This window comes from Patella vulgata, chromosome 3 (assembly GCF_932274485.2).
Source record: "Patella vulgata chromosome 3, xgPatVulg1.2, whole genome shotgun sequence".
Taxonomy (NCBI): domain Eukaryota; kingdom Metazoa; phylum Mollusca; class Gastropoda; family Patellidae; genus Patella; species Patella vulgata.
In genome coordinates, this window is record NC_065881.2 from 70,211,295 (window position 1) to 70,499,652 (window position 288,358).

General features: G+C 36.1%; 2 protein-coding genes across 7 annotated transcripts; both read left to right on the top strand.

The window, feature by feature from the left end:
• The first annotated feature begins 11,503 nt into the window (after positions 1–11,503).
• On the top strand, positions 11,504–188,182 carry LOC126815822 (short transient receptor potential channel 7). 4 transcript variants are annotated; one of them, XM_050541786.2, is made up of 17 exons: positions 11,504–11,807; positions 57,815–58,513; positions 154,893–154,996; positions 163,106–163,264; positions 167,157–167,648; positions 169,629–169,805; positions 173,505–173,669; positions 174,725–174,980; positions 178,875–179,014; positions 179,516–179,615; positions 180,339–180,490; positions 181,309–181,463; positions 182,191–182,389; positions 183,348–183,575; positions 183,933–184,079; positions 184,716–184,782; positions 185,354–188,182. In XM_050541786.2, the coding sequence occupies exons 2-17, from the start codon at positions 58,459–58,461 to the stop codon at positions 185,791–185,793; spliced, it is 3,036 nt and encodes a 1,011-aa protein (XP_050397743.2). In that variant the 5' UTR covers positions 11,504–11,807; positions 57,815–58,458; the 3' UTR covers positions 185,794–188,182. The 4 variants fall into 4 exon arrangements, with proteins under 4 accessions (XP_050397743.2, XP_050397742.2, XP_050397746.2 ...); XM_050541785.2 differs by lacking the exons at positions 11,504–11,807; positions 57,815–58,513 and adding an exon at positions 90,907–91,329; XM_050541787.2 differs by lacking the exons at positions 11,504–11,807; positions 57,815–58,513 and adding an exon at positions 145,440–145,530.
• An 11,874-nt stretch (positions 188,183–200,056) lies between these two features.
• LOC126815338 (short transient receptor potential channel 7) lies at positions 200,057–274,508 on the top strand. Of its 3 annotated transcripts, none has more exons than XM_050540920.2 (16): positions 200,057–200,183; positions 228,653–228,754; positions 237,957–238,115; positions 253,124–253,618; positions 254,268–254,441; positions 256,478–256,642; positions 259,120–259,387; positions 260,148–260,287; positions 261,354–261,438; positions 263,919–264,070; positions 264,880–265,028; positions 269,023–269,221; positions 270,892–271,110; positions 271,618–271,752; positions 272,495–272,561; positions 274,123–274,508. In XM_050540920.2, the coding sequence occupies exons 1-16, from the start codon at positions 200,100–200,102 to the stop codon at positions 274,386–274,388; spliced, it is 2,859 nt and encodes a 952-aa protein (XP_050396877.2). In that variant the 5' UTR covers positions 200,057–200,099; the 3' UTR covers positions 274,389–274,508. The 3 variants fall into 3 exon arrangements, with proteins under 3 accessions (XP_050396877.2, XP_050396879.2, XP_050396878.2); XM_050540921.2 differs by lacking the exon at positions 200,057–200,183 and adding an exon at positions 202,392–202,534; XM_050540922.2 differs by lacking the exon at positions 228,653–228,754 and having other exon boundaries at positions 200,090–200,183.
• Positions 274,509–288,358: the final 13,850 nt, after the last annotated feature.

The following is a 288,358-nucleotide window of genomic DNA, read 5'->3' on the forward strand; positions in this document are numbered from 1 at the left end:
ATTAGATAGAACACATTATATTCTATCTACCCTTGAAGGAAAGGTATGTACTTGCATATAATTTGTGATATTAAGCATTGAGGTTAGAGCAATACTTGTAAAATCAATTGGTAATCAAACATCTGATGAGAATTTCATACTTGCAGTCTATATTGATATTGTGGAAAAGTTGAGCTTTTTAAACACGCTGTAGCTGTATATATGTTTTTGAAGATCGTTACTAATTACTTATATGTCAGACTATGTTTCATTTCACATATATCCAAGTTTGATAAGTTAATTTCTATTTCATTGTGTGTGTTTGATTGTATCTGTGGTTTTTTTTGTTGCTTTTGTTCTTTTTCTTTCGTTATGATGATGTTAACTCTAATTTATCAAAGGGAGTTCACATCTTTCAAGAGAGGGCGATGTCATATAGTAATGCCACCTTTCATGGAAGAGTTTCCTCCCCTTTGTTCTTTATTGGAGTCTTCGGGAGTTATCTCCCATATGTGGAATATTTTGTACTTATGCCATAGATTCAATACATTTTAATCCATGCCATCCATGGTGAACCAGAGAACTACCCCCACAGAGCAATAATATGGATATATTCTGATGAGAATGATAACATGAGGATCTGAGAAGGCGTTATGGAGATGCTTGGATAGTAAATAAATGCTTCAAATATTGCGGTAAAACGAAATGAAATAAAATGGGGTTTAACCTCCTACTTTTCTTCACCACTCGGGCTAACGAAGATCGTGTGCAAGAAACGGACGGGCATCTTAAAAGAAGCTAAAGATGATTCAAAGACACAAAAGGTGATAATTAAGACAATAGTTAGGAACAGACTTAAGGGGTGCCTACAGTATATTTCGTGCAGTATTTGATATTATACATCATAGTTTTTTACCCATTTATTATAGATTGGTTATAAAACAAGGCTCGTCTTACCCGTATCAATACGTTTATTATATCATTATACAAAGTTATCGCTTAGAGCAATTCAGCTTATTAAAACCTACTATGTCATTACAGCAATAAATTGACGTGTATTGGCATCTGCCATAGAAAATTTAATAGAATGGAATGTTTATATCGACTAAATATTGATTGGCGAGCTTAATAATCAGTTTTCTCTTTCAGTTAATTTCTTTGACGTGTCTTAAACTTAACCCTCTTGACTTCTTATTGCGATACAACTTCCTGGGGATAACTACGGCCAGGTTGAGTTTCATGTGGGAACGTGTTGGTTTAGCGCTCATTAATAACTGCTAATGTTTTTCACTTAAAGAGAGTTGGGTGGCTGACTGGTCTAAAGCTTGCGCTTTTAGATAATAATGTCTATCATTTGGGTCCAGTGGCATGGTTTCAATCCCACACATGTGCTTGGGTTTTCTCCGGATCCTCTGGTTTCCTCTCCCAAAGTTAAAGGATCCTACGAGCCCGCGAATTGTCTAGACATGACATGATTGTCTCTTTCTCTTCATTTAAATATATATATATATATATATATATATATATATTGCTTTTACATTCGACATCGTATTTGCCTAATCATTGTTGAAAGACTGTATCTAAACTGCGGGCAGAACTATATTTGTTCCTAAAAATAACATATCTTAGGATTTATGATGGCGAAATTCTACTCATATCTAAAAGTACCAGCATTATCCAAACCATGGATATGGTTTCTATATATTAAATTCTGTGAGATTAGCAGTCTATCATTATATCGCACTTTTAGATAGTAGTATATTTCAGGTTGCACTAGATTACTTATTTAACACGAATGGAATATATCGAGGGTTTAGAACATAATTGTGATAAGTCAATATATCAAGCATTGTGACTTATCACAATTATGTTCTAAACCCTCGATATCTTTAAATGGTTTCTATGGCATCTGAATCGGCAAAATAAACCACTTGCGTGCATTTGTAAAAGCTCCAGTTTGGCCTTGTCTCTGATACAACAGGTCAGTATGATTATTGGGGGTGGGGGGGCCGAATGGTCTAACGCGTATGCTTTAGATCATAAGGTATGGTATTTCTTAGGGTCCCCCTGCGTGCAAGAAGTAGTGAAATAAAATTGAGTCATATGCTAGTCCGAAATTTGGTAGAAAATGACGTGTGGACATTATGCAAAGCCCCCCTGCATAATGTTTGCCCCCAAAACACCCGCGTGAACAAATTGTCGACCATAGATATACATTGTCCGTCAATTTTACAGCACCCAAGGAACCACTTCTCCCCCCCCCCCTCTCATTGCTCTTAGCTAGTTACGGCCCTGTTGCAGATGCTCGGAAACATTAGCTCCCCGGGAAGTACATTATCGAAGGCTTTATTTTTTCGTGACTGAGAAAATGACTTATTCCCGTCACATTCGCATCCATTACAATTAAAGTCAATTAAAGATACAATCCTTCCATATATTATCTTCGCTATCATATATACATTAACATCGATTGGAAACAACAATCAACTAATAGACTGATGTCCGCCGCCTCCATCCAGAAATAAATAGCGGGAAATACTGATCTATTGGACATTTTCCTTTTCTAAAGCATCGACCAATCAAACTTGAATTCCAACTGTCATTGTCAGGGGTTCTTTTACGTGTATGCCAATGTGTACGTGGGACTAGACGCTGCCCTTGCCAGACCCTCCGGCCTTCCACACTGACAAGGAGAACATGTTTTTGATGCTTCATATTGTAGTACAGCATCACCATAATATTGGCCCTCGAACTGATACCCTTTATTGATGGATTTAAAACAAATCATTCTGATCTTTACGTCATTAGTTAACTTTACTGATCAGTCGAATATTTCATTCCATCTCATGGAACTTGTATCTATTACATATTGGCTAATTAAAAAGACGACGGGATAGAGTTTTTCTAGATTCTAGGGTCTAAAGCTCTAGAAAAAAACGTTTCATGCGTACCAAAGTGAAACTCATCCAAGGACTTTTGATCCTCAACACATAATTTAATTTTCATCTCATGAATTGGACAAAAATTGTCGCCTCTGGAAGGTCCACAAACTTCATTCATATTTCACATTTGGCTTAACTACAGAACTTGCACTCACCCAAGAACTAGTGATACTTAAACACTCGTTTTAAGTTTCATCGAAATCGGATAAAAATTGTTACAACTTTGGTATTACATACTTTTACACTATTTGCGTAAAGGGGAGCGGCCGTTTCACGGAAAGTTTCGGTCCGATTTTCAGGAAATTCGGACTCAATCCAGGTAGCTGCGGTCCGATAATCCAAATCGGAAATAAATTGTGACCTCTATATGGTCCAATACAAGGCGACCTTCGGTTACACGGATTTCCGTATTATCGAAATATCTGCATGCGAATGATATTTAGTTCAACCCCTGGCCGTGAGTAATTTTACTAGCCAGAAATCGCTTAGAAAGTGTCTCCGCCGATCTAGACACCCGGGAGCTTCCGGGGCCTAAGCGGCCCCTTGACCCTCGCATAAAGTCCTAGGACGGTAGCCCCCCCTCCCCAATCACGAATTGCTTCCGCCCGCACTGGCCATTTGCGTTCGGGTGCTGGTTCAGACTGTAGTCGCGACCACAGTTTACATCCGAAGGTCGTCTTGGGTATTATATGCTTTTACACTATTTGCGTAAAGGGGAGCGGCCATTTGACCTTTGAATTTGAACTCCGCCCTAATGGTGTAACTGTGGTATATTTGAACGGTTTTTACAATCAATAAATGCTTTCATGATAAGGAATTTTAAAAAAAAAAAAACATAAAAACTCCAATGCTGAGTAATTTTACTATAGCAAGAAATCGCGTAGAAAGCGTCTCCGACGATCTAGACCCCCGATAGCTTCCGGGCCCTAAGCGGCCCCTGAACCCTCGCATAAAGTCCTAGGACGGTAGCCCCCCCCCCCACTCAAAAATGGCTTCTGCTGGCCCTGGTGTGTACAAGTATATATGCACGAAATACATGAAATTTATCGTATCTGTTTTCAGCCATTTCGAGCGATCGTGTCTTTTCAAACTCTACGCCTACCCGCCCGTTCTGTATCACTGTTTCTCTTGCACAACGTAAATAGAAAGAAAGTCGGACACGAAAACAAGTGTAATTGTTTTGGTTAAAATTACGGTCATTCATTGTCATCTGTCAACCCCATGTTAGGGAGTCATCTGTTAAATTGCCATTCAATTCACACAATCTGTTTCATAATTAAACACCTTTACCAGGTAAAATAATCGATAAATCGACTAATCAATACCGGTAGAATATCGTGATAACAACGGTACTAGTGAAATATCGTAACACTTTAGTTGTACTGTTAGATGAGATGATCTCGTGCTTGGCACGACAATTATGTCTCGTTAGAGAATTCCCTGGGATTCATTAATCGACATCGAGTTCTCCTAATTACTATATAAATGTTATGGTATCCCCCATGACACCATACTTTAATAACTACATGTATAAGGATTCTATTGGTTGGAATGATTTATTTGAATTGTGAAATGTTTGACTTATAAGACTTGAAATATTGTAACAAAAAGTAAATCAACAAATTGATAGCGATGCCAGTTCTTCAAACGAGAAGTTGTATAAAGAGTTCTGAGAAAGAAGAACCTGTGTGCGCTGCCTCCCAAACCACACCCATCCGCACCTACAGGGGGCGAACTGTCCATTTTTCGGGCAATGTACTTTCATATTGTAAATTTATATTATTGTGTAATTAATTGAAATAAACAACCATCATAGCTTTGTGGAAAATTCGTTTTAGTTAATGATTGATTCATTCTGAAAATTCGCGTGACAAAGAAAATTTTCAGGTAAATAGCATCCCCTACAGGCCCACAACTGAGATTGAACCCTTATGCCTATGTAACCACTTATGGCTCGATTACTTGGATAAATTAATGATGAACAAAATACACAATCAAAACATAATGCAAAATACGTGTAACGATTAAAGGACAATATTGGTATCAGTCATTATCACATATGTGATAGAATTGGTTTAACACGTTCCAAAAATAATTTTAACACATAGATCATTGCTACGATAGATGCGTAATCAAGGTTACAATAAACGTAAGTGGCGAACGCAAAGGAAAACACGAGTTATAACAGATACACGGGCGAAATTCTGCTCACTAATAATTCCTTCGAAGACCAAAAGTTCTTATATGAGACTGTGAGAGGATATCTGACGATTCAAAACAGAAATTGACTGTCACTAGAAAAGAGAAAACGAAAAAATATAGAAAAATTCCGTGCATTACCATGTTTTTATTAAGTATAGAATGAATAAAAACAAGTGAATGTACGGACTATTTCAATTTTTCTCGTGTTCTCATATCTAGTGACTTTCAATTACTTTTTTGAATTGTCCGATATCCTCTCACAGTCTCACATAACAACTTTTGGTCTTCGAAGGAATTGTTAGTGAGCAGAAATTCGCGTCCTGTCACACGCGAATGATAATGACTGACACCAATATGGCCCTTTAACCAGGTATTTTGAAATGTATACGTTTAAATGTCTTTTACACGAATTAGCATAGAAGAAATGAACACTTTTACTTAAATAAAATTAACACATAATCGATGTGACAGAGCTGCGTTTCATTTTCCACCACCAGTCTGCGATTTCTGACAACCCGGGTATCTCATATCAATCTTTTCAGAGTAATATAGATGGCTATATACGGGTATTCACATAGCAAAATTCTCGGGGTATTCACAAATCAAGGTTCTCTGGACGAATTCGCAGATAACGGAAATGACGCAAAATTAGGAAATCCAGCTGTTGCTAGAGATTGAAATAGAGGACAATTACAGCTACACATACGATTTAACAAAACCTCAGAAAAAGTAGATATAAGTACAGATCAGTCAGTGTGCTGACATAACATTATGTTCGTGTCTCAATTTCTCTCTGTATTTTCAGACTTACCCCCAAGGAGCAGTCCTAAATTTTACACAGCATCTGTTACGGTTTCAAATATATAAATCAAACCTTAAAATGCAGCGAAATAATCCAGTTAATTTCAGCCCACCCCTTCTTTCCCATTGGCTGGTCCCCATCCACTTACGTTACGTAGCCACGCCACTATAAGCAAGATTAAAAGAAATGTTATTCGATATCGTTGGTTATATCCGCTAATCGATTGTGATGTATTAAGAACCATGGGCGTTGAAGGGATATTAAAAATGTGCGAGCGGCCGTGAATCAGTGAGTAGGGCACTGGCTCGCTAACCAGATGGTCTCAGGTTCATACCGGATATTGACAGAGAAAGTTCTTCCATTCTTTTCCAACGTGGTTTCCCCAGTGTCTAGTCGTTTGGATAGTACGCTAAACCAAGGTCAAAAAATTGGCGTGCATTTAAAAGAACACTTGACAGTTGAAATTCGAAATAAGAGTAGGTCGTGGCGGCACTGTCAGGGCTCGGCCAACAACGGGATCGAACCCGCTACACCAGGCTAGCGAGCCAGCGACTTACTCTCTTAACCATCGTGGCTCCTCTTTAAAATCTAGATTTTACCACGAAAAAATAAAATGAAAGAACTCCATTATAAAAAGATATATTATTTTAGAATTATTTTAAATTCCAATCTTAGAAATGTGTCATTTCTCATTTAATCATATTCACTGTCAATGTTTTGCAATGTATTTATGAGCCTCTGGGGATTATATATATTTGTCACCAGACAATGGCAATTTTAAATTACAGTTGAATACATGATTAATTTTATTTAAGGATTGTAAGACTTATTCGGAATCTCTAGTATTTATTTGTCGCCATGAATTGGAATATCTGAAATCGCATCCATGTTTCTGAGCATTTACCATTTTTTTTTGTAGTTTACAAAAAGAGTTATTGTCTGGTTAAAGAATCTTTATTTCGATATTAATCAAAATCTGAATTGATGGCATCTCTGGCAAGGTCGTTGAGACCTTTTCAAATTAAACTTCAAAACTAAGTCTGTGTGCACTGCTATCAAGTAAAGACTTAAATGCAGTTTTATGGTGATATATACCAGTATTGTTACAGGTTTTGATCAGTTGGTTACGACCCCTCGGTACACAATTTTTGTCTTTGAAGCAAATTGTGACATTTTCAGCCGAAACAGGACGACGACATCAACCTTACTTTTATTTAAGATTGATTTGTTTGTGTTATAACATAATCAAATATAGATTATGTATACAACTATTATAAACGAAATACTTTAGGCGCTCTGAGACTAACACGTCGTAATTCTTATTAAAGAAATGAAATGTGGTTTAACACCCTACTGTTCTGCTCCGACTGGGCTAATGTGTGTGCTATAAGAGAAAGTTTGCCTGGACAGAGCCGCCACGGCCAACTTGTATACAGCATTCCAACTGGAAAGGGAAATGAAATGAAATGGAGGTTAATGTCCTACTGTTCTGCTCCTAACCTGGGCTAATGAAGACGGGCATACGCCATACAGTGTGCTATGATGGAAATTTTGCCCGGACAGCGGCACTACGGCCTACTCTTATATCGAATTCCAACTGCCAAGGGATCTTTTACGTGCACGCCAATGTGTACACGGGACCTCGGTTTTTCGTCCCATCCGAACGACTAGACAGCTTTCCTTGTCAGCCCCTCCGTCCTGCATCACTGACAAGGGAGAACCACGCCGGAAAATCTGGATGAACTTTCTCGGCCAATGCAGGGATCGAACACCCGACCTCCAGGCTAGCGAGCTAGCGTCTTACCCACTTAGCCACGTGATCCCCAACTGGAAAGGGATCTTTAACGTACATGCCAATGTGTACACAGGACCTCGGTTTTTCGTCCCATCTGAACGACTTTTCGTTGTACCTTGCCAGGCCCTCGGTCCTGCACCACTAACAAGGTGGAACAACGCCGGAAAATTCCGGCCGTTGCTCTCAATTCTCATTAAAGATTATTATGTGTGTTATAACAATACCACTGTTATCAATGGGATACTTCAAACATTTATTAAATATTATGGTTGCGTGTACAATGGGAGGGGGGATTTTGCCTGGACAGCGGCATTATGTCCTACTCTTCATTGGTTTTTAATGTTATAATCTGGACATGAATAAACAAATTTCGGCCATATGTAAAAGTATTAATTTTCAGGTTTATAATATTGGAACATTTAGATCTTTCATTGATAGTGACACGACTAAAATGTTAGTAAACACTATGGTTACATCAAGACTCGACTACTGTAATTCATTTTTGTACAATCTACCTCCGAATAAAATTAAACGACTTCAGAAACTTCAAAATAAAGCAGCCCGGGTCATAACCAAGACTAAACCAAATGAACATATGACATCAATTCTGAAAGATCTCCATTGGCTTCCAGTCCGTCAACGTATCAATTTTAAAATATTGTCTATTACGTATTCTGCTCTAAATGACGATTCTTCACCCCAATACCTTGGAGACCTTCTCAACACCAATAAAACTTGCAGAACCCTTTGATCACAATCAGACAACCTCTTGATTAAGCCTTTTTCAAAAACCAACTCCGGTGATAGATCTTTCACAGCCGGTGTTCCGAAGTTATGGAATTCAATATCAAACGAAACCAAAAGCGCAAAATGTCCCTGATAGCACAGATCACACCTTGTATCATGTTAAAGTACATATCATACAGTGTAGCAATAGTCTGTGTGGGTTAATATGTCGTGCGCGGAGAAAGGGGAAGCTTTATGAGGTCCACAGGGAAATATTTTTCAACTTAACAGAATTATGAGTACAATGTCTTTAAGCGGGTAGGAATACTGCTTCTCTAATCAGCAACAAATTTAACATGGTAGGTTGGGAGAAGGGGGGGGGGGCGTAATCTTAAAATAAAATACGTTGGAATCTTGAAAAGCAGAGTGAACAGGCGCAACAACCCGAAATTCTCCAATATCCAAATGTAGGGATGAAGAGGGGCAGTCTCTAACTCAATATTTTCTATAATATTCGAAATTAAAAACACAAATTAGAATTCAATATTGATCAATTTCAATCAATTATTGATGATGTTATTTTGTCGTGAAACTATAGGATTCTAATATCCAATATATAAGACACAATTCATTTTATAATCAGTACACGAGTTGTGTACCCTGTGGTTTCGGGTGCCATTTTGTCATGAACAAATAAAAACATATCCTACAAAACAATGTGGAAGTAATTAGTGAAGGCTGATTCAGAAAATTCAAAATAATTATTTGAAAAAAACAACCGTATGGAATGGACTAAGGAGGCGTGAACGTTTGTCGTTCAATTTGAACTGTTCGCGTATTTCACCGAACATAATTGATAAGAAATTACAATATGTTTTTAAAAAATTGAATATAAATAACTTAACATACTACATTCATATTATTTAATATGTGCTGCTTTTAGGTCCATTGGTTCTCCCTTGTCAGTGATGCAGGACGGAGGGACTGACAAGGAAAGCTGTCTAGTCGTTCGGATGGGACGAAAAACCGAGGTCCCGTGTACACATTGGCGTGCACGTAAAAGATCCCTTGGCAGTTGGAATTCGATATAAGAGTAGGCCGTAGTGCCGCTGTCCGGGCAAAATTTCCCTCATAGCACACTGTATGGCGTATGCCCGTCTTCATTAGCCCAGGTTAGGAGCAGAACAGTAGGACGTTAAACTCCATTTCATTTCATTTCATTTCATTTTTAGGTCCATTTTCGCCTATTTCTAAGTTAAAACAAATAGAGCCTTACATTCTTTAAGGTTGTGAATAAGTAACGAGATATAAGTCCGTCCCAATAATAGTCTTGTGTGTTTGTGCTTTCTGTGATAGGTTGTCAAAAATCGCACTAAAACATCCAAATGTTGTCTAAAGAGCATGTTCAAGTTTGAACAAATATTCATCTGTCAAAGGTAAGCTGACCCCACAACTCTTCGCTATAAATCCAATATCTGTAACTGAAACTATGGATTTGGTGATTTTTGATTACAGTTCATCTAAAAATACAATAAATGGAAATATATATATCCAGGACACGACATATCGAGCGTCCGTATAGTAGTTTGAGTTTGCTATATTTAATGACTGTTAACAGATTTAATTGACTATATCACTGACAGATAGATCACTACTTCATAGCACAAACCCATCGACATTATATTTGCCCATTTCATAATTCCTGAGATTCACTGCAGCTGTCGGTCGATCACTCATATTGTTATAAGTCTTAATACAGCAACTAGCTGTATCGTGATAATTTCCACAAGATAAATGAACCGTAACAAAAATGGTAATATAACGTTCAATTTTGTTTCTAGTTTCAGTGCACTAAGGCGATATGCGCACATTACAAAATACTGTTACTGAGAGGTGTAGCAATATGCGCACATTACAAAAGCCGGCTTCCTTATATCCTTGGTTAGGGTTCGGATGAGACGTCACATTATCTTAATTCACGACAGATAAATTTTCCACGTACATCTTCCAAGATACAGTAGAATCTATACGAGCAGCCACTCCCCTTCGGCGACATCTCCTTGTAAGCGTCACGATAAATTCACGCCGTAGAAATTCTAATGTTTCATCTTTTTAATCAACGGTCACTCCTCTAACGCGGCCACTATTTTACTAATAAGTTTAACAAAACATCGCCCATTCAACGGTCATTGTTGAATGATAACATCTTGTACTGCGTAGCACCTCCGCTAATACCGTGGCACCCACTGATCAGGTAAAAAGAACTGTGAAAATAACAATAAACCCAGGATTATCTGTTAATTAATCTTTTGTTTTATTAAATGACAAACCCTGAACATTCTCTGATAATAATTGATGTACTAAACGGAATTGAACTATGTTTGGACTGATGTTCCTATTAGAAATTAAACTTTCACAATACTGCAGTGCTCTAAATGACGCATATAGTCTTTAGTGGGCAATTTATAAAAAATTAAAAACATATTAAATGAAGCATTATTATAATAGTTCACGTTTAATAGTAAGTGCAGGAGGACCGCACTACACGCAAAACAAAAATCTACAAGATAAACCTGCGGACAAGACAGAAAATAGACATTGCCCCTAATAAACAAATATCAAATCAAGTGAATGGATCCGGGGGCCAGCCGTAAGCGTCCACTGCGCTGTACAGTCCCGGGTCTGTGGTTACACAGACTTCACTCAAATTTGAAAACAATCAGGAATACAAAAAAGACGTATCAGAAATATTATTAGACTGGCATTTCTATTAGGGATTCCACTTTCACTATATCGTAGTTTGCAAGAGATTTTATAGACTAAAACCAATTTACAAAAATGTAAACACATATCTTTAATCAAAGTAAATTTATAATTCAATGAAGCATTATTGAGAGCTGGACACTGGCGCTATTTTACAGTAACATTAGACAAGAATACACCAGTCACTTTATGATCTAGTAGTCGCGGTGTTATACCAGCTGTGAACTTCTAACTAGTCAACAATAAACTGGTTCTCTATGTATAATTTTAGCTTCACTCACATATGATCGTTGAACAGCCACGAGATCACGTAAATGTACACACATTAGTCGATATGGAATGATTTTCTATGTGATTACTTAATTGATACGAAACTAAAAGATGTATACATAATTCAATAACCATTATTGAAGGGTTTTGTTTAATTTTACGTATTCGGTAAACTTAATTATTATCAACGTGTGGATTTCTAAAAAAAACATAACTGCGTTGTTTTGCACCTACATGTGCACGTGTTGTTCTATTCACGAAAACGAAGTACACTGACGGGGGTAGCAGATGTGCTTGTGTGGTATCAGTGGAATTATCATTATGAAAGGTAAGTAAGTATGTATCATTTTGCTTTTAGTGTTCGACTACAGTTACATGTGTCAGTCAGCGATGAATCCATGATGGTCCTACATGGAATCGTTGAACAATAACACGACTTATTTCTTTCGCTGGATGCACGTTAAGGATCCTTCAGTGGTTAACATTCAGTTATTGTTGTGACAAACGCTGTTACTGGTTGAACAAGAACCAGGTTTGTTTATTTCCTTAGTGTCCATGTTAAAGACCCCTTGGTGCTTGGCATTCAGTTATTTACCAGACGAGCGCTCTTGTCGGTTGTACAAGAACATGGTATCTCTTTCACTAGTTTGCACGTTAAAGATCTATCAGTGTATGACATTCAGTCATTTTCCTGACAAACACTACTGCTTGTTAAAACACCGTTGGTATCATTTTAGCGTTCTAACATTAAATGGTGAAATATATAAGGTTTATTACAATAACCGGTTTTTGTTCCGGATTGTGCTATCAGTACACAGGTGCTCACACTTATCGCGCGTGTAATGGTTAACATTAGGATGTTTTATCTGTTTTCCGACATTAACTATACATATCAAACAGTGAGAGGGAGAGAGGGGGGGGGCGCACAATTGTATTAAAAGATAGGGGAAGAAATGAAATGGGACTTAAAGACCCCTTTTCTGCACCAACCGGGAAATTGATGACGGGCATGCGCCATGTGGTGTTTTATTAGGGAATTGTGGACAGCGGTGTTTCCGCCTACTCTCTACGTTCCCTTGGCAACGTGTACAAGGGACATAAGGTTTTCGCCCCGTTCGAACGATGTTCCTAGCCCTAAAGGCAACCATTTAGTTGCATTTTAGTCACTGGAATTCATGATACATATATGGCGAGACTTTTCATCTAGTGTTCGCTTATCATAATAATTGTATCATTTGCTCTGATAAAGACTATAGAATCTAAGGTGAAACATCCCGAGATATGAACGGTAATTGTATTCAATATTATTGTACCCTGTACATGCAGTTGAATTACGCGATGTCCATTAAAATTGATAAATTTTAATATCAGTCTATCGCCCTTTGAAATCGACACACGTAAAGTTGATATTGTTAACTTCGCAAGAAATAACCTTTATAAATGATAATGTTTGCCATTAACATATTAAAGTCGTCATTTTATATACATAATGTTTATTAGTTTAGAATAATAATCACCTGTATCATTACTATAAGGCCCGGGTTCATAAGTCAATTTTATCAGCTTATCAGTGCTAATGTCCTTTAAAATTAATACACATCAGTCTAATGCCCGTTATAATTGACACACGTCCGTCTAATACCCTTCCAAATTGATATACATCAGTCTAATGCCCTTTAAAATGGTTACACGTCAGTCTACTGCCCTTTAAAATTGATACACTTCAGTTTAATGCCATTTAAAATGGATATACGTCAATTTATGCATAACCCTAATACCAGATTGGAAAAAACTATTTAACCTTATTTAAAAATAGTACGTTTTTCACATTTTTCACGTAACGGAGAATCACTGAACTATGTAATATGATATCATAACTATCTATTGATTTAATAATATATGAATAGCAAAATAATTTTGGCTTGTTTCGAAATATTGATTTTGATTAAATATACTGAATTTGCCTCAAATGCTATATTAAAATCACCAAGCGGTCATGTAATGCTTTGGACAACTTCGTTGCCGATGGATACAGATATAATTTTTAATTTGACGTGATTTGCTTATACAGTTATACAGGGGATGTTCAATTACAGTCCCTGGACTATACATAACAGTGGGTGCTTACGACTGGGCTTTGGTCCATTCACTTGATTTAATTTTTTTTTTATTTCTTGCAATGTTTATGTAGTTTATCTTGTTTGCAGGTTTGTCTTTATATGCGTGTTTTCTTTGCGTGTAGTGCGGTCCCATTGCACTTATTATCGTATACGAGTTTTGAACGTCTAGTTGAATAAGACTCGGTTACTTAGGCACTTACATGTGGTCTATTTATATTTTCAATAATGGATGTTCCCGAAGGGGTCTTTAGCGAGGAATAAAACTGGAAAAAAACACGAGCTTGGCTGGTGGCCCCAATCCTTGACATTTCGGATCCGACTTTGAGCAATTACACACCGAAAATTACACACATGGTAATTCTTGTGTTTAAAGCAAATTCAGACTGCACGGATGCCGTCCATCCTCTCCCCCATTTACGGCAGGTATAATTAGTTGAGTAAGTGGAATCCCTGATTTTTGACCGAATCTTACCTAGTATGGCATATGTTTAAATTTAGACTAATTACATATACAATAATCAATTTGAAAGGAATTATGGGACCTATAGGTTGTTCTCCAATCCAGTTTCAGTAAGGGATACTTATTGATGATGATAAAAAAAATTAGAAAAATTTATTTATATTTATTGCACCGCCTTGTCACGAACTTCTCCAATCTGATTTCAGTAAGTGATTGTTAATGATGATAAAAAAAATAGAAAAAAATTATTTATATTTATTGCACCGTCTTGTCACGAACTTCAGCTTTTATTAAATCTTAATAACGATTTAGGAATCCAGTAATATTTCATTCGAGAAGACGTATTCCTCGTAGCCCTATTAACCATTGAGTTTTGACATTTTTCAGTTCGTATACAAACAGATTGACAACTTCATCTTGTCTCCCAATGCCAAAATGTTCGTTCTTTATGATCAATTATATGACCCGTGAAGTTAATGTTGAACATCAAAGGCGTTAATGTCCAGAAGTTCATCTTATTTGGTAAAAGGGAATCAAAGAATACTCAAGGAAATAGCTTCCAATCAAATGCATTACTGTAATGATTTTTGTGGTTCACCGTTTGTCCTTTAAGCATACGAATTTTCAAAGAGTATGGACTGCTTGTTTCGGCCATTTATATAACATTTGAAAGTCTTTTGAGCCATTGTCAACGCCAATATTGAGAAATTGAAGAGATGTCAGTTCAAAAATGGTTCAATTCCGTTCAGTATTTACAAATATATAAATTGAAAATTTATTTGTCAACTCTCGGCATCCACTGCAGACGAAATGAAATGGGGTTTAACGTCCTACTGTTCTGCTCCTATGCTGGGCTAATAAAGACGGGCATACGCCATACAGTGTGCTATGAGGGACATTTTGCCCGGGCAGCGGCACTATCGCCTACTCTTATATCGAATTCCAACTGCCAAGGGATCTTTTACATGCATTCTAATGTATACACGGGACCTCGGTTTTTCGTCTCATCCGAAGGACTAGACAGCTGTCCTTGCCAGGCCCTCCGTCCTGCATCACTGACAAAAGGGAACCACGCCGGAAAATCTGGATGAACTTTCTCGGCCAATGCAGGGATCGAACACCCGACCTCCACGTGATTCCCCCCCCCCCCCACTGCAGACGATACATATATAGAATATGTCACCATAAGCAAGCGTCCCCTATGATTGTCGATGAATTTTGTTATTTTTTTGATGGGCCTCATTTTAATCGGATTGATTACATGTCGGGGGATTAACTACCGTTGATATTTTGTTTTTGTTTCCTTAACTGAGTACCGTTTAGCGTGGATTAAGCCGTAGAATATTTGACCTATTTTTCAGTTGTTGCAATCTCGGTATTTTTCGAGCACTGTTCTCTCTTTCTAGGGGTTACTTCTTCGGTACTGAAAAGAAAAGTACATTGTATGTCTTAATCATAGATCCAATGGAACGAAAAACCAAGTTCTAGCCTCAACTCATGTACATATTTAAATTCTGATACAGAACAGTTGGAATTAAAATACAAGGGCGATAATCCCGCACGTTCCGATAAAAATCAAATCGTAAACATCGGAATATAAATAACCAGTTACACAATGATATTTACCCATTATAATTAGCTATTAAAGGATTACAATTTTACATTTCTGTTTCCATTATTCAATAATGACTGCCGTTGCTAAGGGGTGGGGTAGTGCGTGGTGGGAGGGCAAGTGTGCTACTTGTTCAAACATGGCGCCTTTTCAACTGTTTTATTTAATTTTGTAGTGCAATAGACGATCAGATCTGGGTGTTTTATTATTGTTTTTGTGTATATGTTACAGTCAATGTCTACAATCAGGCAATGTGTACAATGCCTTTGTAACCCTAACCCCCACCCCAACCCTTACCCGGCAATGTACACATTGACCGGTATATTTCAGGCATTGTACACATTGCCTGATTGTAAACACTGACTGTCACATATATAGACTTGTCTGGATTCATTACTTTATTCGACCAAGCATCTGGTGTTGTACTTTGATTTTAAGATTTAAAAAAAACAACCATCAACAAAACCGTATATTATTCGGTTCGTGTTATGGCACCATCATTGTACTCGCTCACTTTATGTTAAAAACCATAGCTACGTTCCCGTCAATAATTACCACATTCCTTGACAATAAATATAATCACGTCTAATCACCAACCAACTTAGCAGTTTTTTTTACAGTTTGGTAGTTAGCTGTAATGGGTTGAATGTGTAGCTAGTAAATACTAATAGTGAAAGGTACTAAGAGATCAGAGAGATACGGTGGCGCGACATCGTTTCTAATTTTAACTTACAATGTCGGCGTCTTTCAGCCATTGGAACAAACCCAGGTACGACATTGGTGGTACCTCTACCCCCCCCCCCTCCAACCCCCACACCCCACACACAAAACGATAGTATGAGATTCTAGTCTGTTAGCCGAGTAATCGTTGCCCTACACCTACTGTTGTCCTACATTATGTAGGCACGATGGGATAGATTATTTAGCATATTGCCCAGTATTTTAAAGAGATCTTGTGTTTCTAATTTGAGTTTGTTCCACTCTCGGGTGCTTAAAGGACAGAAAGACTCGGAGACCAGCTCAGTTTTACATAGGAATTCTTGAATGTTATTTTTGTTTCGAATAGAGTATATATTAGCAATCGAATTTTCTAAGAGACCACAGAAATTTGGTGGCACGAGACTGTTTCTAACTTTATAAATTAATTTTAACGCGTGGCGTTGGCGTCTTTCCGAGAGTGGAACAACCCCAGTCACTTTGTAGATCAAGGCATGACTGGTAACTCTAACCTCCCTACAGATAATGCGTTGTGCATCTAAGACTATATAGTGCGAAATATGCATTACGTGAAGGGCTTGATAAGTTAAAACGAGACCAAGCCTTCTATTGAAGATGAGTAGCGTACTGCTAGTCAGCGTCTCTGTTTTAAGGTACATTGTAGTTAAATGTAACTAGTCATATCTCAGCACAATCCGTTAATGCGGCTTAGGCCATGTTTGAATTTGAAATAAAGGAGATTCTTCTGGGGTCTGAGGATGCTTTATTTATTATTATACATTGTTGTCTATATTTAAATAATCTTGAAACCAGAGCAGTAGTTGTAGAACTTCAGCAGCAACCAGCTGATGACAGAGTATGGTATCCTGTAATTAACCTGTTTGATTAACGAAAATACAACCGAGAATATTGTAGCTGAAAAGACGATCTATAGTTTCATTTATATAATGCTGAATTGAATCATTCTACTACGCACAGCAGCCATCCGTATCACCGGGAAGATCTCAATGAAGGATTTAGAAGAGCCATGGGGGACACCCCTCCTCCCCCAATACACGCACCTTATCCTTATTGTTGTTGTTAAAAACACACAAATTTTCAATTTGAATGGCAAATTCCGATGTTGCGGACTTATTAGTAATCTAATCCTCTTAATAAAATTTGACAAAGATCTTGTCTGGATGGTCGTTATGCAGACGTTTTCAAAGGGCAAATTTAGACAATGACGTCTTAGCACTTGGGACATTAAAATGTGTATATTTAAAGTTTCTTGGTCCCAATGGGGCACGCTGAATATTCAAATGTAGACAGCGAATTGATTATAAATTCATTGATAGAAATTAATCTCCGATGTTAAAATAAAATATGCCCTACGTTCGTCATTATAAAGAAAAAATCCTAGACACGAATTACGAATATTGGTGATTTGATACAAACCTTGTAGGTGAAAGTTTTAACCCAGAAAGTGTTCATAATTTTATATGAAATAAAAAAAGACATTTAGTGGATTCGCAATTGGTGCGATTTTCTAACTATAACCTGTTTGGGGGGTATTATATGGTCTACCAACAACCCGCACTCATCGCTAAATTTATTGGTTTGTGTAATGTGGGCATACTATTCACTCCTTGTGAATTATACGTCTTTATTAGGGTATTGACTCACTAAACCAGCCCCTTTTCTCGATAATCATTATAGCTTTTTTCACGGCATATACTTCAGGAATAGGGTGTTTGAGGGGACCTTTACAATTCGTCCTTGACCTTTAGAACTGGATAATTGTTGTTAAAATGAAATTAGCCTTCTTTATTTATATAATATCTATTTAAAACAGGAATAATACTCTGTTTAATATCCATGTTATTCTGTAAGTTATGTAAAATCTAGTGTTGATTATTACCATTAATTTGGTTTGACATTAACCAATAATTATATTTACATAACAATAATTAATTGGTTATGGTTTCGATATAAACCAAATAACTAATTTATGGGAAGCACGGACATCGAGAAAGAAACTATATAAATGTATGTTGTAATATTTCCCTCGACTTGCGAAGAAAATGAAATGGAATGGGACTTATCCTCCTACTTTTCTGCACTGACTGGGCTAAAGGAAACGGACACAAAGTGTGTACTATATATATGAGGGAAATTTTGTCAGATCATCCGTCCCGCATCACGCTGGAAGATCCAGAGCAACTTTATCGGCCAACACCGGGGGCGAACTCGAGCCTCCGTCGGCAAAATCTATTTGTTATAATAAGGCCCGCTCAATTTTCGTCAAGGTCGCTGAGATATAAATAAGGTTATAGGGCACGTGATTGTTGGCCAGATTGTAGGTTTGGGTCAGAGTAAGCATTAGGGCTAGCGTTCGAATTAGCGCTAGTCTTGTTTACATCTCGTAACCTTTGACCAAACTTGAAGTTGGCCTTATCAAATAGATCTAACAAGGCTCCGCCGGTCTGTCTGTTCATTCCGTCGTCCTTTAAACTCGATAACAACATCAATATTGATTGAAATGTACTACTAGGAGCCACATTGCCTGCTTATGCAATGTCGAAGACCCGAGATAATATTGAGTTAGAGCTTTATGTCCTTTAAACTCGATACCGCTACAGAGCAAAAAGGATGTGGAGATATCAGATTATGTTGTTGAACGCGTAAAAGGGCCATATCCATCCGGATATGATATGAATCACCATCATCAACAATATCATAACAAAACCATAATGCGACTGGCTGTCAAATTAGGTGTTTGCAATTATCCAATTACATTTCACAGATTAAATAACTGGATTTGCTTTGTCTGACGATTAGCATATTGTATAGTTAGTTTATTGGCGTCGTTTTGGGTATCATGTGATAACAACAATATGTTTTACTGGAATCATTGTTTGCTTATTATTACTAGACATTCTGTTTAGATTTTAGTGTAGGTGTATCTCGATTATTATGCCAACTGATATAAAGTAATATTAACGGACTTTGGTACATAGCCAATATTTCAACGGGTTTATTTCGTTCTTTGGTAAGTATTAAATAACTTTTACCTTTTAAGTGTAATACACGAGTATATAGGCTATTTGGTTGGGACTGGGTGGGTGGGGGTATTCAGAAAGGGAAAGGATGGACATATGCAGTGGTGCTCTGGATATCAGACAAAAGGTTAAGCAATGTTGCTGCACCAGTATTCCGTTAGTGTTTGTCCATGCCCCTAGAAATATACTGATTATCTTTCACCAGTTCTATAAACTACAATTTATGTTCATGGATTTTAAATGTTTAAATTATCCAGCACTTTTCAAATTTACTATATATAATCCTTTTGGGTCATTTCCTGTTAGGTTTTCCTAAATATTCGTGCAGATTTTGTGGCGGGTGGATCTTTTAGGGAAATCACTTGCGAAAATGACGGCAAAGCCTATAGATTTATTTGAACAGGCTTACAAATAAATGGAACCGGCCACCCTCTTCAATATGTCCATCGGATGATTGTGACATATGTGGGTTCTTTGTGGCTATAATGGTTATGTGAGACTAAATTTTGGTTCTAGTCTATGTTATAGGTCTATCTTCTCTGAACAAATATGTCTATCCCAGAGATTAATTTAGTCTTGTGAATAGTAAACATTCAAGATAGCCAGACGCTATTATAACAGATAATTAAAGCATATTGTGTTCTTTGTAAATATAAAGATTCGAACTGTTAAAAAAAGTTATGGGCCGCGACATGGTATGGCATTAAAACAAACGTCTTTGGAGAAATAGTTACTCTACGGTGCGAGATCATGGAACCTTGTTCACTGAAAATGATCATTATCAGTTTTTACCACGAGAAAACATGTTTCTCTTGGCATCTTTCTAAGTCATTTGTAGAGAAACATGTATTATCCCAGTGCGTACAGATGTTGCATTTTTTTCTCAGAAAAAGTTAAAGGCAATTATATAAATTTTGGATAAATATACTTTTTAATAAGATTATATTTCCTTGTATATGTAAATATATATGGCCGTATTAAAACACGGTATTCCAGACTACAAGGAAATATAATCTTATTAAAAAGTATATTTATCCAAAAATTGTTCAAATCAGTGAGTCCTACCGGTAGTTGAGTTCATCTAAAGTTATCATTACTAAGATCGCTAACCGTAGTCAGAACGATATTTCATTTTCATCTACAAACATCGAGCTAAAAGCCGAACAGACACTGATTCCAATAAACGGGAAACAAATTTGTGTAGTTAACGTTTTTAGTGCATCATTACTAGCAAACTATAACATAATTATTAGAAACACTCAAATAACACACTATACGGGGCTACAGAATCAAAGAAAACCCACGTTATTTAAAAATTGACCTAGTTCTTTAAAGTTTTGCAGAAGTAAAATCATTGGGCCTGTATATCAACAAGAATTTCCTCGGATTTGGAAGTTTGCTTTGCGTTTAGCTAAATGGTTGTTAACTGTCTTTTTATCCCCGCACATTAATACGAAAAACGACAGCCACACAATTTTGTTTTTTGTTTCTGTTCAGTTGAATCTCTGTGCGCCCGGCTTAAAAGGAGCTAAATCGCTATTCTTTGGTACCAAGAAATGGACACAAATGGGTCGCAACACATATATATAATAATGTATTATGAATGCATATAAACTGCTTTACATTCAATTGTTTCTGTTTTACTCTTAATTTCTAATACCCCCGTCAGACCGGAGTGGCGTCCTAATCCTAACTGCGCTGCTACCGCGACGGAAAATGGTCTCAGAGCGCGCCAAGATCGTCATTAGCGTGGTAAAAGCGTGATGGAAACGCCTGATATCGTGCTGTGCGTGGTCGCCAAATCACGGCGTTTGTTTTGAGCACGTTCAAAACAAACGCCAATGTTCTGCGATCTGACCTGGAAAGCTATGAGAAAGCTACTTTTTTCAAGTTTTTAATTTTTGGGGACATTTTGTAAGGACGCCACTCCGGTCTGACGGAGGCTTTATCAGCTATGTTTGACGAAATATGCGAAGCGTCCGAATTGAATGGGAGCCTTTGGCGTCTGTTTATTTCAGTCTACACCGGTAGTATACTCTTGTGTGGTATGTGTGCCAATTTAAAAATGTTCATTTTGTCTTAAATATTGGACATCAGAAGCCCATTTTTTTTACGGTAAGAGAACAAAATCAATGTTGATTTAAATTGACCAGTGTTTGCAATGTTGAAGACTGTGGATGATATTGAGTTAACGACTTGGCTCCTTTCAGATAGCATAGGATCTACGTTTTCTGTGTTATTCATATCATGACATTATATACTCTGTAAACGTTACAGCAAGTATGTTTTAGCTATGCGAATTTTCCAAATAAATGAGGAGCGGTACTTTAAATGTTACTTAAATCGGTAAACCAGTTTTAACGTCAGGTTTAATAGTAAGTGCAGGGAGACCGCAGCACATACAAACAATTACAAAAGAAATGAAATGAAATGAAATGAAATGAAATGGGGTTTAACGTCCTACTGTTCTGCTCCTAACCTGGGCTAATGAAGAGGGGCATACGCCATACAGTGTGCTATGAGGGAAATTTTGCCCGGACAGCGGCACTACGGCCTACTCTTATATCGAATTCCAACTGCCAAGGGATCTTTTACGTGCACGCCAATGTGTACACGGGACCTCGGTTTTTCGTCCCATCCGAACGACTAGACAGCTTTCCTTGTCAGCCCCTCCGTCCTGCATCACTGACAAGGGGAAACCACGCCGGAAAATCTGAATGGACTTTCTCGGCCAATGCAAGGATCGAACACCCGACCTCCAGGCTAGCGAGCCAGCGTCTTACCCACTTAGCCACATGATCCCCCAATTACAAAAGACAATCATACGGACAGGCCATAACATACAGGCACCGAAAACAACAAACGCACATATCAGATTTAAGTGTATGGAACCGGGTGCTAACCGTAAGAGTCCATTGTGCTGTATAGTCCAGGGCCGGTAGTGATATTTAGAGACCTGTTTGGTTGAATAATCCGCATCTACATTCGCCTACTTTACATACAGCTATACGTGTGATACATTATTTAAAGGACAATTCCTCAGCCTTTTACTATATACTTTATCACGGCTCCGTCTCCACAAATATTCAATCAGACATATACCCAGACAGCGATACAAAGTAATTGTTGTTTGTTTGTTCGGTTAAAACAAGGCTATGCCACCTACATAAAAAACCCGATAAAAACATAATAAAAATGGTAGTGCTGGATAGTAATGACGCTCACGTCGCCATCGGCACAGACGACCAATATTTCCAGAGTGATTTTCCAGTTTCGCGATAGTATCACGTGATGTAATAACGGGTCACAAGATTGAAGACGCATGCTTTCATTTATACTCTTTAACATAGAAGAGTGCCTACTAATTAAAGGCCAAAAGCCAAGGAAATTTGATATTTTAATTTTGTTTAGATATTTTGGTTTTGTTTGAATATTTGGTGCATTTTCAACAGGAAGCGTGGATCGATCACACCCTATATTAGCCAAAGGGGGTGTGGCGTTGGTGTCATCATGAATGCCATATTTTGAATGATACTTTCTGTATGATTTAATGTACAGCTATGAGACAAAATGTATCTTTCCGTGGTGTAATATGTCTAATTATTAATTCACGGTCGTACCCATCAAATAATCACATTCATACATGTTATTCTTTACATGTAGTAGGAAGTGAGGGCTTGGTATTTATTTGACATATTGACTGATTAATTTACCAACTATTCCGTTTACTTTTAACGGAATAGTTGGTAAATTAATCAGTCAATGTGTCAAATAAATACCAAGCCCTCACTTCACTCCTTATTTCAGTTAAAAATCTAAAACGAAACGGAATAGTTGGTAAATTAATCAGTCAATATGTCAAATAAATACCAAGCCCTCACTTCCTACTACATGTAAAGAATAACATGTATGAATGTGACTATTTGTTAGGAACTTCCATGAATTAATGATTAGACATATTACACCACGAAGAGATACATATTGTCTCATAGCTTTACATTAAATCATACAGAAAGTATTCAAAATATGACATTCAGGATGACACCAACGCCACAGCCCCTTTGGCAAAAATAGGGTGTGATTGATCCACGCTTTAGTTCAAAACATTTATATGCCACCTCTTCATCAAAGTAATTCATGCGCTTCACATTCGAGTAAATATTTTTTTAAAAATCCGAATGATAAAATCATTCCAAATAAAATACATTATGATAAAAGATGAATGATAAACAAAAAAAAAACACACACACACAAAAAAAAACAACAACATAAAGTATAGAAAGAAACACATAAATAAAAATTGGAAACTCGTAAAAAAAAAAAATGGATTTCAATATTTTTTCCCCTCCAAAATAGCTATAGATTGCTAATTGTTGAGTGAATTAAAAGACCCGTTAGTGTCTGATGCAAGATTTTACTTTTAAGTGTTTCAATAAATCTTGACAGAAGATGGTCTGATTATTACAATTCTAAATATACTGTTTAAAGATTCACTATGCAAAATTTAGATAAAGAGCTGGCCGTTTCTAATACAACGTTTTTAACATAGATAATGAAATGAATAGTTTGGAAATGGCTACATTTTATCGGATTTCATATGCAATTAAGTTTTATTACATTTAATCCAAAGCAGACTTTTAATATCGAAGAATAGAAACCTTTGTATAATTCTATAGTCGGATCTTTCATCAGCAGTCTCCTTGGGTGAGGTCATGCTATGCTCAAACTAAACTAGTTAACTGAGCTGGGTAATGAAATGAATTGGGGTTTAACGTCTTATTTTTCTGCACCGCCTGGGCTAATGAAGACTCGCATACGCGGTTACCCTTTGTCATTGGCACAGGGGGAGGGGTCTGGCAAGGACTGTGTCTGTCTAGTCATTCGCGTGGGACGAAAGCACCGATTGGCGCGCACTTTAAGAACCCTTGACATATGGAATTCGAAATAATAGTATCCCAGGTGATGCAAAAAGGTATTTCATTTAATTCTGTTTCTGTCTTCTTTTGTGCAGTTTTCCTGTATTGTTTATTAGATACAGATAAATACTGATATATTATTATTCAACCCCACATTAAACACTTGTCAAAACAGGCGTAGACTTGTGTAGGACTGAATACTACACATCTGATGTTAATTCTCAGGATGTAATCATACATAAAAACCATACTTTGCAAGATGAAAATTCTATATTACCAATAATAATCTATTTTTCAGGGGAATAAGAACAGGTTTTTATAATAGCTCAAAGTGCGTAGTCGAGTAGATAATATGTAGATCTGGTAGCAATTAACGGTATACTATCACACACTGTTCATATCGATGGCTAATTACGTAAACTCAGTTTCTCTTTACCTTCATATTCGATGTTTATTTTGATGTTGTAAAGTATTCAACAGGTAGACGTAATATATCTGATATTATTCAGTACAACATATGCTACGCACACGTCCTTTCATATTTGTTTACAATATGTAATGACATCGATCTAGTTTTTGCAAAGATACATATCGTGACATCTGATAAATGATCAGCGAGTGCATGATCGGAATATTGCCATCTGACAATGAAGTTATAAACTGTTCAAAATTATAGCTTCACGAAACGATAACAGGGTGTTACTGTAGTCGTAAATTAGACCTATAATTCGCGATATTGGCGATTTGGTTAAAATAATCCGTTTCATTTTATTTAAAATGTAGTACAACAGCATTATTAAATGAAACTATAGTCTCCTCTTATTAGATTTCGGTATTGACGGTTTTGGTTTGTTCCCAATAGCAACTTATTACAGTTAAAACATCTTCATTTTATTTTCGATAACGCCCGCCCTGTGATAAATGCAACAAAACCGAAATGAAATCTTTGCATAATACTTTGACCTTGAACATGACAGTTTTAATTTTAAGATATCTGCTGGTACAGTTTTGTTGCCTTAAAGATAACACGTTGCCTTAGAGATACGTTCACTAAGTGGCGTCTTTAATGATAACATGCATCTCTCTGTGTAATACCATTCAGCTAGAAATAAGGCCAAATCACAATTTGATTTAGAAGAGTAAAGTGAAATAACAAACAAAACAAACAAAAAACAAATCACACAGTTCTTGCCAATTTGCTGTGCACTTTTTCGAGATAAAAGTGTTGAATTACTGTTACAGTTTTCATACAGTGGGTAAAGTGGTTATTGCTGTTCTACGAAATCAACCAAACGTTTTCTCGCTCCCCCAATGATTTTTTTTTAATTACCCAGTTCTGTTCTGTTCCTTTACTCTATGCATTTCGTATCTGTCCTTTTTAAGGTTTAATAACTGTAAAGATAGTGGATTGATTTTAAATATCTCTTTGCTAATTTTATAATTACATTCTCTTTTTAGAGTGGGTCCATTATTAATTTACTTCATAACCGTTGAAGTTTTCCTATTTAAAGTATTAATCTTTTACAAGCCTTTGCGTAGTCTATAAGACTATTATTGTATTTACTAGTCTAGACGGATATAAGGTCGGTGGATTAAAAAAAGGGTTTCTTGGAAATTCTCCATAGATAAAATTCGGTTAGTTGTCGATCCCCATCCTTCTGTTCAGTATCACGCTAATTCTTAGGAAATACTTTAACTTTGCAACTTGGTGGTGGTGGCGGACGAAAGCAGGTATATTTACTCTTTGTTGAAGCATCTGGTATGAATTAGAAGCTCCACTTATTTCATAAACGTGTACTTTTTAGGACCGCATCCGACAGATGACCAGGCAAAAATCGAAAAAGTGCTAAGGTAGAAGGTTTGAAATTTTCAATCAAAATCATGCCACAACACCTTCTAGTGGAAAGAAGTTAAATGCTGAATAATTTCTTCCCCGATTCCCACAGACAGAGTAATTAAATGAGGTTATTTTCTTCGAAAAAATCAAAAATTGCATATAGTATTGCACTATCTTGACTGTAGGCGTCTCACATCGCGGAACATTCACGATTCTCGTCCTTCACAAAAACATCTGTCGGCCGTTTAATCGATCTTTTAAAAATATGTTTTAATTCTATTACCTTAACCTACCAAATTAAATGAGCTCTGGCTCGCTTTTTGAAGATCAGGGGCAGGCTGGCATATTATGATCGGGTAGACCAGATGTGTTCAAAGAGATTTGCAGAACGCAAATTACTGCGTATTAAACTTGGATATTGCAAAATCAGAAAGTCGTAACATTTTGTCCGCCAAGTCTGGTTTAATTACAACAGATTGCTCTATTTTTGTTTGTTTTGTTTCCAATCCTATCGAATAATAAATACAAGAAGACCAATACCATGCTATATATTATTTAAGCTTTAGATCTAATCTCGAACATAAAAATACGAGGCTTTTTTTATCTTCCATATACGATGTTACCTCGTGTTATTCTGGTTTTCCAATGGGATTGATTTTGGCTACCTGTGGAAGTCTTTCAAACGGTAAACATAAAAAGAACATTTAATATTTCATATCGCAAGTTAACATATATACAGAACGTTTTCGGGCAGTCGTAATATTTTCATTTTCCTAATGTTCAAACAGTGATATAGCTCTTTGGGTTTTATTCCGGTTTTCTTCATTATCATGTTACTTTCCGCAATTTTATAAACTAATGATAAATATCGCCCTTAGTCATACCCATATCACATGTTTCAGTTATAGCACAGCTTTATCATATATAGTATCGTAATTAAATTCAATTATTTTATTATTAATACTTACACAATATCACAGAGAGAGAAAATGGGGTTTAATGTGTCCAATCGACATAACTATAATAATATGACAATTTTAGGATACGCGTGCGCGTATGGGTCTTTAGAATTAGGGAGGCACCGCAGGTTCTGGAGGAAAACCACGGGGTTGGGCAGGCGATCGTACCCCATTGTCACAGACAGGTCTGGGATCAAAACCACAACACGTGACTTAATGGCACACCTTGTGATCTAAATCGCACGCGTCATATAACAAATAACATTTAATACAAATGTTCACACATGCCTTAATCAGTTCCATAAAATTAGAATTGATGTTAAGGGTTTGCACACATAGAGGTTATTACACACATTATAAATAAACTGTTTTTATTTGTGTATAAAAGTAGAAATGAAGTTTTGAGAAATGTTATCTAAAATGTATATACATATGTTTATAAAATTTATGTTGGAGAAATGAAACTACATAAGGGTTTAACGTTTTCACAACCAAGGTTGCTCTTAGGCATTTATCATCCAAAAATATTAGCACAATCTTAAAGCTGCACTACAGTAAATGATGAAAAGATAAAAGGTATGCCGATACAAATATAATATAATAAATATAATTAATTCTGTTCAGTTATAGTAGCATGTATCTTTTGAAAAACAGGTAAAATTACAGGAAAACAATCTGGTAAAACTGTTGCCAGAAGATTTTTTGTTCTTTAACATAATTATTGTTTGTTTTGCTTGATCTATCTGCAGCATTCGACACTATTGATCATCATACTTTAATTCACAGACTCAAATATAAGTTAAAATTATCTGACTCTGCTATAAAACTTATTTAGTCATACTTATCTAATCGACAATGCTAAATCAAATCTAGTCCAAGTAAAATTTGTTGGTCTCCAAGGATCGGTCTCGGGGCCAATTCTATTTACTATCTATACCTCTCCCCGTGATGAAATCATCTGCAAACACTGTGTCGACTACCATCTTTTTGCAGACGATACTCAACTCTATCTAATGGGACCACAATGTGATATTCCAGCCAAACAATAGCAATTGGAACGCTGCATTGAGAGTATTAGAGTATGGATGACTTCAAACTTTCTTAAACTGAATTCTGACAAAACAGAGTACATGACCATTGACTCAAAAGCATGTGTTTCATCATTAGATAGGCATTCCATACGTGTTGAAGTGATCAAATTAACCCCCGTACAATCTACTAGAAATTTATTTGTGTGTTATGTTTTACACTACCATGTATATGTCCAAACAAGATGCAGCGGTATCGAAGGCATGTAACGTTCAGCTGTTCAACATTGGTCGTGTACGGAAATACTTAAATACAGATTCAACTAAACTGCTAGTGAAGCCTTTAATCACATCTAGATTGGACTATTGCAATTTGTTACCTTAAGTACTTCCAGATTCTTCTCTTCGCTCAAAAGTTCCACGACCATATTACACCTGTGCTCAAATCCCTTCACTGGCTGTCCATAAACGGCGTATTCAATATAAAATAACCCTCCTCCCTTACAAGTGCATCCATGGTTTAGCTCCTGACTACATGGGTGATCTTCTACGAATCAAAAGTGAAGAAAGAACAACTCGATCAACATCAAAACACGACATTGTCGTTCCAAAAACTTTAAAAGTGTCCTGTGATGATAGGGCTTTTTCAGTGGGATTTTCTTCGAATAACAAAAAGTAGGGATTTAAAAAACATATGTTATGTTACAGTGTATGCCAATATAAGCTGAATAAATATACCTCAACTATCTGCGATATCACTATTGTAGATGCATATATTTAATTAAAACTACTACTTAAAGTTTAAGAACATCTGCAATATCTTACATTTTTCGAAAAATAAATCGAAATCCAATGCTAAGGATTGTACAAAGTACCTCTTGCGCGCTGATGGGATTTATTATTTAGATTTGCCGTATGTTGATTTTGTATTACTGATAGAAGGTACACCTCTTTTCACGCGGTTGATCGATGTCAATCATAATAGAAATTTTCGACAAAGATTTGATTTCTCATGCTTCTGTCCAGTCTATAAACTGATCAAATTATAAATTAACAGTAACTTCATGCACATAGGGTCAATCTGTTTAGGGCCAAACATGTCGTTCTTGATTGACCCTTTGGATTTGTTTAAAACAAAACAGTACAATATGAATAATTGTTAACTGTGTATAATCCTTAAATGAGACGTGGTATCAGATGTTCTGGAAAACTCTCCTTGCATTGTGCAAGCTGCCAGCCATCACTTATATCCCGTGATGATGGTTTGAATATGCATTTCAGAAGCCGGTATTTACTGGATTAAATATAACCTAACGGATATATACAAGGACAACGATACCTGCAGTATACAGTTATTAGGGTTTCACACTGCGTAGCTTGTGTGAAACACTATTGTTTTTGTTAAAATTATTCTTATTATTATTCTTCTTATTATTATTTTTTTTTTTCCAATTTGATTGTATCTCAGAAACTACTTGTCGGATTGATTCGATGTCTTCGGTTTTACTGGAAAAGTGGGTGTGACTTAGAGATTAAAGCTATTTCGAACGTTCTGCGACAATGCGAAATGTCCGAAATCGTCGAATTTGTCGATTTTTGAAATATTGCCGTAATATTAACAATAATCGTCGGATTTTAACATTGGATACATTTTGACATAGCCAGAGACAAGGCACATAGCCACGGTTCTTTAGATTTTTGATTTTCCACGAATCGTCGGAGATATTAGGCGCCAAATTTTGAAAATTTAAATTTTTACAAAAAACTTTTTTATTCATGAATATTTTAATGTGGTATTTTACCCAGGGTTAAAGAGTCATCTGATTTGACTAAAAATGGCACCATTTTTTGTCATCGTAAATTTCCTTGACCCCCATTGGCTAATTCAGTTTTTCAGTCCTGGATTAATTATTTATTGCTCGATTTGTATAAAACAAAGTTCATATGCTCCGTAATCCAAAATGTCATTTTTTTTGTTTACCGGTAAAGTTACCTTTCGGCAACGGAAGTGACGTAAATTTAGCAAAAACTACAATTTTGACAGTTCGGTACCACTTTTTGAAAGCAAATATTATTTTTTTCAAATCTGGTATGACTGAAAGTGTGTGCCCTGTAAAGGCGCAGAAAACATCGGGCTCAGTTTTTTTAATTTCGATTTCGTTTTCGGGTCATTTTGATTTAAAGGTGAAAAAAGGTGAAAAAATGAGCTATTTACAACCCATTCAGGCTTTTCATATTTTAAAATATTTCTTCGCTACTATCATAAACTTGTAGCATTAATCCATACGAAGAGAATCTATCTCAAAATTAGTTTGTAATATGAGCAGTTGCCGAGAAATGGTCAATTTTGCATGAGTCACTCTTTACGCTATTGTGTCTGTAAAAGAGTCAATTATTATTGGATTTTCATAAAAGTGACACCATTTGATGCGTAATGTCAATTGTGACTAGTTCAACTCAATTTAACATTTTCCATGTCACCGGAAATGACGAAATTTGGGTAAAAACTGTATTTATAGCCTTAGAAACAAATAATTTATTGAAATGAGTCGTATTTGTTGTTTGTTTAATATTTTGATATTTGATTCTAATCAACTAATAGAATGAACCCATACGATCATATAGGTATCACAAAATGGTTTCTAACTTGTTCAGTTGTAGAGAAATAGGTAATTTTCAACAGGTTACTTTTCAAGGTTTTTTGTCCATAAAAGTGTCAATTATTATTCGATATTCATGAAATTTTCACTGTGATACCTAATGCCATTTACGATTTCATACAAGTAATTTAAGATTTTCATTATCACCGGAAGTAACGTCATTTTGGCAAAAACTGTATTTTTAGCTTTCAAAACAGATATTTTATTCAAATGAGTCTGAGTTGTTATGTTTTTAAAATTATGATATTTGATTCCAATCAACAAATAGAATAAACCCATACGATCATACAGATTCCAGAAAATGGTTTTTAACTTGTATGGTTGCAGAGCAATTGACGGTTTTCTACAAGTCACTTTTTAAGGTTTTTGGTCTATAAAAGTGGCAATTATTATTCGATTTACATAAAATTTTCACCATGTGATGCCTTATGCCATTTCTAATTTCATAAAACTAATTGAATATTTTCATTATCACCGGAAGTACTGTACACTTACATGTAACAAATATATAAAATGAATTGATATTGCTGGATTTGGTTGATTCGGCGTCCATTTTATTTGATGTGTGCAATGATGAGGTGGAAACCTGTTTAATGGTTTCATTGGTACCGGAAGTGACATATGTTTAGGGTAAGGTGGCACCGGTGAAACCCGTCATTACTGCATCGCAGTTCTAGTTTAAATACAAAATTACACGAGATATATGTTGAAGTCGCATCAGGTGTTACAAGAAGCGTAAGCATAGCTCGCCTTGTGTATGGCACCCGATAACATTTTCAGACTATTGAAGCTATGGTTTAAATATACTATATGTAGGTTGGCAGAAACGACTGCAATGTGTGACTCACTGCGTATGTTTCCGATTCACATAATCTACCGTAAAATAAGTTTTTATGCTAAGTCGAGCGGGAATGATGCCATAGAAAATAATTGATCATTATATGTGATAGCGATTCAGAAAATGTTCACCAGCGAAAAAGCTTATTCTCGTCGATTTCATCGTTATATCTTGTCATTCTACCCGAGACATAATTTAAACTAAGCGTGTAATACAATAGATAATCAAGGCTTACATCGCAACACTGGTATTTACTGAGTGTAAGAGGAGATAACTACCATGCAATTATAATTTACAGGTTGGATTAGAGGTTATCTGATAACTTTGGTTTTCTTAAGATTGTCAAGTACTATCTTCATGCTTAATGCTTGCACAAATGTTTCTTTATTAGTAGATAGAATCTGTGAGCTCAACTAATGGTTAATTAACTGTAGTTTGTATAGCGAAATAACGAAATAAAAAAAAAACTCCATGAGCAGTTATGATAATAATCTTAACCATGTTGACGATCAGTATAATTATTATCTATAGTTGTCAGATTTGCTTAACCAGAATTATAACTATTGATTACAAACTATTCTTCACATTGTCAATACTAAAGCGTATTTCTCTTTACCGTTAATATATGGTTTCAAATAATAAAAAAAAATTTTTTGCCGTAAACTGCTTAAGACTAAGAGTCAAAATTTGAAGCAACATTTATTGTGATTTTGATAAAACTTAGTACAAGAAAATATAGATTTACTAGTTACATCATAATTATCTATGAAATAGGGGCTATTGCTGTTTAGGAATGTAATTGGAAATATATCTACAAGTGTGCAACAGTTTCATTAATGTTATAATTGTAAGGTATATAGTTCAGAAACGTAGCTCCGATTAACATGCAGTAATTGCTTTCCATAGAACTGTTAAATAGAATAAATTGTAATACCCGTTTACGGCAACACTCATTGTATGTACACATTATTGGATATGCATCTAATCACGAAGCACTGTACTCAGAGTTACACGACCATTTATTGAATTCATTGTTGTCCATCCATACTTTCAATACATTTGAAACCAATTTCAAATACTCTTGTTAAAAGAGAGACCTACATTACACATTTTGTGCTCATTTCCAAGACGAATTATGTACATTAAACGTTGATGACAAAGTAAATGCCACTTATATTTGCGTTTCATTAATTTTGTAGTTAGTTCATTATGTGAGATGATAAAATTTGAAGTGTTCCTTGGTTACAGATTTTATAAATTTGGCACGAAATTATCTTACCTGCCTGCAAATTAATATAACTTTGGGGACTAATTTAAGTTCCAGCAACGTTTATTCTATAAAGGGTGCCCGTGCAGTCTGGAATGGCTTTAGGATGTAAACGATCATTGTCTAACTACAAGGCTATCATCGAGTCATAGAAGATCATTTGGAGCTATTTATTTAGTGTCGGATGGGATGTCGATAAAAGGATTCAACCCTAATGAATCACAATACATTTATCGGTATCAAACTAAACTCGATATGTGATATCAGACTATCATTTGTCAAAGAAATGTAATTGTCTACCAGAATACATTTATTAGCATATTAAATGATGTCTGTCACAGTGTCGAAGTGACTTAGAGCGGGCAAAGGTCTGTCATCCACTCAAGTAAGGGCAATAAATGAAATGGGGTTTAACTTCCTACTGTTCTGCTCCCACTGGGGTAATGAAGACGGGCATACGCCATACAGTGTGTTATGGGGGAAATTGTGTCCGGGCAGCGGCACTATGGCCTATTCTTTAATCGAATTCCAACTGCCAAGGGATCTTTTACGTGCACGCCAATGTATACACGGGACCTCGGGTTTTCGTCCCATCCGAACGACGAGAACGCTGCCCTTGTCAGTCCCTCCGTCCTGCACTACTGACAAGGGTATACCATGTTGGAAAATCCCAATGAACTTTCTCGGCAAATGCAGGGATCGAAAACGCAACCTCCAGCGAGCCAGCGTCTTAGCCACTTAACCACCGTGGCTCCCCGAGTAAGAGCAGGTATTTCGCATATACGACCACTCGCCTAACTTCGTGGGCTTTTGCCGGGTTTTCTGATCTTCTGACAACTTCTAAACACGCACATATGAAGCACTATATAACAGTTTAAAACATATATACATTTTACAACGAACGAACGGGAATTCAAATGAGATTTTGTCATATGATAGGGTGCCCCGAGCCGCTCTAAGAAATTTGGTCTTACAACGAATGAACGGGAATTCAAATGACATTTTCTCATATGAGCTGATTAGCATCTACTGTAATTCCTACCTTTTAATGAGCCGAAGTCGAGTATTGACAACGGCAAAATGCTGTCAGTTGTAAGAGCACACTCTTAATTCACACTGCACTCATTATCACCTTTTTATGACTATAACCATGTTTTTGCCAAAGTGTTGTTTGTTTAGCGTTTTATTGTCGCGGAAACAATCGTGGTGCTAAACTTAGCTTATTGTCTTCTTATCAAGATAGACCAATATTGGAAACATGTAATCTACAGAATTTCGTCGCGAAACAGATATGAAAATATTGTTTTCCAACATTTCCGCCATTTTAATTTTGTCAAGGACAACGGTGTCAACGACAACGTTGTGAACATGTGTAGGATGGGTGATAAATAGCATAGGTCTATAATTATCCGTAAACGACATCCGGGTTGATTCATGCACCTATACAGAATGTGCACTTACGCTTGCTAAATATACATTAAACCGGATATGGTTTTAAGTAATTTCTTCGTCAAGACAATAGTATTTATAGTTGATGGTACCCCGGGATAACATCGCCTTGGTTCTATAATCGAAGCAGCGCAGATTGAAATCAAGTTTATATTTACGCTACTGCTACCATTAGCATGTTTATCTAAGAAACAAGACTCGATTTAAGAACAGTTCTGCTGTCGTAATTTGCTAAAATATTTGAATGCATTTATGACAAACCAGTGGCGAACGCATGATATTTGGTTATAGGGTAGGGGTGTTGCGGGCTTTCCTTCTCCCCTGGAGACGATTTATTAACATTCAATTTCACCAGCTACAATCTGACTACTGCAATATATTGAATTAAAATTTTAAACATATACGACATGAACTGCGAAGTAGGTACTGCTGTTCCCTACAGTTTATTTATTCGTTTCTTTTTAGCGTTTTCCGATATTCTATTCTGATTATTTTTGTGTATTGCTTGCAGTGTATGTGTAGTTTGTGTCTGGTCTCTTTGGTTTTAAAATTGCTTATGTGTGTGGTGCACCCACATCCAACACACACACTCTGCACTTACTGGGGTCTCATTGGATCCGCCGATGTGTAAAACAAAATAAACATTTAAACTGTATATCCGGTTTCACCAACATTGTTAGTTTAGGAAGCTGTTTATCAGGACTTTTTTATTTGTATGTTTCCACAAGCACTAGCTATTTAGTAAGATAACTTTCGTCTGGGTTATTCTAGTCTATATCCATGTTCTATCTGTTAAAAAAGAAAAAAGATAGGAATTATATATGAACACATCCCAGAGTGTAGTTTGTGGAGTTTTATAATGATGTTTGTCACTTTGTCTTGTAGTGATTATAGGGCCAAAGGGCAACCGCACTCGTTATTGTGACATAAAGAATTTAATGAACCCTCCCTGGAGACATATTTCTTCAATACTATCATTTTCTTAACTAATATAAAAGCTCATGATCAAATCTCCTTCTAGTATCTGTTATTTTATTAGTATTTCAGGAAATCGATGTCAGCTCTTTATAGATTTAAAGAGACATCCGCAAAGGAAATAATTACAACAAACTAACATTAAGGTAGATGTCCCCAATCTCAATCCCAAAATAAATAGATGACGGATTCCTATTAGTAATTGCACATTTATACATTCCATTTGCTGATTACACTATTTTAGGACCGTTTTTTTTAGGACTTTGAATTTTGTCTAATGGTTTGGATTGTTGTACTTATTTTATTTGTAAGGTTCCACCAATCAAGTTTAATCACTCTTCTTAAAGTTGTTGTCTTTCGTTTAGTCTTAACCAATCAAACTGGGTCACTGTATTCATGCAATGAAACTATACGCTAAGTAATACCACTGCCACCCAATTAGAATCAAAGATTTCGATGGAAAATGCCCATTATCGACCTTAGTCAATGTATTGATGTCATAAAACTATACACCAAGTTCCTTCACTCTCAGTTAATTAGAATCCAAGTTATCGTGTCCCAAAACATGGACCAACAATTGCATCCCTGCTTAGCCATAGCAGATATTGTTCATCATCACAAAGCATTCATAAACATCTACACCAAGTCTGAACAATCTATATAGCTTAATTAAGGCATACGCGGGACAACTAATTTCAGAACGTTAAACATCTATTATCACCCAATAATACATTCAACAGTAGATATCGCTTGTGTGATATCGCTTTACATGAATTTGATTGGTCAGTTGAAAAGGAACTACTTTTTTTATTTTCAAAGAACAGTTCATTTTTTTTATTAAAAGTAACTTCTTTTTTTAAATTAGAAATGAACTGTCTTTATTTCATTGACTTTGATAGAAACACTGGGTCAATATAAAGTACTTGACAATGGTTGAATTGCTGTCAAAAAATGATGTATCACTACGCCGTAAAGTAATCAGATTCAGTAAAAGTGAAATCTATAGCAAAGAATTATATTTATTTATTTGTGCATGTAAGAAAGGATTGGGTGATAAATAAAATCTTCTATTCGTCTTTTTTGATATCAAAAAAGACGAGTAGGAGATTCTCTATTTCTACTGCAAAGTTAGTATAACATTTGTGACTTGTTTAGTTCGTTACCAGTATTGACCTGCACTCGAAATATTGACAAAAATAAAAAATACATGGATGTAAATTTCCCAAATGTTGATCGTTTGGCACCTCGTCATGCCGAAAAAAAGATGAATCACTTTCAAATTAGCTAGATTCCCAGATGAAACAGAAGTGGTTTAACAGGTCCTATTTAAGCATCAACCCATTGATACATATAATTTTTTAAAGTCCTGACTTATTAAAGCACATACTTGTTCATTTTTTTGGAAACAAAATATGACCAAATCGAAATGAAATCTGGTTTTGCTTACAAGGCCAATAATAGACAAACGCTCTTTGGATCTACATCAAATTAATTGAATCCGAATCTGACTTTGTTTTGTGGCTCATTGGTAGAACGAACGTGGTATCAGATAAAGGGGTACGGGACAATTCGTCCCCGGACGACTTGTCCCCTGACAACTCGTTCCCGGAGAATTCGTCCCCTAGGACTATTCGTCCCCAGACAATTCGTCCTTGGATAATTAGTCCCCTAGGACTATTCGCCTCCGGATAATTTGTCCCCAAAGACAATTCGTCCCTGGACAATTCGTTCCCTATGTCTATTCGTCCCCTAGGTCTATTCGTCCCCTAACTATGATCAACAGCTAATTCTAAAGAAATTGAAGACGCTGAAACTAACTGATGTCTGGTCTACATTGTTTTATCATACATAATAATTGATTATAAGTCAAGTGCAGAATTGACAATGGACAATACCCATAGTGAAGGGATAAATAGATTTTCTAACTCATAAAAGGGTGTCACTGATCATAGCTGATTACTACATGCATATCAATTAGCCCGAAAAAACTTCACGAACCATTAAGTTAAGGCCTAGATTTAATACTAAATGAAAAACGATGTAAAACTAGCATCAAAACTGGGATTTGGGATAAAAAAAAAGGTAAAGTTTAATTCAGTTTTTGATAATGGAACTACCAGTATTGTTGTTCAGGGACAAACTGTACTAGGGGACGAATAGTCTGGGAACAAATTGTCCATGGGGACGAATTGTCCGGTGAGCAATTGTTGAGGGACGAATTGTCCTAGAGCCCAGATAAAGACCCCATGCTTGGAAATATCTATATTCTTCAAGAAAATTCTCGCCATATCTCTGATGAATCCTTTCATGACCAAGAGAATGCTCTTCTAGAAATTCCTGGGGACAGAAATGTGGCACTGATTGGAGATTTGAACACTAATCCGAGGGGCAAACTGCACATCGTTTTAGCGGATGTTGACATTGATCTCATCCATGGACTTATGTATGCATTATGAATAATTACGCCAATAAAATGTACCCATGTATAGAACGTCCTTATACGCTTATCAGCAATTAATAACCATGATCACAAACTGTAGAATATTTGTGTTGGTATAATGTATATATATCCAACTGAAAATGTAAGGGGGTGATACAATTGTTCAATTGAAATGACATCATCCTTGCAAATATTCTCATTCCATCTAAATAAAATCTGTTGTGTCGAATATTTAATTCTATGTTTTTGGACATTCATTCCCCTTTTCCCAGCTCAGCATTTCAATCTGAACTCAACATTTTCGCATTAGCATGCCACAACCAAAGATTATATATATATATATGAGGAAATGATTAAATTACATCTTCATTTTGTAATGAAGGCGGCATTGTTAACATCACATTTAGTTCCCTTATTCTCAAAGTGCTTTTCTTAATATGTTTTCTGAATTTCTAATGCGACATTGTTGCCGTCATCTCACCGCAAAGGGTTTAAATTTTAGCGCGATCCCGATATATTTTAATGAAATATACGAAACTGGTGTTTAAATAAACGAAAATCAGATCTTGCATTTAATAAGAAACAGGGTTAACTGATCATTGTACATAATAAGAGATGGTATTGCCATAAATTTAACCTATTAGATATGCTTCGCGAAACGCCCAGAAACACCAGTAAAATGGTTTTGTATATATCTATATGTAATCTCAAAGTCGCAGTCACCGAAACTACGGAGAAATATCTGTTATTAGAACTTTTTTTTACAAAATCGATAGATAACCTGAAACGGCATCAACACATAGTTATATTTTAAATTATATATTTTATTATATAATTAAGAGGTTATAGGTTCTGATAAGAATGTAATTTACTTAACATGCAAATAAATACTTTGTCTTTAAATTATATCTTATATACTTTTCACAAAAAAGAGGGGGTATTCAGAAACAATACTGCGGAAATGCACCACTGTTTTTATTAGACGTAACCAGTGTATGTTAATAACAGGTCAATTGCCTACACATGAACATAAACAGTTCATATGGGCGACTTATCTGACGACCCCATTTCGCTCGGAAAGAGATACACTGTCAAAAGTGAAAAAGGAGTTTTTGATTTTTGTCTTAATAATGAGTAATTGCTCAACCAATCCTCAGACATTCAGCAACTCGTCGTGGCATGCTCCTAATCAACTGTCCAATCACGATTTGGGGCAATCTGGCCCACTCCTTTTGCAGTGCCACGGCCAATTCTTCCAGTGTTGTCGGTTGACGTTGACATCGACGAATACGTCTCCCGATCAAATTAAACGTAACACACTAAAGCAAAGATACGCTAAACAGTAAATCTTATGCAAGAACCGATAGGAAAGCAAACATTGATAGGATAAACCAGCACGCGGCAGTTTTCATCAACCCTTCCTTGAAGTGTCAAATTTGACAATGAACCCCTCCCACGTGTATGGCGCTATTGCGTGTCGCACATGCAGCTCAGTGGTTCTATTGGGACGATAAGTTCTTCATCTGTGAACATACTCTGAAAGCATGTCACGTGTCCATGGCTATTTATCATATCACAACCTGCATAGGTATTTTCATTTCAATATCATTTACTTTTTTTGAAGAGTATATATAACTTCACAGTTAGCTGCTACTGCGTATTTGTACAATTGCAAATTTTATATCGTCCTATCAGTTAATTCAGTTTGTAACATTAGAGCATTTACGAATACATGCAATAGGGGTTTGGTTGCCGAATGGTTAACGCTTGCACGGTTGATCATAAGGAGTATGGCTGCCTATTCAACTTCGTAGGTCCCCCGGTTCCTTCCGCTGTTAAATACCCCTGTGCTCAAAATTATACCATGTCCCGAAATGACCTAGTTTGTATAGATGGACGTTAAACCCCACTGCTCTCTCTCTCTCTCTCTCTCTCTCTCTCTCTCTCTCTCTCTCTCACACACACACACACACACACACAATACATGCAGCGGATTAGCACGATTTTACCAGGCGTTGTTGATATATAGAAGAATACCCCAGAGCTTAAAGAGGGAGTACGGGGACAAAAGCATCTTACTGTGCATCGTTCTTGTCTAGACAAATGGTTTGTATGGAAAATACGATTCGTGGATAAAAGAGGTCTCTTATTAGAATTCCTTAATACGTGTAAGTCCCACCCCTTTATTAAAACTGAAAGCTTATTCTTGGATAAGAAACGCATTCTTTCCTGATTTCTGTAATAAGGCAGGAATTGAAACAGTTTCATAGCTTCTGCTAAACCAAGTTTAAAGAAGTCAGTTGCGTAAATGGGTGCTCCGAACTGATTGTTACAAACCTTTAGCCTTCCCTGACAGTTTCAGACTCTCGACGTTCTTGGTGTTGGATTTAAATTTGATTGAAAATAAATTAATCAGAGATATGAATTTGTTGCCATCAAACAAGATCTAATACAAAATTGTCAGCGCTTTCGCATGTGTGTGGAAGTTTCATTACAATTAATTGGAGATTGGTCAAGCATAAGGGATATCCATTATCTAATTAGTAGGCAAAATTTAATGTTTGTGTAAATAATGATTGTCATTAGAATACATGTACTATCATTAAAACAAGGCGGTTCTAGACTTCGTGTTTATATATGGCTAGAGATAATTACCAATCATCACGGTAAAGTACATCAATTTAATCCTAAATGTGTTTTGCTACACGAAGGCCACAGTGACTCAGTGAGTAAGACGTTGGCTCGCTAACCTGGGGGTCCCATGATCGATCCCTATCATGGAGGAGAAAGTTCATGGGAATTTTCCGATGTGGTTCCCCCTTGTCAGTGATGCAGGACAGAGGGTCTAGCAATGGACAACGTATAGTCCCGTGTTCACATTGGCGTGCACATGAAAGATTTCTTGGCAGTCGGAATTCGATATAAGAGTAGGCCGTAGCGCCGCTGTCCATGCAAATGTCCCCTGATAGCACTGCATGGCATATGTCCGTCTTCTTTGACCCAGTCGGCAGCAGAACAGTAGGACGTTAAACCCCATTTCATTTCATTTCAAGTTTCTTTGCTGCACATGTCCATGAAGGGGGGATGGGTGGCCTGACGGCTAGCGCGTGCGCGTTGTATCATAAGTTATGTCATTGCGTCAACTGGCGTGATTCTGTTTCCCCGGTTGTACGAGTAGGGTCGCCTGTCCAACCTCGTGGGTTTTCTCCGGGTCCCCCGGTTTCCTCCCACTGCTGATAACCCCTACGTGCAAGCGAATTATTGAAATAAAATTGAACCATATGTTAGTCCTGAAATGACCTAGTTTGTGTCGAGTGGACGTTAAACCCCATTTTTCTCTCTCTCTCATTTATTTCTGAAATGATTCTGGTGTTTGCATTAAAATTAAAATTTTACGTTTGAGATCTAAAACAGTAATTAAGGTCGTATCTGGCATATTTTGTGAAATTCACTTTTTTGCTTCTTCAGAATGAGGATTTTCTTGCGCATCTTTTCATCTAGTTGTCGTATTTCTAAGCCAATAAAAAGAGGTTTTATAGATATTGTTTCAAAATGTCGTATATGGGGTGTTCCCAAAAAAAAATTATTAAGTGTCAAAATGTCGTATTTTTAAAAAGAAATCAACTTTGTATCTAACCAAAGTAATACAATCAAACGAAATGTAGCCAGTATTGTTTTATAGTTAAATATGTATTATAGAAATTATTGTTGAGCGTCTACTGTGTGAATTCTATGAAATTGAAGCAGGTAAAGGTGAATATTTTCCTGAGATACGTCTTTGCTGTATAAAATTGCAAATAACTATCTTTCACTCTTTATTTCTGCACTAAATGTTGAGCTTGGTACGTGCGGATAGTTACATATTGTTTTAATGGCTACACATACACTTTGTACAGAAATATTTTAGAAAAGCTTCAGAAATACGACATTGTTCATACGACATTTTGACGTGACGGTTTTATTAGACATTTTGATTCTTAACCTCTGTGTGTTTTTTGGCTCTCCTGGACAATTTCGCAAAATCCAGACCTTTTTTACTCCCCACCGACGAATTAATGAATACAGGTGAACATCGATCCCGCCTTATATATATTGCTTTTGCTCATAAATGAGTTTGAAGACAATTTTGATTTGATTGGAGCTCGTATATTTATCTAATGATGACATTATGAATAGCCTTTTTTTATTGGGAAACGTAAAATAGCAGAAACATACCATTACGCTCATTTAATGAAACAGCATTTAAGCGACCCTTGTCTTATACAAAATACCAATATCAGAATATTGGATTTCGCCTTGGGTTTCGATAATGGAATGTTTATCAGTATTTCTCCTATTTTATATTATCTGAATTTTTTGTCCATATACTTGTTCGCAATTGTAAATTTCAACAATATTGCCTGGCTTAATTTCTGATTGCTCAAAAAAAAAGCTGCAGAAGCTCTTCAAGATTCAAAATGGTGTAAAACATATTGGATGTTGAATCGGTGTGTGCTCCGGGGAAGGAGAAGAGAATAGGCTTTGCATTCTGTGCAACAACGTTCGATTTCTGGGCTCATTATACAATGTTTAAAACCTGCTGCCGAAACCATTCGAAAGTTTGCTGATTATACAAAGTATAATATATGACACAATTATAAGGATTACAAGTTACTAAAAAGATTTACTTCAGAGACGTTTCGACGAGGGTTCTCCCGTCTTTATCAAGCTAAGGATGACAACCATAGTACAGATGAATATATATATATATATATATATATATATATATACAAAATGTGAAACAAAGAAAAACATCAATATACAATCAGAGATAATCATTTAAAGTAAAACGAGCACCACAGGGTGCACATCGGAAGACATTAAATAGAGATTAATTCTACATTGTTCCGCACACGACATTTAGCACACTAATTCTTGTACACTAATTCTTGTAGCTATATGAATAGGGCGAATTGAATTCCGGAAGGGCGAAGAATGTTGCGAATTCGATTCAAGACCCTTCTGGATTTTTGTCAAGCCCCTTCCCCCGTTCAAATTTGCCGTTTGTACTTACGTAAAAAACGAGGTATGACCGTGAATACAGTGGTTTGCACGTAAAAGAACTGTTGGAAGTTGCAATCCGAAGAAAAAGAAGGGGAAAGTGCTCATACTATAGCATAAAATAGCTTATACACCGATCTTCTCATTTCTTGTTAGGGTATTGGTTAATTATAGCTGTAAGATAAATCTTAGTAAAACTGGTTCTAAAACTGACTGTGTATACCATATCCCAGTGTTATGATAGATGATCGTCATGATGACCTATATGACATATAAAATCCGATTCCCTGATCGATCCCCCGGCACCCCTATCCCCACCTCTCATTCATCTCTAAACATACACGTATCATTCATGATAAAATCTGCTGTAATCAATCCTAATTGCATCTTACATAGACGTGTTAATAATTTAGGGATGATGTTGCAATCCAGTAAAGGATAATGAAGGGCATTAACCGATTTGTCATGGTTACATGTACATACTATGAAGTTTTGGTACATTGTACTTGGTGTAATACAAATATTATATGCTTAATTAGGTATGATCAATGGCGGTCACTCATTCGACCCAAAACTCTGATGATTCTGACAATCAGGAAAAATGAAAATGTTTCATAAGAAAATGTTTCATAATGTATGGAGAAAAAACCCAACAATATTATCTATATTGTTCCAAGGAAATCTTCGCTCAAATTTATATCCTTACATATCAATTTGGTCATCAGAATTTAATATGAAAGACCTAATATATACTGATCAGTGAGGATCCAATATAATATGCACTTGAAACATGTATGGAAGGGGTTGGGTGTGTCATTGAGTCAATTGCTCTGGTTTCGATTCCCAGTTTGTACTTGAAATGGAGTTAGGCCACCTGTCCAACCTCGTGGGTTTACTCCGGGTCCTCGAGTGTCTGCCACTGCTGAAGAGACCTATGCACAAACGATTTATTGAAATAACGCCATTTATCTGCATTATAATAATAATTATTAATTATCAAGCCTAAACAAGAACATAGTTAATAGGTTTACAAGAAACTATGGAACTCCCAAATATCGATAAGACGTGTCCTGTTTAAATAAAATGATTAAAGTTAAAACATTATAATTACTAACTTCAAATTTCAATTAAAAAAAATGGAACTTACTGTTGCGTCTGTACGCGTTTTGAAAACGACAAATGACGAATGGTTTAAAAATGCTTGAATTGATGACAATACTAGAAATATTAAATATTTCTTAGTGGAATAATCATTTACAGTAGAACGTGTTTTAATTCTTAAACAAGTTGTTATTTTCAAGACAGTAAGTCTTCGATGATTGGAATACCGCGATAGATAGCTGCGTTTTAAGATTTAAGTAACATATTGCAGTAGACATCACACATGTAACTCAAAGCAATTTATACCAATTATAATCAGAATAAAAAGCGAGATTTTAGTGTTTCTATTCAGAAATATGATTATTGTATTAGCTGAAAAGACCACAATACAAGGTTTAAATATTCATGAAAGTGAGAGAGAGAGAGAAATGGGGTTTAACGTCCACTCGACACAAACTAGGTCATTTCGGGACTAACACATGGTTTAATTTTATTTCAATCATTCGCTTGCGCGTAGGGGTCTTTAGCAGAGGGAGGAAACCGGAGGACCCGGGGAAAACCCACGAGGTTGGACAGGCGACCCTACTCCTTGTCACGTACAACCGGGAAATCGAAACCCCGCCAGTTGACTCAATGACAGACCGTATGATACAGCGCGCGCGTGCTAACCATTCGGCCATCCAAGCCCCATTCATGAAAGTAGTAGATTTGAAGTTTCTGCAGTATTGATCAATAACTTCCTTTACCCCCTGTCGCTTTCGTGTTGTTATGGACAGGACAGTTTACTTGGAGTTCTCTCTGGTACCTCCTATGTTACAACTTTCTCCCGGCGCCAGTGCATCAGATTCATTAGAAATGTCCCGGTCACTTACAATAAATATAGTTACTGTTATTCATTTCATTGAACGATATATTGTAATATAATTGTTTAGAGTCACGTGTAGCTCAATATGGAGCGAATGATAATGGATCTCATCCCTTGGGTCTAACTTAGAACATATCAGTTTAATACCGTATATTTATTACTGATATTTGAGATAAATAATAAAAAAAATAGGAATGGGTTTTACAAACAGAAATTACTTCATTCAGATTATTTTTACAGCAAATATTTTATCTTTTTCCTAATCTCTGAATAAACTACATGTTGCTGTACAATTATAGTAAATATTTTGATAAAACTCATTTCAAATATGACAATTTAACAACCACTACGAAATTATTTTACAGTTGTTATTGTTGAATGATATACTGCTTACAAACGAATGGACTAGATTATAGACTTCGGTAATTACTTGTCGATTTTTGTTCAAGTAAATGTTATTTCACACGATTATCTATAAGGAGCTTGTTGGCTAAGTTTACATACGAGTAACAAGACATCGTAAAGCTAATTAGTACATTTATGTTTTCACGAAACAACATTAAGCTGGTTAGATTACTTGCTCTTTTTCTGTTTTTTTTATCGATTACTGACTGGAGTTAAATTGCAGGAAATTCCAAGGTATTTATGAATTCCTTGTTCCAAATTTTTTAGGAACCAATAAGGCGTATGGTAAATATAGTTTGCCTCGTACATTAATGATTAGCGCTTATCTTTAGCTAATAGATTTATTATTTGCTGTCTTTTATCATTTAAAGATAAAACACACTTAATCAAAATAGTTCCCGTTAATTCCATTAGCTGGGAATTCTTCCGACCTCTTGATCGTTAAATAGGCCTATTTCTTAAAGGTCTACTAACGATACCGTCGTATTCCTGGCATTCATTGTCAAGTTGATATGATACTACTAAAATTGTTATAATTTACTGCAAGATATAATGGTTGTCGTATTGTGTATGGGTACTCGCAATGTTCAAATGTAAATCGTGGCACGGCAGCATGGCACACTCTCATGGCACAAAATTCTAATGGCATAGTTACCGTAAAAACGAGATCTCTTCATGCGGAATGCCAATTGTCGAAGCAAGATGCTATGTACAATATGTGGAGCATGGTGCGCTTTAAGGGGTGTGGACTATGTTATTAATAACGGGGGTCCAAAAATACATTAGGGATTCCTTAACCTATTTCTGCTTAGCGGTTTTGGCGAATGGTCTGACGAGTGCGCATTAAATGCTAAGGTCTCTGCCATTGAGTCGCATGGCTTCGATCATACAAGGAATAATGTCGCCTGTCTAACCGCTTTGGTTTTCTCCAGGATCCCCTGTTTCTTCCCACTGCCAAAGACCCCTTCTCGCAAGCGAAGTATTGAAATAAAATGTTATATTCCCACAGCAAATTATTAATATATAAGTTTATACTCTAAGCGAATTAAAATAAAAGTGTACCAATAGCCTAAGATTGGAACCGTCCTGAGAAAAAAAACCAGTTTCGTTTTATTGGTGGTTGGTATATGTGTGTGTGGGGGGGGGGGGAGGGGGGCGAATGGTTAGCACGTACGTGCGCGCTTTATCATAAGGTCTGTCATTGAGTCAACTGGCGTGGTTTCGATTCTCCGGTTGAACGTGACAAGGAGTAGGGTCGCCTGTCCAACCTCGTGGGTTTTCTCCGGGTCCTCCGGTTTCATCCCATTGCTAAAGACCCCTACGCGTAAGCGTATTGCTGAAATAAAATTAAACCATTAAAGTTAGTCCCGAAATGACCTAGTTTGTGTCGAGTGGACGTTAAACCCCATTTCTCTCTCTCTCCTTATCCGGGGTTGTTTTCATATTTTCTGGCCAAAAGTTATAAGTAAAGTTTATTAAAGCTTCTCACGTCGGATGAAAGAAACCTTTCAAAGCATGCTTAATACAGATGAATATTACAAATATCTTCGGGCGGCAACATTATAGTATTATTAAACGAACGAGTAATAATTAAAAAACAAATAAATACTCCGTGCTATATCTTACAAATTGAACAAAATAACTCCCCTTAATAAATCTAAAATAATGTGTTTGCTTTGAAATAAGTTCTTTATTCATTCTTATCTTCGAGAGACATACATAGGAAACAGTCGATTAATTTTGTTGTTTTTTTTTTACTTTCTTAAGCTTAGCGCGAATGATAATTATATATGGAAGCACAGCTATGATATAAAACATGAGTTTAGCAAAGTTCGGTGACACGATAATTTTATAAACAAGTATACTAGACTTGCAAACAGAATGATCTTGGGTATATTAAAGAGATAGTGTTGTTCGTCACTGAAATGAAATAAAAAAAGGTATTACTTCCTACTGTTCTCCACAGATTGGCCTAATCAAGGCGGCCATACGCCATACACGATCCTTCTTATTTAAGTTGCAAGTGTCAGGGGTTCTTTTACGTGAGCGCCAATGTGTTCACAGGGCCTCCGTTTTTCGTCCTGTACAAATGATTATGCGCTGTCCGTCCAACGCCCTCCGCCCTGTATTATTATTCGCCACTGTGCCACATTCCGGTAGACGAAAATATCAAGTTACCATTTCGGATATATAAGAATTGTGTATTTTAATTACACTTTATGATTGATATTAACATGCATACTAATAGTTGGAATTCGAAATAACAGTAAGCCGTAGCGCCGCTGTTCGTGCAAAGTATCCCCCATATCATACGACATGGCAGAAGCCCTCTTTTCGTTAGCTTGGGTGGGCCAGACCAGTCCGACGTTTAACCCAATTTCATTTCATTTGTTTCACTAGAGCTCATTTAAAAATCTCGATAAAAATTCCCTTAAATTCGACTTGGATCTTGATTCTTACCTCCTCCTGTTTCACTGGAGCTACACTCTCGACAAAACATCCCTTTAATGTGACGATATTGATTCTTATTGTGGTAATGATAACTATATATGTCATGTATGATTAACGAGTTTAGTGTCGTCCACCGCATATTTGTCCCATTGGGATTCCTGGACACATTATTCGGGTCTGTTTTATATATCTCACACTGTAAATTAACCAATTACATATTATATATCAAGGCTAATTATGCGTGTTCAGTCTAATTTATCCCAATTTGCTTGAATAGCTAAACCGCCTTGATTTTGGACAAAACAAAGGATTGAATTGAATTAATCTGATGTTCTATTTCGATTATACACATGACACAGTGTCTATGGAATACAATTTTAATGTTGTTTATTACTAAGCAACGTTTCGACTAGAGTTCTTTTGATGCAGCTCAGAGGACAAAGACGCCTATTCTAAATTAATGTCATTGAACCAATTTATTTTGCTTCGAAAGATTAAGCGGAATTTCTATTATGTAACATAAAGTGCAATTTTGGCGTCAACTGTTGATTCTTGAACACAGATTGATATCTCAACGTTTGATATTTGATGTAAAATATTGGGTGAAGTCAGTAATTCAGCTAACAAAACAACATCATCACATAAAATGGGCAATTGGTGACCCAAATCAAAGAGGGGGTGCCAATTCAACGCTGTTTTAACAGGATTTCTTGGTGCAATGCAGGATTTAAGACAAAGTTAACAGGCTAATTAAATGTCTTCAACTAAGTGATATTTTAAATATGCTTGGACATTCTTTGTATGCTATACGCGTCCATTTTTAATATTATAAATTTTCTCGTTCATCGATTGAATGTTAAACTTAATTAAACGTGCACACAACTTAACGTTAAAGATGATCCACTAGTCTTACTCAAATAATCTATCATAATAACATTGGGCTTTAATTGTTAACATCTTGTATTTTTCTAACTTTTTTTATGGTTGGAAATTCTAGTCAACCCAATTCTTAATTAAGAACGGCAATATTTACAGTATAATTAATAATGATATTTTATCAGTATTCAGACGAATACCCACAATGGTTACAAATATAATACAGAAATTATTAATAGCCTCGTTCGATTTTCTTTAACGTTTTAGTGTAGAATCGAGAAAATGGTTTGAATGTACATTTTCATCATTTTGAGACGGACGGATGGTTGTGCCATATGTGGTAGAAGGCGTTCAGCCCAACGGAAATTTGAAAACAACGTTAGAGCCAGTCAGAGACCCTAATTAACATTCGAGTCAAGTTGAAAATCAATGGTGAAGGGAATGTTCGTAATACTGTGGTGAAAGTATGATAACACCTTGTTGTAACTTAGCAACTAGAAATTGCTTATCAGTTACTATCTGGATTTAACTTGTCTAAAAATGATATATTGAAGGGCAGGTGTATATATAGTGAATGGGAGTCTAAATTTTACTCACATACGCATATTTCTAATATACACAAAGAAAAAGTTAAGAACCCACTGTAATTTTTGGCGTTGAAACCCTGATAATATAACCTCGAAATATGGTTTGCAAAAATACGTCTTTGATAATAAGAAGATATTAAGAGTTTATTCAGTTTTAAGATGATAGTCATGATTCTGAAAAGAATTTCAAGATGCCATATTTGAGCCAAGAAAGGAGTGAAATATGGAGGGGTGTGTGAGTCATTTTGAGTTCATACAAGACAATGATGACACAAATCATCAATATGGTAATACTTTATAGTGAATAACACACACACACACACACTCACCCACACACACACACACACCCACCGTAACAGGAAATGTGCAGAATAAAAATAAACACGGAATACATGACTATGTTTTATGAAGTAAATGTAGATTGACAGCGGATGATGACAAGTAATGATAACTCTTAATCCATCCCATTACCGGATTTATCGGAAATTAATCCTAATGTAAACATGTATTGTGTAAATTTATTTCAACCGTGTTAACATATTGAGCTGTTAAATTGTTTGTGTTTAAAGTGACAATGCGTAGTATTCTTTAATCCTTTATGTTCACCCATGTTTCCCAAGTCTAGTCCTTAGGATGGGACGAAAACTGAGGGCCTGGGTACACATTGCCGTGCACGTAAAATAACCATTGACAATTGGTATTGGAAATAAAAGTAGGCAGTGCGGTCAACATTCACCTCATAAAATATTATATGGCCCAGACAGTGCAGAAATTTATGACGTTAAACCCCATTTTATTTCATCATTTTCCGAACTCTTAAAGTCTACTAATAAAAGTTTCAGCACAAAATATTGAGCCAGTCGACAATGGTTGCTAGATTTGCCGAACGGGGTTTGTGTAACTCATTTAAGGAAGACCACTTACCACCATAATTGTATTGACCTGGCTGACTGGGATGGTTGTTTGCGAAAAGCTTGGAATGAAATACGACAACGTATCGCCAATCACACAAGGAACTGAAGTTTTTATTTCTGTGAAAAGGTACCATAGAGCTTTAGATAGATTTACAGATGACAAAGGGTATACCCTGGACGGTTTCTTTAAACATAAATGCTAAATGTCAAGTACTTTACGACAAGGCCTTTTAAGTCTTGTGAACATCGTTTGATCAAAAATTGGGTTATAAATAAACCAGGATAAACTGTACAAATTATTAGAACATGCTCAAAGCAAGACAATCTTCGAAATCAGCTTCCGGGACTCGCTGAAACCACGTGAACGATTGACGTTATATAGTTTTTGATTTTATCAAACTGCCACACAGTTTTAAGTAAATAACCTATACCTCCAACAACCCCATCCCGGCCCCTAGATTACATAATTAGAATCTGGGTACCATACAGTGTTGATTGTATCATCTTTTATTTAAAAACCTATACCCCCACCCCTTCATGGGTTGTACCTTTTAAATACAGATGTAACATTTACAAGAACCAAAGGCCTCAAACCCTACGGATCCTTTAGACGATTTTATGATAATTTTAAGTTTAATATGGCATCAATGTAATAATGGGTTAAAGGGATTTTAAAATAAAAATTGAAGTATACTATTCAAAAAAAGTAGGGGATATTTGATTTTGGGGGCATAATACTAAAATATGCAAATGACTACGAAAAAAGTCACTATAGAACAGAAGAAACATTTCCAGTTACATGTGACGCCCAAACGCACCAATAGCTACCGCATGGAATGCAGGTGATGCTTGGGATCATCATGGGGGTCCAACCCAAGATTTGCACGACTCTGACTTTGAATGTTACAGTCATTGTGGCATTGAATTCCAGGGTGGAAACATCAGTTTAATTGTTTTAGTGACCAGAAAACAAATTTTGATATGCGTCGGCTTACCCAAAATGAAAGGTTACGTGCCCTTGACATGCTACAGATCGGCACAACACAGGCGGTTGTGGCGCGGACGATGAATGTTTCTCAGTCTGTCATAAGCAGGCTATGGTCCAGATACCGTGATACACAATCTGTACAGGACAGACCACGCTCAGGTCGACCAAGGGCGACAACTCAAGCCCAGGATCGATTTATCCGTACCTTGGCCTTGAGAAATCGTGTCATCACAGCAAATCAGATCAGCGTTCGTCTTCAAACAGACACTGGTGTGAGAGTGAGTGGCCAGACGATTCGGAATCGACTGCATAGGGGCCACCTTCGCGCCCGACGTCCTCGCGTGATCCCTTGTTTGAGAGATCATCACATTCAGGCAAGACGTCGTTGGTGTAGGGATCGTCAACACTGGGATAATCGACGCTGGAGCAATGTGATGTTTTCAGATGAGTCAAGGTTCACTGTTGATTTTTTGGACAGACGTAGGAGGGTGTGGCGTCGTCGAAACGAGCGCTTCCAAGACGTTAACGTCATCAGACATGATCGATTTGGGGGTGGTTCTGTTATGGTGTGGGGAGGCATCACTGTTGCTGGAAGAACGGCTTTACATGTTGTTGCAGGGCGTGTTACAGGCCAGTACTACCGGGACAACATCTTGGCAGTCCATGTTGTGCCGTTCGCACGACGTCATGGCCGCCGTTTCATCTTCCAGGATGACAACGCAAGATGTCACAGGGCCAGGATCGTTACAGGTTACCTCCAACAACAGAACATCACCACATTACCTTGGCCAGCTCTGAGTCCCGACCTCTCCCCCATCGAGCATGTCTGGGACATGCTTGGACAGAGGTTACGTCAACGTCAACAACGTCCTGCCAATGTCCAAGAACTTGCTGCTGCGTTGCAACAGGAATGGGACAATCTGGACCAAAATGACCTTAGACGTCTCATTAGGAGTATGCCACGTCGGATCAATGCTTGTTTGGCAAACAGAGGAGGATTTACCCGTTACTGACTTGGTTGTGATGCTGTGGTAACTTTGCTGTTTGACCCCGGGTATCATTTTACCCTTATAATGGTCAGTCTGTGCCTTACTTAGTCTAACGATCATTTGGAATAAATCGATGAATGTGAACTTCATTTCATTCTGTCATTTGTTTCTTCGTCAGTTTCATTAGGTGACTTTAATAACACTTAAAAATCAAATATCCCCTACTTTTTTTGAATAGTATATAATGTAATCTAATAAGAAAACAATAAATACAACGAAATCTGTTTAAAATGAATACAGGAATCGGGTATTTTCAAAGACAAATTCCAGATCAATAGAGAACAGTGCAGAAACAATTTGGGTTTCCCAAGTAACTATATAACGTAAAATCCTTACAACGGTCATTTATATGGAAAACAATCACTGATCTGTTCCATATCAATCTGATTAAAATACAGATCTATATTTCGTTTCGTTTTTTTATACTTTCGATGGCCTACACTACATGAAGATCTGACAAGTTATAGCGATAGGTCACGTCAGGGGTTAAAAGACCGACGTATGACCTTATGACGTCAGACATTTGATTAACCAATCAGCATTGATGTTACTAGTGGATTACCCACAGTTCCGTGAAAAACACGCCTAAAGCTCGCCGTAACAAACCGTTTCATTGGCTTATTCCTCAGATCATTCAGAACACGAGTTAAATAACAACCCTTCCAGGTCCAAGTGTAGTAATGACAAGTAAAACGAAATTTTGAACTATAAAAGCGAAACGAAATAGGATCTGTGTTTTAACCAGATTGGTTCCATATATAGCATGACGTTTCAACAAGTGTTCTCTTATAGTTCTTAACATTAAATTTATTACTGCATATATTATGCTAGGTTCCCACTGTCGTGCGATGCATTATGACATGACTGTCCTTATGGAGTCCACGATCTGGTACGCGCAGATATGTTCGGATACGTTTTAATGCGATCAACACGATTCCTGCGACTGACCTCAATATATCATAAGACTTAATAGGATCACCACGATTACTCTGCGATTAAAATCGTAGCGCGAATCGTGATGATAGTGGGAACCTAGCATTAGTTTTCTATCATCTATACAAATATTTTATAAAGGGTTGTTGTTTTTTAATTAATGTAAGCGGTTAAATGACAGAAAACTGGGCATACCATGTATTATGCACGTAAGAGACCGAATCTATTTGTTGGTAGAGACACGGTGTTACAACTTATATATGGTGGACTCGCCTACACAATGATAAGTCTGTGCCTTCTTTAATTGATTTTATTCCATTTCATTTATTAGTATTTCATGAGATATAAACCTTTTGTGTTTCACTGTCGACATAGAAAGTCAATTCTTTTACATCAAGAATAAACGTAAATATGTTTGTATTTTGTTGACATATTTATACAGTCCAGCAAATCTATATATTACTTACAAATTTCAGTGATGTCAATTTCATTCGAATATGGTATTAATATCATTCTTGAACTATCAGGGACATTAATTTCATTCTCATATCATCTTAAAGATCTATTATGTTAGAACTAAATCTGACTATTGCAACTATTTATTTTGGCTTGAAATGTTATGTAAACTATTATCTAGACATTTATTCACATTTGACAAGCCTATAATCAACTCCCTGGACCATCGGACGGCCTAGATTTAATATAAAAATGGTGAATAGAGGCTTATCAACTACCGTTGCTACGATAATAAACAATCTGTGCTACACTGTAAAAATGTCAATTTTTTAGGTGGCCGAATTCCATAGTTTAACACTTCTTCTCTGTTAATCGATGACTCTTTTTTTTGAGAAATTGTTTTAAAAGTGTGAATTATTTCTTCAAATTACGTGTTTTATGTATTTCTATGGAATATTCAGTATTAAACAGGAAATTTCCGTCAAATTTAGGGATAAAATGTTTTATTCCCTTCTATAATGTACTTAATTCTGTTATTTTAGGGAATAAACGAGGGAATAACCAGGACTTTTCGTAAAATTTAAGGATATAGGGATAAAATGTTTTATTCCATTCTTTAATGGACTTAATTCTGTTATTTTACGGGATAAACGGTTTAAGACCAGGGATTTACGGATTATTTCTGTTTGCAACGATAAGTAATCGTATACATATATAATCATCCCTAATAATTACCATGTTATAGTATTCATTTCAATTTATTAACCATAATATAAAGAATCATATTTGGTAAATTTTGGAATATTGCATGTCATGTATAACTAATTTCCATTATTTATAAGATATATAAAGTGTATTGTTATTCATCATACGTTAATCAGAATGTAAGTATTTTCATAAATGTATAAAAATATGTTTTAACGCTCCGTGTGTATAGGTTGTATTATGTGGTAATTGATAGTACCGCAAACTTACATCTGAAAGCCTTTAACCGGTCCAATCACTGACGAGTAATGAATGGTACCTTGCGCTCGTCTCTCGATTAGGATATTCCTTATTCTTATACTAGCGGAAAGAGGTTGGGTATAAAGATTGTCTGCGATATCACTTCGGTGGAAGCGAATGTTAAATAAAGCTATTTCACACATGCGTACAAAGTCAATGGTTAGTTAATTCATTGAAATTTTTATCAGTTTCATGCTCAGGAAACAAAAATTACCAGGATTTTTTTTCAATATTTGAAAATGGAATTTATGTTAATTGAAGGATTTTCTGTAAATTACAGGAAAAACAAATACGGATAAAATTTTCCTGGTAATTTTTGTTTCCGGAATCTTTTACATTTTTACACGGATTATTTTGTTACAGTGTACATCGTGTGAAAAGTCCGAACACTGATAACTTCGCTCAGGATAAAGTCATTTGAATGAAACTTTCAATATAATCATTTTTTATTATCTGTTTTTGAACTATTATTGCAAGAACGGCAATCTCTTTATTTAAATTTTACATAATACATCTTTAACTGGATTATATAAATACGTTCATTACATTTCTGAGATCCTGTTAGTGACAATTATGTAGAAATAAATCCCTTGATATTACCTTGTTTCTTTCTACTCTACTTAATAATGAATAATTTACAAAATGGTGATAATAAACTGGTTATACTTCTACTGAACGGTAAAAAATAACGATTTTTTATGTTATCTTATTAAGATATAGTTCTCTTGTACGATGTTTTATGCATTATTAAAGCCAAGAATTTGTCTTGAAATGGCCATCCGTCAACATCAAATGACTGCTGTGACCCCATATATCGTACATTAAATCAAAATGAAGAGTGAATAATTTCTTTCCGAGACTGACACATCAAAGTTTCTTAAATGAAATGATATATCCAATATATCACCGATGGCATGTTATGCGGGAAGATAACAAGAGTTATTTTTTAAAATGTAAAGAAATTCATCTGAAATTAAACTAGGCATACAGGCGGTATTTAGGGTTAGTATTCCATGAGGCGTAACGTCCCTGTAATTTTTAGTGGGTCTTTAATCGATATTAAATAAACATCTGAGAAGTAGGGAACATTTCAACGTAAAGAATCCACCATAGATTGCATCGATACAAGTGGGTTTCGATATGCAAATCTTCTATTTTCCACATATGAAAGTTCTGAAAAGATCGTAAACATGCTTTAAGATGCATTATGTAAGATTTGGATTAAGGGCTTGTCGTTCTTGCCATAGATAATGAAAAATGAATATATTGAAAATTTAATTCAAATTGCTATATTCTGAGCGAATTTATCAGTGTTTAAAAATAAAGCGTAGATTGTTAATTATCGTAGCAACGGTGTTTGACAATCGAGACTAAGTCTAGATTGTCAATTTTTAAATTAAATTTTGAAATGGGGATCGTGTTTCAGTCCATTTAAATCTCGGCCATCTGATGATCTAGAGAGATAGTTTCTGGCATGCCATGTGAATAAATGCCTAAATAATAGGTTCTGTAACATTTGAAGCCGACATAAAGACCTGAAATAGGCAGATTTAGCTCTTACATAATGCATCTTCAACGTAGAGTGACCGAAGTGACATAAATAATATAAAACTTCCGGTGAAGTTATCTGTTTTTTATCAGGAATCTTATTCACAGCTAAATGTATAAATAATAACAATGATCTTCATATACGCGTATAGTTAGGACCAAGAATAATCTCTGGTTTTATTTATAGTAGCCAGTACAAAAGGTTCAATCATATTTGATATTAGATATAAATTATATGTGATATCTCAATATAACAGTATGAATACCAAGTATCTAATGCTGACTAGTAATTTAATGGGTGTATAACGGACGTTCAGGACGCGTGGGCAATAAAGCTGCGCAATATGGGCTGTTTGGAGAATAGTAATGCGCAATCACACAGGAAACTTAGCTGTTAGCAATTCTTAGAAAAAGTAATCATAGGCAGTTAATGGAATAAATTATCGTAAAGTGACTTTTCCATACAATTAACCATATTTATTCACAATTAAAATATGCTAAACCGAGTTAGTTTTAGTTTGATTGATGTAAATCATGCTATCACCATGACTGAACCAAGTACTAAAAGAATGCCGTTATCAATTATGTCGTTGTATGCTACGTAGTTTACTCACACGGATGCGGGTGCCAATGTTTTGGTTAAATATTCCATTCCAGCGCATATCGTATAAATTATATTATTATACATATAGTATCAAAATATTACCTATTATCTTTACTATTTGATATGCAATTCCGGGGTATAAAACAATTTATTTCTAAAAAAAAAGAACAAAAAAGAACAACATACATGTACATTGTGCTAAAATGCGTTGCATAACTTTATACAATGCATTTTAGTACAATGTAGATGTGTATTTATACTGTTTTGTTTAATGTTGGGCGTGGTTTCCCTTGTCAGTGGCGCAGTACGTAGGGCCTGACAATAAAACAATTTATTTTTTAAAAAAGAACAAAAAAGAACAAGGTACATGTACATTGTGCTAAAATGCGTTGTTTAACTTTATACAACGCATTTTAGTACAATGTAGATGTGCATTTATACTGTTTTGTTTAACGTTGGGCGCGGTTTCCCTTGTCAGTGGTGCAGTAAGTAGGGCCTGACAATAAAACAATTTATTTCTAAAAACAAAGAACAAAAAAGAACAAGGTACATGTACATTGTGCTATGTAGATATGTATTTTTACTGTTTTGTTTAACGTTGGGCGTGGTTTCACCTGTCTGACAAGGACAGCTGTCTGTTGGTTCGGATGGGACGAGAAACGGAGGTCCCTTGGCAGCTGGAATTCGATATACGATTAGGCAGCGCCGCTGTCCAGGCAAAATGTCGCACATAGCATACTGTATGGCGTATGCCCGTCTTCATTAGCCCAGTCGCAGAATCGTAGGAAGTTAAACCCCATTTCATTTTATTTCTGTTTAACGTTTCATACAAAGGCCTTTTTCAAGCGACCGTTTTTTGGAACTAACGCCTCTAATATGAACATGCGAAGCGTTTTAAACTTTACGCAAAGGTTATTCTAAAAAAAATAACCTCACTTGAGAACAGCATCTATATGAAGGTTAAATGTTGTTCAGTTTGAAATTAAAAGAAATTAAAATACCATAAAACGCATTTTAGTAAATTAATGTCCACTCAAAACAAACTATGTCATTTCGGGATGAAAGCCGCGCTACCTGACTCATTGACAGACCTTGTTATCTAAAGTGCACGCGTTAGACCATTCGGCCATTCAACCCACTAACTTCTATATTTTAAAAAACCTTTTATTAATATCTATTATTGTTTTGTTATAGGCACACAAACAATTCGAGAATGTTTATCACCACCAAAATAATCCAACACGGGGTGTGTCACTAAAATATGAAGTGTGTTTAATTACATCCAGATGAAGCCAGATACGCCGCCATTTTAGATATATGGCATGTACTCGTGTCACTTACTATGGATGACGTAATATTAATCACAATTTCAAAATAATTATAATATTGTATCTATATTGAACCTACATGATCAATTCCATTGGAATCGATCCTGTGAATTGTGTTTGAACTATGAAAATAAATAATTAATACCAGAAAACGACCTATTTGTGTGGAATACATTGTTGAACATGTGGATTTGTTCACGGTTTATTTGTGGAATACGGCGATGGCAATTGGGATCAAAGATGGCATTTTATCATATAGGATTTGTCTTGGAATGGTGATATTGTAGTGAATACAACTGGAATACAGATATTCGAATATCGTTTATTATCAATGTATTTAAACCGTCACTGGATTCGATGTGAACAATTTGTATGGAATTAACATTTGTTCATACATTACTTGTGAAAATGCTTGTTATTCATGCTTTAAGATTCTGTGATAGATAAAGTGAGCTTTAATTGAGTTTCAATACTATTGGATTATTGTTAAAAGAAACCGGAAGCACAACCATGTTTAAACCAGGAGAAATAGCTACAACAAAAAGCAAACATCGACGAATGCTCGGTAAGTAAAATAACTACATTTAATAAATAATATATGTAACTATATACATGCATCATACTAATTTACTTTTATGAAGCTTGCATTAGATATGGTGCATGCCCCATCCGAACTTTTAACGGTGTTATACAACCTAGTCATCATAATAAAGGCTATATTATAAGCAAATAAACCAATCTGGTTAAAACACAGATCCTATTTCGTTTCGTTTTTATAGTTCAAAATTTCGTTTTACTTGTCTTTACTACACTTGGATCTGGAAGAGTTGTTATTTAACTCGTGTTCTGAATGGTGTCAGGGATAAGCAAATGCAACGGTCTGTTACGGCGAGCTTTAGGCGTGTTTTTCCGTCACGGAACTGTGGGTAATCCACTAGTAACATCAATGCTGATTGGTTAATCAAATGTCTGACATCATAGGGTCATAAGTCGGTCTTTTGACCCCTGACGTGACCTATCGCTATAACTTGTCAGATCTTCATGTAGTGTAGGCCATCGAAAGTATAAAAAAACCGAAACGAAATATAGATCTGTATTTTAATCAGATTGCAAATAAACAGTATACACTGCGGGTTAAAGGAGCTAACCTTCTAACTCAATAGTATCCATAGACTTCGAAATAAAAAACATGAATTAGAATTTGATATTGGTACATTTTAATGGATGTTGTTATATACCGTGAAAATATGGGCGTCTGATATGGAATATTATGTTCTTTATGGCATCAAAATTTGTAATGGGGCGCTTTCAAACAAGTCAGTGTGAAATCGTATTGCCCATGCTATTCAATCAAGAATTTTAATAATTGAATATAAATCAGTTCATAAACATTATTACAGTTTATTACATTTATAAGTGCTTTTCAATTCCATATAGATACCACACAACCGTCCATACATTTGCTGTTTTGTGAATTATTAACATGGCATGGGTAGTCAGTTTAGTATTTAAAGCTGTCCGATTAGAATTATACAGAACATCTCTTTCTCGAATAATTACTTTACACCATTACTGGCATATAGAGGTTTTGTGGTGTCCGAGGTCAACTCCTTGATTGTATGCCCCTATGACTCAAGTATATGGCCTATAGTATATAACATTTTAAGTATGTTAAAACAAATGAAATACAAACCAAGTTAACAGCGGTGATTTCGAATTTAGATAAAACTTAATTTGATTTCACTCTCTGAGTGGCTGCCCAAATAAAATGGACCTCTCTACTCCCCTCTCGACATGTCATCACTGTTTAAAGACATTTCTTTACAGGGGGAATTTAGTTATATGCATATTGGTCGACCACTAGCGATTGGCTATTGTTCAGCCATTTGATTGTACCGTCACACGCTCAGAGTACTTCTTTTTACTTTTATTAAGCGAATGTATCTTTAAGTGACCAACCGAATAAATGGAACGAAAATGACATCTAGCATAGTTTTATTTATATTAAATCATATTGTATATCCATATACCCTCTATGGCACATTAGCGATATATCTTGAATACTTTGCATTGACAAGTCTAAACCATAACTCGTTATACGTTAAAAACAAACTTGTGTTGATTTCATAAATCTTACAGCTTAATAATACACTCGCAAATAATATGACTCCTGGGGAACATCGTCTGAAATATTGTGCTAATTGGGTCTGAAATAGATGCCGGATTGCAAACGATAAGTCATTTGCAAGTTCACATAATTTGTAGTTTTAAGAGCGAGAGATATGGGGGGGGGGGAAGACAGACAGAGAGAGAGAGAGATAGACAGAGAGAGGGTTTGACGTCCACTCGACACATTTTGGAACAAGCATATTATGGTTTAATTTCATTTCAATATAGCAGTAGGATTAAATCGGAGGGCCCGGAAAACCCCCACGGGGCTGGACATGCGACCCTATCCCTTGTCACGTACAAACAGATATCGAAACAACGCCACTTGACTCAATGACAGACTTTGTGATCCAGACTTTGGTCCTTGTGATTGATGTGTATACCAACATTTTGTTGTTTAGTTACACCCCACCCCCGCTAACCTGGCGGTTCCGTGTTCAACACCTGCGTTGGCCGAGACCAATTATACAGGCTAATTATTTTCACAACTTTAAGTAATATGATTTAAATTTCCAATATATTTAATATACTCGGTATTAATTTTTAAACTAATTATAGCAAGAACTGTCAGCCCTTTATCTAAATATTACATAATGCATCTTTAATACTGTTAAAAAATATGACGACGCAGTGTTGAATTTTATAATTCAAGATTGTCTGCTTTAGATATAACTCTAATCTATTAATATCACAGGGGTATTTCCTTATCTTTAAACACTTCCTTAATTAACTTCGTTTATTATCCAATCGTTTCGTTTCCTTGAAAATATAAAAACCGGGATGCGTCGTTATCTGACGTATCGATTAGATAGTACCAAACAAATGCGATCCAGAAAGTGAAATTTTTAAACGGAGGTTCCCGAATGAAGTTGATGTTGAGTATGTCTGCGTAGTCATTTGGGAATTGCGTGTCAGCTAATAAATACCTGAAGTCCCAGAACACACCAGAATAAAAGTGGTTCAATATAAAATTTCAGACCATGAACAATCAATAGTATACATTTATTTACTATATAGTTCAAACTTTAATTGATGAGTTCCTTCTCCATCCTAAATGTGTAGTTTACATTGGGGATTCTATTGCTCTAATTTTTCGTATGAGCTAGATCACTCTTTATGATGTATTAGTTTTAGCATTTGAATGTATAGTAATCTACGTAATTATTTAATTGTAATATATAATCATGTTGGAAATTGTAAAATTGCCTTATTGATTTCGTGTGTCATCTGGAAGGTGATACTATTATTGATTACTAAAGATTATTTGTACTAGAATTGCAGAACAGCCGTCATAATGATACCAGCGGAATTGAAATGAAATGGGGTTAATGATACATCAGTTGTTTCGTGGGCAGTGCGGGGTGGGGTGAGTTGATGGGCGGCGGGGGTTACCCAGATAGCGGAATTTCCGCTAACTCTCCTTTGAAATCCATCTGTAAAGGGCTCTTTTATGTGTACACGGCGTGACCTCGGATTAACACCACCAAAATACCGTTCCCCCGTCCATGATGCACAGGCAGCAAGGTTTTGCTCTAGATGTCTTCTTGTACACTACGTTTAACTACAATAATACATCAAATTGTTTCCAATTCATTCAAATCTCCTATCCAGGTCATGTCATCTGTGAAGTAAAGAGTACAAATTAAAGTCATAAAGTCATAACTGGCTTTTCAAAGAGACAAGCGAAAGACATCACTCATCCTGGTATATCTACATCATAAAACAATGCAATGTTAAATATCAACAAAGGGTAATCATATCATACTACTTAAATCAGACGGGTTAATAATGATACTTATTAAGTAATTAATATCCTGTCATGATTTTATGAATAATAGGAAAATAGACACAACTTTTTACAACCACCTGTTTTCTTGTTTGCTCACTACACTATATTTAGTGTTTTCCGAGATTCTATCCGGATTATCGCCCTTATTGTTACGATTGTTCGACGTTCTTACTCATGACGAAATGAAATGAAATTGGGTTTAACATCCTACTGTTCTGCTCCGAACTAAGCTAATAAAGACGGGCATACGCCATACAGTGTGCTATGAGGGGAAATTTTGCCCGGACAGCTGCACTACGGTCTATTCTTATATCGAATTCTAACTGCCAAGGGATCTTTTACGTGCACGCCAATGTGTACACAGGACCTCGGTTTTTGTTTCATCCGAATGACTAGACAGCTGTCCTTGTCAGACCCTTCATCCGGCATCACTGACAAGGGAGAAAAACGCCGGGAAATCTGAATGAACTTTCTCGGCCAATGCAGGGATCGAACACCCGACCTCCAGGCTAGTGACATGACGTTTATTTCGATGTATATTTCAATATGGCACCGGCAGAAAATGCCAGCTCGTTCGCCCCGAGTGTTCTTCCCTATCAATACGAGCCAATTAGAAATGCGAGCAACAACGTGACAATTATGTTTCGGAACGTTCTACCATTTCTGGCAAAGAAGAATAATCGCTGCAGGCTGTGTTCCGATTAGGTCAGACAGAGTACCTTGTCTTATTACCACAGTCCTTCAATTCTCGATAACTTTTCGCTTCATTGAAAATATATCAGAGAAGCTTACCCTAGCCATAGGGTAATACGGACTTTCTTTGTGCAACAGTTGAAAACCGAGAGTCATGTAACAGTATAGGCCTATCGCTTTAAAAAGAATTCTATCAGTCATTTACCTAGTTAAATCTGGCGGACTTCCTATCTCCAGGACTATCTATGATCGAATGCAAAATCATCGATATACGCCTACACCTACTACTGACACGGAAGACGCTTCGAAAAGGGGATATTAATTTACATTAGTATTTAGGCTACCTCGTAGCTGTGTTGTTTACATTTCGTTGCTATGGTTATATCAGTCATTTCTATTGCTAGATTTTTAAAGCGTGTCGGTTTCACCATAGAACTATGCACAGTTTTAACATAAAAATATAATATAACTGCTATATCTTGATCGACATAATAATATTATTAAAATTTCCCTGGTCAGTGGACTACCTCGATTGCACGTCGCTTCCTGTAAGCACCCCGAGTCTAAGTTGCACTGTCAAAATTAACAAACGTTTTCCTCGGGAACAATGTGGGCACGGCATCTGGCTTAAGTTTCACTCTTGGGTTTTCATATCCCAATTCCTTCTATCGTAAGCAGATAACTCGAAATGCTCTGAACAAAGAGAAGCGTGTTTTGGTGGAGACCAGACCTTCTCAGCGGTGACATCGCTGTGTCCAGACCGTTCTGCGTGTGGTCTCGCTTGGAGATTTCAAAATAAAATGACACGTGCTTCCTGATTTCTTGTTGATGCTATTATCCTAGTATATCATCAAGCAACACAGTTGACCCTGTTTATGCTTCCAGTTAGTCAAAATGACGGGATGCAGTGCTCAGTTGCAATTGCCTTCTCTATAAGGAAATTCACAGCCTCTGACGTCAATCAAAACGAGGCTGCAGATATGCATAAATGTCAATTCGGGGAGGGGGGGGGGTGGATAGATTTTTCCTTTGTAAAATATTCAGAATGACTTTTAAAATTTCACAGGGTCAACAATATTCCAATATTAACGTTATTTTTCATATTAAAACAATTTTCTTTGCGATAGTATTCTCCTTTAACTAATAACTGATTCACCCCTCGAAGTATGTTACCAGTAATTAATTATTCACTCCTCAAATTGGGTTACTAAGAATTAATTAATTGTTCACTACTCGAAATGGGTTACTAAGAATTAATTAATTGTTCACTTCTCGAAATTTGTCACTAAGAATTAATTAATTATTCACTACTCGGATTTTGCATAACTGAAACTTATTTAATATTAGATAAAAGTACATTTCAATGTCTGACTTGTTCCTTTTGGATTTGGGCATGTATGATTTCAGAGTCTATATTTGACCGTTATTCTAATATGTCAGTATGATAATAATACTCTATTTGAAAGTTCAGAGATCGATTAATTGCAGTTGGGTTTATAACGTCCTTTATGTGTGCAACGCTGCATGCAGTGTGCTATGGGGTGGGGTGAACTTTGCACAGACATATGCATTACGGTCTATTATTATATCGAATTCCAATTGTCGTGGATTCTGTTACGTGTACGCCAACTCGTACACGGGGCCTCGGTTGTTCGTACCGCCCGAACACCTAGACACATAGTCATTGCCACACCCGTCGTCCCGCACCACTAATAAGAGGAAGCTATGCTTGAAAACCAAGGGGAACTCCCTAGTCGACCAATCCCGGAATCGAACCCAGTACCTCCTAGTTAGTAGCAGTCGCCTTACTTACCGAGCCACTGTGGCTCCTCGATTAAATAAGCGAATTGCAGGAGACAAGACACGGACTGTAATATTATCCCCACCGAGCACCATAGTTGAAACAGTTGATTATGTCACGATTCCACTCAAACCACATCTGTTTTCAACACTAGCAATTATCTGACGTGACTCATTCAGTGTCAATCAATTGCAATTCCGCCCGTTCGGAACGTTTCGGTCAATAATTAAAAAATAAGATAAAATATATGCGATGTGTTTGTCAAGCCAGGAAATATCGTGCAAATATCACCAATTAAATTTACCAGTGAGAATATGTGTTAAAATGTATTAATTGCATGCTATTGTAAACATATTGATATGGTTTACACAATAGGAGAACAATTTGTCTGCAATTATAATATGATATAATTACTCTGACCTAGGATTTATACAGTATAATTATTTATAACTAATTATCCACAATTATTGAAATGTCACCTGTCACATCCATATCTACTATTAGAGTAACTAAATCTCTAACTCAATATCATCCAAAGTCTTCGACATTGAAAACACGAATTATTTGTGAATTTAAATCAACATTGATGTTATGATCTTACTGGAAAAATACTGGCTTCTGCTATCCAATATTTAAGACAAAATAAACATTTTACCATTGGTACACGAATTGTGTACCATAATGCGATTCGGCACAATCTGTAACACAGGAATCAAATGACATTATTATTCTAAAAGTCATGTCAAACGGTGATTCATATTCTTATCTGGAGAGCATGCGCAATAAATACTATCGGTATAGACTGGAATAACCAGACGCTAGATATTGCTATTCGATTGAGACTTCTGGCATATTTCGCCGAACATAACTGATTTGAAATTAGAGTAAAACGGAAACGATTAAATGTAAATCAGTTTATATAAATTCCTATTACATTATTATGTGTTGCAAACCATCTGTGTCAATTTCTTGGTCCCAAATATTAGCGATTTAGCCCCTTTAAGCATTTGTACCAAACATAATTACATTAATTGTGTGCTGTAATTCAATTTTATTAATTATTACACAACGCTTTTGCACCGCTACCAAGAGTACAGTTAACATTCTTGCATATAAATCTAACCATAAGCGATCAGAATTTATTTGTCTTGCAATATAACCATCGGTGGAAGCGGACGTTAAGACCCACGAACGAACGAACGAAATTCGTGGAAATATTTTGATCTATTCCTTAGGGCCAAACAATCAACAAAAATCTGAAAAAAGTCCACCAAGCTATTTGTGTACGGTATCGTGGATACAGATGAAATTCAACGAAATACCTGTGTCAAATATATATATATATATATATATATATATATATATATATATCCATCCATCAGAATTATACATGCATAAGAATTGTGATTTTAATTGTATATTTTATTCTCGTTAACTAAACCATATGTTGTCAAATTATCCACTTAAGTAGCTACTTCCTGCTTTATTCACATAGGTTATCACATTCATTTGATGTGGGTATTTCGTTACAAACCTTATCATTAACTAGATTTTATTTCATAATAAAAATACACGAGAGAGAGAGAGAGATTGAGAGAGAGAGAAAAAGAGAGATCCCTGTCGTTAAAAGTCGGAAGACCGGTGTATCTTAAAGGAGCTAAGTCGCTAATATTTGGGACCTAGAAATTGACACAAATGGGTCGCAACGCATACAATAATGATGTATATAAATTGATTTACATTCAATCGTTTTTACTGTAATTTCTAATCAGTTAGGTTCGGCGAAATAGCCAGTATTCTCAATCGAATTTCAATCTCTAGCGTCTGGTTATTCCAGTCTATGCCGATTGTATTTATTGGGCATGCTCTCCAGATAAGAATATAGCGTCACCGTTTGACATAACTTGTGGAATATGCCTAGCCTCGTTTTTCGGGTCCCTTATTACAAATAGCGCTGAAACGCATTATGGTACACGATTCGTGTACCAATTGTAAAATGTTTATTTTGTCTATAAATATTGGATATCAGAAGGCCATCTTTTCCCGTTAAGATCACAACATCAATGTTGATTTAAACCGACAAATAAATCGTGTTTACAATGTCGAAGATTTTGGATGATATTGAGTTAGAGATTTAGCTACTTTACGAAGAAAACTTGTCACATACAAGCGTGGTATCGAACTCATCGCTTGCATAAATAATTAGACGCTTTGCGATATACATCGCGCTTAAGACCACCCGACACACTATTCGGAATAGTGCAGTAAGTATATTTGTTGTCAAAAATATATTGAGCACGTATAAAATGTATTGGTTTCACAAGTATTGACACTAGTCTCGATCGGTTTAGAACAACTGTATCTTCTTCGACTAAGACGAATAGTCTGGACAAAATAAAAATTAAATTAATGATATAGTATTTAACGTACTACTTTTCTTTGCCGACTGGGCTAATGACGACGGGCATACGTTTTACATTGTGCTATGCTGGAGAGGTTGCCCGAACATTTCGAATTACACCTCTCAAGGACCCTTTTACGTACGCACTGATAAGGGGAAACTACGGATAAGTTAGAGTCAAATGTGTATGGTGATACGGTGTTTCAGATATGTTATAATTGTTTGAGAGGAAATAAACATCATCTTGTATTTAAAATAATTATGCATAATGAATTGCACATAATCTCACATAAATCATTGCGTTAACTGTATAAAGATACAATCTGTCACTTAACATATACACAACGGACTAATATTCGCTGTAGTCTAAGCTGGTCTCTAGGCCACATCACATCAAGATACAATTCACCGATAAAATTTAATTGTACACACTTTCTATTACGTTAATTGGAAAATGATATTAATATTTAAATTTTTCAGATTGATATTACATTTCCAACACTGAATTACAACCAATGTCACACACCATTGCAATATGTGATATTGTCTTGTTTTTAATGAATTAAAACTGGGTTTAATGTCCTACTTGTCTGCGTCGACTAGGATTACGAAAACGGGAGTACACCATATATTGTGCTATGAGGTAAGTTTTGCCCTGATAGCGGCGCTACGGTCTACTGATATTTCCAGTTCAAGATGTCAAGAGTTCTTTCACGTACACACCAACGAGTGCACGGAACCTCTTTTTCATCCTATCCTAACGACTAGACAATGTCCTTGTCAAGCAATCCGTCCGACATCCACTGACAAGGAAATTTCTCGGCCAACACCGGGACTGATACCAAGACCACTTGGTTAGCGAAGCAAGCGCCTTAATCATCGAGTCACAGTAACTGCCTATTTTAAACGAACTTTGAAGGTCCTTAATAAGACTACTGAATCTTTAATGTGCATAAATGTTTAAACGCCACCATATGTATACTATGTTGTAAGTATAGTTCAGCAACACCCAACATACATGTTTAATTTATTTGCCGTCTACACTTTAAGCTCTCATATTTCCATGTATTCAAAGGGAAATAACTATATCCAAACTGTCAGATTTTGTTCCCTTCCTGACTGCAATGTTGTTTCAATAATGCCGTGGATTTTAACCTTTTTAATTGTTGAAAAAGCTACTAAATGACGAATCTTGAAAGGGGACGGTAACCTCATTATTTATTTTAAGAGTCACGTGAAATAACGAAAACAAATGACCGGTGTCTACATTTACTTATTGTAATTTAAATTTGATATTAAATTCCTTCTTTGCCGTTTGCCAATATGTTAAAACAACGTATGAAATTTATATCCAACAATTTTTATCACTGCGATTAAACATCAAGTGCAGTACAATTAGCGTTTATATTCTAAATCAACAACATCGAAGGAGTTGCCTCCCTTATTATATTTGTTTTGATTTCAGGACGGAGTTCTTTTAGGAGTATAATCTTTTCATAGATAGATTATACTCCTAATATAAATCTTAAAGAAGCAAAATGTCTCTAATGTAGATTGATATTTTTTAACGACGCCATATTTCCATCACCTAAAGTAAATCAACCTATAGTATTTAATCTAATTCTCTCTGTCATTTTAGACACCCATCAATGAAAACTTGTTCTTCCTAAAAGAATTTAATCACTTTTGTTTAATACCCAAAGCCGCATTCGCTTTTATGGATGCTTAAACGCCGCCATCTGTTTGTATATCTTTTCAAAAAGAAAATTATATATACTCCCTTTTCCGCTAGCACCATATATAAATTGAAGTCCGATCTATCTGGAAAAAAGTAACGTGATTTCTGATGAGAAAAGATGAAACTTTTTTTTTTTTTTTACTCTTTTGATGGCCTCTACTACATGAAGATCTGACCAGGCAAGTGGGAGAACGCTAGATCGGCGACGGTCTTGCACATTTTCGCACATATGACGTCGTATGTGGATTGCGGGTTAGGGTTATGGTAAGGGTTAGGACCTGCAGATTTTGCACAATCCACACATGACGTCATGTGCAGTGCCGTCTCCCATCTAGCGCTCTCCGGTGTAGTGGGAAATTACGCCAGGGGTCATACGAGCGGCGTTTGACCCTATGACGTCAGATATTTGATTAACCAATCAGCGTCGATGTTTCTAGTGATGCATGACAAGACAAGAACTCGCTGCAACAGAGCGTTTCATTGGCTAATCCCTCACATCAACCATAACGCGGGTTATATAACAACTCTTCCAGACCCTAGTGTAGCAAAGACAAGTAAAACGAAATTTTGGACTATAAAAACGAAACGAAGTAGGATAATATAACACTGTTTACCTGTTCAATGTGAAGAGAACTTTAACTTTATTCCTGTAACATTATATTGTGTACACTGAATAATTACTGAATTTTCTGGGGACCCCAGTAGGAGAACGTTAAACCCCATTTCATTTCACTGAACATCTTCTAAGGCAATTTGGAATACCGCGGTTGCTCAGTGAATAAGACACTGGCTCACTTACTAGGAAGTGTCGGGACGAAAGCCCAAAAGAACCCCTGGCAGTTGAAATTCGATATGAGTAGGTCGTAGCGCCACTGTCAGGCCAAATTTCCCTTATAGCACATTGTAAACCCGTCTTCATTAGCACAGTCGGTGCAGAAACGTAGGAACTTAAACCCCATTTCATTTCTATTACCGGGAAGCAAGTTTAATTGCCAAGTTTGAAGTAATTTATTTTTAAAGTATGAATAAGATAATTGTAGAATTATCGTAATTGGAAAAATACTTGTTTGTTATAATTATTTTTGTCTCAAAACCACCAAAGAAAAAAAAAATTATTTCCTAAAATCTTAATTGTTATCAACATTGTCTAGACATAATACGTTTTTCATTTCATTTTATTGATTACAATTAAGAAAATCTTCCTAAGGAAAATGCATGTAGAATCTATCAGTGGTGACCATTTGTAACAAACAATGGAATCAATGTAGAAAATAAGAGATTATTTGTCTTTTATTTAAGACTATTTACTTTTGAAATAAGGTGCTTCAAAACTATTCGATTGGGCTAGATTTGACTACACAGTCGCAAATCTGTTCTTCACAATAACCCGGTTAAATTTATTATGTACTTTTCAGAAGTTTACTGCAGCCGAGAATGTGTCTACTTATTACCTTTTTATGACGGTCCATGCGAGATAATGAACCCCTATTCGATTATGCAACATAACCCCCGTCACCTCATTTATATCCATTATCTCGTGGATTTTAAATTTTCAGTAATTGTATCTTAGTAATACCTGCATTCGTAAGTATTATTAATAGATTTGTGTTCCAGGATATTTTTCATTTGCTAGGTGTGGTTGACCTTCTGTAAAGTTACTAATGAAATCTTGACAAACAATAGCTGACCTGCTTACAAAACATATTGTTAAAGACTGTCAATGTAAATTGAATGAGCGTATAGCGTCATACTGTACACACTGGTTAATTATTCTGTCAGAAGAAACGTATTCATGTAATTGCCTGTCTTCGGTATCCTAGTTATCATCTGATGCTTTGAATCATTTCGTGGCTTCTGTCTAGACCGCAGCATATGTAATTGTATTACGAGAGTAGGTCTGGATTTGAAAGAGTTCTGTTCGATTGGGAAAACTTATTAAACGGACATTAATCTATGTTATACAATTCTGTCTAACATATATGTTAGATAAAAAAACGAACGATTTAATTTCTAGATATTTCACATTTTTATGTTTTGTTTTAACTTGAACGAGTAATCTTAATGTTGCATTACATTGGCATACAATTTTCTAGTTAAATTATATGTTTAAATAATCTAATATGTCATGCATACAATACTGTAGTCGTGATATCCTGATAAGGTCAAAGGACTGGGAGGTTGTGGCTATCACCGGTGTTACTTTAGTATGTCGAATAATAAGAATAGTTGGTTTACAATACGAAATCCAATTGATTTTAAGTTGCTACTCTTCTGCGCCAACGATGGTGGACATCTGCAATTCAGCGTGCTACACGCGGGGAAATTTTGGCCGGATTGCTGAGCTACGGTCGCCCTTATTTCGAATGAAAAATTGCCATGGTTACTTTTACATATACGTCAACGTGTACATGGGGCGTCGGGTTTTTTTTCTTCTGGCCAGACCAACGATAATTGGAAATCACGCTGTAAATCCCGGGGAACTTTTTCAGCCAACACCGAGATCCCTGCTAACTATAATATACCCATCAGAAGTAGTCAAGCTAACCCATGGCTAATCTGGTAGTATATCATCATACCCATGTCCACTGGTCGACAAATCTTATAAATGTTTTACAGGTCATGGTATTTTTCTTCTTTAAAAAAATACTTGTAAGGGTTAATGTCGCTGTCACAGCAATATTATAATCCTCTTCAAGTCAGAGGATGGCGACGTGGGCTATCTAACGCGGCATGTAAATGATCACTTTTCAAAAGAATCATGCTGTGTTCAAAGTTTGTCGTATGTACCAGTGTTCAGGGTATAAATAGTGCCCAAACTCACTATATGCAAATATTCGAAATTGTTTTAGCATTTAGGGGTTGCAAATTGACTATATTATATTGTACGTTGATATTTTTGATGCCGGAAACTAGTTACGACGCAATTCGAACGCAGCATTAAACCCCAGGCACACATTACATCCCGGATACGCCATTATTGCACAATCCACATCATTACATAAAACGTTTCTGTATTTAAGGTTAGAAATAATCTTAGTTATACATCTCCGATTTGACATCAAATTTAGCACCCAGTCATTGTGATATTTCTACAAGTTTTGTTCTGTCAACCGGCGGTGATCTGCAAATTAGAATTCTTATACTCTCGCCTGGTGCTGATAAACCATTGGAAATCTTTACTCCGTTCTGCGAACTGATTCATTTGAAGTGACATTTATTTACGTTTTACACGACCTTTCACAGTCGACAGTGAAGATGCAAATCACCTTTTGGCCGGTAGCTATTCACCAGAGGTTAATTTATGCTATATTTACAAGTTACCCACAAATAAACTTCTAAGTAACGTATATGTTCCATATTATTGAGGCATTTACTAACTGAATGGGAATAACACACGAGAAAAATGCCACAATAATATGGAATACGAGTTACTCACAAATAAACTTCTAAGTAACGTACGTTCCATATTATTGTGGCATTTATTAACTGAATAGGAATGACACACGAGAATAATGCCACAATTATATGGAATACAGGTTACTCGGAATTAAACTTCTAAGTAACGTGTATACAATTTTGTGATTTACTATGTATTGAAAGAAATGGGAGTTTGATTTTAGAAAGGTGGTCATCTTGTTAACTAATCCTGATTAACATAAACTCAACGAGATCGCGCGCAAAATGTGGAACTGTAGGTCGCTAAGAAAACAATTGCAGTTGGGACAGAATAAAATGATACGCAAATACAGCACTCATTTAAACAGAGCCGAAGGATAGCTGATGTTAAAACAGCTTTAAGGCGGGCTATTTTAGCTATGCATTCGCGACACTGTAACATGAGTTACCGCTTATTAAGTTTGTTGGATGATGTGATATATCAAGTAAGATATCAAATTAATGAACAGATCGCCAACAGGAAAATATCGGCTGGAACTGGTTTAATCTTATATTTCTGACCACTTAATGTTGCACATCATGGTATAAGAAGTTAATATTGTTACTTGTGCGGATTGCTAAAGTAAATGCCGAGGTATGTTTCCGCGTGGGGATGAGGATGGCGGTGGTATTTACGTATAGACGAGTCTTGTATTTAAATGGGGTTTAACTTCATACATTTCTGGCTCGGCTGGGTTAATGAAGGCGGGTGTACGTCATGCAGTGTGCTATGTGGCAAATGTCGCCTTATTTACTGGGCCAGTTTTGTAGCTAAAGTAGCTAAATCTCTTAACTCACAAGTATCCATGATCTTCCGACATTAAAAATACGAATTAGAATTTAATATTATTGATCTATGTCAATCAATATTGATGTTGTTAACTTACCGTAAAGATATATTCTCCTGATTTCCAATATTTAAGACACGGTGGACATTTTAAAATCAGTGAACCACGTCGTTTTCTTTATTGTCTCGGGATCCATTTGTAATAAGGTGCCTTAATGAACGGGGCAAAACATATTTAACAAGAAAGCGCAGAAGCAAAATGTCAAACCGTACTTCCGATATAGATTAGATTAACCAGTTGCTAATGACTGTCATTGATTTTGGATTGCTTACACATTCCGCTGAACAGAACTATATAAATTCCATTAAAAAAATTGTCGTCCATTTGAAGTTCCAAAGAATACAGGGTTATCTCTTTTAAAGAAGTAAACATGAATTGAAACCGATGATTTACTATTAATGCCTATTCTACATTTCAAATGAATGTTGCTTAGGGACAATTGCCGCCAGCAGCACCGCTGTTCAAGTTCCGGAAATACGTTAGAACAAGGATTCTGGACTACGTGAACGTTCCAAATAACTAAGAAGTGTTATCGGGTATTTTAAACGAATCGAAAGTAAATCGCACGCTGTACTCGAAACTACTTATAACTAATTGAATAGATAGAGTTGGTAGAAGCCAATGCTGCCTAGTAGAAAGTTACCTCGAGATAATGGTCGCTGTAGAAAGTTATCTAAGGATACTGGCCGTCAGCAGAACAACCACGAGTTGTTTAAGTACAAATCTAACCCACTCATTATTATCTATATGAAACGGCGTATCGATATTTTATCCTACAGGTAAATAATGTAAGGCTCGGCTATTCCGTCAGTCGCATATACTAGTAAATTGCATTCTTGTTTGCCAGCATTTGGTAAATTCAAAACGACAATGTCGTAGCATATTAGTTTTAAAATATTCAATTTTTTTTTTAATACAATACAAGTCGCTTACATGGAAGCTAGTGTCCTTTCAAGATGAATCCCACAGAATATATCTCTGCACATACAAATTTAACAACAAACCACGTGATGTTTATATCAGTAAAATAGCCCATCTTTAGTTTATTATCAAATTGATAGAAAATTATGAGAGAGAGAGAGAGATTAACGTCCACTCGACACACACTAGGTCATTCGGGACTAACATGTTCAATTTTATTTCAATAATTCGCTTGCGCGTAGTGGTCTTTAGCAGTGGGAGGAAACCGGAGGACCCGGAGTTAAAACCCACGAGGTTGGATGATATATTAGGACAAGTTTCGACCTTTGCTTTTAAGTAAATATGTTATGTAAGGAGTTTTAATTAAATTTTGCAATGAATGTTCCCTGGGAACATTGGCTGATTGCTTTATTCTTTGATTTCTGTAATTTACCAAGGGCCGTTATTCACGACCCGGCGTGGTTTCCCATTGTCAGTGGTGCAGGACGGGAGTCTAACGAGGACAGCTGTCTAGTCGTTGGGATGGGACGGAAAACCGAGGTCCGCTCTACACACTGGCGTGCACATAAAAGAACCCTTTGCAGTTGAAATTCGAAATAAGAGTAGGCTATCGCACCGCTGTCCGGGCGAAATTTCTCTTATATCACAGTGTATATTATATATCGTATATTTGACAAATAGTTAACAAAGGCGGACAACCTGTATCTATTGTAATATCAGCGGTATATTGTCTATATAAGGAAATCAGACATCCTAACTACACCATTCTCACTGGAATAGTGTCATTCCATATTAAAAAAAACAACCCAAAAAACAACTAAATGTTAGCAGTGGTGACCAAATCCGTTAAGGAAATACCACAAAACTGTCATTGTGCCAAATGAATCATTTTAGCAAAGCGGCTTGATTTAATTTACGCCCTCTTTAGTGTTTTATATGATTATTACCGCTATCTTGACTTGAAAGAAAAATACTCCGCCAACTGACAATATCTCACAAGACATACACCAGATCGAGCAAATTCTCCTTTATTGGTTATAAAATTATCGTGTAAAAGAGTTGAATGCGTTATAAAATGGTGGAGTAATTGGTTAAATTTGACAAGAGATAGGCATTTATATTGTTAACCAATTCAATCTAATGTCAGCAATTAGATTACTCTTCATCCGTACGAAGATTAAATAAGATCAGCCAACATTGGATCCGTTCTTCATCAAATTACAGCGGATTTATACATTTTTTCCTACTTTTATAGTATAAGAAGCTTAGAAAAACTATAAGATTTCTTAGCTCTATGTTGCGACAGGATAGGATCCGCGATAACACAAAGGTATTAAACCCGCAAAAAGTATCGTAAGAAAATATGGTATCTCTTCTCCAACATTAGATTAAAATTTCAGTAAACTTGTTTCAGACCCAACGGTATCTTTCATCAAATATATTGACCTAGATTTCTAGATTAACGTTTTGTATTGGGTTTTATTCTTTTTTTTTTGGAGGGGGAAAGACTTCGGTTGGGGCGTGATGTATATATTTTATATAAATATGGACGGAATGTTAGTAATAATGGCAGCAAATAACAAATGGCTAATAAGATTTTGTTATACCTTACTATCAACACACCACTGTTCTGTTTCTCGTGTTATAGCTACCAGAATCTATACTTATAGTTCTGGTGCCACATTCACTTCCAAATCAATTAGTTCAAACATCCAGCAATATATAGACAATCAAATATTTACTAACTTGCTGTATTGTCCCAAAATTAAATGGTATCCATGTTTACTTCCCTTTCTTACTGATCATTACCACTCTTTAATTTTGGAAACCAGGTAAGTAAGGTATGTTAATTGGGTTGATGTGGCTACTACGTATCTTAACCATAGACGGCCTGTATCATTTTTGCCCGAAAAATACGGCGACAGCGATCTCGAAACAATAACGGCAAGTAGCACCTAACGGAGCGAATTTTCTTGAACTGCAGTTTGATAACAAGACACCCTGAATCAAAATCAGAATTGTGTCAGTAAAATTCCCGGATTTAGGGTACTTTATTTAGTGAGATGGAATAGTTTTCATATTTCCCATTTTAAATCCACTAGAATTATATTTTTTTCATCATTTGGCCAGTGCTCGAAAAATTTGATGAAATGGTTTTGCCCGAATCCGCTGAGAGTAGAGCCCCCCCCCCCCCCCCCCAAGCCCCTACACCTTTGTCCTTACAGTAGTTTCACCATAAATATCCTTATCTACATGTACTGGAGTTTTAAAGGACGTTGGTGTTTTAGAACTTGTATATATTGGGTTGTTTTCTAATAGTAAGAGCTGGAGGAACGCGCCACACACACACACACAAACTCATAAGACAAATCCGCGGTCAAGACACACAGACTACACACATTGTGTAAGCAATAAACACCAGATGTATATCAAATCAAGTGAATGGATCCGAGGGCAAACCGTAGCATATTGCCTCGTAGGAATTTTTACACTAAACAGGCGTTAAGAGGAAAATGCTTAACATAAGTTACCTAGTGGAAAGTGGCATAAGGTGTTCTATAAGTTATCGTCACATATTATATACATGTATAATTTAACGCCAACTTGGGGTCTATGAAATCTAATTTCGGGCAGATTCGGGGCTGTCTGGGAACATGTGATAACAGCAGCCAATCTAGTGTAATTTACATATATTTACCACGTTGGAAGTGTGGTGTGTTCACGAAGGGCGTTATTAATGGTGATTGTGTTGACTTTTGATCTATTGCCATGGTAGACAACAACAGCATAATCAATATGGTAGCATCATTTAGACTATTTAGATCTTTCGTAATGGGTCTATGTTGTTATGGGCTGGATGACCTATGATTAATATCCTACATTTAGCCTTTGGCACGTAGACCCATTCAAAGAATAGAAACTTGGAATAAATAATGATTCAATGTGTAGAAAACTGTAAAATAATAGTATGGCGGACGTTTGCCTTTTTGTTAAATTATTCTACAACTGGTCATAGAATTGATCGTATGTCACAAACGTGTATTAATTAATTTACTTGGTGAGATATTATTTCAATACATCTTTATATTTTATTTCTCTTTTGAATGACGGATATTAAAATATTTTATATCCTGTTGAATACTACTAATAATAATAATATAATAATATTTATTTATTCAGTATGCAGTATCATACGATCTTAGATACAAATAACAATCGAAGATATATACATAGTGTTATTTTTCAAGCAATTATACAGAATTTAGTATATAATATATTGATGGATAGTTTTTAATAATGATAAATTGTTTAATAAATTGGTTTTGAGATATAAATATAATACGATATAATAATGTTGAACAATGATAAATTATTATTATATTTACAATATACAGCTTACTTATTATTTTAATGATATCTGATGTATCAAACACAGCCTAAAGTTTCATTATTTACAATTAAGTTGTCTAGTATGCATAGCTTTATTTAGATAACGGGTGATCGTAAATATTTATAATGGTTACACTCAAGAATTAGATGAAACACAAGTCTTCCATAATACCACAGTTACATGATGTACAATTAGGACTATTGCTTTGGTTGTGTCTAAACAAATTATGGGCTAACGGAAAATAAGACGTAATTTTGTAATATTTCTTTTTACGTTTTGGTTTAAGTTAACTATCAAGTATGATTCTTCTTGACTTAGATTGGTTTTATATATACAATAATCTTTTAGACTTTCACTGTTCCGAATTCTGGTTGACCATTCCTGTATGTTAATATCAATTTACCATGGATTCAAAATTTCTAGAAAGATCTTATGATCACTAACTTTGTCCATGGACAGTTGCCCAGGTTACCCTACCAGCAGTGTCGAGCTTCCTTAACACCATATATACATGTTTGGGATATCAATGATTTCACATTACATTAAGTTTAAGCCAGTATTTTACGTCATAAAATCTACACCAATGCCATCTGGCCCAGGCGATGTGCCGGATTTCATGGCCTTTATACAGTTCGTAACTTCATATTCTGAAATAGAGTCATCCGAGTCACCACCGAGTTCAGAAAGCTGTTGTCTAATATAGTCTTCATCCGATGATGCTGGGTTTAGAACTGATTGGAAGTGGTTAAACACTAATAAGGCTATTGATACCTAAACCACTAACAAATAATCTGTTTTTAAGAGAGAGGGAGGATGTCTGCGATATCGCTATGGTGGAGAGAGAGAGACACACACACACAAACTAGGTCATTTCGGGACTAACAGGGAGAGAGAAAGAGAGAGAGAGAGATATGTACCATATTCCCGAAGCAAGACCGAGTAATCCCGCTCTTGCCATTGCTGGACCTGGAGCGAATAGTTGGAATTTTTGTTGGAGTGTGTCTATTTTTATTTCCAGAGTACCGTTGCCATTGCTGGAAGTCATAGTTCTGTTCAGTTGGTTGAAACAGAATGCGTAACATGACAGTCTGTCCTTAGATTAAATGTATTAAAAGATGCTGAAATCATTGGTCGCCCATCAGATGATTAAGATTCTACAAGTGGCGATTATTCAATGATCACGTTTTCAACTATTTTGGAAAGCCTCGTTGGTCACAAAATTAGTTTTTCCGCATTATCATGCTATTCTCTAGTTACTCGCTCATAATGAATTTGGGAGCCACAGTGGCTGAGTGAGTAAGACTTTGGCTCGTTAACCTGGAGGCCCAGTGTTCGATCCCTGCGTTGTCCGAGTAAGTCCATCGGGAATTTTCTCTCGTGGCTCCCCTCGTCAGTGGTGCAAGGGGCGGCTATATAGCCGTTCGGATGGGACGAACAACCGAGGTCCGCTGTACATATCTTCATGCGCGTTGGAATTTGATATAAGGGTAGGCCGCAGTGCAGGCATAATTTCCCTCATAGTACATCGTATGGCGTATTCCCGTCTGCATTAGCCCGGCTGGAGCAGAACAGTAGGACCTTAAATCCCATTTCATTTCATAATGAATCTCGCGGTTTGTCACGTAATATAGCCGCGATTGTCATTATACACTCCTGGATTGCATTTTAACCAGGCATAATGCAGGACAGGAATCAACAGTCAGTCCAGTAGTGTGTGAGTGGGATTAGGTCTGTATAATCAAACGAAGCAATGAGTGGAGTATGGGTTTGTGCTAATTTATGAGATTATTATGGGCGTGTGACGTTAAGTGTTCGTTCCTGCGCAATTATGATAGATAAATGAAATCCATAGTCAGGGTTTTGCTCAGATCAGTTGTACATTACGCTACAACGAGCCATTTGGTGCTATATTACAAAGTTGCGTCAAGAAATCGAAATAACTCCCCCTCATTCTGCTCTATGTCTTATGTCATCCCAACTCTCGGTGTACACTCCACGGGTTGTTACGTTTAAATAGACAAATCTTCTGTCCAATAAAACACAGACAGGGCAAACTATACATATTCTCAGACAGGACATTGTATCAATCATTACTCGGCGTTAAATTGGTCTAGAGTTCCTTTCCGGGACAAGTAATAAATGGGTAACTCAATACGTCCATATGACAATAATAGGATTACCAGTTGAAATATTAGCGCTGTTTAAACGGTTATTTGTCTATTTCAAAGTATTCCGTGATTCGGACACTTTCCAGCAATCCGTAGCTTAGGTAAATGGCGTAAATTGGTTAACACGGATATATCTGGCTTTTAGTTTATTTGTCAAATACTAGATAATGCTAGGTTCCTGCTGTCATGTGATGCGTTACGATAATAATAATAATGTATATTTCTAATGCGCTTAAACATCCATCCACATACGAATGCTCAAAGCGCCACATTTAAGGAGTCTCTCATCAATAAAAACACACATAAAACAATCTGTTTCTAATCGGGATAGTGGGTACTTAGCATAATTTAACTTTTGATGAATATTTCTAATGAAATAGATCTTTTAACAAGACAATAAATTAATGTAATTAGTTTCATATAATATCATTTTAAAGATAACCCTATAATCAGATAATTACCAAAAATTGAAAAAATTAAAAAAAAGTCTTGTTCACGCGAGTCGGTTGAACTTTTTAAAAACCAAAGAGACTTCACAAATTTTGCATGGACTCTGACTTGAAGTCCCCGATATATCTTGCGTGTCGTTTGAAGGGGGGTGTGGGGTATCTAGTTTTTATTTTTGTTAAAACTTTATTCTATTCACTGTCAACGTTATATTTTATCTAGGCATCGTGAAGTTGGCACGTTATTCGGGATTCGTGATTCGCGAATCCCTAATACCGTGCTGGCTCGTTATTCGGGATTCGCCAATAACGAATAACGAGCCAGCACATTATTCGGGATTCGGGATTCGCCACTAAAAGAGAACGATATATCTTGCATCCGATCATTCCCTCATTGGGTGACCGATTAGCACGGAGACAACCGTTTCTAAAGCGCGTAGGGTGCTGACTGGTTTGTTAGAGTCCACGGGGCAGTCATCTCCAGCAATCAACTGTTTTATTGCCGAATCCCGTGCTGGCTCGTTATTCGTGATTCGCCAATAACGAATAACGAGCCAGCACGTTATTCGGGATTCGCCACTAAAACAGACCGACCTACGTTGCATCCGACCATTTCCTCGCTACCCCCGACCGTAGGGGTAAGTGAACGTTGGGTGACCGACTAACCAGGAGACGATCGTTTGTTGAGCGAACAAGGTGTTGGCTGGTTTGTTGATGTGCACTGGGCAGTCCTCTCCTGCACTCGTTCTCTTTTAGTGGCGAATCCCGAATTCCGAATCCCGAATAACATGCTGGCTCATTATTCGGGATTCGCCAATAACGAATAACGAGCCAGCACGTTATTCGAGATTCGCCACTAAAAGAGAACGATATATCTTGCATCCGATCATTTCCTCATTGGGTGACCGATTAGCACGGAGACGACCGTTTCTAAAGCGCGGAGGGTGCTGACTGGTTTGTTAGAGTGTACGGGGCAGTCATCTCCAGCAATCAACTGTTTTATTGTCGAATCCCGAATAACGTGCTGGCTCGTTATTCGGGATTCGCCAATGACGAATAACGAGCCAGCACGTTATTCGGGATTCGCCACTAAAAGAGAACGATATATCTTGCATCCGATCATTTCCTCATTGGGTGACCGATTGGCACGGAGACGACCGTTTCTAAAGCGCGTAGGGCGCTGACTGGTTTGTTAGAGTGCACGGGGCAGTCATCTCCAGCAATCAACTCTTTTATTGCCGAATCCCGAATAACGTGCTGGCTCGTTATTCGGGATTCGCCAATAAAGAATAACGAATAACGAGTCAGCACGTTATTCGGGATTCGCCACTAAAAGAGAACGATATATCTTGCATTCGATCATTTCCTCATTGGTCGTCTCCGTGCTAATCGGTCACCCAATGAGGAAATGATCGGATGCAAGATATATCGTTCTCTTATAGTAGCGAATCCCGAATAACGTGCCAACTTCACGTTGCCTTTTATCTATTGTTCTAATATAGAAATTGGTCGAAACAGCCTATTTAACATCTACAAAATAGCACAGTCTACCATACACCTTAAAGACTTTGTAGTCGCCGGGGATACTTATAGCTATAAGTGAGCTGTTTTTGGGCGCAATGTCTATCACCTTAGCTTCATTGTGGGAGGGTGCATTTTTCAAAATGTATTTATCATTACTTACTGTACATTTACCATACATATTGAGGCCTAAGTAAATTCTAAATTAGATCTGTCAACTTCGTTTTCCGCTGTTTAATAGCAGAGTCTTTTGTACGTTGATACCCCTCAATGTTCCCAAAACCGCTGAACCATTTGATCAAGAAATAACAACCGCTCCCTCATTTAAGCTGGCAGATAACAGTCGGGCTGCCAGTTAGTGATACCCTGACAATTTTGTCCAGTGCTTGCCCCATGGGCGTTTTTGGGGTCTTAATTTTCCATATATACCAAATTTGACATACTTTTATTGGAAATAACCACCCAATAAATACTTTTCTGGGAAACTATCTTTAGTTATGAATAAATAGCAATAAATATTGTTATAAACTCCCGAGTGTTTATTCCACGAAGTTAGCAAATGCCGATAATGTGCTCTGTTTACGTCACGTGACTCCTCGCTCATTTTTCGACCCGACCAATACCGTTAGAATTATCCCTGCTTCTATTCAATTTCTTGACGAATTGTTTATACAGATGCTTTGGTTTTCCAAAGGAATCATTGATTTTTCAGAATGAATTAAATTTTAATAAATCAAAAATATAAATAATGCCAACTACATTGAGAGTTCCGATAGACTCATTATCATTCAGCGTCGGACGTGCCATGGCGGTGTGTGATCCGGAAAAAATGACTAAATCAATTGACACTTTTTGACACAGTACTACCGGTTAATAGTATAATGTTGTATTTTTGCAGTGCAAAATGCATTTTCAAGAAGGCATGCGCTTGAATGAGACAAAACGAGTTTGCTATGGTAATTGAATAGCATGCAATGATTCAAATCGTACCCGTAGTTATAAAATAATAATAAAAAAACAAAACATGCACGGCCGATTACACAAACCTTTTTAAATGTTTTTGTGCCTCATTCATGTCAATATTCTTAATTTATATAAAATATCCTAATTAATATAGTGGAAATTAAAATTGTAATAAACAACATAGACCAATGTTTTTAGCAAGTCTACATGGCTATAGATATAGATCTGTGTTTGAACCAGCTCATTAAATTTTGTTTGTAAATTCGGTACTGTATTTAATAATGTATTGACTAGAAAGTGTCAAGTGATTACTCCAGGGGTATTTCCAACTTTTTATGCATGAGTTTTTCTATTTTTATATTTAAAAAGTGATAAACTGAAATTAGTGACATTTTATAAAATATTGCGATATAGTGATTATATCGCGATATTTTCAAACAATATCGTGATATCTGTTTGCAGGGATATCGCCCAGCTCTACTTCTGGATAGCCCCGGGGTCCATTCATTTCATCTGATATGTGCATTTGTTGTTTGTGATATCTGTAGATTGTGTCTTGTCCTTAGGTTTGTCTTGTTTGTGTGCGGTACAGTCCCCATGCACTTACTACCAATATTTAGTTACGACTGTTTTGTGTTTTGACAAGGAACGGTGTAAATGTTCTCGATTTGTCATGTACCATTGCTGCGAAAATAAACGAGGTCTCGATTTTCCATTGTAACGAAGATATGGCAGACATTGTCTAATCCATGTAATATCTCAGCCATCCGATTGATGCAATGTATATCATTTGAAATGAGAAAAAAGAGCTGCAATAGGAAATTTTAGGACTTAACAAATGCATTTGCCAGTGTGTTTATGAACCTTTCATAAACCTCTCATATTTCCAAAGATAATTTTTGTTTTTGGAAATAACTTTGTCATAGGACAAAATGGATTCAGCCAATCACGACGGCGGCTTAAACCAGAATTCAATCAGCTGATGATAAGGAAGTAGTTAGTATATTTTTTTCTGATTTGTGGTTAATAGCAGATTTTATTTTTTCTGATATTTTGTGGCTAATAGCAGATTTAACATAATACGTTTTACATTTCAAGTATAAAACAAAATTGTAGCACTTACTTTGTATTGTTCTAGCATCATAAATGGGAAATATAACGTGCATGTTATTACAGTTCTATGTATCTTATTAGTTTTTATTCATCTTGTACTGGCCTTGCCTCATTTGAAAGCCAATCGACTAACCAAGTCGTTATTTACATTATAAGGACGTTGGAAGTATCTCAAGACTATCCATGTTCATTACTTAAAGTAACATTGTCTTGTCACGAATCGGCTACAAGTGTTTTCAATATTTCAGTGAATAGTTTATGTTATTAAATGCCAAACGCGTTAAGCTATCTTCAAGATCTCGTTTATTAAAATCTGGCCAGTGTTTTAAGTGCTCGCTATATCCTAAGTCAACCCATGGCCAATTTCAAAATAAATGAATTATATTTAAAGTAGCTAAGTCTCTAACTCAATATCATCAAAAATCTTCGACATTGAAAACACGAATTATTTGTCAGTTGAAATCAACATTGGTCTTGTGATCTTACAGTGAAAAGATCTGATATCCAATATTCAAGACAAAATAAACATTTTACCATTGGTAAATCGTGTACCATAATGCGTTTCAGCGCCATTTAGAACAAGAGACTCAAAGAACGCGCCTAGACATATTCCACAAGTCATGCCAAATGGTGACGCTATATTCTTATCTGGAGAGCATGCGCAATAAATATCATCGATGTAGACTGGAATAACCAGACGCTAAAGATTGCCATTCAGTTGAGACTTCTGGCGTATTTCGCCGAACATAACTGATTAGAAATTACAGTAAAACAGAAACGGTTGAATGTAAATCAGTTTATATACATTCACATTACATTATTAGATGCGCTGCGACCCATTTGTGTCCATTTCTAGGTGCCAAATATTAGCGATTTAACTCCTTTAATCTGTATGTTCACTCTTTTTGTCAAATAAATGAAGCTATCAGAACTACATCACCGGACTCTCGTTTTAGAAATAAAATATTAAATGCCCTTTTTTCTGTCTTAAAAGCCATGTTTGGTTTATCATCTGCGTTTCCTTATCTACGCCAACTCACTGAAGACTTTCATTAAAAACACATATTAACAGATAAGATCCATAAAAGGATCCATAGGTAATACTATGATAGTCTACGTTTGGTTGCGGGGAGAAGATTATTCCCACATTTGATGAGCAGAATTCTTTGATTTCTGAGTAGAGTGTCGGACAGATGAAGAATCTTATCGCTATGATGGAATGATTTTAGGTTATTGGGTCGAATCGATAGGAATATTTTCTGCGAGGTAGGATTCTGATTGTGTCGTCTGTTTGATTAGGAACCATGCCTGTCTAGGATTGATGCTTATATACTTAAGTGTGTTTTATTTCACTGTTTTTGCACAATAAAATAAAATATTCACCCTGCTATATTTTTTTAATAAATGTTTTATAACTGTGGATTCTGGTCTTAGACACCCGCACTGGAACACTTAATAACACTTTAAACATATGATATGAACATGCCAATTCCAACTATAAGTGTTGAGTGAAGGGTTTGACGAGTTGCTTCTAAATCCGTTTTAATCCAAGTCGGAAGTTTATCTAACATGGAAAAACCACTGACAAATTGGGCATTGTCCGTAATATGCAAATGGCGACCATCGGTTTAAATCATTATAAACTTGCATGGACAAATAGTTCAGCTTGCTGGCGGAGTAAACCAATATGGCATCTATGGCATCTTTTTTTAATAACATATTTTCAAACAATTATGTTCCCAGTTCCATCAAATGAATGAAGTAAAAACAAAGTACTCCAAATTTAAATACATATGAGACAATTATTATCTCTCATTCATTTCAATATATCATTCCCTTCCAGTTATTAGTTTAGCGCCTCACGGAAAAAAACAATTTAATTTTAAAGTAATTTTGAAGACCGCGTAGCTGGAAATTTTGTGTATTCTGGTATTCGTAACACAATCAATAAATCAAACATTCCTCTCTATAAATTTTTTTTTTATTTTTCTCCTTGACATTTTGCGTTATATTTCTTGAAATTATTGGTAATTTGAAAGATCGCTGTCTTATCACCCGGTACCATTAATTCCCTAACCGATAATAATCTAGCCACAGAATAGCCACGCATGCGTCTTAATCAAACCTATACTGTAGCAGACGATACAATTCTTTGGAGATGATCGGTTAAGCCACGTTTCGTCGTAATGTGATGTAAAAGCGATCAAGACGTATCTTTATACAGACTTCTATGTGATGTCACCGTGTGTTTGTTAGGAATAGAAACCTTTACTGTATAAAACTATGTTGGATTTTTTAAAGGTTGTTTTGGAAGTGAATTCGCGTTGTCTGTAGAAGAGTATGTAAATCGGTGTTTTTATTTTCGCCATGCTTGTGTGTATACTTATATAATGATGGGACTGTGACGTATATAATAATTTCTAAGGAACGCTATTTTGTATTTTTGTTTGCTTGCTTTCTTTTGCTGTTTTGATCTTTTCCTTATATTTTGACTGCGTTGGTATTCAGTTTGCATTTGTTCCAACATGGTTGTAAACATTTCCGGCGCGCACACTCTGTTATACGGTAGAGATTAAAGTGGTGACCGGTGTTCTGCTAACGGAAGGGTATGCTTACTCTCTCCGAAACACTTACAACTGCTTCGCCGTTAAGATAGCAGTCGCTGCAGTTGGTTTCGGTCAAAGACATTAACATAGGCCCACTGTAATGTAATTATTTTGTATATTTATACATTGACATTTGTATTTGTTTATCCTGTGTAATCGAGAAAAAAAGGTGAACGTTACGAAACTATAACGCGGAAAATATTCTTCAGTATTGACGATTTCAACGGGTATAATAATTACAACTTGTATGCTAGGAGATAAATGACGATTACAAGTGTATATACTAGTAGATAAATTATATATGGGGGACTTAATACTAGAAATTTGAGAGAGAGAGAGAGGGAGAAACTAGACTTAATTTCGGGACTAACATCTGGTACAATTTTATTTCAATATTTCGCTTGCATGAATGGCTCTTTAGCAGTGGGAGGAAATCATGTGACCATATGCCACTCAATGGCAGACAGACCTTATGTTCCAAAGCGCACGCGTTAGACCACCCGGCTCCCCACCGTCCCCCCTTCTTAAATGACTTGCGAGTCCACATCTAATTGGAAAGCCATCGATTCTAAATTTCTGCCTCACAGCAATCCCAGATTGTCATATGATACAATATGCGTGGTTCACAAGTCGTTATTGCAAACCAATGGTCATGACCTTACGATTGCAAACCACTGCTTATTTTCTTACGACTCTATTAAATTAGCACTTTTTGTTTCTAAACTTATATAATTAAAGAAAGGACGGTAATTAATTGATTCTTTGGTTATCAAACATCTTCACTTTGCTTATGAAACTGTGAAATACAGAAATATCTATTTTGTGTGAAACTAAATACAGCACATCAATTTTATCACGTATTCTAAATCTCACTTCTATAACGTCTGTTTTAATACTCCATTGCACAGTTCCGTCGGACCCGTATTACCTATCATATGAGTATGCAGGCAATATCTATTTCAATAAATGTAATAATACATGTATATACGCGAATATTTATTAGATACGATATAAAATCGGGGATACAGGTGTCTTATCTCTGGTAGATCACCAATCACAGGTGTTATCTACTACACGGGAAATTAAAAGCAATTAATTTGATATCATCTAGATATTTATATTTGTTATGCTACACAAATGATATATTGGATCTTGATATAAATATGATAGGTGTATATTATACAGGCATTATATTGACAGTGAAATCAGTGGGTAGTTCCCATCCCCACGAAAATCCACAAACGTATAACAATTAAATTTAGAAACTGAAATACAATTCCCAGCATTAGGTCAGAAATGGAAGTGTAGAGTTGATTTACTTTGGTTTGCTCAATTATCACCACGAATACCATTATAATCCATTTAACATTTTACCCTCGTAGTTTAAGCCAATATTGCTATTTTAAATCAGAAAACGAAACTAAAAGTTGAAAACTAACCTACTGCCGTAGGAAATTCAAAATGATATCGCATAAAGCGTCTGCTGTCTTATTCTTATCAGAAAGAATACCGGCATTTAGATAAAACCAATACATCCTTTTTTAGGACATACTGTACATTCGGTTTCACAAACTAATATCCCATTGCATTATTTTCTCGTTTCTTGTATCACGGTATATTAATAACGAACGACATTACGTCGTTCATGCAATGCTTGCACACTTAAAAAAGTCTTATGTGCGTCATTTGTGTATTTCGGGAAATATCAGATTTACCTAATTCAATCTACACTATAGTGTACCCAGATTGAACATTTAATTATGATAACAAAGTCAAAACAAAAACGATAGATAATATCCCGGCTTGGATTCAGTTCGATTACAAATAGCCCCATCAAACGATTAATATTAAAGGTGGTGCCATCTTCAATAGAAGGCTTGATCTCGCTTTAATTACGTACATCTTATCAAGGCTTTCACGTAATACATTGCATATTTCGGCACTAATTTCGATTGGGTAGTCTTGCGCTTTTAAGCTAAAATGTTTACATGTGATAATCGAGTTGCAAAGTTCAAGGTTCGTCCAATGTCATGGTTTCCGTGGAGGTCGCTATGTCACAACCTCTGATTGGACGCTACTGTTCACGTGTCTGTAGATACATGTAATGTAACTGTAAGTTCGGGAATTGTGAAGAAATCTAGTAACGGTCAGATGTTAGGAACAAGGGGTGGTGCTGACTTTGAACCGTATATGGTTTATATCGTCTGCGGTGGAGGTCAAATGTCCATGTATAGGGTCTTTGTAAATACTTAAAGGACAAAATTGGTGTCAGTCATTATTACATATGTGACAGAACTGATTGAACACATTCCAAATATAATTTTAACACAGAGATCATTGCTACGGTAAATGTGTAACAAACACTTAAAGAAAAGGAAAGTGACGACAAAAATGACAAACACGAGTTATCCTTCTATATTACTGACTGAAGTAACGAGCCACACGGTCGAATTTCATTTCACCGATAAATCCGTTGAAGATGAAAAATTGCTACGGTAAATGTGTAACAAACACTTAAAGAAAAGGGAAGTGACGACAAAAATGACAAACACGAGTTATCCTTCTATATTACTGACTAAAGTAACGAGCCACACGGTCGAATTTCATTTCACCGATAAATCCGTTGAAGATGAAAAATTGTTATATGAGACGGTGAGAGGATATCTGACAATTCAAAAATGGAATTGGCTGTCACTTGTTAAGAGAAAACGAGAAAAACAGAAAAGGCCTGTGCATTCCCTTGTTTTTTTTCAATCTGTACTTAATAAATATATGGTAATGCACGGACTGTTGTAATTTGTTCCTTTTTTTTATCTGGTGACAGCCAATTATTTTTTTGAATCGTCAGATATCCTCTCACCGTTTCATATAACACCTTTTCATCAGTGAAATGAAATTCGACCGCGTGTCTGTTATCGCTCGTTACTTCAGTCAGTTATATAGAAGGATAACTCGTGTTTGTCATTTTTGTGGTCATTTCCCGTTTCTTCATGTGGACATCGCTCACCAAAAATGCCTACGCCGTCACAGTCTTTCTCTCCCTTTTCCCCCTTTTGCATGGCGATTTTTTTTATACTTTTTTGGTGTAGAATCGAAGAAAAGGGTTTGAAAATACAATTTTTGCCAGGTTTTGGTGAATATTCATAATTTTGAGGAGGAAGGATACAGGAGTTGAGAGGTTGGTTAGGGTGAAATGTAGGGCCGGAAACTGCATGTTTACTTTTCTCTACTTCCAGCTTGTGTATCGCAAGTTTTTCATGAAGAACTTCATACGTGCTTTGGGGCAAGAGGTTGCCACATGTTGCCTCATCTGCGGTAGAAAGCGTTCTACCCAACAAAAATTTAAGAAAAAAATAGAGCCGGTCTAAGAGACGAGAATTAACATTAAAGTCAATAGGGAAATCTTTAGTGATTTGTGGCCATATGTTTGTTACACATTTACCGTAGCAATCTCTGTGTTAAAATTATATTTGGAAATGTGTGTAACCAGTCATATATGTAATGACTGACACCAATATTGTTCTTTAACCGTATTGAACCATTTTATGAACAGATATTCCTTTTATAAAGTCAACTTTCACAATATAATAGTTGTATTATTATAACATGACGCGCAGAGACTTTAGATGAAGAAATTATAGATATATGTATTTGGTTTAACATTTATTTCTTGTCTGTTATTATGAGTATTGCAATTGTCAATTTGTGTATTCTGTTTAAATCGTTATATACCATGCATAACTAAACTACATGTATAATATAAAAAAAAATATTTATTCAAATGGGTGATATGGGACAGCTGTGAATTTAAATTGAATTGTCTATGAATATATCCGAGCAATAATTTATATAAATCATTATGAACACAGGTCATACTAGTAGTTACAGTTTAAAGTACCACACGCAGACCATTAATTTGTAAATTAGAATGTGCATACATTCGTAATTCTGAAGTCCCATATAAACATATAGATTGTGCTGCTATTGGTTATTTCAAGTCGCATTATTAATTAATTTGTTGACAAAACTGATTTGTGAAATCCATAGAAGCCAAAGTTGCACTGTCCTTGAAAATATTTCAACATTACAGTGGGAATCTTAAAAAGTCCAAATTGACTTTGGAAACGCGGTGATTCCGGTAAAATGTCAGCAATAATTATTAAAACATTTGTGTGAGAAATACCATAGTATCTTGATAAGGACCATTCTTTTGAATTCTCTCAACACAATATCCTGCTGGTTGCAGCGATAGAAGGTCAAGATATTGGAGGAGGCGACATACAATAAATTGCAGTTTAATATTCGGTTTCACCATCCCCCTGTATACCAAATAGGTTGGATATTTTTTTCGCTGTTTTGGAACGTATTATTTGTATTCGATATTACTGCATGTATAAATCAACAAATGTCTGCAATCTTACTAGTGTCGGCTCTCTTGTGGTGCTTTAAATGAATTATTAATTCCAAATTTCTGACTTTAGTTTGTAGAACTTTATTTGATATAGACAACTGATATTATTATCTAATAGCCGCAGGATATACAAATTGGAACTGTTTTCTGGGACAAAAACAAATTAAATGGAGATAACGTGAACGCAACATTTCTTATTTAGAATGGTTTGAAGCTCTCTGTCGGAGTTGATCGTTTACAATATCGAGATCTTATTCTGTACGTAAATGTATATGTTGAGATACACAATTTGTATTAACTATAAAACGGATTATAAATGGTAATTCGGTACTCAAAGCTACTATGTTTTATTGTGACTTGTCATATGATTCTACTGTAGGATATTGATTTAGCGAACTGGAATAGTACACGTCACGGATTCACTGTACGCACGGTTAATCATAACTTGAAGATAGTGGATAAAACAAAATACTGAAATATGTTAACAAATTTATCTGATATACCCTAGAAAGGGTAGAACTAATGAATATCTACAGGTTAATCCGAATTGCAATTCGTCTTGAATAACAGTAGAGGTTGACAGTCTTGTTAGATTGCCAACGTGTTCGGGCTTTCACCACCTTTCTTAGCAAGATTGGCTACTAATCTGTTCAGCTGAAATTGTCTACTAACTTCAGAGATTTATTATGAGTATTCTGGTCAGATCTATGTAATATTTGTTTGTTGATTATAAACCGAGGGTACGAACTACTTGCATAGAATTTTCGATGGATTCCATGGTTAATGTGGCTGATGAACTTTTTACGTTGAATGACTAGATTTATTCTTGGAATTATTTATGTATGTACATTGCATTGATACGGACTAAGTTTAGCAGCTTTATTGGATGTAAAAATGTCGTGGAAATCAAATTCAAGTGGCAGCTGGAAGGAGTATAGATATGAAAAACTTCGAAAAGGAGATTCGTGTAAGTACTATACTAGTTTTTATTTTAGACTTCATATTTTATGAACGTGCGTTGTTTTTTTGTTCCATAAACAGTTCTTAGACGAAAGGAAATATTAAAATACAAATATTCTACACAAACTGTTGGTCAAGTGAGGACACGCATACTTGCCTTGAGCTCAACATCCACCGGTCCTCTTAAAGATACTTTATGTAAGATTTAGATACTAGTAAAGGGTTGGCCTTTGTGCTATAATAATTCAAAAATAGATAATGCAATATATTGAAAACGTCATTCAAATTAATCTATTCTGAGCGAAGTTATCACGGTTTGTAATTTTGACAAGATGTGTGCATTGATTGTTTATTATCGTAATCACAGTACTTCGCTTCTTCATTTTTAAATGAAATCATTAAATAGTCGAACCGTTCGAATCTACTTAAATCGGAACAATTCAATGGGCTAGTGAGTTGATTATGGTCTTGGCAACTTAAACATGCATTATGCAAGAGCAAAATCTGCTTATTACAAGTCTTTCTTTAGGCCTGAAATGTTATATAAATTATCAATTAGACATTAATTAACTTATCCAGACCATAATAAACTCTCGATGTCAAGGCTAGCCTTCGATGTAGGCTGGATTAGATTCCTATATGCTGCTAACGGCCAAAGATAATTAAATCAGAAAAAGTGGATAATCGAGACTATGCTAAAATTTCACCGGCTTCTTTCTCGGCTCATAGTGGATCAATTTGACTGAAATTTTCAGCAAATTACCTTTACACTATCTAGTTTTTAACTATTATAGCGAGAACTGCCATCTCTTTATCTTATCTCCCATAATGTATCTTTAATAAATATTTAATTAATAATTTATATAACATTTAAGGCCTAAAGAAAGACCTACAATAGGCAGAATTAGCTCTCGTATAATGCATCTTTAAGATACATGACTCATCAGTATGTGTGATGTAACTTTATTTAGCGACCGCTTTCACAATATAGTGATATCGCATACAATATGGTGTGATAGTTTGAATGTTCAATACAAACTCATTTTTTAAATTTTAAACACAGAAATATCAGTGATGTCGGAATAGTTCAGCTTAGAAGATGGCGCCATAATGGTCAGAAAGACCCCCATAACCAATTTCCACGAGGGAAATTCTACTAAGTTTTTAGATTTAAACCAGAAGTAAAAAAATGTCTGATGGATATTGTGCGAGTGCAGAAAGAATAATATTCAAATGCGGAGTAGGAAATGGTGGGATTATAATCAAGCATGAGCTACCTAATAATGCACACCAAAGAATCGGTTCAAAGTGACATTCGAGGTATATATCACGCGACATGCCTTCATTCGGAAGCCAAAGATGAGAGAACATTGTTGCGAATTGCACTGAACAAAACCGAAATTCCTTTTAGGACCAATCTGAATATTAAATCTGAGAGACCAATCTGAATATTAAATCTGAGAACTCATTCTTCATATAACTGTGAAGTCGTTGATATCCTCCCAGTTTCTCTGTTGGTTTAATTTTAATTTGCTGATGCTGGAAAAGACGAAAAGAGCAAACGATATAGGCAGTTCCGTTTCTTGAAGACTTTCTCACCAACGTTACAATTTTATAAAACATATTGATCAACCAAATAAAACAGAACACCGTGCTGAATTCGGATCATAAATACTGACATGCACATTATCGACACCTAGTTAACGTTCCCATAAACTAAGATAGAAAATCTGTGATCTTTAAAAGAGTAATTTTTCTGTCTTTGAACACATAAGAGAGAATAATTTTTTGCTTTAATGTAATAATCACGCTAGTTCTCAAGATACTAAAAAACACTCTTTTGGATACACATCGTAAATCGTCGGCCGAGTAGATATATGGGTATATAGCTTCTTGCTGTAAGGGGAAAAAAAGGTGGCAAAAATATTCATGCGTTGATAATGGCTATCTAAATCGGTTAATTGCTCTAAGCCTTTTAAGAAATACTAGCGATGGTAAATGGATCTAAATACTTGAATTATATAATACGACTCGCCCAGTAATTACTGCCTTTAGAGACAATGCAGAGCAAAAACGTGGTTAATTTAGCCATTGGGGTAATCCCCAACGGATGATAGTCGTGACTTTTAAGACGAAAAGGTCAACACTAGTATACGCGTTAGTTGGTATATAAAAGTTTCCTTACACAAATTCTTTGATACAACTTGAGTAAATCACAACCTCAAATCCCATAGGTTGATTAATCCCAGTATTGTGTAGTCTAGTAGTAACTGCAGGAAGACCACACTACACACAAACGGAACGAAACCCAATCCCGTGGACAATACACAATGTACCAAGTATCGTAGTGTAGGAATACCACACTACACACCAAGGAAAGGAAACCCAATCCCGTGGACAAGACACAATGTATCAAATTCATTAAATACAGTCTAGTTGTAAGTGTAGGAAGACCACACTACATAAAAACGAAACGAAACCCAATCCCGTGGACAAATCACAATGGGTAAGGTCAGAACAACAAGTTAGTGCTACTTTGTGCCAGTTAAAGAGTTAACCTTAGCCCCACAATTTGTTGTTCGGGTTAGAAAACAGGTTACACTTAGGAAAATATAATAAATTTTAAAACTGAAACTCATGGTCATTTTCTAATATTGGTTTGTGCTGTCTACCTTATTAGTGGAGAATTATATAATGTATCTGAGACATGCAGGTATTAATTTTTTACCCACAAACTTAACACGGACTCACTGTTTTGACCTCAACCAAATTTGTCGCTTAACATTTTATTTGAGCTTAAAAGTTAGGATACTAGTTACGCTAGTGTTCCATAACGTCATAACTATTTACTCCAATATAACATTTGACCTCCCCCAATATATTAAAGGTCACCGGAAAAGCATAATTTTTTTTTAAATAATACAAGTAATTATGTCAACATATCCTTTCCATAAGTATAACCCGAGCCCGAACGTCAATATTACCTGCAACAGGTAAATTTCAACATTAGTAATTTCCGCCGTTCTCCGTCGGTAGTCGGAACTTTCCGTCAATAAGCAATCCGTGACGTCATTTTAGTCCTTCTGCACATAGAAATATAGACTAGAATATGAGCAGAGGGACTTAAATGACGTCACATTTATGGAAAGTTACGACTACCCACGGAGAATGGCGGAAATTGCTAACGTTGAAATTTACCTGTTGCAGGTAATACTGACATTCGGGTTCGTGTTATACTTATGGAAAGGATATGTTGACATAATTACTTGCATTATTTAAAAAATTTATGAACCTTTTCCGGTGACCTTTAAATCCATTGAATGGGAGTGCGGGGTATGAGTCGTAGCGTCCCAGGCGTCACTCAAAACGGAAACAAACGAAAGCATGGAATATTTGACGTCTTATTCTAGTGTTAGTCCAGATCGGCTAAGTACTATACAAGAAATCTCAATGTCAGAACATAGAAGAAAACTGTGTATAGCTATTTTGTTTCGACGGACGAGATAAAAAATGCAAACAAGAATGCAAGTGTATTAAATACAAAGTCCCTATTTCTATTAAACAAAAATAGATTGCAATGAATACATGAAAAGAGCAATAGAAATGATGCGAACGGTCTTGACGGCGGTCGTCTGCTGCTGAATGGCGTTTCTTGACGGCAATGGTCTTCCGATTGACATTATATTTCCCGTGTTCTTCGTTATCTCCACGGATAAAAGGGGGAATCACTTCAAAAGTGGTCAAAATCCGTTGATAAAATCAAATACCAAAGCTTAAAAAGTGGCCCATTCACCCTCACTATTAGTTTCAGCTGAAAATATTAAGCGGTACGGAGAGAGGCAAAATTGGTAAAGTCGGAGCTTTGTAGGTTTTGTCCATCAGTTTATAGTCTGTTGTTTACATGTTTATGCTGATTGACTAGGTAATCACAGCAACTTAAACTGGGCCTTATTATACAAATGGTTATCCAGGCACTGCGTATGCTATGGTTGTATGCGGGAAACGTCGCCAATTCCAGATAACAACATAGCGTGTGCGCCTCTTAGAAAATCTGTAACGGTGTTCTGATAGTTGCACGGGATTGTGATAAAGAGTTCATGTGTCTTTTACTGTATTTGTGAAATACAGCTTCTACCTATATATGATAATCACCCCTACCTTAAATATTTCTTAAATATTTATTGACATGTATATAATACAATACACTATTGCAAACCTAATGTACAAAATGGTAAGAAGAGATATTGTCGATTACTGTCGGTATGTTATATACAGCTTAACACTTCGCTATGGGGATAATGGTTCTACCAATTATGCTAATTGGTCCCACGAGAAAGGATGGGTATTGAAGAATCAGCATTATATCAAGGCTAATGTGTTAAATATAGCACAGATGCCAACAAAATATTATCAATATATCAATGTTTGTATGGTAATTGTGACTTTTACGTCTTATTGCTCGAAACTTTGGGAGTCGCTTTATTATTTTGTTTACCCACATATTAACCCAACACGTGTTTGGCCCCGAAAGCTTCGTTCAAATACAGACTTTATTTTAAAATGTATAATTTTTTATAATTGTCGCGAAGAGGTAGTTTATCCTAAGTACGAACTACTTATACGTTATAAAAAAAAAACATTATTTTGAAAACAAACGTTTCTGATAAGCTGTCTCGAACAGTACTTTATAGTCCCTGAGGCTTTGTGTAGATTTTCACTGCTAAAAAATGATTGATGGAAACAGTTTGTTACAACGTTAATACCTTTTCCCTGCGTGTGACATTTTTGTTGTATCGCATAGACTAATCTTTTTAAATTTCGAATCATTCTGCTTTATATATACACCTGGGGAGGGAAACAGTAGACTCTACATTAAAGTTTCTATAAACGGATATAATATATATGCCACGTGGTTTCATTAATTCTGTATATATCAAAACATGAATCCCCAGCCATCAATCCAGAGCCCTTTGACATGCAATGGGTGGTACAGGGATAGATAGTCTCTGTGTTCCTTTTAGCCACATACTAGTAGTGTACGCGTAGGCATTCGGTCGCGTGTTTGTTCCTCTCAGATAATTATTAAAGTGCGTGTGCAATGGGGTTTAACGCCTCGACGAAAGATTAAAACAAGGTCTTTTGAAGCGTAATTTAGGTTGCAAAATTCCGTCATTGCGACATCGCGATAATCATCTTTTTTACACCCGAGGCAGCTGAACATGACAATTTAGGTGATTTAGAAAAACACATCTGATGGCTCTAGCAATATACCTTCAAATTTGGTTGCAGTTATAATTTCTAATTATCAAAATTCCCAGCACGACTTTGTTATTACAATAATCCTCGTCTTTGTGCTTTGGAATTGTACCTACATAATATTGAACTATATGGAATTCTTTTGATTTACCCAAGTTTACCAACGGCATCTTTTAGATAAGAGTCATCAATCTCGTTTAATCAAAATAGACAATTAACTACGTTTATATTAACTGGAATAATAGTTCAATCTACTTCCTCCGTCATGATCAAATATATTTAATCTGTCTTTTTTCAGCTAACTAGTTTGTCAAATTGATTGAAATATTACTTATGTCAAGACTTCGAGTTCTGATTAAATACTCTTATGAACTGACTAGGTAATATTACATCAGCAAATATTGTTAATGGAAGCAAAAGGCCGACCGTCTTCATTATAATAGACGATATTAGAGTAGGGACTCGTTTCTGCCGGTAGTTTTATCATGGTAATTGAGGGTTCCTCCGTGTTCTGAATATCGATAAAATCGGCACTAATCTTCCTTGCTCTTGTCTGCCGGCATTAATAAGTTCAGTTACAAGGATGCTGTTTAGTATGCTTTGGATTTAAAGATGTCCCAGTTACGTCTCAAATGTTGTTACGGGGTTGATAAATCAAGACGTCAAGAGTCTGGAAATACACCTCGTCGACTATAAATTTATGTTCTATTTGCTTAGAGTTTGACTCAATGTATCTCAAAACAACATAATAAACAAATGTCAACAGCTCTTCAGAGTTCTTATTTTTAAGGAATGGAATAAGAAAAACTGTCTGGAATAGTTACAATATCGGTGATATTTTTAGCACCCCTTCAGCGTCCAGGTTAAGGATTTCTTTCGAGAAAGTCAGTCAGTCCTAAGCAAGCTGATATGGCTTGCATCGTTGACAGATCTTAACCATTACGACTCCATTATCTTTGATGAGTCCCAATTTGTTCTGACTAATTTCTATATCTGTACAAATATGTCGATTTACGCACTATACTATGCACTGTGTTATTACGATATCGCATATCACTGGTAGGTTGTGAAGTCTTAAGGTTTGTTTTGAAACTAAATAGCATCCTTATAAAGTACAGCCTTGGCAGGCTGTTACATGTTTGTTCGAAAATGGCCCGCTTGATGTACGTTTAAAAAATATACCTTGACGCGTACACCGGTTAATCCATACCAAATGATACGCACTTCCAAGGCAGTTTCGGAAGCACTTAAACATAATGGTGGAGAGAAGGGGTATATCCAACAGCATGGGCGTCACACATCGTTTTTTCCGGGGGAGGGGGCTGAATATACTTGGACCCCCGAAAAACTTACATAGTAGACCCTAACTCCTATTTATTTACAACAATTATTAGGATTAGTTAAGATTCTATCTTTATAAAACAATGTACAAATTAAAACACAAACACTTATGTTTACTTTTTGAAATCCATTTATGATACACAAAATGTACAAAATACTTTAAATATCTATACAACTTTCTTGTAAATGTCAATGTGTATATGTATATAGTATTGTAGTTAACAAGGTGATTGTCAAATATACATCCTCATAAACTAAAGTTATGTGATCAAGTTTGTTTCATTTGGATCCTCCTCATAAAAATTCCCCAACTAAACTCTTTGTCGTGTAGTTCATAACTCAAGCGTAACTTTCAATATGTAAAAGTCAAAAAAAAAATATGAATACGGCACCCCCGGCTTAAACATGATAAACATTGTATTGGTGTGATGTTTTAGTTTAACCCCGCAAAATATGCCAAAACAGTGTTTACAGAAGACTGAAACTTTAAAAAATTTTATGGGGTCCCCCCTCCCACACTCTCCCTCAGGCATCACAGATTGTCAACATTTATATCTCATTTGCGCCCCCTCCCCCAATATATGTTTCACGGCTACGCCTCTGTCCAACAGCAAACAGCGTCATCACCTACAAATTCTTTATTTTGAAATTTGTTTCACCAAATCGTGCTTCAAGCGTATTGTCTAGTTGGAGTAAATAGCGTATGCAATTATTTAGCCCTGGATGAAGGTTGACCGCAGTGTCACTAAAAAGTATACAATTCTCTGTGATGGTTGCTAGAATTCAAAACTTAGATGTCTACCTATATACATGTATTTTCACTTGGCAACATCATCTGTATTGCCCAACAGCTTCCGTTATTATTTTACAAATCTGTGGATAATTTTCGTCAGCGGAGGGGTATTTGCCCAACTACTTACTATACTAAAGTGCCTTGATACCGACCCAAGCATGCCTTACATAGCTACGAGAACGTAACTAAAAACGCTGAGATATACTGAAATGCTTGTTTTAGCTGCGATTGGATGCCTTTAGTTCCAAGTGGCAAACTCAATTTCTTTATTAATGTATGTACCATCTTAAAAATAAGTTAATTTTATGCTATTAGTACTTATTACACATACGCAGTCCAATCTACTGAAACAACATTCATTTATCAGCAAATATTGACAATAAAGTAAATCAAGCGTTGTTTTTATCATAATTGATTCAGACGTTCATAATTACGCCGTAATACCTACTGCGCAACTCTGATCAGATGGGTACTTTGATTGGCTATTGCACACGAGGCCCCGCCTTTATGTGTGTACAGACGTAAATTTAAAATGTCGGGAAAAGCGATCTACTGTCGCTTTGATTTAAAAAGAGGGGATTTGTACCCGTTTCAGGTAGGATTATATGCTTAATTGTAGTTGGGTGTGGCAGAAATATTATAAATAACAATAACCAATCGTTGTTTTGATTAAAAATATTGTCAATTTTGTTTACAAATGCCGGGTGCGAATCGCACCCGCATGTGCTACGTTGAAGGCAATGGCCTCATCTCTTATCTCGAAATACGGAGGGTTGAGAGATTAAAGTTTGTTATCTAGCCTTACACGAGGTCCGTATGATGGATATCTCTTGGCACATAGCAAATAATACGTGCTATGCAAAGGATCTCGTGAGCTCGCAGCTGCAGTGTGCAGATATTTTAACTAATAGTAAATAGTGTGCAGTCAGATTTGTCAAATGAATATCCCTTTGATGTTTTCTACTTGTGTACACGGTTCTTCTTAACGACTGAAGTCCGGCCCACACCGCCACGACTTGCCCAGACTCTACCCAACGCAACGTCTTGTCTCAGATAATCAGTGCAGTGTGGGCAGTCCCACGACCACGATTCAATCGATTTCGGTCGCGTCGTGGCCCGACTGAGCATGTTCAGTCGTAGTCGGATGCAGTTGGATGCAGTCGTAACCCACCGTGTTTGTGTGGACACTCACACGACACGATCAATTGTCTTACTTTTGTTTAGCCAATCAGAGAGTAGCATTTAGTCATGTGACTGTGCAGGTCATGGGCTCCTTGCTTTCCCGGGAAAATTAAAGATGTCACTTTTATGCTTCCGGTTTACTTTTGGAATCACTCGGTAGAGGGAAGTGGCGTAACTCACGACGCATAATCTGTGAGAGTCGGGCCTGTGTGGACTGGTACCGTCGTAGGCAAGTGAAATAAAGACGCGACCCGATTTTTTTTTACAACTACCCAAGACGCTGAGTCCTGTCGGGTTGTGTGTAGTCGTAGCGGTATGGGCCGGACTTGGCGTCCGCCAATCTCAAGAATGTATACGCATTTATAAACTGTAGAAACAAACCTGGCAAGAACAAGATCAAATAAAATTAAAAGTTGACGGACAACTGAAAATGGATTCCAGAGTGACCACTGAAAATAGCCATCAATACTGAATATATATTATGTTTTTGCCCATCCAAGAATGACACATGTCTTTAAGTTTTCACTGTCTCATCAAATGATACCTGTTCGTAACACTATATTATTACCAACTTGTCATCTTTTAATATTTCAACTAAATTACTAATCTGTCATAAAACTATAATGCTTCCTATTTCTTTAGTAACCCCTAGCTAGGTTACCATGGAAACCATCTGACTACCTTAAACTATATCTATTTGGTTATTTTAATATGACACATAGGGTGGCCTTTTTTTCTTAGGTTATCGCCTACAGAATCATAATTCAAATAAAAATCAAACACAATCGATACTATCAGAATGTGAACTAACTTCTAAGGATCTACGTTGCTATAGAAACGAAATAGTGTGTTTGTAATCGTTTGTATACATGCATTATACAATCTACAAAATGATGAACAGAAAACATTTTTCCGCATATTTCCGTTATGAATTTTAAAAAAATGGAATGTTTTATTTTAGGAGTCATACCTAATAAATCCAGTCATATTCTTAAATTCTTGTTGATTGTTGATGACTTCTGGTAGTCTTTGACATCAAGTTTGCCTATCGCTCATATAGCTGTAATAAGTGTAGTGCTCGAGATATGGCACGATTACAAATTCTAAAAATCCAGGGCCCTGTTTATCGAAATCTTAACTAAAGATAAAATTCAAATTTTTGTAGATATTTCAGTTTTGATTGGCTAAGCACTAAAATCAATCTACTATTATCCAATTAAATTGCTAAAATTTGGATTTTATCTTAGTTAAAATTTCGTGAAACAGTCCCCAGATCTCTCGTCTCATTGACGGGGAGTCACATGGTTAACAAGCATTATTTAATGAAGTTAAACAGGCAATATGCAAGAGCTAAATCTGCCTATTGCAGGGCTTTCCTTGGGCCTTAAATGGTTTCAAGTTTTTAATTAGACAAATGCATGGTTAACTTACTACGACCATAATCAACACCCGATGCCTTCAGATGGCTGCGATATTAAGTAGATTTGAATACGTTTTGTGGTTGATGTGGTTACCCTAAAATGGATAATCGAGACTTTGTTTATTATCTTAACAACGGGAGTAATGACAATCGAGGCTAGACTATAATTGCAATTTGACTGAAATTTTCAGCATATTCTCTTTTCATTATTTTCTAACTGTTATAGTGAGAACTCTCAGCTCTTTACCTAATCTTACCTAATGCCGCTTTGATACATTATAATTGAAACTAAATACTATACCAGCATTGTTCCGTTTCATTTTTGCGGCTATTTAATCCACTCCATCATGGTGAAGTGACCTTCTGGATAAAAGGAATGAAAATAACATTTGATTTTAATAAGATTAAGAATTCTCGAGGTACCCGACATATGTAGCAAATTCCCAATGATAATAAAAGGTGCGCTGGGGTCTTAATATTTCACTCCACTCCACATAATGAAGTGGCCATCATAATACAGGGAATGAAAATAACATTTGATTTTAATAAGATTAAGAATTGTCGATGCATTTGCGACTAGTTCTAATACACAATTTACCGAGTTCTCAATGATAAATAAATAGCATTGGAGTCTTAATAATATTGGATAAAATGTCATGATGTGCCATGCTATTTTTCTCAAGTTGGCAAACCGCAATTCATATCAACCATACGCACAAAAAACCTACTGAAATTAGATTCTTGTAACTTCTCACTTTGCAAAGTGCCTCCGGAACTTTCTTCATACTTTTAATCATACTAAATGGTAGCTTTATGCTTGCATTCGTAGCATAAACATTTAACTACGTTGAAATTGTCTTGTAAGAAAGCGTGGAATCCAGGAAGAGAAAGTGATCCAGCAATTCTTTCGTAATAGATGTTTGTACGACTAATGCTGTGATTTAAAGGCTCAATACCACTCTTGTTGTAACTGAATAATATGTCCCAATCTTTATTCTGGTCAACAAATTGTACTATTTTACAATATTCCAATTAATTGATGATACAAATTTCATCTTAACACACCTAATTAAAAAATTGGAAAAATTCAACTAAATGATTTGAAAAGCCTTACGTAAAGCTTTTCAAATGTGACTTGGATTTAAAAATATTTTTGGACAAGTAAAATAGGATTTAATGGATAATTTACACAACAGGTGGGACACTAACACATCTAGTACTTAGAGTAAGGCTATTTTCTATTTTCTGGAGCTGTCAAGCCAGCAAGAGTGTTATTGTCCCTTTAACTGAATGTCGGGTAGATGAATTATGTGGTGTTGGGTGCGATTTCCGAGGCTCCGAAGCTGTCCATAATTTCCTTCCGAAAACTATAAGAGGAGTTAATTACGTTAGCCATTGCCAAACCTAAAAGATTACTACAACACCCCTCTGATTTATCGTTTATGTATTTCCGTTGTTTTAGGTGAAATATTTCCAAGTATACTTACAACCTTAAAGAGGTTCCACCACTTTAGCAAATATCAGCAATATATAAAGATCTCATTTCCTATTTAAAGTGATTCGATGGACAATATACAATTCAATTTGACATGTTCAAACTAGATTGTGACAACCTTTCCTATACACCGCTGCGATAGAGAGTTTTCAAATATACTTGCTGTTACACATTTTTAAGGAAGACAAGATTAACGAATTCGTATTCATTTTGATCGTGGTGCGAAGTGTGTTAACCATGTGAACTTTGCTCATTAGGTTTACAAAAGCTTAAGCACACCCCGTTTCGTGTACGACAATGTTACTGTTTGCTGGTAGCTACTTATTCGTGTTTCAGCAAGTTCACCTTTTATAGCATTCCGTCGTGAATATTGGTGTTTTAGACCTTTCTGTAACAGAACGGTAACAGACCTGTTGGGATGATTGGCAGTTTTATAATACGAAGTTGACCTTGTCAAAACCATTCAAAGGAAACTGCCAACCTTACCTAAAAGCCCAGTACGTTGATTTAATAACATTGTGCTAAAATATAGCAATGAAAGAATATGAAATCATCACCCCGAATGAAATATGATTTGTGAGGAAAATGAACCGGCGATTGTCTAAAATCCGTCCATGAACTTTGTTCTAGACTATAGTGTCAGCTCTTTATGTGAGTACGTTAATAAAAGTATAGCGAAGTCGAAAACAGGTTGGTCAGATGTCTAATGAAATTTATCCATTAATCAATTTTATATACTCCCATCTTTAATGAAAATCATACGTCTGTATTGATTTTATAACATAAAATGTATCGACCTGGTTAAAAAAATGAAAGAACGTGTTCAGTTATAGGCTTAATAGATTTACGGCGAATATAGACTTTCGTACCACACAAACATAAACAGTAATTTTACTATAAGCATATGGCTAAAATCAATCATGAATTAAGTTATAGCCATCTACAGTTCACAATATTTTCTACTGATTTCAAGCCGCCATATTTATTCTTACTGATGGTAGGGACTTAACCTGGCACATCGGGGCCAATATTATATTTAACTCATGGTTTTCGTTTTAAGTGTCTGAAATAATATCCAAAGAACAATTAATTTTCGGCGATATTTTGCTAAATGTTAATAGGAAAAATATATATTGATCTCTTGCCTTATTATCTCGACATGTAGGACATAAAAAAAACATATGGCAGTTACCCCTTCCTGTAAGACATAAACACATATCATGTAAAGACATAAAAAAACATGTGGTTATAGTTATATGCCTTATTGTGTCGAAACCATATGTATTGACGACCGACGTGTATATAGGCAAATTAAATCTGTTATTTCCTGTACATGTATTGCGAATTATAAGTTTTTTTCTATTATGCCCGGTACATGTATTTACCGTTCTTACACAAAGATAAAAACTGAATATTAACTGATCACAATACGATTATAATGAACAGATCAAAGTTTCCTTTTTGCCGACCCGACAACAACAATTAGATTATCATGACGTTTAATCTTCAGAAACTTTTTTTTTATTATTTAACCAGGGTGATAGTGTCATAATGATTATGTCTGTAATATCATATTTTATATTTCTATGCGTAATATAATAAGAGCGACGATCTTTGTAGGGCGGAATAAGGTCTGGATCAGTCAAGAAATGGCTATTAGTACGAAACATTCTTTTCCCGGAACGCCTGGCACTATTTTGCATTATTTATGCTGCATATAGCGAAATGATGATTTTGTAGGTAGATGAATAGTGCATACCACGCATATATTTTAGGGTTGCTTGGGGAGTCATCCTTAGCTTAATAATCTGTTCACCACAGATTAATTGCATGGTAGATATACCAACCTGTCCGGCAATATTTCGATTTAAAGACGTCAATATGACGGCATACGTGAAAAGGGCGGCAAAAACTGTTAGTTACCGAGTGCAGGGTATGACGTATCTTATGCATTCTTATACGTCCACATTTTAATTTTTGGTGCATGCCCGACCCATGGGACAGAGCCACGCCCAGTTTTTGTGTGTCTGTGTGTTGCCTAAGCCCGCAATTCTTAACAGATCCTTTTGAAACTTTGCATACTTATTCCTTATACGCTAAGGAACATCCCTATTGTGTGTGGTGCATGCCCAACCCCCAGGGGCAGAGCCACGCCCATTTTCTGTTTGTGTGTCGCCTACTGGCCGCAATTCTTAATCGAATTCTTATACCCCAAGGATGACCTCTTTTGTTTTTGGCGCATAATTTTTGTGTTTACCGTATACAGGACTCAATTCTGAATAGTTCAGCTTGGAACTTAGCCTAAGGGCGGAAACAATGGATTTTGGGTATACACCGACTCCCGCCCTTTCGACGGCGCAACACCAACGTTATGTTGATAATTTGTAAATGATATACAGGTAGCAGTTATTAACAGATTTGGATGCAATTCGGAATGATCCACCATAGGGTTGTACCTTTTTATTTTGATCCATGTCCAACGCCCAGTGGCAGAGCCACGCCCACTTTTTTTTTTTTTTTGTCTACAGGCTGGAATTCTGATTGGATCATCTTGGAACTTGGTATATATATTCCTTATACTGTAAGGATAGCAACTATTTATTTTGGTGCATGTCCCGCCCCCCATGGGGTGTGGTACCACACCCACGTTTTTGTTAATTTTTATCTGTAAATAATCTACGAGCTGAAATTATAAATGGATCATCTTGGAACGTGGCATATTTATTATTTTTATCTGTAAATAACCTACAGGTTTCAATAATTAACAGATTTGATTCAAATTCAGCATATCAATTATTTCAATAACAGGGTGGTACCTATTTATATTGTTCCATATCCAACCCACCAGGGGCAGAGCCACGCCCAATTGTCGTATTTATCATCTACAGGCTGCAATTCTGAATGGATCACCTTCGAATTTGCATATTTATTCCTTATATCATGAAGACAGCAACTATTTATTTTGGTGCATGCCCCAACCTCCTGGGGCGGTGTTGCACCCAGTTTTTTGTTAATATTTAGTGTGTAAATTTGGCAGAACGAACCCAACGCCTAACCTTCTGTGCTCTTGTCATATTCCAGTCATTGCAGCCATTTCATATTTCATTCTCTTCATTCTAAAAAGTACCATATCAATCAAAGCAGGAATGTGGACGTATTTTGCAGCGTTAGCGATGCTCATGTTATAAAGAATTATCAAAAACAAAACCTGATACCGCTTTTGATTTTAGAAAGTGCAGAAAAGTAGGACGTTAAATCCCATTTCATTTTAATTCATTTCATATTGTTTTCAAATGTTTTGTTCAATATTTAGTAGAATTAAATATTTTGCTAAATGATTACTAAAATTAAATACATTTTCTAATAGCTCTAAGGGCAAATATGTTCCACAAAGGCATCCACTGTACTATTAGATCTAAGGGCAAATAGGTTTCACAAAGGCATCCACTGTACTTTTAAAACTCTTATTTTTTGATTGTCTATCTTAATTTTATATGGTATTTAATAGGAAATAAAACAGCATAAGTCGTATTTTCGACTGAGCGTAAATTTAATGCCTGCAATAAATCAAGTTTCTTGTATTGAATGGTAGTTGTAAAAAGGTTTATTAGGTTTTGTTTAGATTCGATGGTTTATTCTGTGCTCGCGAATGGAACATAGAAATAGGAACTGTTAAATTAGTTCAAATAGATAGCAATACCATCCTGTTCAATATTACAATCTGATTTTGCCAACCAGAATAATCTTTTTATCAGGAATCTTCATCCGGTGATACATGAATATACATATATAATACACAATATAAATACAGTGATATGAGTTATCGGGAATTGGGTGAATAGTGATATTATAAATACTGGCACCGCTCAGTGTGTGGAGCATGCTAGGTTCGATTCGGAGCAGATCACAGCCAAGGTATATGATCCGCAATGGCTGAGCAATATTGTTATGAACTTATGAATATACAGTACTGGACAAATTAATAGCAACAACTTCATAATTTCGTAGAAAATGGAGTCTGTAAGAATGAACTGTTGATCAAATGATGACGTTTGAACATATTCGCGTGAAATTTTGCACACATGCCCACATGGTCTCACTCTTTGCAGTGAATGTATGATCGACGTCGTTCATGACGTAATGACGTCACCCCGGCTGATGACGTCATTAACGACCACAATGATGTTTTTTGCAGTTTTTGAACATGAGCATTATAGAAATATTATAAGGTAGAATCACCAAGTAACACTTGGGTGGTAGTCGACTCTGATGACATAACGTGCGTGACGTCATATCGGCGGTATGACGTCATCAATACATTATCTCACCAAAAGTTAATTTCGCTCTGTTGAGTATCGTGCTTTGGAATTAGTCATGCAAAAAACCAGTGATTTAAGTCCTCGGAAAAAAGGTCAGATAGAAGTTTTGTTAGAGAATACGAATTTGACCCAGTCGGATATAGCAACACGGTTGGACGTCAATAGAAGTTCTGTTTGCCGAATCAAGAAGAAACTTGACAGTGGACAGTCGTTGAAGAGTAGGCGTGTCGGAAGATGTGGGAGAAAGAGAGGGACTACGAAGAGATTGGAACGCATTATCGTCGCAGCTTCGTTGAAAGATCGTCGTGTGTCCTGCCGTAAGTTGGCATCTGCCTTGTTGAAGGACGGTGGATTTCAAGTCAGTCGTAAGACGGTTAACAGGCGTCTTCTGGAAGCGGGATTGAAAGCGTATCGGCCCCGGAAAAAACCAAGACTGACCGAAAACATGAAGAAAGCTCGGTTAGAGTGGGCCATGAAACACAGGGATTGGACAGTCCATCAATGGGAGCGTGTGATTTTCAGCGACGAGTCAACTATCGTCGTGCTGGATGATCGAGTCCAGTCAGTTCGTCGACGTCCCGGTGAGGAATTCCTGCCTAAGTGCCTGCGCAAAACCGTCAAGTTCCCTACGAAGATAATGGTATGGGGCGCCATTTCAGTGAACGGTCCCAGCAGACTGTATATCGTCGTGGGGACGATGGGCAGTATCAAGTACGTTGATATGCTGGAACGTCGCCTTGTACCCCAAATTAAAGATTGGTATGGCGAGGACGGTGCACAATAATGCATCTTCCAACAGGACTCCGCTCCTTGTCACACCGCGAAACGCTCTAAGGCCTGGTTCCAGAAAAAGAAGATTAAAGTTCTTGATTGGTCGGGCAATTCACCCGACATGTCCCCAATCGAAAAGTTATGGGACACACTTAAGGACAAAATACATTACGTCCCCATAACAAATAAAGTGGACTTGATAGCCCGCCTAATCAAGGTCTGGTTCCATTCTGACACTATCAAAAGACAGTGCGTTAGTCTGATTCAGGGAATGCCTTGATAAAAGCCAAAGGAGGACAGACCAAATATTAGAAATAGGTCATGTCATCAGAGTTGACTACCACCCAAGTGTTACTTGGTATTTCTACCTTATAATATTTCTATAATGCTCATGTTCAAAAACTGCAAAAAAAAAATCATTGGAGTCGTTAGTGACGTCATCAGCCGGGATGACGTCATTACGTCATGAACGACGTCGATCATACATTCAGTGCAAAGAGTGAGACCATGTGGGCATGTGTGCAAAATTTCACGCGAATATGTTCAAACGTCATCATTTGATCAACAGTTCATTCTTAAAGACTCCATTTTCTCCGCAATTACGAAGTTGTTGCTATTAATTTGTAATGCTGAAAACTGCATTGATCTTTTCTATTAGAGAGCGCATACGCAAAAACTCAAACCGATGACGCAAATCGCGTCTTTTCGTCACCTTTAATTATCCCCTGCTAAGAAAAGTATTTATGTTAGGTGCCGATTAAGTTAGCCCCCCCCCCTCCCAGGTCTATAAAGATACCTTTTCAATTGGTGTGTGTTTGTATGTTGTGACAGTTGCTGTTAACATATTAAAGTACATCTAATACATAACATAGTTAGAAATAAATTGTGACGTTTATATAATAGTTATGCTTTTTGTGTGACATTAAATTGATCGAATAAAGTATGAATATTTATCAGGAATAACTCATGAATAGATTTTGTACCAATAATTCCCCAAGCATCATTGTAGATAGACAAAACAATATAAACATGTAATCTTGTAAACGACCATTTATTCTGGGGTTAATGTGGGTTGATATTCAACTCCGGGATTGTTTAGTTATTTATTGTTCAATTTATTGTTCAATTTGTTAACAGCCTGATTTGTGTCCATTGATCGAAAGATTTTACTGTACTTGGCGCAAAGCATTCGTAGGTTGTGGGATATTCCATGCCGTTCACATAATGTCCTTATTCCATTAATTTGTCAGGATTATTCTAGGGTTTGTAGGGTGACCCGTACAGTGAAAATTTTCCTTACAGAATGTGCATGCTTTAGTGGCTGATCTCGAAGTGATTTCTGGTTAATCACGCAGTATGATAAAATTCAGCGCTAGAGACTATGAGACTATAAATAGCCATCGCACGTGCAGTTCTCTACACATCTATCAACTATTACAGCCGTAAAAAATCTATTGTTGACGATTCTGAATAGCAGTAATATTTAGCTTTTTGATTATTACATCAGCTTTAGAAATTACGTACGTTTTATTTTTTTTAATTGCTTTATCATTTACTGTGCCGTTAGGAGCGGCATCTTTTGGTTTAGTTCAAATAATATCTCTGAAACACGTGCGTTAGGTAAGAACATGATACTGGCAGTAGTTTCATTTTACTTTTACAAGGTTCTTAAGACAATTGTTGAGTTGCCTAACGTGCGTGTTTCTAAATTCAATTTCTTGTTCTAGCTTTCTGTTGTGTTTCGTTAAAAAGTAGTCTGGTTAAGCGAAACTAATTTCAAAACAAGGGCAAGTAACCTATTTTGTACTCACAAGTGCCCGGATGTTATGGCCGACACTCGTACCATCTTTCAGTGTATTATATGGTTAAATGGTCATAACTTATTAAGTACAACATAGCCGTTTATTTAGTGACTATAAATGTGCGAAACTGATTTAAGACTTGGTGTATATATAAATATTGTGGTGTAATTGTCGAGATAATTTGGAGATATTTATTTATGGTGGGTCACCCTACGGTTTGTAAAACAGTTTATTAATTCAATTCACAATAATAAAGAATGTATTAAGATATGTGCCCGTCGTGCCTCGCATGATATTTCTTCCATAGATATGGTGTCTCTAGATACGATTTATATAGTATAAAAGTACATAAATAAATGGGATAACACCAATGTAAATCAGTCTAATCTCAAGTGAGCTGGTCAAAATGTAGATATGATAAATATGCGCGTCTGCGTCGTTCGAAACTTACTCTCATAAAACAGATCTTAATGGAATAATTACTTATTTATGCATTGACTAAATGTATTTATATATATTGTAAATATTGTAGAGAATTACGGTATAATGTACGAATAAATGTGAAATAAATAAAGGGACCAACTCATTGTCGGATTTACCAAAAGGCATAGTAAGCTATTGACCTAGAGTTCACTGAATTTAATTTGACGCGCAGCGTGCCATGCCAGCATATAACTGTGTTACACCTGCTATTACATTATATATAACCAGCGGCTGCCAGGCAGGATACGCCCACATTTTCGAGAGATGGATAGAGAACAAGCTAACAAGAAAGTGATTTTTCCTACAATCAAGGGCCATAATTCAGGAAATTACAATTCGATATGCGCATATATCGAAAGAAACCGAGATCTTTGGGTTATAAACTTACATTTCAAGTTTCAACAAAATCGGATAAAAATTGTGACCCCTATAGGGTCCACAACCTTGATATACCATATTCTTACGCTATTTGGGAACGAATGGCGGCCATTTTGTCTCTCAATTTTGGGCCGATTTTCACGAAATTCAAACTCAGTCGTCCTTAGGGTGTAACGGTGATATAATAATACGTTTTTTTAAATCGGATAAAAATTATGACCTCTATAGGGTCCACAAGCTAAAAACGCGATTTTTCGTACAATCAGGGGCCATAATTCAGGAAATTACGATCCGATATGCGCGAATATCGAAAGGAACCGAGATCTTTGGGTTATAGACTTACATTTCAAGTTTCAACAAAATCGGATAAAAATTGTGACCTCTATAGGGTCCACAACCTTGATATACCATTTTCTTACTCTATTTGAGAACGAACGGCGGCCATTTTGTCTGTCAATTTTGGGCCGATTTTCACGAAATTCAAATTCAGTCGTCCCTAGGGTGTAACGGTGATATAATAATACGTTTTTTTAAATCGGGTAAAAATTATGACTTCTATAGGGTCCACAAGCTAAACGTGAACGTGATTTTTCGTACAATCAGGGGTGATAATTCAGGAAGTTACGGTCCGATATGCACGAATATCGAAAGAAACCGAGATCCTTGGGTTATAAACTTACATTTCAAGTTTCAACAAAATCGGATAAAAATTGTGACCCCTATAGGGTCCACAACCTTGATATACCATATTCTTACGCTATTTGGGAACGAATGGCGGCCATTTTGTCTCTCAATTTTGGGCCGATTTTCACGAAAATCGAACTCAGTCATCCTTAGGGTGTAACGGTGGTATAATAGAACGTGTTTTTTAAATCGGAGAAAAATTATGACTTCTATAGGGTCCACAAGCTAAAAACGTGATTTTTCGTACAATCAGGGGCCATAATTCAGGAAGTTACCGTCCGATATGCACGAATATCGAAAGGAACCGAGATCTTTGGGTTATAAACTTACATTTCAAGTTTCAACAAAATCGGATAAAAATTGTGACCCCTATAGGGTCCACAACCATGATATACCATATTCTTACGCTATTTGGGAACGAACGGCGGCCATTTTGTCTGTCAATTTAGGGCCGATTTTCACGAAATTCGAACTCAGTCATCCTTAGGGTGTAACGGTGACATAATAGAACGGTTTTTTTAAATTGGATAAAAATTATGACTTCTATAGGGTCCACAAGCTAAAAACGTGATTTTTCGTACAATCAGGGGCCATAATTCAGGAAGTTAGTGTCCGATATGCGCAAATATCGAAAGGAACTGAGATCTTTGGGTTATAAACTTACATTTCAAGTTTCAACAAAATCGGATAAAAATTCTGTCCTCTATAGGGTCCACAAGCTAAAAACGTGATTTTTCGTACAAACAGAGGCCATAATCTATGAAGTTTCGATCCGATACATGCCAATATCGAAAGCAGCCGAGATCTTTTGGGGATAAACCTATATTTCAAGTTTCGTCGAAATCGGATAAGAATTGTGACCTGTAGAGAGTCCACAAACAATTGTGGACGGACGTCCGGACGTCCGGACGGACAGGGGCGACGGCATAATACGTCCACATGAAAATGTGGGCGTATAAAAAGCCTTTTGAGGGATATACATAATTATAACAGATTGTGATTTGTTCCAGGGCAAAGATGAGTAACATGAAAAGACTCTCGGGTGATACGAGGTTATACTGACGGTGGTTTATAATTAGAAGACCTTGTATATGATCTATCAAACAGTAAATCCATCACTGAAAGCTCACATTTTCACCGTTGGTCAGTTAAAGGGAACCAATACGACGTCCTGGAATAGTGCTTTGTCGGTTACTTAGGTCATTTAATGCTAAATGTTACGAATTGGTAATTCTATTGGTAATTAGATTTATTGTGATGTCTTTGTACTGATATTCATTAAAAGTCCGATGTCCTCCATTGGAAGCTCATTAAATGTTTTCCGAAACCACAGTGCTACATCCTAACCCACAGAGCAATTTCCAGCAATTCCTGACTAGCTCAGAGATTAATCCACGATAAATGGTATTTCTTTATATTCATTGTTTTCTTCGAGTCCATTAATTTGACCATCGGGTGACCTAAGTCGTTTTTCATATTTATCTTTGTGCTATCAGGAAATTAGTAGATCAAGGCACATGTTTTGATAGCCTAGTTCTTAATGCGACCTTATTCCTTATATTTGCCGCTTAAGTTGTCAATACATAAACTAAAATTCGACGTTTTGTTACGAGCCAAGTCCAGATTGGGTATAACAAATCGAAATGTATTCTTTCATGCACTATCATTAACATAATCTGCTTATATTTTTGACTGAGGTCATAGTTATTGTCCCCCGCCTTTCGAAGAAAGCAGGGACTATTACAATGGGTTCGTCCGTCCGTCTGTCTGTCCGTCACACTTTTTGGAACACGATAACTCTCGTTCTAATTGAGCTAGAATGTTCAAACTTGGTGTAGGTGTTTATTAGGTCAATGCCTTGATGGAGTTTAAAGATGAGCATTTTCCGCTTAGGGTAAGCGGGGATAACCAATTTGATTGTTTGATGCTTTGGGACACGATAACTTTAGTTCTAATTAAGTGAGGGTGATGAACATTTTCTGCTCAGGGTAAGCCGATCGATAAGCAATTTGATTGGTCGAGACTTTGGGATAAAATAATCTTGGTTCTATCTGATAGAGAGTGATGAAACTTAGTGTATAGTTTGATTGCTTGATACTTTTGAAAAAAATAAATGTGCGATTAATTAATATGTGTCATCTATTTATTTTGGGATTTCGGCGGTGGACATCAGTCTCACTGTTGGCTTGTTTCCCCTGGTTTCAATGTGGAAGGATGCGAATGTAAACAGGTAGACTGTGGGGAAACCTGCGCCAAAATTGATATACCAAGATCTCAATTATTAAAACATTTGGATTGTCAGATTTTTATAAAAAAGACAATACATAGCAGGACACGATGTTCATAATGGTGTACTATATGTTCTTCAGGTTCAGTTTGCTCTTATTATAAGTTTGCTTGCGGCCCTTGTGTCAGTAGTGAAAAGGGGGCACTTTCTGGACATTGTACCTCACAATCACGCAATGCAATTTGAAACTTTGATATTCCTATAAACGCTACACTAATTATGACAGTTATGTATGGTACCATTTTTGTTTTTTGGGTTTTTATTGGGGGGGGGGGGGGCTAAGTTTGGGATCTTTTAATATTGGACCCCTTGTTGCAGCCCATTCAGTTCCGACCTCCGCACTCCTAATGTCATGCCCTTACTATAAAAGGTATTAGTATTTTAAGAATGCACCTTATTCATAACAATGGCGTAGTACGTAATAAAATGATTTTAATAATGGACGTGTTAAATAAAAATAAACCTGACTGATCTCGCTTTAATTAGATCATATATTTATAAAAATACAAATAATATTGATTATGTATGATCAATAACACACTGCTCTATATATGATCGTCAGACTATAATTGTAATAATAATTAGATTGTCTATATAGCTTTGTTCTGTCTGACTAACCTGACCCCCCGCCTGTCCATCCCGTAATCAAATCTCGTTCAGGCGGACATAATAAAAATATAATTACCTTGATTTCCTGGACATGGTGGGCTAAATGTTCGAGTAGAGTTCTTTGTATTGTCGGGATGAGTCGTCAATCATGCGCTCATATTAAATGTAATGTTAGAAGTCGTTTTGTTTGAAGTATTTATAACGCCCACTTTAATACAAAAAAATTCACCGTAAAACGAATTGACATGTCTCCTTATCAACTAGAATAACTACTGCGAATGAAACCCATTTTGTGCCCATTATAAGATTAATAATAATATAAAAGCCATTTAAATTTGATTAAAAATAAACAGACATTTTGATTTATTGTCGATTCGGTTATATTCGCATTTGATGTAATTTACGCCATCCAATTATTGGTCTGTTAATATTTGAATATGGCGACGTAGTTTTTTATTTGTTGTGTGTGGATGTGAACACAAACCTAAACATGTAATATGTATATAAATCTATGTATAATTAGCCATTGAACGAGCATTCTGATTAAAATTGGGAGCCATGTTGGCTCATTGGCGTGACGTGAAAGAACCCCTGGCAGTTGGTATTCGACGATGAGTAGACAACAATTATTGCCGCCCGAGCGTATTTTAATTAGCCAAGTTGGTGCAGATCCCAATATCATTTTATTTCATTTCTGATTAGAATCAGAAATAAAGTCTGTTTCGTTCTAGAAGTTGTTTTTTGCTAGCTGAATAGTGGGGTGATATAGCTCAGTCCATCAAGCGGTGGTCCACTAATTGAGAGGTCGATGGTTTCATCTGCGTGATCGCCGAGGAAGTACCTAGGGGTTATCAGTAGTGCAGAGAGGCTAGAAGGGCGGAGGGGTATCCTGACACGGAACGGCCGCCAGTCGTTTAGATGGGACGGAAAACCAAGGTGCACGTTGGCCTGAAACGTAAAAGAACCCCTAATAGCTTGATGTGAAATAAGTGTATAGACCGCCTTTTCGCTGCCCGGGCAAAATATTACCCATAATACAATGTATCGTGTATGCCCGTCTTCATAAGTCCGGTTATTCATTTCTTATTAATGTCGTGAATTGTTCATACAACGTCGATGGTTGTACACATTACTTGCACTGTAAATATGCAAATATGCAAACTTGTGGATTGAGACAACAGTTGCGGTAAGTCATTGATTGAAGTATAACTGAGGCCATTGGGTCACACCCCGTTCCGTCTTGAGTTTATCCGAAACTATTTTCTTTGTTTCACATACATTACTTTTTGTGCCATTATTCTTTTTTTAGGCCCAGCAGTATCGTTTCACCGCTGTTAAGACATCGCTCCAAATATGAGTGATGCGGACTACACTTAATATGCTACTGACCCCTCTATTCTGATGTTAAAGCCGTTAACTGTTATAAATTAATATAATTTAATACTATGCATATATATAGGAGACTGTTTCGGTCAATATTCCTGAAACCAAATTCTCATCTGTAGACTCCAACGAGCCTAGACGGTGTCCAGCACTCAGAGATATAAATTAATCATAGCCTCCTTTAGCAACCTACCGTCTACTTATCGTCTTGTACACTTAATGGATTCAATCAGTTTTTATCATCTTAGATGGAGATACGATGTATAAATGTTCTGTAGTGTATGACTAAACAATGACTTATATTGAATATGTATTAAGTCTGGTGTTTTCGGCATGGTCGTATTCTGTTCTAGTAATTCCCCAGTGTAATGATCACCGTCTGGTTACACGCGGGTATTAACATCAGTACCTATTGACCAGTCTCTCAAGACAGATTTGTGCTACGACAATTCTTTACATATAATACAACTTAGATTGATTTTACCATGCCAAGTCGGTTGAATACGTGTCCGATTCTGAGAAATTTGAAGGGGGCTTTTGCATCAGAGTTAGACAATTTCTTTTAAAGGTCACGTTTTGTTTGATACCGTCTAAGATTGGAAAGAGAAAATTGGCAAAATGGTTTCTTCAATCTAATATGACTTGTATATGACAAAAATTTGAATGTATCGAGATTGCGCAATATTTTGTGTAAGATAGAGCCCCGTTCGTATGCACCTGTACTCAGCCCCTAGGGCATTGAACATAAGATCTTAATACGCTAAATATTCTTCTCCTGTTGAAATATGTAGCTGTGACCTGTATGTCTCTCCTTTGTTTTACAGTCATTCTGGTGATTCTTTCCCTAACCCCATCTTGATATACCGTTCTGAAGTCACATTTTATTATGTCTTGTTAGATAACATATTATGCCGACTCTTGACGTTGTCATTTCAACTGCAGTGGATTATCCGCTAGAATAACGGTGATTTTATGAAGATGACCAGCGGTGATGTCTTTGAAAAAATAGTGTTGCCCCGTCATTGGGATGGGACGAAAGATCAAATACAACCTGCTGCCTATTGGCGTACTCGGAAAGGAGCCTTTCAACAGTCGCACTTTAGATCAAAAGTAACTACAGTGGCTTGCAGAGATTTGGTTATGCTCGTTGTAAAACCCTTTATTGCATGTGCAAAGACTCCAATATATGACCTAATAGCTAATACCCAGACAGTGAAAACGGGAGACATTTTAGAAATGTCAAAACATATGACATAAATGGTTTATTCCAATTAAATACGGAAGCTTGCACAAGACAGTAAACAACTGTCCAATATATGACCTAATAGCTAATACCCAGACAGTGAAAACGGGAGACATTTTAGAAATGTCAAAACATATGACATAAATGCTTTATTCAAATTAAATACGGCAGCTTGCACAAGGCAGTAAACAACGATATATTTTCAAATTTCATAAAAAAAAAATAATTCGATTCCACGTTTTGATTGATTACCTAGCGGAAATGAATGTCAGGTGTCTTCACCAGCTCCCCCCCCCCCCATAACAACACACTAAATGTTTTGACGATATGTTATCTTCCTGTTCTTGACATATATAGATTCTTTTGGCCGCTTTTAAAAAGATGGGGTTGTTGACTCATCCGGAGACTATTCAGAAATTAAACATCGTTTTCCAGGGTGTGTTGTTATAGCTAATTTCTACACTATTGATGATTTTGAATAGGAAATCGAATGCTTATGAAACAAACATCTATTATAAAATCGTTGTAAACAGAACTAAATAACCCCAATATGTCGAGCTGTAGAGAAAAAAGTAAGTGAATTTGTCAGTACGCTCAATTTTCCTATATCCCAAATCAATGGTAATTTATTTCAATTGACGTCTAGATGCACATCACGTAACAGAGACGTTTCTTAATTTTGACAAATTGCCTTTCAATTGCCTCTGGGTTTTAAGCTGTGATTTGATAATAAAGAAGTAGCGACAGAGGAGACCAGCGCCATTTGGAGATCAGAAAATCCGAGTTTAAAGGGACTATTATAATACATTTAGTTAGACAGGCGATGAAATAGCAAAGTAACTCTGGATTATTTATTTAGGTCATTTTATGCCTAAGCTTATACTATCTTTTGATATTCTATGGTGGAATTTTCGACTTCTCTTTTTCAAATGTAAGGGAGTCTGATACAAGTTATTAAATGTATATTATACCGATCAATTAATGGGACAAAATTTATATTCTTGCTAACTTCGCGTCAGAATAAAGGCCGGCGTGTCCAACAATATGGAATCGAACCACTTACGCCCAAATTAACTGGAAAACTTTATAATGTAATGCTATGGCATTTTAAATTTTAATATATATGAAGGCATCATATAAAAAGTGCTTTCGGTATAAGACAATGCAAGTATGTGTTAAAGGTAGTAATATTATTACTAACATGTTCGTCGGCGGTGGAGCAGAAAAGGCACCCAATAAAACATGGTAATCAACCGCCTGTAAGCGCCAGAGGCCCGACGAAACTAACCAATAAAACCATTTATCTACACAGACAAGACAATAGTCTACCTTATTGATATTCGCCATTTAGACATGTATCTTATCTTTACTATAATTTGTAATACCACCGCTCAAGGACAATACTACCGTCTTTAATGTTTCTAGGCAAACTTGAACATATTTTTATGAAAGAGAATATCGGTGTGCTGTGGTATGTAAACTACTTTGCATCGATCTACAGGGCTATTTTTGTAGCAACTGTAAATACATGTATGACAATAATTAAATGATAAAATAAAGCATATGTTGCTTTTTAAATCCCATATTGAATTAAGTCTATGTGTAATGTTCTTGCTATTGATTATCAGAAGCCGAGACAAGGATTGTCAACCAATATGTCTTTCGTTACCAAGCAAATATGAGTACATAAGTATAGTATGTCAACACAGCTATATATGTTTTTGGATTTTCTGAAGACCCCTTATAAGATTTAAATGAAAAAATGTACTTTATCCAAGTCTTTATAATTATATTGACAGGGCTAAAAATTATATTGGCAAGTTATGGTACATAAATAATTCAACGATTTGTAGGAATCCTTCTATATCAATATATCCGAGATTGTGTTCTCTGTAGAATGCTGGTACGAACCTTAATAAATTTTGGTTTATGATTTATGTCAGGATATACGACTTCCCGTTCCTATGACACGGGGGGGGGGGGGGCACTGAATCGCTAACCATGCTGGAGGTCTGGGTTTTGCTCCCTGTTTTGGTCGAGAAAGTTCCTCTGGATTTTCCAGAGTGGGGTGGGTGGGGCGAAAAATCCAGATACCGTGTACACATTGTCGTCCAAGTAAAATTATCGTTGACCGTTGGAATTCGAACTAAGAGTAGGCCGTAGCGCCGCTGTCATTAACCTTGTTGGGATAGGGCGTTAAATCCAATTTAATTTTCATTCCTATCATAACAATGCTCTTTTCAGATAACATCTGAACTGTACTTAATTCATAAATATGTGTTTATGGTTTAATTCGTTAAGCACGGTATAGCCCAATGCTCGTGGAAATTGCCACCGAATTGATGGTAAACAAATTGAGTTACTGTGACTGTAAATCACAGTAAACGATGAAGACAGTAAACCGTTTCTAGTTCTGGATCCCTTATATACGAGAATCGGCTATTGACAGAACCTATTAAAATTTTCCTATAGTGGAAGGTCTGGATTATTTATACTAGAAGCAAGCGATTCGACCTGATATAAAATCGATTTATTTACTTTAGAAATTATATTTTGTAGCAGGATACAGGCTTGGCATTTGCGTTCAATATCAAGGGGTTGTCTCTCTTACACGCTCCATGTAATGAAACCAACTTTCTAATTTAGATAAATGTATGAATTTATACAATCCACCGACAACTAGACTTCTCTGGAATAAAATTGCAATATATTTTATTTCTTTAAATTTCATACGTGATGTTGTTTGCCAAAAGCCGTGTTCAGAGGTGGGCGCAATAACTTTTTTCTCTTTTTTTAACATCCACTCTGTTAAATATAATTCCTAGTCTACCCAAATGAATGATCTTCTCGATTTTCTATTTTTGAGTCCAAATAGGCAAGGGCTATTTTATTTGTCCGCGATTTTCTAATCTGACTAAAACACTTTCGAAAGCGTCTACTCCACATAGCCATGACTTGTTTGAGCAGAAGGTCACGTCATGGGTCACATTTCCAGATCGAAACGTCTCATTGTCGCCGACATTTTAGATCACAAGGTCTGCCATTGAGTTAAGTGGCGAGCTTTCAATTCCGAGCTTGTACGTGACCAGGGGTTTGAATCGCCTGTCCACCCTCCCGGGTTTACTCCCCTTGTTAGTCTCGAAATGACCTAGTTTGAATGATGTTAAAGCCCCCCCCCCCGCTCTCTCTCTCTCAATTTACATATAGCCATAGAAATAAAACATTTCGTGTGTTAGTCTCAAAGTAAGTAATATGTCTAATTCGTTTTGCTGTGGCGTCATTTACAAGCCATATACCCAATGCCGGATTAAGGCTCTGCTGATGGCCTGAAAATTCAGATATTTTGGATTCACTGATAAAAGTAAGAATGTTAAATTTAACAACAGAAAAATTCAATACAAAAAAAAAAGTATCCGAGAACCAATTTTTTTTACAGTACTGTAATTACAATAAGATTACAAAATTGTCGATTTGTCTTTCACTTTATTTCTTGTGACCTGGATTTTTGGCTGGCCCTAAGGCACGTGCCTTATTTGCCTAATGGTTAATCCGGCACTGCATACCAACCCCACTTTTTCACATCTGATTAGTGTCATGGTCGACCCATACAAGTTCAGCGATACCTTTTAAAAGTAATAGATTTCAGGCGTGCTGTCACATGTTGTCCGAGCGGAACAATGAGATAACCATTTCGAGTCGAGTGTAATAACTGTAAAAGGTAACCCAGGAAACAACAGATGCAGTGACTATTAAAAGAACTGATTGCTGACAATTGTATCATTTATCACCATAATATTATAGCCATATGTCATTGTTGATTCATAATCTCTAGATCCCACACCATCTTCGTAACTTAAGGCTACAAATCCCACTACAACTTAGTAATAATCTTAAAAATGTGATTTCGAAACCTAAAATAGAATTTATCGGAAAATAACATGCTTTGTTAAGGGAAATAGTTGTCGCGTCATGGAGAAAATTGTTTCCTTTTGTTTGGTTGCGTGGTTAGATTGTACATTGAAAAGAGAGAAGACAACTGGATTACACACGATGCTCGAGAATATGGTGGGGTTTTTTTTACCAAGTACTTAACAATCATTAATCTTTCTCTGACAGAATAAAGCTGTGATGTTTTTTGATTTATCGGCAGTGATAACACTGGTATCTTGAAGATGTAGGAGAAACCATCTGGTGTCTTCATGTTCACTGTGTCCTTAAATAAAAAGAAATGACGGTGATCATAATAATCACTTAATCTCCAATCGGCATTTCTGAGATCTTTCATGGGCGGGTCTGTGTGTTGGGCATGTGGTATAAGCATATTTATTGTACATTGGCTAAACGTCGGCAGTGGAAATTATTTTTTATTTTATATTTGTATTTTTTGTGAAAATTGGCCCTTATTTCGTCATACCGACCCCTTTCTTCAATTTTGATCCCATGTTCATCAAACCTTAACACTGTATACGAAGAAGGTTAACAATCGCTCAGGCCATTTTTTCTTAAATTTTGCTTTTAGGTCCAAATGGCACTTCCGTCGATGCAGCCCCCCCCCCCCCCCGCTCAGCTACATAATTCTTTTTTGTAAAACAACCTTTATTATGAGAAAAGTGTCATAATTGTGCTTTATCCTTTATCGTCAGATGGTGCGACAGGATGGGCACTCAAAGCGCGAGATGATGATGTGGACATATGTGATATCACAATTAATGCTTTGCATCAATAAAATTGAATCACAGTGTCATCGTATTAATTCATAATAAAAAATTGACGTCAAACAGGATGTTGGATTTCTCTGTTTAAAAAGCTCAATGTGTATGCCATACTGACGATAGAGACCATGTATTTCTCAAAAGATTTCAGGAACCTGGCAAACCCCCTCCTGCAAAAGTTCCTGGATCCGCCCCTGCGATGACAACATCTACTAAGTTATTCTTTCCACACGAACCACACTTCCCTACAATACTGTATATGATGAGGTATACAACTTTTGTCTAATTTTTAGATATTTGAAAAATCAAATCTTTATACGTGTTACTAGTACATTATATTACTATTTATATAAAGCCATTTTCTGTCCTTGTAAATAAATAGCCACCTGAATTATCTGCAAGACGTTTCGTTTAAAATTTAACTTAAAAATTTGGAACTAAAAGCTTTTGAACAGCACAGTTAAGTACTTTTGGTTTTTGAATAAGTTTTTTTCCCTGAAAAAGTACGGAGGAAAATTTGTACAGGAAATCAAATTTGTGTGGCTTAATGGTAATGATTTTATTCCGCAATGACATAGGTCTGGTAGATTGCAAAGGATTCAGAGAGCTGTGGGCTGGTTATAAGGATTATCGTCTATGTGGATTTCAACCTCATGTGACAAAAAGCACTTTATCTTACCCCGTTTTCTTCCTGAATATTCATCTCAAAGTTGAAGACAATGTTCTGTGCACAAGCGAATTATTGAAATACAGTAATGATATATCTGAAATATTAGTCTAAACTGACGTAGTATTCGAGTTGTGTCCCTTTCATTGTTAGAAATTTATGCTCCTTGAGGTTTCTCAAAAATCGATAATTGATGCCATAATGAACCGGTATTATACGTGTTTGTGTATGTGTGTGATAGAGAGAGGGAATGTCTGTTAAATTTGAAGACATGCAAATCTTGCTCACTTCAAGTCCATGGTGTGCTTTTTATCTGCATATTTCCTTCGATCATAGATCACAGGTGTTCAATATTATTGTAATCATACTGCGCCAGCTTGTCTGATTGCGTAGATATGGGGTTAGATCAGACACTTATATTATAACTAACAACATTAAAGGCGTCCAAATCATCACAACAAGATCATTATGATAAACGTCTTCACTAGAAAATATGTTTGATCATACTATAGTTCGTGTTAAATAACGCCAAATCAGCATGTCGGCCATAATAATTCACTTTCCTGTGTTTTAGAAAGAATTATTTTAGTGCTAATGATGCTAGAAATGTATTTTGAACAAATTATATGGAAAAATATTTAGACAGAATGACACACGCCTCCATTGCCTTCGACTTATACTTGTAAATGGCATTAGAATCTGTTATTTGTTCTATTTGGTTTGCGGTAATGGAAAATCTGGAAAAAATGGATACAAAATAGATATTACTCATACAAAATGGTCCCAAACGACCGTCAACTTCATTTTTTGCGCCAAAACTGAAAGTCTTTAAATGACAAGTATTGAAATTTGGAGATCTAGATGCGACCAAATGTGTAATAATTATTGATATAAATTTTGTCTTGGCTCCATATGTTTTTCACCCACAATTTACCCTGTTACTGATTCGGATAAATACTGGAGAGCAAAGAAGCAAACATCTATTACCTGAAAGGGTTCCTTGACAGGGAAAGTGTCTAGTCGTTGGGTTGGGACGAAAAACCAAAACCCCGTGTACACATTGGCGTGCATATAAAAGAACCCTTGACAGTTGCATAGAATTCGAAATAAAACTAGGCCATATAGCGCCGTGGGTTTTCTCCGGTTTTCTCTCACTGCTAACGTCCCCAATGCGCAAGCAAATGATTGATTGAAATTGAACCATATATTAGTCTCGAAATGACATAGCTAGTACTTTTTGTTTGAATCAATAAAAGCTGGGCTAGAAACAGGTGGTAGGTGTAGAAAGTGTTAAGCCTATAATTGAATTTCGATAACCTATATAATAATGTTCCGACAGTCAATTAGCTATTAGTGGCTTAAGCTTTACTGCTCATCGTCATTGATAATACACCAATCCTTAATACAGATCATCTTAGAACATCTCATATCGAACGCTCGCTTACACCCACACCCTTTATTCGTTTAGTATTTACGCAGGATATTTTTTATGGATACTAAAACTATCTAATGCCTGACAGATCAAGACAGACACAATATTTGTGTTTACATGCATTGCGATGCTTGTATATATAACTATATTAAAGGCCCCTGGGAGCTTTAAGATAACTACTGAATTCCGTGTAATTTCAACTTATAATACTTAAAAACCTAGATACAATATGGATCTTATCTCTCAGAAACACGTATAAATATTAATTGTGACTTTCAGTTATTCTGTTGTCTACCGCATTGAAGATGTACAAAGTCGTTATCCTAAACTTACACTGTATGTCTACAATTGAGACACTAAGCTAGTTGACAGACATTGTAATTCCCAAATTGAAGAATTTTGTCGAAAACACCAAGCACGCTTCAAGAATTTTCAGAAGTGTTTATTTTGTTTCCATTTAATAAAATTGGAAGATTTATTTAATCTGTATGTGTATGACAGATGTGAAACGGAGTAGAACCACATTACAAAATGAGTATACTAATTTTAGATATGGCGGCCATTCAGGGCGAAGATCTATTCTCGAAGTTGATTTTTCTGTGTGCAGAATGAGTCATTAGGCTCTCTAGAGAGAGCAGAATGAAACTGTCCGTTTTAGGCTTTGTTATATGGATAACCACATACACCAAAATATGTAATATTGTTATGCAACAGGATCATAACTTATTTTTCAGTGTTATTTATTTATTAAACTGCACACGGGACAATTCTATGTAATTCACAGAATACTTGCAACTTCTTATACTGTATAAGGCCAGTGGTACCTAATACAGACTAGAGAATTCTTGTGGTAACGTCGCATAATCCTAAACAGTAATTTTATTCCATAGAATATGTCGGGGTAATCACAATTTGTTGGTTGTATCCTACCATAATTTTTCCATTTGACCAATATCGAAACCACACAATACCCGATGGAAATTATTGGAGGAACCGACAAAACCAATTTTATTTTCCAGTAACATCGACCCCCTATATATGTATTCTAAACAATATGAAAGTATTCGACCATTAGACCGTTGCTTTTGACTGGCGGCTGTGATCCCGAAGTTCTTCAGAATACAAAATACATCCAGAATAGGAAGAGGAATTAAACAAATTAAATAAAGTTCTTCAGAATACAAAATACATCCAGAAGAGGAATTAAACAAATTAAATAAGGAAAACCTACGTATAAAACGTTCGGAATACCTCGGTATTTTAGTGTTCCGAATAACCTTTAAGAAGCTAATAGAAATGGTTTGTAATGTTCTCTCAGAAAAAAACACACGTACTCTAGTATTTAGTCAGATCTTATAAATTTTAAAGATCCGTTTTTTGCAAGCTTACATTTTGCTTGACCGTTTTGTTCCTAAATGATTTAAAAGATACCACATTTCATCAGAGTAACGTGGTTTCCGGTTGATTCAATATTTGATTTAAAGTGTCAAACATTTCCCGACTTTCTTACTCAAACAGCTAAATTAATACTGAAAGCTATGTGCCAGTCTATTTTGTAATTATTTCACATGCCTTTGGTCGTACATATACCCAAATATAATCACATGTCTGCGACTCTACACCAAACGTCATCAATCAATTTGAGAAACATAGCAAGCATTTTCATTGATGGCCAAGTTTCAAAAAGACATAGCTATATTCGTCTATGTATACTTATAAAAAGTTTTCTATATTATCTACGACAAATGACGCATGGGATTTAACTATAGAAACTATTACGTCACGTCTGATCTGAATGGGGGAGTAGCACCGTTCATAATTTTTTTTTTTACTTTAGCATAAGAAAAGGAGCCCTGTGCTTCATGATATCAACGAAACGACAAATTGCTTTTTATTTATTTTAACATCTCAGCATATCTATTTGATATCGTATATCATTTTGTTTGTTGTATACTATTACTAGAGGACTGTAATATCCTGGAACATAGATTTATGGTCTCCAAAGCTTATATTACATATCAAAACCATACATATTTTTAGAGGAATAAATGTTATAGCCTAGAGATGCAGTGTTTGACTCACAAGAAAGCCGTCATCTTGTTTATTTGCTTTCCATAATTTATTTCTGCTTATGTGAACGGGCACAGGCCACCACTATTTTCCCTCATTTGCGAATATAGTTCCTTTTGTATATAGTCTTTTCCCACTCTTTTGTGTGGTCATATCTATTGACGTTTTGGCCAGGAATCGACACAGATGGGTTGAACAATATTTTCTGACAGGTTTTGGTGAATTTCCAGGATTTTGAGGCCTTTTGGGATATCACAGTTAATAGGTGAGTTATGTTGAAATTTAGGGAGGATATGTACCTGTTTGTGTATCTCAATATTTCCATGATGAACCCCACACGTATGTTTGCATTGACGGGGACGAAGCTCCTCTTGTTAAGAGTGGTGACTCGGAGGCCGAGATTCACTCGTGCAAGTAAACGAATCCTTGTCTGTAGGGATTCGAAGGAGAAAAAGTGGCGGACACGTGGCTGTCCAGGTACAATCATCCTACCTCGCATTATAAACGTCGTGTTAGAAATAAAGATCGCCCTAGTTTTATCTCCTAGCGACTGAAGTATTTTATTGACGAAATATTAAAACTCATTTTATTCCATTCCCTCTCGTGTGACACTTTTTGTTAACGTTTGGCTATATTTTTATACCAATAATATTTCTAGAGTTAATGCATTTCTAATGTCACATTCAATTTGCCACTAGCATTATTTTTCGCCTTTTAACGTTAAGGGAATCTGCTGATGAAGCAACAGCGATATATGATACAGGAAGTATACTTAAACCTTATGTTGTGACCCATACTTAGCTAATAAAACCACTTCTTGACTAATATATAACAAATTCCTTGTAGATTTTAACAAGGTATGGCTTGAAAGGTTTCTGAAACACTTCAAAAGACTTTCTAATTGGGCTATAGAGGTTCGTCCGATTACCATACGTTGTCTACTTGTAATGTACTTTTTATTTATATAATTATTAGACATACTTACACATACTTCAAAAACATGAAGTAATAGAATCAGATGGGTTTTAACGTCCTAGTTTTCTGCACAGACTGGGCTAATGAAAACGGACATACGCTATTCAGTGTGTTATAGCCGATAGCGGTGTTATTACTTAAGCTTATTTTGGGGCTTCGGTTTTTAGTCTCATCTGGTCGACTAGACGATATTCTCTGTCAGGCTCTCTGACAAGGAAAATTCCCGGGAACATTCTCGGCCAACACCAGGATCGCACATCGGACCTCCTTATTAGTTAGTCACAGCCTTATTCACTGAAACACTGCGGCTCCGAAAATGTAGAGATTTTATCTTTTATAATCCTTGTTTGTGCACAAAGATGCAGCCCATTTACGTATTTACATGTTATATATATATCAATAGCATTGACCCCAGCCTAGTCCTACGTTTTGGCATCAAATTTAAACCAGATATTTCTCTCTGTGAACGCCAAGAAGTCGATATTAATTCGTCATTTCTTGGGTTCGTTTGTTAACAATATTTTGTATTATACTGTTTGTTTATCAAGAACCAGTTGTCCGTCAAACATTTAGATCATTTAGATATTGATAGTAGTATACTATGCACTCATGGTCTCTGATTTTGTACTGGAAAAACAAAATTTGGTCAGATGACCAATGATAGATCTGTCTACCAACATTTTCATTTATAGTTATTTTCATGAAACTACTTTCAAACGTCTTCCAAATCTATCACGTATCTCATATTTATGATATGTTATACTTTCTCTTGTAAATAAAGGTTGGTTTGTGACGCTTAACGTCCGCTTCCATCGAGGGTGATATCGCAAATATCTTTTTCGAAGGACAATGACCTGATCAACCAGCCGTGTTCAGGGGCTTAACGTGGGTACCCAACTGTACGCGTAGGGGCGGCAATAAAAACGTCGCCCCCATCCCCTAGATTCAAAGCACTAATGTTCAGACACAAAGTCTATTTGTTTCAGCCGGGGAAAGGGTGGGCGGGGTAGACTGCTAGAGACTTGTATAAAAAGAATGTAAAACTGTATAGTATATCGTATATCTTCTTTACACAACCCGTATTGTTTGATTTCAACAGACACTTCATAAAACGAAGCAAGAAAATAGTTGGCATTTGTAATATGCTAGAATATGCACATTTTAACTAAAAATCGTGGATGTGAACAATTTACCTATTAAGAAGTATTCTGTTCATCTGGGACTAGTTTCAAGAACTTTGAAATTAATTACAGGTTAAGAGATATTTAACCCATGTTCAGAATTCCATATTTGCCGTAAAAGATGATTAAAGGATCGGGTGCTTAATTGCATCTTGCTTTAAACAAATGTACGTGCAAAGTTATCTGTAAACCACGTGCTCTAGTTATGGATACTACTCATTTGACTTGTTTTGTTTTTGTTATGCCAGGTTGATTTTCATTATAATGGCATGTTCAGTGTATTGACAGTCGTTTCCCCAATGGCTTAATGTTCGTCTTTTTTACACCCATCTGCAAATGTTTGTTCGGATCACTGCCGCTGAACATCTATCCGTAAATAAGTTATAATCATGATAACTGAGAAACGTTCGTGGTATTTTTATTTTATCCTGCTTCTAGATGAGGTTAACGTGGCATATCAACTCCTTTAACAGACAAATCTTATCGCTGCATTTAATTTTCTTTTAAGACAGGTATACAACGTCCCTACATGTCCACGGCACGCACGCCTCATTTCTCAGGAACATAGTGCAATTAAAACCGAAGCCTGGTGTGATGATATATGACTCAAGCATTCCTTTTGTCTCCCTTGTGGACTTCGATTTAAATTATTTCTGAAAACCACGATCTATAACAGGGCAGGAATCGAGCCCGATTTTATTTCAATTTGTACTCAGATGTTAAAGATATAGTTTTAGGAGATGACTGTGAGAGCAATTCCTTGAATCCAGAATATAATAGAAACGGTGTGACATTGGATAAAATTAATTTCATAAATTACTTTTCGGTTGATTGCATACATAATACTACGCCTTCATATCAAATAAAGGCCGCGTAAACAACTCCTACCTGTATAATGGATATTAAATCGCGCCGTATATTATTAGGAAAATTAAATGAAATGAAATGGGGTTTAACGTCCAACATTTTCTTACACCAACGGCAGCGGTGCTACGACCTACTCTTATCTCGAATCCCAGCTGTCAAGGTTTATTTTACGTGCACGCGATGTGTACACGGGACCTCTATTTTTCGTACAACCCGACCAACTAGACACTGTCCCTGTCGGGTCCTCTGTCCTGCACCACTGACAAAATTCCCAGCGATTAGGGTCTTGGCATCCAAGTTCACTGTAGAGGTATTTTGAACATGTTGAAACGTTTAATACGTTTAACTACGGTCAACTACTGCCATCACCCTCTACATTTAAGTAGAAGAAACATATCGAAATTCAAACGCTTCGGGTCACAAATAGACATGGTATTTTCCCCATTACGTTTCAAATTATGAAATCTGTGAACCCGATATGGGACAAGGGGTAACTGGAATTTGGTGGAATTGTTTATAAGTAAAAATGAAATATATTACCGCGATCTTAGAACTTGCTTCTTTTTCCAGTTCAATTATGACTTTTCGAAACTCTGGGTAATTGTTCATTGGGGAATAAAAAATAGCCATGTCAAAATTCAGTTTGCAATGATAGTTTACTCTACTTACGAATTTTAAACATGGTTGGATATATTAAATATGTTTGGCAATCTTACAGCGAAAAACATAAGTATAGTTCCAACAATATTTTACTGCAGTGAATATAAAAGTGTCATTTTAAAAAGGGAATCACAAATATGAAATCCATGAGGAATATTTGGCTGGCTTCCATTTCATGACAATGCGTCAACATGAAGTTCTTCTTACACCTACTTTAGCCTCAATTCTAACACATTATTTTATCTGGCATTAAATCCACTATGTTAGGAAGTACTCTCCAATCCTTCTACTCAGCTGACACAAAACGGAACATGTTTACATCAAATATCAAATGAATTAGGTTCATCACGCTAGAATTCTCAAATCAGAGTAATTTTGCCTATTTTGTATGAATGGATCTGATCACTGATCACCACAAGAACCGATTTATAAAAAGGAGAATCAAGTTAACATGAATGAAATATTTGAAGAACCAATACCATCCTAAATATCTGGATTAATATGTCATATGTTGCGCTTTTCGAAAGAAACCAAGCCAAGAAACAGGGTATTTGTGTTGATTCAGTTAGATGAGTTAATTGCCATCTTGTTTGTGAAATATCAAACAACTCTGATCAACACTGACTGTTTGAGAACGTGAGATGAAGTTCACGAATCAATTAACTTATATATTGGTAACAGGACAAATGATCAATTCGCGTGAAAACAGACCTTTCTCAGCGTAGTTATATATACATTAAAGTAGATAAAGTATTCCTTTGTTTACGGTAGATACATAAAGAAAAAAATAACTATGTATATTTATTTTTGAAAAAAATCAACCACTTATACTTTTAGATTCTGATATACATCAAATCCTACGACCACAGCTTGCCCTTAATGAGCGTCTACAGGTGGTATAATGTATATAGATGATATTTGTCGTTTTAGAGTGAATAACATATTTTATTTCATCGAGAAGCAAGAAAACTTATATTTTCACGAATGCGTAGCATTCGTGAAAATATAAACGTTTTCTTGCTTAGAGATGAAATAAAATATGTTAGTCACGACAAAACGACAAATGTTCTATTTATTTTATGATTTTACAATCATTTTAGGTAAAATCAACTATTTCACTGCTAGCCAGTGGAATAACACTTTTATATCACTGATAAAACGCGGTATTCCACTACTGATCATAAAATAAAATGTATTATACACGTTTACGTGATTTATATTATTTTAAATATTAAGTAAAACATGGTTTATATACTAATTCTAGTTTCACGTTGTAGTTTAAATAATCGACATCTATACATTTCAACATTGGGTGTACCTTCGGAACTAAATTGTTAAAATTAGACATATACCCACTTCGCAAAACAGATCACCACACCAAATTTGATTAAATCGATACTTTTATTTTTACCCCGCACTGGATTTGTTATCTTCTGTCTCCTTTTCTTACGAACATTGCCGATTGCTACCGCAATCATCCGTTCATTATTGTAATTTGAAGCTCACTGATTGTTCTGAACACAAGTCAAACAGGTTTATTGTCAGTGGTTATGCGTGCGTCATATTTACGTTTGTTTAAAAACGAGAGAGAGAGAGAGATTAACGTCCACTCGACATAAACTAGGTCATTTCTGGACTAGCATATGGTTCAATTTTATTTCAATAATTCGCTCGCGCATAGGGATCTTTAGCATTGGGTGGAAATCGGAGGACCCGGACCCGGAGAAACCCCACGAGGTTGGACAGGCGACCCTACTCCTTGTCACGTACAGGTGGGGAATCGAAACCACGTCACTTGACTTAATGACTGACTTATGATGCAACGCACACGTTTTAACCATTCGGCCAGACTCCGCCCCTCACAAATTTTTGGGTGATATAAGGAACCCCATATTGTGTCGAATTTCAGGATAGATCTCATTTATTTAACAGGATATTTAAATTAATTGGATACATAAAACTTTAATGCATTTAATACATGTAATTGCATAATTTTCTGGTTTGTAGAAGTAGGCCACAAGTAATGAATATAATGTTCTGCATTCCAACAACATCGATTATTCCCCTGTCAGCAGTTAAACTGTCGCATATTTATCATCGCATCTATGAATAAACAGTTAACTTATTGGCGTGCTTGATAAATGATTGCTGTGATACGTTTAATCAATTGAGAGACGTATTACTGTTTTAAACGATTCGTGGATTTAGTGGCCGAATGGTCTAACATATCCACTTTAGATCATATTGGTATGACATAGAGAGAAAAGGATTGGTTTACATCAAATATTTGTATGTGACAAGAAATCATTTTCTACGGCCTCCCCCCCCCCCCCCGGTTCCTTCCACTGCTAAAGACCTCTACTAACAGGCGAAGTATTGAAATTTCGAAATGCCCCCCACCCCACTCTCAAGCTTCTCGTCTATTTGATCGTACATCTTGCGATTTCCGTTTTGCACATCTTGCGTGCAACAGGACCCAGATGCATGCGTACGTAGATACCTCCTACCCCTACACCCCCCCCCCCCCCCATACACAAACACACTAAAGACATGACCACTTCTTAATTTACTATTTGCTCGTTATGAAAGTTTTTGGTCCTTTGATCGCCATGGCATTCATTTTATACAACCTAAATTGGTTTCATATTTCATATATAAATTGATATATGTATATATTATTGATTAAAACATTCAGCGTTTCTATTTGACAAAATAAATTGATGAAACCTTTTACTGGGAATATTACCTTTGACATCTCATGGCAGGCTTGACGTAATATAGTAATAACTTGATATCTTCCAGCCTTTTTTGATATTTTCTAATTTAGGTTTTTTAATGAAGTGGGACTTGATGTTCAAGTATTGGTCATAAAATTGTCTGAGAGGGAACTAATAAACAACGATTGTCGTAAAATCGGTTGATTTACGTAACCCGCGGCCATAAAATGGTACAATTAATTTTAAAATATTAAGCTAAGTCATGTATAAGCCTATAGCAAAGCGTGTTTCATAAAATCGTTACGTTATTATGCACTAGAGACTCGCGCGTATGGGCTATTACACTACGCCCTGCATCACTGACATTGGGGAAACCTGGAGCCTTCCGAGAAACTTGACCGAACCCGGGACCTATTTGTCAATAAGCCAGTGTCATACTCACTGCGAAAAAGTACCAGAAAGTTGTAATGTTTCGGTATTTATTGACAATATTGGTGGTAGCAATGAATTAAGCATCCCACAAATGACGATTCTGGATTTTAATATCAATTTAATACGTAATTTTGTCTCTTAAAACCTCATGGCGCCAGAAATTGATTGATTGTAAGATAGCCAAAATGTCTGTTATGATGTGTCGATCTGAATAGTTTTGGAGTAATATTTATTTTAATGGGACCGCTGGTTTATTGCGCATGGTTCGAATGACTGTATTTGCCTTTGCGTCTTACAAATGATGCTTTAAATTAGTATTATCATGTTATAACTACTTATTTAACTAGTTATTTATCATAAATGCACGAATATTGGAATCACAGGTTTTCACGTTTCAAGAATTCTAGATTGTAATAATATTATTCCGGTAACCTCAACGTGAAGTAGTGCCGTTGCCTGGTCATCAATATTACAACACGTGCAAGAAATTACTGAAATATCTCCAAAGATATTGAAGTCTGAAAAAGATGAATTGACTGCCTCTTATTTTCCAATTTACATGCACCAGTGCATGGTCTTGTGCATGCGCTGTAAGATTTTAATTCCCTTGGCTCTCAAGCTTGACTAACTCTTGGTAGAGGAAAAATCAACTAGTTTATGAATTGAAAGTTAAAATGGCCCGTTTTGCCTTCGGTAATACGCTGTAGCCAGGGGTGGTACTGGTAGTAGTAGTGGAGGGTGTACGTTGGGGATAGACTGACTATACGGGCTTTACTTTATAAAATAAATTACATTTGTTCGATTATACACCCCACATACATTTAGTATAGTTGACAATTCCTCTGTTGTTTAATGTCCATTGAGGAAGTGGCACACAATGTTGCCTAGTCTCCATTAAGGACGTGGCATACATTATGCTGTTAATGCCGCACAGTAGGTTATGTTGTCTAATGTCCATTAACGACGTGACACACATTGTGTTGTTAATGTCACACAGTATGTTATGTTGTTTAATGTCCATTAACGATGTGACGCACTTTATGTTGCCTAATGACACACGTTATGTTGTCTGATGTACAGCTAAGATGGGTAATCATTAAGAGTATTCCAAATATGGCTTATTATCAGTATCAGTTTAACAAAATAGCCCAATAATACAGAGGAAATCGAAATTAAAGAATTTATTATCAAAATCTATGCTTTCTATCATAAAGGTGGAATCTAGATCTATGGGTTTAGTTGTTCATTGAATGATAATCTTATCGGTGCAAACACAGATCCTCGACTTTATCACTTGCTACAATTGACGTTTACGACTGAGGTGTCAGTTGTTATTCAGAAGAGAGTATAAAAACAACCCTGAAGATCTATCATATGATACTGCAGATATTTATAGAGACCAAGGACGGATCCAAATTAGAAATGCCATGGGTTCAGGAACCCTAACTGTATTAGAACCTAATTGCCTACATACATGTGTTAAAAATTTTAAGCATTATGACGTCATGTATATTTCGGGAATTATAACGAAGAATTGAGCTTTATAGGTCATATATATTTCGTGAATTTTAATGAATGAAGAATATCGAGCTATTTATAGGTCATAATATTTCGGGAATTTTCATCAAGAATGGAGCTTTATAGGACATTTAGATGTCAAACTTTCATAAAGAACGTTGATGTATTTTAAATATGGGTGTTTTAAGCATTCACGCGATATCTCAGTGTTACCAACTATCAATTTGTACGCCAAACCATCAGTTGTTAGAGAATGTTGACTTGACAACCGAGAGTGGAAATTTGTTAATAGTATCCGAAGAAGTTGTAAAAGATCACGAAATCCAATATGGAGAATAATATTTTCTTGCGATAAGATAGTTTCCTCAATTTAATTCATCTGACAAACCGATCGATTACATTTCACAGAAGCTGTAGCAATCCTGGACTGTTCGTACATATTTCCTGATAGTTCTTGCCCTTTTTTTATAAATGACGTAAGTGATTATATTCCTATTTATCAAGTTCTATTTTGTAAGGCTTCCTTTATCACATTTCGTAAAATTTCTGAAAATATAATATCATATGTCACAATAATTGAAATCATGCAATCTGTTGGCATTTCTGTTGCAAAAAGAGATTGGAAATAGGTATATATTTTGAAATATATCCTGGTTGTGTCCGCATGTAGGAAACATATTCATATTCATTATTGCTATCAGAATCTAAACACTATCACAAAGAGTAAGCAACACCTCTTGTGTAAAATTATTCAAAGTGGTGTTTTTAATTGGCACAATGATCAATTTTTCTGTCCCAAATAAAAGATTTTCTGACAATGATAAAAATGAAATGCGATATATTGGATATAATTATATATAAATTCTGGCAGGTGTACAGAGCCAACAAAGTTAAGTTTTCCCGCATGCTGATGAATAGTGGTAGAACTGGAAAAGACAAATAAATAGTAATTTCGATAACCTCTAATCTAGCTAGCTACCATCTGTTTTTTGTTCTAGAATAAAGGTTAATATACCCATGAAGAAAGGCTGGGTATGCATTAACAGCGCGATCTCAGATAATATTTTGTGAATAAAACTGGTTAATTGTATGTGATCTGAAAAACTGGTTAATTGTATGTGATCTGAAAAACTGGTTAATTGTATGTGAAAAACTGTCTGAAAAGAAAACTTAATGGGCGGTTATATCTTATTTTAGTCGAGTCAAACAGTTTGCCATATTTTGGATATATGGTTTTAACAGGTAGTTCAGAATACTAACATATTTCATCTGAATATCATAAACCAAACGCTTTAAACAATGTTTATGTGTATTTCAGAACGGTGCAATATGTTCTATTTATTTACATTTTGGTATTCATAAAAGGCAAGTTGTGTAAATATGTGAAATCACCTCTTGGGTAATAAGTAAAACCAGCGATACTTTAATGGGTAGAATTACCCCATGAGTAACAATAGTAGAAAATATCTTTTTCCAAGTCGCTAGAGGATGTTCATTTACATGCGAACTAAATAGAATATCCACCTTGAAAGTGATAGATAAAAGAATTGATTTTCTTTTAATTAACGGGTATATTCGCGTATGTTTCGTACGAATGGTCATAATGTATGAATCTATCGAGTGGCTCCCACTCGGTAACTGTTCCATAGAATATTCCGATTTTATAACCGAATGAACAATACCATGTTTCGATGGAACACATGCCAACTTCAGAACATAAAGGGCCAGTCAACCAGAGCACAAATAGTGTCCAAGGTAAAATATTGCAATTCCGTAGTACATCGAGTCAACGATCCAACTTTCTCATTGAAAAGGGTGGTCGTTGAAATTGTTAACATCAATGCGGAACATGCTAGTGTTCATTCAGTTGAAACATCTTAATATTCTATGAATGGGTAATGAGTTATGTAGTGTTAACGTATGGGGCCAATTTTGTTTTTGGTAACCCGATATAATCGACTTGGCCATATTGATTGAATGGTAATTATCTATATTCGTATTATCACTTGTTTTTTCCACATTTTTATTTTTACCCGTATACTATGGAGAGTAATGAACGGTTTTATAATTATAATTACTGCAAACATATAGAACTTGATAATTCTCCTACTCTAGGCAAGACTAGAGATGATATAACACTGCTTTATAATTTCGATAATTATCTTTTATAATTTGACAATGATGTATCAATGGGAGTTGGTAAGGATTTTCAGAGAGAATAAACTACAAGTTTGTCTCGGTGGGCGTGACATGCGAATTGCTGGAACGTCTCAGACATTTTACTAAATGTATTTAAAAACAACCCAGATCTTTTATATCGCAGGGGATTATTTTTAGACGCGTCACCATCTCCAATTTCGTAATTTTCGTATATGGCTGATGAATCAGCCTTTGGCACTCCTACACGTTTTAAGGTGGGTCAGACTATGTTGAATTAAACTTCTGAAACCCAGATTGTTTTACAGCCATGCTACAAATTTATGTTATTAATTTCTAGATAAATAGTAATTGACATGTTTGTAATTATTAATGATAGACGAACATCCATCGTTCGATTCGTTCTTCCTTAGATCGAAGCATATTGGAACATTGAAACTGAATAATCTCAGTAAATGTACTTTGCAATGGTCACTTGGTAACCGAGGGTATAACTGGCCCATTCTTCAATCGTTTTTACAACTTAATCCGGAAACCCCAAGAATCAACTAGAGCCCATAACTATATAAACTTTATTTTTTTATTTTTATCCTGATCTGGGATGTTGAAACATTTTAATCCTTGTGGGTTCACGTTGTGAGAATCACATAGCAGGTATCATGGGGTCCATATGGACCCCAGTTATAATTCAAGTTTTTACGCACAGATATATTTGAATTAAAAGGCAGCGGTTTGGTTTTTATTTGCATTCATATTTGACATCTGAAAAACAACTAAATTATTATCCAAAAACATTTTAGTGGCATATGGAAAAGATTTAATAACTCTCACCAAATTGCTACTTTGTGTACTATGTGATAAAGAGGTTAAATGGCAATTCAAGCTTGATACAAAAACCATTCAATATTTGGAATTCATCATTTAATTTTTGGTATTTGTAACATGCAAATGCTAAAAGAGGGAATACACTGTCATACGCAATATGGTTTCAGGCAGCAAACACATTAGAAAAATCACTATTGTGAGTTATAAGTTAATGGTCCGGTTGGACCCCTTGTTCCCTTCAAGCGTTGGGCCTGATTTGCATGTGATATAACTCTGCATGTGGGAAGCATATGAATACCGATCACTTTGCTAGTGTAAAAATGTATTGGAGACAAAGTCACTAAATTTCAGAAAGTTGTACCCAGTAGTTGTTACAAAACACTATAAAACATGTGCATGGGGTCCACGGAGACCCCACGTGAATCGACAAGGGTTAAGAATACTCAAAGTTGCAACCCTACGTCCACATCATATATTTTGCTCTGGTTTAGCATAAAAGGAGTAATATGCGTAACAAAAACTAAAAGGTTTTATGATCCTCCGCCTTTGTTAACGAAGACCTCTGAATAAATATCCTTTGATATGAACAAGCCTTAAGTGGAGACTTAATTGATTTACCATACTCGTAAAGATCAAGTAATACGTCCATGTCCAAAGATCATGTTTATTTCATGGATAAATTGATTAATTATGCTATCTTATTATTTGTAAAGCGAAACACAATAATTATATGGGCAACTTATGAATTTTTATCTGACAAATATCGTTAGTGATAATTAATACGATAAATGCACATATATTGCTTCAGTTGCCATAAAAGTATCCAGTTTTTCTTTACAAGGAGATTAACTGACGTAGACGCAAACAAAAACATTTCAATGAATAGATCAATTCGAAATGTTCGATGTCCGGGTACAATTCTTCAAAGTAATTACTCCCAATAATAATAACTATATTTTAATTCAAAATTAATGGTAATCCTACTGAAGATCCCTTAGCATCATCGAGTTATTGAAATAAATATATATCGTATGCTAGTCCCAAAGTGATAGTTTTGTGTTGATTTAGTGTTACAGCTGTTCGTTGCCTTGAATAGCAAAACTTTAACAAATTTACATATTTCTATTTGAACTTTCTTGTCCGTATAAACTAATAAACTAACAAACTGTTTGAGGGTTGATGTCTTTTAATCTATAGAGCAGTCATAAAGTCCTAATTGCACGATTTTAAGTCTTTAACATTATTGTCCAGGACGTTTTGGCTACCTTGCTATCAGAAAAAATTCATTAAGAAAAATCTCCCATATTGACTCATATTTGCCAGGTCATAGAGCCGTGCTTCCTCCATTTAGTAGTACAGTCAATTCTATAGTTTCATCCAACCGCTGACTTGTTTCTTATCATTAAACCGACAGTACAGTTAGTTGAAAGGTTCCAAAGCTTAATGGTTCTCCAGTATAGTTACAGCACGTGGTAGTAGATCAGAGCAATCGAGTTATTTAACTGACTAACTAGATGGCACTTCTAGCCACGTGGAAATTACCACAGACTGGCTTCTAGGATCATAGGATCATTAAACAAAGAAAGGTGTATAAAGTCGAAAAGTGTGAATGTGTTCGTTTTTTAAGATTTACAAGAAATAACATTTCCTTCTCTTGTTACCTGTATTGCGCGAACTGTTTATTGTGCGTTTTAATATTGTTCTTTTTATATAAAAACATTGACTAATTATAATTTGTATTAAGAAAGTTCGACAGCTGTTCAGATACCAAGCAGGATAAAGTGAATGACATTTTAATATTGTTTAGCAGCATAAGAGATCAGTTTTTCTATTTTTACCAAATTGGTCGTGTTGTGTATGGACAAAACGGTTAGGAATACTACCAGTTTTGAAAAAATCCATTTTAAATTATTTTATATTTCAACAAATGATATACTGTGGATACCTCTGAAGCTTCTTTCTGTTTTTAAATCATATAAAAAAATATAGTTGTGAAATATAACAATTATGTCTATATGCCTTACAAAAAATATATATTCGCTCTGATGACATTATGATACTTATCATCAAAGCGTGGGTGTAGTGCACAACAGAAGACAAAAAAACGTAAATAACGATTATGGATAATTAGAATATAAAATATTAGGAGATAAATGCGGATGTAGTCCGTATTCTGTACTCGTAGTTGTGCGTAGGTTTTAGTTGTTATGTTCTTTAAAGGTGGTATTTCTGATGATTAGTAAAGAATCAAAGACTGAAACTAGGAGCGTGCATTTCTTTTTTGTGATTCGATTCCAGTACATGCTATGGACAGGTGATGTGCGTGCGTTACCGTGATTTAAAATCCTTAAAATGTAGTGTTAATATCACTTAATTTGGATACGAAGTCGTGATATTGGCCATATGGAAAAGCTGATACAAGGATATAGAGATATTGAATTACATACTTTAGTACGGAATGGGTCATTTTATGTGATTCTAGATAATTGAACTGCCAAATGAACACTAAGGATTTCTGTACGAGAGAGTTATATCAAGATAAACTACAATGGCAGCCCGCGTGTGTTGTTCTGTTTTGTTTTCAAAATAGTGTTCTTTGGGTTTGTTAAGTTCGCGAAGCATGGCCATAACTGGTTGATATCGTAAACAATTGATTATAAAAACAGAAGTTGATTATATAATTCAAATGAACAATCATGTAATGGTGCCAAATAAATGTTGTTAATGGCATCGATTTTCACAGAATTATGACTGTAACAACAGAATAGAAAGATAATCCTTTGTTATTTTGTGCTATGTGGTTAATAAATGTCTAATGAATCCATCGGTCAGCATGGCTTATAACCACCAAATGATTGGATCTAGACGTCATAACGGATATCAAAACTTCCGAGGTAAGATATAATTTCTTTAAATAACAGGGCTGAGGGCCTGAGTTGTGATCAGAGTACACTATATATCAGGATGTTCATTTTGATTGGATTAATTAATTAATTAATTAATTAATTAATTGATCAATATTTATGTGCTTCAAAATCCGTTTTTATAATATCATATTCAAATCCTGATTTTATAACGGTATATTCTGCAGATATATGGAAAGTAACATTCTGCTCGTATTACTTATATTACGGCTTTCTTGTAATCGTATATTGTTCTATTTTACATTTTGAGTTTAGCCTGCATCATTTACAAACACGGGACAATACAGAGCAGTGAACACTTAATTACTACTGGCCTCCATTCACTTGATTTGATATTTGTTCTTTATTTCTAGCTATGTCTGTGTTGTTTGCCTTGTCCGCAGGTTTGTCTTATAGGCATCGTTTGCGTGTATAGTGTTGTCTTCCTGAATCTACTAATATATAACCGAGCTAATAAGGCTACATTTTGTTTATTCTTTTCACAATGCTGGTGTTTACTACATTGTTTATTGATATATATCAACAGCAATCTGAGATCTGAATTCCGTATTACTTTTCTCCAGGGCTTCAATCATATTCCAACAGTGTTGAATACATTATTTTATTTATATTATCAATATGCCTGAAGGGTTTACCACTGTTTTCTATTGCATTGACATTCCCCAGAGTATTATATGAATATGTATGATGGACATTTTGTAACTGTAGCCGTCTTTTTGAACGAGTTATGACGGATGTTTAGGAACTGGTTGCTTGTAAATATAAAATAGACACCATTGCCTTTCAAAATCGTGGTGCTTGGAACAACTTTTTTAAAACACGTTTCCACAAGGTTGGGGGATTTTATTCATTATGAATTATTCTTAAATCTTTATATAGAAAAAAAGCACAGAATACTCTGCACTTGCTTATGGTATCTTCAATTTGTATATTATGACGGTTGCTAATTCTTATCTCTAAACCTCAACGCCGCAATAACTAGTTGCGAATGCTGTGTTATATTTTTCATTGTCGGTGATATTTTTGAATTTTTGAATTGTCGGTGATATTTTTTAATCGATCAGTGATATGATAAATAGCCATAGCGTATTTTGGGTATGCTTTGACGACCGATGACTTGGGCATATGTGTCATTTGTTTAAGGACTTCTGATTTCAATAATTCGCGAAGAGGTAGCAGTGGGAGGAAACAAGGGGACCATAGAAAACCATGATGTTGGACATGCTACCATGCCACTTGACTCAATGACAGACTTTATGAATTAAATTCAGCAACCCAGCACCAGTTCTAACTTCATTGGCGATCCTTTGAATGTTACATTAACTCATTTTGAACTTACACGACTTACATTCATAATAATAAACGGAATTCAGAAATCTTTATATATATAAACCAATCCATTAAAATACATTTTGTTTACCTATTTGCGTATAAAATATACACCGAGAAAAAAAGTACCACACATCCCGAATGGTTATGCACTCAAGGGAATTGTATCTACCTTTTATTTGTCATATGTATTGAACCATCCAGTTTCTTCAACCATTAAACGCTAGATCTACCTGTCAATCTGGTCTATAAGGTTATCTTTCAATCTAGGCATAATGATCTTTAATGTCTACTCCCTGCAGCTCTTGATAACTTTTTATTAAATTATAATCTACTTGGATCTGTCCAGGGATTAAACGCTTCTAAAACACGGCTATATAAACATACATCATTTAAATGTAGTTAGCGAACATTAAAGAAGAGGAATGTGCTTGTAGATCTGTCGCTTCACAAATAAAAGCTCTACGTTCTCAGATTTTAAACCGTTACCGTAATAATTTTAATAAATAATAGATAGGATATATTGTTACTACAGTAACTTACGAATATTCATTGTAATAAATATCATAAATTATATTGTATTGTCATAGTAGAAGTAAAAAGTCGATTTGTACAAAAACAACATTACTTAATTTTATCACCTTTGAGTGTCGATCTTTGTTTTGTTGTGTTCTTTGTATGTACAAATATCGTGATTTTGTGAACCCTAGGCTTGAACATATATTATGTATGTATATATGTTAATAAAAGATAACACGTTCATGTATCCAGTAGCTAGCACGAAAGGGGCTTATTGACTAAATTAGTTTGGGTTAAAATTAGTTGTTGGTCTCACAAATAATTGACATCAGATAAGCCACCGAAGAGGGTAACGAATTAGTATCGATACGTTTAAGATGGTTACGAAAGTTCTATAGTGCACATAACTAGTTATATAAGTTTGGCAGTGAACATCACTAGTTATACAAGTTTGGCAGTGAACATCACTAGTTATACAAGTTTGGCAGTGAACATCACTAGTTATACAAGTTTGGCAGTTAACATCACTAGTTATACAAGTTTGGTAGTGAACATCACTAGTTATTTGAAGTATTATAGTGAACATCAGCAGTGACACGTTATTATAGTGAACATCAGCAGTAACAAGAAAGCAGAGAACTACTAAAATGGGTCTGTCTGTCTATCTGTCCGTCCGTCACACTTTTTGGGACACAATAACTCTCCTTCTGATTGAGGTAGAAAACTTGGTGTTGGTGTTTGTTAGGCGAATGCCTTGGAGGAGTTGGAACATAACAATTCTGCTTTTAATTGACGTAGAACATCACTAATATCTGGTAACCTACATAAAAGAATACACTATCTTTTCTTGATATTAAAATTAGACCTAGACAATTCATTTGTTATTATATAAAGCAACAGTGAAACCCAGCATGGCATTGTTAGTATGCGGGGTTGGATGGCCGAATGGTTAGCACGTGCGCGCTGTATTATAAGGTCTGTCATTGAGTCAACTGGCGTGGTTTCGATTCCCCGGTTGTACGAGACAAGGAGTAGGGTCGCCTGTCGAGCCTCGTGGTTTTCTCCGGGTCCTCCGGCTTCATCCCACTGTAAAGACCCTTACGCGAAAGCCAATTATTGAAATCAGATTGAACCATATGTTTGTCCCGAAATGACCTAGTTTGTATCGAGTGGACGTTAAACCCCATTTCTCCCCCTCTCTCATATTGTTAGTATTCGTTCAATTATTTTCAGTAGCGGATATCAATGTCATGTTAATAGAAAAGAGGATAGTCTCGCTAAAGCTTGATGTACCACGTTTTTGATCAGAATCGTTTTGAAAATGGTCCATGTTAGGGTTTATCAAAGCCTTAGCGGCCCTAATATCGTAAAAGAACAAATTCAGTTGTGTGGATATGTGTGATTTGGGTATGTGGGATGTTGTGAGGGGGTCCTCAGATGTGTGGGTGTGTCTAAGTGGGAAAACGGGAAGAAGGGGGGGGGGCACTGGAATATAACAATACATTTTTGAAGCAAATACAAACCAAAATGGCAACGTAATAACTATCAAGTTATGGTGTAAACATATTTTGATCGAATTAGACTACAGCAACTCCAGCAATGATAGATTAATGCTTCAAGATGTATATGCTACCGGAGTTTATAGCGAGTATGTTTAAAACGTTTTAGAAAACCAATACTCTATTGTTATATCTGGCAACTTTGGTAAAAAAAATTGAACAAGTTACCACATTTATTTGTGTTAGAAGGCAAATGTGTATTACATTTTATCTTGCAAAATTAGATTATCGTTTTCAGGTTATTTATTCTTATGGTTTGCACATCGAATCCCTAAAGCACGGTGGCCTGTTAGTGCCATACGTTGATTTATACCATTTTCTTGTAATTTACCTCATATGAAATCGCAATGAAAGCTATGAGAAATCAAAAAATCATGAAAAACCTGTTCTCCGCGGTTTAAAAGTTTTCTCCGCCGGTGTAAACCTTTTCTCCGGGGTGAAAATGTTTTCTCCTCGGTGTAAAGTTTTCCGCGGAGAAAAGGTTTACACCGAGGAGAAAATATTTTCACCCCGCGGAGAAAAGTTTATACCGCGGTGTAAAGAAGAAAAAATTTTATACCGAGGAGAAAAGGGTTTTCATGCGTTTTTTTTTATTATTATTTACAAGGTATAAATCAACGTATGGAACTAAAAAGCCACAGTACTAAAGAGTGGTTTTGATTTGAAATACGGTTGCAGACTCTAAAATTCACGACTTAGAATGTACCATCTAAACAAACATTAGTTAAGTTAGGAATGGGTACGGTTAAATGACATGCTAATATCCGGATTTGAACTAGATTGATCTGTTGTATTAGGTTAACGTTTCTGTGAATTTGCTGCTATCAATTAACCCTGCTGACAGCATCAGCTCATCATTTGACTATCGAATACGAGTAAAGTGTTATTTCTTCTTTGCCTAATTGATTAAAAGCCTATTTGAACCTTTTAATACGACAACCACATTTCTTTATTTCCGGCCAATACTGAAGGATCATTTAAATATTGGCGATGTCACCTACCATTGATTTAACGGTCACTATATCTTTTCAGTCAACTATTCTAAATCATTTGTTACGGTTTGTAACTGAGCGCGAGATATGAAATGTAATGAAATGGTGTTATATAACATCTTGCTTTTCTGCACCGACTGGACTAATGAAGACGTGTGCAATAAGAGAAACTTTGCCCGGACAGCGGCTCTATGGCTTACTCTTACATCGACTTCAAATTATGAAGGGTTCTTTTACGTGCAAGCCAACGTGTACACAGGACCTCGTTTTTTCGTCCCATCAGGACGACTAGACAATGCCCTGGAAACTTTCTCTACTAACACCGAGGTTGAATCTCAGACCTCCTGTTTAGTGCACCATCACCTTACGCACTGAGCCACCGCGACTCCCGAGGGTGAGATAAGAACATGGTTTTACGTGGTATAGATGAAAAACAAAAGCCTAGTGCTTTAAACAGCGGTTCTTATATATTAGATTAACGAATTGGCCTATCCCCACCCCCTCTTCCCAGCCAGAAAACAATAACCCAAACGAAAAAAACTGTGTGCGATGCGTGTGAATTATTATTTCCCTATTCCACGAAAAGATTAGAGTTAATGCATCGAAATCTTTACATAAATATGTTGTTCTATGATCTTTGGCAGTTGGAATTCGATATGAGTAAAGGGTCGTAACGCCGCTGTCCGGGCAAAATATTAATCATAGCACACTGTATTGCGGAAGCCCGTCTTCATTAGCCCAGTCGGAGCAGAACGGTAGGACGTTACACCCCATTCCATTTCATTTTCTGGACACCACTTTGCTGTTAGAGTTTCGGGTGTAAAATAACCGAAGTTTCAGAGCTTTGAAACTGAATTATTGAATGATCCACGCACACATTGTATTTTCTAGCATCAGCTGTCGGATTTTTTTTATATCAGATGTTACAATAATTCTGTACCAAACTCTTCCTAAATCTAATCTACCGCGTGATGGATTATGATGCTTTTCTCCAACATTTATGTCTTTTCGCTGTGGGATTTCCGAAAAAAAATCAATCGATTCAATTTGTGGCTCAATAAAATGTTAAAACGATCTTCATAGTGTTTGATTTATTCCTGGGTGAGATATTCAGAGCTTGCTGGTCAGTCGAATTAATAGGAAGATCTTTGGTTCAGTCTAGTATTTTCTACAGTTAATCAGTGAAATGGAGCAATATCTGGCGACTAGTGTGTTGAATATGAAAGGTTGGTTACATTTGCTATTCTATGGTATTTAACTAATATAATCTGGTTATTATGAGACTTAACCGTCATACTTATCATTTAATAGCCATGTAGTATTCTATAATTTTAATTATGAATATAATACGATTTTTCAGTACGGTATCTGATAAAACTGTTGATCAGACAGTAACTTGTAAATATGATGATCTTTAGTACTTGTTATGCCACTAAATATGGCTAATTCGAATAATACATATATTATATAGATAGTCCATTCGTCTTTATTATGTGTGTGAGAGAGAGCAATGGGGTTTAACGTCCACTCGACACAAACTAAGTCATTTTGGGACTAACACATGGTTCAATTTTATTTTAATAATTAGCTTGCGCGTAGGGATCTTTAGCAGTGGAAGGAAACCGGAGGACCCGGAGAAAAGCCACGAGATTGGACAGGCGACCCTACTCCTTGCCACGTACAACTGGGGAATCGAAACCACGCCAGTTGACTCGATGACAGACCTTATGATACAGCGCACACGTGCTAACCATTCGGCCATCCACCCCCCGTCTTTATTATGTACCTACACAGATTTATACTTTTACGACGTTTTCTTATTAAATGCGGAAAAAGCGAGATACAATGACGAGTATTAACTATGAAGTGTCATAAAGGTTTTTCCGAATTAGCTTATCGTCGCTATTGTGAACCTGAAACATTAGGTGACCAACTCCAGCTATATGCAACTCAAGTATGTTACGAAAATTTATTTTACGAAACCCTGCATATTCTAAATATGAGTAAAACTAGAATCTTCGTACAAAGCAGAGTTGTCTTGGTTTTACTGAAAACGTCAACCATTGGTTTTGTACTCTTGAGGTTGCCAAGATACCTGAAGTGGAATTTTGATTTGGTGAAAAAAACCCCATTTAACTAACTGTTTACAACTTATTAAAATTAAAGGGCAACCCCTGCAGGTTTCACCGTTTTCATAAGATTCGGTTATGTAATTTATTGCGATACATTATTTTAGCGCGCTGGCGTAACGTGAATTTCAGATTTGTAATCTTTGTCGAGAAGTTGATTAAAAGACAGCATTAACCTGCAAATTCATTATCACTGAAAAACATAACAAATCATCAGTAAGATGCCACTGCACACGTTTCAGATATAGAAAGGGTTGTCCAGGCAGAACTTGATTGATGGTCTATAGCAACATTTCAAATATAGAACTGAAAATGTATCATGCACATGTTAAAGACAAATCAAGGGATATCAATCTCGAATTAGAGATACTTGTCTTTACTGTTGTCCAGGATATTCCGTACAGAATACGCACGCCCCCCCCCCCTACACACATACACTTACACCAATCCGCGTACCCACACCATCGCGCACACAAAACAGATATACGAGTGAAAAAAAACCATACATGCATTACATTTACAAAAGTCATGGAGTTTATCACGAAAACTAATATAAAACTCATCCAAGTCCAAATCTAAATTAAAAATCCATATCATATCTAATTATCTAGACATTTTTGTCGTAAATATTTTCGATCGATGTAATTGGTGTAGATATAATTCCCCTATGGGAATATGAATATCTATTTTGGTCTTTCACATTTAATTAGAACACTTAATTATTAAGAAATAACCATGGATGTAACTGCGTAGAGCGGCATTCATAGATTGTGATTCGCGTGACAAACTTAAGACAACATTTTTATATCACAAATTATTTTTCTAGTCATAGCTTGAGCAGTTTGAGATAATTACAAAGATTCTGCCACACTCATGTGAGACAAACAAGCGAATTGTCTATGATTTAAAAAAACCAAGACTGGCCAGAGGTTTCCTTCCTGTACAAAATACTATATTGCCTAGTTCCATTTAGTTATAATTATGTGCATTGCCTCAACCTTACACGATAATGGGTAGTATAATTAATATTTTATTCTCATATGACATTGTATATATCTCAGTTGGATTGCAGATTTATCTGGTTTCTTAAAGGAGAAACCTTAATATATTTTAGTGCTTATTTTTGTTTGTACACAGCGAAACACTCCTAAAACATTCGGGACAGTTTCCTCCCGCTGCGAAAGACCCATACGCGCAAACGAATTCTTGACATAATAACCATATGTGAGTCCCGACATGAACTAGTTTATGGCTAGTGGACGTCAACACGCCCCCCCCCCTCTCTCTCTCTCTCTCTCAGTAACATTAAACCTAGTCAAATGCACGTATCGGGGCAAGTGATCGTCGCGATTACCAATTAATGGAATGCGAGTTAAGGCTACGTTACATCGGGGTGGCGTTAGGGTTGGGTAATCCAATTAAAGATTAACCCGTGGTTGAAGTAGGGTTAAGTTTAAGGGTAATCCTGTACCACCAAGAGGTAATCGTATTTGCTCAGGAACACTGTGGTTACGGGGTAATTTTAATTTGTAGACGACATGGTTACGAATAGTGTTCATATTTCAAGCTTTGAGGCACGGTAATCACGATAATTGAGCTATAAAATCTGGGCTATTCTTTTAAATTATTTAAGCCCAGTAGACTGGACGGCAATTCCTATATTCAAGTCGGCTTATATACCATTTCCATTAAATTAATCTTAATGTCTACGTATTAAGTGTTTTTCACACGTACGGAACTGCGCTTATAGGGCATTGTTAATAAATTGCCACGATAGATAGCATATCCATTGTCGTGGGACTATTAAAAGTATCAGTTGTCTATACTGAGAACGTAAAAGATGACATAAGAGCAGGACCTGGGATTATAAATATTATTATATCAAAAGGACATTTTCTGTCCTATTATTTACATGGTTTACATTGAACTGATATCAACCTTTTACCTTAGAGCCCTAAAACTCGTCTCTGAACTATCGCCGAATTTGGCTACTAGTAGAACTAATGACATGTATCGTACACGAGGCATAGTACAATTAATTCTTTCGAATACTTGGTCACGTGAGAACCATTGCCCCATTTGGCTACTGGTTTTAAAAATGATATGTTTTGTACATGAGGCAGGTAACGAATAACTTTTAGGAACACCGACCACTGTTTTTTTTATCTGTTTAGAAGAGTCAGATACATGTACATATGTAGATGATAAGTGTATTTGCCTGTTGCATAAGATAAATAGTCAGGATAATAGCTTAATCACAGAGCAAATAATCAAGAACAAACCTAATCGGGTCGATCAGTATGCTGTCACCCGTGATTCGCTGATAATTAAGAATTATTTGTATTAATTTAGGAATGATTTCTGATGCTCTACGGGTATATCTTGATGTTTTATCTGCGTTTAAAGGGCATCGAGATATCGACTGTAAGATAAACTATAAAAAGAAAACGAAACCGAGGATCTAATTCCATTTCTCACCATTCTTTTGTCTTTTCCGATCGATTTGAAGACTTAATCTTTTCTCAGATAACTAGCGTCTGAACCGGTTGCCCATGAGTCTTGTTTTAGAAAGAGGGTGATCCATGTGATTAAAACATAATCTGCCTTGTCTCTTTTTAAGGCACAGATCAATAGATATACCTTAGAGACGGTGAATTTATTTTGAAACTGATTGGGAGAGATTTTATTAGAATTAGCCATTACCATAGACAGAACTTTGTTATTATTTCTGATGGTTCTAAAACTAAATCCGGTAAATACAACCATTAATTAAAAAGACCAAAGATTTTGTATTAGGGAAGATGTCTTGGTAAGATTCATCCATTTGACATGATCGATTTGTATTTTTAAATGGGCGCGATTTGGGTTAAACGAGCTTCAATTCAATTAAATGTGATATATTGTGGATATTCGTCTACATTGAATATTTGAGGACAACAGATGGAAATAGTGTTTGGAGTCCTACTTTTTTCTGCACCAACCGGGTTAATGAAACCGGGCATATGGCATCCATAGTACTACAAGGGAAATTTGCACGGATAGCTGCGCTACGGCCTACTGTTACTTCGAATGCCAATTGTCAATGTTTTTTATGTGCAGAAACGTGTGCGCTGGACCGGGTTTTTTCGTCCGATCAGAACGATGTATCGTTCCATTACTGCTTCTTTGACATGAGGAAACAATACCGTGAAATCCCGAGGCAGTTTTCCAGCTAACACTGGGATCGAACCCGGCACCTCCTAGTTAGTCTTACTCTCAGAGCCATCGCTGACTTTCCTCGCTTATGAGATGTTCCTTCATGTTGGACTCTTAAAGGTTTCAGCACTATGGAAGAATAATGACATGTACCGGGCAAGTTGTCATTGATATGAGATTTTAGTTATCAAGTTTTGCCTAATGGTTACTGTAAGGCGACATTCAATGTTTGCTATCAAAGATTGATCTCACCTTAACGGTAAATCTAATCAATCAGTTGACCCAATACCAAATGGCCCAATAAACCATTAGCGTATTGACCCGTTAGGCTGTCTATTAGCCAAGTCTATGGCCCTCGGTGTTGGTATATTAAGAACCCAAATACATGTCCAATAACAGATATTAGATTAGACCAGACCGGAATCGTATTTCAAATAATCTGTTTTCAAACTTAACAAATGCACCAAAACGTGTATAGGGTTGATAGCCCACAGTGGCAATTTATACTGTGGTAGCACCACCCGTAAGGCAAGCCAAAACAAATGACGCTGCACGATTCTTTGTCTTTGAGATTCTATATCTGTTTTGTTCCCTGTCTTCATATGAGATCTGTTTTATAATCGATCCCATTGCTTGTTGTCCTATACTGGAGTATTTTTTAGCAACCGTTACTGTTTATACTAAGTATCAACTTTTGATATGTTTTTGTAGTTATTATTTATTTATATTGCTTTCTTTTCTACTTATTAATATTAGCCCCATTAAGTACCATAGAGTACATCATGTAGAATTACTAAAAGCCTACTATATGTTCAGTGTACGGTTTAAAAATTTTATTACACAGTAAACAATGTGTGTGAGTGTTGCCCGGGTTACAACCAACGGTTCAGCTACTATAATTCAAGAAAGGAATGTAAAAGGATTGGATATATTTTCTGTGTAGTATAAAATCATGTACTAATACTAATATACACAAAAATTAATAGTATGATAACATTAATATGACACTTGATATACAATAATACTTTGAACCTATTTCCTCTATAAAACAAAATAAGTGCTAGCTGACTAAAGTGTGGGTATAGTCCCTTATTTTTAGAAAGTGAGATACAGACCCAAACAAGGTAGCGAAACAAACCACGACACCAGGAAATGTGTGTGTGTGTGTGGGGGGGGGGGTCTTTACAGTGGTCTGTGGCCTAATTACAATTTACACTGACGATTTACCACGATCAGCAAGGGCGGATCTACAGGAAAGTGGCAGTGGGTTAGCTGTTTTCTCCTCTTCCCTCAAAATAGCTCAAGTATTTTCAGCACTGTTGAACAGCTAATCACAAACATAACAAATTATTAACTAAACTTCGCTCAATTTTTAGGGCAAATGGTCATTTTCTGGTCCACAAAATTCATCCTCATCTAATATGGCGCCCAAAGAATTGAAGACTTAACTTTAAACGCTAAGATTATACAGTAGGGATCAGATAACTAAGTACAATTTTCTATCAAACGGTCTACACAAATTACGTACTAAATATAATATAATACCCAAGATCCATACATTTATATATACAGACTAGAAATAGATATATTTGTCAAAAATCAAATGAGTTATTATCAAAGTAATCGTGATGTAGATTCCATTAATATCTCAAACATGAAAATGATAATATGTACAAAGGGCTTCAAATTTATTTTTGTATACCATATTTCCTGTATAATATGATCTTTAAGTTAACAAAAGAGAATACTTCTAAAACAAATATGATACGATATTGACATCAATGATTTTTTGAAGCAAAAAGAATTGATTTTAAGCTAAAAGAGAAAGTAACTAATTATGCTTAGTGTGTGACCCTTCTACAGTTTTATAATTTAATTTCACAATCAAATAATATAGACCTTTAAGTTGCTATAAGCACCCTATTAATTACCATGATGTTACGATATGACCGTTTAATTTGGATTAATTTCTGGCAGTATTCTCCCGAGAAAGACGAAATATAATGCTTCTTTTTCGTTTACACCTGGAACTGGACATATATAACAATATTGTGGGGTTTTTTGGCCTTATTTTGAAGGAAATGTTTTAGAGAGGACAGTAGTTTTAAAGTCACTCATTTTTACGTTCGTTTTATCCTTGTGTAATTTTAATTTGGATTCTTTTCGGGCAATAGACTCTTCAAAAGACCGAATTTGATTTAGAAACGGAGATGGTTTTTGTACTTTAAATCATTCATCAGGCAAATGTTCTATCACAACCCTTTTAAAATTTATTTCACCAGTCATTGATTTTCAGTCAACATTCCAGATTATACACCCCCATTCACTACATTTAAATATATGCCAACAGCTAAATGTTTATTTTTAAATTGGCGGAAGCTAAATTCGATGTATTTTAGATTCATGTCAACATCAACTGCTAAATGCCAATTGCATGTACGGATGCGTTAAAGGAAGCCAAGAAACGTCTGAATACGTGAATACAAACTTAAGTAACCCTCTACACGATTTAAGACACGGTCAACCATACTCAATCTCAATAGAACCAAATCTAGACTGAAACTCATTTTTTCTCGAATGCTTCAAGTTTGGTTATTTTTAGTAAGATTGATTAAAATTCTGTCAGATTTAAGATTTGACTGACAAAGAAAGAAGCAGAGTTGATCTAATTTCTGGGATTTGGTAAATACAGATTGAGTGGTAGAAGAGATTGTCGTTTTTGTCAGGGATTCGTCTTGCTTCAGATTACTTCTAAACCCAATCAATACACTGATAAATGGATAGAACGCATCCTTTCTTTACTAACCTTATTATCGTAAGAGTGACCCCTAGTTAAGGTTAGGTCATTTTGTATTATAAGTTGCTGACCTTTCATAGAATATTTCTAGACAAGGCCAAATCACGTTAAATGATATTTTCTGTACTGTCGTTAGGCAAATTATACACTCGGATCATTTTGACAAATTCGCAGTCCAGACTTATAAAAGTTGTTAATCGGTTTTAAGTGTTGGAATAATTTATAAAATTATTACTATGCACAGATGATTTTTGCGAAAAAGAAAATAATGGTGTAATAGACATTCCGAAAGTGCACAGTCTAGATTTAATCATTATATACTAAAGTGCTGACTTAGGTTTTACAAGACTAGTTTTACTTTGATTTGGTATTGCTTGGATATGTTTAGAAGTACCATAATCATACAGTTTTTTTTATATAAACAGTCTTTTTATTCAGTTTTGTATCTGAATAAGGATTGGTGGACAGGCCTAGCCTATATTAAACCACTTTGCTATATATATATATATATATATATATATATATATATATATATATATATTAATAGCTATAAGCTATTTCAGTTACAATATTAGTTACGTGTGTTGGTATTTAGAAGTGCCTATCCTATTTTATTTATTTTACTGCTAGTGTATGAATTATTCGCATATTTGACTTTGTTGCTGCAACTTCCCCTGAAACCTTATAAGTTTTGGATCTAATATCAAATTGGTGTTAAGCTTTGAAAGAATAACTTAAATTATTTTCTAAACTTTAGAGCGTTCAACACTAATTAGTTGCTTGCGGGCATGTGTTTCTGTTTCTGGCAGATACCCATACATGGTATAATCGGATATGTCGCTGTATATATGTCATATAGCGGTTGATGTTATGGTGTAATAAATCATATCCGAGAACCGCTTTAAACATTAAGTTCTCCCGTTGAGACAAGGGTTGTGGTTTCGATCCCATGCTTTAACGTAACAAAGCACATGTCTAACCCCCTGGGTTTCTCCCCCTACTTAATGTCAATGCTTCCAAGGGAAATTTTGTCTGAAATCGCGAATTGCCGTTTACTTCCTTATAGGCGAATTTATTTCGATATTATTATCCCCTTCTAGTTCTAGGGGGTAATAATATTGGAACGTTTGTCATATTAACCATTAAAAGCATTTTGTGACGTCAGGAAACTTGTAATTTTATTTTTAAAATAAAATCTATGTTTTGGTAAAAATCTGTTGACGTTTTGTCTTTTATCTGTTTCATTTTCACTTTAGAAATTAGTTTTAAATAATATTTTATTGAATGTACGTGATCTCGAGGACATCTGATTCGCTTTATGATTGAGCTAAATAGTGCTCTATATGGCTAACATTGTATAGTCACGCAAATACATACATATCAAATAGCGACTATATTCAATGGTCTGGTTTGTGATAATTTCAACAGACACTATCAGCTAATGGATTCGGAAAGTTTGAACAATACATTATTAAAGGAGCTAAATCGCTAATATTTGGGACCGACACATTGACACAAATGGGTCGCAACGTATATAATAATGTAATATGAATGTAAATAAACTGATTTACATTCAATCGTTTCCGTTTTTACTCTAATTTCAAAGCAGTTATGTTCGGCGAAATACCCCAGGAGTCTCAATCCAATGGCAATCTCTAGCGTCTGGTTATTCCAGTTTACACCGATAGTATTTATTGCGCATGTTCTCCAGATAAGAATATGGGGTCACCGTTTGACATGACTTGTGGAATATGTCTAACCTCGTTCTTCGAGTAGCTTGTTACAAATTGCGCTTAAACGCATTATGGTACACGATTCGTGTACCAATCGTAAAATGTTTATTTTTTCTTAAATATTGGATATCAGAAGCCCACCTTTTTCCGGTAAGATCACAACACCAATGTTGATTAAAATTGACAAAAAATTAGTGTTTTCATTGTCGAAGGTTTTGGATGATATTGAGTTAGAGACTTAGCTACTTTAAATGAAATCAAAACGTTTAAAAGGGGTTTGACCTGTATCCTGTCATTGTAGATTTAACACAGTTAATAAAAGTAACTAATATTGCTATGTATTTGAAGAAAGAAACTTGCCCAATAGTTGACCGTAATGAAAATGTAAGTGAATAGCGAGTCCTTTTCAGATATTTTATTCAGCGGTTCGCTTAGAGTTTGGAATTTAAAGTTATGGGCAAAATGAACCAAAAAGAAACCCAGATAATGCATTGGGATCTACCGATTGATGCGCCATATTCTGATGCAACTGTGATTAAAATATCATAAAGGTTAGATACTTGATGGCCATTTTACGCAAACGCAGTGTTCAAATTTATTTTGCTTGTGGTTCTGCACAGAGAACTAAGCGGTTGCTCAATTTAAACCTCGGGGCGATGTTAAGCCAGACCATATTCTATAGCATATGTTTGTTTAATGAAGTTTTAACATGTTTTATTGATATGTAATTTCAGTTCGACACAATGAGCAGCCGACAGATGGTACCATGCCTCCAAGATCTACCCGCGATAAAAGAACAGCATCTAGATTTAATCTAGGAGATAAATCCGCGAAATCTGTAAGTTAATTCCTGTAGAATTCATGTTGCTTTCAGGTTCGTAAGGTCAAGGATAAAAGGAACATGTTGATGGGATTTTTTGCGGGAGGGCGGGGGGGTTCTTGTATTGATTTTCTCTGTTCGGTTTTCTATATTGGGGATATGAAAATCAAATACAGTAGTCCAGCACAAAGTTATATGAAATACTTAGTATGATAAAAAAGGAAATGTTAGTTTCTATATTATTCGTTTTACAATGCGTCGTTCAGGATTTTAGTATAAAATCAGTTGCTTTTTACCGGCCTGTACGATGAGGTAAAAACCCTAGTCGTCCCCATTTCGCGGGCACAACACACCCATTTTATTTCAAGATATGGTCCATGTGTAGTAATATGGATGGCAGGGATTTGTGCTAAAGAACGCATAGGTAAAATAATATTATGGTCTTGATTAATTATTCTCCATTGCCAAAATATTAGCTGTGGTATAAGTTTATTCTGAAACGCAAATTAAATTGTTTATGAAATATTGTGACAATAACAGGACATAGGGTCTAAGACAAGGAATGGAGAAATATGATGGCTGAAACAATATCGTTATCTTTCATATCATTGATTCTAACTTCATAACCAAAAATATAGAAAGAATATGCTGGTCATTTCGATACGTTAAATGCGCTATAGATTAATGAACTAGAATGTTCAAACTTGGTGTAGGTGTTTATTAGGACAATGCTTTGATGGAGTTCGAAGATGAGCATTTTATGCTTAGGGTAAGCAGAGATAAGCAATTTGATTGATTGATGCTTTGGGACACGATAATTTTAGTTCTAATTAAGTGAGAGTGATGAAACTTGACTAAGTTCAATAATGAGCAGTTTCTGCTCAGGGTAAGCAGAGCGATAAGCAATTTGATTGGTCGAGACTTTGGAACACAATAACTATCCTTCTAATTAGGGTAGAATTTTCAAACTTGTTGTAGGTGTTCATTAGGTTAATGCCTTGATGGAGATTGATGATAAACATTGTATGCTTAAGGTAAGCAGAGAAAAGCAATCTGATTGGTTGATGCTTTGGGGCACGATAACTTTGGTTATAATTAAGTGAGAGTGATGAAACTCCGAGGCCCAAGCATAGATTCATTATATCATTACCTTGAAGTTCGATGATGAGAATTTTCTGCTTAGGGTAAGGAGTGATAAGCAATTTGATTGGTCAAGACTTTGGAACATAACAACTTTGCTTTTAATTGAGGTAGAAATGTTTAAACTTGATGTAGATGTTCATAACTGAGTTCAATGATTAACATTTCGAGCTAAAGCTAACCAGAGCTAAGCAATTTCATTGGTCGATGATTTGGGACAAGATAACTTTGATTCTATCTGATAGAGAGTTATGAAACAGGGGCGGATCCAGAGGGGGGTTTGGGGGGTCCACCCCCCCCCCCCTGCTCAGCTACATATTTTTTGTTGTAAATCAACAATTTTTATGAGAAAGGTTTCTCGGCTTTATCGTCAGATGTAGGACAGGATTGGCACTCAAAGCACGAGATAATGATATAGACATTATGTGATATCACAATTAATACTTTGCATCCATGAAATTGAATCACAATGTCATTGTATTAATTCATAATAAAAATTGACGTCAAACGAGGTGTTGAATTTCTCTGTTTTAAAATCTCAATGTGTATGTATATACGCCAAAATGACGATAGAGACCATTATAGCATTGCCTTTTTATTTTAACTAGAAAAATCAGGCTACCATTATTCAAAGCATCGCGGTACATTTTTAACTTTTTAATTAATACTCAATATTAACACGAGCCCTTTGTAAATATATATTATGTATATAATTTTTTTTTTTCATTTTCTTAATTAATACCCTTTATTATTACTAACAATTTTGAAATTGTGTGGGGGCGATGCACGTGTGGTTACTAATTGCGGAAGCCACGAACATTTGTTATATTATATGAAAAGCTAATGGCGTGTTTGCCATAGGTATTAATGTTGATAGGAAGGTTAAATACTTATTAACACAATCAATACTATCGTGTCATCATGAAAAGATGGGTCGCATATATTTAATTGTATGCGCTTTAAATAAAACAAAATTCCATTGATCATAAAGTACATTTTAATTAGATTTCTGTTCTTTTACGTAAGTGTCCAGGAAACAAACACACATAATTTAGGGCGTGTACAGATATAAATATTACTAGAACAATACACTACTTACACTGAAAGATTATTACACAGACAAGCTTACAGCTGTGTTTCATACCTGATTAGAATCCATCCATTAGATAAATAGTATTGGTATAAAATGTTGACAAGGGAGTGAATAGAACAGCCTGAGAGAAATCAGTCCCATGAGTTCACGTACATATAAACAACACAATATGCTTATATTATATCAGACTCATGCCACTCATTTTATTGACTGAGTGGATCGATTAGTTAAATTGTAAATGTAAACCATTACTTTGAAACCAAAAACATTGGAAGCAACGATGTCGGTAGAGTCGTTTGCAGTTTTTCGTACAGACTCGTTTAAGTTGTGTGTGAAATAATTGAAATCAAACGAAAAGGATATTTGTTTTTTTTTCTGTTATCCCATCGTTAGTATGCTTATTAATATTGTGTCTGGAGTGTTTTATCAAAACCATCTGAGTCATCCTTAATTTAATAATATATAATTAGCTCTGTGTTTATGTGTGAAATTGAAAACTGGCGACTTATTAACAGTTAAGCTAAATATATATATATATATAAAAATGAGTCACGGTTGTCATTCTGGAGAATTATGTGACTTATATATGATTTTTCCAGGAGTTAAAACTTGAAAACGTGAATCAAGAAGATTTTAAAAAGTGTGACGATCTTCAATATGTATGTTTTAGTATGGATGTGGATAAGAACTAAATAGAAGAGCATCTCTTGGACGTGTGGTTAGATACCTAATGTCAGAAATGCGGTAAATGGGAGTGTTAACAGTTTGCAACATGAATATATACAGATGTTTTGATAGTTTTTATGACACGTGAATTAAGCTTTAAAGTGATATGCCTACTGGAAAAGATGCCTTTTCGTAAGAGGAAATAACTGTTCATTGGTAGAATCATGTTAAATTGACCAATTGTTTTATTACATATCTGAATACGCTGAGATTATTAAAGTGACTAAATGGTCCGGAAGATTAAAGGGGTTCAAATATGGGCCGAGGGATCAAAATTAGCTTTAAAGAAAAATGGAGTAAGTAAAACTATCATGCATACTAAACTTAAAGATACATTATATAAGATTTAGATAAAGAGTTGGCCGTTCTTGATATAATAGTTAGATAGATAATGCAAAATGAATATATTGAATATTTCATACAAATTACGTTATTCTAAGCGAAGATATTAGCCATTAAAGGTTTGACAAGATGCGTGCATTGATTGAACCACCGTACTGGCTGTTCAAGGCTAAGACTCGCTTCCACATTTTTAAATTAAATCATCATCGCAACGTTGTAATCTACTTAAAACCGGTAATATCCGATGACATCTAGAGTTGATTTTGGTTAATAAATGTCTAATGAATAGTTTATATAACATTTGTGTCCACTCGACACAAATTAGGTTATTTCAGGACTAACATATGGTTCAATTTTATTTCAATAATTCGCTTGCGCGTAAGGGTGTTTAGCAGTTGGAGGAAAACGGAGGACTCGGAGAAAACCTGCGAGGTTGGACAGGCGACCCTACTCCTTGTCACGTACAACCGGGGGAACGAAACCACACCAGCTGACTCAATGGTAGACCTTATGATACAGCGCTCACGTGCTAACCATTCGGCCATCCAAGTACTAAAGAGAGATCGCCAATATGAAGAAATAACTCTTGCATAATGCCTGTTTAACCTTGTCTGACTACAATAAGCTTCGCTTGACAACAGGCACGAAACTTATTGAACGACATTTTAATTCCCATTATGACGATTTTAGTCGAAAGCACTAGGTATACTTCGAGAATTATCCCCCTTCCATTTTTACATGTATTGAGATTGTTTATTCTGTCTTTGTGTGTATGAAAAGGGTCAGAAACGCATAATGTATCAGTACACTATTTATTTCAATATGGCGGTCATTCATGGCAGAGACGTATTCACAAAGTTTCTCTGTGCGCAAAATGACTATAATGAGATTGCAATTTTGTGTTCAATTATACATTTGTATCGATCCCTAGAATTATAATGTTGCAAAGTGTAACAATTATTAAACTTGATGTTGCACTTACAAACCCTTAAGTGATAATAGTACACTGTGGATCACAGCTACAATCCCTCGTGTGATATATTTAATTTGGATGAATAGTGTCGTTATAAAGGAAAAACGTAAACTGGCAGTCATTTAGTAGGCTACGATTGACAAGATACAATCTATACTATTGTATTCTCTTCACACAATTGCCCGGTGGGACTTGGCAACAGATGTGCACGAACATACATTTTATATTGATTGATTTGGATTACAATTTAATAAAAAGATAGCATGCAATCCTAAAATGTAAAACTGATTTGTTAAAAGCTTATGTACTCAACACGAATGGCGTAGTCCCAAAGCAAACAATTGCGGACACCCTACTTCGCTAATGGTAATGTGAATGCAAAATGAAATCATTGCAACGACAGGTGCGGTGCGTAACGAGATTTTAGGAAACGGAAGTGACGCAAAAAATGGAAAAGAAGGGTTATCCTTCTATATAACTGACTGAAGTAACGGTTTTTTTTCTATTTTTCTCTTATCTAGTGACATTCAATTATTTTTTTTGAATTGTCAGATATCCTCCCATAGTCTCATATAACAACTTATGGTCTTCGAAGGAATTATCAGTGAGCAGAAATTCGGTCGTGTATCTACTATCGATCGTTAGTTCAGTCAGCCAGCTATATAAAAGGATAACACTCTTGTTTTCCATATTTTGCGTCACTTCCGTTTCTTGAAATCTTCGTTACACATCTATCGTAGCAATGATCTCTGTATTAAAATTATATTGTAACGTGTTTAACCAGTTCTATTACGTATGTGATAATGACTGACACCGACCGTGTCCTTTATTGTATCAAAACACCATCAGTTTCCTATGAATTACATGATGTATTTCTTGTTCATGAGTGTGGAAGCAATATTAGGCCGAGGTCATAATATCGCCCCCCCCCCCAACCACGTTATAATATTATTATTGGATTAGAGCTTGCTGGTATTCTAATACTATGTGATTGGGGTTTGCTGGTGTTATATCTATTGCTGGATTAGGGCTCACTGGTGTTATAATATTATTGGATGGGGGCTTGCTGGTGTTATAATATTATTGGATTGGGGCTTGCTGTTGTTATACTATTACTGGATTATGGTCGCTGGTGTTATAATATTATTGAATTAGGACTTGCTGGTGTTATACTATTATTGGATAAGGACTTGCTGGCGTTATAATATTATTGGATTAGGACTTGTTGGTATTATACTATTATTGGATTAGGGATTGCTGTCGTTATAATATTATTGGATTAGGACTTGCTGGTGTTATACTATTATTGGATTAGGGCTTGATGCTGACGTTAGAAAATTATTGGATTAGGACTTGCTGGTGTTATACTATTATTGGATTAGGACTTGCTGGTGTTTTACTATTATTGGATTACGGCTTACTGGCGTTATAATATTATTGGATTAGGGCTTGCTGGCGTTATACTATTATTGGATTAGGGCTTGTTGGTGTTATAATATTATTGGATTAGTACTTGCTGGTGTTATAATATTATGGATTAGGGCTTGCTGGTGTTATACTCTTTTTGGAGTAGGGCTTGCCGGTGCTATAATGTTATGGATTAAGGCTTGTAATTGTAAACCAGAGCGAGTGTAATATAATTAGATTAGGGCTTGATGGTGTTATAATATATTATTGGATAAGGGCTTGGTGGTGTTATAATATTATTAGATTAGGGCTTGTAATTATAAACCCTAGTGAGTGTAATGTTATCGGAATCGTGTTTGCTGATGTTTATAAGCTCGTTTGAGTATGGGTTGCGTGTGGTACCTGGCGGTCCAGAAATATGATTGAATAGATGTTTAAATACGCCAGATGGATACTATGTATCCAGTACAACTGCTGGTGCAAAATTGATGATGGGGGTTGCCACGGACGGTCTTTTATCAAAAACATCTGAATTGATGACTTTTGTGGCGCAAGGAAGTTCTTTGACGAATCATTCCGTTGTAGTGTACTTATATCACTATTTACCTGAAAACATCTTCACAAACTTTGAATTTCAACATTCATCTTTGAAAATTGCACACACCGATCTTGTAAAACATGGGTTTAAAAAATATTTGTGAATATTTCAGATATAAGCTATAGTATCAAAGCTTTAAAGGACATTACCTGAAATCGGTATATAATTACATACGGCTTTATAGATAACATTGTATTAGTGTTGTTTAACGGCGAGATTACCCCGATTGAAACGCTCCAGTTAATAAACCTAATGAATGTTATCCATAAAGCTATACACTATAATTATGAAGTCAAGCCTGTACCTAGACACCCCTCGATATTTATATTATGTGTTGTTTCATTTAATTAAACCCAAACCTTGGTTTCCTTGAGACTTTCAGTTACAGCTATTGGTATAGCAGACCTAACCACATGTAATTAATAGTTTTTGAGGCATATAATTAAGTTTAAAACTATAACGTTTACCCACTCGCCATTAATTTCGATTTTCTAAACGCCCCTTTTCTAAAAACAATCTCTCAAAGACTTGAACTATGGTGGCTGAAAGCGTCCATTTAGATCGGCGGGTTTCTAGATACAACGCGAGAGTCGCCGTTAAGTCAGCACGACGAAAAAGGCGCCGATCGGCGACTTTTTCGTCGTACTAGCTTAATGGCGACCCGCGACTTTCACAACACGAAAGTCGCCGTTAAGCCACGCGACGAAAAAGTCACCGAAAAAATCGGCGCCTTTTTCGGCGACTTTTTCGTCGCTCTGGCTTAACGGCGACTCTCGCCTCGGAAGTTTATAGTTAGTTACATGCGCAATGGCTACATTTTACTTCTTGTATATAAAATCAGAATGGAGGAGATTTTGGGCTGTCGAGCTATATCAACATTTTCAGTGACACTAGGGCAAATTAAAATTTATGAGTGTTACAGACACGTGTACTTTCAAAACCTGTTTAGTTACACTGGAATTAGATTTAAAATGTACACGTCTTTATATCACTAAATATTTCCCCATTGATTTAATGTTAATTCTCGTGTCTTAGACCGACTCTAACTTTTTCCCAAATTTTCGTTGGGTAGAACGCTTTCTGCCATAGATGGAGCAACATGTGGCAAACTCTTACACAAAAGCATGTATGAGGTTCACCATGAAAAACTTGAAATACACAAGCTGGAAGTAGAGACAAGTAAACATGCAATTTTCGGCCCTACATTTCAACCTAACCGACCTCTCAAAATCATGAATATTCACCAAAACCTGGCAGAAAATGTATTTTAAAACCCCTTTCTTCGATTCTACACCAAAAATCGCCATGCAAAAGGGGGAAAAGAGAAAGGGAGAGAAAGACTAAAAATAACTTTCGCCCTACATTGGTGGGTGACTGCGTAGAAATATTTGGTGATCTGTGTGTGTAAAATGTAGCCATTGCGCATGTAACTAACTATAAACTTCCGAGGCGAGAGTCGCCGTTAAGCCAGAGCGACAAAAAAGTCGCCGAAAAAGTCGCCGATTTTTTCGGCTACTTTTTCGTCGCGTGGCTTAACGGCGACTCTCGTGTTGTGAAAGTCGCGGGTCGCCGTTAAGCTAGTACGACGAAAAAGTCGCCGATCGGCGCCTTTTTCGTCGTTCTGTCTTAACGGCGACTCTCGCGTTGTATCTAGAAACCCGCCGATCTAAATGGACGCTTTCAGCCACCATATTGAACTTTTACAAAATATGATATTTTTTTTTTATAAAAGCAGATATTATTTACAGTCGTATTTGTTGATATTTCAATAGCCCAGAATAGTTTTGAGGACAATTCAAGTTTCAAATTATTGAACGTTTATATTTTTAAAATTTTATTATATTATAGCTGACGACATTAGAAGAAGACTTTATATACGCAGCTGAGTTTGGTGATATTCCAACGGTCCAGAGAATTCTTGAGGACAATCCTAGTTTTAATGTCGACTTCAGTGATATTTTAGGACGAACCCCGCTCAGACTAGCAGTTGGTAATGAACATTTAGAGGTACGTATACTATTAAGTAAATATAGATCTGTGTGTGCAGTGTTTCACATAATTGTATTTTAGAAATTATATTTTCGTAAATCTCATACACGAATGTAGACATTTAGTTTCTCACTTGATTTAGTTTAAATGAGGGGAATAAATTATAAATAAAATCACAAAATCCAAGGATACGAAAAAAAATATATATATTTGCAGTTAATAATATCATGACTTAACAGATTGCTACAACAGATTTGTCTGAGAAAGAGTAATCTGGGATGTAAATTGTTTTGTAAATATGGTATCACAGTGATTTATGTTTGAATTTTTAGTCAAGCGAAAAAATGATAAGGAAAACGCGTCAATCATTTACAGGACTATAATTTTTTTTATTAAAGCAAGTATGTATATATTAAATCTACAATAGATATATACTATTCAAAAAAAGTAGGGGATATTTGATTTTTAAGTGTTATTAAAGTCACCTAATGAAACTGACGAAGAAACAAATGACAAAATGAAATGAAGTTCACATTCATCGATTTATTCCAAATGATCGTTAGACGAAGTAAGGCACAGACTGACCATTATAAGGGTAAAATGATACCCGGGGTCAAACAGCAAAGTTACCACAGCATCACAACCAAGTCAGTAACGGGTAAATCCTCCTCTGTTTGCCAAACAAGCATTGATCCGACGTGGCATACTCCTAATGAGACGTCTAAGGTCATTTTGGTCCAGATTGTCCCATTCCTGTTGCAACGCAGCAGCAAGTTCTTGGACATTGGCAGGACGTTGTTGACGTTGACGTAACCTCTGTCCAAGCATGTCCCAGACATGCTCGATGGGGGAGAGGTCGGGACTCAGTGCTGGCCAAGGTAATGTGGTGATGTTATGTTGTTGGAGGTAACCTGTAACGATCCTGGCCCTGTGACATCTTGCGTTGTTATCCTGGAAGATGAAACGGCGGCCATGACGTCGTGCGAACGGCACAACATGGACTGCCAAGATGTTGTCCCGGTAGTACTGGCCTGTAACACGCCCTGTAACAACATGTAAAGCCGTTCTTCCAGCAACAGTGATGCCTCCCCACACCATAACAGAACCACCCCCAAATCGATCATGTCTGATGACGTTAACGTCTTGAAAGCGCTCGTTTCGACGACGCCACACCCTCCTACGTCTGTCCAAAAAATCAACAGTGAACCTTGACTCATCTGAAAACATCACATTGCTCCAGCGTCGATTATCCCAGTGTTGACGATCCCTACACCAACGACGTCTTGCCTGAATGTGATGATCTCTCAAACAAGGGATCACGCGAGGACGTCGGGCGCGAAGGTGACCCCTATGCAGTCGATTCCGAATCGTCTGGCCACTCACTCTCACACCAGTGTCTGTTTGAAGACGAGCGCTGATCTGATTTGCTATGATGACACGATTTCTCAAGGCCAAGGTACGGATAAATCGATCCTGGGCTTGAGTTGTCACCCTTGGTCGACCTGAGCGTGGTCTGTCCTGTACAGATTGTGTATCACGGTATCTGGACCATAGCCTGCTTATGACAGACTGAGAAACATTCATCGTCCGCGCCACAACCGCCTGTGTTGTGCCGATCTGTAGCATGCCAAGGGCACGTAACCTTTCATTTTGGGTAAGCCGACGCATATCAAAATTTGTTTTCTGGTCACTAAAACAATTAAACTGATGTTTCCACCCTGAAATTCAATGCCACAATGACTGTAACATTCAAAGTCAGAGTCGTGCAAATCTTTGGTTGGACCCCCATGATGATCCCAAGCATCACCTGCATTCCATGCGGTAGCTATTGGTGCGTTTGGGCGTCACATGTAACTGGAAATGTTTCTTCTGTTAGGTTCTATAGTGACTTTTTTCGTCGTCATTTGCATATTTTAGTATTATGCCCCCAAAATCAAATATCCCCTACTTTTTTTGAATAGTATATGACAATGGAAACACCCATTTCTACATTAGGAGACTTGAGTAACTATTACATCGTGGTGGATTATACACTTAATCATTATACACTTAGACGTTATAAAATAGGTTGCATTTATTCCATTTATAGACTTCGAGCAGTTTGCAAAATAGCACGTGTACCATGTTTTTATGAAACGATTTATCTTGTATATAAAATCAATTTAATGTAAATGACATGTCACTGAAAGTAGTACTTGATCAATGAAAATACCGTTTAGTGCGATAATTATATATTTATTTCTTTATCTTTAAAATAAATCATCAAATTGCATTATTATGGTTTGTCATTGAGATCATAGATCCCTATCCACTTGAAATAGTATTTACATGGAATTCAGTCGAGGAAAATATCACTGGTTTTATATGGATGTTTTATAATTTGATTCTTTGTGAAGGTGACGGGTGTCATGAAGGACACAGTGTATTTTTGTTCCATGTTGAAGCAGCTGGTAAAACTGTGTAACCTTGTTTTAAACTGCCTTTCGGAAGGTCACCTTACAACTGATTCATTTTGTCAACTTTTTCAATACGATTTTTATCCTGACTACCAGAGCAGCAATGAACAATAGGAGTCCCTGGTGCTTCTATCGTATCATCGTAGTTTATTTCAAAATAACAGAACAAAAACAACAACACTGAAATCGAATTTGCTAATTCATAAAATTTGCAGATAATGATAGGTTCCCACTACAACGATTCGCGCTACGATTGAAATCGTGGTCTTAATTGTTGAGTAATCGTTGTGATCCTATCAGGTCTTAACTAGTCAACCATGATCATACCTTCAGATCGTATTGGATCGTAACAAAGCTCGTTGTGATCGGGATCAGCCTTGGACAAGACAAACACCACACTGTTAAGATGCACTGCGATCTCAAGAGACGTTTAGGAAACAAACAAGTCCACGTTTTTGATAATCGCCGAAACTTTCAGATTTAAAAAGCCCAGAATTTTCGCATTATGTCGCATTTCCATTCCTCAAGAATTGGTGAAATATGCTATATATCAGCAGAAGGGGGGGGGGGTAAAATTTGAAAATATAGATTCTAATATTCTTTTAATAAATATTTTACTTTCTTTCATTTATTATGATTTATTAAATACTGACATATAGAAGAGGTCGTTTCATCATGGCGAGGGTTGTCTTTTGTCATTTCTAATGGCTATAAGCACCCTAGGATTTGCCATTAATTGTCAAGAGTACGGTCTCGGGTTACCAACTGTCAAACTTTCTGGGGATATTTATTAAAATCATTGGAGAGGTTTTGTTATAGGAAGTATAGAATACGAAGCCGAAGGCGCTGCCATTTTGAACGACATTACACATTCTTTTGTAATTGAGAAGCATTTACATGGAGGAGATTTGCAATGATGCAGTGCTTTGCTTTTAGCACACAGATTTTATTTCTAGTCATTTTAAAATCATTGGAGAGTTTTTGTAATAGGAAGTATAAAAATATCAAGCTGAAGGCGCCATTTTGAACGACATTACGCCTTCTTTTGTAATTAAGAAGGATTTACATGGTGGATATTTCCAATTCTTTGATTTGCTTTTAGCACATAGATTTTATTTCGGTCATTTTATGTGGTTTAAAATTCGGCAAATGTCGCGTTCAAGTGAGCTAGATTTTTAATCGAAATCGTTAAGCTGCAATAATATTCCGTTCAGGATCATGTTTAAGGTAGCGCATACTTCAGTCAATGTACCAATTGATTTTATTAACATATTCTCCAATTTGATATACAAAATACAAGGGAGTATTGAATCCCAAGGGAAACCTTTGATGGTAATCATTTCGGAAAGGAGTAATTGATTTTTAAAACAAAGCAAAAGGAAATTATACGTGCAGTGCATTATTATGTATTTATGCTTTGTGTTTTTATAAGCCAATTTTTCTTTAAATTTCAGGTTTGTGAATTACTTCTGGACAGGTGTAATATTTCCAGTATCCACGAGGCTCTGTTACAGGCTATAAGTGCAGGTCATGAACAGATCGCAGAGACAATCCTTAAACACCATAAATACCGAGAAATCAAAAAGGAGAATAAGAGATTCGGTGAAACGGACTACTTTTATAACACAAATAGCGAGGACTCGCCATTTTCTTCGGATATAACTCCATTAATTTTAGCGGCAGAGAGAAATCAGTTTGAAATTGTCCAGTTATTGTTATTGAGAGGTGAAACCATTCCCAAGCCTCATCATTATTATTGTCACTGTCAAGAATGTTCTAATAAGCTTGAATTCGACCAACTTCGTTTGGCGAAGACGAGACTCAATGCCTATAAAGGTTTGGCTAGTGGTGCTTATATTTCTCTGTCCAGTAAGGATCCCATTTTGACGGCATTTGAATTGGCCAGGGAATTACGGAGAGTAGCGGTTGTAGAAAAATATTATAAGGTAAAACTCATTATTTCGTAATTTTTTGTTGAATTTCATATAAGGTAATACTCAATATATCGTAGATTTTTTTTTAATTTCATACACGGTTATTTCGTATTTTGTTGTTGAAGTTCATAAGGTAATATTCAGTATATCGTAGATTGTTGTTGAATTTCATAGACTGTAATTCATGTACCTACTACAGTATTAAAACCCTTTCATTAAATACTACAAATAGATATTGTAAAAAGTCTTGATCAGTACACTACGTACTACAGTATTAAAACGCTTTCATTAAATACTACAAATAGATATTGTAGAAAGTCTCTATCAGCACACTACGTACTACAGTATTAAGATGCCTTCATTAAAAACTACAAATATATATTGAAATACTTATACGGCATTTAGTAACTGAACATATGATATAAAACACAAATTTATATGGAAAACCCAGTGATTATTTTCCATATAAATTTGTGTTTTATATCACATATATATTGTAAAAAGTCTCTATCAGTACACTACGTACTACAGTTTGAGACAAATATATATATCTTTAAGTTTCCATTTTCTATGTCGACGGTTAGGGTTCACATTGGCTTTCAATTTTTCTTTCCGCCAAAATGGATAATAATGTTTTTATAAAAAAATGTTTATATTTTTTTTCCGCCGAATGCAATATGTTATCTACCAAAAGTGTGGGGAAAAAAGATAATTTCATTTCTCAGGTGGGCCTATCATAAAACAATTACCGATACACAATACACAACAACTTACAAAATGCTTCTTTACATAATAGATTAACCCAGTTTTGAGATGATTTACTATTTTTGGTGTTTATTACTATTCGTAACTTTAGTTTCTTCGCACACCATATAATTTCATTATTTATGTTCGATACGTCAAATCTGATCCAAGGATTGCCAATTTTCCAGTCTTCTGTAAATTTACGTTTTGCTTGTACAATAGAGCAGTTTTTATTTTCCGCTACAGTAGCGATATCAGGATCTGAATCAGCGATAAAAATTTCAGTTTCATTTGTAAGACATATGCTTACAACCAGACTCGTCGTTCACTTTAGATTATTTTGTTGGCGGTAATGAATCAAGCGTCGGACCTTTATTCCACTCGAGAATTCGTACTTAAATTACGTTTCCGACACAGGGCTATAATAAAATTATCGCCAAATTCAAATATTAATCGCCACATTTTTTATCGCAGATTGCGACTTTGGCAACCGACTGCATGAGCCTTGTCGACGGGGGACAGTTAGGATGCCATGGGCAGAAGCACTTTTGAGACGGTAATGAATTAAACGGTGGACGTTTTTCCTATTCGAGAATCGTTGCTGTTCCACTCGTACTTAAATTACGTTTCCGACCCATGGTTATGATATAATCAACGCCAAAATCAAATTTTAATCGCCTCATTCATTTTGTCTATTGCAAATTGCCACTTTGGCGACCGGCAGAGTGAGCCCTGTCAACGGGGACAGCTAGGATGCCAGGACAGCGATGGTTTCATCAACCCTTCCTTTTAATTCCATGTGACAAAGGGACCTTGCGCGTGAAATACCAATTTCTATTTTACATAATGCCTGCCTGTTGGTCTTATTGTTGGAGTTACTATCACAACTTGAAACAGACTTTGATAGTCCTGAAATCTCGCTTACCCCGACAATCAGGGTGGGGTGGGTGGGTGGTAAGGGGATGCGGGGCAAGCGGTTTAATGTTTACACTTGATACAAGATTATTTCATCAAGTCGAGCGGTTTTGATCTTGTGATAGTATATAATATCCTATTGCCAAAGACCCCGCGTGCAAGCGAAATATTAGAATGCTTTCTCTCAAAATGGCCTAGTTTGTGTCGAGTGGACGTTAAACTCAATCTGTCTGTCTTTTAGCAAGTCCAAACACATTTGAAAAATATCTTATAAATAAGCGTATATTATTATTATTATTATTATTCTGAGCAAATTAATGTCGTCTTTTTCAGAATGAGTATTTAGAGTTAGCGGCTCAGTTAAGTGAATATGTAGTGAAATTATTAGACAAGGTCAGAGGTCATGAAGAACTGGAACTCATTCTCAATAAAACAGGAACGGATAGTGAAGCTGAAACATACGAATCATTGTCCAGATTAAACCAAGCTATAAAATACAATGAAAAGAAGGTGAGTTGCGGTTAAAATATTTGCGTCAGAACTATCCCGAACAAAAACTGAAAATGTCGAAACATTAAATGAAAATAGACCCTTGAATTTAGGGATAAAATTTGAAATTGACTACCCATAGGTATGGTTTCAGTGTCAGTGGAAGGAAACTGAGTTGATGAAAAAGGCCTCTGGCTGAAACACTAAAGGTTTTAACAATAAGCCCTTTGTCAACTGGTACCTCGAAAAGCATCATGAATTAAACCATTTCATTACACAAAGTCTTATCAAGTTTGTTGCATGGGTATTATTATTAGGGTTATTTACAAGGATTTTTTTCCAGCTCTACCCGGGCCGTATCACTGACATCCAGGCTTACTCGCACTGCTATAGGAATTCTTCTACCTTTCTACTACTTCCAGTGAAAGATTTATTCGTCACTACTTTGAAATTTTAGTTTTTAACAATATTGACCGCCCTTGGGTATAGTTTCAGAGTCTAGTGTAAGGGACCCTAGCCGCCCCCACTCCTCCCAAGGGTCCGAAAATACGGCATCTAACTACAGCACTTACATCGTATTTTAACAAAATTTGAGCGAATACTACATGTGTTGGTACTTATTCGGAATTGTGCAAATGAAGCTGTTTGACACCTTATAGTTGAGTTAGGGGCATTTCTTTAGATTTGTATTTTCTTCCCAGATTGGGTCTCAATACGCTGAACTATAGTTAACCTTTCTAACCAACTAAATGTATTCAATTTTTTACAGTTAATACTGTCTTATATATGCTTCCTTATGTATGTCAGTTGTTATCGACAGTTTAGTTAAAAGTCAAAATTAAGAAAACTGAAATAAATTTGGAGCCTTTGGAGCTTGCATCTCACAGCACACATATCAAACATACTTCTTTTTTTGATTTAGGAAGTTTCGGTAGAATTCGTATAACTTTGTAAAGATTAAATAAGATGGGTTAAATGTTTTACACTATCATTATCGGGGCCGGGTTAAGCTTGCATGAGGGTATCTGGCAGAAAATGTCAGTTGCGCCCTGGTATCAACAGTGTAAAATAGATCGCATTCCGGTCATTCTTCATCACCCCTACAAGATGCAATTTGTATGTTAGTGTGGCAGATAGATAGGTCGATTTGGCACAAACATATACAGCATGTATAATCAATTTTTAGTATTAATTCAAAACCTTCAACCCCTACTTTATCCGGCGCTGTTCATCATGCATACATTTAGTAATCAGAAGAATTGGATTATATCGGTAGTAGTCACCGCAACCTAACCAACAAACATTATCATATTAAAATACTAATCTGGGCCTGTCATCTATAATGGAAGAGCCAGAATAACCTTTAATGTTTGTTTGTTGTTGAGGATGATGTATTACTTGTTATGATCAATATTAATCTCACGAATAACATCTATGTTATTAAGTCAAACATTATTATATGTCAACCATTTTTGTTAGATCCAACACCCAACTATTAATTAAATCGTATCATCAACATTCAGTGTCACCATGGAAGCGGTCGTGCATTTTTGCATCTTTGTGTTGGAAAGATAAATTAACAAGATTTATTAGATAATTCTGACTGTGTATTAAGTGTTCTAAATGGAGTGGGCAGACCCTGCCCCGTGCACAATATCGTCCAATATGTTTAACTTCTTGGATTTTTCCGGGTCGTCCGGTTTAGTCCGGCTTCCAAAGACCTCTACGCTCAAGCGGGTTGTTGAAACAAAATTGTACCATAATATGCTAGTCTCAGAATGATCTATAGTCCGTGTAAAGTGAACTTTAAACCGCATTTCGTCCCTTCCTCTCTCGCTCATATTAACTAAATGTATTGCACACTGAGCGATATACATAGGTTGTGTTGAGTGGACGCTACCCTCTCTCTCTCTCTCTCTTGAACAATTTACATCTCGGACGACAGCGAGGGTGACTGTATCAGTCGATCGGAGGAAAGGCAGGTGTGTTCAAATAAGTGTAAATACCTCATATTCGACCGATCAAATATTGTTACCACCTAGAAGGAGATAATAATAACGAAATAAGACCTCTTATTACGTAAATATTAATTGCATAACGAGAGATAGCCATTTGCCAGTCTAAAGCTGGCTAAAGTCTCATAAAAAAAATTTTATGACCGGTATTATAATCAGTATGATCGGTGTATAATGTCCCTCTGTCCGACCTTTAACGCATTTAATAAATGTTAGTTTTAATTGGTGGCAGTTTTATGACGATCACGACCTAAATTAGATAGTATATTAGTAAATATTAATAGAAATGTAGCAGGAGGGGTTTCGGCGTGGAGACAGTGTCAAGTTTGGCGTGAGGTCTGAGTGATTAACCGAGAATATGTTAAAATCAGAAGCTTTGAAATAACAGTTCAACTCATTTAGGTGTATACTGTACATGAATAGAATTAGAGTGCAGTAAATTCATATTTCAAAGAATGTAGGAGAAATAAAACATGCTCTGCGCGAGCAAGTGAGTGTCCTCAGATATCTATTACTCTCTCCCTTTCTTTTCATACGTTGTAACAACATAATATATTAAATTCCCATTACCTATATTTTAAAGGGTCAATCCCGATAATATTTTGGAGAATAAAACTGCTTAATTTTGTGTTAAAATCCCTTGAAATCCTCTACCTTAGGACCGAGCAACTAACTCAATGTGATACGCTTTCAAACAATTTAAACCTGTCAGTCTTCATCTGCTAAGGGAGACCGGTGTCCCAAGCTGTATTATACGGTGTCTGGATAAAACCAGACTTTTTTTATAAAAATACTGCGTAGGTGAAATTTACCTTTCGTTATCAAGTACAGCACATGGGTAATTCACTGTATAGACCTCTAAAGGAACGGGAATCGATTATCAGGTCGCTCAACAAAAACATTGACCCTAAAACTTAAAAGGGTTACGTGTCCGGATAAGCAGTTTTGACATTCACGTCCAAAAGACTCAATGTGTTTTGGCGCTTAAATTTCATACGTACTCTGACTTTTATTTTTAAGACTCTGTTCAAATCGGGATAGTCCCTTTAACTATTAAAGCATGCGTGGACAGCTCTTTATCTATTTAAGCTTACAGTTAATTATTTACTAAATTATGGTTCTTTTATTGACTTTGAAACATCAATGAATAATCTACTTTCTCTGATTGTTTTGAATTACATTCTGAGCGGCTTTGTTTTAATTTTCGGAGACTGCTGTATATAGCAGTGTTTCATAATAGGTTCGCGTTCTGTTGGATTTTGTGAACCCTTTGATGACTTAAGGTTTAATGAATATTGGGTTTACCGAAAACATTTTAGGGTTGGTACACAGCTATGATGCAGCCAAATAACTAAGTTTGCATTTCATTGCATTCCGCCTATTTTTGACATAGTTGACTTAAAATCATTTTTCCGGAATAATGATTAGAGATTTCAGGCATTTGGTTGAAATTTTAGTACACCCAATTGCATAGCAGACTAACAGACCAATTCGATGAGAATTCGGTTTTACAGAATCGATTTCATCTAAAAGTATTCGCATTATATATCCAAAAAATGTACCCGTAATTACAGCATCGACATCCAGCATTTTGTTTTAAACACATTTAGGGGCAAGTATTAATTCAGCAATACTTTCTGAATGGTTGTCTTCATAGGCAATTGTTGTTTATAGTTTTCGGTTATAAATATTATTTATATTCTAGTTTGTAGCCCACCCGAGCTGTCAACAGAGATTAGTCAGTATCTGGTATGGTGATTTAAGGGCTCTTGAAAGATCCAACTGGTTTTTCCGTTCAGTAATTGTTTTTTTAATAACGATGTTTTACCCTGTTATGGCTATTGTGTACTGGGTTGTACCCACAACACAGGTTAGTAGTAGTAATGTGGTATATTATTTACCATATCAGTTTCATAATCAGACTTAATAGACAAGAAGAATGACACATGCCATGCAAGAGTGCTGCTATGAAGGAAATAGTGCCCGGAAAGCGGAGTTTCCACCTACTTTCGAATTCTGATTGCCAAGGGTTATTTTTACCTTGGTCCAGTCTTTTAGTTGCGATTTACCTCTGTTCTGCACCACGGACAAAGTCCGTTTCGAAGCTTCTTATTCCACGCCTTCTGAATCTATAGTCAACGATCAAAACAAGCATTAAAAATACATGATATATAAAATTTATGATCAAATCTGTCCTAAAGTAGACAACATTTAGCACTCATTTAAGCCCCGTGCTTATGTGTGGGATAAAGCACGAGACTGAGGTTATGCTGGGGAAAGAAAGACTGAAGAAAATAACCCGAGAGAAAGAAAAACCGAGGCCGGCATGCCAAGGATTTTCTGTCGAAGGTTTTTTCTGAAGTCTTTCTTCCCCAGCATAACCGAAGTCGAGGACTTTATCTTGCTTATAAACCGTCGATGTTTACATGTACGCAAGATGAGAATATCCCAGAAATCCCGTAAGAAAAACCTTATATCATGTTTTCTTATGGAAAAAAAACATACCCTGGAAGAATAACCCGGTACAGGTTTAAAGAAAAACTTTCAGAAGAATAACCCCCAAATTTCCCTGTATATATCCAAAGCCGCCTCCGACTTTCAGACCGCAAGTTATTCCGGGCATAGAATATACCCCTAAGATCAAAGAGATTTACCGTTACTGGGGCCTGTTTCACGAAATTTTAACTAAGATAAAATCCAAATTTTAGTAATTTGATTGGATAATATTATATTGATTTTAGTGCTTAGCCAATCAAAATTGAAGTATCTACTAAAACTTGGATTTTATCTTTAGTTAAAAATTTCGTGAAACAGGGCCCAGGTTTATAATATTTGATAGTATTCAGAAACAAGTTTATTCATGTGTGTTGTTTATACAATTTATAACACCTTTTATCAATGTGTGTGGGTTTTTTTTAATTTCAGGCCGGTAAATTCCTCAGGTATCCGTGTGTAAAATTTATTGGACAAACCATGTCCTTTGTTACATTTCTTGTGATGATATTTATTTCCACGGCGACAGAACGACCTTCAACACATAAAGTTTTGTCAGCTTTTGCACCTGTGCATAGACATTATTCGGTGTGGCGTAATTCAACATCTGGAACTTGGCCGGAAGACTTTGTTTTGCGGACATTTGAACCAGAAATAATTCATTTGTTGATGTCTGTTTGGATAATGGGTAAGTCCGAAATGATTAGGATTAGCTAGGGAACTGGAAATATCAAACACATGTGTGTGTGATACCCAATGTAACTCGACTACCTCAGGGTATAAGATAACCTCAATATTTAAACATGCATTATTTTAAGGAGCTAAATCGCTAATATTTGGGACCTAGAAATTGACAAAAATGGGTAGCATAGCATATAATAATGTAATATGAATGTATATAAACTGATTTACATTCAATCGTTTCTGTTTTTACTGTAATTTCTAATCAGCTATGTTCGGCGAAATACGCCAGAAATCTCATGTGAATGGCACTCTTTAGCGTCTGTTTTTTCCAGTCTACACCGATGGTATTTATTGCGCATGCTCTCCAGATAAGAATATAGCGTCACCATTTATCATGACCTGTGGAATATGTCTAGCCCTGTTCTTTGAGTCCCTTGTTCCAAATGGCGCTGAAACGCATTATGGTACACGATTCGTGTACCAATGGTAACATGTTTATTTTGTCTTGAATATTGGATATCAGAAGCCCATTTTTTCTCTATAATATCACAAGACCAATGTTGATTTGAATTGACAAATAATTCGTGTTTTCAATGTCGAAGATTTTGGATGATATTGAGTTAGAGACTTAGCTACTTTAAGATTTAGATAAAATCTATAATAGTTCAAAAACAGATAATGATAAATGAATATATAAAGAATTTCATACAAATAACTTTATTCTGAGCGAAGAGAGCAAAGTAAAGATGTAGCTTAGATAGTTTATTATCGTTTTTATCGTTATTTCTTTTTTTACAAAAATCGTGCGGGCGCTCTAATCCATACATAAACTTGCCATGTGAATAATTGTCTAAAATATGTAACATTTGGAACCAGAAAAAGACCTGCAATCTCTTACATAATACATCTATATAATATAGTTTGTGCCTTTCTTAATATATACATGTACTCTTATTACAAGGCAAATTCTTCAAAACACCAATGGTCGTGGGGGGTTGGATGGCCGAATGGTTAGCACGTACGCGCTGTATCATAAGGCCTGTCATTGAGTCAACTGGCGTGGTTTCGAATCCCCGGTTGTACGTGACAAGGAGTAGGGTTGCCTGTCCAACCTCGTGGGTTTTCTCCTGGTCCTCCGGTTTCCTCCCACTGCTAAAGACCCCTACGCGCAAGCGAATTATTAAAATAAAATTAAACCATATGTTAGTCGCGAAATGACCTAGTTTGTGTCGAGTGGACGTTAAACCCCATCTCTCTCTCTCTCTCTCTCTCTCTCTCCAATGATCGTTGTTTATTTTAGATCAAACACCCCTTTTAGCTATGATATGCTACGCTCATGTGCGTGCTAAGAATATAGCCTTATTTGTTACTTTAACACTTGTTCAATTTCCACATCACGCTATAGGTTAGCAGCAGGCATCTAGCGTAATTTGTGTTCCAATAGTACATACTCTTCGTGTTTCAGAATATAATTCGAAAATCGATGCCTAATGTTAATTTCGATGATATGCGATACTTCAATACCTTATACTTTTCGATAAACAAAATTTGATAACGATTGTTCCTTATCGAACTTCACTCCCAAGAATGCTTCAATAATGACCTCAATAGTAAGGAGTTTAGCGATTTTGTTGAATTTATTCTCTAGTGTCAAAATATATCGAATTCATAAATCAACACGAATGTCTTGTTTATTAAGACGCTGTTTTTTGTAATTTTGGTGGCAGTATTTTAAAATTATCTATTGATCATTCGGGCATTTTAGATATAGAAATAAATAATGTTTTATCACGTCATTCATTGGAGGATACAATGTATTTTGACTTCAATTATTTCAAATTTGCTGGAAATGAATTGCCTCTGTCTACACTCCAGACAAATCATTCTTTTATAATGTCATTGATTCAGATTTAAAATATATTTCACCTTATCCCTATCGAGTCGCATAAGTGTGTTATTGTGATATGGAACCTTAACAATGACCATCATGAATTATCTCTGTATATTTGCAAATAAAATGAACTTTGACCCATAATGGAACATTCAAACGATGCATAAACCACACCTCCATCTTTTAATCTAAAGTTCAAAGTATCCTATCAGGAAGATATATTTTATTCAAGAACCATAAACTTCTAAAGATCTGCAATAAAACAGCAAAAAGTGATTGATGCTAGGAAACGGCTCAGATGACATTAATAAGGATAGGACAACGACATACCTACATGATTGTAAAGGTCATTCAGTCACACTCGCCATGCGTATTAAATACAACAACATTAATTGCAGAAAACTTTCTCAATTGGCAGCACCAGTAGCTATAGACGCAATTTATAAAACGTTTTATTGCCAATCAGCCAAGGACGAGAAATATTAAACGAGAATAACTCAATCAAGGCCCGGAATAGCTTCTTATGTAAGCCAGTTTTAACAGCAATTTCCCACTTCAGCAAATTTCGTGAGAAGTCCTAAATCGTCTCGACTGGTACTTTTTGAAGGGATTGGGTCGTTCTTACTCTGGTGTATTAGTCGTGGTTTAAGACGGTTCAGCAATGGGATTTAAGTCATCAGTTGGTTTGAAGCACATCACGTCCGTAGATTAATAGGCGGATCAATAAAGGAGTCCACGCGGCTCACCATGTACTTACACGCATCCACTCAATAAGAATCATCAATATATTTTGTCAGAGATAAATGTTGTTGGAGTCAAAGTTTAACGTTCAAATACTCCGTTTTATTGCCCGAAATGGCAGAACGAGGTGACCGTTTGAAGCTATTGAAAAAAAACTAATTCCCAAGTGGGAATCTTTTGTGCTGTGTCTCAACCAGACATGATCACAGCTGATAACAAAATAATCCATTTTGAATTTATTTTTCTTGTCAAAGTTTTCTTAAATACGTAAAACAAAAATGTCTGATGCGCTATACTTTTTGTGAATAAATGCAATTAAAAATGTTTTTCTTTGATACAGTAATCGATTTATCATCAAGACATGTCGTGATATATACATATATAAACTTGTATTAAATGTACATTTCTCACATACATGAATATACTCCAGACAGTCTCTGACGTAAAATATTCTTTTTCAATTGGGTCCTTCCAGTATTCGTATAGAACTTCCGATCAATCATAAGTAAGAGTATTTTTATAGACATTAGACCAGGGTGTGCCCGTGGAAAGAGTCTGTTAATGACTGGAGTGTGCCTATTGAAGAGTATGTTAATGACTCTTAGACCTGTCGAAACCGTTTGTCCCCCTTGTCAGTGATGCAGTTCGGAGGGCCTGACAAGGACAGCTATCTAGTCGTTCGGTTGGGACGAAAAACCGAGGTCCCGTGTACACATTGGCGTGCACGTAAAAGATCCCTTGGCAGTTGGAATTCGATATAAGAGTAGGCCGTAGTGCCGCTGCCCGGGCAAAATTTCCCTCATTGCACACTGTATGGCGTATGTCCGTCTTCATTAACCCAGGTTAGGAGCAGAAAGTAGGACGTTAAACCCCATTTCATTTCATTTCGAAACCGTTTGCACTTTTCAGTTTACTCTACCCACAAAGTCACATGTAGTCATAAGCATACAAATGCACAGTACAAACATATCTGTTAGTTATCTGTTTGATAAGACAAATCATACCCTGCCTCCTGCACAACATATACGACTTTTCCGATTGCCATTTTAAAAGGAGATTGATATGATTTATTTCAGTATAGAATATCAGACATCCTAATAGTAAGGAATTGTGCACAAATATCGGTCGAACTCCCTGAAAACCGCTATAGAGCATATCTCATCGATAGACTTTCTCTAATACTGCCGATGGTGCTATTTTTTTCATGCTTCTGTAGAATGCACTGAATGATAAATATAATGTTTTTTGTTCATGTATATTTTTTAGGTATGTTATGGCAAGAAGTGAAGCAGTTATATAGCAGTGGATTGTTTAATTATTTTGATTCTCTGTATAATTATTTAGATACGGCTGTATTAACGGTTTATATCATGTCGTTTTCATTAAGATACGTCAGCATAATGAAGGTTTGTTTCTTCATTTATTAATAATAACAATAGTAATCAATTTGTATAGCGATGAGTGCTCCAGCTAACAGCTGCTCCACGGCGCTCTTCACATAATATATGTGTTTGTCGTTTGTTTGTTGGCTCGCCAACCTGAAGGTTCTGTGTGCGATTCCTGCGTTGGCCTAGAAAGTTCATCGGGACTCTCGGGTGTGGTTCTCCCTGGTCAGTGGTGCAGGTCGCAGGGCCTGGCAAGGGACAACGTATAGTCATTTGGATGGGACGAAGAACCGAGTGTCCGTATACAGATTTACGTACACTTAAAAGATCCCTTGACAATATAAGAGTAGACCGTAGAGCCAGTGTGACACAATGAGATAGGTGCCGTCTCATTTACCAGGAGGTTTGAGGTTCGATCCAGGCGATGGCCGAGAAAGTTCCTCCGAATTTTCTAGCGTGGTTTTGTCAAGTGGGGTGTGTCATAAAAAATATATTTCATGTTTTGTTGTCCATTTTCTGTAGGTCAAAGCATCCCTATCTTATTTTAAATCGGAGAGTTCGTGGCATGCATTGGGTAATGGTTCTTTAGAAGCAAAATTACAACTTTACTGGCTAGTAGCAGGTCAGTATAGTTATTAGAAATGATAAAATATGTGTTTAGGGTATCTTATTATTGGGTTCTATTAACCAATAACCGATAATTTTGCTTTAACTTAGATTTGTTGACTTGGCGAATGAAGTTGAGTTTCACACTGTGTATAAATTAACTACATTACAATCAAAAATTCTTGCATCATACAAACATTTATATTCCTGAAGCCATGGCCCGAGAAATCTCTCTCTGGCCATTGCTGGATTGGCTTCTGATACTTGAGCTTTTGAGGGAGTGTGTCTATTCTTCCCGTTCAATCAAATCTATCCCAAGTGAAGCAACATGACAGCCCTTCGTTTAATCTGGGGTCATCCCTAAAACTTTGGACAGTGATTTATTAAGGTATTAAAAACGGTGAAAGTATTGTTCGTCTCCAAATTGTATTTATATGATAGCCTCGTTTGTCACGCAATTAGTCTTTCTGCAATATTCTGCTATGCACTGGTTAATTGGGCATAATAAAATCGTTAGTCATGACGTAACGTTTTGTAAACATATTTGGAGCTCTGTTTAAAGCGTAATGGTATTGTTACGCAGTTAGCTATTGGTTGTTAATCAGACTATTGCCCAGTCATAATTTGGAGCATAAATTTGCTTCCTTTACAGCAGTGTTAAGTGAGATTAGATACAATCAAATGAAACACTGCAAGGAGTGTGCCAAACATGTAAATATTGATATTGTTATATTTTCAGATCGATTTTATTGGGATAGTTGGGACCCGTATAATGTAGCCGAGGCAGCGTTTGCTGTAGCCAATGTGATAAGTTTTACACGTGTGTCCTATCTATTACCAGCCAATGAACTGTTTGGACCTATGCAGATTTCTTTAGCTAGAATGATCACTGTAAGTGTCAATCTATTGATAATGTCACCACCAATATTTTGAGTCAATGAAATGAGAATATTATATACCCCCTCCTTACTCCCCATACTGGGGTTTGGGTGGTCGAATGGTTAGCACGTGCGTGCTGTGTCATAAGATCTGTCATTAAGTCAACTGGCGGGGTATCGATTCCCCGGTTGTACTTGACAACCTTGTGTTTTTTCTCCGGGTCCTCCGGTTTCCTCCCACTATTAAAGACCTACCTCTACGCGCAAGCGAATTATTGAAATAGAATTGAACCACGTGTTAGTCCCGAAATGACCTAGTTTGTGTCGAGTGGAACTTTTTCTCTGAAATCCCGAATTGAGTCTCTCTCTCTCTCTCTCTCTCTCTCTCTCTCTCTCTCTCTCTCCCCGTACATAGGAAAAGGCGGTGTCAAATAACTTACTGTGCAACTCTACATGCTATCAAACTTCTTCTTTATCGGCCACCTGTTCTCTTTGGTGTCTGATTGCAACATAACGCTGCAAAATTAAAAGAAAGTATGGTCTAATTTTAATATGACTCAAGAATTCAAAGTACCAACTAATGTTAATACTATGCGTTGTCGACATATGTATCTTACATCTTCAACAGCTACGCGTACATTTCCATTCTGAACTATGCTACCCAAAGCCTAGTTACGGTCATACTTATTGGCATTGTCATTGTTATTGGCACGGTTTGATATGTACAAGAAGCTAGAGTGATGTCTGAAAAAGGTAGATAACTCTTGTTTCAGAATTTAAAATTATTAGGGTGCTTTATTTGTAACAATGTTTGATTTCGATGTTTTACAGGATATTATGAAGTTTTTCGTGGTATTTTTGGTTTTATTTATCGCCTTTATGGTGGGTTTACACAATCTCTATTGGTACTACCCTAAAAACGTCCGAAAAGAAGTTGAGTTGATACCCAATAATATCACTACAGTAGCAGAAGAAAATTTTGGCATGTAAGTGTAGATTAAAAGCATAATTTCCATAAGTAGAATATGTACAATATGCATAATTCTCATAGTACCATGCCCGGCAGCTTGGAATAAACTTTTACAAATGCAGCTGTACTCGGCATAGCCAACTCCGTTCCTACTGAATACTTATAACACACCTGGAACCTGACACGTGTGGCAGAGGCGAAGTAACCTGCACCGAAGTAAAGATCGGTATTTTGATCACATTTATTGTTCCGAGTACACATTGGTGCCAAATTTCCCTCACAACACACCATGCCGTCTTCATTTGCCCAGTCAGAGCAGAAGTATAGCGAGTGCTCGTTGAATCAGAAGGTCTGCCATTGAGCCAAGTGGCGTGGTTTAGATTCCCCGCTTGTACGTGATAAGGAGTATGGTCACCTGTCCAACCTCGAGGGTGTTCTCTGGGTCCTCCGGTTTCCTCCCACTGCTAAAGACCACTATGCACAAGCGAATTATTGAAATAAAGTTAGTCCCGAAATGGCATAGTTTGTGTCGAGTGGACATTAAACCCACTTATCTCCCAATGGGTGGTTGTGTAGGTAGGGGTCCCAGTGCGCGCGTTTGCCCGGAGGTCTATAATATTGTCACGACGGTCTCGGTCCCGAGATAATGCTTTTCATGAATCTTCGAATTTTGCAATTGTTGTTTATTCTTTAACCACCGATATATAGATCTGTTTTGACGAGACAAACTGTTTATTTTCCAGACCAGATATAACATTCCGAACGGTGTTCTGGTCAATGTTGGGTCGAGGGGAGCCAACTGCTGTAGAACTTGGTGAATTTAATAATCATTTTACTCAGAATGTCGGCTATTGGTTATATGGAGCTTATAATGTGGCCATTGTTATCGTTTTACTGAATATGTTGATTGCTATGATGACTAGATCATTTGAAATTATACAGGTAACTAGATTTATTACATTAATGTTTTCTCATTTGGGAATTTCACATTGTTGTTGATCTGTTTTGTCGAACGCTCCCTGAACATGTTCTCCAGAACTCTCGTCGATCACCTCATTCTTGTCATAGTAATACCATAATGTAACAAAGCCGAAATAAAAAATCATTTTGCCTTAACTAGCAGATTAATACAAATAATTTAAGTTAGTGTTTCGATTTTTAACGTGTTTAACGTGTCCACTTTAGATCATAAGGTCTGTCATTGAGTGTGTGACAGGAATAGGGTCACCCACTTAACCTTGTGGGTTTTCGCGGGTCCAACGGTTTCCTCCTAAAGTAAAAACCCTTGTGGACAAGCGAATTATTTTAAAGTGAGCGGATGTTAAACCCCATTCCTTATTTTTCCAGAGCTGGCGTCAAATATATCGCAACTACCTTTTTGTCGTTCCAACTATAGATCAAACAAAATTGTCTATTGGCCCACTAAAATTTAGTTCATTCGTCTTTGTAAATCCAGTAAACAACTGATCTTAAATCTATATAATTATTCCGTCCATAAAAGACGGCTGTTCGTAGCTTAATATTTGGGGTTCAGTAAATACATGACTTAGTGGTGATTCAATCAATCTATTCATGTCGGTGTGAATCTCGTTTAGAATCTTACCAGTGTTTCAGATACTGCATTATATTAAGACACAGATCCTATTTCGTTTCGTAGTTTTATAGTTCAAAGTTTTGTTTTAATTGTCCCACAAAAGCCGGTCAGATTTCAATGTGGCGGAGGACATCGAACGTATAAAAAAAAACGAAGCGAAATATAGATCTGTATATTAATCAGATTGCTGTATAATCGAACACAGTAACAATTCCGAATCTCGCAAGAAGTATATTCCGGCAGAAGTTATTTATTTCATTATTTCCATTCGATCTGTTTGATATTTGAAACTCTATCTCTTTTCAGGAAATGGCTGACACAGAATGGAAATTTGCAAGAAGTAAAATGTATATGGAATATATTAAAGGCGAATGTACTCTACCTGTACCTTTCAATATATTTCCTACACCTAAATCCATATACTATCTTTTCCGTTTCTTTTTTAATATGTGTTGGAAACATGATGATCCTCCAATTGCCAGTCATCCAGGTAGAATAAAAGATATAGAAATGTTTCCTGCTGGAAATTCAGTGGTAAGTCATAAAATATCCATAACTTCTAAACTTCTTTGGCATTGTGGTGCATTTTACAGTTTTGGATCGACAGTTTTATAACAGCTATTTTTATTTTTGAGGTTTTGATTTGTCATAAGCTTGTTTTAATGCATTTGCTAATGGCATGCACAGGTCATGTTTCTATAAGAATCAAATTAAACTTAGAAATTAAAACTCACGCCCATAACTTAGGGGGTGAACTTGAGTCGCTATTTGAGTTGCCGGAATCGATCAAATAATCACACATAATTCATTGAGCGGTCACCCATTTGTATTGCTTCTTTTCCCACGGATTGTATGTTTAAATATCGTGCACTTTATTTCATTTTACACTAGGATCCTGCACCATCTGCTGGTTGGGATGATGGCGTCAGTTCCCATAATCCAGGTATCCGGCACTTCCGGGATCGAATGACAAATACAAATGGGTTTGTTAGAAATGATTCGGATCCTAATATATTCTGTGAAAAATTAACATATAAGGTAATTTCTGTTTGATTTAAACAGTGCGTGTTTACTCCCTCCTTTGTGTGAACTGCATGACCTTTTTTATGATTGATGATTTTTGCCTGAGATTGCTGTCTATACCCTATATTTTCGGGGATTCTGCAATTCCAGCTAAGGCTTTATATAAATATCTATTATAGAATTGGTAGCGCATGCGGCAAGGGGTACTTATTTATTTCGGTTTTAATTGTCATCCAAGATGCTTAAAGGTGTTGGGGGTTGGATGGCGGAATGGTTAGCAGGTCTGTCATTGAGTCAACTGGTGTGGTTTCGATTCCCCGGTTGTACGTGACAAGGAGTAGGGTCGCCTGTCCAACCTCGTGGGTTTTCTCTGGGTCCTCCGGTTTCCTCTCAATGCTAAAGACCCCTACGCACCAGCGAATTATTGAAATAAAATTAAAACCATATGTTAGTCCCGAAATGACCTAGTTTGTGTCGAGTGGACGTTAAACCCCATTTCTCTCTCCCTCTCTCGCTTAATTTATTCAATATCATGACAATCTGATGGTCTAAAGCGCTGATTATGAGAGATTGGCGTATGGCGTAAATTATGAGTAATATACGTGTTTCTATTCTTTTAAACTGATTATTTACATTTTATCTTTCATACAGAGGGTAATGAAGCGGATAGTTAAGAGATATATATTTGATATGCAAAGGGAGGCAGAAGGGCCGGAAGGTGGGTAATTTCAAGTTCTAGTTTAATACGCTAGAGTTCTCATTACTTATTCCAGCGAGTTAATTTCCATTTCTGGTTTAATACGTTGGAGTTCTCACTACACTAACCTAGGGAGTTAATTTCCAGTTCTGGTTTAATACGCTGGAGTTCTTACTACATTAGCCCAGGGAGTTAATTTCCAGTTTTGGTTTAATATGCTGGAGTTTTTACTACACTTATCTAGATATCAATTTCCTGTTCTGGTTGAATACGCTGGAGTTCTTACTACACTAACCTAGGGAGTTAATTTCCAGTTCTGGTCTAATACGCTAAAGGTATCACTACACTAATCTAGGCAGTTAATTTCCAGTTCTGGTTTAATACCCTGAAGTTCTCACTACACTAACCCTAGGGAGTTAATGATGTACTCAACACAATCCAACACCACCTAAGCATGATTTCTTAACAAAAATTAAAAACACTGCTTTCACAGAAGCAGACTGGTGTTTTAGGGGCCATGGCTACCAAATTTATTTATTTTTCTTTAATTCTGTGCTAATTGTTTTATGATAAATATTTTGACTATTTTCAGGTGATTTTGATGAAATTAAGCAAGATATCTCAAGTTTCCGGTACGAGATGTTGAATCATATTTCTGTCCGACAAGCCGAGGAGAAAAGACAATCGGATAGATTAGAGAAATTAAGTGATCGGCTCGAAATAATGGCCCAACAACAAGACTTAATATTAAGGCGCTTATTGAAAACCGTGGGTAAATTGGAAGACAATAAAGTGATAGAAAATCCATCAGACTCCAAAAATGTGTTTTCAGACCCCATTGTAAATACAGAAGACATTTTGGCTAGATCTTTAGTCCGTAAACGATCAAGTAATGGCCGATTGCATACTGTTCCTGAAGAATCAAAACTCCAGGGTCAAACAACCAAAGAAAATACAACCCCGGGTTGTCCGATTGCGGAACCCGAGGTTTCAGAAATCATCGACACTGGAAGCATTGATATTAATTTATAGCTACAATAAACGTTACCATAACAACCATTGATGAGATACACAGGAAGTGCCTACAATATTTTTTGTTTCGCCATTGTTAGTATGCAAGTTATGTTTTTATTGTTTATAATAAAAGACTGGATTGTTGTAAATGATGCCCGATGTGATAGTTAAAATATTTTTAAATAATGTTACCGATAACTATTAACAGAAATATTGCGCAGTTTTTACAACCTTAATTAAAAGCAGCTAGGATACTACCACCGTTTGTTTTAACAGAGCCCTAAATAGTTTCAGCCATGTTATTATGTTGGTAGTTATAGAGCCTCTAAGAGATCAAATAGTGCTGAGTCTTAAAAAGAACAAATGATCCAAATGTCACCAAAGGAAACGGGAATCAATAAGGAGTTGTGTAGGGTGTAATTATTAATGGTGATTTGATTCTGGGGTTTAACAGGAGTCAAATGACATGTTTTGAAATACGGATATTAATCTGAACGAATCGTTGTTTATTAATCTTCATGAATACAAGCCTGGTTTCAAAGCATATAGTTTTATCAGTTTACCTTTAAAAAGTATGATTATTATAGTATCATATGTTTTCATGATTGGATATAATGTGGAAATATTCAATGTATTTCGCTTATATACCAAAATTATTCTTAAGTATTTTAATTTCGATTATTTTTATTATTAAGTTTATTCATTAATCTTTGTTTTGATTTCTCTATTTCTTTAATTCATTGTTATTATGTGAATGCATTCTTGATTACAATGTCCGACAATTTATTCATTATCAATTGGCTTTTATAATCAAATGATGTTTACACTATTGTTCTCTGGCCTATATTCACCCATGGTGAACAACTGAATCTCATCTTTTACATTATTATCAGATATCACTGTCAAATAATATGTTTGTTATTGGTAATATCAGATATTATATTTCCTAGTCATATCAGATAATATCACCCTTCCCAGTATTATCAGATATTAATGTCAAATAATACAATTTGTTTTGGTAATATCAGATATTATCTTTCCAAGTAATATCAGATAATATCATCTATCCCAGTAATACCAGGTAATATAATATTTCCTAGTAATACCAAACGACATCATCTTTCCTAGCAATATCAGATAATGTAATCTTTCCTATAGTAATACCACATAATATAATAATAATTATAGTAATATCAAATAGCATAGTTATTACCAGTAATACCAATTCGAGTTGATTTCGGGTCATGCTTTCTCGTAGACTACATGTATACAGTCGTGGATGATCAAATCATGCCAAATTACGTATAGCTTACAAGGCAAGTAAAAGTACCAAAATGTTCAAAGATTACTATAAGCTATATGTAATACAAATCATGTACATTTTTACCATGGAAGTCAAACTACAATTTTTCTTACCATTCTAGTCAAATTACTTATAAGCAAGCTATTCTAGTCAAATCAAAATCGACCCAGTATCAGGCCCTTAGCTAGTTGGGATGGGGGAGGAAGAGGGGCACGTTGGTCGTTGGCTTCATATTGCGTCCAATGGAAATGGCAGTAAAGGCGCCAATTGGGGGGAACCTCCCCAATGGGCAAAGGCACTGTCAGGTGCGCCGATTTTGCCCCCCCCCCTCCCCGCTAGCTACTGACCTGAGTATTATATTGTCTGATCTAATTCTTTATATATTCTAATTCTTAAAATACTGACCAAAACGTACAAAAGAATCAAATGATGTAGAATCAACAAGAATCAAATGATGTAGAATCAACAATGTAGAATCTTGTCGCTCTAGTCAAATGCTGAACAATATTACACATCTTACTATTTTATCTATATCATGTAATTTTAGGCAAAGCATGTACTTCTAGGTTAATAATGATGTAATTCGGGGCAAATCATGATGTCATTCGAGGCAAATCATGATGTAATTCGAGGTAAATCGTGATAAATTCGAGGCAAATCATGTAATTCGAGGGAAGTAGATGAAATGTAAGCTTATCGAATCGGATTGGCCGTTGAATTATATCATCTTTTAAAAAATAGATTTGGGATCTTTCATTGTTTAAATTATCCTTTAATGTAAACACATATTGATTTGTGATTGCTTTAAAGACAATTTCTCTCCAATATATTTTAGAATATTTTCGGTTAATATTTAGAGATTGTAAGTTCCTTATAGTTGATCTATTTGATACTAACTTATAAGAATGTTATGTTCATGTCCATGCTAATATCTTAACATAGGTTAACATAACATATTTTGCATAGGTTTTTAAAAAGACTTTCTCTTGTTATGTATCTCATATAATTTATATTTGTTTTATTTTCAATTTTTTTATTTGCTTTCGATTCATTTGAATTACAGACAATTACGTCGATTGTTAAATAAATTTATATCATAATGTGGTTGGAGTTGGACTTGATCTTTTAATCAATTGATGAACTATGCCTGCCTCGAGGAATACTAAAAACCATTCCTGATATAAAATATCAGTATGTCGCATTTTCATTATTATGGATAATTTATTTGCTCGATATAAGCCATATTCTCCGATTCCCCGAGATGGATATAAACAAAGGCAGTCAATCATATCGATTTAAAAGAGCTAGACAGAGGTCAGATATTCGAGATTACCAAACCCGTGATAACGAAACTTATCTGTATTGCATCAGAAATATGGTCATCTTAGCAAAACTATGGCGTATATATTGAGATGGAGCAGAGTTCAATCATATGGATGACATAGTCATGCATAACCCAATATCTATTTCTATTAAAGATGCATTATGTAAGAGCTAGGTCTTCCTATTGCAGGATTTTTTCTAGCTTCAAATGTTATATGAATTATTATTTGGACATTTATGCATAGACAAGCCTTTAATCAACTACCAAGGCCACCGAGTGGCTGCGATATTAATTGGATTAAAAAAAACATACACTATTTAATCGGTTAACGCGAAAATGGAAAATCGAGACTTCTTTTATTATCGTAGCATTGAAATAGAGCCAGCATTATCTTACATTTTTACAGTCGTCAACATACAGTGGAGCAAAAAGCCATGATCAGTTGTTTCTAAGTCTGTGGTGGAAAGCGTTCCGTCCAAAGAACATTTTGTAAAACGTCTGACATGCGTTATTACCCCCCATTGACTTCAGATCACATAGAGTCCAACAACACCTCTGATAAAAACTTTTAAAGGGGGCTGACAATTTTGGTACACCAGATCACAAGAACCCCATTTCCATAAGAAATTTACCAGTTTACCGCGTCATCTGTCCCTTGAGTGTATATCATGTGATAGTGTCTCCTGTGGTTCTGTTGTTTATTCCTCTCTATACTGTGTTGTTCAATAAGAACTTAAGGGATGAAAAGGTTGTTAGAAATCAACACGAATTATGAATCAGATATTTTATACTGAAGTGGATTCAACAAACTGGTCAAACAAAAGGGTTAGCTAAAGCGAACTAACAAAATAAATCAATTGATCCTGGGGTTTTCTGGTCTTAAGTAGATCTTAAACTTAAATATGGACACTACCCATGTCCTTCGAATTTGACACTTTTTACACCACCAGTGACAGGTGGTGCTAGGAATGCCCAACATTATCACCTACAGGAGAAATATTGAATTACACAGAAGCCACAAAAAATAAAATAAAATAAAAATCAGTTGCGAATCGACTTGGATTATTATATCTCTCGGTGCAAACATTCATTGCAGAATTAATTATCTCCACCCCCAATACGTGATAATGGACATACCGAGGTGAAAATGGCATTAACTGTGCTTTTCATGTTTGGAAAGTCAGGCATTAATGTGGTGCTGTTCAGTATAAAATATGTATTGTACAAAGCCCATTAAAGTTCAATCATTAATGTGTTTACATTTTTCTATGTGTTTCTATACACGCCCTTGCCATTAGTAGCTTCAGTCATTACCTAAATGGAACTGTATGTTGATTAATACATCATGGTACTATGTTATAATCAGTGATTATGATACATCCATTAAATAGGTGTTCTCACTCTTGCAACGAAGGGAGTCATGGTGGCTCAGTGAGTAAAAAACTGCATGGCTTGTTATCCAGGAGTTCTTGGTCTCACCCCCGGTGTTGACCGAAAACATTTCGTGATTCTTCCTTGTCAGTGGTACATGACGGAGAGTCTAACAAGGAGAGTGTCTAGTAGTTGGGTGGGTCAAAAACACAGATTCCGTGTACACATAGGCGTGCACAGTTTTATCTCGAAATACAGCGCTGCTGTCAGGATAAAAGTTCCCTCATAGCACATTGTACAGCGCATGCCCGTAGTCATTATCCCGGTCGGTGCAGAAAGCGGGAAGTTAAACTTCATATCACCTCATTTCTCTCTTGCAACGAAATGTGGAATTATCTAATGTAGCTAGTCTAGTCCACCGATTTTTAAAATATACTCTTCAAAAAAAGTAGGGGATATTGAAATGCAAATACCTATGCAGATTGTGATATCATAAATAGTCATGGACACTTGTCATGCGTTGAGAGTATTTTCACAGATGGAGAACTTATCGCCCCAACAGAACCCTTGAGCTGCACAAAGCGACACGCAATAGCGCCATACACGTGTGGGGGGGGGGCATTGTCAAATTTGACACTTCAAGGAAGGGTTGATGAAAACTGCTGTTTGCTGGTTTATCCTATCCATGTTTGCTTTCCTATCGGTTCTTGCATAAGATTTACTGTTTAGCGTATCTTTGCTTTAGTGTGTTACGTTTAATTTGATCAGGAGACGTGTTCGTCGAAGGCAACGTCAACCGACAACAATGCAAGAATTGGCCGTGGCACGGCAAGAGGAGTTGGTCAGATTGCCCACAAATCGTGATTGGACGGTTGATTAGGAGCATGCCACGACGAATTGCTGAATGTCTGAGGATTGGTGGAGCAATTTCTCATTATTAAGACAAAAATCAAAAACGTCCATTTTCACTTTTAACAGTGTATCTCTTTGCGAGTGAAATGGGGCCGTCAGATAAGCCGCTCATATGAACTGTTTATGTTCATGTGTAGGCAATTGGATTGTTATTAGCATACACTGGTTACCTCTAATAAAATCAGCAGTGCATTTTAGCAGTTTTTTTATTGTTTCTGAATATCCCCTACGTTTTTGAAGAGTATATGTAGCCGAAGCCGATTACAAGAAAAATGATATTTGGTATAAATCATGAGGGGGCGAAATAGTGACGCTAAAGATGAGGCATCTGACGTACACGTTGCAAAGTAGATTTAAAGCTGCGTCCATGTGACCTCACAATATTCGCCGTACGCTCTACCTGTGCCATATTCCTGAAGCAATGACCCGAGAAATCCCTCTCTGGCCATTGCTGGACTGGCTTCTGATACTTGAGCTTTTGGAGGGAGTGTGTCTATTCTTTCCGTTCAATCAAATCTATCCCAAGTACTGCAACATGACAGCCGTTCGTTTAATCTGAGGTCTTCCCTAAAACTTTGGACAGTGATTTAAGGTATTAAAAACGGTGAAAGTATTGCTCGTCTCCAAACAGTATTGTTTACATTGTATCCGTGTTGATAGCCTCGTTTGTCACGCAATTAGTTTTTCTGCAATATTCTCCTATGCACTGTTAAATTGGGCATAATAAAATCGTGAGTCATGACGTAACGTTATGTAAATATATTTGGTCCAATTTGGAGCTCTGTTTAAAGCGTAATGATATTGTTACGCAGTTAGCTATTGGTTGTTAATCAGACTGTTGACTAGTCATAATTTGGAACAGAAATTTGCTTGCTTTACAGCAGTGTTAAGTGGGATTAGCTCTAATCAAACGAAACACTGCGAGGGGTATGTACCTATGCCGAGCTTTAAAGATAATCTAACTACGAATTAAAATATTAATTGTAATGCCTAATTTCATATATATTAATAAATATACTAATAAACGTCCAGTAGCTGCCAAGAAATATATTATGCATGTTTATACAGGGCTACCGAACGATTATGCTTTATTATCGAAATGTGATGCCATTCCACGGATCATTTTTGACATTTCACAGAATGAATCTTTGTTCATAATGTGTCAACTTATGTCTCATGCATGTCGAGTGTAATTATTAATTTCACTTTAATGGTGCGATCGTGTGTCAACTACTATCCATTTCATGTTGAGTGAAAACGCTAGTTCCACTTTAATGGTGCGATAATGTAGATGTGTCAACTAGCTGCTGTCTATTTCATGTAGACCGAAGTTGCTAATTTCAAATTTCACTTTAATGAGGCGACAATACAGATGTGTCAACTGGCTGCTGTTTATTTCATGTCGACCGAAATTGTTAATTTCACTTTAACAATGCGATAATGTAAATAATGTCAACTAGCTGCTGTCTATTTCATGTCGACCGAAATTGTCAATTTCACTTTAACAATGCGATAATGTAGACGTGTCAACTAGCTGCTGTCTATTTCATGTCGACTGAAATTGTTAATTTCACTGTAATGGTACGATAATGTAGATCAATACCTGAGTAAAGCAGATAGTTATTGTAGAATCAAATGATAAACCATAAAGATCATAGATTATATAAAACCATGGTATAAATAATCACGTCTTAAAACTGTACAGATATTTATAAGATTTACGCGTAACAGGTAGGTTTACTTGGACTGTATATGAGGTATGTGAGTGTTCAACATAGGGGGCATTGAAATCAACATTTTCTGAGCTATATTTATGTATTGTATATTATGGTTGACCGTGTGCTAAATAGTTTATTGGCATTAATTATAAATTAATGAATTTGTGTGATTTTGTTTTTCAAATTTTAATGAAATTGCAGTCTTCTAATTTCTACAGCTCTGTTGACTTTCAAATAATGTTTTTTCAAGTATATTCCTTCAAATTCATCTCCTTTCTCTTTCAGATAATAGTTTTCCGATGTAGATATTTTCCATTATATTCTTTCACATTTCAGCTCATATAAACATTTCAAAACATATCTGTGGAAATAAGAAGATAATTATGCAAAATGTTTCGACAAATTATAGCGCAAGCTATTATAAATGGTAAATGGAACCGATCACCTAAACGAGAGGTGAGTATCATATTATTATGATGAAAACCGAGATGAAAATGGCATTAACTTTACTTTTCATATTTGAAGTCAGGCATTAATGGGATGATGTTCAGGTATTGTACAAAGCCCACTAAAGTTCAATCATTAACGTGTTTACGTTTTTCTATACACTCGATCGTTTATATCCTGCCATTTAGTAGCTAGTGATTACCTAAATGGAACTGTATATGGCTTATATACAATATTGGTCCCGATTTTAGTAGATAGAAAGGAATTCTGGTTAAAATCATACGATCAGTGAAAATAAAGATGGCGGCTTGAAATCAGTAGAAAATATTGTGAACTGTAGATGGCCATAATTTAATTCATGATTGATTTTAGCCATATGCTTATAGTAAAATTACTGTTTATGTTTGTGTGGTACGAAAGACTATATTCACCGTAAATCTATTAAGCCTTTAACTGAACACGTTCTTTCATTTTTTTTAACTTGTTCGATACATTTAATATTATAAGATCAATGCAGACGTATGATTTTCATTAGAGATTCAGTAATTAAGAAGCTGGCTCGTTAAACAGGAGTTCTTGGCTTCACCCCCAGTGTTGGTGAGAAAATTCCTCTAGGGTTTCCTTCCAGGGCCGTATCTAGCGGGGATGCAGGGGGTACATTGCACCCCCAGAAAAATAAGGCGCCCCGAGAAATTATAAAATAATACACTTGATTATGATCACACAGTGATGCTCTTAAGGCACTGATGATTCGGTCGGTTTTAATGGCACCCACACGCCAATAGGTACCTGATTCGTTTGCCCTGATCCAAACTTTCTTAAATCACTTATGTGGAGGCTATGGGGCGCCACGCGTTTGGAAAACGTGTTTGCGGCAGCCTAATTTTCAAAATTTTCGGGGGGACACACACGCACACCACACCCACACACACACACACACACGCACACCGCTGCGCGAGCGTGGCGCTCGCGGGCTCCCGCCTTCGCCGATCGCCGCTCCGCGCTCAGTATCTCGGGCATTATATTGGCACCCCCACCACTCTGCTGCACCCCCACTTTTAAAATCCTACATACGGCCCTGTTTCCTTCGTGATTCTTCCGTGTCAGTGTTGCATTTCAAAACATACCCGTGGAAATAAGAGGACACTTAAAATGTTTCGACAAGTTATAGAGTAAGCTATTATAAATAGTAAATGGAACCGATCACCTAAACGAGGGATGAGTATCATATTATTTTTGTTAAACATGTATGTATAAGGTAGTTGAAATTCTTTATAAAAGTATGGCAAATTTGGTATATATTGAGGGTAGAGAAACCCAGTCCTGTTAGAAAAATAGTGGATTCCCTAAAAAAAACAAAAAAACGCGAGGTTCGCACAAGGGGAGCCCTAACTGACAGCCTGTCCGCTTGCTGTCTAGTTTTGTCGATCGAATGGTTAGCTGTTCTGAGAACAGTGAGATACTTAAATGGCGGAAGAAGAGGTATTCACGGGATAATTAAAGAATTTACTTAGGATTTGATATTTATGGTAAATGGGCATGTGAGTAACGACAAATTGTAAAAGCTGAAAATGGACTCTTCCCACAATCAATTCACCTGACAAGCAATGCTGCTGAAAGGAGAATGTTGGTGTCAGCCCTTATCACATACGTGATAGAACTGGTTAAACACATTCCAAATATAATTTTAACACAGAGATCATTGATACGATAGATGCGTGAAGACGATTTGAAGAAATGGGGAGTGACGCAAGATAATAAAGGAAAACAAGAGTTATCTATTATATCTGACTGAAGTAACGGTGGATAATGCCTTTGAAAACAAAAAGGTGTTATATTTGAGACTGTAAGAGGATATCTGACAATCATAAAAAACCGTAACTAGATAATAAAAAACGAGAAAAATAGAAGAGAAGGAATGAAACAAGGGAATGCATGGACCATTTCTATTTTTGATCGTTTACACATATGGTCATTTTCCATAATCGGTTGTTCTATTTACTTCCAGGCATATTATTAGTAGAGAATTATATGTTGCACCTGAGACAAGCAGTTAAAACTTGTTTTACTTCATTTTTACCTCTAAACTTAACACTGACTCACTTGTTTGACTTCAACCAAATTTGTACCATTATCTTGGCATTTAATTACTCGAGTGAAGTGAATCCAACACTAGTTTCACTCTGGTGCTAATCTCAGCTCATGGAAGTTTTCCTATTTCTTAACATGGGTCCCAATAGGTAAATACCTCTATCCCTTAGGGGTTAAAATTTTATCGAGGTCAAAAGCAAGATGTAAAGTATTTTCTAATTCTTATAAAATGTTGTCATTTTTTTCGTCTAATATCATTATTTAATATTAAAAATCCTTGAATATTTATACAAACACACAAAATCTGATGTTTGTTGGGGTCAATACTTTAGAAATAAGTCAATAAAATTAATGAAGCAGGATAAGTGGAAGCCATGTTTGAATTTGTTTATTTGAGGACAAAAGTTAGGGAAATAGTTACAGTAGTGTTACATTACGTCATAACTATTTACTCCAACACTACATTTGGCCTCACCCATTGTCCTTTAATGTACAATTTGGGATAGTTTTCTTCAGATGTAATGAGAGGGGTTTGAGCCAAACGTTTGATAGATAAATTAGTTTGAGTTTGTGTTTAGTCTAAATACATCATTAAATGACACAGTCTGCATTAGGCATGACAGTTTTTAAACCCAAATTTGCATTGAAAATAGTTTGATCTAATAAAAGGTAACAAATGTCTTGTCAATTGTATTCAATGAAATGGAACCTAACGGTGTCGTCCGACATGGTGCATAAAATTTAGTTGTTGTCAGTGTGCAAATCATAATAAAGAGAAGACGTCACATTAAGGAACAATAATAGTATTATACGCTCCTGTGTATATTTTTATTTTTAGATTTTGAAAGCACCGCAGTTGCATTATGTCGCCTGGAGTTGTTTTGGAAAATACAAGGGCATAATCGTTACCCCCATTTACGGTGATTTACATAAACAGTCCATATTGATCGGCAGTCGTAACTTTACGCCTGCATAGTCCACTGTTACTGTTTTTTTGTTATTATTTTGTCGTTTGTGAATCTGCCATTACTAATTGTCTTGTAGAATATGTTTGTAGAATAGCGTCCGAAACCTTAGAGACAAGACTTGTGTACTGATTTTAAAATGCCCACCGTGTCTTAAATATTGGATATTCGGATCCCATATTTTCACCACAAGATAACAATGTTTGAAATGGACCAATATTAGCGAGAACAGTAGTGACCCTAGGGTAATGTCATGTATGCTTAGATCTTAAAAAAATATAAAATGTTGCTTCTATTATTACCAATAGATAACACAATTCCATACCAGCTACAAGGTATATATACTAATTCGTATTGATTTATATGAACAATTGCAGACGGAGAAGCCAGGGCGTGGTTCTTTGGCTATCATCTATTTAGACATGCACTATCCATAGATCACATATTTATATTATTTGTTTGTTATTAGCTGCCATACTTGAATTCTGTAGAACAACATTTCAAACAGGTAATATTTTATAATTATATCTGTGCATATATCCAAATCAATTGTTATGATAATATTATTATTTTAGCAGTATTGCACAGTTAGAAAAGCAATAAATTATAATTAAGTATTTGCAATATATTATATCTAGTATATCCAAATGTATTGTTGTATATAAATTCGCCCTCCTATATAAAATAAATTATCACAAATTACGAATTATTATTTTAGCAATAGAAAGGCAATAAATTTTAATCATGTAATTTATTGAATATAATTAGTTATGGTATAAGAGTAATCGTTAATATCTATCGTAATACATAATTATAAACTTACATTATCATTTAATAATACTTCAATATCACGAGTATTTTATTCTTCATGGATTTTTCATGGGCATCTGTTCCCACATCCTACTAATTAACTTACGCCATTTTCTCGAGAATCATTAACTCGAATCGCGGCCCAGATCGAGAAGAATGCGAATTTGTCTTGGAATGCGAACAGGGGTTGGATCTCTGACGACTTTCAGGGCTCGTATTACTTTTCTGCCCCTACACGCGGGCGAATACTCAATGTTGTTTCCTTAGAGGTATTTTAGGTGTACACTAAAATATACACTGGACCTCGGTTTATTTTTTCCATGCGAACGATAAGACCGTGCCTAGCCCTCCATACGTTATCACTGCCAAGGAGAAACCGCGTCGGAAAAATTAGAAGAACTTGCCCTTTTCAAGAGATGAAAATAAGAAAAACATCATGTGTAGCTTGATACAGCTTTTTATTTAACAAATGAAATTCTCTCGTTCACTGAAACATGAACAACAGATGACTATATCAACAGATATATACATCAAATTATCAACTTTTAACATATTTATAGCATGTATTAGATTAAATTAAATATAAGAATATATGGATAGTTCAGATAGTTTGACTACTTACAAGCTTTGGCACCATTAAATAAGACGCTCCCAGGAAAGTTGAAAAATGTAGTGATAATTACAGATCGTTAAAAACAGATCCTCCTATAAATAAGTTAAAACTTAATCTCGAAGTGTTAACGCTCGTGTATGTGTGCGTTTGTGAAAAAATGAAATGAAATGAAATGGGGTTTAACGTCCTACTGTTCTGCTCCTATGCTGGACTAATGAAGACGGGCATACGCCATACAGTGTGCTATGAGGGAAATTTTGCCCGGGCAGCGGCACTATTGCCTACTCTTATATCGAATTCCAACTGCCAAGGGATCTTTTACGTGCATTCCAATGTATACACGGGACCTCGGTTTTTCGTCTCATCCGAAGGACTAGACAGCCGTCCTTTTCAGGCCCTCCTTCCTGCATCACTGACAAGGGGAAACCACGCTGGAAAATCTGGATGAACTTTCTCAGCCAATGCAGGGATCAAACACCCGACCTCCAGGCTAGCGAGCCAGCGTCTTACTCACTTAGCCACGTGACCCCCCGTTTGTGAAAAACACTCACATTCAAGTAGTAACGCGTCTCACGTGATATACACATTTTAATGTTAAGTAGACTCTATCAAACACACATTTAAATGTAGCACATACATGGAAACGAATCAACCTATAGTTGAAATAATCCATGTATATTAAATTCTTTATTCCGTCGACAATCAGAGAATGGAACTCACTGAACCTATATTAAACTTGCTCATTATTTCTGTCCAGCTTGATTAAAACGACCATAATACTCCACATTGTCAGATAGTTGAGATTAGGCTGCGGCGATTTAAATGGAGACAATGTTCTGTATGTACACTAATTACACTTATTTATGTAAATATTGGAGAGGGGTCAACATAGGCCTAGCCTTTTCCTCAAATGAAATAAAATATTGTTTATAAAAAGAAACCACATTTTATGTTGTCACAATGACGTATATTATCACCCTACAGTTATCACCATAAAATGGCATATGTTATACACGATGCAATATGTTATCACCAGAATAATAGGACGTAAAACCCCATTTCATTTATCACCACTAAATGCCATATGTTATCACCATAAAATGACATATATACACACAGTAAACTATGCTGTCACCATACAGTAGAATATGTTATCACCATAAAACGAGATCATGTTATCACTATAAAATGACAAAACATTATTATGTTATCACCATGAAATGACATATAACTAGAACAGTTAGAAGGATAACTGGCGACTGAATAAACTATGCGCCTGTACATATTCATTTAAATTTAGAACGTAAAAGACAAGAAATGATCTTGGAATTCTGATTCGTCTTAAACTCTGTATTTAACATTATTTTAGCATGCTTAGGTATTCTGTGTGGTATGAGGGAATTTTGCTACGTTAAAATCTTATTTTAATTCTAAATGTCGGATGATAATGTCAATAATGTGCGCGGGGACCTCAGTGCTTCATCACAAGCAAATAATTAGATACTTTCTGTGTCCTGTACAACCAGGCTGGAAGTGCCCGAGAACCTCTATTGTCTAACACCGGGATCTTTACCGGGATCACTTGGTTACTAAGCCAGTGCCATACCAATGGGACCACCGGACTTCCTTGTAGTTTTTTCCAGATAAATATTGATTTTAAACTTAATTATGTTATTTCAAAATAATAAATATTATAAATATAATTAATTTTCAGTGACAAATCAAGTAATATTGCTGTTTTATGTCTAAATCTGCAATAACAGATCAAGTAATATTCTTGTTTTATGTCTAAATCTGTAGCTTTTAATTCAATTAAAATACTTTTCTTATCGTAAATTCGCACGCGCAATTCCATTTAAAAAGCAACTCTTTAAGACAGTCCGTTTCTGTCAGTAAGATATGATTAGATGATATCTGAGTTAAAGCATCCGTGTTTGCGTTATAGCTTTCTATGGAACACTATATGAGCATTAGAAAAATTTAAAAAAAATGAAATTGAACTTAATGTCTTACTTTTTTTGCATCAACCGGGATAACGAAGGTGGGCATTCACAGTGCAGTGTGTTGTGAAGGAAATATTATATGGGCAGTGGTGCTTTGACCTACTCTTATATCCATTTGAAAATATCAACGGATCTTTAACATTCTGTCAGTGGCTTACACGGGATCATTTACAAGGACAAAGGACTGTAAAATCCTGGAGCTGGACATGTGTGTGTGCGTGAAAGAGAGAGGGGAGAGAGCGAGAGAGAGAGAGAGAGAGATAGAGAGACCTCCGCCTAACATAAAATATTTCATTTCGAGACTAACGTATGGTTCAATTTTAATTCAGCAATTAGCTTGTACGTAAAGGTCATTAGAGTGGGGAAAATTGGAGGGCCCCGGGGAAACCTTCGAGGTTGGACTGACGACCCTACTACTTTTCACGTAAGATCGGCGACTCGAAACCACGCCATCGGTTAATGCAACTAACAATGTAGTCTCGATCATGAGACAATATGACCGCGATATATCTATGTGGATCAAGACTAACATGCGTAATGACTGGACTATGAAAAATAAATAAGTTTTTTATTTGAATTCCATAGATTTTGTTTTGTTCTTCAAAATGTGGTGGTGAATTGTTCCGGACACAGGCGGACATTGTGTTATCGCCTCTTTTAGCTACCATACATATCAAACTATTTTTAGAAAATGGAGGTCGGATGAACTTAATTACATAGATATTAAAATTGTTATCAAAACTGTGTTAAACCTGCGAGTTGTGAAGATGTACAGAGCAGCTACTATACAGTTAAAAGCTTTTAAATTTCTGAAAAAAACAAGTAAAGATAAAATAGTGAAAGATGAGAATGTAAGTAGGGATGCTTGTTTATAATGCTCATAATATATACACACTATATGGGTTATTAAGAAAAAGCATGTGCATGTATTGAATGTTTATTTCATATTAATTAGACGAGAAATGAGTTTATATTTCCTACAGTGTAGACTTATAAATAGACCGAACAGGAACATCAACTTACACATATTTAATTTCATTTACAAAGTACATTAAAGTTTTCTATCTCCCACTTACCAATAGATCTTGTAGGAGTTCTACATGTGGACGCATCTGACCTTCCTGGCCGGGTCTATGCTGTCCGCTTTTGATGCAAAACGTCTCCTGATACCGCAAGTTTTATCCGACTTGACTTAAATATATTCAATCTTGGTGCACACCAGACCACAGCGTGTGAAATATGTACGACGTTTGGTGTAGGCCTTCACCGGACCTTCCGTTCCGTAATTATACCACCTTTTCAGAAACCTTGTGAACTCGATAAAGGCTATATTGTTGAACATACATGTATTATTTACAAACTTGGTTTGAAGTCATTGGAGTCATGAACGGACTAACCCTATCAACAATCAGCGTTCTGTGCCCTTTGGTTATCGAGTTATGTAAAAAAAGGTCTTGAAGTTAAAATCTTGAGATAAAATGAATTACCAACATTATTAGGGTGTTAGTTGTATTCCCCGTTTTCATTGCCCCAGTCGATGCAGAACAGTAGGACGTTAAACCCCATTTCATTTCGTTAGTGGTATTTGTACAACTTTCATACAGACTATAGATTAGAAATCAAAAGTAGACTTTCCACCGACGGAAATGGTTACTTCCGATCGTGTTTATATTAATTACTTGAAATAATGAAACGGAAATACATCTCGTGATATTTAATAATAATATAATAATAACTTACATAATTTAAATAGATTGAAAAATTAGAAAAAGACCTTTGTGTTTCTATGTAAAACAATCCGTTCTTCGTATTGTTTATTGCTTGTTGTCAAGAATTTCCGTGTGTATATTCATAGTTTTAGAGTGTGATGCGATTTTTGTAAATTGAATTTTAAATAATTATCTTATCCCTTTAGGTCTGCAGTTGGGCATATTCGTTTTGCATTGGATATCTTTGGTAACAACAAATAAAGTCTACAAAGACAATGCCGGTAGTGAATTAAAATTCTATATTGCGTAAATATTGAGAAAAAAAATCGAGAGAATTTTGCCCGGGCAGCGGCACTATGGCTTGTTCTTATATCGAATTCCAACCGCCAAGGGATATTTTACGTGCCCCCCCCCCCCATGTGTACATGGGGCCTCGGTTTTCGTCCCATCCGAACGACTAGACAGCTGTTCTTGTCATGAAATGGATGATCGAGACTATGTTTTTATCGTACAGACTTTAGTAATGATGATCGAGGCTAGGCCGAAATTTCACTCGCTTAATTCTCGGTTCATAGTGGATCAATTTGACTGAAATTGTCAGCAAATTTCCTTTACATTATCTACTTTTTAACTATTATGGCGAGAAATACCAGCTCTTTAACTAATCTCCCATAATGTATCCTTAAATTAAAAGATTTTTAATAATTATGCATACTGGGAAAGATAACTCTAATTGACTTTTAGCCAAACAGAGACATATATTTGAGACCTCTGATATTCGATCTGGCGGCTAACGTTTTATAATGGCAAAATATGAATCCGATATTTCATTAAGCTTATCACGACATCGAGTTCTAATGTGAATCATTATATGTATTCTGACGTTCTATGTAACTTATACTATTCCCATATATTGAAATAGTTCTAGCTATACGTATATAGGGATACCTGATACACAAGTTTTCTCACATCTCTGTTAAAGTAACTATTTCTCTCACTATTTGTAAAGTTTCGGCTATTTCAGTACATTTCCGTAATAAGAAACAACATTGCGTAATGTTATCTTATACAAAATCACCAATGACACAATTTGGGAAAGAAATAAAATATGTATAAAAATGACGTGCTGCTGTCCTGGGTACTCGGGACTACTATTTCTAAAGATGACATTTTCTTGCTTATCCGACTTAAAATACCCTCTTGCTTATCCGTCTAAACATTATCTCCTGATAAAATATGAATATATATTTCCGTTTGTTCCGGAAATGTGTCTCTGGGCAGATGAATGTATATATTGGTATTATCTTCTTGTTTTGTCTTTATATTATTCTGAAGCTCTTCTAACTTAACTGTTCATTACAATAGTTTTTTTGGATATTTTACATATTTCACTTTCCCTCGGATACATGGCAAAATTATTCCACTCATGTTTTCTAGTGTTGTGCTCACTTTAAGAGGAAACTGATACTTCATTTATGGACGTTTAATTGGCCGTAAGTTTAAAATTTTCTTTATTTTTAAGGCGTCGCTAAGACTATTATGCAGACATGTATTTGTCACGTTTATATTACTTGCTTTATATGTATATTTTCTTTGGCTAAATACATATTTGTTCAATTGAACATCAAAAACAAACTGCACAAATTTCATCTATCGGTTCCACTCTAAATGTAAACATGGAATTTTTGATATTTTTACATGTCTGGGGATATCCAAGAATATTTACAATGTGTGCGGATATTGAACGACAAAAAGATGCACCTCATCTGCTAGACGGTTAATGCTTTCTGATATATAGCTAATATATGTTGTTTATAGGTTTGGTAGAGATAGGTGGGGTAGTAAGTTTAAGTCTAATACATGGGTTCCCACAACTTATTTTGAGGGACCCCATAGCCGCCACGGGGCGTGGGTGATGCCCCCCCCCCCCTCCCATGAATTTTTTTTTAAAAAATTGACTGTCGGAAACGCCTTTGCGAACATTTCAGAGGAAGAAACTGCACAAAGGCATTTCCCCTTTATCTAAAGATATTACTTCACAATCGAATTCACAATCAGACATTGTAACTCAAAATCAGTCGCGACACCATGGCAACTGGGCGACCCTGGGTCAATGATATGATATGAACTATTAAATATCCAGAATAGAAGTGATCTATATACATATATACATACACACAAACATACAATTATAAATGAAATAGTAACATATATAATACACAATATATTATATTATATTCAACAATTACATAGTATTGACTAATTGTATCTTAGGGATTAAGTAGTTATAGGCTAGCTAATTGCTAATCATGTGGGGTCTGGTCTGATCATGACCGTTATAACAATATTTTTACACGCCCACATTTTCATGGGGACGTATATTGTCGTCGCCCCTCAGGGGCGGATCCAGGAATTTTTGCAGGAGGGTGTTCCCCCCCCCCCCGCATGGTCTATATCGTCATTTTGGCGTATATACATACACATTGAGCTTATAAACAGAGAAATTCAACACCTCGTTTGACGTCAATTTTTATTATGAATTAATACAATGATATTGTGATTCAATTTCATGGATGCAAAGCATTAATTGTGATATCACATAATGTCTATATCATTATCTCGTGCTTTGGGTGCCCATCCTGTCCCACCTCTGACGCTAACGGATAAAGCACACGGCCGATAAACTTTTCTCATAAAAAGTGTTGATTTACAAAAAAAACAATGTAGCTGAGCGGGGGGAGGGGGTCGATCCCCCCAAACCTCCCCTCTGGATCCGCCCCTGCCCCTCTCCGCCCGGACGTCCGTCCGTCCACAATTGTTTGTGGACACTCTACAGGTCGCAATTGTTATCCTATTTCAACGAAAATTGAAATATAGGTTTATCCCCCCAAGATCTCGGTTTTTTTCGATATTGGCATGTATCGGACCGTAACTTCATGGATTATGGCCCCATGATTTTTATGTAAAATCGCGTTTTTAGCTTGTGGTCCCTCTAGAGGTTACAATTAATATCCGATTTAAAAAAAACGTGTGAATATATCACCGTTACATCATAATGACGGTTGAATTATGTCCCCTGATTGTACGAAAAATCGCTTTTTGAGCTTGTGGTCCCTCAAGAGGTCACAATTATTATCTGACTTAAAAAAAATCGTGCGAATATGTCACTGTTACACTGTATTGTTGGCTGAGTTCGAATTTCATGAAAATGGGACCAAAACTGCCAGAAACACGGCCGCTCGTCTACGCAAATAGTGTAAACTTCTGGTATATCAAGGTTGTGGACCCTCTAGAGCTCTCAATTTTGATTCGATTTTGATGAAACTTGAAGTGCATGTTTATAACCAAAAGATCTTGGTTGATGTCAATATTTGCGCATATCAGATCGTAACTGTTTTTAGCTTGTGGTGCCTCTAGAGGTCACAATTATTATCTGATTTACAAACACGTTCATGTGTATCACCGTTACACCGTAATGTTGGTTGAGTTCGAATTTCGTGAAAATCGGACGAAAACTGCCAGATAAAATGACCGCCCCTCTACGCAAATAGTGTAAACATCTGGTATATCAAGGTTGTGTACCCTCTAGAGGTAACATGTTTGATCCGATTTTAATTTTACTTGAAATGCATGTTTATAACCCAAAGATCTTGGTTCCTGTCGATATTCGCACATATCTGATCGTACCTTCCTGAATTATGGCCCTTGATGTTACGAAAAATCGCTTTTTGTTTAGCTTGTTCTCTATCCATCTCTTGAAAAATGTGGGCGTATCCTGCCTGGCAGTCGCTGGTTCCCTTCCCTGAGTTATACGTTTATTGAAACTATAACTACCGTATACTTGGTTTTAACATGCGTTTTCATTTTTTTTGCTGTACTTCGGCATCGTGTGTATTTACAAGATGGCGTATTTGCCGATTATATTAATAAAATTATATATACGTAAGGAGGCTCTGAATTTCCGATTGTCGATCCTAACAATTTCGAAATATAATCACACTAAATTGATGGACAGAGGTGGTGACAATGTGATCACATAAACGTGTGTGTAAATTGAAAAAAGATCACCAAGTAGTCGCAATTTCCTCCTGTTTCGAAAAAATAAAAGTCACAACATTACTAAATGGGATTTCATGTTAAAGATTCATTATGTAAAATTTAGATAAAAGGTGCTGACATTTCTCGCTAGAAAAGAAATTTAAAAATAGACAATGAAAAGGAATATATTCAAAATTTCAGTCAAGTTAATTTCTTCTTTGCTGAGTTATGCATGTTTGAAGAGATAGCGTCCTCTCGAGTTCCTCTGCAGCCGTTGTTATGAGAATAAACAAAGTCTCAAGTCTCGATCATCCATTTTTAATTTAGATTATTAAATGGCGATCGTGTTGCAATCGGTTCAAATTCGCACCAAACCGATGAACTAGAGAGTTGCTTATGGGGTTGGCATGCGAATAAATGTCTAATTAATAATCTATGTAACAGATTGTTACCTAGGCAGATTTAGCGCTTACATTATGTCATGACGTACTGTCACAAATGATATATGAACTTATTTATAATGTATCTTTTGTCTCCATTAACTCCTTTCCCTGTTTTCGACTTTCTGCGAATCGAAGACACCGTAAAAAGCTCTTGCATAACGGATGAAAACAATAATTTGCATAAAATATTGTTCTGCTAGGTGATTTAGGTACATGTTTTGTTCCACCAAGTCATTATGCATTGCCATTATGTTGTTTGTTCTGTTGTGGCGATTGATTAGTCGCCCCAATAGTGGCCTAAATAATTCCCACTTCGATTACAACGAATATTAACTGGACAAAATGCCTGCCTGGTTGTTCGTGTATACAGTCAGCGCCTTACTCACTTTGTCACCATGGGTCCCACCCAACAGCCAGGTGGGTGTCAGAACAAGGATAAATAAGTGTAACGCGGTCGCGGGTGTATGCACATAATTTTGGTGGAATTAACTCAGCAGAATATAATGACAATTCTCAACTCTTATCTAAAGTTTTACGTATCCACACGGGACCTCGACTTTTTCGAATAACTAGACTCTCTGTTCTGCACTACTGACAAGGGAAAACCACACAAAACCCAAAGAAATGTCTCGACCAACACCATTATCGAACTCGTGACCTCTTAACTCACTGAATCACCATAGGCACCGAAAACCAGGTGAATGTTTGATGGTAAATTTTCAAAATCTAAACTGAAGAAGTATTTGACATTTAATGCTGAGAAAATATAAATCCTTATTTTGCCGTCACAATAGCCAAATGCTAGAGAACATTTTGGACACTTCAGATTAAGGTCAGACTTGCACGAACTGGGCATAAGTATGAAATTGCCATTCCTGTAATGAACTAATGCGCATATAGACATCACTGATTGATCCCATTAGTGCGATAGCCATTTACAATAATAGCCTTCCACGATTGTGCTTATAGGTTTATGTGGATACACACCCTTGTCTGGCAGTAATATTCTATACCACGCATTTGTTTTGAAAGCATCTTCAGTGTTATACACAGGATAAGAGGGGGAAGTAGATTTACAGTACCAAAAACTTATTCAAGCGACCTTTGTTCTTATCGCGTACAATAAAACTGTCACAACGATCTCCCGCTTTGCATCGATAATAGCATGTGATCCACGGAGCTTCGAACCACCCAGCACCAGTATATTTATGGTTTTCAAACATCCATGTCGAACTAAAGAGTGCAATAAATATATAAGCTTTTCAGATCACTAGAATCGATACTTTGATGTTGGTTATTTCCCACACGAAAATTAAAGACGGCTTGCCAATTTAAATTGGCCGGCAGTAGTTGGGCATTTACATTCGAAATAATTTCGCGTTTTAGTATAAGCTGAGCTTTTGAAAATGGGGTACGTTGGGGTTACAGATTTTTATATAAAGAACCTGCACTGATTATAAATGGTATTTACGACCACGTTTATGCTATATACAGGTGACAAGTCTATCGAATACAGTTACTGGTTATTACGGAGCAACGTTTAGACTAGGCTTCTCTAGTCTTTATCAAGTAATATGCTGATTAAAGGAACATGATTAAATGATAAAACAATATGCCATTGGATATGAAGATCGCGACTGTCACGACATGTTATAAAAATAAATGACGTATTGCACTGTAAATATTGATGGAGTATAATAGGTATTCATACTATAAGTATTGTTATATTGAACGTCCGTGTCATCTTGTAATTAGAGGATTGATTCCACATTAATTATTGTCTCGACCAACGCCCAAACAGAGCTGCGTATTTCCCACATTGTGTAATTCCAGCAACCTAAAAGCATACTGGGGAAAAGGTAATAAATTACAGTTTAAAAAGAACTAAAAGACAAATGCTGGATTAGAATGTTTTTATTTTTTCCATCAACTGTTTATTCGTCATATCGCATCTTATTGGAATTACTATAGATGATTTCATGTAATGTTACTGCGAATTGTTCTCCTGTATCATTCGAGCAGAGGTATATGAGAGGTTACATCCAATAGATTTAGGACGCGTAACGAGGCTTACATCCAGACACATTATATACCAAATAGTTTCATAAAATGTTCTTTATTTTCTCTCTCTCTATTTAAAGTCTCTGTACGTAATTTGAAATGAAATGAAATAAAATGAAATGGGGTTTGACGTCCTACTGTTCTGCTCCGACCTAATGAAGACGGGCATACGCCATACAGTGTACTATGAGGGACATTTTGCCCGGACAGCGGCGCTACGGCCTACTCTTATATCGAATTCCATCTGTCAAGGATCTTTTACGTGCACGCCAATGTGTACACGGGACCTAGGTTTTTCGTCCCATCCGAACGACTAGACAGCTGTCCTTGTCAGGCCCACCATCCTGCATCGCTGACAAGGTGGAACCACGCCGGAAAATCTGGATGAACTTTTTCGGCCAATACAGGGATTGAACACCCGACCGCCAGGCTAGCGAGCCAACGTCTTACCCACTTGGGGGGTTGGATGGCCGAATGGTTAGCACGTGCGCGCTGTATCATAAGGCCTGTCATTGAGTCAACTGGCGTGGTTTCGAATCCCAGGTTGTACGTGAGAAGGAGTAGGGTCGCCTGTTCAACCTCGTGGGTTTTCTCCGGGTCCCCCGGGTACTCCGGTTTCCTTCCACAGCTAAAGAGCCCTATGCGCAAGCGAATTATTGAAATAAAATTAAACCATATGTTAGCCCCTAAATGACCAAGTTCGTGTCGAGTAGACATTAAACCCCATTTCTCCTCTCTCTCTCTCTCTCTCTCTTACCCACTTAGCCACCGTGATCCCCATACGTGATTTTAATTTTTTTAATGTATCAAATTTCTTAATCCACGTTACTATGGATTATTGAACATTTATCAGCGCTAGATAATCCCCGGTTCGGATTCAATCGAAATAAAAACAGACTCATTCATTAGATTCGAGAAACATAAAGATGGCGGTGGGCCTGTTTACATAGGTAGCAGCCTAGTTCAATGGAAATCAGTTCATCATATATGTGTAAATACTGAATGGAATTAAACCATTTACAATATCTCTCAAATCACGCTTGGGGACTTTACGGAATGAGAAGGTTAGAGGTAGAAGTTGTATACTTGTCTGAATGTGGTAGATCGTGTTGTCTTATCAAGTCATAATAATAATACTGTGAACTACTCGTATTCTGAAGTAATATGGAAGGTCAAACAGCTCTCTATTCAGTGTTCTTAATTATTAATTCGTAATTCATAGTCCTTAATTCTTATCTTAATTCTTGTCTTATATCGACATTTGCATACTAAAATTATCATTTGTATCTTATCAGATATTTGTCATATCAGATTTGTAAATTTTATCATCGTTTAATGTGATTTTATTTTGATATAACATTTTCTTTAGAAAATAAAAAGATTACATTTATGTTTCATTAGAAACATACAACGAAAAACAAATCCTGTACAACAAATTTCCAACTACAATCTCCAAACGGCTCTAGAAACCGATAAAACAGTAGCTGCGCTATACGGTTCTTTGATAAGATACATTCTTCTTTGTAATTTAAGGCTTGCATATAATTATTATACTCTTTATATACTCTTCCAAAAAGTAGGGGATATTCAGTAACAATACAAAACTACGTAAATAATGCACTGCTGTTTTTATTAGAGGTAACCAGTGTATGTTAATAGCAGGACAATTGCCTACACATGAACATAACAGTTCATATGGGCGGCCTATCTAACGCCCCATTTCACCCGCAAAGAGATACACCGTCAAAAGTGAAAATGGACGTTTTTGATTTTTGTCTTAATAATGAGTAATTGCTCCACCTATCCTCAGACATTCAGCAATTCGTCGTGGCATGCTCTTAAGCAACCGCCCAATCGCGATTTGGGGCAATCTGACCCACTCCTTTTGCAGTGCCACGGTCAATCCTTGCAGTGTTGTCCGTTTACGTCGACGAACACGTCTCCCGATCAAATTAAACGTAACACACTAAAGCAAAGATACGCTAAACAATAAATCTTATGCAAGAACCGATAGGAAAGCATACATGGATAGATAAACCAGCACGCGGCAGTTTTCATCAACCCTTCCTTGAAGTGTCAAATTTGACAATGAACCCCTCCCACGTGTATGGCGCTATTGCGTGTCGCATGTGCAGCTCAGTGGTTCTGTTGGGGCGATAAGTTCTTCATCTGTGAACATACTGTCGAAGCATGTCACATGTCCATGACTATTTATCATATCGCAACCTGCATAGGTAGTTGCATTTCAATATCACCTACTTTTCCTGAAGAGTATATAATTATAATTTTAAACAGTGTACTTATAATTTGTAAATTGTAAACGAGTTATACTCAAATCGTTTCAGGATGATAGAAAGACGTGTAATCGACATTGTTTTAATAACTGTTGCATTGGTAAATATTTTCTTTCCTGTGAAACCTGAGTACCCACGCTAAACCCACGAGGTTGAGAAAGTGCCCCTATCTCCAAGCCCCATATGCTCACCAGGGATCTAAACTGATTTCGTAGGGGAGACGAATTCATATAAGATCCGTTTTTTCAGATCTTTGATAATATACATTCTTCCTTGTAATTCAAAGCTTTATATAATTAACAATTATAAGAATTATCAAACTATGTATACACTGTTAAAATTATATGTATATTTACAGTTATAAATATAGTAAAAATACAGTACATGATTTGTCAAATCACATGGTTTGTTAACTTACATTTAAAACGATGTCGATGCATAAGAATACAAGGCTTATGTAAAATTACATCAAGTTTAATGTACTAATACAACCATATGTCAGTTTACATCACGTAAGCTGTATATTAACAGAAATGCCGCTGGAAATATTATTTTTACAGAAAATTGTAAATTGTTATCTCCCGTTTGATCACATTTGAATATTATACAAAATATTTACTGTTCTGTCAGTCAGTTTAGTCCATTTGAGAGAAATAGGTTATTCAAAATCTGAATGCACCGAACTTGCTTATAAAGACAGGCATGTGCCATACATTGAGTTGGGTGCGGCATTTTGCTTGGACTGTGTCATGCCACCTACTCTTTCCATTATAAGGAGCAGAACAATAGCACATTAAACCCCATTTCACTTACATTATCGAATGTTGTTTTACGCAAAACTGTCTGTGTTCGCCAGGATCTAACCTAGGACTAATTAGCCAAGCGGAGACAAACACATTCCTTTGAATAATGTTACCTTGGCAAATTACATAATATGTAATTCTACATCATTTATGAGATATTATTACATAAACTGTATCAAAATACCTATTATTTTTTTGTTTTAAATGTTATTGTACAAATTTATGTAAATTAACATCATGGTAATTTTACATATACTCCAATTACAGATATGTAATTTTACCTTGGATGTATAATAGCTAGAGGTAAATTTACATTACAGGCTGTGAAATAACATGCAATGTTAAAATACAGTTATAACGATGGCAATATTTCTGCCAGTTAAAACGAGGTAAAAATACATAAAATTTTTAACAGTGTACGTATAATATTTTTCTTTGTAATAGATCAATTCTTTACATGTATATAATTATAATTCTAAACGATGTACTGATAATTTTGTAAATTTCTCAGAGGATATTAATTTATATAAACCCCGGCTTGTTTTCAGATTTCGTAATTGAATGTTGTATTTTTTTTATATTAATATGTAAGCATTTAATGACTAAATAGTGTTAAGACAAAAAAGAAGTAAAGACCTGTAGGAAATATTTCTTCAGGTGGATGTTATCCAATGCAACGTGTATTAAAATAATATCGATATATGTCTTTCTATCCATCTGTACTATTTTGGTATAATATGCTGATGAAAATAACATGTCTTTCTATCCATCTGTAATATTTTGGTATAATATGCTGATGAAAATAACATAATCAAAGCACAAAAGTAAATAGTTACACTGTATGCACGGTTTTTAAAATTACCAATGTAACGATATACGTCTTTCTATTAATCTGAAACGATTTGAGCATAATTCATCGTTTACAATTTACAAAATTATAAGTATATTGTTTAAAATTATAAGTATTTATAATTATTATATAAGCTTTGAATCACAAGGAAAAATATATATTATCAAATAATCGTATAGCGCTGCTACTGTTTTATCGGTTGGTAGAACCCACCACTAGCGTCCTCTGTTGTCATAATGTTCAGGTTAGACGTGTATGTGGTTTGGCATTGGTTTTGTAAAATTGGTATTTAGAGACTTGTATTTGGAAATGTTTTGTTCGAGATTTGATGTTTCTGATGAAATGTTAATGTAATTTCTTGATTTTCTAAAAGAAATTTTATCATTATATTAAAATACAATTAAAATAAACAAAGATACAATTTACAAATCTGATATGACAAATGTCGGATTTTTTAAAACAAAAATTGATCTTAAGATGCAAATGTTAATTTTGGTATGCAAATGTCCAAATACGGCAACAAATGAAGAACTAAGAATTAAGGACTATGAATTAAGAACTAAGAATTAAGAACACTGAATAAAGAGCTATTTGGTCTCCCATACGATACTGGTAGAACACATGTATGTAATGCGAATTGGTTAAACAAAGAAAAATACTAATTATTGAACATTTGGACGGTTGGATTAACTTATCATGTTTTAATGGACATCACATATATTTAATTGATCAACTGCTATTAGTCATGGAAACGATTTTGATGTGTGTATTTGTTACAGTCAATGCCGCCTGTCATTTAGATTTAATCAAATCCGGGAAAACAATTTATTCGCCAGGAATATGACCAAATGCCTAGCGTATTGACAAAAGGGTAATTTAAAGCTGAACTCAGATTTCAAATCTATAGAAATAATTAAATAAAAAAAACAGCGGCTGCCAGGCAGGATACGCCCACATTTTGCAAGAGATGGATAGAAAACAAGCTAAAAACAAAAACAATTTTTTGAATAATCATGGGCAATAATCCAGATAATTATGGTCTGAAAGGGACTGAGATTTTTGGAATATAAAGATATATTTTAAGTTTCATCAAAATTGGATAAAAATTGTGACCTCTAGAAGGTCCATAACCTTTGAATTACATACATGTACTTATATACAATTTGCATACAAAGAGCGGCCATTTTTTCGGGCAGTTTCATTTCCATTTTCACGAAATTCCAATTCAACCTTCATTATGGGGGAATGGTGATCGAAACGGTTTTTAAAATCGGAAAAAAAACTGTGACCTCTAGAGAATCCACAAGCTAAAAAGGCGATTTTTCGACCAATCAGGGGCCATAATCCAGGAAGTTACGATCCCATATGCGCGAATATCGAAAGAAACCAAGGTCTTTTGGGTTATTAACATGCATTTCAAGTTTGATCAAAATCGGATCAAAATTGTGACCTCTTAGAGTGTCCACAAGCTAAAAACGCGATTTTTCGTACAATCAGGGGCCACAATCCATGAAGTTACGGCCAGATACATGCCAATAGGGAAAGTAACCGAGACCGTAGGGAGATAAACCTATATTTCAAGTTTCGTTGAAATCGGATAATCATTGTGACCTGTGGAGTGTCCACAAACAAATTGTGGGCGGACGGACGGACAAACAGGGGCGACGGCATAATACGTCCACATGAAAATGTGGGCGTATAAAAAGGTAACACGCTAAACGACCGCCATACTTGTTTTAAATTTGATGGCGAATGCTTAGGGGTAACAAAAACACAGGCTGGCCACGCCCACATCCAGTGTATTCCGTGTCAAGCAAACTGTCCACATTCGGTTAGCCAGTCAACTACCAATTACCTCCTGACTGATCGAAGTTCTTCCACTATCACTACTATCAGCTAACTAAAAAATATTATTGCTATATAAGTAGTCTTTAAACTACAAATGAGGCAAATTTCGTCACATAGCATACGTAACCATTGTAATAAAAATTGTTCCATTGCAAATATTTTATAATATTTATGTACATGCAATCAAAATGTTTTTGTTTTTTTTATATATAAATATGGCAAACAAGGCTTCCTTACATTTTCTCTACTGTAGGTGGCAGTGTTATCCTTTATCTTAACTCATATAGCTTATTATTATTTATCTGTTGTCTTTTGTTTTGTTCGTTAGTTGTTTTTGTTTATAGAGCAAAAAACACAAAAATGTTGTTGTACATTTAATTATCATTTCCATACAATGTGGCAATTGGAAATGCAAACAACACATTTAGCTCAAAGTTATGTAATCTGTAATAAATATAGTGATGAGGTAATTGGTTAGTAAAGAATAAAAATATGACAATACTATACAATAAATGTAAAACTATTAGTTGAAATGTGTAGTTCTCAGAATGTTTTAAATTTTTAATAAATCTAATATAACACTGCATACTTTTTAAATATAAAAATGGATATATTAATACGGCACTGAAATGATGGATATATTTGTGGATACCGACCAAATAGCTTCTTGAAACCTGTCATAATTTGAACAATGGTTTATAATGAAATTGAATGGTTAATATTCCAGATACAATCATTAAATTAACAATCCAAGTTTGAAAGTGAATTCTAGAATTATATATTTTGTATGAGAGACTTGATAACCGAGTCGATAGATTACATTGTAACATATACAGAGACATGGTAGTTGAGACATCCGTAGATAGCCATGACAATAAAAGTTTAAATTTCCTAGAAAATGTACCTCGACCGTTCAGATCGTTATATACAGGAAATGAATAAAGTTTTCTAAAAGTCTCCTACGTAACATTAACCGTTTGATTTACTAAAATACGTCTGCCATGGTTGCTTTAAGTAAATAATGATCAAAGGGCGGTATCATTGTTTTAAAAGAACAGCCTGACAGGGTCTATACTTCAGATAGTAGTTAATGAATTTTGATATGTATCTCTACATCGCTACACTTTGATGTAAAGAACCTTGTCATTAGAATATTACAAAACAAAACCTGATCAATGGTGTAATCAGGAAAATTAGACGTCGGCGTTATCTTTACTAAGTTGGTGTCAATGTTCTCGACAAAACATCGCCGATAAAAAAAATCCGTATAGAGGACTCCATAACCCAGATGAATTATGAGAGTGGTTATTTACCACACGTGGTAAGCAAGAATTTCAGTATAGACTTACGGAATTAGCAACCGATTTCAATAAAACCTAAAGAATATGATGACACTGATAGAATTTCGGAGTGGGTAAAATTTCGGCCATTTGGATTTATTGGTTTCGAAGATATTGGGTTACAACACATTTCATGTGAGAAGGATACAGACTGTAATTATCCACCGATTTCATTGACATGAGCAGAGTGGGATCAGTGTGGTAACCTGATACCTCCGAAACATTAAACCAGAAGTGGTCGACCATCCAAATATTGTTAATATTATCCCACTCTGTTAATTTTATTGCAATCGGGGAATAATTGCAGTCTGTAGACTTGTCACATGAAATGTGTGGTAACCTGATATCTCCGTAACCGATAACCGGAAGTGGTCGAAACTTTGTCTACATCTCGAGATGGTTAGTTTATATTTATCCCACTCTAATAATTTCATTGAAATCGGTGGATAATTACAGGTTGTATATAGCCTTTAGAATCTCCGCATTGTCATTAAGGGGCTGAGCAATGTGCATCAGAAAACAGTTATCCTCAACAGCGCATGACTGTTCCTTAATCAGTAATGTCAAGCCAATATAATTTTTTAGTTGTTAGGGACCTTGATCAATGAAATGAAATGAAATTGGTTTTAACGTCCTACTGATCTGCTATGGCTTGGCGGGCATGTGCCATGAGGGCAATTTAACCCGGACAATTGCGCTATAGCCTACTCTTATATCGAATTCCAACTGCCAAGGGATCTTTTACGTGGACGCCAATGTGTACACGGGACCTCCTCCCATCCAAACGACTATACGTTGTCCCTTGCCAGACCCTTGGTCTTGCACCACTGACAAGGAGGAACCACGCCGGAAAATCCCGACGTCCCCAGCTTGATTACTAAATATTCCACTTAATTCTTGTGTTAAAATTTCAAAACTTAAATATTTTGAATTAAAAGCGTTTTATAAGAGAAACTAAGTACTTTTATCTTTAAACTGTTTTTTCTCGAAGAAATTGTGGGCGCAAATTAAAATGGGTGTGGCTTAATAATACTGATATGTATGTATTTACAATAACAATTTTCATAATTAGAAACATATTATCTTGTAAAGAAACCATTATTAAAATCAATGACAATAGGTTGTTTTTCAAAATCCTTCTAGAAAAACGACAAAGACACACTTATAAAAGCTTGACGTTAACCTCAAGAAGTTTGTTGCTGAAAATATATAATAATCATTTAGTACGATTTTATCCGACTTGCATTGACTGTGAGCGTTTTATATGTGAAGGTAAGGATCTGTAAGTTTAATGGGACAGTTTGCTACTTTGTATGAAAACGTCGAACATAGCCCAATGTGATAGGCATGGACCATTCCTATTAATAACAGCGTTAAGATGCATTATGTGAGAATTAGATAAAGAGCTGAAATTGCTCGCTATAACAGTTTAAAAATAGATAATTAAAAATGAAAATATGACTGTTATGACTATTTGAATTGCTCGATTATCCCTATTTAAATTAAATTATTAACAACGATCTTGTTTCAATGTATTGAAAATTGCGAGCATCCTATGCTCTGGAGAGTTGATTATGGTCTTGTCATGCTAAATGTACAATTAATAATTTATGTAACATTTGAGGCCAAAAGAAAGACCTGCAATGGGTAGATTTAGCTCTTACATAAGGCATCTTTAATATATCGTGATATAAAAGTATTATGTGATGAAATAAAAATAGGTGTCTGAAAGATAGTACCTGGATTTGTTTTGCTTTTCTGGGACAATACTTCAATCTAGTGAAGTTTTGTTTAATCGTTATTGTATGCCTGACATAGAACAGATACTCAAGTACATGATCCTATCACATTTACATTTATTTGCGGTGTGAAGATTAGTTCTATGTTTGCTAACAGATTGTTAACCGTGGTTGGTTATTGCGTGTGTTGTATGGTGTTCTATTTCGGCCACTTCGCGCGTCGCTTTTTTCATTGTTAAGCTATAGAGAAAAAAGCGACGTCGTACTAGTAGCTGACATTTCGTTCCCATATTCCATTCAATGACTATAGACCGCGTGTCTTAATCTCATTTCTTCAGGGTTGTCGATATATTCGTCGTAGGATACCCCCCCCCCTCCCCTTCCCCCCGAAAAAAATATTCTCGTATTAATTCTGTCTGTACAAATGTCAAGGAATGCTCATACTCTAAGTAATACAATACTTGAGAACGTATAAAACAACTAATAATGTAAATATCAGTACCCTCTCATCGTTTGTTTAACTATACTGTATGACTGTCTCTTTAGAGAGCACGAGGTCACTCATTTTAAGTTTAGAACAGAGGTTTAAAATATAACATATAATCTGGATATTATAGAAATTTCGTGTTACATAAAGGATAGTATCGGCAGTTCTTTGAGTCTCATATAAACTACTGAATTGAAGATAAAATACCAAATGTAAAAAAAACTGCAAATTAATCCCCCTGTTAAACGCGCATTACATCACAGACACTATAAACAAAATCCATTTAGAAAATACGACGCGCGACGCGTCGCTTTGTGAATGGCGACGTCGTGTTAAAAACCTTAACATTGAAAAATGCAAACCACGACGCGGGAAATGGCCAAAATAGAACACCATAGTGTTGCTACATTTGTTTAGACATGTGGTGCTACCCAGGAGGTCTCTGGTAAACACTGTTGGGATATTCGATTGAACTTTCTGGAATTGAATTCTCTCAGCCCCCAAAATAGTGACAATCAAGCGAAAAGGGGTATTTCGGGCTACAACGCAAGAGTCGACTGGATAAGTAAATATCTCAACCAACCATGCAGCCGATACTTATTCGTTGTGTTTAATTACGTCACGATTCTACTCACACCACCTCCGTGGTTGGGACTGACAGAACTGTGACAGGACTGAATTCCGCGTCACTCGATTTCAATTCTGTCAATTCGGGACGTTCTGGACTGTGAAACACGCACTTTAGACAGCTCAACAATTAGAACCTTGTAAAAGTAAAATGAAACTATTGATAGTGTCATGTTCTTGCCTAACGCAAGTGTTTCAGAGATATTTTTTGTACTAAATCAAAAGATGTCGCTCCTAACGGTACAGTTAATGATAAAGCAATTTAAAAAATAAAACGAACGTAATTTCTAAAACTGCTTTAATAACTAAAAAGCTAAATATTACTGCTATTCAGAATCGTCACCAATAGAATTCTTACGGCTGTAATAGTTGATAGATTTGTAGAGAATTGCACGTGCGATGGCTATTTATAGTCTCATAGACTCTAGTGCTGAGGATTATCATACTGCGTGGTTAGCCAGAAATCTCTTCGAGACAAGCCAATGAAGCGTAAACATTCGTCGTTTCGAAACAGCGTAGCCGTATCCGCATATAGCACATTATTAATAATAATAATAATTTATTCGTACAAAATAAGTATAATTACAAAAGTATCAATACAAACATAAATCTGACCTTAATATATACATAGCATATATATAAAATTAGGCCGTAGCGCCGCTGTCAAGGCACATTGTCCCCCATAACACACCACATGGTGCATACCTGTCTTTACTATCCCGAATAATGACAGGTGAGATGTTAAACCCCATTGCATTTCAAATTGTGTTCAAATCTGATTATTTAAATTATTTTGTTCATTCGTTTAAAACATGCAGGGTTGCGAGAATATTTTTTAAGTTTGCTTGTTATTATTGGAAGTAAATATCTGGTTATACATCCTACTAGATTAATGGAATTGGGAGTTACGTTATATAGCTGCCTGTATCCTGTTGGCTAGTCGCCAAAAGGCAAAGACTTAAATATCTTTCAATGTCAAAAGATAGCCCGATTAATGATGGATTAACAAATAAATGTATATTTTAACTGCCGGGTGTGTTTCAGTCCTTTACTTATTTCAGCGGGATGGGGATAGAGAGCATAAGGGAGTGTCTCAACCAACCGTGACAACCATCCGTTCTGTTTAATTAAATCATTAAGTTGCCGGGACAGATAGAACTGTGACATTAGTTCATAGAGTACTTTTTTTCTGATGTCCGTTTCACGATCCTACACTTGCAGTAGGATGTTCAATGTCATGGGGCGTCCACGATCATGTCAATTTACACCATACAACTTTTAGTGAACATGTTCAAGGTGGTTTTTACATGGTGATCCTGATCCGAGATGTCGAGGCAGCCATTTTGCTTTATTGTCATGTGAGCCACTTCACCACGTGACCCAGAGATGCATTCTAATTGGTTCAAGGCCATGAAAACTGTCCTACAATGTTCAATTTAATATGCTTGTTCAACGTTTTTCAAATTCCCATACACAAAATGGAATATTTTCCTGCGAACATCATCTTACAAATGTTGGATGATGTTCTTGAACAAAAGTAGGGACGTGTAAAAATGGCCTTTAGAAACTAAAGCAGATCAATCGATGTCATTATAATTGTCAACTAATTCATCTGTTTTAATCATTATACATGAATCACCCATTCCAAAAAAATGGCGTCTCGCTGTTGCATTGTGGGAGATCCGTGAGCAAACTTACGAGGGGGCCGCCATTGCTTTGCATGGGATTTCTCTGACCAAATTTCGAAAAATGACGATTTTACGTTAATTTTAGTGATGGGGGATACTTCATATGATGTGATAGAGACACAGATGGTTGATGCACGTACAGAATACCTCAGAAAGCACATACATAGTATACAGATCGCAAAAAGGTAAAATGAAAACTTCAAAACAAACAGCTGTCAAAACTTAACCTTCGTATCAATCAGCTGATCGCTGTCACTTTTAGCAGGCCAATACTCAAACTGTGAGTGTACAGTGTTGCATAGAAATAATAGCACAGAGTACATTAAGAATGCTTAATAAAAAACATGTTTATTACGTTCAGTATTATTCATTTATATATTTTAAAATTAATTACTATTATTAGTCTTGTTGTATGATCTATTCTATGCCTACCTGCATTTGTTTTGCTGAGTAGACCAGCGCTACCAACTCCTTTTTGCGGCCTGTACACTTAAGATTTCGCGTTCTCGGGTATTCTTTAAGTGCATCAACCTTCCAGGTCTCTATCACATCGTATGAAATATCCTCCGTCCTTAAAATAACAGTGAAATCAGCGTTTTTCGCAATTTGGTCAGAGAAATCCCATGCAAAGCAATTGCGGCCTCCTCGTGAGTTTGCTCACGGATCTCCCACAATGCAACAGCGAGACGACATTTTTTTGGAATGGGTGATTCATGTATACAGATATCAACGACGAACTATTACCTATGTACAAAAGAGTTCAATTTGTATATATTTGTAGTAAAAATACTTTAGTCAAGGAAACACTGTATACTAGCGGGGGTGGGTGATATTATCCTGGATATAACCCCCAAAGATTAAGTGTTTGATTGATCGATACTAAAGACTATTCATTCCGCATTTTCAACTCCAGTAGATTTGTTTCATGTCGTCTGAATTGTGAAAAGAATTCGTAAATACTGGGGGTTTCTAAGACTACGCGATTTAAGCGACGATCATTTCGCAAACAAGTCGTGCGTTCCAAGCTATTCCGTGATTGTATTGTTCAGATTGACAATTTCATCTTAACACAGGTTGAACGTTTGACATAGTACATGCACATCTCCAACTTTAATATCTGCTTGTGTACGTTTTAGCAAAGTGTGCTTCATACAAAGACCTATATAATCTAAATTTATCATCTTTCATTTTTAGCCCGGTCCCAGTGAGATATAAAAGGTCCAGTACAGCTCTAGGATATAGTTTTATTTCTGTGGATAGGTGATCCATCCGTCTAGTCACGTACAAGTTTGGTGTTAAATAATGACGAAATGAGTCGGTTGTTATTAACAATTGATCGAGTATCATCTGAACCAAATCTACAGTGACGTTAATAGAACACAATTTTTATGGGAAACAATCACTGGTTTATTCTAAAAGCACGACGTTTCGACAAGTATCCTCTTATCGTTATCAAGCACAATGACATTTCATAAACTTCAGATGAATATATAAGAGTGGACATGGTGAAACCATATAATAAGATAAAATAACAATAACAATAAAGATAAAGGATTAAACAAATTAGACATAAGATAAGTAGGGTAGTTAATTAGACAATCAACAACAAATGGAAAACATTTAGCTAATTATGAAGACCATCAAAGGGAGCCGTTGGATGCTGTTATGTTGTTTCAATGAGGTAATAGGGATGAAACCATTTACTAAGATATGGATAACACTTATAATAAATTAATGTAGGCATTGCATAGTCCATTAACAGAAGGCTAAATAAACAGGATAGGTGATAATATGTATGGTAGATGAGCAAGTGGTTATGACAATGAAAAAATTAAGAGTGTGAAAGCTCAAAAAAGAAATGACAAATGAAGTTAATAGCCTAATAAGTTAAACAGTCCAGAAAAAGGCCATAGGTTGGAAACATATTGTAATAAATGGGGTGATAAAGGGGGGGGGGACCATTTAACTTACTATTACATACATACTAATAGTATGTGAACGCTCAAAAAGAAATGACAAATGAAGTTAATAGCCTAATAAATTAAACAGTCCAGAAAAAAGGCCATAGGTTGGAAACATATTGTAATAAATGGGGTGATAAAGGGGGGGGGGACCATTTAACTTACTAATACATACATACTAATAGTAAGAAAGCAAGTACACACTGCCAATTCTCTCAGACTAACTAAACAGTTAAAGTTTGTGATTAATGGGTTGTAACTTAAGTTGAATTGTTCATTTTGATGACTTGATCGTATGCCCTTGAAATATGCAGCCCCGCGTCCCTGTTTAGTTGGGGTGAATAGCGCCTAATGTTAATCGCTTCTAGGATTTTCCTTGTTTTTCTATTCAGTTGGTTGGTTGTTAATATCTGCACCCCATTCCAATCGACTTTGTGCTGCGGGTGGTTCTGTAAGTGCTCCGCTACGGCCGAGTTGTTGGTGGCAGTTTTGGACCGGTGTTCTGATATTCGCTTATCAAGTGGACGTTTAGTTTCGCCAATATATGAAAAATCACACGAACAATTCACTTTGTATACAACTCCTTTAGGCTGAACAGGTAGGGTTGGTTTTTGTTTGCCATTAGCTTTAAGTATCTGTTTCAAGGTTGTGGGAACAGAGAAAGTAGTGTCGATGTTGTACTTCTTAAGTAAATTACTCACTTGATATGTTAGGTTGCCGTGAAATGGCAAGGTTACTCTAATCATCTCTTTTGGTGTTTTTTGTTGACTTCTGTTGATGTTTTTGGATATTTCATTAATTTGCTTATTGACTAGTGATGGAGGGTAATGGTTCAAGTTGCAAAATACATGGCGTAGATGTTCCAATTCTCCCTGCAGGTATTCAGGTTCACAAATGCTAATGGCTCTTCGTGCTAGGGTGGATATCAGAGCTTTTTTGATGTAGTGGGGGTGGCTTGAGTTGAAATTAATGTACTGATCAGTGTGAGTTGGTTTTCGATATATTTTGGTTTTTAATTGATTATTTACCTTAACAACTTGTACATCTAAAAATGGTAGAGTGTCATCTATCTCGGTCTCAATGGTGAATTTGATACTGGGGTGCTGTTTATTGAGGTGATCTAAAAGAGACATTGGTTCATCATTTTCATCCAGAACCACAAAAGTATCATCAACCTTGCGCAGCCATGTAATAGGAGTAACGGGTGAGGTACTAAGGGCACGTTCTTCAAATTGAGTCATAAAAATTTCAGAAATTAAAGGTGAAAGGGGGCTGCCCATCGGTAAGCCCCTGACTTGCTTGTAAAGGTCATCTCCCCAGGTAAAGTATGTGGAATCAAGGCACATGGTGGTCAATTCAAGGATGCTATCTGTGGATAATTTTGTTTCCAGGGGGACTTCGAGGTCGTTGATTCTGGAGCGGAGAGCTTCAATAGCTTCTTGACGAGGTACATTGGTGAAAAGATCTACTACATCGTATGACACTGTTCTTCCAGGGCGGCTTATTTCTCTTATTATCCTGCAAAATCTACCAGAGTCTTGGATGAAGGAGGTAGAGGATGTTCCTAAGTGGGCGAGAAGCTTAGATAGGTGTTTGGCAACATTGTAAAAAACAGAGTCCCTAGAACAAACTAATAATCTAGCCTTAATTGGGTTCTTATGCGTTTTGATAGTGGCTCGGGCGTATGGAGGACGTGGGTGGTTAGGTTTTAACTGGTAGGAAAGATCTTTGGTTATCTGTTGAGAGTCGCACAGTTCTTTTAGAATAAACCAGTGATTGTTTCCCATAAAAATTGTGTTCTATTAATGTGTTTTCCAATCGCTAAATGCCACTTAAAGATTATACAGTGACGTTTATTGTCATATTTTTCCTGGTAGAAAGAAACGTAATAGTTCAGTGTGAATTCCCTTCTTTTTGCCCGAGGTTACCTCCCAAATCTCATTTTATGAGTCCCACCTTTTTAACCTCCCCTAGTGTCTATACAGCCCTAGTTTAATTCAAGGAAATGACCATTAACCTAGAAAAAATAACATTAATGAAGAATTAATTTCAGTAAAAGCATTATTATGTATGTGATCTATATACTTATGATCACATATCGTACAGTATTTAGTACTTCATAAAAACATCAACATACTTAAATAATTAATGTGAACATCATAAACTTATGATAAAACACGGTGGCACTGTCAAGTGTAAACATATTACAATGGCAATGTGGTGTTTAATTCAGATTTCCTATGAGTTTGGTGGATTGAAATTTTGAAACAAAAAGGAATTTTGAAACGAAATAAAATATAAGGCAATATTAATAATGAAGTCTACTTTGACAAGCCTACAACCGTAACAACAAAAGACGTTTCGGCACATACTGGTAAAAACATTTAAAATGTATTGAATAATTCCATACAAGAAACCCAAATATAAATTTGGACATGTCGGTTACTAACAGCAAAATTAATGTAAAATACTTTGATCATTTATATCCATTGAAAAAATAGCACTTACATTTGCTAAAAAAAACTCAAAACGTAACTGGACGTACACCTGAATGACAAAGAGGCATCCCTGTTACAGCTAAACCAGGTGATTTAAATGCCATTTAAAAAAATCTAGCAATATTTGATACAGACAATACATGATCATACTTGTACAGCTAAACCTAGATAATTAATACAAGCAAATTGCCTAAATGGCATTTAGCACATGAACTGGATACACACATAACATAAATAAACACTGAAAACTGAAGTATAACGATTTTTCACTAAAATTAATTTACATAAGGAATACATGTGCATGTATCATAATATTTTGTATATGTATATTTCACTAAACGAACATTGTTCTTTGGTTCAGAATGAATTAAAAAACATTCTGATATGTTAGAGTTATTGATACAACTGCTTTTTTCCGTTCTTGTTTTATATTTGATAATACAATATCACTGAGGTTTTTGAAAATTAATTGCCGCTTCAGGTCAACAATTAATTGTATATAAACGTTTTTCTTCAATAATCATAAAATCATAATAAAAATGGCTCATTATATGTGTTTGTAAATAGCAGAATATTCATGATTACGTAAGTATACAAATAAAAACCCATTGTTCACTGTCACTAAATTTTGGTTTTAAAACACATTAAATTTGGCTGTCAGTGTCAGTCTGCATGGGCATGTCTTCCAAGAATTTACTTTCGGTTAAGCGGGGTTTGAGTGGTCCAATGGTCTACGGCGTGTATTTCAGATCATAAGGTCTGTCATTGAGTCAAGTGCTGTTGTTTTGATTTCCCGCTTGTACGTGAAATCGCCAGGTCAACGTCGAGGGTTTTCTCTGGTTCCTCAGGTTGTTGAATTAGAATTGCGCTATATATTAGTCCCAAAATGTACGAATTTGTGGCTCGTATGTCTTATATGAATATTGGGACTACACTCTATGTATAACTCGCACATAGACACATTTGTGTTGGAATAAGGTGAAGTTTCTCACTACGGAAGAGTTATGCAGCTGTTTGCACAGACAGTTGCAGTTGAAGACGTATGCAGCTGTTTACACATATAGTGGCCGATAGAGGCGCGTGCATATGATGTAATCTTGTCAGTTTCAGAATGAAACTCCTGATTCACTTCTGTTTCAATACTGGATTGTTGCTAGGTTATATGCTGCTGAATTTCATAGTCTAAAGGTGTGGAACCCGGGTACTGGCATCTGTCGTGCGTAATGTAGTGTTTGCTCCAATGCTTATCTCGATTGCTGGACCCCTGTTCCGGCTGCTGAAGCGATTTCGTGGTTAGATCTTGATGTAGTATGGGCTAACGAAAGCTTGGGTTAGGAATTGGTACGGCATAGAAAAGCGCGTTTTTATTATATTTAATGCTTCGGACATGACCACTAGAAGTGTATTGTTGATTAACCTATTCTCTTGCTAATTGTACTCTCGCTTTTAATGAATATTTTTTGAATAATTTACGAGAATTCGGTTACAGTCAGTGCTTACATATTGTCACAGCTAAGTAATGTGTTATGAGTTTATCCCAGTATTGTGCTTTTCATATAGGAAAATGTGTTTATATTTTTATGAATATAGCGTAATCAATACGCGAAATGGTTTCAGTCAATTATCATACTACACTGTATGATTGGTCCTGAGTGTCCTTTTCATTGCATAGCGACATAAACCTTTAAGGCCAAAGCCATTATTTTAATGCTTTGAGATCAGTATATATCGCCACGTGTGAGCGAAATCCCTTGTTCTTTAATTTTAAAATTTGGAACTAAAGGATTTTGGTAAGCGCAAGTATATACATATATTGTTCTTATTAATATAGGAATCAATATTTTAATAGGTTTTCCTCGAAAAACTAATATTCAAATTGGCGAAGCCTTAACTTGATTTGTAAACAAACAGTCTTATATATCTTATATGTTTATGTACATCTTGAGGAAGAAGTCAAATTAACTGGAAGTATTTTTTTTTTCAAATTTATTTATTCACCAATTGTCAACGGTCAACAAAGGTAGTTTAATCATTGAAATAATAATCAGTAATTTAACATCCACAATGGATTTTCTTACTGTTTCACAAGACGTTGTGGTGCCGGCACTCCGGTTGTATTCAGCTGTAAGTACAAAAGAATATAATATTAGAACTCTTTCGTTTTATAAAAGATTAAAAATATATTGCTTTGTTATGGTATATGATCCCGTAGATAACTTTTCTTGCCTATATGACAAAAAGAAAAAAAACAACAAATTTTAATTGCATGTATAAATATTTTTTAAAGGAGATCTGTATTTAATTATAATAGAAAGGGCGAGACTTTATTATCTTATTTATGGTATAATTAAATCAGGATTACATCCTTGATAATAAAAATAAACAAAATCCATGAGTGTAATCAACTTTATTGTCTTATTTATGGTATAATTAAATCAGGATTACATCCTTGATAATAAAAATAAATAAAATCCATAAGGGTAATCAACTGTATTGTCTTATTTATGGTATAATTAAATCAGGATTACATTCTTGATAATAAAAATAAATAAAATCCATTTGGGTAATCAAAGAGTTGGTTGGTGATTACAGTAGTTCATGATGGTTAAGAGTTAAAAAAGTATTTCTTGGAAAAAATTGGGCTAATTTTGTTGATTGCATGGTGCAGTTGTGGTGAATTACAAAAGTAGAATGTTTCTACAAATAATGCGTCGTGTTCGTCTATACCTCTTAAATTTTTAAGATTCGTTGGATCTGCCCAGGTTTCGACTTCCACGTGATTTTCAGTTGTAGGAGACGCAGCTGATATAAGGAGACATAAATAAGAGAGAGAGAGAGAGAGAGAGAGAGAGAGAGAGAGAGAGAAATGGGGTTTAACGTCCACTCGACACAAACTAGGTCATTTCGGGACTAACATATGGTTTAATTTTATTTCAATAATTCGCTTGCGCGTAGGGGTCTTTAGCAGTGGGAGGAAACCGGAGGACCCGGAGAAAACCCACGAGGTTGGACAGGCGACCCTACTCCTTGTCACGTACAACCGGGGATTCGAAACCACGTCAGTTGACTCAATGACAGGCCTTATGATACAGCGCGCACGTGCTAACCATTCGGCCATCCAACCCCCCAGACATAAATAAACTGTGTACAAATAAGAAGTGTGCGTAAAAGATCCAGTGGCAGGCGGAACTCAACTAGCTTAGCCGTTTCTCCTAAAATATAAGTAGCAACAATGACTATGAGAGAAGCTAAAGCCGCGAAATCCATACCCCTCTATCGATACTTAGTTAAATGTAGTGACGGGAGTCAAGAAGGCCCATTTCCAAAGTAGGTGTTTTGCATGTGTACTGATAATCGCCCAAAAAATATTTAAAAAGTTAAATCATATGTACATGACGTCATACGCGAGGATTTCTCTTTACAGTGTGGATGCCGACATTGTTTTTTTTTCAATCGCCGGCTTTTTGAATAACATTAACACACATCAAGTCAAAAAGATCTACATTTTCAACATGCAATTCGAGAATAAAAGCTACAAAAAGTTGCCCTTTTAAGCGCACGTATTCTCGCTCGAGGAAACGCGTACATGGAGAATGTCCCATTACATTAGACTGACCTTTTCGTAGGTAAAAGGCGTACATGGAAAGCGGGGCTAAGTCGGACAGAGTGATTTAATTGGGATTTGTCTCGATCATTTCTTTTTGCCTTGTTTTTTTTTTTAAAAAGATAACACCGTTTATTGAGTAAAATGTAGGGACTCAATGTATATATCACTCTTCCAATGGTCCCGAACTAGTGTACTAATTGGCTATTCCATCGACTGGCCCGAGTGAGCGAAATCAAACCACCTTGCACTGAACTACCACTTCGGACCAGTACCGACACTATTTTCCATAGAAATGGGTTGCACTCGCCACAAACTGGGTCATTTCGGTACTAACATGATATTGTACAATTTCATTTCAATAATTAGTTTGTAAGAATGGGTCTTTATCAGCAGGAGGAAACCGTCGAGTCAACACAAACTAGGTCATTTTGGTTGACACCACGCCATATGATCTAAACTCTGGGCGTTAGGCCATATGGCAACCCCACCCCACCGCTTGTAATTAGAAATTCCAGGTCTTTGCCTTAAAGACGCAAAGATCAATTAATAAAGTAAATAATCTGTCATAGACTAATGTTGACAGGTGGTACTGACTTATTACCTTTAATCTAATACAAACTATAGGTTAGATAAGTTCCATAGCTCATTAGTATTTATTGATCTTTAGGGCGTGAACAAAAGAAACCCAGAAAAACATAGGCTTAGTGAATAGCTGGCTATTAAAAGCACTCATTCCTTCAGCTAAACACAACGGATCTATCATGGTCTGGGTCTTAATGCATCCGATACTTAGATTGTTTTTGTTAAGCTAGGAAATGTTGGCTAATTGTGTTTAAACTTATTTAACTTCTATTTAAAGTGGTTCATCGCTTGGATTTAATGGTGTTACAGATTTTTACAAATGTTTTAAAAGTATAGGCATTTTGATGTGTCAGTATCTCTCTCTATACGGCGATTCAGTGACTTCCTGTGTCATATACTTTGATCAAAGAGCAAAGGCGATTGAAAGTAAAAAATAAATCATACAACACTGTCCGCGTGGAATATCGACAAATTGAGTAGCACTTTCTAGTTGTCCTAATGGACTAGATAGGAATACATCAAAACGACAATATCTGTGAGCAATGCAAGTGTTAATATAGGATGATTACTCAACAATATTGTTTACATTGTTAAGACTATTAGTGCCTCTATACATTATCGTAGTCCAATATATATTAGAAGTACATAACAGCGCATAATGGATAAAAAACGGACAAATGCAGGTGTTAGTCGCACCAGAACAGCTAAAGGCAGTAATTTATTTGGTGTAATTTCTCGTATAAAGGTAGATATGCCGATGAGTGGAAGGAACAAAGTTTGGAGAAGACGAAATGGATCCCATCGCTACAGCTTTATGTCAAATGCCAGTCAGGAGTCACTGAAAACGGTAGGAGTTTTTTTTTACTAAACTTATTTCAGTTAGTAGAGTACATTGTAACGTTTCAGTGATGAACATTTAAATTCCCATGGCAATTTCCTATTGTCTCTCACCATAACTACATTCTCTTATCCCATGTCTCTGATGGCAACTTTTAGACCTGGATTATTCAAATACCTATTACTGTTACATTGGAAATAAGTATCTGCTTTGAGTACAACGGCGAGCCATGGTAGTATTTAGGAATATCACTTCTAGATAATCAGAGACAGTTCTGGTGGGACAAACAGCTGAGGTCCTGCTCATGAAAAAACCTCGACAGCCGAAATTCGAAATAAGAGAAGATCGTAGCACCACTTTCTCGTCCAAACTTCTTTCATATCACACTGCATGGCATATGGCTGTCTTCATTAGCCCGGTTGGTATAGAAACGTAGGGCGTTCAACCCCGTTTAATTTCATTTCCTGTCTGAATCTTATAGGGGGGTTGGATGGCCGAATTGTTAGCACGAGCTCCCTGTATTATAAGGTCTGACATTGAGTCAACTGGCGGAATTTCGATTCCAACCCCGTGGGTTTTCTCCGGTCCTCCGGTTTCCTCCCACTGCTAAAGACGCCTACGCGCAAGCGAATTATTGAAATAAAATTCAACCATGTGTTAGTCCCGAAATGACCTGGTTTGTGTCGAGTGGACGTTACCCCCCCCCCCTCTCTCTCTCTCTGTTGCTTATAGGTGCATTTCTGGCTTCATATATTATATAAATTATTATTTAGAACTTTATTCACACGACAAGCCCATAATCATCTCTCTAGAGCATCGGGTGGTTGAGATATTGAATGGATTAAATCACCATAGTTTATCGTTAATATCAACTCGACGTCACTAAATCAAGGGACTGACAATCAGGGATCCGTTTACTATCATGGCATTGGCACTTGCCAATAGGCTATTTCTCTTCAAAACTTCAAACACTCAGAATAAAGTAATGTAACAGAAACTTTCAATATATTCATTTTTCTTTATCTATTTTTAAACTGACTATCCCCTTTTCTAAATCTTACATAATACATCTTTAACTAAATACATTTTTAGTAACCCAAAATATTTCTCTACACTAAATGATAACTCGTTATTGTATATATGTTATGAAACATGTATATTATGTTTTTATTAATATTTATAATCAAGGGCATTTGAATAATAACCTATATAAATATTTGATATCCTGTCCGCTGTGGCTCTTATAATTTATTAGTTTGTTTTACTGTCAACATATCATCGTACAGACAGTGAGCAGCTTGGGCTTTGAGTAATTTCCCAATTTCTACATAAACCGTTTATGGCAGCCTTTGAGTGAGTATGACGCTGGCTCGCTAACCAGGGGATTCCTCTGGATTTGCAGTGTCTAATCATTCTGATGGGACGAAAAACCGAAGGTCCCGTATTGTTAGTTAGAACTTGATATAACAGTAGGTTATAGTGCCGCTATCTGGGCAGAATTTTCCTTATAGCACACTGACTGACGTACGCCCGACTTCATTAGCCCAGTCCTAGCAGAGAAGTAGGGAGTTAAATCCCATGTCATTACGCTCGCCAGCACCATTTGTAATGGAGCGCATTGATGAACGAGGTTAAACCGTCGACTGACCTGGCTAAAGAATAACCATTTAGCCCTTTAAAGTTATCTCAGTTATAATGTTAATACTCTAACGACACACGAAAGCAGACGTTTCACATAAATCCCAAAAGTATAACAAATATTACTAACTTAATGTTGAGATTGTTGTGTTTGTAAATTAAGCATATACTAAAGCGACAATAATCCTCCACGAAAAGGATTTTGGCTTGCACGAAATCGCTAGCAGAATTATTAGTGCTTTATGTACCAGAGATGTGAATGGCGATGCGAATCTAATAGAAACCAGTGTAAACTTTAAATGACCATAACTTTAGCTGAATATCTTGTGGGCCGAACTTCCAACATGTGAAAGAGAACAACAAAAACAATTTCATGATTTCAATTAAACACAAATAGAGGGAGGGCGGTGTTATCTAGTAAGTAAGGTGGAAGATTAAAACCAAAAATGTGGGCTATGTAATATCTTGACGTTGATGTAAGTTGATACAAATTAAACAAGTTGGGACTTTAATTAATATCTATTTCTAAGACAAAGCTAACACTATTATCCATCCATCTTTATAACGTATTAGATTTGTATCGGTGTACACCAAGCTCAAAATATCAGAGGATGAAGAGATAACAAATTATATATCATGCTTACGGCGTTTTCAATATTGCTTTCATACAGCAGACTCTTTAAATAAATTATTTTTAAACTTTTTACACACACTATAGGGGTCGATCAAACATGTAAACTGCAGACATTACAGATACACTGAAGAATGTCGCAAGATAATGATTACATTGTTAAATATTTCAATGAACATGCGAACATGAATCATTTCAATTATTTATTCAACTGATTTCCTCATTGTTCTCTAGTGATTATCATTTTCTAAACACCCTAGTCGATACCTTGGTAAAAGAGGCATTATATGAGACATTTAGAAAAAAGAGCTAATCGTTCTTGCTATAATTGTTCAAAAATACATATGTTGAAAATTTCAGTCAAAATATTTTATATTCTGAGCGAAGTTATAAGAATGGCTACTTTCATCGAGTTCCGGACAGCGGTTGCAATTAAATCCAAATAAGACTTTTGATATATAAGAATAGAAATATGTGTATAACTCTATTGTCGGACTTTTTTCCGGCGTGTTGTCCTTCATTTCGCCAAACAAATCGACATGGCCAGTTATGTAAGCTTTTAACGCATTATGATGGACATCGTCTTATCCACTAATTATATAAGCCATCCGATGACATAGAGAGTTGATTATTACTAGTTTTCGAAAAACATTCCAGAGCACATCACTGTTGTAACCATTGGTTATTATGAACGATTTTTATACGCCCACATGTTATGCCCTTTTTTGTCGAAACCTGTCAACACTGCGGGCAATGCTTGTAAGTGCTATAGAGGCCTGGGTCCTTATTCACGAAAACTTAAACTAAATTACAACCGAAATTTTAAGAAATACTGCAACTTCATTGGATATATGCAAATTGATTTTACTGGTCAGCCAATCAAATTGCAGTATTTCTTAAAATTTCGATTGTATCTTAGTTTAAGTATTCGTGAATAAGGGCCCAGATTTTTCATCAGATGCTTCCGGAACATTCAGGGCGCTTGTATTATGATAGGATGGAGATCTCTATTTCTTTTCGTTAAAATCGGAGATCCCCCTTTTTTGCCGAAACCTATCCACACCCCTTGTAATGCATATCAGCGCAATAGAGTCCAGAGTTTTTATCAGATTTTCTGAAAATATGTAAGGAAGATTGTATTATAAGACGAGGACCATATTTCTTTTCGTCAAAATCTGATAAGTATTTTTAAGAGTTATGCCACTTTTTACCAAATCGTCTCCACACTGTTGGCAATGCTTGTCAGCTCGATAAAATCCAGAGTTTGATACGCACGTTAATGTGGACGCATATTGTAATTTAAGGATCTTTTTCAAATTCGACATCGATATTCATAATCTACAGCCTTCCAACACTAAGTCATCCTCCTTTGCCGAAAACCTTGTGAACAAGACAGAAGCTATCGGTTTGAATAGATTTCTTTTTTTCAAGATTGGTAGGAAGCAATGGGGTCATAAGAGGTTGAACCATGGGATTTAGATTTCTCCAAGGATCCCAGATCCTTATCAGATTTACTCAACATCAACGTTTTCATTTCGGATAAGCTGCAGTTGAGACAAGGCTGCTGTGTACGGGTATCCCACGCCTTGGATGTCTAACTTAAATATTTACAAACACAATTCACCCTTTATTAATGGATCTTTTTTAGATCTAAGATCATCTCCACTGACATAATACTGGATGTCTAAATTAAATATTTACAAACACAATTCACCCTTTTTTAATGGATCTTCTATAGATCTAAGATCATCTCCGCTGATATAATACTGTTATCGGAAAAATAAAAAGTGCTTACGAGCATGAGACATGAAATTAGAGGGTCAAATTATCAGATAGTTTCAATAAGAGGTGCGTGGCTTTGGTGCATAATGTGTAAAATAAAACAATTTTCATGCACATCCCCCTTTTATGTCTTCGATTTGGTGCTTTTGGTGATTCTTGTGTCCATTAAATTTTTACACTCGTTTTCCCAACACCAAATGTATGTGTTTTAGACGATATAGTAATGGTAATTCTGCCGTCATTATATCACGATATATAGAGAGGCATAACATAATATCAATGTTTTATGCCATAGACTGAGGATTTTATGAACAGATTAATATAACATGGCATTCAACATACCGCCAATGTTCTGTGCGATGTCGTTATTAAATTATCAAAAGGATATCAATTAATAGAAGTACAAATTAATGTGTTTGTAAATAAAGATAATAGAACTAATCTATTTACGGTTTGTGAACATACAGAGATGAAATCGATATAGTAAACAAAGTGTAAGTTGATTTTACGAACCTAATCATAATCTCTTTGAATCTGTTGTGAAATATAATGTGCCGATTTTATTAACTTTACTGTTTCAATATAAATAATAAAATATCATCGATCAAATATAAGTACAACAAAAACAGTCAGTGTATATTAACAGCGGGCGCGCGTTTAAAGGTGAACTGGAGAAAAACGTATTTAAGATGAAGAAAAATCAAAAGCTATGTAAAAAGCTAAATTGCTTAAAAAATTCATCATGGAAATTCTTGTTGATGCTGAAGTCACCGACTTTATTATTCCTGATAGGATGCAAATACCCCCCCCCCCCAAAGCCAAAGTACATATGTATCTCTTATAGGCATCGGGGATGGTCCAAGGAACATTTACTGATGCTTCGGCTATGGTCACAAAGCTTCTGTGAATCTCCCCCGAGCAATTGCCGTAAATCATCCGTGATGGCTCACAATAATCGGAAGAGCTCCGAGGTACCTTGGCAGATAATCAACATCATCGTGTGAATATTCTTGCTGTGCGAGATCTAAGTCTCTTGCGTGATGGCATATCGGCGGAATTTATACCTAGGTTCCACTGGTCATTTTTGCCTCGGCGATGTACTACCGAAATTGATGAGCCTCGGGTGAGGTCGGGGGCGTTGCGAACCATGAGGAAGCACACGGAAGCCTCGGGGAAACTGTAATCTTTGCATTGATTGAAATTTTTTCCCAATGTGTTCCCGATGTTTATTGGGAAACGGGCCCGGGCATCCCTGGAGTATTCCAGATCCCCGGGCAAGTTCTGGGGATGTTTGGGGAGCTTCCGCGAAATATTCTTTCCCCGAGGTATCTCCGATTCAAATATCGACAAAGGTTCCTTGATACTTCTGCGAGACATCGCCAATGCTTCGCGGAAGCTCCAGTAAAGCAAATTTGTATCTAGTTTCCTTGATCTTATATGTGCCATGTCAAACAACAAATATAATATATTTATAATTCAAATATAATTTTTAATATCAACGGCAATATGAATCGTGACACAAACGCCTGATATATGTTTGACCTGTAATGAAAGAGATATTAAATTTGTATCTAATTTCCTTGGTCTTATATGTGAATCTTATATGTAACATGTCACAGCAAATATAATATATTTATAATTCAAATATAAATATAAATCGTGACACAAACTCCTGACATATGTAATGGTTGTGAAAGAGATCGAAATATTTTGTTCTGTTAATTCACTGCCATCAATATTAGGTAAAATATTATTATACGATCGTTTAAAGTCGCAATATTGTTTTTGAAACCGTATAGCACCATGAGCCTTCTGTCTGACGTGGAGAGCGGGAATATGTCGGAAACCGGTCGCTACATCCAACGTACGACCCATGCATCTTTCCTTACTACATATTTCTGTAGCCTTGTGATCGTCTAGAATTTGTCTCTAGCTGTCTTTACTTCTGCTTCACGTTGTGTATTTACTTCTTAATGGTTTTCTTAAGACGTTTGTCTTAACAGGAATAACAATGCAATATTTCGCTTCTACATTTCATATAGCATATAACTGAATACAGGTATACAAGCATAGCACAAATTACAATACTATATAGCTAAAACCACTTCTCCATCCTATCCAGCCTCTCGGCTGTCTAGGAACTCAGATGTACCCTCGATCTCTGGAATCTAATGCAAGTCTGACTTACAGGGTTCCCCGGTTTCTTTTAAAGGTAAATGAATATCATGCACAATAACGCGTGATCATGGCCCTGAACTTGTGTAATTAACAAAATGATTGGTTACTTTAAATCAAATGATGCAATTAGAATAATTCCACTCACGTGTAATTCTGGTTGGAAATAATTGACATATGTTTTCGATAAAGAGCTCTTTTTTATATGTCAACTGTCAATTTAAGTTCATTTAGTGCACACTATATATGTGAATATGTTTGAAATTACTAACTTGCCAAAGATATTAATTAATGAAATATAAAGCCATCTTATTTCAATAGCAAAAATTCTAGCAATATTATTACAACCGCATCTAGTTTTGCATTGTTAAAACATACTGTAATACGCTCACCTGAAAACCTACATATAATTATGGGGGCCGCGGTGTTTCAGTGAGTAAGACGTTGGCTCGTTAAGCAAAAGGTCCCGTGTTCGATCCCTGCGTTGGCCAAGAAAGTTCATCGGGATTTTTCGACGTGGCTCCTCCTTGTCAGTGGTGCAGCACCGAGGGTCGGGTGGGACGAAACGCTGAGGTCCAGTACACACGTTAGCGTGCACATTTAAAATCCCCTTGCAGTTTGAATTCGATATATGAGTAGACCTTAGCGCACAATTTCACCTCATAGCACGCTGTATGCCGTATGTCCGTCTTCATTAGCCCAGTTGGAGCAGAACTGTAGGATGTTAAACCCCATTGTAACATCTGCAAACTTCCATATATCTTAGACTCAACCATTTTAAAGTCTATTATATTTAAATTAACTGGAAAACAAAAGAACATTAAGTACAGTAAGTGTGCTAATTTGGAATTAAATAACGGGACATTTTCGAATATTGCAAGTAACGATTAACTTAATTTGCATAATCAATTGATAGGACATAGATGGCAAAAACATATTCCTACTTGAATAGACTCACTACCACTTTAAACCCGGTATTGAACTTTTAAAACCGTTTGAATTATAATTAAATGTTCGTGTATTCTCCAGATCAGACACGGGTAGTATTTCATACTCACGTGGTATGCGTCTGAATTTTAATGATAATTTACTCTAAACATCAGAAGATTTCTACTTAGACATGTATGTATATTCAGCAGTAATGATTTTCGTTTAGTCAAATGTAGTTAAATACACGGTTATTATATTATTATGAGAAACACAGAAATCTTCGGTGGGCGTTAACATGCAATGATTGATTTGTACATTTAATCAGGATTTTAAGGTGATGAAAACAAGAATGCTCAGTTTCAGTATACTCACGCTAAAATTGAATGGGTGATTTGTACAGTTTAAAAGGATTTTACGGGTGATATAAACGGGAATTTTTTTTAAGATTTAAAAAGGAACGTATTGATACAATTGTCTTTGATATCACTTACATTTGCTTTATTACATGTATTGTGATGGAATCACATGTTTGAAGGTAACTCTATCATTTGTGATGTGGTTGTCTTTTACAGGCAGGAGTTATATTAACTTAAACTTATAGACACAATATGTATGTTTAGGATATAGTTATGCAGCTTCTAAAAGGATATAGTTTCAAACATTACTCCTCAACTGACAATTCAAGTGGAGGGGCATTGACTGTGGCGTAAAATATGCAAGGTCCTTATTTATCGGTTTACGCATATATAGCCACATCAAATCAATCTACCGGTCAATGGATAGAGCTATTCGAGAGATAAATGATAAATGTGTTACTAATCTTGTGATCAATCAATCCATGGCATTATCAATGGACGCTGATTGGGCGTTTGTAAGGAAAATATTTAAAAATCGTCATAACATTCCAGTGGAAGTAAGTATGACTTGGCGTTTATAGAAAATGTAGCGCATACCCCAAATTTCTTTCCTTGAAATGCTGACTTTAACAACGAAAGTACACACAGTTTCCAAAAGGTTTTTGTTTATAGATATTATTTAATCGCGAAAAACTCCCCAGTGAAGCTATTGAAAAATATTCTGAACTGTTAGTAATTTCCCGTGTCTATTTTCGCTTTCATAATTCTTTTGGCTGATTACCCGATTTGGGGTTTCAGAAAGATATCTGTGCTGTCATCATAATCAGACTGCTGTCCACACACTCTTGTAAACAATATTGGGGGAAATAATATCAAATATATAATACGTTAACCGTCTGCTTCCATTAATATAATAGTAGACGACAGTTTACAATTAATGCCATAGCCCAGGCTGTGTTGTTTTTTTTTTGGGGGGGGGGGCGGTGGTTGTCAATGAAATAAAATGGGGTTTAACGTCTTACTTTTCTGCTCCGAACTGGGCTAATGAAGACGGACATACGCCATACAGTGTGCTATGAGGGAAATTTTGCCCGGACAGCGGCACTACGACCTACTCTTATATCGAATTCCAACTGGCAAGGGATCTTTAACGTGCACGCCTATGTGTACACGGACCCCGTCCCGTACGAACGACTAGACAGCTGTCCTTATCAGGCCCTCTGTCCTGCATCACGGACAAGGGGGTACCTCGCCGGAACATCTGGATGAACTTTCTCGGCTAATACAGAGATCAAACACCCAATCTCCGGGCTAGCGAGCCAGGGTTACCCACTTAGTCACCGTGACCCCAAACGTCGATCCAATAACCAATGTGAAATACAAAATAGCAAATACATAATACATAAGTGATTCAAGATTCATGCAGGACTAATTAAACCCAATATAAATTCAAAATGCATAGTTTATCATTTAAACGAATTTCCCAAATGTGAAATGGCGCTCCCGTTCACATTGCAAAAGAAAAATATTATCAAATGTTATGTTCTCGTTAAGTGATATACCAACCTTGTTTTAATCTGATTTGACATTTTGTTTAATTTGTTTTTATTATATGTTGTAAAGAGTTTACTCTGAGAGATCTATACCTGTTATTTTTCAATTACTTTGTTTAAATTGCCGTTTTTCTTTTCTGTTCCAGTTTGCTGATGCAGAAGAAGAATTTCTCCATGCGGCGGAATTTGGTGACATACCGGGGGTAAAACGGTTGTTAAATGAGTTCCCCGATTTAAATATAGATTGCATTGATGCACTCGGGCGGACAGCTCTCCGACTTGCTGTTAAAAATGAACATTTGGAGGTAGGTCGATTTAAAACGAACTTCACAAATAGCAATATTGCAAAATTCACAGTACAGGCATATAATACTTATTTATATTTACATGATGATGGAAATTTATTAAAATAATTAAATGGAAATTTATGAAAATAATTAAATGGAAATTTGTGAAAATAATTAAATGGAAATTGGAAACTTGTGAAGATAATAATATAATTTCAGTCATAGCAGAGGCAATTATGTTGAGTCTTTTCGTAACCCCGTTTGTGACTTTATTTCTAATGAAATATACCTTCTGTATCAGTCAGTCGCCTACGTTCGAATATCAACACCAACCGCACATATTTAATTAGCTTGCAGCACTCTGATTGGTAGGGTGCCCCGTGCAGCGAAAATTTTCCCTACAGAAAGTTGAACTTGACACGGCGAATGTGCACGCTTCAGTGGCTTGTCTCGAAGTGATTTCTGGCTAACCACACAGTACGATAATACTCGGCGCTAGAGTCTGTGAGACTATAAATAGCCATCGCACTTGCAATTCTCCACACATCTATCAACTATTACAGCCGTAAAAAAATCTATTGTTGACGATTCTGAATAGCAGTAAAATTTAGCTTTTTGGTTATTACAGCAACGTTAGAAAATAACGTTTGTTTTATTTTTTATATTGTTTTATCATTAACTGTACCGTTAGGAGCGGCATCTTTTGGTTTATTACAAATTTAATAATATCTCTGAAACACTAGGGTTAGGCAAGAACATGATACTAGCAGTAGTTTCATTTTACTTTTACAATGTTCTTTATTAAAACAATTGTTGAGTTGCCTAACGTGAGTGTTTCTAAATTCAATGTCTTGTTCCGCTTTCCGTTATGTTTCGTAAAAAACTAGTCCTGATTATCCCGGCCTGTCAAACAGACGTAGAATGGTCGGTAGACTGGTTAAGGGAGACTGATTTCAAAACAAGGGCACGTAACCTATTTTTTACTCAAAGGTGCTCGGATATTATGGCCGACACTCGTAACCATCTTTCAGTCTATTAAATGGTCATAGCTTATTAAGTACAACATGACCGTTTATTTAGTGACTATATATATATGCGAAACTGATTTAATGCTTGGTACATATATATATATATATATAAATATTGTTGTGTAATTGTCGAGATATTTGGAGATATTAATTTATGGTGGGGCACCCTATGATTGGTCTATCCTTTTAAATGCAATACCTTTACCAAACAATAGCCACATCTGTGCATGTTTAATTACACTAATGCTATTTGATTCGCAAATGTTAATTACAATGGGTATTCTGTAAATCCCTCCTTCGTATGGGTTGAACTGAACGGACGAGAAGATACTTGACTGGAGCACAACTATTCTCTGTAAAATAATGGCAACATATCTTTGTTCACTTATGATTTGCCATATAGCCATGTTAGGCGCCTCCATATTTGGGGCTAACGTATCTTTTATTTCGCCATGACATTTATAGCATTAACATTTAGTTATTATATATATAATTTCAGTTTTGAAACGGACTTGTATTTTCATTGTTATATTGCTTACGTTCGATAATTTCTATTCCATATGAACTGAATTTACAAAACCTATAAATTGCATTTTCGGCTTTGAAATACCATATAACTACCATGACCTGGGAATAGATATATGAAGGAAGTGGGAACTACGATCAGAATTTGCATAACGTGATACCAAACAAATTCTTGGATTTGGTGTGTGGTGGCTTATTAGAGCAAAAATTGGTACTCTAACTCAATATCATCCCAAGTCTTCGAGATTGAAAACACGAATTATATGTCAATTTAAATTAACATTGATGTTGTGGTCTTACCGGGAAAAGATGGGCTTCTGGTATCCAATATTTAAGACAATATAAACATATCGTGTACCATAATGCCTTTCAACGCCATTTAGTAGCAAAAGAACTCGAAGGACGAGGTTAGACATATTCCACAAGTCATGTCAAACGGTGACGCCACATTCTTATGTGGAGCGCATTAGCAATAATTGCCATCGGTGTAGACTGGAATAACCAGACGCTAGAGACTGCCATTCGATTGACACTGTTGATTAGAAATTACAGTAAAAACGGAAACGATTGAATGTAAATATCAATTTATATACATTCAAATTACATTATTATATGCGTTGCGACTCATTTGTGTCAATTTCTAGGTCCCAAATATTAGCGATTTAGCTCCTATAAATAACTGATGTTTAATGTGAATTTAATCTAACAATCTACAATATTATGTCGTTCTACACATACCAACTGTGTCCTGAGATGACAATTAACATTTTCTTGACATGGTTTAAAGATATACTATCGATAAAGGTCCCTAAAAGGACATATATGTAGTACGAGATAATTCGAAGAATTATGAAGGCGCTACTATCCCTTTATTATTTTTCTCTCCCTTGGCGTTATAGTCAGCAATTTACCGTGTATTTGTAAAAAAAAAAAGATTATGATGTATTTATATAATACTATAGTAATCCATTAGTGCCGTCATTCAAAAACAAAATAATGATTATTTTCACTACTGTATTATTTATTGACAAAGTGACTCATGTGTATATATACATAAAACATGGCTTACTAATGTCTAATGTCTAATGTACACGTTTTGTTACGTATCATGATTACAGGACAATGACCAAATTTTCTAAAAAGAAAACAAAATCAGAAGCTAGTTAAGTTATCTGCCATATCAATCAATATAGCAGTTTCTAAAAAAGAAATAGGGTTTAACGTCCTACATTTCTACACCATCCGGGCCAATGAAAACGAACATACGCCATGTTGTGTGCCATGAAGGACATTTTGCCCAGACAACGTTGTTTCCGCCTACTCTTCATCGAATTCCAACTGTCAGGGTTCTTTTACATTCACCCTAACACGAAACGCGGGGCCTCGAATTTGTGTCCCATTCGCATGACTAGACACTGTTCCATAACAGGTCCACCGCCGCGCACAACTGGCAAGAGGATGCCGAGCTGTAAAATCCCCGGGTAATACAGTGTATTGCCCACTAAGGTCCGCCAAGGTAAACCGAGTTCTTCCGAGGTCAATCAAGAGGTGTAGGGTATCAACTACTCACTGCAATGTTATTTGTAAACAGATCGTCGACTCGACAAATGTAAGAGATATTACACGATGTACGCCATAATCGATATAAACGTTATAATAGTCAGCCATTGGTGGATTTCAAAAACGCCGTAGTTGAAGTATTTTTATGCAAGTAGGAAAACTCTTTGAATTAATTCTAAAACTTGGCATCGTTTAAGAAATATATCCTTATATAAGCCTCAACAGGGGACTGGCTTATGTTAGGTTCCCACTATCACGATTCGCGCTACGATTGAAATCGTGGTTTTAATCGTTGAGTAACCGTGGTGATCCTATCAAGTCTGATCATAATATATTGTGGCCAGTCGTAGCAATATTGTTGATCGTATCGAAACGTATCCGAACGTATCTGCACGTACCAGATCGTGGACTCAATAGGTACCATCGTAATGTATCACACGACAGTGTGACCCTAGCATTACAAAATATCATTTTGATGAATCATGTTGGAGTGATTTATCGTCGGCACGATTAATAGTCTTTACGTGCCTTAAACCAATCATGTCATTCGAATCAGTGACTAACCTTTAGCTGCCATCTTAAAACAACAAGTAAGGAAATGAATATGCAGGTGTTTGCGAAGTATTGATAACCTATACTGATACTCAGTGCACGTGTTACCATAATAGAAAATACCCATCATTACTGAAAAAGTCAAATATCGTGTGTTTTATGATACGTATAGTAGTGAAACCCTGTTCCATTACATTTTGGGCGTTTCCGGGGTGTACCTTGATGTCAGTGGAATTTTACCCTTTTCGATCATATGGAATACCTGCAGCACTTTTTGATAACCAATCAATTCTGATGTCTCCCTTGAAATGCTCTTTCTGGTGTATCACCTAAAATATCTAATAGCTAATCTTTAATATCCACCCTATTATGATAACTAGTTCGTTGGTCAACAGCTTTTAATTCACGATTATCATGGGTCTCTAAAGCTGCATTTTACAGCTGTCTGCTGGATAACCCAGTTGAATTTCCTGTCACCGCCTTGAGTTATATAATTAGCCCTAATTAATAACGTGTTTCGGTGATAGTTTTTACAAATCGCGTTTCATGTAATTAATGAATTTTATACCTATTACTAATGGTAAGTTCCCGCTGTCGTGCGTTGCTTTACGATAGGATTGTCCCTATTGAGTCCACGATCTGGTACGTGATGATACCTTTCGGATACGTTTCGATACGATTAACACGATTGCCACGAGTGACCTCAATATATGATAAGACCTAATATGATCACCACGATTACTCCACGATTAAAACCACGATTTCTATCGTAGCGCAAATCGTGATAGTGGGAACCTAGCATAACCAACTGATCTATTTACTATATAATTTATTAGGTTTTGGCCTACAAACTAAAATAACTATAAAATGACAACAACAAAACTATTTGATTACAGGGTTTTTAGCAACTGATACTCTGTTTCCGATATGAAAATAGTCATCGAATCCCATAACATGACGGAATATTTTCTGATTGCATGTTCTGCAGTAATTTTAGTTCAGTTTACAAATAGAAACCATCATATAAATCTGACTTGTAACATGCGCAGAGTGCTTGTTCTGCAGTAATTTTAGTTCAGTTTACAAATAGAAACCATCATATAAATCTGACTTGTAACATGCGCAGAGTGCTTGTTTTTTTTTAAGTGACGTAAAACATAACTCTTGATTCCAGGTTTCTATAAATATAACAAAATGAAGACGAAACCCGTTTTAATTAACGGGTTCTAATACAACACAAATCGCAACTGGGTTTAATTTCCCCGCGGTGTTTCAGATAGGTAGAGATAGATAGATGGATGATGGAGAGAGAGAGACTTGAGGCAAAATGTTTGGCTACCACACAGACATTTGAATTTCGATATTTCGTCCCATATATTTTTCCTAAAATTTGAAACTGTTTTTTAAATCTAGGAATTTCGACTTCAAATTCTGTAGATCGAACTATCATGAACATAATATACTCAGCCACATTAAAAACTTGACACTGATGAATTTCAACAAAAAATATTTTCTGGTAAGTCAAATAAATTTTAAAGTGTTTCTAACGATAGTGAGTAGTCAGAAGCCTTTAATTTCATACAATTGTAAAGTCACGTGGATCACGTGACTTTTGAGCATATAAAGATGAAAAACCTGAAAAACACGTGCAAACACAAACTCGTGAGGTCAATCACGTGAGGTTAAACTGAACACGCACACGTAACTTGAACTGGAAAAACAAATTAAAATTGTTATTTTCATCTTTGTTAGAAAATGCCGCGCCTTTCAAATGTAGAACGTCTACGTGCTATAGGTAGGCTCTATGCTGGTCAGTCTGTGGTCACTGTTGCAAGAGCCTTTAATTGTTCACGCCAGACAATAATTAATCTTAGAATGAGAGTGCTTCAAACTGGAACTATTGCCGACCGCCCAAGGGCGGGAGCGCCACGTGTGACGTCACTCCAGGAAGATCAAGCAATACGATTACGTCATCTTAGAAACAGATTTGTCACTGCAACCCCCACAAGTAGAGATATGTTTGGTGGAAGGGTAACTGCACAAACTGTTCGAAGTCGCTTGCAGGCTGCTGGTCTTCGAGCTCGGAGGCCCTATAATGGACCAATATTGACACCTCTTCATCGCCATAACCGACTTGTGTGGGCCACAAGACACATAAGATTTACTCAAAGAGAGTGGAATTCGGTTGTCTTTAGTGACGAATCTCGATTCACTTTGAGATTTGCCGATGGCAGGGCCCGAGTGTACCGCAGACGAGGTGAACGTTACGCTCAAGTATGCGTCAGAGAAGTTGACCGATTTGGTGGCGGCAGCGTCATGGTTTTGGGTTCTTTTTGTGCACATGGACGTTCTCCTCTTGTTGTTGTCCAAGTGAACTTAAATGCTGTCCAGTACAAGGATCAGATTTTGCAACCTGTTATTCTTCCGTTTATGCAGAGACATGGGCCTGGACTAACGTTTCAACAAGACAATGCTCGACCCCACACAGCAATTGCTACCCAGAATTTTTTTAAGAAATGCCGGTGTCCAAGTCCTGGATTGGCCGTCGCTTAGCCCCGACCTTAATCCTATTGAACACATCTGGGACGAACTGGGTCGACGTGTTCGTCAGCAAGTGAATCCACCACTGACGTTGCAGGACCTTCAACATGCTCTTGCTGAGCAGTGGCGACGTCTTCCTCGGATAGTGTTTACTAATGTTCTGAGATCCATGAGAAGACGTTGTGTGGCAGTACGAGACGCTAGAGGAGGCCACAACCGTTACTAAACACTTTATTCCGATTGTTCTCCAAGTCTGTGAATTTCATTTTGGGGGGTACTGTGACATCACGAACGTTATCAATGTCAAGGACTTTCGGCGAGACGTATTCTTGCTTTCTGTTGATGTCAAGGTCGACTGTGCACAACATAACACTATTAAAAATCTAGTCCCAAAAATCCCGAGTGTCAAGTTTTTAATTTGGCTGAGTATATTATAGCTAACTCTCTGTATATAGTTTGTATTCAGTTGACACCTGGAAAACCTTAACCTAATTCAAAGATTTAAAACATTCAAATCAAGAGACCGAGCCTCGGATTTGTGTTTATCTTTCCGAATGTCGCAATAACTCATGAATTATGGGTATTTTTTAAATATTTTATGATTGGTTATTTAAAATGGATTTACCTATATAATGATATTTTAGAAAATAGACTTTTACATCAGATCGTGTTATTACAAACTATATATACAGCTAATTAATTACAGACAATTTTTCGCTATTTTAGCCTTATTTTCCTCAATAGACTCGTCAAGATATTCGATATAGAAATATAAATAATACATTTAAATGCAATGCAGAAGAATAGCGTATTGATTTTATGTCTTGGTTGGGGGTTGGGGTTTTTTGTGTGGTTTTTTTTTTTTTTGTTGTGCTTGGTTTTATTTTATTTATTATTTTATTTTGTTTTTCGTTGTAAACTAATGTCTCATGATATTCTTACTGTTATTAAAACAATGGATGCGTTGTGAGAACCTATTTGATTTTTACTCAACCTGCGATGCCATAGTTATCTAAAGTTATAAATTACTCGACTTTATCTGGAAATGTTTGCTTGCATTCTAGCACTTAAAGATACATTATGGGAGATTTCTATAGAGAGTTGGCCATTCTTGCTATAACAGTTCAAAAGTAGATGATGAAAGAAGAATATATTGAAAATTTCAGTCAAATTACTTTATTCTGAACATAGTTATCGTCGTTGTAATATTTGACTAGAAATGGTAGTGAAATGTACCTTAACCTTGGCCGATCGTTTGATTGACAGGCGTTAACTCCACCTACATATCTCGATTATCAAGTAAAGTTTTCAATGGCATGCGGAAACGCTCTACAGCGGCCTCGCTAAGTACACTCTATCATTTAGCCTCGATCTAACTGACGTATTCTCATCAGGGTGCGCCATATTTGATTTAATCAATAAGTGAAATCCTATTTAAATCCGAGCTGTAGCCGAGCCATCCGTGGATCTACAGAGTTGATTTTGGGCTTTTTGTTTAAATAAAGTTCTAATTTATAATTTCTATAACATCTGAAGCCTAAATTAAGACTTGCAATAATCAGATTTAGCTTTTGCATAATGTATGTTTAAATAAGAATGACACTAAAAATAGTAACAATTTTACCGAACTGATTATTATTTTGAATAATATGTAAATGGAACCTGATATAGAAGTGACCTCATAATCTGGTATACTCGGGCGTAGTTTGATGTGAGGATTTTTGGCCATAAGAAATTGTCGCATGGTTATATTATCGTGTAATTGTCTTATAGATTACTGGAGCTAAACCTCTTACTCAATATTAATTGCCATCAAATTAGAAATTAAAACACGAATTGAAATTCAATTTTAGTCCATTTTAATCTGTATTAATGTTGTTATCTTGCCGTAAAATAATGGGATCCTAATATCCAATATACAAGACATACTGAACATTTCAAAATCAATACACGAGTCGTGTATTCTATGGTTTCGGACACCATTTGTAATGAAGAAAGAAAAACAATGCAGAAGTAATTAGTAATGGCTGATTCACAAACGACAAAATAATGATTTTAAAAAACCTGTAGAATATACTAAGCAATCGTATACGACTGCCGTTCAAGTTTGATTGTTCATGTATGTTACTGAACATAATTAGAAATTACAATAACAAATTTGAAAATGTAATACATTCATATTACATTACTTTACGCTTTTAGACCCATTTTCGTCTATTTAAAGGTCCCCAAGTATAAGGCCATACGCCCCTTAACTATTTCTCACAGGCAAGATTTAATATTTATTTGTTGAAATTATACAGGAATTTTCGGTTTTCTTAAAGTTGACCTGGGCTTTCATAACAAAAAAGAACATGAGAAAGTTAATGCATTAACGCAGCCAAGTCTCTAACTCAATATCATAAGCCCCCCTGTGAAAAAATTGTCGACCATAAAAAAACCTAGGTATACAGTGTCCGTCAATTTTACAGCCCCCCCCCCCCCCAAAGAACACTTCCCGCCCCCTTGTTGCTCTGAGCTGGTTACGACCCTGAATATCAATCAAAGTCTTCGAAATTGAAAATACGAATTGTTTGTCAATTTAAATCGTTGATGCTGTGATATTATCGGGAAATGATGGGCTCTTGGTATCCAATATTTAAGAAAAAATAAACATTTTAACATCGGTACATGAATCGTGTACCATAATGCGTTTCAGCGCCATTTGTAACCAGGGACTCGAAGAACTAGGCTAGGCAAATTCCACACGTCATGTCAAACGATGACGCCATATTCTTATCTAGAGAGCATGCGCAAATATATTCTATCGTTGTAGACTGGAATAACCAGGCGCTAAAGATTGCCATTCGATTGAGACTTCTGACGTATTTCGCCGAGCATAACTGATTTGAAATTACAGTAAAAACGGAAACGATTAAATGTAAATCAGTTTATATACATTCATATTACACTGTTATATGCGTTGCGACCCATTTGTGTCAATTTCTAGGTCCAAAATATTAGCGATTTAGCTCCTTTAAACTACGATAACGTGTCAGGCAGTGCATTAAGGTGTGTATTATATTTAGATTATTTTGAGCGTTATACATGACCAAGCGCGTGCATAATAATGATAACACGAAAGCACAATCTAAATAGATAACACTCAGAACACGGGAAGCTTTGTATATGTATTTGAATCACAGATTGGTGTGGGAACTAATGCATGTGTAAATGCTTGAATACCTCAATATGTTTAAATATAGCTTTTAATAAATCTTAACAAAGCAAATCAATAGCCCCTCTGGGAGAATATCCATTCTATACTGGTATTACGACATCGATATAGAATACAAGGACAGTAATCTGTCAAAAGTCAGGTTAGACTGTTCACAGTTTGCCAACCGTCTTTCACACAATGAGCATTTCCCAGTTGGACTTTAAATGCGCCACAGAAATAAAACAACACTAGCGGTGCTCAATTTAATTATACCCATAGTCCAGAGATTTTGTTACGTGAATTATTTTGGTGCGCTTATAAAGGCTTCGGGATCTTGACACAAAATAAATTGCCAACAACACATCATTTTTAAATTTAATATTTTGATTTGAACCCGATTTCTAATATTATGTATCCTTTTCATCGTCCAGCCTCTGGACATTTCAGTCATCAAAGCCTTGATATTATCTATACACTACAAACCTAGCTATTATCACTTTGATCTCCACGATCGTTATTTTGGATATTAACCGCTTGTTACATCATCAGGGGTCAATATTGCGATATTAACCTCCATGCATATATCAAAATTACATACAAGAAAATCAGTAAAACGTGTGGGAATTTTCATTTTTTGAAAGTCCCTTTATCATAAAACTAGCAAACGACATGCTTCAAAACTACTTGTAATATATTGAAAACACCCACTGCTTTCGTGTTTAGGTATGAGAAACCAGTATCCGAATCCCTGCTTCTTCTCAATAAACCCAGGTTTTCTGCCTGGTGGAAAGGACGGGGCTTTATTTTGCACTCATCTAAGCTGAGGGTCGGGACACGATTGGTTCGACAGGATCCCGCGTATCTTTGGTATTGGCGAGATTGAATCTACATTTTTGCTTATAAGCCCCAAGATACTAAATTTTTGTCGGGCTTGCCCTCATACTTCATATTGACGAGCTTCGTAAGATACATTTTTGCCAGTCATAAGACCCCGGCTACTACACACACACACACACACCCACACACACACAATGGATCTATTTGTTACATTGAACAAAAAGTTTATCGTGGAATTTCGAGCGTTAATAATTGTTGTTCTTGTGTCCGACAGTTATAATGTGTTGGGTAGGAAACTGGTTTTATTCTCATCAGACTTAGACGACTGCATGTTGAAGAATAATCAAACAAGTTTAAGGTCAATGTGACGTGTTCGTAGTAAACTGCACCCACATGTATAGTCATCTGACAAAGGTATTTTTGGTGGTGATCTCCCTTCGTTTGTATGCCTGATATAGACCTCTCACCCCTCGGTTGTTACGCGAAAGTCTATGTCTAAAGAGAGCGAGAGAGAGAGATAGAGGGTGTGTGTGTGTGTGTGTGGGGGGGGGGGTAATGTCCACTAGACACAAACCAAATCATTTCGGAACTAACATATGGTTCAATTTTATTTTCAATAATTCGTTTGCGCTTAGGGGTTTATAGCAGTGGGAGGAAACCGGATGACCCGGAGAACACCAACGAGGTTGGACAGGGCGATACTACTCTTTGGCACGTACAACCGGGGAATCGAAACCATGGCAGTTGACTCAATTACAGATCTTATGGTACAACGCGCACGCGCTAACCCATTCGGCCACCCAACCCCCTATATCTAGTACGTGTTCGTATAATTTTTCAGATTTAGGGATTGATATACATTGTGGATATGTTTTTACCGAGTACATTTCATCCCATTAAGTCGGGAGGGCATTTCCGGTACTGAAATTATTCCCCAATTGCCCGTTTAATCGTTAGTAATGCATTTTAGAACATTTATTAATATACTTTTTTGTTACAGAATTAATGACTATTCCTACAAGTGCATTGATGATCAAAGAGCTCACAATTTTGGAATATCTCTAACGAAACACAAAATAATAATAATAATGGATATTGTGTTAATATGTTATATTATTATATTGCATGCTCGATGAAACATCGATAAAATATTATGTATATTGTCCCAGCAATTCCAGAGAGTAACTTTGCTGCAGGCATTCTAATAAATAATAAATGAACACGTACTAATATATTTTTTTTAATTAATTGACATTTAGGGATATAGTACACACGGAATTGCGCATATTCGTTTTTGGGTTGTACAATGTGAAATTACTGTTTTGGGAAATCTTTCTCATTGTTTATGAACTCCCTATTCGTTGTAAGTGGCGGTTAATCGTTTTCTGATTGGCGAATGGCACATTATCGTCCGTTGTCATGAATTCATTACAGTCATATTTCATACAATTAGATGTCTAACCAGATATACTATACCGAGTATTAAGGTGTTATTATTAGATAAACTCATTTGGCACCGGTTATAACGGCCGAGTGGAATCTATAGACGAAATGGATTTTGTTTACCCTTTTCTGACGGAAAAGGATCCAAAGGTAAGGTTTGGTTAAAATAATGCTTCTTGGTTTTCAGGTCGGGAAGCTCTGTCGATCGATCTTTGGATTTCCTCGAACAGTGATTATGAGAGTAAAATATAGCACCAATACTTCTTGGAAGTGAAGGGGGAGTAATCCTAATACCCTACCTTTAATCCTACCCAGTCCTCGTTACCCCTCAGATATATTATTATTTTATATTTTCTTGTTGTCAATCTTTACTTTAAATGATATGTACATACAAGAACAAAAACAATAGATGGGATTTGTGTCGTTACCCAATAAACGTGATGACTTTCCGATTGTTAACTTTCCATTCATTGGTAGTAACATTCCAATATCACCAGCTTATGGGGTGTATGTTTCTCAGCTAGTTCGATACGCGAGAGCTTGTTCCTTTTATTCTGATTTTTTTAAGTAGATCGGGGCATTTGTGATCTAAGCTTCAACTACAGGGGTAATTGCCCACTAAACTTACAAAAAACTTTAAGACGTTTTATGGCCGTCATATTGACTAGTAAATATATATATATACATATAGAGAGAGAGAAAGAAATGGGGTTTAACGTCCACTCGACACAAACTTGGTCATTTCGGGACTAACATATGGTGTAATTTTATTTACATATTTAGCAGTGGGAGGAAACCAGAGGCCCCGGAGAAAACCCACGAGGTTGGACATGCGACCCTACTCCTTGCCACGTACAACCGGGGATTTGAAACCACGCCAGTCGACTCAATGACAGACTTTATGATACAGCGCGCGCACGCTAACCATTCAGCGATCCAACCCCCTGACTAGTAAATATAACATGCCTCTTACGGCTATTGTTCTAGATATATTTAATTGACGCGTATACTATATTCCTTAATATGTATACTACTTAACACTGTTCATCCCGTACATTTTGCATATGGGTAGTCCAATTGGCCAATTACGCTGGTTTAGATGCAGCTATGGCGGGTGTGGCACCAGGTAGGGTAAGCTTACTCTTAGCACTGTTTGTCGTGTATTTTGTACACGGTGAACAGTCCATTTGCTGATTACACTATTTAGCCCATAACGTTTTTAGGACTTCAAATTTTGTCTAATGGTTTGGACTGTTCGTACTTGGCTTTATTTTATTTTACTTTCAAAGTGATGACAGGTTAATGACTTACTAGTGGTTAAAGTGGTTAATCTCAGAAATATTAATTGTCTTAGCGATTGACAGATTGTCACACTACTACAAAATCGAGCATCTTGAAAGTAAATTGCACTGACACAAATCTGAAAGCCACAACTGAGAAGGGTGCGTTTTAAATTTCATATTTTAGTGGTTATTTTAGGGTTTAACAATATTTCGATTAATTAAGTAATATTGTTTCTTGGTCTTGCTTCTTTGAGTTTTTGTTTGTCAATTAATAGCCAATAACTGCTCGTTAATTAGGATATAGCAGTAACGTTAGATTGGCTATATATCTATAAGATAAAACTAGTTATCTCATTACGATTTACTAATTAAGTTTTGAATGATTTTAGACTACAAATAGAGACTTTCAGAAATGAAATGAAGTACGTCCTACTGTTCTGCTCCTACTGGGCTAAAGACGACTGGCAACGAAGGTTAAACAAGGCGGTTATGGACATTCAGGGAGAGTGTGTGTGTGTGTGTGGGGGGGGGGGGTAACTAACTTGCACTTGACACCATTTCGTGACTAACAATTGGTTGAAGTTTATTTCATTAATTCGCATGCGCGTTGGATTCTATGACAGTAGGCGGAACCCACAAGGATGGGCAGGCGACCCTAATCCATGCCACGTACACGCCACTTAACTCAATGACAACACGTTAGAGTTAGACCATTCGACCACCCAACCCACTATAGACTTTTTGTCCATACACATTAAAATATAGTCTTACTAATAAGCATAGTGGTCCTAATTTTAGGAATTGATCAACAGAAAGTTCGTTAGAACTTTGTGAGAAGGATAATTCATGTCAAGCCACTAACATCGAGCTTAAGATAGTATCTCATCTAGGATGTTTTTCATCGTCTAAATTGTCATCCGAAACTTATGTTTTAAAACATTAAATTTAGACATTGAAAGTGCCTATGAACAGTCTTTAAATGTACTTTGCAAGATCCAAAGATTCGACAGACAACCATGGTGAAGATCAAGCCCATAACGATTTTCTGATCTTCCCGAGCCGTCCTTTTTTCAGGTCCATGTGTCAAACATGTCACTTATAATTATCGAGAATGGTTTTGCAGTCTCATTAAAATTATATTTGATGACAAAATATGATTATAGATTGTATATTGCTGATCAATATTGTTTAACAACAATAATGACAAACAGATTATGTCGCTTGGCTATGGAATTGAGGCATGGCGTATCCATAACAGAATTTCAGAAAAAGTGTTGCAACCGCCCAAATGTGTTCCTAGTACCGTACATGACGACATGAATGACTTGCAAATCTCGAGAAATATTCTAGGACCTACTGAATACGCTTGCATCTGTTGTTTAGTTTATTAACATTTTTAATGAATGAAAAAATAAGATGCATATAGACCTGTGTAGTTGAAGACACACTACTGTTTATTTATAGTATATCACAATTAGTTGTCTTGCTTGAACTATCACACTGCTGTGGTGTTTCGAGAGGGGAACAAGAAGTAAACAACGATCTCATCTGGTAAAATATTGGAAACTCATTCTGTGTTCACTTCATGTTTTTATTAGACGGCACACTGAGTTGTAAAGATACATTAGTTTGGTCTGAAATACCCATTTTCGTAAATGCGATCAAAGTTATGTGCTAATCAAATTAAGGAAATGCTACTGAAAGATTTCATCTTACAACTATAGCATTTATAGAAATTGTATTTGCCAGCTTCGATTGGCTTATATTTTCTATTACACCACAAATAAACACAATTGTAGATATGTTCACGCGAACATACTTAGATTCTATATGCGACCTAAGCAACTTACTGTATACAATGCTTATACTAATGAACAGAAAAAAAACCATTTTCACTCAAATTTAAATTGTAATTATCACCAGCCAGACTATTGCGTTAGTCACCTATTGCATAGAAGTAAGTTAACTAGATCTGGAGACAGCCGTGATGCAATATTCATAATGTCAAGATTTTAAAAATGCAGAATAAATGAATTTTGATATCTGTTCTCGTTTCAGGTGGTTGAACATCTGTTGGATCGATCCAGTCAGCATCATATATATGAAGCGGTACTTCAGGCCATCAGCGCTGGACATGTCCAGATTGCTGAGACAATCCTTAAACATCGACGTTATCTTGAAATGTGGAGAGAAAGACGAAAAATGGGTGATACGGATGGTTTCTTCAAAACAGTGAATTTAGCAGAGTCACAGTTTTCACCGGATATTACCCCCCTTATCCTAGCTTCACAAAAAAATCAGTACGAAATTGTTCAGCTACTACTTTTACGTGGGGAATTGATTCAGAAACCGCACAAGTTTACATGTTCGTGTCAAGAATGTCGGAATAAAACAAAGTTTGACCAGTTGAGGTTGGCCAAATATAGACTGAACGCTTATCGTGGGCTGGCAAGCGAGGCCTATCTCTCCCTGTCCAGTAAAGACCCTATTCTGTCAGCATTTGAACTTGCTGAAGAATTACGAAAATTATCCAAAATAGAGAAACATTTCAAGGTATTAGAATTTACTTTGTATTTATTTTATAATCTATGTTCACCATTTCACAAATTGGGGAACCAGGAGGTTTATGACCTTTTGGTTTTGTCATATTCAGCTTAATTTCAGATTGCAACCACAGGATATGTGAATTTCTTTATATTTCATGTACTATGCTATTTTCGGAATGCTATCGTTTGGGGTATGGTTCTTCATTCGGAACAAAACATCAGATTGATTTAGTGTACCATAAAAATATATAGTAAAAGGTGGATACAATACAAACTATGGAATCATATTGGGGTCAATGACGACATACAAAATGGCGCGTTGATTCTAAACAAAAATTGTCTTTTGGTGGTTAAAATTATCTTAATGACCACTATATGTTGACATATTACCTTATTTGTATCGCGGTATCTGTCGTACTATTGAGCCCTATACGCTTCCATAGCAAACCGGTTAACAAAATTAAGTCTACACCAATACCCAATGTGCAATAGACCCCTGAACGAAATTATCTAGAAAAACGACATACAGTACCTTATTAAGAAATCGGCATTTTCATTGGTCGAAAGCTAAGATTTTAACTCTAAACCAATGAAATGGCTGCATCATTAAAACATCGCGAATTATATAGAACCTTGACTGTTACGCGCTCTTTCAGAAAGAATACAAGGAGCTAGCAGAGCAGTTAAGTGAGTATGTTGTGAAGTTATTAGACAGAATTAGAACCCAAGAAGAACTGGAAATGGTATTAAATAAAACTGGTCGAAGTAATCAGGAGAAATATGAGAGCTTAGCCAGATTTAAACTAGCATTATGCTATCACGAAAAGGGAGTAAGTACATTTCTATAAATTATGGATACGGAACAACTTGATTAAAATTACATGTACATGTTTTTCAATGCGTTTCGTTTTATATTCCCTATCTTATGATACATCGGTCTCATTTTTACTTACCCTCTGACAAGATTTATCAATGTGGCGGGATTTTAGTCCCTGTAATTTAACAGCCAATCAGTGTTTATATATTTGGAAGCAGAGGGTAACCCCGTTAAGGAAAAGAAGCAGCCGCCCTGACGGAAGCCGCTCTGATTATATATCAGATTTTATTTAGTTTAAAAAATCAGAACCAAGAGCGTATGATCGCATCATTAAAATGTAGTTTACATTGTCTTTGAACTATTCATAAAGCAATTACCATTTAATTCTAAAATTTTCATTGTTTTTAATTTTGTACATTTCCTTAAATTGTTTTACAAATTTATTTTTACTGCATCTTGATTTTACTGGCAGGATTAACTGCTTACGGCTTCAGTTCACCCCTATAATATCTGTACTTTCAGCTTTTATTATTACTTTCATCTATAACTAATTACGGTATATATATATATATATATATATATATATATTTATTTATTATGTTTTTACTGTCAGGGGCGATTGCTCGTGGCTCATTATACCTCTTAATGATTGTTTGATCCTTTATTCTTGTACTTATCTATATATGTATACCGATTACAGTTTATAACCATCTATGTACATTTAACGGCTTGGGACAGTTGCTCATGCTTGCTGATTTTGCATCCCATTGGAGGGTTCGCACTGCTCTTGTGTATATATTGTTTTCATTTTACTTGTCTACGATATCATCCTAGGTGGAAGTGGACGTAAAACTCTAGATACGAACGAACGAAAATTTTATTTATTTGTGTTAAATGCTTGATAACGACTTGTGAAATCTTGTTGAAACATCGCAGTGAAATAAACCATAGTAATTTTTATCCATAAATAGTGTGTTATTCGAAGATGAAAGGAAATAAAAACGATTTCCCCGAGAACTGCTCATCAGATTCCATCTGTCAGGGGATGTTTGACGTACATGCCGAAGTTTATGCGGGATCTCTGTTTTAAATACCATTCGAACAAGTGGAGCACACACTTGAAAATCACGTGGAACGTTCCCAACACACACTAGAATCGAACCCGAGCTCCCTTGATGGTATGCAGCGCGCGCATCCGCAAGACACAAACTAGGTCATTTCCGGACGAACACATGGTTCAATTTTATTTTTATAATTCGGAGCACCCGGAGCACCCGGAGAAAACCCACGAGGTTGGACAGGCGACCCTACTCCTTGTTGTTATATACAAGCGGGAAATCGAAACCACGTCACTTGATTCACTGACAGATCTTGTGATTTACGCGCATGCGTAAAACCACTAGACCTCGCCTGATCCAGCGCAAAACAAAATAAAGATATATCTTTATTAAACTAGGGTTCAAGTGATTAAGCAAAATACGCCAATAATATTGATTGCTGATGTCCAGTCGAATTCGAATTTTAAAAATTAAAAATTTAATTATAGTTTTGTACGGTTAAATACCATGACCAAATCATCATATTCTGATTATCAAAATTTTTCGGAAAGAACACCCGGGTTTACCCTAACCAAATATCCCGCGTCCGCCATTGATCGGATAATTATATGATAATCGATCCTCATGTAATAAGCTAACTAAAATGAAATGGGGTTTAGCGTCCTACAGAGTGGAAATTTTGCCCGAACAGCGGCTCAATGACCTACTCTTTTATCGAATTCCCAGGGTTATTTTACATTCGCTTCAATGTGTACACGTGTTTTGGTCCCATCCGAACGACTATACGTTACCTTTGCCAGACCCTCTGTCCTGCATCCTTGACAATGGGGAGCCACGCCGGAAAATTCAGATAAATTTTCTCGGCCAACACCGGTTTAGAACACGTGGCCTCCAGGTTAGCAAGCCAACGTCTTACTGACTGCGCCACCGCGTCTCCCATATAGCTAATTATATTCAAATTTGTATTCTATGTTTTCAATTTTATTTCTAGTTTGTATCCCACCCTAGTTGTCAACAGAGATTGGTTAAACTATGGTATACTGGTATGGGACGATGGGAGAGAAATGGATGGCCTCAACGAATATTATTCGTCTTTTTATTGATTCTGTGTTACCCGTTTTTAATCATAACTTATTTAATTGCACCAAATTGCAAGGTAAGAAAATTTATAACGTCTGATGTGTATTTCTTTGTTTAAAAACATTCGTCTAATTCATAACTATCCTAAGTCTTTATAACAAGTTTCATTAAAATCAGTCCGTAATTTGATACTCCGGCTTTTCAGAAGATTTCAGACTCTGGGACCGAATGTCCTTTTCCATGTCCTTGCCGACAAGTTGCTGACAGTTACATGGAGATGTAATGCTTATCTACATTATTCATATAAAAAATGTTTTTGAAAACGGAGGGTTTTTTTCATGGCCTAATCCAGGCTTAAATGTATTCAAATTAATTATCTAACCTTTAAGTAAAGATACATTATGGGAGATTAGATAAAGAGCTAGCAGTTCTCACTATAATAGTTAAAAGCCAGACAATGTAAAGTCGATACGATAAAAGCATAGTCTCGGTTATCCATTTCATGATTAAATTATGAATGGAAGTCGAACAGGAACCGGAACCTAATCCAATAAACATCGCAGGCTAGCGATGACATCGAGAGTTGATTATGGTCTGGATAAGTTAATTAATGTCTAAAGAAAGACCTACAATAGGCAGATTTAGCTTTTGCATAATGTATGTTTAAGAAAACGAAACCAAAACATCATCAGTCGATAACCCCCAGGCTTAGATTCAGTCAGGTTAGAAAGAGCCCAATTATATGATTAAGCGAAACTTAAAGGTGGTGTTAGCGTGTTTTGAAGATAATCAGGTCCATAAATCAACGATGGTCGGACGTTTCGGCCAGTGAGCATTTCGGCCTAGGACTTTACTTGTTGTCAATACAATGCAAGAACAGCAAGATCTACAGAGCGTTCAAAGTCTATTATAACAGTTGACGGGCCACAGCCACGTTTCTCTAACAGAGAGAGAGAGAAATGGGGTTTAACGTCCACTCGACACAAACTAGGTCATTTCGGGACTAACATATGGACTAACATATGGTTTAATTTTATTTCAATAATTCGCTTGCGCGTAGAGGTCTTTAGCAGTGGGAGGAAACCGGAGGACCCGGAGAAAACCCACGAGGTTGGACAGGCGGCCCTACTCCATGCCACGTACAACCGGGGATTCGAAACCACGCCAGTTGACTCAATGACAGACTTTATGATACAACGCGCGCACGCTAACCATTCAGCCATCTACCCCCCCCCCCCCCCGTTTCTCTAACAAACGAAATATTAATTCATAAGTTGTTTGAGACTTTCTTTGTAAAAGTTCGTACACTAATGGAATAAAAACTCCTGATACACGATCCTAGATCACATAAAACTGCATAAAAATACTGAGTGCCATTGCGGAGTTATCGTCCATGCACCAAACATCGCAATCTGCAAGTTTCTGAACGCGGTGTTCCTTTTAAATGCTTTAATCACATTTTTCTGAAATTGTCCGAAACGTCCTAGGTTGAAATGTCCACTGACCGAAACATCCTACATTCTAATCCAGTTCCCGTTCGCTCGATTTTACCGCATCGCTTAAATCTGGAATATTTAAACACCATCTTAGTGAAAATAATTTACTTGTCAGATTTCAAAGTGCCTATAGAAAATTCCATTTCACTGAAACCGCGTTATTGAAAGTTCGCAACGCCATCTTGACATTGATATTATTAAATGTGTACAATTGGTCCGCAGATTTTGACACGGTGGACCATGAAACCTTACTGTCATGTCTTAAATCTGAATTCTCTGTTCGTATCTATCTGGCAGATGTCAGTCAGTACTAATCGATGTCCAATCCTCTTCACTGTGTACACGACTCAGCTCACTTATATATTGTGCAAAGGCACCGCGTTGAGTTGCATCTATAGGCTGACGATGCGCAACTCTACATAGCATTTAATTCTTCAAAGGCAAAACTTGAACAGTGTATCAGTGAAATTAAATGTTGGATGCGTACTAACTCCTTGAAACACAACGATGATAACACTGAGTATCTCTTTACGAAAAGCAGAAGCAGGGGCTGATACAAATTGGCTCCTATACTCTCTGTCCTGTTGAATCCGCCCGCAATATTGGTGTACTTTTTGACGATTATATGTCCATTAAGGCTCAAATTAACAATATCTGTAAACTCTGACATTACCATCTAAGAAACATTAGTAAATTAGGTCAACTCTCACTATCGATGCCTTTAAAACTGTTGTAAACGTCCTAGTGACATCAAGATTAGATAATTGCAATTCCCTTTTAGCAGGAATTCCAGATGTTTTAATTAATAAACTACAAATGGTACAAACTAGTGCAGCAATGCTTATCAGCAGATGAGAGAACATATCTGCTATTTTAATTGAGTTACATTGGCTTCCTACATGTATATATATATATATTTACGAGTCCATCAAATGTCGCTTATATAGACTTTAATTCTTCCAAAAAAGTGGATGCTTATTAACAGTAGGGTAAATAAAAAAGTGTTATATTTTTACTATTCTATGTTATTTGATTCAATAACCTACTTTCATTTCAGTTTGTTAAAGTGTTGAAGTATCCATTCGTCAAATTTGTTGGCCAGTCTTTGTCGTTTTTCCTATTTTTAATGTTAATTATATCCTCGGCTTTCGAGTCGTCACAGGGAGTATCTAAATATAGAACTTACAAGTCAACATTTCCATCGGATCATGTTAAATATGAAATGGTTATCAACGCTACCGGTTCCAGGCCTTTTGGAGATGATTTTCCTTTGAGAACAGAGCTGCCTTCAGTACCAACAATACTGATGAGTTTGTGGGTCCTAGGTTAGTAATATGTTATGAGTATTGGTTTGCTCTGAGTCAACTATGAACGATGCATGTGTATGTATGCTTTCATAGAATTTTGGAATTCTGACGTTATATCAAACCTCGCGAAGTCCGTCAATCGATGCGCAATATTGTTCATGGAACAAGCATGTCAAGTATCATATTGATAGTACTTGCATTGGCGGAGCCATAGGCTGTTTCCAAGCGCGCCACCCCCACAGAATTGACCATTTAAATTCCAGTATGTTGGAATATTCAGTCCGAAACAAGCTAATAGTAATTTCCTAGTTAATTTCCATGTTAAGGTGTCAAAGAACTAGTTTTATCTTTCGTTCGATGAATTGCTGTATAGTATTTCATCGGATATAACAGACAATGGTAATGTATGATATTAAAGCTACCTATTTTATTACACTATATATTGTTTAGAGTTTGGTAGCCTTTGGGAAACAACACTGTCATATTTTATCCCAGTCTCGCATAGAGGAAAAATCGCCGCGGTCAAGGCAAAATCTATTAGGAATACGAGACTGTAAAATTACAATGGCATTACTTAGCCATTCAAACTGCACGACCAGCAAGGTCACACGTTCCCACATAAGACAAGTATCCGCTGAAGGTCGGGTATGTCTTGGCACCACATCTTCTCCCACCTTGCACACGAAGCTATATATCCGATATTCGTCTCAAAATTCTCCCATGCTGCGTTGAGGAGGAATTAATTAACAAAATTTCAATAAAGGGTTTTTATTTTCAGGATTTATGTTTCAAGAATGTAGTCAGATTTATCAGAACGGTCTATTGGACTATATAACATCATATTATAATATAATGGATTTTGGTCTAATCTCAGCTTATACAGCAACTTTTACACTTCGATTCTTGTCTATGTATAAGGTAAGTTAATAACAAATTACATAATTCTTCCGACCTCATCACATCCCGTGGAGCTTTAAATACAAACTGAGCATATGTTCGCTCGTACCTGAAACTTTTTAATAGTCCCGATTGCCTATCAGTGGTGCAGGACGGAGGGCCTGACAAGTACAGTTGGGAAGTCGTTCGGATGGTACGAAAAATCAAGGACCCGATTACACATAGACGTGCACGTAAAATATCCCTTGGCAGCTGGAATTCGATATAAGAGCGGATAGTAGCGTCGCAGCCAGGGCACAATTTCTCTATTAGCTGAAATAGCGATTACCTCCCTTTATATAGTCCTTGAAAGTGCCGGGATAGAGGGGTATGTTTAAAACAAGTTGTTCTTAGTGTTTAACACCCGCTTCAATCGAAGGTGATATCACAGACAGGTTGTCTTATTTAATATTTTATAATCTTAGCGCACGCGCAGGGGTTTTTCATGTGGAAGGAAATCGGAGTACTCTGAATAAACCCACGAGGTTGAGAAGGCACCCCTATGTGAACGCCACATAGACCACTAGGCCATCTCACCTTAAATACAATCACGCTTGAGATTAAAATAAAACACCTACCTTCCGACCACCTGCACTTTTTAGAATTGAAACTAGGATATTTATATGCATTTCTATTTTCCGACGTGGTTTCGCCTTGTCAGTGGTGCAGAACGGTGGGCCTGACAAGGACAGCTGTCTAGTCCTTCGGATGAGACGAAAAACCGAGGTCCCGTGTATATATTACACGTAAAAGATCCCCTGGGTGGAATTCGATATAAGAGTAGGCGATAGTGCTGCTGCCCGGGCAAAATTTCCCTCATAGCACTCTTTATGGCGTATGCCCGTCTTCATTAGCCCAGTATAGGAGCATAACAGTAGGACGTTAAACCCCATTTCATTTCATTTCATATGCAACTTCCATTCATACAGGAGATCTCGGTTTTTCATCTCGTTGCGGCTGAAAAATCCAAATTAGAACAATGGACATTCTAGTTACTTCTGAGGGTTTTTTTTTCTCTTTTATTTTTGTATTTATTTTGTATTTATAGTTTTGGAGCGCTCAACGTGAAATAGAACAATCAACCTCCCTTGATCCTGACAAAGCTTTTTATACAATTTATTGGTTAAATGCCGGTAAGATTCTTCAGATCCTTTGTATTATTGTATGCTATATATTTGATTTCATTTATTAAAACATTGGCATATATCTGATTTCACCGGGTTATGAAGATGTTTTCATACCAAATACGTTTCCGCAAGTTTGGAAACCTTGACGGTTCTTCTTTCGGGACTTTCTACTCATACTTCCACGATCACTCGATTACCGTGGCAGAGGATAGTTTGGGCCATTTTGACAAAAGAATATTTAATGCCACAGGATAAGATTTACACCAGTATCGTTCAATGGTTCATGGTCTAAATCGGTTTCTCATCAGAAAACAATTCCACTATACATACTTTCTATATTAGGCTTATTAAAAGGCTTTCAATGTGATTATTAAACGTCTTTCAGTCAACCCCATCTTCATTAGTTTGGATTAAGCACAAAACTATGACGTTAAACCGCATTTCATTTCTGTCAGTCTACTGGATATCTTTATCCTTGTACAAAGATTATATTTTTGTTTTACCTTATCTCCTTTTGTATTTTTAAACTAGGATTCCTCCCTCAGACTTTATGATCATGAACTTATATTGTGTTTCATTTACCCCCCCCCCCCCACGCACACACACACACCCACACACACACACACACACACGGAACTGGGATAATATTTAATTGATCGCGATATTTTTTAGAGTCATTTCTGGTATTGTTCTACTGGGAAGTTGGTGATAAGTTATCTTGATTAGCACCTCGTTTTGACACAAAACAAATAACTAGCCTGAAAACCAAGGGATATTAAAACGTATATAACACCCTTGAGATGGAAAGAAGAGACAATAATTACAGATACAGTTTATTTTTAAAATCTTTGCAAATTCAGTAACAATGAGTTGATTTTTTTATAAAAAAAAGACCATTATATATAGCAAAGGCGTTATTCGTGCCTCGCATGTATTCTCGACGAATTTAAAGGAAATAATGGCCATGATGTGAATATATATTCATAGTTTAATATGGCGCCCTCTGTATCGTGTTACGAAACCTAGAGGGGATTGTAGCAAACAATGTGCTACTTGTCTGGTTGAGCCAGTCCTTTTCTTTGGTTGTCTTATTGCGTACTGATATGGAAATTGACAATTTTTTCTAAGAAAAAAAAGTTCTTCTTGTCTAGTTTGTAAGCAAATTGAGATAGCTCCCTTCCTTATTTGCCTCTACGTATAGCAGTCGTTTTGTATTTCGCATCCATATACATGTATTAGGAAGAACACGTTTCATTCGAATTTGAATAGCTGCTTGCTGGTCTAGAAGTATGTATATAAGGCGTAGATTGTTTATTCAAACGATTTCAACAAGGATCTTTATTATTAAATAAGTTGCCCGTAAACTTTTGATACTTATGAATTCTCTTCGTAATGATGCACGGTTGAAATTGTTCCGCCCACACACATTTTACTAAACGATCAGGAATTTGAGCGGAGGCTATTTCTAGTTTATTTCTCTAGCGATTTTAATTGAACCCATTCTCCGAAACTATAAGCATACATGTATAACCATTTCTCTAGGATTGAGACCGCAGTGCAAAATTATACGTCAATGTATGTGTTTTGTATATATATTGCACAGCGGTCTCAATCCTAGAGAAATGGTTATACATGTATGCTTATAGTTTCGGAGAATGGGTTCATGGATACAATCGGGGGTTTTTAATTAAGGCAAAAGAGAATTACGAACATGGACGCAACAGACTTTAGAAAGACATAGCATGATGTTATTTTTTAAATATAGTGTCCACGTTACAGGCGCCTGTGACCAAATACGACTCCATTTTTTGAACGAAAACAAACACTTAAACGTACAATATGCAAGAGCTAAATCTGTCAATTGCAGGTCTTTCTTTAAGGCTGCAATGTTATCTAAATTATGAGTTAGACGTTACTTAACTTATCCAGACCATAATCAACTTTCGATATCATCGCTAGCCTGCGATATTTACTGGATTAGAAACCCATACACTGCTCAACGCTCAATGATGATTAAATCAAAAAATGGATAATCAAGACTATGTTTTTGATCGTATCGACTTTAGTAATGACGACCTATTCTAGGTCCAAAATTCAATCGCTAAATTCTCGGTTCAAAGGGGATCATTTTGACTGAAATTTTCTGCTAATTCCCTTTACATTATCCAGTTTTTAACTATGATATTGAGAATTGCCAGCTCTTTATCTAATCTCCCATAAAGTATCTTTAATAGTGGAAATGCAGATTTAGATTTGTATTTGATTTTCCTGTATTTATAATATTTATTTACGATATCCTTGTCTGCATTGAATGAAATTTGAACTGTCACATTGCGAAAAGAAATAACATCCGTGTTTAAATCAGAAGTAATTAATTTAGTAGTTTGATCTCAAATGAAGTCCGAGTGAAGTGGATAGTAAATAAATCTTAGAATGACTTGGTTTATAATACCTAAATGAAATTACATATTGATTTTGTTTTCCAGATCGATTTTACTGGGATGCATTTGATCCAATCAACCTATCGGAGGGTCTGTTTGCTATTGCTAACATCTTAAGCTTTGCCAGAATTAGTTACCTTTTACCAGCTAACGAAAGTCTTGGACCTCTACAGATATCACTTGGACGAATGTTAAATGTAAGATTTGATACATTCGTTTAAAGACGCTATGCGTGATTTAAGAGATATCTGAAAGTTGAATCTCCTAATAGTATTATCAGTCCAAAAATGGTTCAAATTTCTGTTCAACGATATGACGCATTGAATATTCCGTCGAGCTATGATGTCCATGCAAAGAGAGCACATCCACCTTTAATTTCGACACAAATACATACATACGACATTCGTCATTATCGCATATTACCTCAGCAGTACACATACATTGTAATAATAATTTTTTTTATAAAATAATAAGCCATACTTTTTGAAAATGGACAACCCTGCATATAATACTAAACGTGTTTACTTTCCATTTTTTTGCTTTGTCCTTTCTTGTCTCTAATACCCAAGTTTATTTCTGCACGTACTTTCCACCATCTTAATATCAGATTGTCCCTATGAGTATTAGAATCTACCGTTAAAATATGATTCATTGATCTTTTTTGTGGTTGCTAAACTATAGACATTCGTTCTTTTCAAGCCACGGGGGGTAGATGGCCGAATGGTTAGCGCGTGTGCGTGTATCATAAGGTCTGTCACTGAGTGAACCTCGTGGGTTTTCTCCGGGTCCTCCGGTTTCCCCCCACCACTGCTAAAGCCCCCCCCCACGCGCAAGCGAATTATTGAAATAAAATTGAACCATGTGTTTGTACCGAAATGACCTAGTTTGAGTTGGTGTCGAGTGGTTCAATATGACCTGTCGGCAATAAACTAATTGATTGTCTAAGTTGCTGTAAACCACTTTATGTGGTTTTTTTTTTTAATTTATTTTTTTTTTAAATTTTCAGGACATTGCTAAATTCATCACTCTTTTCGTATTCGTAATGGTTGCTTTTATGATTGGTCTACACAACCTATTTTGGTACTACAGTAATCACGAAAATCTGGAGATTGAAAATAGGAATATGACAATTAATGCCAAACAAAGTTTTGGAGAGTAAGTAGTTTGTTAAGTCTTCATTGTTGCTGCACTAAACCTTGTTTAAGGTCGATTGTGGTTACCTCCCTTTGTCGAAGTACCGAAAGGCCAATCAGATCGGATACCAAAAGCAGGTTTAGTAAACATCCAAGTTTTATCTCGTTTTTTCGAGACATTACTGCTGTGGTGTTGTATTTCCATGCTTTGCGTGGCTATCTTTCAACATATTTGCAAATTATTGCCGAAGCCCCCCACCCCACCCTAACCCATTTCTATATTCACTTCCAGCCATAGCCGGTATATTATTAATACATTACCAGATATCTAACTAATTATATAACACACACGATTAGATATCTAACTTTTTTATCTTAAACACAACCAGATATCCAAATAATTATCTAAAATACGAATACATATCTAATTATATACCACACGCACAGATATAAAACTAATTATATTACTCCACGACTAGATATCCAACTATTAGACATCTAACTAATTTTATGAAACGCGACTAAATATATCTAACTTAATTTATAAAACGCGACTAGATATAAAACGCTACTAGATATCTCACTAATTACATAAAACACGACTAGATAGCTAACTAGTTATATAGAACACGACTAGATAGCTAACTAGTTATATAGAACACGACTAGATGTCTAACTAACAACTAGATATCTAACGAATTATATGAACAACGATTAGATATCTAACTATAAAACGCGACTTGATATCTAACTAAATATATGAAACATGACTAGATATCTAACTATTTATATAAAAAGCGACAAGATATCTAACTAGTTATATGAACCACGAGTAGATATCTAACTAATTATATAACAAAACACCAGATATCTAACTAATTATATGAAACACGACTAGATATCTAATTAATTATATAAAACACGATGTAACTAATTATGTGAAACGTCAACACCAACTTTTAAGTTGCCAGGTGGAGTTACCTATTGACCAGTAATAACTTATGTCTTGATATACTCGTCTATAATATAATATTTTGTAATTACCACTTACCTACGTTTAGAGACAGCAACTAATAATTCCGTGTGTCAGATCACACAGTGTAATAAATTGAGTTAACCATAATTTCCAAACCGCACATAATTTTGAGCTAAACGTTCCAGTCTAGGTTACCATACTATTTATCACCATTTTTACTGTTTGATTAAATACTTAAACGCAAATGTTTTTAGGCATCATGTGAACTGAAAACTGACACTTTTCCTTTAACTTAACAATGGAAGTCGTTTTTGTACATTTGAATGTACAATGTACATGCAATTTTTGTCCAGGGTGTTTGGCTGACGGATGTTTCCATTCAAACTGTAAAAATTTATTATTCATGTATGTAAAGTTAATGAGGTACTAGAACGGCGATGCAGTGATGAGGGGTTTCACGGGTGCCGCGTTACCATTGAACTGGCGTCACTTCCCGTACCAACGGTTAAACAGATTACAACTTGAGCATTACACATCTTTTTACGTTATAAATATTTTCGCAAAATTAGCCAATAAATCCAGCAATAATAGTTCCATTTATACATTTGTTACATATGTCTTGAAATAAACAGCAGCAAACGAAGACTCGACAAGATGAAATCATTTCTGCTATCAACAATTAAAGTACTTAAATTGCATTAGAGAAATAACCAATTTGGAAGACAGAAAAATTGATTAAAATTTTAACAGAATTAACCCTTTATAAAACCTTACTTTAAAGCGAAAAATCTTAAAAGTGATCCTGAAAAAAATGGTTATTTCTCGGCAAGGGAAGATGTTAGAAAGACTTTTGAAATATCAATATGGTCCCATTGATTCATTACATTGTCCGCGCGGGAATCAAATATCATAATTTTATACGAATAATGAATATGTTAGTTCAAACAAATATTTGTTTTTAAGGCTAAAAATACAGTTTTTGACAAAATGAAATTACTTCCGGTGATAATTAACATCTTGAATTTGTGTAATAAAATCGTAAATGGCATTAGGCATCACATGGTGAAATTGTATGAAAATCGAATAAAAATTGTCACTTTTATGGACCCAAAACCTTTAAAATCGACTTGTAGAAAATCATATATTTCTCAGCAACGGAACAAGCTAGAAACCATTTTGTGATATCTATATGCATCCTTTTATTATATATGTTGATTTAAACTAAAAGTTAACATTTTCAATACGTAACAAAAATTATTAATTAAAAAAAATAATGATTTTAAAGGTTAAAATTTAATTTTTGAAAAAAATGGTGTCACTTCCGATGTCAATTATAAATTTTAATCAATTTGATGTAACGTACTTTTGCTTTATCAAATGGTATCACTTTTATGGGAATCCATTTATAGGTGACTCTTTTACAGGCAAAATAACGTGAAAATTGACTCGTGCAAAATTGACTATTTCTCGGCAACTGCTGATATTACAAACTAATTTCGGCATAGATTGTCTTCGTATATGAACATTAATTATAAATATTTTAAAATATGAAAAGCCTAAATGGGTTGTAAATTGCTTAAGTTTACACTCTTTTTCACCTTTAAATCGAAATGGCGCAAACGCAAAACCAAAATTTAAAAAAATGAGTTAGACATTTTTGCGCCTGTACTAGGGTCATTTTTCTTGATCTATCAGATTTGCGAAAACTGTAAATTTTAACAAAATTACGTCACTTCCAGTGCCGACAGAAAACTTTATCGACAACAAAAATGTTAAGAATTTTCACCATGAAACATATGAACTTTGTATTATACATATTGAGCAATACTAAATTTAATTGCGTCGGAATTTGTTTCCTCCCCATTTACATTGGTTTGGATATTCTTTAGGGAAAAATATGGGAAGGCATTATATCAAAATCATAATAATTATAACATTAGATTGATAATAATTTATATGGTAAAGGTGTTATTTTCTCTGGGGAATAGATATGGCCAGCTCTAACGTACTTATATGAATAAACTTTAAGATTCCTGGATTTACTTTAGCTAGGTTATGTACCTTGTTTATTCTAGGGGATTGGTTGGCCGAATGATTTAACGCGTGCGCTTTAGATAACAAGGCCTGTCGTTCAGTCAAGTGGCGTGGTATCGATTCCCCGTTGATACATGACAAGGAGTAGGGTCGCCTGTCCAAGTCACCGGGTCCTCCAGTTTCTTCCCACTGCTAATGACCCCTATGCGCAAGATCATTATTGAAAACAGAGTGGACCATATGGTAGTCCCGAAAAGACCTCTCTACCCCCCTCTCTCCCCCCTCTCTCTCTCTCTCTCTCTCTCTCTCTCGGTGTAGGTACTACATGTACTACTCGCCACATGCATAGCCTGTAAGTAATAAATGTATGCGACCAGATTCTTATGAAACAAGTTAACAACAATTCATAAAACAAGTTAATCACTGATACGCGCAACATCAAGGGTATCTTAGCTTAGCTATAACTACTATCTGCCCGATGTTTCTAAACTAGGTGTTTCAATTAGATGTTTCTATGGTTAGGTAACGCGGTGGCTAACGCTCTCTACACAATCAGAGCACAGTCCATCTTCGACTGACGACTATCCAATCAGGCCACAGTGTGTGGGCGTGGGGCTGACGTTTGGGTTTGGACATCTGGCCAGGCCCAATGGGTTAAATGCAGGTACTTGGGACCCTGTCACGAATGGAGAGCCGAGCTAACAACAGGCTCCCTCAACACAAGCAAACTAAGGAGCCCTTGATTAAGGAGTTTTGTACATGATATGTGTGGAAGAATACAAGTACTATAAAGTTAAATCAGTGTTGTCATCAAGAACTAATCGTGTAACACACACAACATCGCTCAGAATAAAGTGGCGTGACTGAAAATTTCAATATATTCATTTTCCATTATTTGAACTGTTATAGAAAAAAACGAGCAGCTATTTAACAAAACCTTGCATTTACATATTATGTTGGCATTGCAAGGGTTTTAGTTTATTTATAAACGCGTTTTATTTTACAGTGTTATGGCGACATTTAGAACAGTATTTTGGTCTTTATTTGGACGAGGTGAACCAGATGCTGTTCGATTAGGTGAATATAATAATAATGTGACAGAAGACATTGGTTATATTATATATGGGGCCTATAACGCAACATCGGTGACAGTTCTACTGAATATGTTGATCGCCATGATGACCAGATCATTTCAAACAATAGCAGTAAGTGAAATACTCTTAATATATACTCTTCCAAAAAAAAGTAGGGGATATTCAGAAACAATACAAAACTGCGGAAATGCACTGCTGTTTTTATTAGAGGTAACCAGTTTATGTTAATAACAGGCCAATTGCGTACACATGAACATAAACAGTTCATATAGGCGGCTTATCTGACGGCCCCATTTCAATCGCAAAGAGTTACACCGTCAAAAGTGAAAATGGAAGTTTTTGATATTCGTCTTAATAATGAGTAATTGCTCCACCAATCCTCAGACATTCAGCAATGCGTCATGGCATGCTCCTAATCAACCGTCCAATCACGATTTGTGGCAGTCTGACCCACTCCTCTTGCAGTGACACGGCCAATTCTTGCATTGTTGTCGGTTGACGTTGACGTCGGCGAACACCCCTCCCGATCAAATTAAACGTAACACACTAAAGCAAAGATACGCTAAACAGTAAATCTTATGCAAGAACCGATAGGAAAACAAACATGGATAGATAAACCAGCACGCGGCAGTTTTCATGAACCCTTCTTTGAAGTGTCAAATTTGACAATGAACCCCTCCCACGTGCATGGCGCTATTGCGTGTCGTATGTGCAGCTCGGTGGTTCTGTTGAGGCGATAAGTTCTTCATTTGTGAACATACTCTCAAAGCATGTCAGGTGTTCATGACTATTTATCATATCACAACCTGCATAGGTATTTGCATTTCAATATCCCCTACATTTTTTGAAGAGTATATTTTGGAGTCGCAGTGGCTAAGTGAGTATAACGCTGGCTCGCTAACCAACCAGTATTGGCTGAGAATGTTCCTCGGAATTTTCCGGTGCAGCATCCCCTTGTCAGTGGTGCAGGACAGAGGGCGAATATCCGGGGTCTCGTGTACGGATTGGTTTGCACGTAAACGAAGGTCGTAGTAACGCTGTCCGTGCAAAATGTGTCACATAGCACACTATATAGGGTATGTCAGTCTGCATTAGCCCAGTCGATGCAGAAAAGTTGGACATTTATAAACCCCATTACATTTCATTTCCTAATATATTTTATATAGACGTAAGAGTTATGCTTGCTATGGTCATCTTCTGTCATCCCGCTGACGATCGAGTGAACTGGTTAATTGTAAAGTCTCGTAGATTGTGGGCCATCTTTCTGCTCCAACGGGGTTAATGAAGATGCATAATAAAATCCTTTATCGATTTTATACTGTCCATGGTACTTTTACGGACACACGAATCCGAACGAAAAGACGCGTTTAATCGTCATGTCCTCCTCTCTGTACCGCTGACAAGGGACAACCAAGCTGGAAGATCTCGAGGAACTTTCTCGGCTAACACCTAAATCAACTCCTGACACCCCTGGTTATTGATTGAGCTAGCGCGTTACCCACCGCGACACGTGCATTTTTTGAATGATATATAGATATATATTTGCAAACAATGTCATTTTTTCTCTATAGAAGGGGTAGAGTCGCCTGTCAAACCTCGCTGGTTTTCTCCGGTTTGCTCCCACTGCTAAAGACTCTACCCAATTTAACTTGAACCATATGTCAGTCCAAAAAATTCCTAGTTTGTGTCGCGTGGCTGTTAAAGTCGCCTCTCTCTCTCTCTCTCTCTCTCTCTCTCTCTCATATAGATTAAAATCTTAAACAAATTTAAATCAATTTCAGGAAGACTCTGATGCAGAATGGAAGTTTTCTAGGAGTATGTTATATATGGAATATATCGGTGATTCGGCTGTGTTACCAGTGCCTTTTAATGTAATTTTAGCCCCTAAGGAGATAGTTAAAACTTTATTTTGTTCTTGTTGCCATAATTCAGATGACGATGTAGTCACGGCTAAGCCGGGTAAAAATCGTCTGGTTGAAGAGTCGACGGGAACCACCGGGGTAAGTCTTGTATTTTGGGGATATAGTTAGAGCGTGATTTCTGTTAAACTATACAACTGGATACTCAAATGGCGACCCAAATGCTATAAAGCGTTAGCCAAACACACCAAAATCCCTATTGTGACAAACCGACTAAGAAAGGATAACCCAGTACACGCTGACCACTCCTTAAACTAAGGTCAACTCAAGTTTACACAGCTGGACTCCAAACATTCATATTTCCATAATTGCATAATGCATAGCAATAGAAGACAATAGAAGCAAACAAATCTGCCGGATGGTATAGTCATTACTACTTATGTCTAATCGAAGACTAATACATCCAAACGGTCAACAGAAAGTGTATAGTCATTACTACTTATGTCTAATCGAAGACTAATACATCCAGACGGTCAACAGAAAGTGTGGAAAATGTTCCAGGGCTATATGTATTGAATAGCAAGCGGTTTACGAAGGTGATTTTATCCGACGAATTAATTAATAAATGCGTTATTTTTCTTCTTGCAGGCAGCAAATCTAGCATACGACAGCGTTGCTGTTGAGATGACAGAAACAAACGGGTCACAATCGACCGAACGAAAATTGCCGATGTCATCTTCAATTAACGAGGAGCCAGAGCTCGATGAAAAAATAACTTACACGGTAAATATATAACCATGTACCAAATTTCGTCCTGGCAAAATCTGGAAATTCTCAAATTAAAATAAAATGCGGGTGTAAGAGGCGTCATTGGCCAGACAGATTCAAACATTTTTTCTTCGATGAGTAAACTCTTGTGTGGTCTCTGTCGACCTGATACGGTGGCTTATTGGTTCCACTCGTTAATTTCTAACGTTGTCTAGTATTTTACATGAGAAAGATTCACTCTTCAATACAATGAACGAATATTTCGCAATGAAACAAAAGCATATCAAAATACCATGAAAAACGTTTTCGCCGCAGTAAAACCCCTTTTTTTCCGCGGTGTAAACCCTTTTTTCCGCGATGGAAACTCTTTCTCCCGCGGTAGAAACCTTTTTTCCGCGGTAGAAACCTTTTTTTCCGCAGTAGAAACCTTTTTTTCCGCGGTAGAAACCTTTTTTCCCGCGGTGGAAACCTTTTTGTTCGCGTTGAAACAATGTCGATGAAGATTTATTTAAAATATATAGAAAATATATAGAATTAACACTCAAAATTTAATACTGCTCAATTATTGACCAGCTGGCTTTTACTATATGTTCTGTTTGCTATGCGCGAATATAAGTCATTACTTTAAATAAAAATAAAGTTCGTTACCGAGTAAAAATAATCAGTAATTTCTCAGTAATATGCTTCTTTGGTAACCATCTATTGACTTTTCTGACTTTTTTTTTATCTAAAATAATTGTTTATATTACGATTTCAGAAAGTTATGCAAAGAATTATCCAAAGATATATATTCGACATTCAGAGAGAAGCGGAAGTGACCGAAGGTAAATCTAATTATATAGAAACATCTATTCTCAGTGACTATGATTCCTGAAATCATCGTATATCTGAAGCATTTGACGACTCGCTGATTCTGAAAAGTAGAATAGTACCATATTCATAGAAAGTACCCAATGGACCAACATCTGAGCATGATGTCATCGCCGCCATCTTAGAATTGTGACGCCATATCCAAAAACAAAGTGTGTAACAAGCATGCAAAGTTTTATATCGGTCGTAATTAAATTGGCGGAGCCTCTCGCGTTTTTCGGAAAACATTGCCGCCTAGAAGAACCGGAAAAAGAAAATGATGAGTAGCATTTGGCGCTGCCGTTTCTGGGCCTTGTTTCAGAAAATTTAAGCCAAAATCACTAATACAGATTTTAACTAAAATCAAAATGAAATTTTAAATTTTATGTGTTTCACGAAGGTCGATCGTAACTTAAAATGCAATTTTAATAGATTTTAGCTAAAATTACTTGCGCTTGCGCAGTGCACATTTCCAATGCGGGCACTTCAGCTGAAAGCATGGACCTTATATACATGTATTATAAGGTCCATGGTGAAAGCAAATACGCTTCGGAACTGAAATAATAATACATTTATGAAATTAAAATTTAACTTCAAAAAGGCCTATAACACTTTTCAATAATCACATTATTATTATTGATTTATCTTTTTACAAATCATTATAACCCCAAACTATGTGAGTAAATACTTTGCACCATTGTAGGCCTTCACGAGTTCAGATTTTCTTCTATTTTATTTTATTTATTTATTTATTTATTTTTTTTGGTCTGTTAATTATTTGAAAATAGTATATTTCATACTTAAATCATGTCGTAATACATAACACGGTAACAACGTTTTGTTTACTGGGGTTTTGAGTATTTTTTGTTCTTGTTGTTCTAATTTGGGGCGTTATCTAATTGATTAAATTGCCTTACAATAAAATAGACGAGTGGGCCGTGGCTGTATTTCTCGTGATATGAAAATAAATTGAATGAGAAATATTTTTGTGAATTATGATATGTTAAAATTATGTGACCCGGGTCATTGACAATATCATCATTAGCCCTAATCAATGTTTGTTTAATGTCAGGATTTTAAGTTAGGAGAGGCTGACCGCGCTGTCTTAAGTTAAAATTGATAAATTGTCCCTAAAATAGTTTTGTGAAACGCCAGAATTTGAGTTATTTTAACTTAAAACAATATTATTTTAGTGGATTTTATCATCTATCTTAAGTTAGGGTGAAATTTTAGTTTATAAAAAGAAGATTTTAAATAGATTTTTTTTTGGTGAAACAGGACCCTGGTTCCAAAATATATTACCTTTCCCAACCACGCCCGTAACTATGGGGGGGGGGGGCAGGGAGGGCAAAGCATCCCACCCCCACCCCCCGTGAAAAATTGTCGACCATAAATACAATAGATATACATTCTCCGTCAATTTTACAGCACTCCCGAGAACACTTCCCGTCCGCCCCTCGTTGCTGGGAGCTAGTTACGGCCCTGTTCTCAATCGGTTTATTCTTTGGTCTACATGAATTTCATTTCTACTTTCAGATGACTTCGAAGAAATAAAGCAAGACATTTCTAGTTTCCGGTACGAGATTCTAAATCAATGGCGAACAAAGGAAGTCGTTCAATCTGAGATGGCGAACAACCTGGTCGCCATGAAGAAGCACATTGAAAGTTTACACAGTGAATTAAGTGGTCGAAGTGGATCCAGAGAAGGCCAACAAAAAGAACCAACTAAAGCCTCGGTCGTGTGTCCGATCGCGACACCGGAGGACATCGAGACTTTGGTAAAAGATAAAAAGAAAAATTGAAGAAAGTTGAGTGATCGTTTTTTGAGGCCTTGATAAATATAACGTGTGGATTTTTATAATGGTTGATGTTTTTGTACGGGATTGTCAGATCTTATTCTTATTATAAATATATATATTTAATAGTATTTATATACTTTGTTCTTGGAGGTTAATATCTGCCCTAACCATCTTAATAGTTGTATGATAGTCTATTTGGAGTAGAACAATTAGAAAACAGGTTATAATTACAACCGTAATTTTCGTTAATAATATATTAGAGTTAAGGTCCTATAGCACCTATGTTCTGAGAAATCACTAATTTTCTGAATGCATCCACAAAAGATTGATGTATATTTTGTGTATATTTTTGTCACTATGTTATTCATTTATATATATATTTTTTTTTAAATTTTTATAACATTTTAAGCATTTTCTTGGTTTCGTACATATTCAAAATATTCAATACTATTTCCTCAATATATTTAACACTGGAAGACCTTTTCAGCGATGTTTCCATTTGGAATGAGTTATATAATTAATGGGTCGACTTTAATTATGCGTTCAATTTCAGCAAACATCTTCTATAAACGTTTGGAACCGCAGTGGCTAAGTGGGTAAGGCGCTGGTTCGCTAGCCTGGCGGTCGCGTGTTCGATTCCTGCATTGACCCAGAAAGTTCATCGGGATTTTCCTACGTGGTTTTCCCTTGTCAGTGGTGCAGGACGGAGGGTCTGACAAGGACAACTCTCTAGTCGTTCGGATGGGACGAAAAACCGATGGCCCGTGTTACACATTAACGTACACGTAAAAGATCCCTTGGCAGTTAGAATTCGATAAAAGAGTAGGTCGTAGTTCAAAATTTCCCTCATAGCACACTGTATGACATATCCTCGTCTTCATTAGCCAAGTATGAGCAGAACAGTGGGACGTTAAACCCCATTCCATTAGCACCCTCGCATAATTGCACATAACATGGGCAATTACTGCCAATTAGATCACTGGGGTCATATTAGGTGCCCTGATTTACACAATAATGTGAAGGGCAATATTTAAAGTATAATGTATGACTTTGTGATGCTTAGATCACCAGTGTACAGACGAATTTCAATGGCTTCGATATTGACATAGAATGTTACTTTTAAGGCTGTCTTAACGAACATTACATTAAAAATCAGGTCTAATGATACAAGTGACAATCTACTTTTGAAATATTAGGTCAATATATTGAACTTAAACAGGAAGTGCAGGGAGGCTGCACCACACACAAGCAAATATACAAGACGGACCTACACAACAACAAACGTACACTTCAGATAAAGCGAATATAACCGTGGGGCTAGCCGTAAGCGTTTACTGCGCTGTATTGTCCGGACCTGTAGTGATACAGACTACACTCAAAGTGAAAAGCAAACTAACAATAAAAATAGCGTGAGTCATGATCGGCCATGTGCTAGATGAAATATAAATGTAGGCACATTGAAGGAAAATTCCTTTACGAGTAACCGTTTACGTGAAATTATAGAAGGCCAATTATGATTTAAATGGCCTATGTAGTAATAAAAAATAGGGTCGGTAGGATAGTTATAATAGAAAAAAACTTCTGGTTTTAGAAACATGCTTACATTGAAAATGATAACAAAACGAAAACTGGAAAGTTGTGATAACTTTGTCGAGATACTTCTGTGACGCAATGAAAACAGAAATATATCGACTTGAGTTTTGCCTTGTATAACGTATAGGACAATAAAATGACCACCTTAGAACATATTTCGAGCATTATAACTATTACAGCTCAATATACATTATATCTTTATTTCCTCCAATTCTAAAGATTTTCAAAAATAATTACATAATCATATTGATAACACGTAATAATGTCATATTTTCTAAAAGAAAAAAGAAAAGTTAAAACATAATGATTTCTATATTCTAGCACTTAAATACATTCCACATAATGGAAAGGGGTGGGGGTCGATTGTCCGGGTTTGTGGTTAAACAGATAAGGATAGTGATCCCTTATTTTGATGGCTAAAATCATAGAAACGTAGACTATGCTAAAATGACTTTAAAACATGATATGTTTTGTGAATTTCTCAACCCAGACTAGGTAATTTAAGGATTTATGGGAATATTCTTTAACAAGACAGGACTTGTATTGATGTCATTTATTTTAAGGCTTTATTTTAAAATATTTTAAACACATGACTTATATTATTATCATCCTCACATACTTACACTAGCTTGTTTTTGTAAAAACAAAACGAAGTATATAGAATAATACTACACCTAGTGGCTAATGACCTTCGTTTTAATACACTTTCAGGTCATATTCATAATTGGCACACCGTTTTTGAAACATTATTGTATATTGTTATTTACCACCTCCTAATGGTGTTTAAGGAGTGAAAACTATATAGGCGATTGTCGATCATTCTAAAGTGCAACTAATTAAAAGTCTTTTATATGCTGTACGTCCACCCCAACTTAGTATTATGTTATACATATTCCCTTCTGTGTAGCAGCACAGACGTTTCGATTACAATAAAGTAGTTATCTTTTCGATTGGTTAGGTTCCATGATTTATTTTGAAATATCCTTTAACATTAATTAAAGTATGAATTAAACAGTGGATTGAGCCGGACACTTCTGGTAGTTGATAAACGTCTGGGTGTCAGAGACTTCTGTATAAAAGAACTTTGTATATTTGTATATCCATGTGATATTAAAACAGTGCTTTCAATGAATGTTCAATTAATTGTACATTTTGTAACGGTCATGTTTTATGCAGTGATGCAATTGTTTGTTCGTTCCTCTTTTATTTAATAAAAGTTGATGTGTTCCAAAGTCTCAACCAATCAAATTGCTTATCTCTGCATAGCCTTAGTGGAACATGCGCATGATCCAAGTCTGTCAAGGCATTCGTCTAATAAACGCCTACACCAAGCTTGAACATAAGACAGAGAGGCGGGCAGACAGACGGACAGACCGGTTTTAATAGTCTCCTGCTTTCTTCGGGGGGAGGGGGGGGGGCAATAAAACAATGCTATTTACAGTTGTCATCTTGCCGAAAGCTGTCAGCAACATTTGGTGACCATCGTGGGTTCTACTTCTTACATACACGTGAAATTTGGGGCAAGTTTAAACACATGACCAAATTTTGAACAAAAAAACCAAGCCAACAGTGAGGCTGATGTCCTTCGCTGATATCGCAAAATAAATAGATGGCACATTTATCTTTTCGAGAAGTATCGAGCGATAAAATGAAATGAAATGAAATGGGGTTTAACGTCCTACTGTTCTGCTCCTATGCTGGGCTAATGAAGACGGCCGAGCGATAAAACTGGTTATCAAATTAATCTTAGTCCAAGCAGAAAATGTTTATGATCGAACTCATTCAAAGTTCATCACTCTCCATCAGTAAGAATCTTGTCCCAAAGCTTCAACCAATGGAATTTCTTAGCTCTGCTTAGCTATAGGGAAAAATTTAATCATTGAACTCAGTCAAGACATTCACCTAATGAACATTTACACAAGTTGAAACATTCTACCGCAATTAAAAGCAGAGTTGTTATATTCCAAAGTCTTGGCCAATCAAATTTCGTATCGCTACTTAGCCTATGTCGAAAATTCTCATCATCGAACTTAGTCTAGGTGTTATAATGAATTTATACTTAGTTTCATAACTTTCTGCCAATTAACACCAAAGTTATCGTCTTCCAAAGTCTCAATCAATCCAATTAGTGGGAAATGTATGTGATTGAACGCTGTCAAGGCATTCACCTAATAAGCACATACACCAAATTTGAACATTGTACTTAAATATGCAGAGTTATTGTGTTCCTAAGTCTCAACCAATCAGATTGACCTATCTACTTAGCCTAAGCCGAAAATGCTCACCATCTTACCCTAAACAGAAAATGCATATCGTCGCAATGCATCAAGGCATTCACGTAATAAACACCTACACCAAGTTTGAACACATTACCTCAATTAAAAGGAGAGTTATTGTGTTCCAAGTCTCGGCCAATCAAATTGAAGTATCTACTTAGCCTAAGCAGAAAATGCTCACCATCTTACCCTAAACAGAAAATGCATATCGTCGCATTGCACCAAGGCATTCGCGTAATCAAAGTTATCGAGCCCCAAAGTATCGACCAATCAAATTGCTTACCCTGAGCGGAACATGCTCATCTTCGAACTCCATCAAGGTATTTAACTAGTTACACATACACCAAGTTTAAACATTCTAGCTCAATTAGAAGGAGAGTTATTGTGTCCTAAGTAGTGTGACGGCAGACCAATTTTAATAGTCCCTTGTTCTCTCCTCGAAAGGCGGGGGAAATTAAATTAGGAGTGTTGAGTCTTGAACAGGTAGTGCCGATAGATTGTCTGAAATGACAATTCTTGAAAATTGTTTCATGAAGGTCGAAGTCTTGCTTTGGGGGTATTTACCTCCGCTATCTGAAAAGATGTATTTCGTATTATAGTTACGTAAAAGATTGGATAATCAATCCAATGTCCTAGATATTGTCAAATGTTGAGAATTCGCCTAATGATCATTTGCCGCAATTAAATGATTAGGCAACGTCTAGTAGAGGCGCCTCTAGCATGGTAAATAAATTTAAGCTAAGGTTAAGTATTATGTCCAAGGTCTATAGCATTGTGTTAATGGGTGGCAGATCACCACAATCAAATCATATGCTTTCTAAAGTTAATCTCAGGAAATAAAGAAGACAACTATACCAATTAATGATTACATTTGCAGCTAAAAAAAGGCGTGTAATAATGTGGCTTATAACTTTGCGCATGGTTTTATTGGATATACTATCTGTTGACCCGGCGTAGAACGGGTATAGCCATGAACCGGAAGTAACATAACCCTGACCAAACAAACGAAAGTCACAAATATTAGTATTGATTGACCTCTATAACATATGTATAGACACCACAATTAACGTTCTGGGATGCTCATTGTGATAGTTTATATAGATTTGTGTCGACCATTTTGGATTTCACAATGACATCATACGTTTTCAAAGTAGCTATTGGTTGTAATGGACTATTTCAATCCTAAAACCTAGGTATAGACACAAAGTGAATAGTAAGGGTGGTCTGTTCTCGCTCATATACAACCAAAACAGTAAATAACAAAAAAATATGCATTAAGCCTGTCACAACGCTGTATCAGACGTTTATTATATTATTGATACATAATTGTTAATACAAATACATATAGTTATAACTTGACATTTAGTCCTGGTCTAAAAAACCGGAGATAAAACGTCATAAGACAAATACACTGGAAAAACCTATGGACCCCTTCAAACCATTATATGAAAAACACTGTTAAACTTGAAGTTAAAAAGTCGACGACAGAAGCTTGAATGACACATCACACACTTATAAACAAGTATGCACGTGGATGGCACATCTGATTAATATTCATGCGGTATAATCTACGAACAGACAACTATTTTCAGCTATACTAGACCGGAGGCTCAGCGCGGGGGGGGGGGGGTCCATCAAATGGGCACAAACCCTGACCCAACTTTTCTAGAGTAAAATTTTGCGTAGAATACGATGCCGAGTGGTAATCAGTCCGCCGTTGGGGCGTTTTCGAGATATTCGGGGTCAAATGAGTTCATTTGCACTGAAAGTGAATGCGCAATCATTCTTGTATTATGAAAAGAATGTGAAAATGATCGAAAGTAATCACACTTTCAATAAAAATGTAAACTTGCTAAATTCACCTTTAGTCTTAGTGACCCTGGAGGTCAAAAGGTGAAATTTACCGTTTTTGCACTAGGAAGATTTAAAGCAATAAAATGGCAACATAAAATATAAAAATTAAAGCGGAACCTGTTCTAAATAATAATAAGAACATTTCAAATTTATCTTTAGGTGGTCTTAGCACCGAACTTTTACTTTGGAACGTCGAAAATGATCTTGAATAACAGAACCAACACATTTTGAAACCTGTTTCAAAAATACGTAAAAACTGTCAAATCGAAATCTCTCCGATTTATTTTCACAAGGATTGTTATACATAATGATACTAGTTATCTGAAAAAGAATTAAATAGTTTCAGTGTTAGACTCCAGCCTGCAGGCCGCGTGGATTTCCGAGAATCCGAGTCTAGGAAAACCGACGTTAATCTGTGACGGGAAAACACGCATCTTGCGACGAGATTAAAAGTTTGCAAACTTTTTATGAGTTTTTATGAATTTCGCCGGAACATATACGCAGATAAAACCCACGAATGCATTGTACATAGTAGTTCACAGGATATATTGTCGTATTGGTAATGTTAGCGGCCGGCAGGCTGGAGTATAGCATTCCTTGTAAAACTAATTCGGAGAGATTTTGATTTAACAGATTTTACATATTTTTGAAACAGGCTCTGGAGCGTTTTGGTTCTGTTATGCATGATCATTTTCGACGTTCCAAAGTAAAAGTTTGGTTCTAAGACCACCTAAAGATAAATTTTAAATGTTCCTATTATTAATTAGAACAGGTTTCGCTTTAGTTTTTATGTTTTACGCCGACATTTATTACTTTAAATCTTCCTAGTGCTAAAACGGAAAATGTGACCTTTTGACCTCTGGGATCACAAAGAACAAAGGTGAAGTTAGCAAGTTTACATTTTTATTGAAAGTGTGATTACTTTCGATCATTTTCAGCTTATTTTCATGATACAAGAATGACCGCGCATTCACTTTCAGTGCAAATGAACCCATTTGACCTTTGACCCCGAATATCTCGAAAACGCCCCAACGGCGGACTGATTACCACTCGGCATCGTATTCTACGCAAAATTTTACTCTAGAAAAGTTGGGTCTGGTTTTGTGCCCATTTGATGGACACCCCCCCCCCCCCCCCGCGCTGAGCCTTCAGACTAGTTGAAATGCTGAAAATTAAATGCTTGTACTCGGCCATAAACAGCCAAAGTTACAATCGATTTTCTGTTTTTGGACACCCTATTATGTCTCTTAACATATTCCAAGAGGTTCTGCACATAATTATTTCCAGTTGGGTCCGGTTCGTTGGGTGTTGAATGAGTCCACTTAATTGAATAAATAGAAACCTGAATAGAGAGAGAGAGAGAGAGACATGGGGTTTAACGTCCACTCGACACAAACTAGGTCATTTCGGAACTAACATATGGATTAATTTTATTTCAATAATTCGCTTGCGCGTAGGGGTCTTTAGCAGTAGGAGGAAACCGGAGGACACGGAGAAAACCCATGAGGTTGGGAATTCTGAATAACCGAAGGTGATTTTTCACTGTCGATTAAACTCGTTAAATATAATACCACATGAATAGGTTGCGCAGGAATGACGGTAATTTTTTTCTTTTCAGCAAATTTCTTGCTCTTAGATTCTACTAAATGATGAGCTAAACTACTTGTTAATCTTTTAACATTATCTGATGTTTGGCCACTTAATTGAGCATCTCGAACTTGTTAGATTCATCTAACCCTAAACCTGAAATCAGATCATGTCATACAATTAATTTTTTAAAGCGATCACATTGAATTCGACATTCTTGCTGTCGATAATTCCGTTCTTTCCACACCTAACGTGCTTCCGCTGAACATCTCTTGACGTACAGTATACTTTAGAAAAGGTCTCCCATCATGTATTTTAGGCCAAAACGGTGCTGATAACGATACAGTGACTACAAGAGTACATTCTTTCAAGTTTTCGTTTATTATCTTGATACCAAATATGGAGGTGAAACTAGCCAATTATTATCTCCGAACCAAGATGTTGAAAAAGTATCAACTCCACTAGTTTATGGACACCACAATTTAGAACTAAATTTGCAACATTTTGCATTATATTCGTTCGAAAGCCTGTTCGATGTATGTGGTCCAAACATGTTTTCAGGTTTGTGAAACCAAAAAAATCGTCTCTATCTGACTGTGTAGACCATGGGTCGTCTGTCAGACGTGGAGAGCGGACAACAACAAAAATTGGTCGCCACATCCTACGTATGACCCATACATCTTTTCTTACTGCACACCTTGCGATCTTCTTGTATTTTCATTTGTCGTCTTTGGCTTCCCCTTCACGTTGTGTATTCTCTCCTTCCTATCTGAACAGTTAAGACACAGATGTTATAGACGCTTCCTGCCACTTTGGCCCATGAAAGTGATGTTAATATCAACCTGTACGACACCTGGAGTTCTTGGTAGCCTTTCTTATGTGATTATGGTTATGTAATCTTAAATATTAACTTGTTGTTGGCATGTTTTATTTAAACTTTCTTTGTCTGATTAGCATGTATCGAATGTTAAACCTGATATGATATATGATACATTAGCCAGATGCCTAATAAGATCCTTTGTTTGGAAGGGTTTATAAACCCAGATACCAAACGAATCGACAGTCAGGTCCGGCTAGGAAACGAGAGCGGAGGCCGTGGGCGCCTTGGCACGGGACGAGACGGAACGAGGGAGAGCGCCTGAGTGTTGCCACATTTGTGCCAAGCTAGGACATAGCTCCCTCAATACAAGCTAGTTCTGGGTGTCTTTAACATTTCGATGTTTGAATATAATATGTTAGAAGAATAAAAGTATGATATGAAGTTAAACTAGTCTTGTCATCTGAACTGATATAAAGACCCAATAGTGTAACAAATAACAATGCAAAGAGTTTTTACATTTTATATATCATGGCTAGATACATAGATACAAGCATAGTAGATTACAATAATAAAGTCAATCTCCCAAACCCCATCCAGCCATAAATTGCTACATCTTTTCCCTTCTGGAATCAATCTGCTGTCTGACCAATGCTCACAAATATGATAGTTTTGTAGCTTTGGGTTTTGGACCTTCATTTATAGAGATTGGTTAATTAAGCTAAATGATGCAATAGTAATTTTCCGATCGCGTGTTAACCATGCTATTCTAATTCCCACGGAACCAGCTAATGGTTACCAAATTAAAACTCTTTTTTACATACCAATCTGTCACTCATTCTTGGGTGCATTAGATACGACTTACCCAAAAATATTAATTAATATAATGCTATAACTAAAAGAGCAAAAATTCTAGCCATAGTCTAACATTCGTCCCTTTCTTAAGGTTTTTTGCTCTGTATTAGGTAAAAGATCCCTTGAACCCCTTACAACGACCATACCAACATCTGTAGAATTATATAAGTATTCATACATGTAGTACGAATCTCGAAAATCGATAGTATATCACCCCCCCCCCCTCTTGTAAGATTTGTGCGAAATAAACAGGTTTATATTAAGTTTCTAAAGCGAAATTTAAATACATAAAATTATATACGGACAAAATTTACCATGTATCCTACCCACTTTTTCAAAAGGTGTCTTATTCTCACCATAACCTCCTATTAAACTCGTATTAATGACTTTCCGATAATCTCACAATTTCGACGAGCCGTTATCCCTTAATCCCTAGATTTAACCATATTGGACCGTAACATTACCTAACCTTTTATTCAAAAGTTAAAATACCATAATTTTGAAACTTGGACTTAGGGTCTCAAAATCACATTAGCTCTACTTAGCTAACCACATATATGGTCGACACAAATAATAGTAACCCAACCTTTTATTCAAAAGCTAAATTATTTATGTTAGTCTTAATTCTGAAACTTGAGACTAGAGTCTCAAAATTAGCTCTACATAGCTAAACACATATACGAACGACACAGAATCACACATTTTAACGAATCAAAGTAGAAACATGCCAACTCTATCCCTAGCACTGCCATCTTTCAACTTTGATCCGGAGACAACATTGATTCCTTATTTTATTCGCTATTCCGTATTACTATTCCTTAGTTTTATCCCCAAATTTGTTTTTAGACTACCCCCTATACCCACTTATGAATGACTATATTTTATTCTCTATACAGTGGTATTTTAATCATTCTTAATTTATAACCTGATTTTAATCTTACATTAATTAGATCTGTTAAACAACTTAGCACCTTCAATTTTCCAGAACAAATGTATTTACCCAATTTTGCGAATATTTTCACCAAAAATTATTCTTCCACCAGATTTTTTTTCCCACATATTTGTTTTTCCACCAGATTTCTTTTTTCCACCAAAGTTTTTTCAACCAGATTTCTTTTGGGCATTGTTTATTCCCTGGGTTTTCTTCTTCCAAAGTTGCTGCTTACCCTAAAGGTGGAAACTTGGTCACGGCGACCAAATCAAATATGTAAATTCCCTTGAAGGTCGATCCTGGTCACGGGACCAAAATAAAATATGTAGCACCATGGGTCGTCTGTCAGATGTGGAGAGCGGACAACAATAAAAACCGGTCGCCACATCCTACGTATGAGCCATGCATCTTTTCGTACTACATATCTTAGTAGCCTCGAGATCGTCTAGCATTTTCACTTGTCGTCTTTGGCTTCCCCTTCACGTTGTGTACTCTCTTCTTCTTATCTAAATAGTTAAGTCGTTTGTCTTCTCAGTAGTTAAGACGATTGTCTTCCCAGGAATAACAATGCAAGAGTTCATTTTATATATCATAGCTGGATACAAGCATATAGATATGTATATAGATACACGCACAGTAGATTACAATACTAAAGTCGTTCTCTCAAACCCGAGTCTGGGGCGAGTCTGCTGATAGAAATTGCTACATCTTTTCCCTTCTGGAACCAAACTGCTGTCTGACCAATGCTAGCAAATATGATAGTTTTGTGGCTTTGGACCTTCAATTATCTAATTGGTCAATTATGATGTAAATAATTATAGAGTATGGTTAATTAAGCCAATAGTAATTTTCCGATCATGTTAACCATGATATTCTGATTCCCATGGAACCAGCTAATGTTTACCAAATTATAACTCTTTTAAACGACTTAGCCAAAGATATTAATTAATATTATGCTACTAACTAAAAAGGCAAAGATTCTAGTCATAGTCTTACATAGTCTTTTGATTACAGTTACTGGCTATCCATACAGGAATAACCTTGATATCCCTGTCACTACTAAATTTGTTTATCTCTAATGATATACTTTGAGGAATTTCGTTACGACTCCCCTTCTCAACAATACTAACCACGTTTGTTTTTATCGTCTGTATAACACCACAATGTGTACCCTTCCGGGTCACGTCCACATGCAAATAACACACATTTCATGGCTTCAAGTTCTCTCCACGTAGAATTTTGATTACTTTCACAAAAAGACCAACATCCGACGAACTCTTGGTTGTTCTCATTTATGTATCCCCCGTGTCTATACCAGATGCATCCGAAAAAAAAAATTTATAATCGAATTCAAAATTATGTGTTACACTCGTTGTAAAATTCTCTTGTTCTCAAAATAACTAATTTTCCAATTCAAGACTGCATGGATAGTACTTGCCCGACGATATTTGCTACTGTTCTTACTTTTATCAACTCGTTTTGGTCGAAAATCATGTTGATATTCCGAATTAACTTTACTATACGAGAATCTGACATATTCCCTTTAGAAAAATCCCATTTAAGTCCTAACCACTGAATGGTTTAAATCAAATCTTACTATATCGCTTACTTTACATGCCTCGGCAAAATTATTTGCCCCTCCCAAGCCATCATCCAAGAACATGACTATCTTAACCCCTTACGTCTACAATAGGAAATCAAGTCTCTTAACGTTTTAGTAAACATGTATCCTGTTGTAGAAATTCCAAATGGAAGTACATTAAAAACATGGTATTTAACAACAACACCAAAATCCCAGGAGAAACAAGGGTTCGTCTATAAGAAGGATAAATTTCTGTGTGATGATAGACAGAGGATATCCAAATACAAAATCACCTTTCTCAAATATTTTCTTTGCAACCGCAGCATCTTCATATTAAAATTTATATTTATATAGGTTGGGATTAATATGTCTGCAATCTAACACCAGGCGAAGTTTTGATTTATTTTTTGGCTACAGTTAAAGGGTTATAATGACTTCTTGCTCATGAAATATTTCAGAAATGCAACCTTTAAACAATAAATTTTGAATTTATTAGGTTACAAAATCCGGCTCGTTTAAAACAGATTTATTGTTTTTGAAAAATACAGAACAGGACACAGTATGTAGTAGCTACGAGAACGTAACTAAAAACGCTGAGATATACTGATGTGCTTGTTTTTAGCTACGATTGGCAGCCTTCAGTTTAACGTGGCAAACTCAAATTTGTTATTAATACATGTAACATCTTAAAAATAAAATAATTTTATACTATTATGACTAATTAAACTTACAGGGGCCAATATAGTGACACAGCTATCGCCTTTATCCAAATATTCGCGTTTAAATTAATGAAGCGTTGTTTTTGTCTGACTTACCGCCATCGAAATCCATCCATAGTTACCGTACTTTAGACATGCGCCAACACTACACGCCCCTTTTACCATATATGGAAAATGGGCGGAGTCTACATTTTGCTTTGTTATTCTGCAATGCCAAAATGTCTAAGACTCCTAATGAAACGTGTTGCAACTGTGGGAAACTTTTTGTTAGAGAAAAGGGCCAAAAAGGTTTCAACAGGAAAGGCCTGGGTGCGAGCATCAAGCTCAAGGAAGATACCACAACATATAACAACGTTATTGAAGACGAATTAAAAGTACAATTAACGCCAACGACCAAAACAACAAGATTTTTGTGCACCACTTGCTCTTGGGATGTTGTCTCCATGGCTAAATCAAGACAGACCAAGACATCAGCTTTGAAAAGGCTCAAAGAAACTGGGGGACAAGTTGGGTATCTTTCTTCGAAAATAAGAAGTCCGTTCGCATCTCCGCGAAAAAAATGGCCAAAATTATCATCGCCAGGAAGCGTCAGAGATGAGGTGAACTTGCTTAAATGAATAATATTACACTCTTAAAAGTTTCTCACAATTTGATCAAATTATATTGTAGATCCCCTGACCTTTTCAATTGTTTGATTTTCAAGCAGAAGTGTCGTGTTTTGTACTTAAACCACCAGATAGTTGTAAAATTGAACAAGCCAACAGTGAGGCTGATGTCCCCCGCCGAAATTGCAAAATAAATAGATGACACATATTAATTAATCGCACATTTATTTTTTTCACTAAGTTTCATCACTCTCTATCAGATAGAATCAAGATTATCTTGTCCCAAACCATCGACAAATGAAATCGATTAGCTCTGCTTAGCTTCAGCTCGAAATGTTAATTATTGAACTCAGTCAAGACATTCACCTAATGAACATCTACATATACATCAAGTTTAAACATTCACCTAATAGACACCTATGCCAAGTTTGAACATTCTACCTCAATTAGAAGGAGAGTTATTGTGTTCCAAATTTTCTACCAATCAAATTGCTTATCACTCTGCTTACCCTCAGCAAAAAATGTTCATTATCGAACTTAGTTAAGGTATTCATATAATAAATCTATACACCAAGTTTCATCAATCTCACTTAATTAGAACTAAAGTTATCGTGTCCCAAAGCATCAACCAATCAAATTGCTTATCTCTGCTTACCCTAAGCGGAAAATGCTCATCTTCGAACTCCATCAAGGCATTGACCTAATCAACACATACACCAAGTTTGAAGATTCTAGCTCAATTAGGAAGAGAGTTATCGTGCCCCAAAGTATCAACCAATCAAATTGCTTATCTCTGCTTACCCTAAGCGGAAAATGCTCATCTTCGAACTCCATCAAGGCATTGACCTAATAAACACATACACCAAGTTTGAACATTCTAGCTCAATTAAAAGTTATCGTGTCCCAAAGCATCAACCAATCAAATTGCTTATCTCTGCTTACCCTAAGCGGAAAATGCTCATCTTCGAACTCCATCAAGGCATTGACCTAATCAACACATACACCAAGTTTGAACATTCTAGCCCAATTAGGAAGAGAGTTATCGTGTCCCAAAGCATCAACCAATCAAATTGCTTATCTCTGCTTACCCTAAGCGGAAAATGCTCATCTTCGAACTCCATCAAGGCATTGACCTAATAAACACATACACCAAG

Excerpts from the sequence above, each read along its gene's own strand:
- LOC126815822 (XM_050541785.2), top strand. The coding sequence starts at position 91,257 with ATGTCGTGGAAATCAAATTCAAGTGGCAGCTGGAAGGAGTATAGATAT. Across the intron at positions 167,649-169,628 it reads TTGTAGAAAAATATTATAAG|AATGAGTATTTAGAGTTAGC; the intron begins GTAAAACTCATT and ends CGTCTTTTTCAG. Across the intron at positions 181,464-182,190 it reads GCAGAAGAAAATTTTGGCAT|ACCAGATATAACATTCCGAA; the intron begins GTAAGTGTAGAT and ends TTTATTTTCCAG.
- LOC126815338 (XM_050540920.2), top strand. The coding sequence starts at position 200,100 with ATGTACAGAGCAGCTACTATACAGTTAAAAGCTTTTAAATTTCTGAAA. Across the intron at positions 253,619-254,267 it reads AAATAGAGAAACATTTCAAG|AAAGAATACAAGGAGCTAGC; the intron begins GTATTAGAATTT and ends GCGCTCTTTCAG. Across the intron at positions 259,388-260,147 it reads GATGAGTTTGTGGGTCCTAG|GATTTATGTTTCAAGAATGT; the intron begins GTTAGTAATATG and ends TTTTATTTTCAG.